The following is a 266,628-nucleotide window of genomic DNA, read 5'->3' on the forward strand; positions in this document are numbered from 1 at the left end:
CATTCATCTGGGGTGACTAACAGGATAAATTCTGGTCTGCCGACAGAACAGGGGGACACACTCGCAGCCCTGTTTAAAGAAAGTATTACAGGAGATGGATCTGCCACTGATCCCATTGTCCACCGGTCTGTGCTCATTCATGCAAAATAAGAGCACAAGACCAGTCAGTTTGAAGGAAAACTCCAGCGCCTTCAGTAATTCATCTGAATCTGGCCTCACATGCAGCCTCGAGTGTTACGGCAACATGACAATAAAGTTAGCCCAGGGAGGAATTTCTCTTGCTGTTTTTGTTTAACAGGAGTAAATTTTCTGAGCTGGTGACTCCAGAAATTAGAAGAGTAAATCTTCTCTCTTTTCACTCTGCCCTCGTTTTTAAAGCCCCAATGGAATCAAATTAAATCACAGTGGAGCAAATAAAAGAAAAAAAGATCCAATTGTTTCTTTTGTCACTCACACAACTTCATAATTGAATTATAGCTGGCCACCCGCCAGCATGTCCTCGCATCTCCCCCAAATGGGCTTCTCCCGGCAGATCTCGTGAGCCACCTGACTTTTGTTTTGTAATTATATTATCCCGCTCTCCCTTTGGCATGTTGCGGCTAATGGCTGCGCGGGCTAGCCCAGCTGCACATGCAGAAACAAAGCTGCTTATGGGGCCAGACAATGGACCCGTGGAAAAGGGACGCCTGAAGGCGGTCAGCCAATGAGCACGCACAACAGGGGGCCAACAGAGGGTTTAGGGTAGGGTTAAGGGGGTTTAGGGGTTCAGGCAGAGTGGGGGGTATCTATTTTACCCACTACTGAGGTCCATCAATGAGATGGTTAGTAGGAGGACACATGGTCAACATCACCCCTGTCTTCCCAGGGTCGATGCTGGGCTGGAGGGAGGTTCAAGTTTGGCTTATAGGTGCTGGCTATTTGTAAAGTTGATGGGGGACCATGAAACACAGAGCAACGTTCATTCTCTGGAGGTTTTTGTTTGCTTTCCAAACAATCTGATGACGGCTTTGTCACTGGTGTTACAATAGAATAAAGTTTGAAGTGGATCCAGACATGTGCAGATGTGGTCTGTTGAAGCGACCTTGTTAGACTATTGCTGCACTCAAAGTATAAGCAAGGCTCCTGATATTGGAGGAAGTAAATGTTATCTATCCTCAACCGCACACGTGAACACACACAAATACACTGACACACATGCCCCTCATGCCCCAATGTTGGCATCTCTCTGAGGACTTCCAGTATGACAGATGGACAAAACCATCTTTTCCCCACTACCACACACAGAAACACTGGGGATTCAGAGGAAGGTCATGTTTGTGTGTGAACTGGAGTGAAGTTTTATCTGTCCTTTTTTTTTCTTCTATAAACTACATCCGCACCTCCCAAACCTACCGGGGTGAGGGAGGGACTCTTGCTCCTCTGAGCAACGTGAACATGCTGAGTGAGCCGAGCAGCCAGTGGAGAATAGATGAGCATCTGAGCCTCGGACAGTTAAAATAGGAGATGTGTTAAAAAGAAGACCATCTGTAGGACGGACTCATCATGTGTGGCCTTCACTGAGGGACCTAGGGACATTATGACATACGTACACCTATGCTCTCCAGCACCACTTGTAGAAAATGAAGAATGGACGGCTTGGAGTAAGTGGGTCAAACTGAAAGTAAGAACCATGAAGAGGCAAAAAGGAACAATTTTAGTCAAGACAGGCTTGTTATTTTTCCAATTCAGATCCAAATCTAACATCCAAAACTGTATAAAGAGCACATTATATTGTATTCAAGTATCATAAACATTGTTGTGTGTGTGTACATATGCAATGGGGACGCAAGGCCTCAGCTATTGTATTCCCCTGCTAGATCCACTCTGGGGATGGAAGAGGCCAGGCTCTGTATTCCCATTTCAGGCTGCAGGTGTGGAATAGGAAAGGCAGGGACCCAAGGGGGAGGGGGGGGATGCAGTGGGGAAGGTGGTCGGCCTGGGAATGAACTGGGAATGAGAGACACATACTTTGGGAGTACATGCAGATAAAGTACCTCAGGCCTCTCTGACGGAGTTCAAATGTAAATACTTATTCATTCAATTCAATTATTTTTAACATTATCATGAACAAACTAATCTCTCATGGTGACCTTATTTAAAACTCATTTGCTATGTGACAAAGTTTGACTGACACAGTACACAGCTGAGACTTTACAGTAACTACAAGCTACTACTCAGCTCATGAAATCACCTAAATTAGCCCATTAACTTTGCCACTGATTCTTGCTCCATCGTTGCTTCAGTTCGGTTACACACCTTTTAGTGCACGTTAAATATACATATATATCAAAAGAAAATATGATTTGAATATCAGAGCATTACTTTAAGAAGACACTTAATATAATGCTGAACTTATAAGTAAATCAATAAATAAATCTATTGGTTTGAGATTCACCAGGTAATCTAAAAGGACATTGACTGAATTTACTAAGAAAATCCTTTATGCATATAAGACATAGTGGTCTCATCATACAGCAATATTTTGCTAAAAATCTAAACAAATCCTGACATTAAATGTTTTGAGATTTATGGAGCCACGTCTTGTGGCCTATGAGGTTATTTCTATTTCTGAGGTCCAGCAACACTTAATCTCAAGGACTCTAACAGGGCAGAAACATTCCAGTGTTGTTTTTGTGAAACTCTGAAACACTAAATCATTGACAAACAGTGAGATTTGTGTGACAACTTGGACTTTGCAGGTTAAGTACTTGTTTAAATCAAGTTATCTGAAATAAGCTATGCATTTTACAATGTTTAAAACTGAAAGATAAGTGAGCACATTAATTGTGTCTCCTTGGACAACATTCAACAGTGTCATGAGGCTTAAAGCTTTTCATGATTGCTTTAAGCAAACTCCAGAGAGGAGGGGGGTGAAATGAGTCCCAAAGTCATATTAGCCATGTAACTGCACACCTCCTGTGACCAAACTCTAACCGTGGGGTCAGTGCTTCCTCCTGGGCGACATGAAGTTGTTCAGCAGCCTGTGTATCTCGGCAGTGCAGAGGGATGGATGGCTGGAAGAGGGGATAGAGCAAACACCTGCTCACACGCAACTTCAAGCTGTCACATACAGTTAGGCTCAGCCGACTGAGCGCGTCTCCCCTCTGCTCCATGCAAACGTTCTGCGGATTTGGCGGCCGCCGCCGCAAAGCAACAAAGACCCAGCGCGCGCACACGCTCAAACACAAGCGCGCACACACATCAACAGACAGACAGACAGACAGACACACGCACCTTAGCCATAGTTACTACTTGCCTTAACCTTAATCTGAACCTAACTTTATCTAAACTTAACCTCGCCCTACCTTGGTCTAACCTTAACCCTAAATCTAACGTTAACAAAACCCAACTTTCAACCTTAACTTAACTCTTACATAAACCCTTATCCTTAACTTTAACCTTAAACATGCTTTCACTTTAAAATGTTTATGATTTGCATTATGTGGATTGTTTTTCCCCACAAGGAAGATTTATCCCAATTGTGTGTAAACAGATTCAGGTCCCCACAACATGAGTAATACATGGAACACACACACACACAGACACACACACAGACACACACACACACACACACACGCGACACACATCGGAGCCTCGAGCGCCACGGGCCGGCCACGCGAGCGAGCTCAGGCGCGTCATCCCAGCGGCTGAGGGGGGAGGAGCTTATATGATGTGAGGTTTAAAACCTCCCGCAGAGTGACCCGCACTGACACAGTGTGCGTGACAGCAGCGAAGTGCGGCACCGCTTCATGGACACAGAGAAAACTGTGAACTGAGAGAAAAACTTCTTGAATAAGTCCTGGAACTCACCAGCTCAGGTAAAGTTGACTTATTATTGATTTCTGTTGAAGAGAGGATGGAGTTTATTTATTCTAAATGTCTTTAATATTTCAGCTTTATTAGTTGTTACATATTTCTTTACTTTTTGAGAAGCCTTACAGCTTTGGTTTCCTAAAGTCAACAGGCAATGAATGAATTCGTCTCTTGAAAAAAAGAAAAACACATAAAAGGCTTATCTTAATATCCTTCAGACGTCATTTAGCAAATAGCTGCTCACGCACGCAATGTGTGGCGAGACATTAATTTTTCAGGCTCTTTGGAAAAAGTCTATTTCAATTCAATCTGAGTCCTGTGTCACTGATCTGGGGGATGTCGATCTTTCATTTAATCCCATGGTCGCCGCTTCATCCGCGGAGCAAATCCTGCGATGGCCCAGATTGGAGTCCTGTCAGTGACTTTATCCCGCAGGGGCATTACCATTTCACAAGGTGACCAGGATTACCCCCAGAGAGAGGGGGGAGGGGGGGCAGAGGGGACAACAGATCATATCCATATATAAAGAAAAAGACTAAAAACAAATAGATAAAGAGGTGAAAGGTTTCGGCCAATCAGAAGTGCCTGGCTGAAGTGGGAACTGTCCGGTGCTGAAGCAGAAAATGTTATAGTTATATAATGTCTAACTAATGAGACTCTATATAACATATTCTTATTTAGTTTAACACGTTTATGAGACTTTTTGTAACTTTCCTATATCTTGAAGGTCGAACTCTTTATCTGATCCACAAGGCCCACAGAGAAATACTGAATCATGTCCTTTTCTACTGGCCTCAAAATATTATTGTAAAATACTTACCTTAAACCACAGACTCTAAAGTTAAGGAGTTAAGGTGGAACACCACACACCCCTGATTCTTATAAATTCATTTTAAGTAACAACCCTTCACCTCAAACCATTGAAGAGTATGTATTGTTGTTTGATTTAAACTTAACTGAATACCACCGGTGCTTCAGCTTGGTGTAAATTTATGTTGTGATATTTTACCTCATATATGTATCATCACACTAGATTTAAAACAAAACTTAAATATATATATATATTACATCATCATCATAAACATACTCTGGGCTTGTATGTTGAATTTAAATGAGTAAAGTTAATAGTACCTTTCAGATAATGTAAGACCAGCAGTTGGAAAGTTGCAAAAACCTGAATAATTCTTATGGTCTCTGACAAATAAAATCAATCATCAAATTAGAGTTATACAATACAAAATTTACCCAGTACCACTCTGCATGGCTGAGATTCTGCAACACCATAAAACTAAATCAATTTATAGTGGGATATGTCATATTGTCCCCAGTAACTTAATCCACAGATTAAATAAGTACAGAGAATTAAAAACACAAAGGGTTTACTGTTTAATGTTTTTCTAAATACTTAATCTGTGATGTTTTCTCTTTTTTCTAGATTACTATGATGATTAAACCATATATGAGACAAGGTGAGGGAGAGGACGTCGTCAGCCCTCTGCAGTGGACGGATGAAGACATGAGCTCACCTGACGGAGAAGCGTCAGTCTCATCACATCACTACAGAGCAGGTGCAACAAACCAACAGGTCAGTGAGATGGGGAGCGAGGATGTAGAGGAAGACGATGATGATGAAGAGGAAGGCCAGGAGGATGAAAACAAGTCCAAACGACGAGGGCCCAAGAAAAAGCGCATGACCAAAGCTCGGCAGGAACGTTTCCGTGCTAGGCGTGTAAAGGCAAACGCCAGGGAGCGCTCACGCATGCATGGTCTGAATGATGCTCTGGAGAACCTGCGCACCATCATGCCCTGTCACTCCAAAACCCAGAAGCTATCTAAGATCGAGACGTTACGGCTCGCCCGCAACTACATTTGCGCTCTGTCCGAGGCCCTGGAAGGGGGCCTGTCCACGGAGAGCAGGGCTTTCATGGAGACGCTGTGCAAGGGACTCTCACAGCCCACCTCCAACCTGGTAGCGGGCTGCTTGCAGCTGGGACCTTCTCCTGGTGGCGGGATGAGGCCTGAGGACAGACATGGTGTTCGGGCACCACCTACTCCTCTTGGTGGTGTGGTGAGCTACTCCTCTCCAGGTCTGCCTAGTCCGCCGTATGGCACTTTTGACTCTGCTCACCTGCTTCACCTGAGGGCGATTAAAGGAGGAGCGTACGAGAATCACTCGCCACACGAGTATAACGGTGGTGGTGTGGGGACCCCTCCGTATGATGGCCCTCCTACGCCACCTCTGAGCATCAGCAGTAACCTGGTGCCCAAACAGGAGCCTTCACCTCATTACCCACCCACACACCACTACTCCCCGTCCTCTTTGGAGCAGGGCCTGTATCAGACTCAGAGCAGCTATGATGTACACTTAGAGGGGGCATATGACGCCTACCATCCACCGCACATGCCCCCCCGACATATGACCTCCATCTACAGAGACTGAGGAGAGTCAGCAGAGTCAACACCCATCAATACACCCTGACTGATCCAGTCCACTCTGAACACTGACGTCTCTTGGACGTTAACACCGAGGGATCCATCTTGACTGCTTGTGGAAGAACAGTAGAAGAAAAATGGTTTAAAATGTGTGGAGAACTAGTTCTGCTGAACCTGACCCCAACCAATAAATGTTTTTAAAAACTGACGACCAAAAAAAAAGACTCCACAAGTCCCAACAGGAATCTTGCATTGTTACTGATATCAGCACTTCTTCTGTAGCTTTGGCAACATCAGATATTCTCCATAAATTAAAGTATTTTTTATTTATTCTCTAATTTAATATAGTGTATATGGACTTCTGTTCTGTTGTGTCTGCTTTCCCTTTTGTATATGTTTGTGGTCAGAGATTCTTTTTACTTTGTTTCGACTGATAATTTGTCTCTTACATTATGTGTCCACTCTTCTTTGTTAGTTTTGGTTATTTTGCACTCTACAGGTAGATGTCCTAGCATGACGTAGCTGATTTTTGGAAGGTATCTTCAGGAGGGATGGAGAGAAGTAAAAAAATAGGATCTCGGGATAACACTGTGAAAATCTAATTTCCAATAGATTTTGTATTGGATACTGTGTCTTTGTCTTTTTCATTTTGTTTCTTTTGGAAAAATTGATGTTGATTAAATATTAAAAATTCATTCAGTCCATGGATTATTTTGTTGATGATAGATAGAGAGATATATAGAAAAAATAGAGAGATAGAGAGATAGATTCAGTTTTATCAACCATCCACACTGAGGGATGTTTACTCGCTTCATTCTTCCTCAATTTTCTCTACAGATCTTGGGGGTTTAACTGCACTAATCCTTCACTCGTCTTTTAATGAAAGGGCGGATGTGCGAGGCGGGATTGTAAGATAAAGATTTATGATTAACATGGCCGCCTGGTCAGACAGACTTCCTTCTTTACTGACACTGGGGCTAGTATATTAATCCTGATCTGGCATCTAATCAGACCACAGTTTAACAGTCACACATGTAATAAAACACGCCTGTACATGTATATGCATAAAAACACACGCAAAGACAAACAGGAACATGCAAACTTATTCCAACCAGAGCTAATTGTATAGGAGCCAGACTTTCCCCTTTATTTGTATGAGAGAATCTAATGATTAAAAGGGAAAAAGAAAACGCTTGATAGAAACAGGTGGAAAAATGAACAAATGATCGAGCTTGAAAACTTACTGTAAAAGTGGAGAAGACAATCAGAAAAAGTTCTCACCCGATTTAGAAGAGCCACTTGTTGTGATCCATGGTGCATGTTGGTCAGTGTAAAGGCCACCCACTGAGAGGTCAGTCCGAAGGGGTCACAAGGTCACACTGGGTCATGGCTCCCTGGTGGGAATGGTCTGAAAGGGTCATGGTCATCAGTTGCATCATCAGTGTGTTGGTATAAGTTTACATTTCTGTAAAATCTCTCCATGTGAAACAGTGGATGTTGGACGAGCATAACGTTAGACGTTGTATTCTGGATAAAATGCTCATAATCCTGATAAACATGCTGATGAACATCCCACGCTTGACCTGCAACGGGAGGAATATACAGCTTTGTTTTCACAAGGATTAGTATAATCCAGTGTGTGTGTGTGTGTGTGTGTGTGTGTGTGTGTGTGTGTGTGTGTGTGTGTGTGTTTGCAGTGCATTTGCACTACTAACTTAAAGCAGCAGGATGAATAACAAAAACAGCTCTTTGGAGACCCTCGATTATTTCCCAGATACCGCCTAGAATATTGTTTATTCAGCAACATGATAGATAGTGGAGCTATTTTTTTAAGGTGAAAAAAACCCATTTATCTTTTGAAAGGGGGACTTTTGCTCCTAATACAAAAGAGGGGTGCATTTGGCCTTTTTGACCCTTGACCCCTGTGATTGTGACTCTTATCTGAATGAGCCCAAGATGGCAGCAGAGCTATATATCTCATGTGCTCCTGCCATATAGGCCAGGACACTTATGTAAAAGAGATTTTAATCTTAGTGAGGCAGTTTCCCAACTAAATACAATACATTTAGAGTATCTTGTCTTATGAATCATGACAATTTCAAAGGAGAATAATTGCAATTAATAGCTTTTGTCTTTCAGTTAGAGCAAAGCAGGTAAATTAAACAAGCAAAAACATAAAATGTGTCTATAGGCAGGGATACAATTCAACAAAGGAAAGACAGTTTACTTGGGTTTAAATAGAGCAGATCCAGTTAGTTAAAAATTAATCATGGAAAACATTGTGAGAAATGATAGACACAATAAAGTGTTCGAAAATAATTTCCTGCTTTATTATTTTAGTAAACTATCTATACTTCAACAAAAAATGTAGCATAATGTGTGTGTGTTTCATTGGATACATGTATGTTAATGCATGCATGTGCAGTCTATATGTGTCTGTTAGCTTGCACGCATCATGTGCACATGGCCATGTCGTTTGGGATAAAACATTAAGCAGCTGATCGGAGCTCAGTGTCTGAATGGTTGCATTAAGTCACTAATCCTGAGGGGAGAGGGGCAGTGGGGGCAGCACTTCTTCATCTCTGACACTCAAAAGCCTGCAGTTATTGTGCTCTTATAACAACACAACGCATCATGTAACAGTCATCACTCAGATAATTAAAAAAAAATAAAAAATGCGACATCAAGTTCAGGAAATTGGGCCCTTGATTGGCTAAAACTAGTGACCTAACTGTCAGAGGATGCATTCTCAGAAATAAATCTGAAAATCAGGAAAGTAGAATCACACTGCCACCAAGTGGTGAAAGTAAAACCACTGGTTGGATGAAATATGAGCATTTAGCCACTAGGGGTCACTATAACATAACCATACTGAAGTTGAGAGGTCAGACTGAGGCCTTCTACAGTGGAAATACAGTGAAACGCTCCTTTAACGCTCGGCTCTTCTGCAGATGATTAGTGATTAAGATTCAGTCCTCTGTTTAACATATTTCACTGGAAAAACCCACCGGCCTCACAGAGAAAATCCCATATCTTTCAGCAATGTTGCATAATGTCGTGATGGTGCAGGTAGAGAGTGAATGAAACACCATTTGCTGAGCTCTCATCTGTTAAACACAGCGTGCCAGCAGTGTGAGTGAGGAGTGGGAATAGAATTAACCTATTTACATGTAAACTGGTTGATGGAGTGTGTTTGGATGTGAATAATCAGGCTAATGAAGGTACCTGGGGACTCGGCTCTGTCAGAAGTCTGCATGCTGTCCTCTCCATCCAGCCAGCGATCGTATCAAACTCTGTAATTATTTACCGTGAAAGGACATGAAAAGGGATTAATCAAGGAAATCTGACTGATTAAATCTTCAAAAGCGGCACAGAAATGCAAAGGCTAATAGGGAAGAGAGATGGAGGGATGATAGTGCTCTTATCCTTGAGATGGAAAAAGGAAGAACAAAAACAGACAAGCCTCATCAGGACAGCTGGCACAAACGGAAGAGCAGAAGCCAAATAACACAACTGGCACCATAGGAAGTACAACTCCTGTTGGAGTTTAACATTATTGTTTGATAAATTTCTCTTTGATTCTGTGAGACTGTCCTCGCTTTCACAGATTATGAGACAAATGATGTGTTCTCTGACGATGCTGATGTAAAATGTAGAATCCAACACTCAATTGTTTTAGTTCTATAAGAAAAAGAAAGAGCTGAATTGTTGTTGTCAACTGTCAACACAAAGGTTATGGTCAATGTGACTTCATCGGGGATCAGATTTGAAGAAGGAGCAGTTTTATATTGAAGCCACACACTGTGAAGACTAATTGAAGCCACAAAATACATGAGATATCAACACTGACATAAACATTCATAAAATGAGAAAGACAACATATCAATGGGAAACTAGAAGGATACTCTGAGAGACTGACTGGCCATCGTATCACCACATTGTATATATATGTATTGTGATCACACACAGACATATATACACACACATATATATACTTTGTGTATATATATACACACACACATATAATGCATATATATGTATATTGTTTTGAGCTCTGCAGTATTAACACATATTTCCATACCTCTTTTAAGGGAAATACATCTTTTTACTTATATTTATATTATGTATTATAATTTCCATACAGAATATTTGCTTCATATCAACACTAGAATGTTATTGATTTTAAAGAAAACAGGGTGTCATACTGAAGAATGACCATAAATGTGGTGTCGGATTATTTACCTTGTATGACCTCTGCCTGGAGACAGAAATCCCCTGCCTCAGTGTTTGTATGGTTAAGTTGTGCTTATATATAGTGAGACAAATGTCAACAGTTAGGTGAAGAGAGCGCCAGGAAAAATGTAACTGCGTGTTTGTGGCCGGCAGCAGTTTAATTTGATGCTTGGATGAACTGTTACGTTGTTCCAAACTGCTTGTTTGAAGAGCCACATATAGATCAGACACAGATACAGACGTTATGAATGTAATGGTGAGAAGTCTTGTAAAAATCGCACTGCAAAGAGAGAGAGAATAATTTAGAGCGATGAGAATGACCCTGAGACAGGGTGTGTGTGTGTGTGTAACTGTATGCTCTTGGTGAAATGTGCTTACTACAAAAGTTTGCTGTCCTTCCCCACAGTCCCATAACCTGACCCCTATGAGGCATGTTACCAGAAGGTGTTTGTGTCTGTTAGTGTATGTGTGTGTGTTTATGTGTGTGTCCATATTATGTAAATGAAATGAACGAGAAGCTGTCCGCCTCAAACCGGGATGAGAGTTTACAGAGGCTTCTCCTACTCAGGAGTGTCCCTGCCAAGCCGGGAAGGAGCCATCTCTGTTTTTATTGCAAACATTAAACACTTTGTTTAATGTCTCATTTACACGAGAGCTCTTCACACACTGAACATCAGTTAACTGTCCATATCGCTTTGATGGGCTGCACTTAAACCTACAATCCCTCTCCATATTCTGTAATGCAGGGGGCGTAGAGCTGGGGATTTAGAGCACATCAGAATTCGACTGACATTTAGTCGACATTGCACCATGCGTCAATCTCACCTCGGCCCTCTCGTCCTGATCCTCCACCTAATACTTTCCTACCTCTCTGAACATCATTTGCAAGCACATTTATGATATCCGATCTGAATTTACGCCTTAAATGGTGGCAAGGAGGAATCAACATGCTCACACAAGGGATTCCCACAGTATCATGTTAGTGAATTTTGTGCGACTGTGTTCATATCACAGCCATTCGCATTTATCCTCCATCGTTCCAGCTATCCCAGGGCCTCACGTCGGCTATTTCATTGGACGACAAACTGAAACATGTATTGGTTCTCTGAGTGCTTGGGGCTTTCAGTGGATCAGTATTTTAAAGGAGGCCATGCAGTCACTGTAAAATTTGCCTCATGATGTTTAATTCACTGTGAGATCTGTGTTGGACAAAAAAGCAACAGTCACAGGAGGCTGTCACTCAGAGATCTGCTAGAAATTAGATAAAAAAAGGAACACTATGACTTTTTATTATGTTTGCAAGCAGAATTCCACAAACACTACTGAACAGAATACTTGGAAAACTGTTGGGTCAGGAAAGAAGTCATTACATTTCGGTGTGGATTCAGATCAGGGGACAAGATTGTCTTTCCCCTTTAATGCTGTGAGATTTTCAACATTTTCATTGATTTCTTTGGGATTCATTCATTCTTGATGAGGCAAGTTTAGTGGACTGACACTTATGAGTAATAAAAACCATGATCTAGTGAATTTAAATGTGGGCCTTGATGGGGGAATGCCCTCTACTGGGAGCCATTCTAGTTGAGTCATGGTTTAAATGGTTTCATGACATGCGCCATCTATCATTAGAAACACAGACTGTTTAACATAGCTGAGACAAAAGGGAACACATTTTCAAATCAAACCAAAAAAAGGCACTTGTTTCATCCCACAATCATGTTTCCCTTTACCTCACCATGTCAACATATTCTTCCTCCCCCTCATGTTGCTCAAGTTTCTACAACTTCCTCCTCTTCCTCAAGAGCACAAACCCTCCAACCCTCTGCTCCGCCATCCGTCACCGTGGCCCCCCCCCGCCGTCCTGCCCCTCCCGCTCCCTACATTCTCTCTCTGCCTGTATCTCCCTCCTTCTACAGTTGTCCTCACATATTAGGTTCCCCCCCGCCCTGAGGAGCTGAACTAGCCTGTGGAATCTCGTGCACTTGTTTCCTTCGGCTCCCTGGAAAGAGTTGGCAGCATGAGGGGAAAACAGAGAGAGGAAGTGATTGTGAGGAAGATGAAGAAGCTGAACATCCAGGCGCCTGATGTTTGATGCAGCCTCTGTTGTGAACATGTGGCTGCATGCACAGAGACTTTCCCTCTCCACTCTCCAGCTGACTGGTCTGAGCTCTGCACTCATGTCGCTCAGTGCTACTTCATTCATCTCTCCACATTAACGTGAGCGTACTGTTTACGTTCAAAGAGGACCTCTGCCTGTTTTAACTCAACGCTGGCTGACACACTGACCTGTGGAGTGTCTATTGGACAGGGCATCTGGATCATCTGGAGGAGAACAGAGGCGACCAATGTGGGGCTCAGGTAAGATCATAACCGACTACCTAGCAAAGCACAACCACCCACCACCGTGAGCATTCCTCCTTTGATCACTTTAAAATGAAGCGAGGAGCCAGATAAGCCCAGATCTTCTCATTATTGCAATATTCAGAGCAGAAATAAAGAGCGAGTGACAGTCTTAACATGGGGCTTTGAAGGCTTCTCTCTCTTTGATGAGTCTCCTGCAAACATCAGCACTCAGTCAGTCAGACAACACTTTTAGACCTGACCTGACCCCCGACCTTTCATCGCTCTAATGCGGAGAAGGAATGATGGAATGAAGGGAGGGGGAACAGGGAAAATGGAGAAAGAAAGTTATATTAGGCTTGAATAGGAGGGGCATTGTCTGTGCACTTTAACACAAGGGGAAAAAAGTGGAAGAACGTAACCTCAGTGGGATTCCTGCTGGATTAAAAAAAACAATAAAACTGCAAAATAAGGACTTGTATTTGGTTGAAAACCTGCCAGGGCAGTAAAGGGAGCCGTGATTTCATCTTGCAGGTGTTTACATTTTAAGTTTCAAATGATTGTGGAGGGTCAGCATGAACTGCTTGAAAAAAAAAAAAGTTTTCGTTTGTGCAGGTTAATTATTTTGAGTATCTTTGCCTCGAGCATGCTGAACTTTTATCAGGTCATATATGTTGAAATGTGTCTGGTTATAATAAAGGAGCAAGTCATTTGAGAGATTACATGCTGATCTGAGTTTTGCAAAGGATTCCATCAGGCATCATGATTAAGTCATCAGTGGCTTTCATGAAACATTTATTTTGTTAAATTGCTTCCTGTAAAACTACTCATCTGGGAAATTATTTTGGCAAGTTTGACCAAACAAACTTAAAAGAAATTAAGTGATTCAAGGTCACTTTTCTATGAACTTTCAACCACTCTCCCTGCCTTCCTTAGCAGATGGAGTTGACTCCCCTTACGAAACCACATTTAAATTCACAAGATCCATAAATTATTCTCAGAGAAATCAACAAAATTGTTGAAAAAAGCCCAGTCTCACAATGTTAAAGAAAGTGAAGAGAAAATCCTGGATCAACATCGACTCGCCAAGTATCATAGAAATCTCTTCAGTAGTTTTGCATAATCCTGCTAACATACAAACGAATTCTAAAGAAAACATAAATCCTTGGCAGCAGTAATTTATATAATATAGCATATAATATAATGTAGATAGAAACTGAGGAACATTTTATTTGTTTTAAAGAATTGTGCCAGTATTAGCAGAGCCCTAAACCATAACCAGTAAAGCCCATTCTACAACAAAACCCTCTTTTATATGAATTTCTGTCCTCACAATACCGAGACGTGTTTAGTCCAGTGTGTGAGTGTATTTATGTCCAGACAGTCGTTCCCAGCCTACATTCTAACGACACCTATTTTAATCTCTGAGGTGCAGTTCGCAGCCGCTCTGTGTCTGCAGTGCACTCGCAGTGTCAAATTGATTTACAACCAAACACAGCTGGCTGCTTCTCAGTCAGTGTGTCCAGTCAGTCAGGCTCAGTCCACTTCATCTCCGAAACAACTGAAACCTTTGACCACAATTCAACTGGTTAAAAAACAAACAAACATTACATTATAACATCAGATATAATTAGGATTCATATTGCAGGATAAAGAAAAGTTGAGTCTTTCATAAGCAGCTCTCATCTTCAAATATTTGTCTATTTGACCTCTTTCAGAGATAAGTGGAAGACTTAACACAGTAATTTCAGATGAAGACTTCAATTGAGAGATTGGCAGGACTCCTCAGGACTCACTGCTAATGATCACTGCAAAAATTAGAGTTTAACAAGCCTGTCGACACAGTTATGACCTCCTGGGGCCGTATGAGAGGGTGATAGGATGGTAAGAGATCACATGCAAATATTCAAACACACAAGCACACACACCCACACTGTATTGCTCAATACATTTGGGGTATGCGTATTTAATACTGTATGGGCTATATGAAGACTGTAACTCTACCTCTATTCCCTCTGTATAATAACTGTACTCTGGTACTTTTGGAGAACATCTTGCATTGCTCACAAGACCATAAACTACAGCACTAACATACATTAAAACATAGATTCCAAATGTTTGTGGTACCAAGAAATATTAAAAGAAGAATTTAAGTTTTCAGATGAATCAGAGCTTTATTATAAAACCAGAGTATGTTTTGTTGTAAAATATTGTACCACAGACACTTAGCCCAAAGAGCTAGTAAATCCCTTCTCATTGAAATCAGTTGTTTTTTGAACAAGTCAAAGTGAAACCAATAAAGCAGAGCTTGGAAGCTACTGCAACAAATCTGATCCTTGAAACATATATGAACCTCTCACAAAATGTTTTGCCTTTTGTAGTTTGAACAAAACCTTTTAAAAGAAAGGAAGAAAGGGAAAGGTTTGTGGAAAGTCTATGTAAATAAGGTCATTGTGGTTCTTCAAATCAAAACATTTTAAATGAATTTTTAAAAAATGTACTAAATGTTATATTAAACATAAAGATATCAATTTAATGTTTTCATTTATTATAAATATACCATGCTTTTCCATTTTTAATAGGGTTTTGTGAGGTCACTGTGATCTTGACCTTTGACATCCAATTTATTAAATCACTCTTGACTCCCAGTGGATGTTTTTGCCAGATGTAATGAAATGCCCTGCAGGTGTTCCTGATACATCACACTCACAAGAACATGAAGTCACAGTGACCTTGACCTTTAAACCTTCGACCACCAAAATCTTTATTTATTCATAAATCCAACTGGATGTTTGCACCAAATTTAAAGAAAAACTAAGTAGGTTTTTCTAAGGGTGCAGTGACTTTGCCCTTTGACCACCAAATGCAAAGGCCAATCGAACATTTCTACCCAATTGTAAAAAACTTACATTGACATGTGTCTGAAATATCGTGTTCACAGTCTAAAATTACATTTTGTGAGGTCACAGCGACTTTTGACCATTTGAGTCCAACTGGATGTTTGCACTAAATTCAAAGAATTCCTTTAAGGTGCTCTTTAGATATCGTGTTCACATTAATGGGACAGACAAAAGAAAGAATGAATAGACAACCCAAAAACATAATTCCACAGAGGCAAAAAAAAACCCACACTGCCACCTTGTAGACCAACATCTCCACTGCTCATGTTCGGTAAAACCATTGCCCTGACAGAAAAACTGGCTCGTTTAGTAAAAGCTCATTCTTTCACAGCCACAAATGCATACACTATATTCAGTAAGTCCAGCAATAACATCCTTGTTGTCTAACACAGCATTGCTCCCTCTGAGAACCAGTTTTAGTTTTACCATTACCCCCCCAAGAGACAGACACACACATGCAGGATGGTGTGTCACCTGAGTCCAGTGGTCCGGTTTCTATTTTCCATGGTGACATCCATTAAAGTCATGCTGTGTCTCCCCTGCAACCTCAGACAGCCACATTAGCACCTGGCCCATTGACCACAACAATACGCCTTACTGCATTATTCAGCCCGAGTCTACTAATGAGGAAACCTTATCTGAACACACACACACACACACACACACACACACACACACACACACACACACACACACACACACACACCCCTTCATCCTGTCGCTTCACCACATCTTCCACATTTCCTCACCTTACGCTTTCATCCTCAAGTCAGTCTGCGTTAACCTCATTCTCTCCTCCCCTCCTGCCAACGCTTCATCGAGTCTCTAGAGCTGTCAGTCTCCATCCAACCTCATGTGTCTGCTTTTCTTTTTGTTCTTTTCTCACCCCTGTCTGGGACAGCAACCACAGTGTAAACTCTGTCAGCAATTTTTCTAAGTATTTGTCTGATCTCTGTGAAGACAGGTAGAAAGGTAGACCAGAGGGGATACCAAGCCCTGATTTAGGAGGGGGTATGTTTGTGAGGAGACAATGTACCCAAGTCAGTTTCAGATGCCGTGGATGTGAAGCACGAGGCAGAGATGAAGTGAGACAAGCAGACATGAGAGAAAAAAAGGTCATCAATAGTAAACGGCAGAGAAGGCTGACGGAGAGAGGGGGAGAGCAGAATCGACAGCAGCATTATCACTCTGCCTCCTAATTCAAACACCCCAAGAAAGAGCTCAGCACCGCCTGCTCTCATTGGCCGAGCCTGCAGCCAATCACGAATCAGGAATGCAAGGTGCCTTTAAGTTATACCCAACCCCAAAATATGAAAGAGAGAGAGAGAGAGAGGGAGATAGACACAGAGAGAAAGAGAGAGAGGGGGAAAGAGAGAGAGAGTCTCTGCTGTGATGCAGAGATTCCTCCAGTGAGGCAAGCCTCCATCTCAGCTGTATTCTCTGGTGTTCCTCCTGCTGGAGAGAACACATATCAGTGGATAAATCACACGCTCTCTTGCAGAGGATTGAGTGCATGTTGTGCTGCAGTCTCCGCTGCTGCTGCTGTACTACTACTCTGCTCCAGCTGGCCGAGCACAAGCTCTGAAGGAGGAGCAGCATCTCATGTAGATGAGGCAGACGGAGCAGGAGAAGAGGCACAGCGTAAAGGGATGCAAAGTGAGGGGGGTGATGTTGGATGTCTTTTCCACATCTGCACTTTTGAATTTTGAGAGGCAGAGAGGTGGGCGCCAGAGGTTTGAGTCACCTCAGTAGCTGAACCAGGAGGAGAAGAGTCGAGCCTGAAGATAATAACGTGGGGAGGAGAAGTTGACAGTGGAAGGATACAGGATGATCTTGGGTAAGACAGCGCTGGATTTGTTTGCTGCAATTGATAAAAAAAAAAAATTTCAATGACATTCTTCTGTTAAGGAGATCACTCATGGATGGCACAAACTTTTGGCTGGTTGTGCTGCATTTCTCCAACTTAGATATATCCTAGATCACTTTACTGTGACACAGTCTGCAATTAAGGGTTGTCCTCTTTGGAAAATCTTATTGGTGCATGCGTAAGTGAGGTTTATTTTGGTCTAGTTCTTGACAGTGACGTTCTTGACAACATTTTCACGCTCATTTTTTTGTGTTTTCATGGATCAAATTATGCATATTTAATCTTTCAGTAGGAAATAAAAATATATACATAAGAAATCAGGAAAAGATGGAAGCATCCCACAAATAGCATGGCTTAAAAACTACTAACTGAGCAACACACAGACACATGCACTGCAGAGGACAAAAGCATAGAAAATGTCCAAAGATGGAGAGGGATTAGGTCTTTTTTTTTTGCTGTTGAAACAGCTCATAATTTTGTCAACCTTAAACTCACTGCATTCAATTATTCAGACCCTAATTAAGTATGCCAACATTCTATGATCATTATATATATATATATATTAACCTTTATGAAATATGATCAGATGTGGTCATATTTAATTTCAAGTGCTTTAACCTGACCCCAACCTACACAGTTCTTGAGAGTTGAGTCAATAATATCCGTCATCTCAGTTTAATCCCGTGCTTTATTAAACAAACTTCATTATGAAGCAGAATCAGGGCATCAGACAGTATCTCAAAGTAAATTTCTTCACTATGTTCAAGGTCTATAACACTGAGTTTTCAGACAGTACGGCGACTTACTAGTTCCTCCTGAAACAAGTGAGACACATACGGTACCAGTATTGCACATATTCAAAATGCCACTAGTAAAGCTTTAATAGTCTAGAAGCTCTTTTCAAACCTGTTAGTCGGAAAATACAATAAAATAAATAATTCAATTCAATTTTATTTGTATAGTGCCAAATCATAATATACATTACCTCAAGGCACTTTACATAGAAGGTCAAGTCCTTAAAATCGTATTAATATAGAGAAACCCAACAGTTCCCACAATGAGCAAGCACTTTGGCGACTGTAAAGAGGAAAAACTCTCCCTTCCTAATGCAACATAATTAACTTTGACACGACTTGAAAGTGGGTATAGGTTAGAGTTTACAGTGTACAAATATTTATGTGCAAATTTAATTATATTTTGTGAACATAAATTTGAATCAGTTTAATTATCTTGAAGAGTTTAGAAAGGGGCATTTGTTGCAGATTCAGCAGAATAAGATGAGCGTGTACTGGATTTTAATTAACATAGTAAAAGGCAAGCTCTTTTTTTCTGTGTGACAATCAACCCCTTACCTCTGGTTAATTTACAAATTATAATGCTTACTTCTAGTCTTACAGTAAATTTGACTAACCTCAACGACCTTGTTCCATGAACATGTGGGTGCTGACTAAATATTTGACCACTTCATTTTTGTTTGCTTGCTCTCAGCCCTGCTTGATTTGTCCTGTGATCTGAGTGTAAACTTGGGTTTGTGGCATAATCTCTATCATGGTGCAGAAGCTTTAGACACTAAACACACTGACACATGATAACAACTTGGGTTGATGGGGTTTTATTCACTGTATTCGTTTTCCCTTCACTAACATAGGGATGTAGATCCACAGATAGAAATAGTGTCCATGAAACAGTGAAAGTGTTGAGCAAAGGACGGGGGATGAATGCTGAAACTCTGCACTCTTCTCATTTCCTGCCATCCGTGACCAACAAAACTCTTCCACACTACATCTTCAGCCACAGCCACTGCTGTCTAAATGCAGTATTTTAGTCTTTTAACAGAAGGAAAAATTCAAATTTGTCGACACAATCTGTGGTTGAGCATGAAAGATGTGCTAAAGCTGGCTCAGCTCCCTTGATACAGAGCCATGTGGAACGCAGTTTAGTAACTCTTGTGTGATTTTTATGATGAATATTTCAGACCCAGAGGTTTGAGGTCTTTATTTATTTAAAAATGGGCCAAGGCTTCCTCTAGTCTGACGTAAAGACCTCACTCAGTGCTATAAAAATAAGTTAATGGCTTGCATCACTGTTCACTCAACCAGTACATACTGTATCTCGCACTGTCTCTCTATATATACATATATATACACAATACAGTCTATGATATATACACAAACACGTGTGTGTGTGTGTGTCGCTGCACATAAACACAAAAAATCTCCTCACTCTTACATGAAGAATTACAGATCCATGTTGTTGCTGAAAAGCAACGTGACATTTGAATCGAGGCTTTGCAGTGAGGGATGAAAAATATTGACATTTAAAACGGAGAAATGTGCCTGTCAGTCTGTGTGTTTGACAAACTGACATATCTCATACGTCTGTGAAGCCTGAACCAAATGCACACAACAAATCCAGGACTGGAACGCAAAGACAATGAAGGTTGAATAACTCTGACGGTCGATAATATGTATTTACACCTTGTAGCCCTCAAACGAAAAAGCATGCCATTTGTTTAAATGCCAACATGACTCATCGCCCAAAACTAATGGAAAATGTCATGTGATGTGGTCATGTGACATGACATCTTTAAGAGAAGACTGGGGTGATTTTTGGGGAAACAAAGCTAATAAATTGAACAAATGGCATATTTTCAATTTAATAATGATTAGGGTTTATTCCTAACCTCAACATGACATCAGACTACACGATATCAGCCTAATAAGCCTGAGCTAGGATAATTGGTGCTATCATACAAGTTGTGAGAGGGGACAAGCCATGACTGGTCAGGGTGCATGTAGGCGACAGTGAATAACATAGTAGTGCTCTTGACCAAGTATAGACTAATTAAGTCATCTGTGGGCAAGGGACAAGATTTTGAGGCCAGAAGCCTCCTAGTTTCGGTTTCTAGTCGAGCCTATCATGTTGAGCAGGCTTTGGTTGCTCACAGGTAAATAGTTGGTCAGGAGAGAAAAAGAGGTAGAACGCGTTGACCGTAAGACATTAGCCATCAGCATTTTATTTCATTTGCAGATACTCAGAGACTAGTCAAAATGTTGTCTGAACCTAAAAAGAAACGAATCAGACGGTAAACTGTGTACAGCCAATGGAAGATGGAGTCTGGGTCCGGTTATTCGCTATCTACACCGAAGCCCCCAGAGGATAGTTCACCGTCAATCGCTGCTTCAATAGCCGATGTGCCGTAAGATTGAGACTAAGTCAGACTACAACCATACTAGCAGCTTTGTGCTACATTGCAGTGTAATGTGTGCTATGAGCTCAATGCTAGTACAAACTAAGTTACCATGTTCGCATGCTAATATTTTCTTATTAGCAATAAACATGAATAGTAGTCATTATGTCCTTCATTTTGCAGCCATTTGGTCAGTAACTAAAGTTTTAATCAAATGAAACTTCTCACCTGACAAGAGGTAGAAACTGTTTATTATAATACATTATGTGGGGGACATAATGAACTAACATCCATTAACCATGGAGGTTAGGGGAGACATCCTGGCTGACTGAGTGAGATGGGGACAACACCCTGGCCTGGGCCATCAAACAGACACAAACAACCATTCACATCTATGGAAAATTTAAAGTCTCAAATTAACTTAACCCCAGTCTGTGGGAGGAAGCCGCAGTCCCCATAGAAAACCCACGCAGACACAGGAAGAGCATGCAAACTCCCAAAAGACCTTTTTGCTGTGGGGCGACAGTGCTAACAACTACACCGCCCGCCGCCCGGGGACATAATTGTTTGGAGGTGGTACTCACAAAAAAAAATCTGAGGATTTGCTTGTTTAAGATGCATAGTCTAAAAACTGTAAATATCAAAAATATATCACCACCATCCACCTGAGTCAAGCCACAAGCATAGAGAAAATCCTTGTAGAGTTTGATCTTAACCAGCAGTTTTATTTTTTGCCAGTAGGGACGGATCAGCAAACAATCATATTAATGATTTTTATAAGAGTCGTTTAATATGTAATGAGGAAGTCTGCTGATGATCAGGAAATCTCATATACAGTATGCCTGTGGATAGGCTTGTTTTGCTGGACTCATTAATCATCAGAAAAGTCCATGGCCTTCAAACTTACAGCACAAAACATTTACATTTGTCATGTAGTGGTTTCAAAGACGCCAAAAATGGCCAGAAGAGCCGACACAGTCCGGGCATTCTGCAGTCAGAGTCTCTTTGTTGTTTGCTGTTTACTGTCCTGAAGTTCCTCAGACCACAGTCAAGCCAACCGCTTGACTCTTACCCAGTCTAACCCTTGCGTGTGCCTTCATGACTTCCACACTATATACCACATTCTATCCTTCAGACTCCAAAGCAGCCCAGAAATATAGCCTGTCATTTCCTCTTCTGTGGAAAACAGCAATATGATGTGGTATGGCCTCTTTTTGTTCTATTATAATTTGTTTGTTGAGGATCAAGTATTCATCGAGTTGGTGTGTACTTTATTGTATAACATGACAGGGAGATGCACCTGGCTCCTGTATGTCTGATGCCATTGTTGTGTGAGTGTGCACCCATTTTTTTTTAAGTGTGTGCTTTGGTGTATTTGCATGCTTGGTTGTGTACTTTACATGCTCAGGTGTCTGTAGGTCTGTATGTGCAGCACAGTTTTCTTCCAGTTCCCAGCAGGTGTGTAAATTGTTTTACAAACAGAGGCATTATGTGGGGCATGGCAGGCGGTCATGTTGACACGGTGGCTCTCCAGATGATCCTCACCCTCGCCTGTGTAGTTTTTGTTTCATAAAGCTCTGTTTGACTCAAACTGTGCTACACCATGGCCGCTGTATAATGGAAGAGAAAGTTAGCACCAGGATCTGCCAACATGTCCCTAAAGATCTGGAGCCTGAGAGGAGCTACAGAGCAGGCAGATGCTTCTCTATGAAAGAAAAACCCATTAATATCCAGCATGTTAACATTCACAAAGCAGAATTCACAGGAGGACGATATCAGTATAACTGTGGTTCATAAATAAACTGTTAAAATCAAATCTTCACCGCCTGCTGGCTTTTCTCTGTTTTAAATTCTAGTGTTCGTCAATTTGGTCTGATCATTATAACTTTCTGTATTAAAACTATTTGATTCAATATTATTTTAAATGTTGAACTGGAAGAGCTAAGACTCCAATAGATTTCAGTAAAGCTGTTTTAAGACATGTTGGCCTTTCACATATGAAGAATGCAGCAGGAGTCAGACATGTTCACAACACCAGGAAAATATTCAGACATTTTAGAGGAGGCATCTAGGTGGATCTTACAAGAGGCAGAACATTATGTATGATTATGGTCCGGAAATCTTGTGTTCTTGTTTCCAGGCTATCAACACTGGTGCCTGCCTTAATCACTCCAGATCATTTCAGGAAAATGTCCATACTTAAGTGTATGTCTGAAAGCAGCTTGTGTATGTTAAGACCTCGAAGAAATTTAGAAGTGGCATGATACATACAAATCGTATGAAAACAAGCTATTAGTTTAAGCTGAGGCAAAGACACACTGTATATGGAAATTACACTTATCCAGATTCCACTTCCTAAATATACACAGATGTGAGAAAAAATAAGAGACATCAGGGAAACTCATGCCACTGGTGAGGGTCTGAGCTTAACACAAACCAAATGTGGACATTACTGGCTATAGCTACAAACAACATCTGCACAGCTGTCATACACCATGTCTGTCTGAAGAAACCCAAAGCAAACAGAAATATTGATCCTTTTGCAAAATTTCCCCAGGTGCTAACCAAATTGCTTACATGCAAAAAATCCACCCCATTTTGCCTCATGGGATAACAAAGAAACACTGATGCAACTCAAAGACATAGCTTTTTTACACAATGTGTTGTTTGTACTAACAAAATGACAGCAACACAATATCCTGCACATCAGAAATGTAACATACATGACCTGTGTTCCAAATGTTAATGTGTCAGGATTTGTGTAGATACCAAAAATGAGACATGACATAGCGACAACCCAGAAGGAGAGCGGTAAAATAACCGAAAAAATTGTTCATGCGTGTGACATTTTGCATCTGACAGCCAAAGGTTAAACCTCCCATGCTGCTGTACTGACTGGCCTGTTTTCACCACAACAGGAGCAGTTTCAGTTGTGCCTGTAAATTAACCTGCAGGTTAACATGGCTCTTTACCTCCTCTAGTCACCTTGGACTCACCTCAGAACATGCGGCTCCCTCCCCCTCTTCTGGGGATTTCATTCAGACCCCCTTTTCTCACTCAATCAAATCGACTCACTCAACCCTACTGCCATTATTTCTTACCCCGCTCCTCTCGCATTGCCTGACGATCATGGCTTTTTTTTTTTACCTCTTAATAATAATGATTCATAATCAGTCAATACAGACAGAATATTTCATGGGAAATGTGGAGGAAAAAAGTTCAAACAAAGCAATATACTGAATTTTAATGAGAGCAGAGCGAAATCTCTTGGGAAAATTAAAGTCTTCAATAATTACAAATACTGCATAAAATCAGAGTGTGGGGCTGCAGCAAGACTGGTTGATCTCAAGAGCACTGCGTGCGTGCGTGCGCGAGCGCGCACGCACACCAGTGAAAGAGGACTTCTGAGAGTTCTTGGGGAGGCTGCATTTAAGCCTGGCCACTGGGGCGCAGAGCATCTATCATTAAAACAAAGTGCAGACTGAAATCAACTGTGTTCTCCTTCACTAGTCTTCGGCTCTGCTCTTCACTGTGTCCTCTCCTCACTGTCCACATCTCACTGTCCATCACAGCCTTAATCAGCATCGAACCTTTAAGTTGCTCCTTTTAGAGCATTTTATATTCAGGCTATAAAGGGCTGTGTGTCTATGTATGTGTCTGTGTGTGTGTCTCTGTGTGTGTGTCTCTGTGTGTGTGTGTATGTATTATCGTCTGTCCCTGCTTAGGTTGAAAAAGCTGCCCGTGACTTGAGGGTAAGCCGAGCTGCAGTAAATTGGATTTCATGCTCAGTCCTTCACAGTAGCAGCATGCGACACTAAGACACAGCTATTACCACAAAGTTTGTGTCTGTGGTTCTTTAAAGGTTAGACTCTCAAACACAAGCCACACAGGAGACAACTCATCTAAATTGTGCAACATCACTTTGTGTTGACGATGCTAAAACGTGGCAGACGACAGCTCAGCATTCCTGCAGCAACAACACAAAAACGAGTGATAAATCATTTATACTAATGATGATCAACGACACACCAAAGGTGTCATCTGCTATAAAATGTTGGGTCATTGTGTGACTACTTCCTTTTTCAAAGTGTCTTGTACAGAAAGTTTGGAGAAAGACAAACACAGTGGCTCCACTGGTTTCTGCTACATCCATGCTGCTAAAATGAAGAAGTTTAGAAACGCTGCTGGCCTCGATTTAGTCTGGCCAGGCAGAAACAAACATGTTTGGAGACAATGACATAGCCAAGACATAGCCTTTACTGATTGGTCAGGCTCTTAACTCATGCCCCCTGTCTGGAAGAAAACAACCGGCATTAGCCTTAGCTACCAGTGTAGAATGCAAAGTGGCTAATCAATACTCTATTGTCTATGCTAAGAGCTATACTGCAGTTATATTTTGTAATTTACAATATAACAGCTTACATAGGAAACGGGCTATTTTTCATACAATTCCTGTTTAAAGTGGCACACAAACCCAGTGTATGTGACCGGTCACGTAATATGCGTTTTCAGGCGTGTCAGTATGGATAGGGGTTAAAACTGATAAGGCTTGTGTGGACAGAGATCCTCCTAGTTTGAATATATCATTTTCAAACGAAAACATAGTAGCATGGATATAGCCTCTAATTGTCCCCCAAGCAAGGGGAGGTGTAAGGGGAGGTTGGCTAATCCACCAGAGAAGCTCATTTCAGAGTCATCTGTGCACAGCAGCCCATTTAGATGCAGATGTGAGGCGGCTTGCATCATGTGCCAAGTGTGGAGCTGAGAGGACAGCAACTAAAGATGGCTGCATTTTTTTTTTTTTTAAGTTCCCTTTGTTTTTGTGGGCCCCTGCTGTGTTTCTGTCCCTCATCAGATGACATTCTGTTAGACAGCATGTCACCCAGTCAGTCTCCTGTCCCCTCCCCCCCTGGTCCCATCATGGAGCACAAAGATGGAGGCACAGAATGCTGAGAGGCTTCAGCGGCACCACTGACATTGACATTACCTTTGTGATCATTACGCCTAAATTGGCTAAATGAATTGCCAATTTAGGAGGCCTTACTCACAGCATATTGGTGCGTGCACGACCCTGTGTGCACACACGCAGGGGTTTGTGAAATCTACTGTGACGATAAGATTCTGTCTCCGTTGACTGTTTTTCTCATTTTTCCCCTCCCTTCTGCGTCTCTTCATTTTTGTCCAACTAACGCTCTCTCTCACTATCTACACAAAAATTCAATAAGCTATTACACAGACATTGATCTTTTTCTCGCCCAAACATTTGCATTAGAAAAAAAAGGCAGTTAGATGAGGGGGCTGGGTGAGACGCCGCTGTCTGTTCATTTTAGAGGAGAGACGGAGCAATGGACGGCGAGCCCTGGATTTATAGAGTTTGGCAGCACTTTAACACTTTAACGTTCCTGAGAATGTGTCCAATCAATGCTCTCCCTTCCTGCGTGGTCGCTGTTGAAGAGCCATGGCGTTCACTTATCTGATGTCATTGTAAATCACTCAGGAGGAGGATAGGTCGGGGATCCTGCTGGTGTGCTCACACTTCATCTACCCTGCACCGCTGTGGGATGGTGCAGAATATGACACTGAAAACGATGTGTGCCAACTTCACATAAACATCACTCTGTTGTGAGTGTGTGCGCTGCAAATTCAGATTAATAAGTAACATGTTTTGACCTTTCCATTGTAATGTGGTGTAAAATGAGCTGCGGTTTTAACAGAGGCGTGATGCGAATATGCTTCACTAACCAAAGAGGAAACAATAATTATACCTCTCATCCAATTTATTCTACTGAGACTTTATTGTCCCATCATTTACTGTTAACCTTGTGTTTGATTGCGTTTAAGGAATATTTTTGTTTTGACTGAATAACCAAATCAAAGAAAGAATACACAGAACGTTACTGGTAACCTTGAATTTTTGGAAGGTTGATAGATAAGTCTGATGAGGCTATGTAAGTATTGCATATTAAGCTTTATTCCTCCTATCTCCATTAAAACACATCACTGAACCCTCACACTGGATGTTACTTTATTATGGGTACTTTAGTCTCTTTTGTGTAACTCTGACAAACACAGTCCTGCTTCCGGGAATACATACAACCTTGTATTAATCCCCGGCTGAAAGTAGGCCCCAGTAAAAGCACATTTGACTCACGTTTGACTAGTTTGATGCAAACTGCAGTTACCAGCAGTTTTACCCTTTTTTTTAATTAGAGGTTCTGTGTGTAGGATTTAATGGCATCTGGTAGTGAGCAACCAACCAATTACCCTCTCCTCAAGTGTGTAGGAGAAACTATGGTGGCCTTTAGGTAACACAAAAAGCGAAGGCCCTCACCAGAGCTAGCCTCTAGGTTTGTCCGTTGATTTAGATATAGAGGGCTCATTCCAATTCTTGGTTCCAGGTGATTGTGCATAATGTAATCATCCATCCATCATCTATACCCTTTCTCCTTTGAGGGTCAGAAGGGGCCTAGAGCCAATCGATGTTGACATTGGGCGAGGAGTGGAGTACTGGACAGGTTGTCAGTGTTCCACAGGGCTGACATAAAGAGACAACCATTCACGCTCACACAAGGATAATCTGAAGTCTCCTATGAACCTTAACCCAATCTGCATGTCTTTGGACTGTGGGGGGAAGCGGGAGCAAAACCCACAAAGACACAGGGTGAACATGCAAACAGAAAGACCCAGGCTGAAACAGAGATTCAAACAAACAACCTTCACTGTTCCACTTAATTGATAATTATGAATATTAACCCCACACTTTTATCTGATTTCTCCTCTCCCCCTCTAAACTCATTCCCTCTCAGCACATTCGAAAGCAAACCACAATAGCTACAGCTCCAGCTGCTTCAACCTTAGGTCTGAAACAGTGAGTCTGAGAAATGCCCTCCATCTATTTCTGATTCTGACTGCACATTCCTTACATCCCTGCTGTCAGTGAAAGGAGCCTCCGCCGCTGTTACCAAAATAGCCTTTTCTTCCCCAGTTTTGAGAAGTGACCCGTTTTTCTTTTCAAATGAAGAAGTCATTACAAAGTGGAGGCAATAAAGATCGACAATTGCATATAATCTCAGGAGAAAAGATTATACAAATTCTCTCTGCAGAGTCGGATTGGGCCTGAAGCACCCTGCTGGTTTTATGCTCAAGAGGAGAATAACTTTGGGAAGCAGAAGTGGAGAATGGAGAGAGCGAAAGAGAAAGAGGATGAGGAGAAGGAGGAACAAAACAACAAGATGGACCAGAGCTGTAGAGAGGAGAAGTACAGATGAGCGATACAGAGGCAGGCAGACAGAGTAAGGCACCATGAAATGGGGATAGAAAACGCTGCTTAGTGAGAGAGAGACAGAGGGAGAAATGGAAAAAAGGCGGATATCTGCAGCGCCCCAGCTGCAGATGCTTAAGGAGCTTAGCTCCCCTGCCCATCACACAAGACTCCTCAAGAGCAGGCATTCACTGCTGCTGAGCAACTACTGAGGAAAGTCAGTGAGAGGCAGAGACAGAGAACTGTGGGTGGCTAGTGGAGCTCAACAAGGGAAAATGACGCAGGAGAAAAAACTGACTATTAGATTTATTTGCCTATTACTGTTATGACACGTTGTAGAACGAACACCTGTTCTGATACGATGCTGAGCTTTAGAGAAATAGTTCAGCACTTTGGGAAATGTGCTTTTTCAGTTAATTGCTCAGAGTTATGTAAGAAAATTAAGACATTCCCCTCTCTGTGGAGTGAATATGAAATGATTCAATAAATAATGTAAAGTCTGCACACTGACTCCCTGCAACAAAATGTATTCAAAAAGACAAACATTCTGATCCAAGTCAGATCTTCTTCAGGACAAAATCATCATTTTTCAATGACTCTTCTTATCAACATCCTAGCACCTGTACCCAGTGTTTGCATAATTACAGCTCTTCAAGTATAAGCTGCAGCCAGCAGCTGGTTAGCTTAGCTTAATTTAGCATAGACACTGGAAATGGGGAAATAGATAGTCTAGCTGTATCCAGCTGTAAGAAAATCCACCTACCTGTATCAGTAACGCTGACTTACAAACGGGAAATAACACATTGTGGTTTTCATGAGGGATGTGTCCTAAAAAGTCATTTGCCATGAAAAACACAAATAACCTCCCACCACACAGTAAACACTAGCTGTTTCCAGCCTTTGTGCTAAGCTAAACTAACTACTTATACAGAACATTATCAGTCCAAAGCTTATTCCACATATAGAAACACTCAATAGCACTCAGTAGAGCTCAAACCTCCACCAAGACCAAACAGTCTCCTTAAATTCAATCAAGCTGCACAGAATTTCACACACTTATAGATATCAGTTCCCTAAATGTGTAAGAGCCATGAATTAATCCTTGGGAAAATGGTGAAAATGGTGAAAAACAGAGTCAAGATAACTCCTAGGATTCGCCCCCTGATCTGGATCTGCAGCAATTTCTCCCCTGACCTATTCTACATACTTCCTCCAAGTTTAGTGGTAATGCTTCCAGTGGTTTATCTGTAATCTTGCTAAGAAACAAAATAAGTAAAAGTGACAGGGGTGAAATCATCTTTAGTGGAGGTAAAAACAAAAGTGTATTTCAATTGGGACATGTATTTATTCTTTTTACTAACACCTTGTGCAAACAGTCTTTGTTTTCCACTTGAGCCAGTGTATTATTTCTGAAGCTTTTTAATGATTTTTCCCTGTGTGTGCGTTTATACCACAGGAAGTGTAAACCGACCGGGGCCGGTCCCTGCCTTCCTCAGGAGCCCGCCTGTCATCCCATCCCCGCTGGACATGAAGCCCTTCCTCCAGTTCCCCCTGGAATCGCCTCACCCGGCCAGCATCGGCCTCTTCCACAACTTTAACACAGTGAGTACTCCCAGGCGTTGTAGCACCTGCACAAACACAAGTGTTCACAAGTAGCGTCTGGGATTTGTTATCTTCTTGTCTCACCTCACAGAAGACAGAGCTGGTATTCATGTGTGGCTTCAGAGCACTGCTGCCTCCTGAGTGCAGACCAGTGATAAAGTGCTCATGATTTATATTGTATAATCCAAAATGATAAGGTGACAGCTGTTTACTTTTTATTCAGCAAAGTGAGTTTCAGGATAATTGATAAAATGCCAGGGCAAGTGTTTTACTGCAATAAAATGACTTACAGCTAATCAATTGTATGAGAGGCACGGGCTGTTTTCGCGATAGTCAGCGTTTTCTGCCACTCCTTCTCATTTCCAGATTGGGTTTCATGTGAAGGTCAGTGTGACGACAAACAGGGACACACACATGCACCACACAAAAACACACACTAACAATCAGCTTATCTGCGTATACATAAACACAATGACCCTTCGGCAACTTTATGATTCATCCTACTCTCTTGAGGACATTGAGTGTGCCACTGTGTGCACCTAAATTCAAATCTATCTCAGTCTGCACAGTCACATTTAAACACATCTACAACACTGCTGTCTGTGATGGATCACGATCACTCAGCTGGCACATGGAAAGGACACAGAGAAGGGCAATCTGACACAAACACTCAATTAGCTGTGGCAGCTGCTGCTTAATGTCGACTGAGTAATGTTGACTTACAAAAACCTGTGCAGCTGCATTGATCTGTTCGCTGGTGTTGTGTCTCCATTTTGTGTCTCCATTTTCTGTCTCCATTTTTCTGGCTGAGAAGATAATGTCCCCATTTTTAATCCTGACTATGAGGAGTCAGTTCTCCAGAGAAACAGCGATCAGTTAGCATGACACTAAACCTACTCACTATAAAGTCAGTTCAAGTGCAGTCAAAGGCAATGAACAGCAGCGTGCATACGTCCACCAAAGCCCATCAGTCTCCTTGTGAAACCACATTAGTATTCACTAGATTCTGAATTTTATATGGATCTGCATCAAATTCATATAAAATCATTAATTCAAAAAATCTGTTATATTTAGGTATTACAGGTTTTTTGAATCTCTGTTGAAAAACCTTGCATTGATAAACAAAATTAAAAAAATCCTATATCTGCCCCCTGATCTGCACCCACGTCATTGGTTTCTTCCCAGGGTCAAACCACACCCTTTCACAAAATTTGATGGAAATGTGTAGTTTTTGCAAAATCCTGCTCTAACAATCAAACAAACGCAGACGAAAACATAACTTCCTAAATGTAGCAGGTACAAAGAACACACACGCACACGCACACACACACGCACGCACACACACGCACACACGCACACACACACACGCCAAAGAAATGCATGAAGGTCTCAATGAGAAAAAACCTGCACATGAGAGGTGAGCTGGACACGGGTAAGTGAGAGATAAGATAATATGCAGCTAAACAAAAGTAGGGGCTAAAGTCTATAAATATTTCTAACAATGGATTCAAGCTGAGTCTAAGTTTTCAGACCAATTACACCATTTCCTCTGGTGCCTGGAGCTTGAGAGTGTAAACAGTCTTGCATTTAGCAGCATGCGTTCATAGTCTGAGCAGAGGATGAGAGGCTGAGTAAAACCGCAGTGTACTTTTGGCTGCTTAATGAGGGCAACACCCAGCATCGTGGTTGTTGAACTCCACCAATGGGTCAGAGAGCTCACACGAGTCAGCTCGAGTCGTCTCAAAATGAAGGAGTGAACATTTCATAATAGGACATGGTAAACATTTGATGTGCTTGATCTGAGAATGACTCACAATGTCTTTTGTTGCTTTAGACCAAGCTGATTTCTTTTATCCAAAGAAAGTAGATTTTTTTCATTTGAGAAACATATTTATTCTTTTGATTTATATATATATTTTATGTTATTCAGAACTTTCATACGTTTTACCACATAGGATAAATGTTTTGTTATTTTATTGTTTCGGTTTATGTATATGTTTGTTTATTTTACTAAACATTAATTTACACACATAGGTCCAACATATGTGCCAGATTTTGCTATGCAGGCTATTTTTCATTGATGGTCAAATAAAACAAGCATTCAATTATAAATGAACTCAAATCTAAAACAAAACAGAACACAGAGTATATAAAAAAATCAATGACATAACTATAGAACATATAAAAATGGAAAAAGGCGCATATCACGTGGAAGTACAAATGAATTAATAATATACTATATAAAAATACAAGTGTATCAAGCAAACCACAAGATTTTGTAAATTCATAGAAAAAACACTATTCCAGATGATGACAGATTTCAGGGACCCATAACAATAGTTTTTTAGAATAAGCCAAGGATTTTAAAGTTAAGTTTCTGATGCTGCTCGATAAGAAAAGGCTGACTGAGCAGAAGTATGGTATTATACAGTCCTTTCTGGCAGTAGCTCTGACTGCGTATCGGTAATCTAATGACCAACCAGTACAGCTGTTAATTAAGTATAAATTTAGGATCATTCAAACTTCAGATTCAAAATTGTTATAGAATTTAATTGTTTGATTGTTTTCAGTTACCAACAATATTCAGTAATTATATATTTATTATTATTATTAATATTTATCTATTTACTTGCAGATAAATTCTGCCATAAGGATCTAATGTCCCTATACAGTTGGGAGGATCAATCATAACTCAAACAGAGAAAATACCTCTATTGTTTTTGTGTAATACTGTAGTATGATGTTTAAAAAAAAAAGGAGGATTTGTAGGAACCAAGCAAAGTACAAATGTGTGGCGATAGGGAGCCTGTAATTAGGCCCCTCTAACCCCAGCATGAATTAAAGCGTTTGAACGGCACCCAAGAGCTCAGGCACAGACAGCAGCACCAGCTGCTGCTGAGAAAACACACATCTTCCTGTCCACATCAATCACTGCTCCCTCTTCAATTCACTCTTTCCCACTTTTTTTATCTACCAGCCTTCTCTTCTTTCAACAGCTACCCCTGTCATTTACCTGCACTTTTTCTGCATCACCTTCCTCTCTCATCCACATTCGTCCAACCATTGGTGCACTGCAGTTAGCACAAACACTGAAACCCGCCCTCGTAGTTTCTCCTGTGGCGCTGCGTCTTTGGTGTGACCTCTGGGTGTTCCCTCCTCAGATGGACCCTGTCCAGAAGGCTGTGATGACGCACACCTTTGGGCCACCTATGGTGAGGACTAAACGGCCAATCATCTCATGCAACGTCTGCCAAATACGCTTCAACTCAGAGGTAGGAACACTTAAAGGCTGTTTTCTTTTACAGACAATATCCAACTAATTCATTGTTCGCTAAACACCCAACAGCAGCAGTCAAAGATTAGTTTAGCAAGCTCGAATGGGGAAAGTGTGTATTTGATACTTGTATGTTTACCATGTTTAACATTACATTCAACCTGCCAACCAAAGTTGAATCAACTAAAGAACTCATTGGTCTGCCCACAAACAGTGGTGGTGCTTAGCTCTGTGGCCTCCCATGCATCACAATCACAGAGATGTGTTGATTTATGTAGAAAAAGCTACTACCATCTTACGTTTGTTAGGTTACAGGTGAAAGCCTCATTCACATCCACTGTGTAATATTCCTTACATTGTGAAAACTGGTCCTGGATGCATAAAAGCTCAGGCTACTGGACTCTCAAGCAACCTCTGTCAGACTCATTAACCAAGATAACATTTGCTCAATGCAGACCTCATTTAAAAATCGTTCTTTCTGACAATGTTAAAAGTGATAAGACGTTCTTTAAAACACACAAATATAAGTTGAAAAACAAAATAGGGTCGTGATAGCATAGAACAGTTTTACAATTAACCTTAATGTCAAAGTATTAATACTAATATTAGGACTTCTAGGTCGAGGTCTACAACATAACATAAAGACAGGTGTTATGCCAACCTGAAAGAAAAACCACCTCTGTCTGAAATCACAGACTCATTAGGAAGTATCCATACAAATGTAAGAGAAATTCTAATAAAAATACCAGACAAGAAGCAGAGTTAAGAAAGAATTAATGTGTTCAATCCACTTCCAACAACTTCAATGTGATAGATAGATAGATAGATAGATAGATAGATAGATAGATAGATAGATAGATAGATGGATAGACCCACAATCCACACACATTAAATCATGACCTAAAATGTTTGCTAGCTGGATCTGAACTTAGCTGGTGATTGACTGTACAGCTGGAGCAGGTGAAAATGTGGTTCACAGTTTCTCAGCTCCAATTTTAGCCTCTCCAGAAACGAGAGTAGGGGGAGGAAGATGGAGGAAAATCCGGCTTGTATACAAACAGTTTACGGTATCATTCTGGCACTCTTGTATCTGAGTCCTGAAGGAACGTCAGAGTGTCCGAAAAGAAGCGGACAGAAATGTTGTTGTGCCTGGATTGCAAAACACATTTCTGGTGTTGATAGCAAGCCTTCGAGTTTTGCAAGAGAGTTTTTTTTAGTTCCCCAGCCTCAGAAGAGATTTTAATGGAGGGTTTTGAAATGTTTGAGGGAGAAGCAGCAGGATGAACTCCAACTAACACAAACTTGTCAGAGCCACTTTAAAGCTGATGGAGCACATTTTCTGCATTTCATTTGTGACAGATGGTGCTGTGCCAACATTAGGCCAGAGGTGATGAAACTTTAGGTGAATGTTTTGATGGTCCCTGTTAAAGAGGCTGTCGTGTTAACTGAAGATGAAAAACTAATAATAATATGGACACCCAAGACCCAGCTACTGGATGACATGATTCACTGATGACATAATTCCCTCCGCCAAGGGGATTATTTTTGTTTGTTAGTTAGCAGGATTATACAAATGCAACAGGATGGATTTCTACAAACATTAGTAGAAGTGGTATGGGTCAGGGAAGGGCCCATTAAATTTTGGTTTGGAGGAGGATCACATCCTGGATTTCCAAAATAGAGCTTTTGTGACCTTTTCACATATTTTCCAGGGAACAATCGATGGGTCTACACAGAAAAAGTCACACATATTAAGAGAAAATATCCAGTAGTGTTTGCAACAGTTAGAACTTAGCAGTGGTATGAGTGCTATCCTAGTATAGTGTATGTGCTTGTGCATGGAGAATTTTAGTTTGAACATTTCCACAGCATGGTTCACATTTCAGATTGATCTTCCTCACAACCCAAAATGTCCCACAGTAAAAACAGCTCTCCATCAAAATCTCTACAGTCAAAAGGGCACATTTCTGGAGCTGAATTTTTTATGTAGAACAATTTAACATCTAGAGTGAAGTTGAGTGATGTATGTTCGTGAATATTAAAAGGGCTTTTTCAGAGGGAAAGATTCCCCCAAACGACCTACCAGTGTAACCTCAAACTTAAACATGAGTAGAAATCAAACAAAAGCCTGATACTCAAGTCTAAAAATATAAACACGCTCCTGTGATGAAGTGCTAAATACTTGCACTCTAAAAGCAGTGGTGTGTAAAGGACACATGCAGGGGGGGGGTCATATGAAACTTGTGTAACACTGCCCTCTTCTCTCTGAGGGGCCACTTAATTATATCTCCCCCTGCTCAGTCCTGCATGTTCTCACATGGTCTACATGAGGTTAGGAGTGATTTAATTTACCTCAGCGTGTTCATATCTACATATTGCATGGGATTTCACTGGATGTGCATGGGAAAATGTTTTGGGAGAGTGTCTCAGCCTCATGTCACAGCAGCACTATGCTGTGAGAGGTTTAATAGGGAGCCACCTGTTTGTCCAGCTTGCTGTTTTGCTGGTGAGCCGCGGTGTGCATCTGCTCCTCTGCAGCTCTACACCACTGTCCACAGTAACCTGAGAGACTGGGAGCTTAAAGCACGCAGGACATTCTTTAATAATGAAGGAATACTCTGCTTACAGTTTGGATTACTCCTGAAGTCCAGGCTGCGCTGTGGCTCAGAGGCAGAGAAACACATTATTTTTCGCAGTCTTCGACAGGTCATGATAAACCGATTATATTAATAAAACCAATATTTACTTCATATGTGTGTGTGTGTGTGTGTGTGTGTGTGTGTGTGTGTGTGTGTGTGGGGCGGGTTGTTTAAAGGGAATTCTCTGGTACTCACACAAAAGAGGCTGGTTGATTGGTAAAGGCCATTCAGAAGCGGGTACATCTCACTGCTACTACACTGTAGCTCCACATGTTGTAATTACAACATTGAAATTCATTTCAGGCCACAGAGGACAGATTAGCCTGCCAGTGTTCAGTACAGCTCTGCTGCAAGGCTGACGTCACTCCATGCTGCATTAGCCACCGTCACCACTGCAGTACCATACTGGACACCTCTCTCTCTCTTTCTCTCTCTGATCAATCCGCCTCTCCTTCAACTCATGTTTCATTCATGTCCGCTGCCTACTATAGGCAGCAGAGTTTTTCCTCACAGTTTTCTCGTGTTTTCTGTTACTCCCTCTGTGCAGGGGGAGTACAGTACAGTAGTAATCATCTGTTCCCATGCCCACTCTCTCCACCTCACCAGCTTCTTCCCACCCCCTCCCCCTGTCACTGTTGCCTGTAGCCCGTACAGTAGATCTGGCTGCACAACCAGCTTTCTGCTTTCTGTGCCATTGTCACTTTATAGATACAACATCAAAGCTCTTCCTGCTTATAGACAAAAAGGATTTCAGGGACATTCACTTGCTCTCATTTCTCCCCCTTAAATCCCATCTCTGCTTCCTCATTCATCTTAATCCTTCTTTTCACAGGCTCTGTCGCAGTTTCTCTCAGTTCATTTCACCGACTATGGCAAACAACATTTTTATTTTCGCGTTATTCACATTTCCTCCTAACACCAGAGATCAGGTGCCTTGATCTTGTTTACATCCGATTGTCTCTGCTGCGTCTGGTCTCAACCCCCACCTCCTAGGCTGTCAGGCCTTTTATGCTTGAATTGATGGAAGACCTTCATCGATTTTTTAAGTCCTGACACTGAAGGTCACAGGGAGTGAAAGTATCAATGCTCAAGTATGAAAAAAAAACAATTGGTGGTTGCAGAAAGGGAGAAGAGAATTAGAAGGACAGCAGCACATAGTGTGGACTGCAACGAGCAGAGGGAGCATCGAGTATCTCTCACTTTCAGGCTCTCTGCTGTCATTTGCTCATCCACTTGTGGGTCTTCATCTCCTTGTCTAATTGCGGGGCTTTGGGAAGCAGCAGCCAAAGGAGTTGGGTTACACCAGCAGAGCTATATCTGCCTTTCTGTCATCACCAATCAGGAGGAGGGCTATATGGGTAACTATCATTGACAGCTAATACCCAAGGCTTACAGAGGCATCCCTGACACGTCCCAGTGGTCCCTTTGCCTCTGTGAAGGGCCCCACAGCCTTGTTATTGACATAACGGAAACCTGTCTAATCTCAGCAGTTCGCTGCTTGTGCATACACATGTTCATACAGTCACACACGCGCACAGTCTTGTATTAGTGAAGAGCTTAGAGGAACTATATTTGTGCTCTAACACCTCATGTTTTACTTTGATTTCATCTGATGCTGACATGCACATGCATATCTACACTTGGGAGGGTCCTTTTGCCCCCACCCAGTATGTCGAGAAAGAATTTGCATACTAGACGATTCTGCACCTTGTGATTTAGGTCTGATAAGAATGATTAGTGCTAGACAGAAAGGGATGAGCCCACGGTGGAGCCATGTGGGGGAGTAAGAGCATGGTGGCTGGAGTGGTGTATAATGTGTACGTGAGACTTTCATGCAGGGAAACACCCAGCACACATCTTCAAATCAAGATCATGCTTTATTTGTCAGAAAGAATTTTTAAAAAAAGAAAAAATTTCAATAAATCAATGCAAGCCTAACATAAAATATGTCTCCTATAAGATTAACTCAAATGAACCACAACACCAACTTAACACTAGTAGTAAGGACTTACTGAAATGTCCACACTTCATATTGTGTTCATATTTCCTCAGTTTAAACTGATCCTCTTTCATGCTATACTATACAAGGACAAGCAGGCACACACACACACACACGGATACAATATTTTCTTGATTTGATCCTTTTTTCTCTCTCTCTCTCTCTGTAACGGACTATCAACTGTCACTGGCAGCCAACGGCCCCTCCAGCCAATTTTAGATAATCCCACCACTCAATAATCATCAGCTCAGAAAGCCAGTTCAGTGATTACACCAGTAGTGAAGGAAGATGAGAATAGAGTCTGGATGGTACACACTTCCCTGACAACATCTGCAGCACATCACATCCGCTCTGATGCCTTTTTCTGAAATGCACCAAAAACGCAGGGTGCGTTTATTTGAACATGTATCGATGCCAATATGGTTTGAAACGTCCGCAAGTCACTCATGCTACAATGTGACAAATTCAGATCAGTTAACTACAAAGCACAACCACAGTTTTCTGACTTCAACTCACATGGGTGCCATCAGGAGAAAATGGAATAAAGGTGGAAATGAGCGTCCACCCCTGCACATGCACGACGATTCAACGTAAATGAATCTCATGTTAATTTCTAATGTGTGTTATGTTTATGCCAGAGCCAGGCAGAGGCCCACTATAAGGGGAACCGCCATGCTCGAAGGGTGAAGGGGATCGAGACATCCAAGACAGCTCGTCTCCAAGATGGGGACAAACAGCACCCTCCCCTGACTGCTTCCCCCTCCCCACCAGGCCCCTCACCATCCAGCCCTGTGCCTGATCCTAATAAGCTGGGTGAGTATTAGCTCAGATGTGAGGTTACATACACACACACACACAGGAATCTGTCACAAAGTGGCAGAGACGCTTCACACAGCTGCTGCATGAAGTGATAGAAACTAACTAGAGGAGTGTTGGTGAGCTGGTGATTATTAAAGAATGTCTAGACCAAGTTACTGTTAATATGATTTATCAAAACTTCAAGACCATTCTCACAACTTGCATGAATTGTTCTCATTACAGACTCCAGAGATCGGAGACATCATTAGAGTTATCTTGAAATAAACATGTAAAATGAGCTGTTGTCAGGTCCAGATATTAGACAGTGGAAAATCAGCATCACTGTTGTCACACCTTTGAATCATGATCATCAAGGTCAAAGTGTGTAATCAATTACTAATGTAAAAACTTTGTGTCATGTTTACAGATGTCACCCAAAACTGTCCCAACTCTAACGAGTCACCTTTGACCCCTAGCCGCCTCCCAACACCCACACTGAGCTCAGCAGACACTGAGTCTCCCCTCGTACTTTCTGTCAGCTCGCCTTTGCCGTCCCCTCCTTCCCCAAACGCCGCCCTCAGTACCCCCCCAACAGATCCGGCAGCGGTGGCTCTTCCTGACTCCCTGTCTCCGGCACCCAGCCCGTCTTCAGGAGAGTCAGAGGAAGAGAAAGCCAAGAAGCTTCTCTACTGCTCCCTGTGCAAAGTGGCTGTTAATTCCCTCTCACAACTCGAGGCACATAACAAAGGTAACTCAAAAGCAGCATTGTCAGAGAGAGCATATTTTCTTAAGTACATCACAACACACAGTGTGCACATGCAGGCTTGAAAGAAATAAACCTCTACAAACAACTGAGTCCTGCCATCTGCTGTCGCAGATTAAGTGTGGCTCTTTAGAGGATATTCTGCACATTCTGCATTTTAAGTTTGAAAAACAAAAGCTAGTGCATTATCGTTGTTTAGTGGTTATGATGGCAGGTTAAAGAGAAGTTTGACTGGATGCAGAAAAATTAAGATAAAAACTCCAAATGATCCTCTGTCTCCATCACTGGAATTATAGGAAACACATGCAATTTATCAATTCAATCAATAGTAGCTGGAGGTTTCTATTATTTAGTAAATGTGCTTCACTGTTAACAGCCTTACTTACTGCCATGCAATGGACTTTTCTTTTTATTGTTTCCAGGTACCAAGCACAAAACCATTCTGGAGGCTCGGAGTGGACTGGGACCTATTAAGGCATACCCACGCTTGGGTCCGAAACCCAGCCCAGAGCAGGGAGGGGAGCTGTCCTCAGACCCAAACACTCAGGAACGCACCTTCCACTGTGAGATCTGCAATGTTAGAGTCAACTCCGAGTTGCAGCTAAAACAGGTGAGAGACTTGTACAAAGACCCATGGAGCGTAAGAGAATTATTTCCCAAACAATCACAATATCTAATATCTACTCCCTTTTCATTTTCTGCTGCAGCATATATCTAGCCGGAGGCATCGTGATGGAGTTGCAGGGAAACCCAATCCTCTTCTCAGCCGGCACAAGAAGCGCACAGACTTTATGGTGAGGCCTCAGTTTGTCTCACATTCCATGTTTATTAATTCTCTCCCATAAGATTTAGTTGAGCCGCATATCTGCTGAGTCAGAGTGAACAGTCACTGAGTCCATCCAAAACACGACAGGTTCCCAACTGATGTAACACAGTTGTTGTTACTGTGGCCACAGCTTTTCTTTGTCCTGAATACAGATGTGTGGACTCTTTTTTAAATGACCCTGAGCAGTCATTGCTTCACTTCATAGGCAGTGTATAAAGATGGAGAACATAGGGGCTCCCAAAAAGTCAAGCCAAATTATCTTGATTGCACACTGATGGCTAGTGATTAGTAGTAAGTGGATGGGACATGGACCAAACTAAAAGTAAAAACACACATCAAGTAAATTTTCCTAAAACATGGTTTCTGTCATTAGAGTCATTCTTCAATATTGTCCAAGAGCCCATTTAAAATTGGTTTTAATTACTTATTTAATGCTATGAAATGGGGCAATGTCATGATTGACAGGCGAGATTGACTCGTGGTTGGTTGAGCACATGTATTGGCAGCTCCCTCCCACAAATACTGGCTCAAAAATATGTCTTTGTTTCAAGATGGCAACGCTCATATCCAGGATATTTTGGCTTCATTTCTGGACAGTAGGAAGAAGCGGAGATGTAGCATCAGCTATATATAAAGTCTAGCTATACTTTTTTGGGGCGATAGGTTGATTGTTTTACCACACATTATGCAATGTCATCCCCATTTCCTTCCTCTGCCTATTGTTTAGCAGATGTGACAGAGCCCGACCCAAAACCATCTCTAGATTTTTTGGGCTTGAGTTGGGTATCCATCCTCTAATACAACCCACATCATTTAGGTTTGCAGAAAACTCTTGCATTTATCAGTAGCTAAATATTTACACGTTAACCTCTTTGACTTTCTTACAGGAACTTCCAAAAACTCTGGGGGCTGGACTTATACCAAATCCCCTGGCTGTCGCTGCAGCGATGGCAGCCGCAGCAACCTCCAATCAGCTGGCACTACGTTCTCCTGGGCCGGCCTCCCACCATCATCATCACCTCTTGCAGGGAACACCCCTCAGCCTGCTGAGGCCTGCCCCAGGGCCCATCCGCACCACGCATGGCCCGATCCTCTTCACCCCTTACTGATGGTGGGGGAACGATGAAGAAGCACACTGTGAAGAGGAGGCCTGTAACCATGTGCCATCAAGAGCCAGATCAGCTGCTGTGGCTCAGTGGACATAAATATGACTCTTCTTGGCACATACTGTAGTTGCAGACCACTGACAAATTGCAAATATTTCCGACTCCATCATCCCCAGTCTCCTTTCATTGCTTAACTGTCTGCCAATTATCACACTGACTCTGCAGATAGTTTCACGAGGAACTTAAACACGTCTCTATCAAGCATGGGATTCCTTGAGCATCAGCAACGTAAATATCCATCTACCATATGATCCATTGAATCTGACACGAAACCCTACCTCTCTTATGTTTTTAACATTCATCTCATTATTTATCCAAAGCATCCATGTTAACAAATACATGTGCTGGGTTAGATATAGTGTTGCCTCTGATGTTAGCTGGTATCATACTGTAGTCGTCACAGTATAGTGGATTGTATCACTGTACAGTTCTGTTTTTTGTGGTCTATAAAGAGAAAAAGGTTACAACAATTTCTGTAATGTTCCTGCAGTAACTGGCAAACATGTATAGTGTGCACACAATAGGTCTAGTTACCTCTGTGGGATAGAAACAGGAAGTCAAAGAGGAACAACCTAAGTGTAAAAATGACATGACATCTTAAAACTGTGCTTATGCACTCATCAACCACACTAGTGGTTTGGAGCAGTTGTGAGGAAGTGTTTACTCTTATAGTCCACAATAAGGTTGGATAAATTAAGAACAGAACAAGAGACGAAAGCCCATGCAAGGTTCGTAAAAGTAAGAGGTAAGACGTCCACTTTTAAATGGCTTAAGTACATTCATTTTTCCCATCCGCAACACACTGGACAGAACAGAATGGCTTTGTTGTCTTAATGGAATAGTTTCTAACACTGTGAGAAGAGCAGGGCAATAGTTCATTTACAACTTAAGTAGCAGGTTTATTTGCATTTTGTGCACATTTGATGATACAGATCACAGTTTCACCACAATCACCCTTGAGGAGTGAGGAAACAGTGGGAAAGACACCAGCATTATGATAGAGAAAGGAACAGAAAAGGACCACATACAAAGATGAGTACTTAAAAAAACAGAAACAGCAAAACACATGATTTTTGATAGCATTATAGGCCTGTAGTGGAGTAAAAAATGTTTAGTTTGTCTGCTCTGCCTTGTGTACTCTGACCCTACATGTTCCTGACTACTAGTGAAGACTGTCATAACGGCTTGTGACACATTAGAGGGAAACTTTAGGAAATGGAAACCGTAGCAATACTTTGAGCACTCCTGCTAACTTTTCTTGTTAACTGCAATAAAGAGAAATGTCTAAAATGTAATAATTGTTATTTACGAGACGTGTATTGAAACATTAATGTAAATGTAGATTAAAAAAAATATTAAAGGTATATGTTGGGGCTTCCTAATTGTTCAGTTAAAATGAAATAATTAAATTGAGTTTATGGTTATAACTAATGTTGATTGATGAATTAATCTCATGTAAATGTATGAGCGCATGAGACTTAGGTCCCCACAATATGAGTAATACCTACACAGCCTAACCAAAACCTTATCCATATCCTATCCACAATTCACATGTTACCTCTTACTTTAACAAGGACCTCAGAAATGATGTGTAGCCTCATCAGGACCGAGCTTTATGAGGCCCCCTGATCCTGACAAGTAGAAGCGTATTTTTTTAGTTTTGAAAAATGAAGACAGACACACAGACACACACACAGTTTTAGTTTAGTGTATCGGGCGCTAACTTGTTTAAACTATAATGTAGCATAAGTTTTCTAAATTGTCAAGAAAGAGTTGGGTGCCAGACAGGTTAACCTGCCAATTGATAAAAATATATTATGATGAGAGATCTAACCCAGGTAGCTTGTTATTCTAGCTACAAAAAGGCATCAAAGGAAAAGGAAAACACAAACAATTCAGTGCATCAATTAGTTTGCAATTATTAATCAAATCCAAACAACAATCACATCAAAAAAGTATGATTAATAAACCAACAACAAACATTCCATATTCATCAAAATAGAAATTAATAGAAATTCACTTCCACATCAAAAAATGTAATGTTCATTAATTAATCAAATGAAATAAGGACTCCAGATAATTAGTGTTCTTTGAGTAGGCTGAGTTCAGATGATATATGAGAATGTGTGTGTGGGGGGAGCGTGTTCAGGAAAAAACATTTGTATGTGGTATTCAGCTTAGTTGTAATCTGTTCAATATAGTCAGAACAGTGTGTGTGTGTGTGTGTGTGTGTGTGTGTGTGTGTGTGTGTTGGAGAGGGGACTTAATGTCCAATGAGTGGAAAATGGAGGCAATGTGTGTGTTTGAGGGGGGGTTCTTTAATCTCCAGGGAGAGTGAAAGATGAGGAGTGATTTCACCAGAGGCAAAGGGAAACAGGGAAGCCAGGAGAGTTTCAGTACGGAGACAGACTTAGCTTTTGTGGTTCAACAGGGATCGGGTCATTTGCCTCTTTGTCCAGGAAGATTGAGAAAAAACAGCCGGTTCTTGGATCAACTGCCTCTATTCACTTTAATTTTGATCACTTTTCTTCCTCTTTTAGTACATAGGTCCAGAAACTGGTTTATCTTTACAAAGAGCTCCTTCCTTCACTTACTCTCACTCCTCAGTTCTCTTCCACGCTGCCTTTGTTTGAGTTTCCCTCCTTTTTGGCTCACAGGTGTGTCCAATTTGTCATCTCCCTTGCCCCGCCTTCTTTTAAAGGGCCATTCTGTCTTTACTTTTCTCCTTACTGCTATAACAGTGTGGAAGCAACTTAAAAAAGAGGATGCACATAAAACAACAGGAGGCTTAATGAATGATCAGAGGAAGAAAAAAAAACTGCAGAAAATAAATACGCAGCATTTTTTTCCTACTGTAAATACTATTAAATTACACCATGAATGAGAAGATTTCCTATGATGTCTAATATTTTTATTGCACATCTGAAACGGTTGATGATGAAGCTGATCCAAGAACACTTCTCGTCATTTTGTTTGTTCACTGCAGGTGAAGAAAGAAAGTGGTTGGTATGGTTTCTGTGGTTTCTCCTCATGTTCTGGTGCAAACCTCACCTGGCTCATGAGCTGTATCAGCCCTGTGCTCTATGCTCTCATGAAAAATACTAACATGCTTTAGTAAGTGTAATGTTTAGCACGTTAGTTGAATTAGATTCAGATGTTAGTAGATTGATATTTGGTAGTAAGTGCAGTGGCCGAGACATCCCACACAAGCACATTAAGGTAAAGGCAAATGCAAAAGCCCTGACAAAACTACATAAGCCACACAAAGGAAACACAACCACAACGGAAACACAACCACAACGGACGTGAGCAACAACAGATGTTGACAATGAAAGAAGCAGAGTTACTTATCGTAGTCAAGTGAACCTTTGTTCATGAAAACCTGGACAAGTTGGTCACTGCTTAAAATGAGCTGTTGTGGCACATGTGCATTTTTCCTCTTTGGATCCTCCATGAGGAAACTTAGAGGCTGGGAAGGTAAGAATTGGGAGAATGGGAGGAGGAAGGAAACTGGGACAGACCAGTTATGTGCTATACCAGCCAAGCATACTGTGGATGTATAAATCCATAGCAAAAAAATCCTGTGTTTTGTAGAATCAGCATGTGCATGAGAGAGACACCAGGCCCAGCTGTTAACATCAGGCACAGACTATCCCTGCCCCACCCACCAGCTTCATGAAATATGTAGGCAGACAAAGTTGGACAGGAAGAAGACAGGGGTCAGCAGGTTTTAAAAGAATATCATAGAATCAAGATTTAGTGAGGAATTAAATCAAGTTTAACTATCAAAATGTAGATGTTATGTTTTTAAGCGTTAGGCCTGTCACATACATTGAAGTGTGCACATCATTTCCTGTTTTCTGTTTTAAAGGGGCCATATTGTGCAAAATACACTTTTGTATGGTTTTAAAACATAAATATTTGTCTCCCATATTTCTACAGATGAGGAAAAACACTCTCTCTCTCTTGCTTGCTCCACCTTTCTCAAAAGATCTATTCAGATATCGAGCCCCTCGTGACGTCCTATGCGGCTCCAGCTCTATTGACACTCTGGAGCTCAGTTTCAGGCCTGCCCAAGGTTCTGTTTGTTCCACCCACTGTTTCACAGTAAATCTACGTTGCAGCCCTTGACCTCGTGTCGGTTGTTTTCACATCCTGTCTTCTTTCAGTGCTCTTGTGATTGTTTGCTCTGCTGTGCTTCTCCTGTGTTTATTTAGCCCTGCCTCTTTCATCTTTTCAGTCACTGCATCCACACTTCTCTCCGTCACTTCGTCTGTTTGTCTTTTCAGTTTTACGTTGTGCTTCAGGTCAGTTTCTTTGTGTTCTTTGAGTTCTTTTGAATTTGGACTTTCTATTTGCCTGTCTGTACATACCTGCCTAAACCAGAGACTCAACAAAGAAAACGCTTCCCTTCACCTACCAGCCTGTGTCCTGCATCTGTATTTTGGGTCCTGAAAATCCATCAACACAGAGCCACACTGTGGCTGTTGAAATTATTTCTCCTGCATATTCTACATTTGCACTTTGGAAAAAATAAGTGGGTACATTACTGCCACTCAGTGGTAAGAAATGGTTTGATAAAAACGACAGAGTGCTGTCTTAATCTGTTCAAACCATCACAGGAAAGTCATACTCATAATATCTACAATTTAGGATTTTGTTTTGTGCATTTTAACAGCTTCAGTCTTTTCTGTGTTTCCCATGCAGGGTTGGGCTTCATTTTTTTTACATGGATCGATATCAATAATGATATATATATATATATTCATTTTCATATCATTAATGAGGAATTAAATCCATTTTGACTGGAGGATAGATAGTGTGTTATAAGGAGTGAGAGTAAATGCATATATTCTTTTGCTATTGAGAAAAAAATTACAATGGGACACCTTAGATGTAAAGTAAAGTAGAGATAGAATTGAATTTAGGGTTGAATCCTAAATCTCAAGTTAATCAAATATAGGTTTGGTATGGTTCTAAACCTTTGTTATCGCACATAGGTACTGACAGTTGTATTTAGCTTTGTGTGCCACATAAATAAAATGACAGTGTAGTCACTTCTCTAAAATAAACTTTTTAAGCTCTTATTATGATTGAAAAAACAAAAGGCAGCGACAAGAGTGTTGTTATTGAACTTGGGCTGCTGGTGCTCTCAGTTTGTGTTGGTAGATTTTGCATCTTTATTTACTCAGTGGGATTGCACTGTTCCAGATAATGTAGAAGCCAGCTGTACATCTTGTAACAAATCATTTCCAAATCATTGTTGTGTAGTCGTAGCCACACTTGTGCAGAGATCCTCCTTTTGAGCCACACATGAAAAGTATGAGCCTAAATCAAAAAGCGAAACTGATAAAGTAATCAAAATTTCAGTTATTTCATAATATTAACAAAAGAACTAATAGGAAAATCCTTAGAAACACACCTTCTGAAATATGCAGTGTAGGAGTCTACTCACAAAGACCAACAACTAAATAATTTCCACACAATCTAAATCTTCGCTTCTGCCCTTTCCTATGTCATGTTTCAGCCCACACACTGTCTCTTATTAGAGTTTCACTTCAAGGAGAAGCGCTGGGCTTCTAACTGCCTCCATCCGAAAGTCTAAACTACTTCCGCTGGAAAAGTATTATATCGAAGATACCTATGAGTAAAATAATATTTCCAGCCTCGCCTTCTGATCAGTGCACTTGGAAGGTGCTAGGAAATTATTTTGTGGCTTTGTAAAACCCAAAGATCTGTTAAAAATATTTGTCTAGAGTAACCTTTAACAATCAAGAAGTTGTTAAAAAACATCCAAGCATAAAACTAATTTCCACAACTTCTTAATTAAATCTGAATTCCTTATTTATTGCATTTAATTAGCAATGGCAAGCATACAGCAATGATTAAAATCTCCCAAAAATTATAAAAAAGGGTAAAAAGTAAAAATAATAAAAAGGGTAAAAATAAAAGTAGTAAAAGAGTAAAAATTAATACAAATAGTAAACATGATTATATTTACTGCAGCTTTAGGAGAACTGATATAAATTTTATGAGAAGAAGTGAATGCCGGCACGGCCGTAGCTGACACCCATTTCCTTCCAGAAACTTGACTTATGTTTAAAATTCTAAACTCAGTACAAAAACCCCAAAATCTTCTTTGAAAGTCAAAGTCCCATGTTGGCAGGTCAGACGCAGTGTTTCTTTCCAAACTTGTTGGTTATTTTCTTTATTTTAAAGAATTTCTCCTATGTGCATATTTTTCGAGTTGTAGATGTCTTCTGTAGAAACTTTCTCTAAGTTGAGAGGAGTTTGTTTTCTCAGTTCTTTTGATATAGGTCTTCATCCTGTTGTGTGGAAAGGAGCCGTAGAAGAACCGACCAACACCCTTCTCAAGTCTTATTTATATTCTCTTGAACTCTGAAGCCTACAAACGTTTCTGCATGCAATGACTCACTATCAATAGAAATGGACAGTCTTAGACCATGAGCCTCTGTGGTAAAAATCTAGCACCTTCTAGCATCTTCTGTACATATTCAACATCATCAACATTGCTTTGCAGTTGCATCAGCCTCTGCTTGCACCAGCTTTGCACAAAATCTTTTCTTACCTGCTTCAACATCCTGTTGCAGCCTTTGCCCTGCACTTCATGGTTGAACACACACACATTACACTTCAACATGTGAAATAGATTTAACCCATTTAAAGAATGTTTAACATTAAACCATTTCTCATGAAAAACTAATCAATCATAAAAAAACAACAGATTAAACACCGTAAAGAATATTAACCATTAATATTAAACATTAAACCATCACTACAAGATTGAACACTTCTGATTTCATTTTCAACTTTTTCATCAGAGGTTCACTTCAATTGACATGATCCATTATTGTTATAAAACATGTTACTTTCAACATTGTAAAAGGCTAAATAAGCAGACCAGAAATATATTTCTACATGTTACTTTATGCCCTTAGCTCATACTTTCAGCGGTGAGACCCTGATCCTTCTTGACAGAACTTATTGAGTAATATCTATGTAATGATGAATGCTACTGATTCATGTGGAATTGATTTGTAAAATGAAAATAAATCAAAAAGGACAATAGCCATCTGTATTGCTGTATTGCTGTTGTGTAAATTATATAAAAGGGACAGGTAATATTAGATTTTTCTTCTTCCTTCGTCTTTTTCCTTCAAGAAATATGTATTTAGTATTAGTGTTATATTTTGTTTTAATTTGAAAAATATAGAATAAACTTACAAAACTAAATTAAGCTTAACTGATCTAAAGTTAAAGACCTGCTGATGATTTGAAGAGGGACTGATGCAAGAGCTTTGATCAGACATCCAAATATTTATAAATGACTATTTTTTTAACATATTTTTTAGCGATTCAAAATATCAGAGTTACATAACAGATTAGCCAGGCCTGTACAATTACACTTTGACATGACATCAGTATTGAGTATATTTTGATCATCTGAGAGATTTAACATGTTCTGTCTACTTATGTGTTTATACCAGGGATCAGAGAGAAAAGATATTTAAAACAATTGACAATAAAGTTGACTTTACTACGTACGGTGGGTAAGCAAAGTTAAATTTTGAAAATCATATATACACTATGAGCTTTTTAATACAAATTTTGTATCACAAATTATTTTAGTTTTTCACATTACTCCTGGTCCTACATGTTGTCTCCAACAAGTTGTTTTAAATGTGCTATATAAATAAAATTGACATTGATGTAAAACACATTTCAAAGACGTAATACATTTTAGTCAATTTGAAATATTAAAAAGGAAATTGGCAAGAGCTCTTTTCCTGAATTAAGACATACATTGGAAAAACCCATCTTCACACCATCTGATTATGCAGAGGAAACTTGAGCAACACAGGGGATGCACAACAAATATAACACCAGCAGGAAGGGAGACATTCAGAGACTCAGTCCACTGAAGAGAATAACAGATGCGCATCAATGATCAGAAAGACTTAAAGGTGAGACAATGATGAGAGGATTTATTTTATAACTTTTCATTTGGCTTTACTTAGAATAAATAAAAAGATACATTCAGTCTTTAAATCTTGTTTTTTCTGCTTCTCTAACTTTGCGTTATGTAATGTTTCACAGACTGAGAGTCATCAACCTTCAGCAGAATCCACCTTATAGTTTAAGACAAAACTTATTATGAAAAAAATCTTTTAATTTCATTTTTTCCATTCATTAAATCAAGTATGATGCCTGATGTTTAGAAATTATTTCTGGCTTGTGGACATTTCTCAGCCTTTGCACAAGAGGAAGTGGGGAACTTCACCATCATTAACTTCCTCTTGGGAGACTAGAGGCATGAAGGACAGGGTTTATCTTTGAACTGAACCTTCCATTAGCACATGACAGAAAAGTTGACCCATATTTTTATTCCTGTCAGTTGACAGAATGCTGATGAACCACACAAACCAAACAGAGGACGACCTCTTCTCCTGCTACAGTCCCTCAGTCGTAGGCTACCGGTACTTTGCTGTGCTGTGGGGATGTGCTGTGACCATCACTGGAACAGTTGGGAACCTGATGACCATTCTGGCTTTTGCCTTAGACCCACGTCTGAGGACTCGCTTCAATGTGCTGATCGTCAACCTTGCTGTAGCCGATCTCCTTTACTGCACCATACTGCAGCCTATCTCTGTCGACTCCTACCTACACCTCAGATGGCGCAGTGGTCAGCTCTGGTGCACCATCTTCGGCCTACTGCTCTTCCTCTCCAACTCTGTCTCCATCATCACCCTATGCCTGCTGGCAGTGAGCAGATATCTCCTGGTTGCAAAGCGGACTGTGTTTGATCGTATCTTCTCTGACCGAGGTCTAATATTACTCCTTGCCTCTGCATGGGCACTCGGCCTGGCCAGCTTCGGCCCACTCTGGCCCGTCTACGTGTTCGTACCACAGGTGTGCACATGCAGCTTCCATCGTACCAGGGGTCGCCCCTACACCACCATCCTGCTCTTTTTCTACTTTTTTGTTGGTCTGAGCTGCGTTGGTGCATTCTACCTGCTCATCTACAGACGTGTCCACATTGCCTCACAAGCTCTGCTTCAGTACAGGCTCAGCCGCAGGTCGTCCAGGAGGAAACCAGCTCCCTCATTGCAAGGGACTGATGACAGTGGTGTGGAGAGTGGCATGGCCAACACATGTAGCTGTGAGGTGAGCAGCCAGGCAGATCTAGCACAAAACAATATCACCTCCAAAATGGTCAACCAATCTACCCAGAGCTCTGCCACGGCCTCAGATTCATCAGCAGCCAACAGGCCTCCTGATATCACCCCTGCACCAACTTCATCCACGAATGCAGCATCATCTTCCCCCTCAGCCACCTCAGGAAATGATGGCGAATTCAAGCGAGTGACCCGCATGTGCTTCATTGTTTTTCTGTGCTTTGTTTGCTGCTTCGTGCCCTTCCTGTTGCTCAACATAGCCGACAAACAGAACCGCGCCCCACAGGTACTGCACATGTTCTGCGCAAACCTCACCTGGCTCAACAGCTGCATCAACCCCATTCTTTATGCTGTCATGAACCGACAGTTTCGACAGGCCTACCAGCTGCTGCTCACCAGGGCCGCCGCACCCTTCACCTGCCTCTGGACCCGCTCACAGCCTCTGAGATCCTGACTTCTATTTACGGAAACCCAGGATATCATTCTAGTGAAATACAAGACTTTTACTCTTTTACTGAAATGTAAGTTGTGAGACATATTAAGTAATACAATTTGCACTGTTGCTTTTAGAATTTGGTGCAAGGAGTCTGGACATGATTACCATTTTAACTTTCTGTGTCTGTTACGTCACATTATAAACACAGCTTTTACAAAATCAGCACTGGAAATCCTCGTCTTACACAACATGCCTCATTTAAGTAACGCAGGAACCTATGACTCTTACCAGTGTCTCAACTCTGGATGAGTGTTAACATGCTCAGTGTATGACTCATGATATGTACAATGGGCGAGAGAGCTCAACACACTGCTGACTAAGAAAACACATGCAAATAGAAAAAACACGTGCAAATTAAGAAAACAATTTGGCATGTTTGTTCATAAACAATATTCATTGATTAACAGAATATACAAACATACATTTGTATTGTATTGCCAGCAACCTTTATTTTGACTTAAATGAGCAGGTTAATATAAAAGCATTAAAGGAGGAAATGTTAGGTCTTAGCAGTTTTACCAGGATCTGCAACATTAAAACAACCATAGATGGAATTATTACAATTAAACCTTCATCTTAAATCTTCAGTTTTCTAGCATTCTTTAGCTGTCTGGTCTTAAAATAAAAAGGGGCCCGAATCCAACATTTTTCAGAGTGGGAGGTGTAGTGCAAGTGCCTGATTCAGTGGATATGATTCCAGTTTCCTCAATAATATCCTCTGTCTTTACAATAATTTTCAACAACAATAAACATGATAAAATAAATTATAAATATTTTATTCTAAAAAGCTATTTTTAACATTTACAGCCAGGATTATCAAAAGTTGTACTTCAAATGAAAACAGGATCTAAAGTAAAGTATTTGTTGACTGTGGATTTGCTATGTTGATTACACTTCTGTGTCATGGATGTTATGATGCAGGTAGTTGAGAGAAAAGCAGATGATGAGTGATACAATGGTTTGGTTAAATACAGATAACAGGTGCTTTTTGTAAAATGATTCCACAGGATTATGGGGACAGGCAATGCAATTCTTGAAGTGTGAACTGAGGCATCCCCGGCTCATCTTCAAAGATGCTTGATTCAAGGAAGAGGTTGGGGTTGTCGAGAAACGGCTGCAGCAAATCCTCCTGCAGGACTGAGTCAGACAGCATGGGATCAGACTGATAGGTTTCCATGTGCGAATCAAGAGGATGAAGATTTCCATTTTGTTCTGCGAGATGAAGACGGAACAGAAGAATAAGATACATTATTTCTGGTTATGTTTTCACTGAGGAAATGAGAGTGACAAATATCTCTCATGCTAAGCAGCTAAAAATACACAGACTCTTTCTGTATGAGTGTACAGAACAACAGAATTTGATTGTATATTGCATGCAGTGTTAATACATTCTTTGTAATTCCTAAAGGAAAAGTGCAACAAGAGAAATACATGCAAATTACTTTCACGGGTTGCAGTAAGACGCTGGTCAGCTTAGCATATCATGAACACTGTAAACATGTAGACTGGCTCTGTTAAGAGGTAACAAAATCTGCTGACCAGTTCCTCTAAAGCTCTTTAATGAACATGTTTCTGACATTTTTCATTTCTGAGCCGTTGTGAGAAGACTTCAGGAGTTTACTAGTTGTGGCCAGAAATAATACAGCACAGAACCATGGGAACAAGCTTTCATTTTGATATGTATTTAACAAATGATAGAGGTTCTAGTCGGTAGATTTTGTTACTGTTTCCTATGAATCAAAATAATAAATTAAATTATATCCCAATATTTCTGATTTTCAAGCCATGAAAAATAAAGGGGTTGACATTTAATCACCACATAATTAGGAAATATTAGACTAAATCATATTTGATATCTATGATTGATTGTATGAGTGGTTTTGTTTGCACTTGCAGTTTTTAAGTTTTATAGTGAGCTGCAGTGGATGCACCAAGCAACAGAGGGTGAAACCAAAAGCCCTAGGGTTAAATTAAGAGTTTTGCAGAACCCTATCACTTCCACAAATGTTACATTTTGAGTTTAGAAGAACAGACTACAGTACATGCAGCAGAAACAGCCAACAAAACCCATAACATTAGATTGAGATAATGCATTATTAGTCCCACAGTGGGGAAATTTGTTCAACAATTGTAGAGCTGTCTCCTGACTTCTACTGTGTTGACAGCATGTTTCCCACTGATCAAAAACCAATGACCATATATTAAGATGGATGACGTGTTTCCACCTCCTCCCACTGTACATCAGATGCAGGTGTTGTCTGACCAAAAACATGTGATTTGGATCCATGTCCCATCCACTAACATGGACAGGGCACTGATTATACATTGCAGCCAGCCAGCTGCCTGCTGGCAAACGAGCTTCACTTTTTCATAACTCACACCGTCCATCTTCATATACAGTCATTGTCTGAGACAGAGATAGTAACAAAGCTCCATGATGAAAGAGAGACTTGTTTGCTTGACAAGGTTTTTAGCTGGGTGGGACAGCAAGTGGAGCCATGACTCACCAGCTGCCTCTCCACACAGGCCATTCATTGGCTCCAGGCCTTCACCCTGTGCCATGTCAGAGGACATGGGTGGCCTAGCCTCCAGTGTGTTCCTACATGACCAATCACAAACAGTCATTACAACCAGTTGCTGGGTATGCTGCCTCTTAGATGAACTGAGTGCGTCCCGGGAACATGTATACAGCACACTGCTGTGGTCTCATGCCGGCAGTCGACCATTGTGTGTACACACTGTCTGGCACTGCGTTGTTAATCTCTCATTACAAACTGACTCACAATAACCAACACTCAGTCCTGATGTCCGCTCACTGAGAAAAATGTAACAACAACGCTGGAAGAATGGAAAGAAGATGAGAAAACACAAACAGAACTGTTGCTATAACAGAGTGGCACCAGCTTCTGTTATAGCAACTTTACTCTCTGCTTTGTATGGTTTATAAACAAACAAGAAACTCGAAATTAGCCTATACTTACTCCTTTGAAACAAACATCAGCTTGGTTTTGATGTACTTGATGTAAGGACTAGCATCTGAAAGAAAATGAGTTTGCATGTGATTTAATGTGTCATCTTCATCCCTAACACTGAATAAATACATTTATCCAGTACTACTGCGAACCAACATGCCATTCAATGTAGATGAGCAACATACAATATGCGGTGCTTTTTGGCAGTTTTATTTTTTTTTTGAAAATATGCATGTCGCTTGAAACAAGAATCTGCAAATAAATTTGGTGCTCTAACCTCCACTCTTCTCAGAGTAGTATTTCCCAAAGGCCTCCTCTTTAGGGATGTTGGGGTACAGATAAAGAAGAGGATTTTCTGGAATGTTATCAGCCTCTAAGATTTGAAAATTCCTGATGATTTCTTGGAAGGGGATCTGTTTGAGGTCATCTTTGGTGAAGGGTTGGACTGTCTTCACTTCAGGCTCACCTAAAATAGACACAGAATCATATACAGTACAAAAAACAAAAAAAAAGATTGTTTGAATTATCAGAGAGGAAGCTTCTCAGTCTTTTTGTCTACCAAAACATTTTTGGGGAATAATTTTGAACTAAAACTATCTCACCAGTTCCAGTGATTTCCACCCAGGAGAAAGTGATTCCTCCAATGACACTGTCACTAAAGCGCAACAAGAACGTGCCTCTCTGTTTTTTCTTCAAGATAGACTTCTCTTTGCCTTTGCTCACAAAACCCATGATGAGTCTACAGCACATGAAAAAGAAATCTTGTTCAAACTACAAACTTTTCTCATTTCCTAGGAATTACGAGCAAGAGATAAAATGCAGTTATGAACCCAGAGTTAACATACCCATCCCTCCACAGCTCCTCAAGGTATGTTTTCACCATCACCAAGATGCCATCAAACCACATCCAAAACGTGTCTGGACTATTCTCCTGTAACAAAGAGCGTGGAAAAGTTATTTGATACACACATAGAAAATGTATTTATAAACAATACACAACAACTAAGAATCTGCAGCCCTGCTAGTGGTGCTGAGAGGCTCAGGGTCTAATGGTCATTAAACAGAAAACCAAAGTGTAAGATGGATGGTGGAATTTTGATCCTGTTCATAGTGAAAAATGGCTGTGGTTGATAGAGAGGTGTCTCTCAACTAACATGGTCACAATGTCCACGTTAACATGCTGTTGCTTTGCAGGTATCGTTTGCCGTTTTAAGTGGCCGAAAATGAGTATGATGGTCATATCATTAGATCTGTAGGTTCGGGTCATTAATGGCAAGGTAACAATTCAACTTAAGGGAGAATAAGAATCAAATAATAAAAAATATTTTCAAAACTTCAATATTCTTACCTTGCTGAATTTTGACCAACCCATTTTGCAGTTGTCGTAATTCAGCTGCTTTCCTGGTTTGACAAAGAAAGAAATTGTACGCTTCACATCTAGATAAAATCTACAAGAAAATATCATAAAGGATGCTGAATTATATCGTACCATCCAATAATCTGAAAAATCAATGTGAACTGTGAATGACTCATGCTGGTGTCCTGTTGTTCTCTGGTAGATGCTTCAGGTTCCTCATGTCAGTGACAAACACTCATCAGAAAACTGAATGCTGCCAAACACTGACCTACTGTGGTCACTTTGATGCAACAGTATAGGATGCAATGCAGCATCCTCTCATGTCTGCAGCGTGAAAGCCTGACCTCACACTCATGGGGGAATAACTGGCGTCTGTGGAAAGCTAGCTAAGGTTTATCCTGAAAAGAAAGTCTCTAAAGGGGTCTAAAAATCAGTAAACCTCATAACTAATGAATGAAGTTGGCAACACTTTCTGCCCACCTGATAACAGAGACTGTTTTAGAGGCAAGTTATTTTGAAACAGCAACACTCTGTCGGCTATTCAGTGATGTAACTTCAGCACACGGTCACAGACTTTGACAGTTCTAAGGCAGGCCTTGCCATTGTGGTCAGGCAAAATTGTGAATATAGATTTATGGCATACATTTTTGGGCATCCCTTGTTTGACTGGGGTAGAAGATGGTATCATTTACTATTATATGATAGTTAGGGCACAATTTGTATGGTCATCTCTATTCTTATGGTTAATGAATGACAGAATATTATTAAAATTGCTGCGGAGGCCGTTTGCCGAGGTCTTTTTATCTTTAAATTTTAAGGCAAATTAGTCTTAAAATTCAAAATGCATTTTAGCAACATGTGACAAAAAGTGTGTATCCTGATTTCATGTGTCACAAAGAGACGAATGACTTCAGCTCAATCTATAAACAAAACAACTACAAAAATAAGCTAAATAATCAACAGAAGATAGAAACAGGATTTACCAAAGAGTTTGTAAGCGATCATTTCCAGCTGAGCATCATTCAGACCAAGTTTAGTGGCTGAGAGAAACTGCCAGCTCAACATCTCTCCAAACTGCGGCCATGTGGCTGCAGGACAGTTGGCAAAGAACATGATGTCCTGGATAAACAAAAGCACATTAAAAATATATATTTCGGATTTCCATCTCCCAGTATTAAATATTAAATTAGTTGTATGTGTGTTAATGATGACAATCTCTCACCTTGGGGTCTTGACTGAGCATGTTGAACCAGAGGACAGAAGCCCAGGCACTCTGCTGCTGGCTGGAGTTGGAGATGATTACAACCGGGAGGGAGGAGGCCTGCGTTGTGTTCCGTTAAAAACAACATATAGATACAATTATCCGTGTTTCTACTGTAAACATATAGGTTCACGATTTTTCTTTTATGAAACAAGTCACATCACAAGAGAAGAAACAAGAAACTTTACCTGCAACTGAACTGTCAAGCCTTTTAGCTCGAAGACAGTGTCAAAGTAGATGATATGCAGCTCTTCAGTGACAGAGAGAGGAATCTGCACCACAATCCACACACACATACACGCAAATGATTCACTTGTTCACATCTTCATGAATTATGAATTGAAACAAAGACAGTGTCATTAGGGAGTCCACTTACATCACTGACTCCTTTGCCACCACCTCCAGACTTCTGCTCCTTCAAAGTCTACAGACAAATAATAATAATACAGAATTGATCTAAAATAACAATATTGCCCCTTGAGAGTAAAGCGTGACCATAGTTATTTTATTTCATTTACTTTAAATTGAAGGTTTATACAAAAGAGCCCTTGAAAAAGTGATAGTATTTAAATTTATACTTGGGCAAAATAAATAATGCGGTGCTGGAGGAAGATAGCTATGTGGTCAAAATTCTACTAACAGCCAGGATAAACACCATCACAAGAAAGTGGCTTGATATGAATGGAAAAGATTTGCAGAGGAAAAGATTACTAACTGTTTAAAAGGGAAAAAAGATGAGTTTAATGGGAAAATGGTCAGAGATAAAGACACCTCAGCACTGTCGACAATGAGAACTATTGGATAGAAATCCTGATGAAGGTGAATTAAACTACAAACTGTGGAATATAAACCTTTGTTTGCTTTGTGTTACAGTGTGATATACCTGCATAAAAGCAATAAAGACAAAAGAAAAAACTACTAAAAGCGAATGAAGTGGGGGGGGGGAATTGTTACAGGATTTGTACTTTGAACAATTATTTCTCAGTTGTCTTTTCATTTTTTTTCTCATATCATTACGCACCAGATGTCGGAAGTCAGCCACCATGCCTCCACTCTGGCTCTCTACCATGTTCAAGGCCTTGGTTTTTGTCCCCAGGACATTGAAACGACGATATCTATGAAAATAGGTTTAGTGAGAACAAATTCACATCAAAAGTGAAAGTTCGTTTCAGTTCATCTGTGAACACTGTGATCTGTAGATTTAAGTTGTATATAAAAAAAAAACTCACCCTTTGATTTGGGGAGATTCCCTAAGAAGAGAAAAAAACCACAGGAGAGAAACAAACCATCACACTCGATTGATTAACATGTAGTAATTGTTTGTGTGAAGTGAAAGTAATTCAAACTTTAAGTAAAAGAGGTATCTCACCTCTCCTTGAAAACATTTACTTTCATGGAGTGGTTCAGCTCAGGAAACTTAACCAGAAGTCTGAAAATAGTAAGTTTGAGGTTTTAGGACTTACAAAACATACAAAAGGGTACAGTTGTAAAGAAAATTAGCTTGACAGATTAAAACCACAATATGTAATTGTGACAGGACAACTTGGAATAAGGCAGGCTGCCACAGTCTAGATAATGAACGCAAAACAATGTTGCTGTGACATGGTGAGATAGGGCATTGGCCTTGGCAGAGGTACAAGTAAGCTCTCAGAGCACCCTTCTAGACCTATTGGTTCAGAACTGCTGTTACTGCTCTAATATTAATGTAGCAATACACTACAGCCAAATAAATATAATTTTGGTGGGTTGATACTTATATTTGTTCCAAAAATATTTCCCAAAAGTCTCTAGAGTCCGTATAGGTTATGTTTCAAACATGATAAAGTTAAACATACAGATTGACTGGAGTGGCACCCTAACCTGGTCTTGGCAGAGAACTGGACATTTGTGCGGAGAACCAGAGGTCCTTTACCCTGAGGCATGGATGGCTGAGTCTCAACCACAAAGGAACTTCAAGAAACAAAAAAACAATGTCAGCATATTTTACAAGGAAACAGATAAGAGCAAGAGAGAGTGACAAACTGAAGAGAGACCTTTTGAGTAAGTTGTTTAGGAGAGTATCTGCTCTCATCTGCAGTGCAGGTTTCTGGGCCTTCACAGGGTCATTTTCATAGGACACTTTGCCCACGAGCTCCTCCAGCTTACTAAGAAACTCCCGCACCTGGAACAAACACACTGCCACACAGGTGAACCTGCAAACCCAGAGAAAAAGAGCAAAAAAGATGATGTTCACACACGTCATGGACAAAAATTGTTGAACAACCAACAAATAGTTCAACTGGAAGTCCTAAATCTGTCTTGATTCTGTTATTTAGTAAAATTAATATCATTGCAGGTTTTTCTCCATCCTAGCAATTCATTTACAGTAAATATCAAATCAAAAACTGATGTGGAACAGGTTGAGGTGAACATACCACTTCTCCAGCTGATCCAGGCAAACATCGTCTGGTGCACCAATGCAGGATTTCTGCTGCCTCCTCTGCCACTCCACCAGCTCCTTTTTCACCAGTATTTCGATCAGGTCTTCAGCTCTGTCCAGGATCTTATATAGATCTGACAGTGTGCTCTGACGAGGAAATTGCATGAGATTTTTTTTTTTGTTAAACAGGAAAATAATTGGAGCAAAGAGAAAAAGTGCTATTTAAGAACTTCTTACCTTTCTACACTCATCCAGTTTATTGACAAGTGACTGAAGATTTTTGATTTGAGCATTCTTCATGGCTTCATCTGCAACAGCTGTTTAATAGTTTCAACAGAGGGGGTCACAGTTTCCATACATGAGCAACAAACAGAAAAGGATGTGAAACTGTGATTCAGATGAGACACACATATAATCAGATTCTCCACTTACCTTCCATTTTGTGGGTTTGGTATTTAAAATCAAACTCATCTTGCTGCTCCTCCAGACATACTATTGTATGTTCCATGCACTACATCCAAAAGAACATAGAATCGGAAAAAAATGATATTAACTTTAATAACTTAAATCAAAGCCAAAGATAATAAGAATAATAGACAACATTATCTGCACCTGCACTTCATTCCTAAGGCCCGCCATTTTACGTTCAAGGTCTTGTTGGCTGCTTATCTCCATGATTTCCGGCTCCACGTGTAAAAGCTGGACCTGAGACAAAAATAATAAGACATCAAGAGTATTTCACATGGTTCACATACTTGTTAATGGTGTTACAGACCACAGAATGACTTTGAGTCAAAGCGGGAGTTAAAAACAATGTCACTGCCTGGTGGAAAATCTTTATTATTTAGCCCACACACATTCCTGTAGATTGTTAATCACTGCATGTGGTCCTTTCTAAATAACTGAGAATCAGTGTTTCATATGACAACAAACACCCACATACAACCCTGCACTTCTATCTTAGTGAGGACATTTATTGGCATAATGCATTCCCTAGCCCCGTACCATAACCTTAACCATTAAAAACATTCCCAATCAGTACGATGAACCAAACCTCTATCAAATTTTAAGTGCAACCCTAAAATCAAGTCTCAATCCTCGAACAGCCCATTGAAAGCTGGTCAGATAGTGAGACACGGCCAAAATGTCCTCATTCTGTAAGGTCTGAGCTCACAAAGATATCTGTTCAAGTACACACGCATATTAAAAACACAGGTATTCCAAGCTGCACCAGGTGTTGTACCATCTGCTATTGCAATAATACATGTGCAATTGCTCATTTGTAGCAGGGTGTATCTCATCTTTGCGCAACCTGTTCAATCAGATCGGCACTCTGCAGGATTTCCTTCTCTTTTTCCAAAAACCACAGGATTGTGCTGGCCAAGTCACACGGGTCTTTCAGGTACCTCTGTCAGGAAAGGGAGGTCATACAGATATCAGAGTTAAAGTCTGGGATGTAGACAAAGTTTAAAAAATAAGTTCTTATTTTCACAAAACAACCTAAACGTAATACATGGTCCAGTTTTATTCTCTGACCAACCTAAAAGACAGAAACTAACACACTTTTTTTTTTTAACTGTAACTGTTTTTCTTCTCCATGAACTATATTTCATCTTTTGTGCATGGCCCTCCCTTGACCTTGTAAGAAGCAAGATATCTGCACCCAAAAGCACTTAAGCTTATCCAGTGCTGATTGCGTAGTGTGGGGGCTGATGGAAGGACCATGGATGAAAGGTGTATATTCCTATTCTGACGATAGTGGTATGGCCAGAATATCCTACATATCAAAAGGAGTGAACTCCTCTTTGTCAGACTTCTGCATCACACTGTGATATTGAGAACTCTGTCCTATTCAGCTGAACATAGACTCTGATGTATTCTGATAGATTCTCCATTATATGCTTAGATATACTCTTTTGTTATATTCTCTGTTGTGTTTCCTGCTTAAGCATTTAAACTTGTGCATAGTGTGTTTGTGTCCCTCAGTAAATACATTTCCAAATGTTAGTTAGCGGTGGTGTTTCTGTCCCTGATAATATGTACTTCTGAGCTGATTGAAGCAGATGGAGTGTGAGTTTTGGGTGCTTGTCTGGCCACGCTGAGACATGGACGAGACAAGCTTAGAATGCAGACCATTCACAGCTGTTGCTGGTGCCATCATGTGTAGTTACATTAAGAAGGTACGGCATTGGTATCGTATTACCATATTACTATATGATCAGCCAACCATAACATGGCTTGAATTGTTTTAGAAGCTCCCCATTCGTACAGGAAACACTACATTCATACCTTGAATCACACAACATTTAAAATGTTATTAGACCAATGACTAGAATAATCAAATGTTCTCATTTTCACAATGGATGTCCTCACAGTTCAAAGCAAAGATGTGACTCATTCATACAAACCTGAAAGTTCTGTTTGTAGCGTCTGATGTTGTGCTGCAGTAAGAATGACTCCTCCTGAACAAAGCGGCTGTGTTGGATATCCAGATTCTCCAGCAGAACCTGGAGCAGCACCACAGCCAACTCGTAGTCTTTCGCTGCTCGCCGCCTGGAAAACAAGGAAGGATTTTACACACGGGGTCATGTACGGCCATTCCTTCACGTCTCCTGATTGGAAACAAAAGATGCGGGCAGATCACATGAGTTGCAGCATAAACACAAAGAGCTTCCTTACCACTCCTGATTCTCTATCCATGCAGCCAGGTAGTGCCTGACATCCATCGGTAAGGCCTCCTTGTCATAGAGCTCCAGAAGCTGCTGTTTGAGAGAAGGAGGCAGCTGCCCCAGTCTGTCCCACTGAGCCATCCTGAGGTTGATCAGACACACAAACATGCAAATGACAACAACTAAAGCAAATCACACTGTATTCATTGTGTGTGTGTCATCTAAGAATATCACAACCAGTAGGTGTGGATGTGTAGTAATCATCAGCTGAGGGAGCAAAGTGCGAACGACTACACAAAACATGACCAGTGACTGCTATTACTTACTGCGTTATATGTAATGGCTGCATATACTGCTGTATTTAACACACTACTGAAAGTTGAGGCCTAGTGTAAATAGTCATTTACTAACATTTATATTTACTCACCTTACTTTATGACGTTGGTCCAGTCAGAAGTGCCCCAGCAGCTAACAGCTCATTTAAAGCAGAAGCATGGCTGTCTACTGTCTGTCCGTGTTCGAGTCTGCAGCTGCTGGGGAACGAGACTTAAGCAAAACAATAAGCGGACCTGTGCATGTTGTTTCCGCTTTCTGCTTTTCAACTCTGTTCCATTGGTAAGCTTCTTGTCCCGCCCAGATCGCTTTTCACAAGCGCACACCGGACGCCATTTTGGCTCTGACACGCAGAGATTAAAGGCGTCTAACGAGCCGCAATGGCCGCTTCACTGAGTCCAGTTTCCTAAGAAACTCGGAGCCGATAGCTGATTGGTGGAGCGGGACCCAGACTGCCACGCGCTGTCGTCTAGTTCTCACGTCAATCAACAGAGAAGGGGCGTGTCGAGCAGAATAGAAACTTACTGAAGAGTCGGTGTCAACGTTTCCAAGAAATGACGTAGTGAAAGTCTGTGACGTGTGTGCGTGCGTGTGCGTGCGTGTGTGTATGAGTGTGTGTGTGTGTGCGGTGGGAACACTGGAACAAAAGGATAAACCACATATTCTACAGTCTTGAATAGATGTATTTCTCTTACCAATTTGATTAGTTTTATTATTATTAGTTTTATTATTATTTGTTGTATTATTATTATTATCTCTAAATGAATATTGCCACGCTGAAAACAAACCTGTGATTTGTTAGCAGAGGGGATGCTTCCAATTAAGACCATGTGGGAAAATGGTTTGAAGAAATTTCTGGTCAAGAAATAGCGCGGTTGTTACAGTTGGAAGTTATATATAAGTATGAGTACATAAATTACAGAATGGTCACAGTCCACCTTTAGTCCTTTTCTATAGACTCCATAGACGCTACAGCTGATCTGCGGAGAAACGCAGCCTGTGAGTCCAGAGAGTTACGGTGGTCTCAATCGATGGGTTGGCGACCCCTGCCATAGAGGAAAAGCATAATCTGGCGAAGCAACAATCCTTGCCAATTATGTTCACATGTTGTCCAACAGATGGCAGCAGACAGCAATTTATTGAATATTTTTCTCATTTATATAGCTTCCTAGAATGTTTTAAATATTACTAATCCATTTCTTAGACTTTGAAACTGAACAGTTCCCCGGTGGTGACTTTGGATGATGAGGGTGAATCTCTTCATATTTATTTCTCTCTCTGTAGGTCTGTGATACCACACAGGGACATTTTAGGGAACTACTCTCCCCCAAGAGCTGATAGATCTCTAGACTAAGGCATAGTCCTTGTAGTGACAGGTAGAGGCATGGAGATTATGGGTTTAGCTCCAGCCCTCCTTTGCAATATACTGGAGATGGTTGGGAGAAAATGCTTTGAATTGCCTTTTACATCACGATCACTGATTTTTCTCTCCGATTGAGGCACAATCCTTGGGTTGAGGCATAATCCTTATGGGTTTAGCTTCATCCAAATGCTTAAATTTACTGGAGATCGGTGGGAAAAGCGTACTATTTCATGGATGTAAGTTCTTTTTATTTTTCGGGTACAACTCCCTGGAGGCTTCAAACTTTTTAATCAATTTCTCCTTGTCTCTCTTTAGCTCTTCAGCTTTTTGTCGGTACATAGCAACACATGCTGTTAATTCCTGAATTGTTTTGCTTTGCTCCTTGATTATCCTCTTGCTCTCTGGAAGCTCCATTAATTTTTCTGCAGGAACCAGCTGTGACATACTGCGCCTCAGCTCCTCATACTGCCTCCCCTTTTCATCTATTAACTCATCCTTCCTCTCCAAGCGCCTGGAACTGTCTCTCAGTAGTTTGTTTTTCATCTCCAGTTGTTTGCTGACCAACGTCCGGAACCTGTTCTCTGGGTATGGTATACAGTCAACATGAAGAGCTTGCCTATTCTGTGTCTCTGTGGTCTTTGGAAGATAGTAGATAGTAGATTTCTTTGTGTTTAGCAATTTAAGATGTTCAGTGTCACAAATTTTCTTTTGTGTGAGCAAAGTATTTCTCTCCTTCTGGAGTCCCTTCACCGCCAACGCGATGACATTGACTTTTTCCTGTAGGAGTGCAAACTGCTCTATCAGTGTGTCTTCCAGGTTCTTGCTCTTCTCTTCCAACAGTAACCATTTGGATTCAAGGCAGTTTCCTGGCTGTTTCAGGGGTTGTCCTCTATACAACCGGCGCAGTTTATAGTCCAAATTGTAAAAATGTCTCAGCTCTGTCTTCCAGGATTGAGCAATGTTCATCGTTTGATGTACAGCTTTCATCATTTCATGTATTTCATTTCTGAGAATATATTCATTGTCAAACGTATTATGAAGCTTAGGTATTACTTGGCCCTTATCTTCTTCTTCTGTGAGATTTTCAGCCATATTGTCTGACAATTTTAACTGTTCATCTTCTGGCTGGGCCAAAAATGTATCCTCATCCGTCTCAACGAACTTGTCAGAAGTGACGTTCTCCATCTTTTCTGTCTACTTTAACGTTTTTACTTCTACTTCTTTGTTTGGTTTAACCAGCATCTACTGATGGTATCTTGATATTTGATAGCTTCTCCTTCTTCTTTGGTCTAGTGGTAGGTGGCAACCTAACAAACAAAGATTAAGCATTGTAATCTCCTCTGAAATCTAACCCTGCAGTGCCTTTATGATCTTTGGCATCATCAAAGGAATGTGTCTGAATAATGGTTAATGGAATAATGGCAAAACATGGTAACCATAGTAACAGCAAGTGCATTTTAAAGGTACAGTGTGTAGAATTTTGTGATATCTAGTGGTAAAGTTTCATGTTGCAGTTGAACACCCCTCACCTCACCCTCTCCTTCCAAACATGACAGAGAACCTGTGGTAGCTTCAGTTGTCATAAAAACTCAAAAGGTGTTTAGTTTGTTCAGTCTGGACTAATGTAAAAAACATGGTAGCCTCTGTAGAGAGGGTCCCCTCCATGTAAATATAAAGTATTTCAATATAAATGGTATTTTCTGGGGTAAGGAAAACTACAATTCATACAATTTAGATGAAACAAACAAGTGAAAACATCATGAGGATTTTTCTACATGCCAATAGTTCCCTTTCACCTAAATCTTACACACTGGATCTTTAAAACAAACATCACCTTAATGTAGGTTGGTATGGTTACTATGGTTTCTTTTTATTGTTCAGACACAAAACCCCTTCCTGTTTTGTGGAACAGTGAGATGAAATATTGGGGGTTGCTCCATCCACCTCTCACCAGTTAAAACGATCAAAGAAGAAGAAGAATGACATTGATTGCCAACCACCAACAAACCAGACACAAAAGAAGAAGTACGATGTTCTGTTCATTTGCTTAACTAGAGGGGAAGAAGAAGAAAATCTGATCCAGTGCATGGCGGTAATGCCCCTAGACGTTGGTTTCCACCTGCCGATAAACCAAACAGAAGAAGAATTCTCAACTATTGCTAATCCAAATGATGTCTACATTGTGCTACCTATGTCCATCAACTTTTGACAAATTCTAATTTGAAATGCAAACAGAAAGACAGGGATTTCTCCTATGATAGTTAGGGAAGGGGGCAGGTGGCTGGAAGATTTGCCCAAAGTCATCAATGGCGAGTGACTTATCAGTTGTATAGTGTACTGTTTGTTTTAAACTTAAATCCTTATGCCTGTGGTGTTGCTCATTTGCATTTGTTCTATTTCCACACCAGCTTGAAAATGCGGGGTCATCAATGTCGATGCTTGCCTCATGATGTTGACATCTATCATTAAAAACAGGCCACATATTCTTAGAATAAACTACCACACTGACAGCAAACTTCACACACACACATTTATTTATAGAAAACATATAGAGTAATATTAAGTTTAGTAACCAGACTTCTATCCCTGCAATTACACCAGAATGTGACTATTGCCTGGTTTTGATGGGAGGAGGACAACAGCAGGAGTGAGGAAGGACACTTAACAGAGGGAACGTGTGAAGGCCGTGTAATGGGGCCATTGATAAAATAACCTGAGAATGAAACTGATAATATCGGGAGAAAAGAACGAGAACCTAAAATGTTAAGGACGTAAATTTACGAGGAAACAAATGTAGGATATTCTCTGAGATTAGCAAATCACAAATTTTCAGACAAAAAAAGAATCTGATATCATCACATGCAGCGTGTGGTCTAATAGAATGGACCTGTTTGTTCAGTTGGACTGGATAATTAGAAAATGGTGATTCTAGCTGAACACAGGTACAAGTGAGGGGAAAATTAATTGTGGGGGTGAGGGAGCAGGAGAGGGCTGAGGACAGAGCAGGAGTGGGCTGGCTGCAGGACGGAGTAGGCTGAACTGTGAGCAAACAGTTCTCAGGGGAGTGGGCTGACGAGGCAGGAGGCCAAGAGAAGACCTTTGGTGATGAGCTGGTTATGGTGAGGTATGAGCGTGAGAGGCAGAGACACACGAGGTAATCCCGAAGCTCAGAGAGATTAAAGGTTATAGGTTACTTGAAGAAAACTACAAATCCCATTTGAATTACCTATAGATATAACCAGAGATCTTCTTGCATCAGTCCAGTTGTAGCTCCCCATGCACATAATCTGATAATGTTGACCTTTTATGATATATTTGTTTAGTTTATTCTTATATTAGTGAGTTTTATCTGCCATGTTTTTCACAGGGAATAGTGTGTTATTGCCCAGCCCACCTGGGGCTGCCCACCTGTGATGCATTGCACAAATGTGGTGAAGAGGTTTTACACGTGATTGGTTTCAATGTTCTACTCAGGAGCAAAAGAAAATCACTTATTCAATTTTTTTAATTTGATAACATTATTGGCCAAATCACCCAGCCCTATCCCCATCCCAGCCCCATATTTTTGCTTTATTTATTTATTTTACCTACAATGGTCCTAATAAGCTGTCATGGACAAGATGAAGACACTATATGTTATAGGCCAGATTCAAAGTCTTGAGGGTTTAAGGGTTTAGCTTCCTGAGACCAGATCTTTAAATGTTGTTGCTTAATGTGATAAATTGTTACAATAGAGAGAGATATTTCCAACAGTTTAAGGCTTACACTTTCTGGGGTTGGACTAAGACTGTTTACAACGGCGGTAATGCAAATGGTAGTCTAATTTTCTACGCAATTTGATTTTGTAGGTTAGATATTCTTAAAAAAACTTGTAATTAAATTAAAACAAGAGACTAAATGAAATTTGCTGCCATTAACTTGTGTCAGAGTGAGGTTTGTGTGCACACTCACACAAACAGAAAAAGCTTTTCCACCCTTTGAAGATGTGATGATGATAATCCACTGAGTCGTACAATACAGTGTAATCTTGTTTTTCATATAATCTAGATTATATTTAATCCAGTAAACAGATTGTGTTACTCTTCAACCATGCCAACTAAAAAACACGGATCCTAATAAACTAATAAAAAATGTCACAGGCTGAGTCACTGATCCCTCACTCTACTGAAAGGTGACGACACCCTCCTCCCAGCTGAACTGGTTCACCAGCAGGTCGTCCTCCTGCTTCATGGTGTTGAGCAGGTACCTGACTCCAGCTTTCACGCCCGTCTTCACCCCTGCACCCAAAGCGTAACCTGCCACCCCAGCAGTGCCCCCTGTGGCGACCATGAGAGCATCTGTGCCCAGGTCGACAGCACTGAGGATGGCTCTCTCCTTGGCCGTTTCGGAGCAGTTCACAGAGGCATAATACACTGCCGTGCCCAGGTTGTAGAGGGTGCTGACTGCAGGGATCCACTCCACCACGTTGTACACGCGCTCCTCACGTTTGTTTGTGCAGCTTCTCTGGGGGCTGCGCCTCATCCGCAGCCCAGAGGGAGCAGGGATGGAGGCATGCTCCTCTTCACTGCAACGACGGATCCAACATTCAGTCCCTGAAGCGTCAGATGGCAGGATACGACTGCTTTTCTTCAACACTGCCTTGTACGTGCCTGGTGTGAGCCGACCACTGCTGGTCACGCCGGCACACAGGGCGCCCAGTCTCTCACAGCTGTTCACAGCCTCCTCCAGTCCGCCTGTGGCTCCCTCCACAGCTGTCCCCACCAGCTTGGTTCTGTTCACCCTGGTCCAACCTTCACAATGTCCCTCCTGCTCAGTGGTTTCCTCTCCCACCATCGCCAGCTGCCCGATGTTGAACATCACAGCCTCTATGCGGCGCCCTGCTTGATCCCTCTCTGAAGATGACATTGCAGATGCAGGTCTCGGTGTAGATGCTGACTTGCTCAACCTCCTCTCTATCAGACCTTGCACCTCCTGCAGGAGTTCCTCTGTATCTGCAACACCCAGCAGGTCATACAGCGTCAGCACCAGGGCCTGTGCCTCCTTGGGGCATCCTGACACCACCAACACAGGAACCAGAGAGAGACCCAGCAGCTCCTGGGGGAACATGGAGGACAGAGGGTCGTTCACGGTGCTGGCAGACATAAGCTCCTCACAGCTGATGTTCTCTTGAGCGTGCAGATGTTCTTGAATCTGCCCCTGAAGCTTCGCCCTCAGACCTGATATGATATGTTTGGCAGACTGGACTCTCTCCCCTTCATGCACAACCACTGGTACAGGATCAGTCTTTTCAGCAGATGATAGACTGAGCTGGAGATGAGATCCCAGGAGAGACTGATGCTCCTGTTTGCCAGTTTCTTCTACCGCTTCATGGAGGTCAGTTTCTGAATGTAACGCGTTCCTCTGAGTCAGAGGCAGTGGCACTCTGCACAGAGCGTGTTCATTTAGCAGGAGCTGGATCACAATCAGCCACTTTGACTTGGAGAACATCATTCCACTGTTGTTGGAGCCACGTCAACAAACTATTGAACAAACCAAAGACATCACAAAATGAGCCACTGTAGGTGTTCAGTGTTCAGTGCATGTCTGAAAGCAGCGCGTGTAGAAGTTTAAATTATAAACAAAAAGAAACATTTAATCAAAGTGAAAACACGATAATAATATCATCAACAACAACAACAATAATAATAATATCAACAACAACAATAATAATAATAATAATAGTATACAAAGGGAGTCAGAGAGAATAATACCTTTGTATTGAATAAACAGTGACTTTGAAGTCATGATGTTTTATGTGCTGTTACTCTAAAGTTAATTCTGCCTAATGTATAACTGAAGAATTCTGAAACAATCTGCTTCAAATCAAGAAACTTAAAATACAAATATCTTTCTAAAAGAATTTCATATCTTAAATTTTAATACAGAGCATTTGTTAAATACGTATCTGTCCCCATTGAGTGAAAAAGCATTTAAGTAGTTTGATATGCAGCCTTGACATTAGGCTGAAATATCTGTGCGTGTCTTCTTTTCCCTCACCAACTACTAGTAAAAATAGAAATGTCCTCCCACCCACAACCTCATAATTTAACTACATCTTTTGATCCCCTGACAGATATTTGTCCTGCACCCACCTTAATGATAAGAGTCCTGCAGTCCAGAGAGCAGCGGTGCAACCAAGATGGCTTCGATGTGTAGGATGCTTTTGGTTTTTGTCTCTGTCCCTTTACCCAAAAAAACATGCATAACGATCTTCTTTCTCTTTACCTCCAATGAGAGTGTTCTGCTCTACACATGACACCCCCCAACCCCCCTCAACCGCCTCCTCTTTTTGGCCTCGTTGCTCAACAGAGAGATCAGGGCATGAATATTGATTCACGTGGGGAAAGTCCATGCGTTCTAAAGCCGTTTTGTTTGTCCTGTCCTGCTATCCAACTAACCCCCCTCCCATCACACACACACACACACACACACACTCTCTCTCTCTCTCCACAGTTGGTAGGTTTTGTCTTTGACCCAAATACTTGAAAGAAATCTCTTCTCATGCCGTGAGCAAATTTTTCTCTTGAACAGCTAACAAGTGAAGTGAAAGAAAAAGGGGGCTATCTGAGGTAAATGCTCCCTTTATAAATAAATATTCCCTTATTTGATATTAAAGCAACATTTGTTGTGCTCTTAAACTTCATTTCAAAATCTATTTACACTCACGACAGAAATGTCAGTTCAAGTCCATCTCTGTGGCATCAGAGCACGGACAAAAGTCAAACTTTGTCCTTCAGGGTCAAATTTGACCACAAACTGAACTTTGGTGTCGATAAATAATATGCAGATAAGGCAGTTCAGCTTGCTCCCACTTCTACTAAACCTCTCTCCCTCTCACCTCCTCTTTACACATACCCTGACACAAAAACAGCTTTCTTCCAGGAGAGTACTCCAGAGTTTATTTTCTCCCCCTCTCTTTAAACTGGAGGGACCAGGCTCATTAATGAACAAATGCTCCATAGAGGCAAAAAAAAGCATTGAAGATTCAAGATAGTAGCACAAAAACATGTTGTAGAATCAAAGTCTTGCATTGCCTATGAGTGTTTTTTCCCTTTCTTTTTTCTTTTCCTTATTTTAACATAATATTCTCTCAAGTTTAGACAAGGCATTAAAGAATTAAAGTATTGTACATCAGCAAAGTAGAGAATGAAAAAAGATTTCATCTTATTTGTTCTTATTCATTCTCCTAAAAGGATAATAATCCCAATTATGGTTTTCTCGTATTTTCCTATCCACATTCAGTAAAAAAAATTTTCGTACAATCCTCATGAAGACTTGTATGATGACATTGAAAAGGGAAGGAAGTAAACTTAACTGTCATTAAACTGTTTGCAAGATAAAACATGAGCAGAAAACAAAAATCAATTATTAATTTTTTCATACCAACAGTGACTGAAATAAATGTGTAATGTGAAAGCCATCACTTTTAAAGATATACCCACAGAAGAGTATCACCCTTAACATTTCTTTTTTTAATTTGTAGCTTTTTTTCAGCTCATTTTTCTGGTTTGGTTCCGTCTCACTGCTCCTGAAACATAATTTTTTGACCACAAAAGGCTTCTCAGGGTTTTCTTGAGGATAAGTAAAAAAACATTTCATGTGCACAAACTGTGAACAGGACACAAAGTGAATTTTATTCACATGCTTCATCTTTTTGGCGTAGAAACCAGATAATTCCTTTTATTTCACAACAATCAGAGGTAGACAATAATAAAATGGTTTTTTTGGTTTATGAGTGTGATTGGGGGAAAAAAAATGCAGAATCGGGAATGAATCGGGTCACTGTAACCTTTGACACCAGACTGTGAAGTCATGAAGACCGTGGTGTCTGGGATCTGCTTAATGTAAACTCCTCTCACTGGAATTTGTCATTCAGAGAGGAGACTGACCATGTGAACATGTCCAATAATTTTATCTTTTAAAAATCGCATCAGATTATTGTTAAGTTTAGATATAGAATGTTGCTGCTAAATGAAGGTTGTGGTTTTAAATTATTCCTAATGAGACAGAGAATGACAAACACTTGATAAAACATTTTTAAAGCAATTAGGTTGTATACCTCCTCACTGTGCTAACACAATGCATAAGCATTACATCCATATATATTGAACCTTATATTGCTATTGATAAAAATTTTACTGCCTTATTGATGTTGATTTATTGACCAGCCAAAGCTGAGCAGATGATGAGGGAAGGATGGACAAAAAAAACTTGAGGAGGCGCAAACGCTGACCTTGCTCTTTAGAAGGAGATGCTTCTCTTTCACTGTCCCCTGCTGGAGACGGAGGAGTCGAACCATTGAGGAAAGGAAGTCTGACTAACAGCTGCAGGACCTCAGCTACAAAGAACCAGATAATAAAGCACAAACCTGATTTTTACCTCAATTAAAATCATCAGGCCTGCATGACATTCATACATGGATACAAACATTTTGTTTGTTGAATGAGATAAAACCTGCTTTCTGTTCTCACCTGTTTCATCCAACAAGATTTGATATAAGGAAGCAGCCTATTGGGCTTCGCTTAATTAATAATCTGTAAAATCACACCAGACTGGCCGGTGTGTGATTCATAAAATATGAGGGTTAATTATAGCACTGTTTACATCTTTTACATTCATCTCTGTAGGGAACTGAATATAATTTACACCAATTTTTTGTTCGGGAATAAGCCCCCAGAGTCCAATCAGAAATCCTCAGAGTTGCGGTTTGATTAACCATCAGAGAATAAGTGCGTGATTCACAACCACACTGATCATCCCACTGCAATTATCGCCTGAATCCTCGCCGAACATAAATAGATAAAGAATTTACCAATCCCCATTAGTGTCTGTGTTTATATCTTAACTTTTTATTGTAATCAAACATTGTCAATGTTTTGAGAAATTATACTGATACAGTATGGCACAACAAAGCTCAAAGACTCTTTACAGGATTACAACAAAAAATAAAGGCAGATAAAAACAAATAACTAGAAATATAAGATACACGTCAAAACATTGCACATACACTCTCCGGCCACTTTATTAGGCACACCTGTTCAATTGCTTCTTCAAATAGCTAATCAGCCAGTCACATGGCAGCAACTCAATGCATTTAGGCATCTAGACGTGGTGAAGACGACTTGCTGAAGTTCAAACCGAGCATCGGAATGGGGAAGAAAGGGGATTTAAGTGACTTTGAACATGACATGGTACTTGGTGCCAGACGGGCTGGTCTGAGTATTTCAAGAACTGCTGATCTACTGGGATTTTCACTCACAACCATCTCTGGGGTTTACAGAGAATGGACCGAAAAAGAGAAAATATCCAGTGAGCGGCAGTTGTGTGGGTGAAAATGCCCTGATGATGTCAGAGGTCAGAGAAGAATGGGCAGAGTGGTTCGAGATGATAGAAAGGCAACAGTAACTCACATAACCGCTCGTTACAACCAAGGCATGCAGAATACCATCTCTGAACGCACAACACGTCGAACCTTGAAGCAGATGGGCTACAGCAGCAGAAGACCACACCGGGTGCCACTCCTGTCGGCTAAGAACAGGAAACTGAGGCTACAATTCACAGGCTCACCAAAATTGGACAATTGAAGATTGGTAAAACGTTGCCTGGTCTGATTTCAGCTGTGACATTCAGATGTAGGGTCAGAGTTTGGTGTAAACAACATGAAAGCATGGATCCATCCTGCCTTATATCAACGGTTCAGGCCGGTGGTGGTGGTGTAATGGTGTGAGGATATTTTCTTGGCACACTTTGGGCCCCTTAGTACCAGCTGAGCATCGTTTAAACACCATGGCCTACCTGAGTATTGTTAAATGGTAAATGGTTTGTATTTATAAAGAGCTTTTCTAGTCTGTATGATCACTCAAAGTGCTTTACACTACAGTTTGCCATTCACCCATTCACACACACATTCATACAGTACATCTATTATTACTTTTTTAGTTCTATGGGGAAATTCGGGGTTCAGCATCTTGCCCAAGGACACCTCAGCATGCAGATTGGAAGACCGGGGATCGAACTGACGACCGCTGTACCCCTCAGCCACAGCCGCTTGTTGTTGCTGACCATGTCCATCCCTTTATGACCACAGTGTACCCATCTTCTGATGGCTACTTCCAGCAGGATAATGCCACATGTCACAAAGCTCACATCATCTCAAACTGGTTTCTTGAACATGACAATGAGTTCACTGTGCTCCAATGGCCTCCACAGTCTCCAGATCTCAATCCAATAGAGCACCTTTAGGATGTGGTTATGCATTATGGATGTGCAGCCGACAAATCTGCAGCAACTGCAAGATGCTATCATGTCAATATGGACCAAAATCTCTGAGGAATGTTTCCAACACCTTGATGAATCTATGAAGAATTACGGCAGTTCTGAAGGCAAAAGGGGGTCCAACCCAGTACTAGCAAAGTGTACCTAATAAAGTGGCCGGTGAGTGTAGTTCTGAAAAGGGGTTTTGAGTAGTGTTTTGAATGAGGACGGCTCAATGCAGTCTCAGAGAAAAAAAACATAATGTAACATTAAAAAAATAAAATCAGCATATAAATTCAGAGTTCTCCATACAGCATTACACAATGTGGTGTTAATCAGGGATGAAAAGTAAATAAAGGAGGAGACTGACAGAAGCAGATTGTCTGGTAGATTAGATAAACTCACAAAATGTACAGATTATAAAATATAGAATTTACACAGTATCAACTGCCAACTTTTTCAGTAATTCCAAGTATGTAGTGTTGTATGAGAGTCTTTAGTTTTGTGAGACAGACCCAGGTTAGCAGGTCCCCATCTGTTTCCAGTCTTCATTATAAGCAAGTATATCCTCATTGTGGCTGTGGGTTCATAATGGAAAAAATGTGGGAGTAGCATCAATCTTCCCCTCTGTACAAGGAGAATAAATGGCTTGTTTAAATGTAGCAAAGCATAACATGTTACCACTGCTTTAGATACACTGAGTACAAAACACAGTATTACTCTTTAAAACACGGTGAAATAAAACTTCCCAAATTCAAAATGCTCATGTATGAGTACTTCTGAGTAGTACCTTAGAAAATGTACATAAACCAGATTGAGCTTCTCTTGTGCAAATTTGTAAATTTGAAATTGTGTAAATTTCATCTCTGACTACAGGATGCTGTCTCCAAACAGACATTTCCAATCTGCGTGTAAAGTACAATTCAGTCCCTGCAGACATGTCAATTAAACTCAAGGTTCAACAGACAGTGTGGGAGTTATTTGGCTCGCTGCGCTGACACACCAGCCAGTCAGAGAACAGACAGAGCTGCAATATACGCTGGCAGGACTTTTTGCAGTTCCCAAGTCAAGTTAACTCATAGAAGCACATGACACACCCAATTTCTCCTGGGACATATACGCACACACCCTGCTGAGAATATAAAATTACATGCATCTCACAAGGCAGCTCGGATGAAGATGCAAACCATGATTTGATCATGTACAGTGTTTCCTACAGCGTAATTATCTGGGTCTGGGCAGTAATCAAGCCCACACAGGCAAAATGTCATTTACACAAACTCACAAAGATTGCTGACCAATGAAGTGGCGCCACTGTAAAAATTGTGTCTACAAACCAGTCAACACAAATTCATTCTAAGGAAGATTAAAATGCTCCGTTTTTGTTGAAATTGTTTTAGAGAAGTACTGATTAGATTGTTATGGTTATTCTGGAGGCTGCAGCTTGTGGAGTTGTTGAAACACTTGTTTTCATTATTTTGAGCCATTCGTTTATTTCAATGTCATCTCTCTGTACTGATGTGAAAGATACGTGTGAACACCAGATTTGTGGGTTCACATACAAACTTAATACATACACACAAAAATAGACAAAGGAATATATTGTTAAGTTGTTGAAATCAACTTTAAAGATAATGGTGGTAGAGTGTAGCTTCAGTTCCTTATTTTAGGCCCTTGTTAATATACAGATATCTTTTTGTGCACCATTTTGGCCTATAACGTACAAAGTTAGGGTAAGGGGCTAGGGATTACATTATGCGAATCAGTGTCCTCACTAGGACAGCTGTACAAATGCACTTGTGTGTGTGTGTGTGTGCGCATGTCTATCTATAGTTGGCCAATTTGGTTCAATACCATCATTGTGAGGACATTTTGACTGGTCCTCACAAATTAAATAGGCCTTTTGAGGGTTAAGACTTGGTTTTAGGGTTAAATTAGAGTTAGGTTAGGGTAAGGGGCTATGCATTATGTCAATTAGTGTCCTCATAACTATAGAGAGACACGCATTTGTTTGTGTGTTTATGTGTGTGTGTGTATGTTGGGGGTTCAGGCGGTGGGTGGTGCTCTAATTGGATTACAAATGAGCTGAAGAACTATAATAATTGGGTTGAGAGGCTGCTGAGCAGACACTTGTATGCTGAGGACAAAGAGCAGCTTCATTACAGAATCAACCTGTTGGATCAGATCAAGATTTCAAATGGCCATTAACAGGTAAGACTTTGTGTTACTTTTTACATTATGATGTTAAATGACTTTTAACTCCTTCTTGACATTTTGTAAAGAAATGTTTATTGCATGAATGAATAAACTAATTGATGGGGGGGGGGGCTTCTTTACAAAGCCATCTTCACAGACATATATACACATATACGTATGTATATACACACACACATCTATAGCTATCTATATATATTTCATACTGCTTCAGATTACAGTGTCTGTGGTCATGTCAGAATGAGATGACAAAATAAATATTCAGTTTGATTCAAACTAATTATTTTAGTTTGTTGATTTCCACAGAAAATTCCTTGAATGATTAGCTCTATTTAATTAATATATGTGGAATTTTAATGCTTCTGTTGAAAAATTGCCCAATTTTGCAACACTTTAATGCTCCAGACTAGCTTATCATTCAATTAAAACTGACCGCCTCTGTTTTTGTTTTTTACGTATACAGCCTGATAAAACTACCAAATGAATTACTGATCAAAGAATCAAAGAAACACTTTAAGAGAGTACTCACATTATATACCACCCAATCTGAAAATCATTTACATTTGTATCTAGAGTTTAATAAGTACACAGTGCTAAAACGAATTCAGTCCAATTCAACAGCCCTTTCTTCAATTAGGTTGTTCAGTGTTTGCTGAAACTGTGCAATAGCTATATATCAATCATTGTTGAACATTGTTGAATCAGAGTTGTTGAACTGCATTGCATTATACAGAGAAGCTTCTGTTTTTGAGCTTATAGCTTACTGATACAAATGAGGCAGACGAAATATTTCAAAACCAAGTATTTCTCCGTGTTCAACTGTGAATTCCAGATGCTACTTCACACGGAGGTTAATATAAAGATCAGGAGGCACTCCCTTAGCCTCACGTCACCACACAATGTGACAAAGGAAACATTTGTGAATTTAAATGTTTTACAAGCTGCAGACATTTTACAGTGTTATTTGATTGCAGCTTACAAATCAAATAACACAAACGATCCAATCCACTGTGTTCTGCCATCCATCACATCTCTCAAAAATATTCTCTCTCGAAATTGTCACAAACTCCCAGTCTGGTTATTATCTGTACCTTTTCTGCCTCAAAATGAATGCACTAGTTCTTATTGCAGAGGGATGGAGAGAACTCCAATCTGCTGCACCTTTGCTTCACTGGTCGCTCTGCTCGTCCTCCTCTTTCTTCCTGTGAGGTCTTGGTGTAAGGAAGACAACTATAGATCACTTTCAGAGGTGCTGTATGTCCAACAAGGCTAGAATTACACAAACAAGTGAGTTACTGTACATCCACATTTTCAGACCTGATCTCACAGCTGGCACCTTGTCTTTCAGGCTAACACAGAGTGCTGTAAGGACGTAAGGAGGTTTGATGACATCGATTATGACAGCTTTGTGAGTCTGATGGGAAGGAGAAGTACCACTCAAACAAACGGTGAGTTAGTTGTACAGTAAAAACATCCACAAACACTTTCACAATGAAATGATTTATCCTCCTCTAACATGCAACTCCTTTTACAGGGCAAAGAAATGCCCCAATGTCAAGAAAAAGTAAGAAGCTCAAGTTTAATTCAGTGATTAACCAATACCTGATTGATCAATCACTTACTGCACTTTCAAAAACACACCCAGGATGGATAGATGGATGGACAGTATTGATACAGATGGATGGTATAAAAATAAAATCTGTGGTCTTCTCATGCAGGATCACACATGGATCACATCCTGGCTGATCTGCTGTTGCGGAGGACAAGTGAGTGACTTCAGTAACACTGACAGCAGCTCATACAAACATCTAGTATTTTACACAATTTCCCTGTGTTGTTGGATTTTAATGGGAAATTGCATATTTGATATACACATTGTGTTTTTATCAATGCATTCACCTGCCATAGGCTTTAATCTACAGAACGTGGAGGTAGATGGGAAAGAAGTGTGTACATGCCAACATCAATATTTGTGTCCAAACTGTACATCCCACAGCTTCATGCTGTAGTGTTTGTATTAAGAAGTAGTTGACTGTGTAGTGACAGAGTGGAGGTAAACTAATTGTTTCCCTTGTAAGCCACAGGAAATGAATGTCAGTGTACACACAAGTCTTTACAGAAGAGCAGAGGCTGACTCTCCAATCACGAGAGGCAGAGGTGATTAAACTGAAACCTGCATCCTTCCTGAAATTAGAGAAAAATAGTTGCTGCTTCATCTTTTGACCAATTTTGTTCTTCCTACTCAGGTTCCAATTGTCTCGAATGAAGATGTCGCAGCTCCACCATTTTACCTTCAGTCTCTCACACTGCTTACAACAGCTACTGTATAAACAGAGGGCATGTATTTATGTTATTTAACCAAAGAAGCGACAAAAAAAATGTTAACCATCTGCACTAGCAAATGTTAAACAAGACAAGATGTACAATAAAATATGAATTTATTTATAGTGATTAAAGTACCATTCACAGAAAACCTCCCCGCACATGTGTGCTCAAACACTCACACAAAGTAAAGACAAGCAACACACACTAATGAGTACTGACTCAGTTCAGACGTCAATATAAACATAAAGACATTTCAAATAAAAATACTGTACTGTACAACTTTCCCTTGATAAAATCGTATGGGCAGGAAGATATAAGTCTACTGATGGTGATGCAACAAAAAGTGTCATTTGTCAAAATCAGCCCAAATTTTTTTATTTCACTAGGAAAAAAGGGTGTCTATAATTTCTAGAGCCCAATATATCAGTTGGTCGGTCTACAAATATTGCACATGTGAACCTTTTGCAGGCATATTGGTATTTAAAAATTTGATGTAAAAATATATTTTCAAATTAATTTATAGTTATAATAAAGTTTATGGTTAAACACGAAATTATGTGTTATAAGGTATTGATAATGACATTGTTTACACTATTTGTATTGGTCACCAAAAATCCTTATCAGTCAGGATCCAACAATAAAAAAAAAGTGCTGATTTGGTGAAAACTGGATTTTTCCTTTTCAAATACTGAACTTGCTCTGTGCACATGTACTGAAGGAAACTGGTTATGAACACAGAAAAAAGTGCAGGCTTTAGTTACATTATACATGTGTAACCTCGAGGCAAATCTAAAGGTTTAACTGGTGTAAGAAAAAAAAATTTTTTTTAAAACACACCAAAAAGCCCCCATAACACTCAAATGCATTTTCACATAAAACTTAATCCTGCCTGATTCCTGAAGCCATTCTGTATTTTCATACTATATTCTTCTATATTTGGTAATTAATGAATCTCCTGCCATAACATTAATCTTTGTTTGGCTACAAAGTTGTAAAGAAATTAGCAAGGATAATTTCTTAATATATGCAATGTAAGAAAAGAAGAAGCTCTGTCCCACCCCACCCAGCATTTACAAAATACTCATTGCTGAAAGTACATTTGTATAAAAGACATAACTCTTGCTTATTAAGTCATGAACAACTAGTCAGCCACTGGCAAAGGCCATGCTCTCTACATTGGAAGGATTCAATAAGCTGAAAGTTGTCACTCTCATTATGGTCATGTCACAGTGCAAAGTCACGTGTTCAGCTGTTGGCTCATACAATCTCAATTTACAAGGCACAAGCTAATGAGTCCACCAGGAGATACAGGGAAGTATGAAGTGCTGATCCAGAGACAGTTTCAGGAAGAACAAATAGAAAACCATGTGCTACAGATGGGTAAGAAGGAAAGGAAGTTGGTTTACGGATGCCGAGGGCTGCAGTCTCCCACTCGACTTTTCCACACACAGCCTCATCCAATAAATATCTAATTAGTTGGACAATTGCCGTTGGGGTGCACTGTGGCCAATTTAATCAATCTGGAGATAAAATGCAGGGTTTCATTCACTCAAGACTAATGGATTGGTTAATGGAAGATTTTCTTTGGTTGACTACAGCCCACTGACTTCCTGCTCCTCCAGCTGAAGGTGTGTCTAACAACCATAGCTGGATCCCAGACCAAATAAAAGATGGCTGTGATGAATGAACATATAAAACACCAGTTATAAAGACTACAGGGAAGCACCAACATTCACTGCATTAACTCCAAGAAGTGTTCACAAATAACAGCGTGTCTGTCCGTCCTCAGTCTGGTTTCATCCCAGAGGAAAATCTTTGGCTCGACTGTTAAGAAGACTGATCACTTAAAGCATCGTGGTCACATAAATGCATCTCTATGTTAGCAATAAACAGATAGAACGGACTCCAAAAACCTTGCTAATGAAATGTATTTTGGGTTGGGCTTTTTTTCTACAGATCATTTTGAGGATAATTGTGATAGATCAGCTAAATAAATGTGATAACACAAATTGTTATTATCTATAGGACAAAAACACTTTTACTGCACTTTCACATGAACTAATAGGAAACTGTATTCACCTTAAAGTCTGTAAAACACCTAAAACGATTGACTAGTGGCTCAATGTGCAATTATTCTTGATAATCCATTAATTGTCTTTTTCCCCCAAACAAAAACATGAAATATCACCTTGGTCCAGCTTCTTGCATATTAGGATTAGCTGCTTTTCCCCCCTGTGATAGTTACTTAATCATTTTTGGGGTTTTCAGGAACACACACTTTTCATTTAAAATATTTTGTAATTTTTTACTATTTTATAACATTTGACATTTTCAAAGCAAACATAATGTGTTTTTTATGGTAAAGAGAATTACCATTAGTTGCAACCCAGGTCATTTCAATAAAACTTTAAATCTTTTTTTTTAAATGAAACAAGACTTTTTTCATTAAGTTAATTTTCCAAAAGCTTAATATAAATTAAATGGGACTTTCAGAATGGCACCACAACATTTCAACAAATAAAATTGTTATATTCCTTTACAAGGAACATGGATGTAACATTACAATTACACTGAAGTATGATAGAAAATACTAGAATCAAATTTGGAAGTCAGAAAGCTGGTTCTCAGAACAAATACAATATCATCTATGATATCTATTATTGAGTGAACGGAGATTGACAGATTTTAATTTTGTTCAATTATCAGAAAATGAATGAAGTAGCTCCACACCTCACCTCTTAGTCACTTGTTTCAGTTCAAGACACAATCTGTTTTCATCAGCAGGCACATAGTTCTCTGTGTGAACTGAGGGCCATCTACTTCATTGTGTCAAGACGAGAGTGGTAGATCAGGTTTTGGTGGTTTTGCAGCAGTCAAGAAAGGGATCAGATGAAACGTGCCTCTGGGAAATAATTATTGATTGATGCAGATTTAAAAAGTGCTTTAGTTAGTTTTCAAATGATCATAACCTACAGCAAGCTGCTTTCAACTTGAAAATTGTACAAACCATCTTACAAATCTGGAAAAATAAGGGCCTAAAATGCAGTCGCAAGTTGAAGTTAGTAGCAGTCCTTCAGCTCAAGACACTTCAGATCAAAGTGGACAGTTGGTTCTACTTTAGTAGAAATATGAGCCAAGATTATCAGAATGAATGAATAAGCAAAGATTAAAAACACAAAATTCTGTCTCTTCCTAATGAAAATGTTCCCTTCACACACCCACAGAGTCCTACTGCTGTTTGTCCTCTGGTACAATGGGAGGCTCTTTACCAGTCCCAGGATGTTGATCTTCATCCTGTCTCTTATCCGTCTTGGATGGATCCACACCCTCTCCTTGCCCTTTCACCTGAGGAACCGCCTCTTTTTGTCCTTCTGCAGCCGAACCTGAATGCTCAATACTATAGCGCTTTGGGGCGGGGGGCTGGTAACGGTGTCTATAGCCGAAGGCACGCAGGTGATAGGTGTAGTACTCCAATAAATACATTTGTGAACCATCAACATAGTGGAAAGACACAGACAAGTCTGAGCAGCAGAATGGACCCTGAAAAAATAAACAAAAAACAGTATTTGGTTATGCAACATTACAGACGCGTCCACATTTTCAATCTACACAAATCAAATCTCTAATCAAACAGCTGAATGAATGTTTCTCTATACCATCTAATTGGATCGGATAAAACCGTCGTCTCAGTTGAGGAAGTTTAAAGCCCATCTGTGTAATTCTTGTGGATGTAACAATAGCAATATAAAAGACTTTTGTAAGAGCATGATAGCTCAACAAAGTCTGGTGGTTTTCACATGTAATGTCTTTTTCTGACTTTCATATTTATCAGAAAATAAGGTTGTTTTGCCAGCAACTGAAATAAACACAAACTGTCCAGTTTCAATCCACAAATATTTAGCGGTGACACACTCTGACTGTCATGTCATATTTCACTGTGCTCGGCTCAAACAAAATGCGTATCTCCAGGGTGCACCTGTCACAAGGTGATAATTACAGAAATTGTTTTCAGAATATAGAACCATGCATCCAACCGATGAACATGCCACTTCTGTCGATCTAGTTTCACCACTGACTGTGTAAAGGAGATTTGCCATTCTAACCTGACAGCCTCCAATATTGACAAACAAGTTGCTTCACTTGCCTCTATGATTGGGTAGTAGCAGTAGCTCCAATACCAGAAGCTCTTGGGGAACTTGTATGTGAGGTGCTGCTCCGGAACAAAGGGGTGAAATGTCTCCCTGTGCGCAGTATCTCTGGCGTCTCCCGCCAGCACCCCGACTTTCTCCATGCATTGTCCCATTGCCAGGTCCTCTACAGAGGTAGTGTGAGTGCACTGTTTGGTTTTAAAACCTTCTACAAATCGCCGCAGAGCCTCTCTGCTCAGCACATACCCTGCTCCACCACTCATGTAGCCCTGCTTGGCGTAGGGCTTGAACCGTCGGCCAAAGTAAATCGGCTCGTCCGGCGTGTGGTTCGCAAGAACCCACCGCAAGTTGTCTACAATCACGTAGGTGTCATCGTCTGCCTTGAGGAACCAATCTGCCTCGTGGCTGTGATGCTCATAGGCGTAATGGAAGGCCCGGATTGTTTTCCAGTAGAGCTGATCCCGACCTTCCTCTGTACCTAATCCCACAGTGGGGAAGTTGGGGTCAGCCACGGAGCTCATGAAGACCACCACATTGCAGTGACGGCTCCACGTGGTCTTCACATGTCGAGCCTTTTTCTCCAAGTTGTTTGGTGCGGTCATCACCCAGCAAAGAATCCGCACCTTTTTGTACAGCTCATCAGCAATGTGGCCATCCTCACCTGGTAAACAGATAAAAACATAAACATCACACATTTAAGTAAATTCTTTAGAGTCAATGTTCATTAAGAGCATTTGAACAAACACTAGTACACTCATACCCTGGAGTGCATTAGTTATAAAATCTAATAAAATCCCATTGCAAGTGCACATGAGGGTTGGACAGTTTTCTCTATTGTCAGGATTTCCATAATTCTTCTTTTATCAGACCAACAGATCAAAAAACAAATCTATCAATGATATAAAAAGAGAAGCAGTGATTCACAGCAGGTGCATCAGCACATTTGCACTCTGTGCAACATACTTGGGGAAGATATTTTTCTGTATCCGTGGTTAATCAGAAAACAAGTCCACATGTAGTAACCTGGCTACTGTAAAGGTGTGTGCATATGCAGCATGACTACGTCTTTTTCATCCACAACTCAAACATGTTTGGTAACCACGCCTTGGTTTAACTGTAGTGTACACAGTCACCATAAATTATTTTAATATTTAAACTTTCCAATGGTGGAAATTAGCTGATGATTCAGACATCTAGAGAATATTGTTGTTAGTTTCAGCAGGAGAAAACGGGGCGACTGCAGAAATCAGGTTTTTCAAGTTAAAGGACATTCTTAACTGATTGGATGACTGGATAATCCTGTATGCTATTCACAGTATACCCAGTTACTTTCAGTGCACTTTAATGCATATATATTCAGCATGATAAATAAAAATCAGTGTGAAAGCACACTGCGGCTGGGAGCAAAAAACAAATCCCTAAAATAAGACAAGTTGCAGAGATGATGAAGAGACATAAGGTACGATGTAGTCCAGCAGGGGACAGTGAAGGAGCAGCATCTCCTTTTGACAAGCAAAGCCAGTGTTTACCCCCTCATTTCTATTTACTTTCCTCCTTTTGTCAACTTGTAGGAAGTGAGGGAAGAAAAAAAGGACAATGAATGAGAGGAGGTGGAGATGAACATACAAGAAAGTTGCCAACTTAATTACTGATTACAAATTACTCTGTGGTCTCTTTTGTCTCACTAATGGATTTATTTCTTGATTCAGGATTCCACACAAAAATAGGGATCATATTATCTGCTCAACTAGGGCTGGGCAATAAAATAATTAAAATAATAATTATTACAATTGAATTTGAATCAATAGCAGTAGAACTAAAAGGTTTAAATACATATCAATATAATGCTTACGCATTGTGTCAGCACAGTGAGGCTTGTTCTACTTCAGATTTAGAAAATGTTTTCCTGCAAACTTTGTGATTCTCTGCTCATAAAAAGTTTCAAACCATCATCAAGCCTTCCCACGAACATCTTTTGGATCGAGGCATATTTAGAAGCAGTACCTTTGTGATGAGGGTGCTTCAGGTTGAACAGAGCAGACCTCTCCTTCTTCCATATCTTCCTCTCTTCCTCCAGCTCCTGCTGATAGTCACTGCGTGCGTTGAAAGCTATGGCCTGCCTCTCAAACCAGACCTGCCCTAGAAACATGTACAGTATGAAGGTCCCGACCACAAACCCCGCAACGAAGAAGAATCTGGATCCGAGGGTCTTCATGCTGGATCGGGTGTCTCGCTGTCAGCTGATCAACTCGGCAGGTGCTGGATTCGAGAGTGGAGGAGAAACATGGACACACGGTTCACTCCGAGCGCATCAAGACTGAAACAGGAAACTTTCAGACCTGACGTAGCAGTGTGAAGGTGAGCGGCTGGCGTGTGTCACTTCCCTGTGTTTAAGGTGTGGTTTCACTCACCAGCAGCAGCGCAGACACCATAGCAGCTTCACTGTCCGCTACTCCATCTTCCAGAGAGACGCCAACTTTCACAGGGAAACGCTGAGTTCGTTTCTTTTTGACGCAGCAGTTTCTTTTTCATCTAAACGGAAACTTAGCTCAGCTAGCCTGTTGCTAACGCTCACCGTGGTAAACAGAGAGCGAGCTAGCCCCAAACAGCCGCGCAATAAAAGCCAGGACGGATGGAGCTAAATCATAACGCCAGGCGTCAGCGGCCCCTCGGTCATGTGTTGGGCAGCGGGCGTTAGTCAACACGGAAGTCCATTGTTTCCTCGACGCTGCTAACGTTAACTTCAGTGCTAAGTTAGCGGGGAGCTTTCCCGTCGTGATAACGGAGCGAACGGAAGTGTCACAAAGTTTCCTGACCGACTGGGATGGACGAGGTTGATGTTGACCGCGACAACTCATCTAGTTTGAGGAGAACAACGTGAGAGCCGACAGCGCGAGATAACACCACCGTTACACAAACAAACACACACACAAACACACACACACACAACTTCTCCTGGCTGCAGGACCGGAGCCACCGCTTCCGCTTACTCTTTCAAAATAAAAGCGCAAAACAGACACGTGTACACGCTGCCTCGGTATAGTCCGATGTGGGACTTTTCATTATTATTCCCAGACACCTAGCAAGCAACCTGTACGTGTGTGATACAGTCTATGGTGATGACCATACAGTCTGTGTTGATGGCAACATGTGGTATCACTCACACAGGCCTAAATGATCCCCTCATGAAAACCACATTTAAAGTGATTTGAATTTTGATCTGCACACTAGTATTTTATGATTTGTTTTGTCTTGTCTACCTGCTTTTTAAGTGCTATAATAAAAAATATTATTGTTGTTGTTGTTACTATTACTCTCTGTGTCTCTGTACACTGTTTTAATATGCAGAGCTACAATGGAGGGATAGTCACCAGTCCCCCTTTAAAGGGATAGTTTACCCCAAAATGAAAATTCACTCACTATCTACTCACCACTATGCCGATGGAGGCAGAAGTGTTTGAGTCACAAAACACTTCTGGAGTTTCAGGGGGGAAAACAGTGCTGCCGCCAAATCCAACACAATCGAAGTAAATCGTGACCACTTCTTCAAATGTAAAAAAACATGCCTCCATACTGCTCCTGTGCTGTCATCCAAGTGTCCGTAAGCCCTGACATTGAATACTCCAAAAATTTATGAAAAATTAAAAGAGAATTTGTTTTAATATCCAATGGTTGTGGGGGAGGGTTAACTGTTTACTGACTAACTCATAACACCACATAATAATTGTAGATGTCAGTCTACACTAATGAACTGCCTTCAACCTTTTTTACCAGCACTGAAGTACAATTTCAAATAAACTGTTAACACATCCACACCCAGTTGTTATCTCAGTTTGAGTAAATAACACTTGGACTTTGTCCTTACAGGTCTGAGGGAAGGATTCTTCTGTCACAGGAGACAAAACAAATATCAATCATTTACACATCAATGCAAATAACTGGATGAAGCACAGAGGACTACAGTGGTATTCTTTATTTAATAAAAAACAAAGATTGCCCAAAGTATTTACAAGGCAGCTCAAATGGACTTTAGTCATACAATGAAATCAATCATGGTATTTTTAAAATAAAGTAAAACAGCCCTATTCGACAAAACGGTAATAAATCTTGTCTTTTCTGCCTCTGGTGTTAGATATCATGGTTTAAAAATAAGTCAATGTGTTTGCTGGATAACACACAAGTCTCCACCAGGTCATATTTGCCATTAAAGTTTGGAACAATGTACATATTTAGATGACAAATTCAAGTGAATAAATGTTTTTTCTGCCTACTCATGCACGATCTTGACACTAATGGAGACATTTGGAACAAATGCCTTAGTCAGGTGCCTGAAACAGTTTGTGTATATGACTCATTCCTGCAGTGAAATTAAGTTACAAGATTGCACCGTAACAAATTTTAACATATTTACTAAGGACACTCAAGTGCCTCTTAATTTGTGCTGATATACAACAAATCAATTCAAAGCCACATTCACGCAATGATTACGCACAGGTTTGTTTGCATGTAGCCATATTAATTCACAAACTGTACAGATTCAGCCCTTTGAAAGAAACCTCTGTGGATCCTTAGAAAAGCTCTGCATGGATTCATTATTTCCATAGACTGAATTATTGACATTGTAGCTTTCCTTAATTTTCTTTGCTAAATTAAATATAGGTGAATAAAATAAAGTTCTCGTCAAAAAGAATAACAAGGTACTCACAAAAAAGATTTCTCTTCCTAACATCCCTCTAAGAGTTTTTCTTTTAAATCCCTTTAATCACACACACAACACCCCGAGGGAAAACCAAAAGATGAATGTAACAATGCTTAAATTTGGTATTTCTAAAAAGTATAAAGTGCCACAGCATTTTTACAAACATGTATGTAATGTACAGTTCTGTTTGTTGATAACATTACCACCAAACAAAGTTTCAAAGACAAACAGCAACTGAAAAATGAACCCTTGAGGTTTTGTCCCTTTTTTCCATTTTCACGTATATAAACCACCTGTGGAATGACTCATCCAGTGTAATGAGACATGCACCACCACCCTCCATCAGCTGTGTCATGTCAGAAAAAACTAGAACTTCAGAACTTAACTGCAAATATTCAGTAGCACTCACTGACATATTTCTAAAAAGGTACATGTTGTATTTCACACGGCTTTTTGAGCCATCTATCAAAACTGAATCCCATCAAAAAGGGGAAAATGCATAACTGCATATAGCTGCACAAAGACAGCTGACATGTTGCTGTTTCACTGTGCAACATATAAATGGTGCCTACTGAAGACACATATTGTCTTTTTCAAAACACAGAGAGATTTTCTGAATGTGCGAACAGGTGAGTTGATTATCTGCCAAATTTCGTAGCAGTGATTTGATCATGTCAGCTCTTTTTTAAAATTTGCTGCTGCACTTCAGAGTCCTTTCTTCCCCCTGGTCTTAAGAGGAGTTCACATTCACAAAAGGTCCAATTAATGTCCTGAACGAGCTCAGATGTCCACGTCGTCTGAGTCAGAGGTGCTGGATGATTGGGACTCCTCCTGGGACTCTCCCCACACAAACCTATAGTTGTTCTCTAACTCCTGCTGCCTCTTTTGCTCCTTGTAAACTTCTTCTGTTCCTCCAGTCTGGGGGATAAAAAGACTGGATGTCAGATAACAAGCACAACCTGACTGACTGATCCACTTTAGGGCAGCCACTAACACATATTTTCCATTATTCAATTCTACAGTAGAGCTCTCTTCTAAAAGCTATTGATTGAAACACTGCCACTGTAAATCACGGTAGAATAACCACAGATTATAGCCATAATATTTTCTCTTATTCAATGGAAATTCTGAGATAGCAGAAAGATGACTTTATGATATTAAGAAGCAAACATAAATCACGGCCAACATTGATGTTGTGGTAGGCGGTTAAAAGGAAATCAATGAGTGGAAAACATTTTGTCGGTTTAAAATACCAATGTTTACAACATCAATGTCATCAAGCACAATGTGTGGTCATTTTTGGTTTTATACCAGAGAACGAAAATTTTAAACTAAATTATCAGTGTTAAAATAAGTTCTGTAATTTCTAAATTTGGAAAGTCAGTTGTGTCTGACAACCTAGAACCTGTCAGAAACTTTAACATTTGTTCCTTAATGTCTTAGCAGTCTCTTATCTGTTGTATGTGAAGCTACAGCTATACAAAGACTGGAAACAGGGGAAAGCAAGGAGCCTTGCTGTGTCCTCCTGGTGTCTCCACTTATTTTTAGTTAACTACACCAAGTGAAGACAAATAACTAGAGGTGTGGAAATTTCTCCAGTCTTCGATGCATCGCGATGCAGACATGATTGTGCTCTGTCATTGATGCGGAGACAGAGCACAATCAATGTTTTTAGCTAGGTTCATTGTTTTGGCGATGTCCTGCTGCTGTATAATTACAACCAGCGCTGCTTCAGGACCAGGACAGACACTCATTAAAGGTCCGGTGGTCCTGTGTCGTAGTCTGCTTCCTCCTCACTCCCCCTCTGACCTGCGCTCACTTAACACTTTAACAATAAACACCATCATTGATCACAAATACAGGACTGACGTTTACTGTGTGTTTGTTTGATTCGCTGTGGAGTTTGTGAAACACGTGTTAAACACACCATGCACACTTATTCCCCTGCTTCACACAATGCGAGACGAAACGTGACTCGCATAATCAGGACATCAGGATTAAAGTGATGGAACAATCTGGAGTCATGATCCGACATCATCGATTGATAACTAAATACATGTGGTTCTCAGTTCTTGTGAAGAGGGACAGAGATGAGCAGACACACACACACGCCTGCAGACAGAGGTTTTCCCGCAGATTATGACATAACACAGTGTTTTAACTTCATTGTTGCAGAAGAAGTGGAGCCTGGTTTATTCAGGACCAGAAATTGGAATTCAGCAGGTTTCGATAAAAATCAGTTCTAAGTGTGATGATTAGAAAACATCAGATGAGCAGAGTCTGTCATTTACCAGCGCAGAGTAATGCACCTCAGTGCAGTGGCACTGCTAAGGGGGGCCAGGCAGGGCCACCTCCATACATTAAAGGCTATAATCAGTGTTTGTCGTTTTAAGCTTTAGGTGCAGCACACAAGTCTAAACTGAATGAATGTCAAATCATCACTGCCACGTGCAGTAATATAGAAAATTGTTGAGGTGATGCATCGAATTCGACTCGAATTGTTGACTGCTGAATCGTAATCGAATCGTGATGCTAGTGATGACACACACCTCCATAAATAACCCCATGAAATAGATGTTTCCCCCCCACTTTTTTAAAGATGTTAATTTAGGAGGAGAATATTCCATCAGAGCTGTTTGTCTGATGGGGAGGATGGTTGGTTTTAGAGAGTTACAGAAATGTTCTGAAACAAAGCATTTGCATCCACTTTGCAAAGTAAAGAAACAAGTATTTGAACTCCTCTTTCTAGGTTCCTATTTTCATTTGCCTTGGGCATGCCCTGCTGTACACCCAGATGAACACACAGGTTCACCGGCTTGCCCTTTATTGTCGCAACAAACTTTGAGGTCAGCTAAACTCCTGCCACACACAGCAATGCATGACATCAACCTATTTAAAGTGAATGCTCAGATCTTTTTTTTTTTAATTAGACATATTCAGAGAGTTGAGATCTACGAGGTTTGGCGAGATGATCAGACAATGTCCTCTTTCCTCATAAGAGGAATGTGGTATTGTTTGGCCTGTGCCTCATGTTTGCACTGCACTTAGGCCATCATTCTAGTTTACTGAGCAAACACAAATAACAGTATCACGGTGCATGACATGTGAACAAATATCCTCCTAGCCAAGGAAACACCTGTATTAAAAATTACCAAGAGGTTTATGAGTAGCTCCCTGAAGGACTTTGTATCTTCTTCAGTCAACCACTGATCACCTGCCTCCTCTGCATTCTTTCGTGTCAAGATCTTCACCTCAATTTTACCTAAAACAAAAGATAGAAAAAACAGATGGACAGGAGGCGTGTGAATTAAATATTTCCAAGTTGCTCTAAATAAGAATATGTGCCAAATGTTAAAACAGAAACAAAAATTTGTAAAGACAAAACATTTAATGAAAAAAGAACACACGGATGAAACAGCTTCCATTTCCGTTTTACTTTAAGACAAGCTTCTGCTTTCTGTCATAATGACCTTTAATCTTGCGATTCCCTTGAAGAAAAAATAACTAATGTAATGGCTCCCTGTTCAAATGTCCTGCTACTAATTTGGATCTTCAGTAAATGCACGTTTTTTTTCTTGCAGCATAAAAGATATGGGAAACCCATCATGTTGCTAGCTTGATATGTACATCTGTTGAATGGTTGAACGTTGGAAAACATGAGAGTTGTGTGGTTTTTGACAAAGATGAGAATATAAATACAGAGCTGTGAGTTCAAGATAACAGATGACAGAGAGAAAAGGCCGCTGAGTGTTTCGGGCACTCCCCCTTCATACCTTCGGCCTTCAGTCCTGCTTTCTCTAGCTGCTCTTTAACCACGTCCTTTATGTGCTGCCACTGGGGGTCTCCTTCGCCCATCTCCTGAACTTTGACCTCCCCATCAGGGCTGCTACCCGTCTTATACTTAGTAATTTTGATCTTAACATGGTCATCAGCCGCTTGGTCTGGGGGTGTGACGAGACAAAAGAGGGACAAACAACACAGTTCACCTCAAAACCCATTAAGCAGGGCCACAGGATGGAGGAGGTAAAAGCCAAGACTGTGGAAACCATGAGCATTACATTCGTAGTTGTGAGTGATTTCACTTAATTATGTTCTGATTAAATTACTGAAAATCCCCCACAGATACAACAGAGGCAGCAGCGGAAAGGCCACTAACTAACCACAGAAAATTTTTTTGCTTTTGCATCAAACTACGCCCATGTGTGAGGATGCCTCGACAAACATCTATTGTACTAATTGTACTGGATCAAATATGAAGTTGATGGAGTTGGACAAACAAACCACAGAGAGACAGACATCCTGGTTACCTGGCTGCTTTGGAGCCAGGCTAGGGCTGCCCCTGGTCGGATCACTGGTACTTTGAACTCCTGTTATTTGTTGCTCCTGGTCCTGGTCTTTCTCCTCCAAATGGTCAAGTAGCTTGTCTAATGTCGTTTCTAGTGTTTGTGTTGCTTGTGTACGATCAAACTCTCCTTTCAGACCCTCAGTCTCCAATTCCTGCTGGGCCTACAAGACAGAGAAAAGCAAAGAATTACATTATGTGTAAAATAAAAAAAATATTGTGTCAAAATTGAATATTTTATGTGGTCAGGAACCTCATTTATGATGTTGTCAAATTCCTTCTGCATTTCCTCTTTTATTTCTTCAATCTTATCGGACGGCACAGAGAGGTCAGCCATCTCATCCTCAAAATCCTGCAGCAGGCGTTTATCTTCTTCTTTCTCTTCCTGGCTGACCTTCTCCGTCACCCTGTCTAATGCTGTTTTTTCTCCTTGACTTCTGGCTTGGTTTTGATCTTTCTAAAAAAACCAAAAATCAGCATTGAACTGGAATATTCAATACTGCAACAAAAAAAAAAAGTACTCCAAGAGATGTTAAAAAAGTAACATGGGTTTCTCGTCAAGTACTTACCTTCCTGTTACTCTCTTTGAGGTGCTGGACAAACTTCATCAGGTCTGCCGGGTCAGTGATGATTTTAAAGTTGAACTTTTCTACTGAAGGAGATTCATTTCAAAGACAGTCCCACACTGAGCAACAGCACACATAAGTAAATGCATAACTAATTCCCATAAAGAAGTCTCTCTGAACAGCAGGTCCTCACTTTCTGACACACTTTTATGGGCTGTTTCAGGGTTAAGATTTGGTCTAAGGGTTAGGGTTTGAGTAAAGGTTAGAGTTTAGCATTTAGTTTTGATAGTCAGGGTAAGCAGGGAAATGCATTATGCCAATGAGTGTCCTCACTAAGATAGATGTACAAATGCGTGTGTTAGACAAACCAAGAGCGGCAAATAGCATTACCTTCATCAACATCATCAATGATTTCATTATCGGTAAGAGAGTTATAGTCATCATCTGCATTCTGTGGAGAAAAAGCAATACGCAGGTTAATGTTATGAACTGGGAATTGCTGACCAGCACCCTCTAGTGGTTATGTGGGTTCTGACCGAAGAGGTTCCTCAGTTCAAAAATTCCCTCAAAACAATTTTTAAAAACATACTTGCAAATGAATTTGTGCTTGGTTCTAAGATTAGTCTAAAAGGATATAGATAGAAAATAACTCTAGCATTCAGCAATGATCTACCATTTTAGTCAGCTCAAATCATAGAATGCATGAAAATGTCTTGGTTATAATAAAACTAAAACACTGAAATCAATTCAAAACACTTGAGTGTTTATATTATGTATCATAAATCAGATATTATCAATACACTGATTTTATGGACTTCAGATTATAATTAATGGACATTTTGTTGTTAGTGTTTCTGTACCTGATTCTCCTGTTGAGAGGCAGTTGTTTTTGAACTCCCTGGTTTTGTCACTCCCTCCCAGAAATCATAGTCCTCTGCTTCCTCTGACCCGACATCCTCAGATACATCAGCAGAGTCTGTTTCAAAATAAATGCAGAAGCTCATGTCACACAAGAAAGGCTTTGTGAAATCTGTACACCTGACACGATAGAGATTAAGAACGACCCAGTGAATATATTTATTTTGCTATGAGAAATTGCAAAAAAGTAGTAATTTTCCCATTAAGTGTAAAATAATTCACCTTTTCCATCTGAGCGCTCTGAATCATCACTGGATACAGGTAATGACTCTTCAGCTGTTACTTCCACGGCCCCATCTGCCCCTTCATTACCAGCCAGCATCTCATCAAGACTCCTCAGCTCCTCTGAGATCTGCTCTACTTTACGCTTTGTGTCCGCTAGCAACAGGACGGAAGGAGGAAGAGGGAAACAAAGAATGATAAAGGAAGAAAACCCACACATGTACTTTTTGAAGTTTTAAAATCAGACAGTGAAATAAATCACTGTATTTCAGATCATACTGTACATCAGTATTTCATACACCACACAGAGATGTTCTGATATAATTTTTTTCCTTCCCGATCCGATCCAGATACTTGGACATCATGTTTCCAATCCGACACCACTGTATTTTAAAAAAAACAACAACTCATACTACGTATTTTAACAGCTGATGATTGCTATCATTTTTGTGATGTTTTGGTTCATGTAAAACCCTTTTTCCAAACCCATTTCCAATGCTGATATCAGAACATCTCAAACCATACACAATAAAAATAAAAAATTGAATCCATGTTCACCCCCTTTATCTCCCTAGTTGATGTTACCATTGATTTACATTTTTAACTACTTTTTTCCACATCACGTTCAGCTCAAGCATCCCGCTTCAACAGGAGATAACATCACAGTTATAAGTTGACAGTTCCCAAATGCTGTGTCATGATAAATATTCATTTTGTCAACTCACAGACTTGGGCCTTGACGTAATCCATGTACTGTTGCGCACTTAGCGCTGGCTGGCACACGATACCCTGAGGCTTGGCAGTGGATGGTGGCCGCAAGAATGGATGCTGGCAGGTACGACTAGTGTGAATTGTCAGCACATAGCGGCACGACTGAGGCTCATCCACTCGGGCAATGTAGTCACCCGAGCCTTCTTCACAAACAAACTGAAAATAATAGTATAAAAGTAAAGTTGACCAAGTCTGTCTAGGATACATCATTTGGCACAAAATGCAAACTGACTTCACTCTGACTTTTTATCTGTTTGTCATACTGAAAATTAAACAATACAAGAAAAACAACAAAAACACACAGGCAGTGTGGGATATAAATATCTTATTAATTTAAACAACTCACTCGGACTTCAGTCTCTCTGGCATTTCCATTAAGGTCACACTTGGAGCCGTTTACATAGGTCTGACTGTGGTAGCGCTTCAGCCTGTGCTGTTTGGAGGCCTGGGGAAAAAGAACAAGTCGCCAACTTCAGTAACTTCAGAAGTCACAAACCATCGAAAAATAAGCTCGTCCCAACCAGGTTCATAAATTATTTTGCAAAGACTATAATGTTATAATGGTTTTACTGAATTAGATCATGAATAATACACTGCCACATACAACTGAGGTTCCACTCATATTCTATAATTATGCGATTTAATTTTTAATGTATGCCAGAAAGCTGAAGTTTAAGAATATGCAACCACAAAACTGAGGCAACTTTACCTTTGCTGTTTCATTGTTCCAATCGAATTCAGACTCATAATAACCAAGAAACAGTACATCCCCTTTGATTTCTGTGTCTGAGGAGATAAGCACAACATCTGTCAGAGACAGCTCCTGTGTCAAAGTCATACATTTAAAATACTAAGTTAGAAAACACAGTGGTACCTTCAAGGTGGTACTGTCTGATGTGCTGACCATGACAGAACTCATAGGTCCACCAGTCCTTCGTCTGCAGGAAATACAGAGAGCAAACATTTCTAATTCACTTTTACATTTACACTTTATTTAGGCTACTCGTTTAACATTGTCAAAAATAGTCTGTGAGTGTTACAGCAGAAACTAGTGCAGACTGGGTTATGTGCCTGTTATGATAAAACTAAACTTTCCATCAGGAAGTTATTCAGCAGAGTTGATCTTAAGGCATCACGTGTCATGACCAGTTCAGTTGATGTTCGAAATAACCACACTCATTAAATATTGAAAGCATTTGCTTTTAAATATCACTGCTCTTTTTCAATGAATCTTGATGTTTTATTTCTTAAAACTCCTATTGCTATAAAATTGTGTAGAAACCACTGGATGTTGCAATTTTCTTCATTACTTTTGTTGAGTTAGTGTTGACACTCAAACAAAAGAAATGTGTGTCTTTTAGAATTCTTTTTTAAATGTTATGAGGAAATCAGGAAGTGGGTTAAGTAACAAACAACACCCAAGCAAACTCCCCCACACTCATAATCTTTCTCTGACTGAACTGCATAATGCGGAATTTGTAGAAAAAGATGAGAAATTGAAATGATGTCCCCTGCTTTAAGCCATTTTGGAATAAAGATTTTGGTTACTCAACTTTTACTCATATTGGATGGTTAGGGTTAAATACAATACTCATGAAGAAAGAAAGAATGTTTTTCCCAATGACTGAGTGTAATTGCACAATAATCTTTTTTGACTACATGATATCTTCTATCTGAAGAAATCATGATCTGTGTGTAGGACAAGTTATACGTAACCATTTCCTGCTCTCAAGTCTATTCTGTGAGCAGCAGATTGAAGTTACTGAATGTCATGAGTTACAGGACTGTGACTGAGATGGCCAAACAAATGAATGTAAAAAACTTTGTCTTTTGTGTGCTGTTGCTCAGTGTTGTTTTGCATTTTAGAAAGTTTATGATATTTTTGCAAGATTCTGTTTTTTCATAAAAAGCAGATCATGTTCTTGTATTGTTGTTGCCTAATTTGGACAACTGTAAAAAACATGGCGGCCTCCGTAGAGAGGACTCGGTCCCAATGTAAATATAAAGTATTTAAATATAAGCGGCCTATTATAGGGTAAAGAAAACAACAACTCGTACGATTTCAATGAAATACACTAGTGAAAGCATCGCTAAGATTACTGTATATTCAATTTCTGCCAATAGATTCCTTTCACCCTAATCTTACACACTGAATCTTGGAGTGTAATCAGCTTCAGCAGTGGACCTGTGGCCCTCTGAGATAAGCAGATGAGGACCAACCTTCACTAGACACGGGGCACTGTGCATTTGACTGAGCAGGTCTGGGATGTCTGGTCCAGTGTACCCCTGTGAGTCCGGCTCGGAGGCAGGATCCTGATGGAACCTGATGGCTTGGGCTGGGAGTCGACACTCATACAGCTGCTTGTACTTACTGGACACCATCATAACCTCCTCTGTCTTGGTCTGAAAGGAAAACACAGTCATGAAAGATGGAAAATTGTTGAGGTAATTTTTGATGTATAAAAACGTAATTGTTGATGTATAAAAACGTAATTCTTGATGTATATAAACTGCATGTAGGTGAGAGTGAGGGAACCTAAGTTGTGTTGTGACAGCTGTCAACGCTCCCGTGTCGGTGACTTCAGCTTTGGACCCCAGCATTAAATGTTCTCCATGTACAGGCAGAGGTGGAGGGGTTGCAGCAATCTTTAAACCTGATCTATCTATCAACCCCCGACCAAAAGAGAGTTATAACTCTTTCGAAAATCTTAGAACCAGCCTCATCCACCCAAGCCTGACGTCACATAAACCAATTAATATAGTCATCATATATCGTCCACCCGCCCCTTACTCTGAATTTCTATCTGAATTCTCTGAATTTTTATCAGAACTAGTTCTTAAAACAGATCAGATCATTATAGCCAGTGATTTCAATATTCATGTAGATGTTGCCAATGACAGCCTTAGTTCAGCATTTAAATCAATAATAGACTCGATTGGTTTCACTCAACATGTGAATCAACCGACCCACTGCCTGAATCACACTCTTGATCTTGTCCTGACATATGGCATTGACATAGAAAATATAACAATATTCCAACAGAACCCGCTTCTGTCTGACCATTTTTTACTTACATTTGAATTCAGAATTGTTAATTACGTCAATTCTGGACGGAAATTCTATTACAGTCGATGTTTATCCGACAAAACTGTTCACAAATTTAAAGAACTGCTCCCCTCCTCACTTCCCTCTCAGCCATGTGTCAGTACAATACAAGAAGATTATCAAAACCTTACTCCCACACTAGTTGATAACTTTGTAAATAGTACTGCAGCCTCACTAAAAACAGCACTTGAAGCTGTCGCACCATTAAAAAAGAAGAAAGTAAGTCAGAGGAGATTAGCTCCGTGGTATAATTCCCAAACGCGCGTTCTAAAACAGACATCGCGGAAGCTAGAAAGGAAGTGGCGTTCCACCAATCGCCAAGACTTCCACCTAGCCTGGAAGAATAGCCTTATAAATTACAAAAAAGCACTTAGAAAAGCCCAAACCACTTATTATTCATTACTAATAGAAGAAAATAGGAACAACCCCAGGTTCCTCTTCCGCACTGTAGCCAGGCTGACAGAAAGTCACACCTCTACTGACCCATCTATTCCTCTAGATCTGAGAAGCAATGACTTCATGAGCTTCTTCACTAATAAAATTACAACCATCAGGGATAAAATCCACCACCTCCTCCCAGTGAATAACACTGATACATTGTCTGGTCCTGAAACCATAGCACCAGATTTATGTCTGAACAAATTTTACTCTATTGATCTTCCTGAACTGACCTCGTTAGTTTCATCATCTAAACCAACTACTTGTCAGCTGGACTCTGTTCCAACTAGACTTTTTAAAGAAGTCCTCCCCCTAATTGACAGTTCCATTTTAAATCAGATTAATATGTCTTTGCTAACCGGCTACGTACCACAGGCTTTTAAGGTAGCCGTTATTAAACCTCTGCTTAAAAAGCCTACGCTTGATCCAGAGGTTTTAGCTAACTATAGACCCATATCCAACCTGCCCTTCATTTCCAACAACAATGACTCCTCCATGCACTCCTATGGAACCAGCTCCCACTCTGGGTTCGGGAGGCAGACACTGTCCCAGCATTTAAAGTAAAACTAAAAACCTTCCTCTTTGACAAAGCCTATAGTTAGTTCTGGATCAGGTGAGTCCTGAACCATCCCTTAGTTGTGCTGCTATAGGTTTAGACTGCTGGTGGAACTCCCATCATGCACTGAGCACTTCTTCACTTCCCTCTGTCTCTCTGCCCCCCCACACCTGTTTATTTATTTATTTATTAGTTTTAACATGGCATCATGTCAAAGTGTCACTTTGTCCTCCCATAGTCCCTCTGGCTCTTCTCTCTATCTCGTTTCAGATAACTCCGGCACCGGGACTGCAGGACAACACCCCAACCGGTCGAGGCAGATGACCGCCCACATTGAGCCTGGTTCTGCCAGAGGTTTCTCCCTGTTAATGAGGGAGTTCTTCCTCTCCACAGTCGCCTGTGCTTGCTCATTGTGGGAACTGTTGGGTTTCTCTATGTTACTATTGTTTTAAGGTCTTGACCTTTAAATGTAAAGTGCCTTGAGATAATGTAAATTATGGATTGGCGCTATATAAATAAAATTGAATTGAAAAATTGAATTGAATGTACTTTCAGTATTTTATCAGGGGCCGCAGCTGGGAGGCAGGTAACTCTTAAGAGGAAGCTGTTTAACGCTGGGTGACGTTAGCCTACTTTCTAGCTAGCAGGCTAGCCGTTAGAAACACCCTCCCCCCGCTCGCTCACCTGCCCCAGCATGACGGGGTCGGGCAGGATTTGAATCCCATACTTCATCTCGTTCAGTTCCTCCAGGTTCAAGAAGGCGGGGACACACAGGGGACATACCAACAGGAAAACGTACAGTCTCTTGAGCCAGCGCACTAAGGAGGCGGCCATGATGAGCGACTCTGTCCTCTCACTCCCCCCCACAGAGTCTGACAGCAACAACACACAGGGCGCCTGACATGGTGGCAGCTGATTGGTCCACGGGTCAAGCGCTGCGCTGTCATTGGTTGATTCTTTAGTCAGTCAGCAGCGTTGCTGTTCGGGAGGGATGTGCTGGGTTATCACACCGGCACACAGTGAACGGGCGGTGCCCGAGTGTACAGCAGTGATTAGTCCAGCTTTGTGGAGCCACAAAACAAACTCACCAGTAGTGGACAGTTACCGGGCTGGCGTTGGCCTGAGGATTGAGGCGTGTCAGTGGTTAATTTGACCAAATAATCCTTTTCTTATTTGGTAACAACCTAAAGATATCAAACAATCACACTGTGCAAGAATCGTCCCCTCAAGTTCAAAAGCTCACTTTTATTGGAGGAATGAAATGTGAGAATGTGAACCTACGTGTTTTTAGTATAGAAAAAGAAGGATAACATCTATTTAAACATGCACAATTCCCACAAGTGACACATGTGCACCACGTCTTCACACGACACACAACAAAATAGACACACGCACAGATAGTGCTGCAGGTCATGTGCAGTTTGGGGGTGGGGGGTGTATTGTTGCAGTTTCTCGGAGGAGCGCAGCGATTGACTGTGTTGGGTGGAGGTGCGTTGATGCTGCCGGTGCTGCAGGGGGAGCGTCCGTCCACAGCCCGCAGTGCCGCTGCGGTGTGCGGCCGCTTGATGCGCCTCTTTACCGCCGCATTTCCCCACATCTAATCCAATTTTCGCAAAAGCTCCAAGGAGCAAATTCACCAGAAGCACCGAGCTCCTCGCAGGCAGCAGCAAGGGAGGTGGAAACATCTTTTACTGCGCGCGTCTTTGTGCTGAGGTGAGCCACCCTCCTCTATGTGATTTTTTGGGGGGGCTGCAATAATAGGCCAGATGCGTCTCTAGCACGTTTTCCTCCGGCTCTGGGGCTGAACGTCTGAAGACTACCGGATCATATGTGAGGAGGAAAGAAAGGCGGGGGGTTTTCTTTTGGTGACAAGGTGATAGTCGGTCAAATGCTTGAATGCAGCGGATCTTCGATTTAGAGGAGATGCGTGTCTTCACGTGAGGGATCAAGATTTGTGTGAATGATATTTTTCCCTGCAGTCTTCTTCACCACAAGGTAGGATGATGATGATAGGCCTAGGTCCAATGAAGCTTATCAGCTTCATCAGCAGCCGGCCATTTAAGCTCGCTGGCCCGGATACCTGGACATTTGATTTCATTGCTCGGACATTTTGTTATGTTAAATGATATTAGACAATAAGGGAGGGGAGTAGCTCATGGCGATTTAATAGTCCAGAATGAATTTATTCTATTGAGGCAACAACAGCTCTTCTATTCCGGTGACATGACCAATGGCTTACTGGCATTAGACCTGAGATATTTAGCTGGGGAAGATACGCTTCTTCCTCACATTTTAAAACATGCTTCCCCAATATTTTTAATATTTCTGACAGAGTGCATGGTTTGGAATGATGCTAAAGAGACTCCATTACATGAAGGTGGTGAAACAGCTATGCAGTACAAGTACAAGCTTGTCTATCGCTAAATGATGTCCATCTGAAATCATTTCTTTCTTTCAAAACTATGGTTTGTTATGATCAACAACAGATCCCAGTCTGCTGTTGATCATAACAAACCATAGTTTTAAATGGAGACAAAATTAATATTTTCTCCACAGTCAAAAATATTTTTGATCAAAACCTCATCATCACCACTAAAAATGACAGTGAAACCTTGGTATTTAGATTGATGAGAACATTGTGAAAATTGTGCAGAAAATTTGGTGAGCATGGAGTGGCTTTTTCATTGGGAATAAATTCTTCTTCCGATTGCATTGGAGAAAACCATTTTTAGGCAACTTTTAAGGTTATTTTCAGTTACTTTCATGTGTAGATAACGGTGACATCGGGTGCGACACTAAATGACAACAGACATCATTGTTTCTTGTACCAAAAGGTTGGGTGATGCACAGTTTGAGAGGCCTTTACAGATGAAGTTGATTATTTATAAGGCCTCCTTTGGAAAGCTGCCTGCATATATTACATCCATGTTAGTTTGGTTCACTGGACAATACACTCAGACTAATGACTGGCTCAGGCTCCTTGTCCCTCTGGCTCATATTTAGCTCATAAAAGTTCTGCTTTTTTGTTTCTTAACACTATCCATCATCCAAGTACTAAATAATTAACTTGTTTGCAAATCTTGGTCATCTTAAATATAAATCTCAAATTCTCTGATTTCTGTTTGTACTTGTAGACATTTTTAACCGAATATGATTTATAGTAAAACAAAGTGAAAAGACTTATCATTGAGTAAAAACAGTAAAAACCCCTGTAATTGGATAAACCTTCCTGTAATTACCTATAAAGAGAATTTAAAAATGAACTATTACAGAAAAATCTCATCTTATTCAATCATATATATATAAAAGACAGCATGGCACACACTGCCTAAATATCATCCCTTTTTGTGTATTTTTGTGTTAGAGGTGGCATAGAATAATGAATTTGGTAATATAGTATGTAAATTATATACTTGTACACTGAGTGTTGGCAACATCACTAATAGAACATAACAAGGTGCTTTTAAAAGGAGCACTTAAAGAAATCATTTCCTGTCTAAAACAGAGAGTCTAAAACGGCCAATGATTGGCTGCTCATTCCATCTCATCCCTTGTATTGATTGTTTCCTGTTTGTCAGAATAACACCAGTGGTCAACCCCCCAAACCCTCCGGGATATCATATCCCCTGGGGGCTGTAAGACTGCAAACAGCTGATGAGACACCATATGGACGCTTGACTGTGTTTTGTGCGATGACTTCAATGCCTTTATGATTAAACCCCTTTATTACCTCTGTATTTTATGACTAATTTTGCTTATTTCATCTTGTGTTCAGATGGGGAAGGTGTTCACCAATTTCTGTGACTATGGTCTCTGGAGATGCAGGTGCCCACAGAGGATCCCCTTTCACTGACTGGATCGAGGCAGTTGGGTAAATATTCCTCTGAATATTCTTATAATTATACAGGCAGTTGTGGGAATGTTTTTTGATGTTTAGAAGAATGCAAATTCTTTGAACACACGCAATTTTCCCTTTGTCTGACTATAACAGTTTTGCAGCAGCGACACAGCTCCCTCACAAACTCTCCTTTTTAGCTCCACAAAACCTGCAAAACATCTTCTCTTTCAGAATGTGGTGTTGTAGGGCAGACTCAATTGAAGAGGTGTCACCTTAAACAAAGCCCATTGCTTATGCTGTGATGAGAATGTGCTTTTTATCACTTTGGAAAAAAATGTTCTTGCAAAATGCTACATTCCATATTTTCTTTTCTGGTCTTGATGGTTACAATGATGCTTGTCAACAATGACATGCAATAGCTTGTGTGTAATTCGCCCTGACAGGAATCTGACAGGCATACAGACAGATGGACCATCCTGAGGGAAATGTTGGTTCATTATTTTATCTCCTTTTCTGCCTTCGTGGGGGAAAGGGTATTAGCTGTCATTAGAATTGAATTTCTGAGATATGTTTTTTTGATTTTATGAATTGTCTCTTGAGCGTAAACAGTCAGTAATGAATGACCCTGTACTGCCTACCCACCACACATGCACACATGCAAACTGTGTGTACAGGATACAGTAAAAATTGTTATTGCTAACACTAAAACAACTCAAGTGGCAATGTTTGTCACAGCTGAAATGGAAGGGCTCCAGTGTCAATAAGTGCTGTCTGTTAAAACAACTTGGGGGTGGGGCTCCTGCAGCTGAACCCATACCCTGAGGTTCATATAGCTGGTAGGAAACTTCAGTCTGCTCACCCAGCGGGAAAGTGACAAGCTGCTTGTGTTTAATCCCTGGTATAGCATGACAATATTACTCTGTGTGAGCATATGGAAACTGATAGTATGTTTGAAGTAAGGCAACAAGGTTCAGAACAGGGATGTCAGCTGCACTGCACACTGTATCAACTAAATTGCAGGGGCAACACTTACTAAAGTGACCATTTATCTAGAAAAGTTGTTGACTGGGGGTTCTTTGACGCTTGTTGATTTGAACAAAGGGAGATCCAAAGAGGTCCAGGTAAATTCCAATGGTTGGTTAATTGATAAATGAATGTTACAACTTGTAGTTTTGTAAAATAAATAGTGTGCAAAGCAGCAGTGAGGCCTATCCTTAGCAAACAAAAGCAAGCACACACTCAAACCACAAGGTCAAAAAGCTGTGTGCTTCCAGTCAGCCACACCTCCACCAGGCCACTCTCCTATTTATGGCCTTTTGACCTGCAGAGGGCACAAGAGCTCAGGAAAACATAAACAAAGCAGGCATTGTAATAACTTATTAAATAAATAGCGAAATGGCTCCTACACTTACATGTAGGCATGTGAGCATGGCATTATCAGTGACTTATCATCCTTGTCTCTGCCAGGTTTTAGAATGAGGTCCCTGAGGAAGACAGTGCTGCTTGCCATTCTGGCGTCCATTGTGCTGGTACTGGCCCTCCTTCATTCGTGGCCGACCCGGGCCTACACCACTGTGGATGTGTGGCAGCGACCAGGCCTGGAGGAGAGGCTCCCAGAACCAGACCACCGATTAGGCAACATCCCATTTCGTATTAGGGATAGTGTGGCAAGGTAAGTGTTCAAACAGGACCAGTTCATTTTATTCTATACATTGGGCCTGAGCCTAAATGTGTCTCTGTCGATCCATCCAGTTTGTTGGCACGTAATGGCTGCATATGTGAGGGTGAGAGTGGAGGAGTGAACCTGCCCTTCGCCCAACTCTTATTCCCGCGGGTGTCGGCTCACCCGCTGCACACTGCCTTTGAGGCCTCTGAGCTGGAGGAAATAAAGAGGAGACGGGCCAAAGAGTACAATAGTTTCCAGAAGAGGTGAGCAGCACTGTGAAACAATGAGAATTATGATGATGCACACAGAGAAGGAAAAAAATGACCAAAAACCACTATGAAAAAAACAGTCAATACATACATTTTCTGTATGGCTCTAGTAGATGAAACCACCCCCCCCAGCCTCAAACACCACAGTGTCCTTAACCTCTTTCTTTCCAATCATTCAGGATTCATTTTTCATCCTATAGCTCAAAGAGAACCTGAACAAAGCAGTGATGCTTTAAAAAGAAAAGAGGCTTTATTGCTCATCTTCTTTCCTCCCTACATTAAACTACCTTTTTCCTCACTCAAGAACAAAATCATAAGGTGACAAGGTCTTTTATTTTTAGCTGCAACTAGATTCATAGCAAGTCCATTTATATTTTCAAAGAGCAAAACCCACTCACTGAAGTTTGTGTCCTTTTATTCTGTTGTGTTTTTGGCTGTTGCATCTTCATGCTCATTGTGCATGTGAACATGTCTCCTCAGGTCACTGACACCTGTAGATGTTCTTATTGTAGCAGAGGCGAACAATCCCTTACAGTATCCAACACAGGGGGTGGAGGTCCGGCCCCTGAAAACAATCATCATCCCAGGTAAGACCTCAGAGACGGAGAGGGGGAGGTTTACGACTTGTATGATACTTCAGATCATTGTCCGACAAGTTTGTTTAATGTGTGGCTAATTTAAAAACTGTCAGTAGCAAGGAGGTGGGTCAACTAAGTCTGTCAACTGTTATCATATGCTTCCAGGCTTGGCCTTACACGATATTCCCAGAGACCATCACTCGGTGAGTACTTCAGTATGTCCACATGTTTCAGAGCTCCTCTGGCTTTTTATCTCATCTACGTTCCCTCCATGTTGCTGCAGGTAAACATCACTGCCACACTGGGAACACTTAACATGGCAGCAGAGGTAGATGGGGTGAAAGTCAAAGGGGACGGCGAGATGCACATGACTCTGTCGAGCAGCCTCCTGCCGAACCTGAACCGACAGCTGCAGTTTGTCACCTACACAAACACTCTGTTTCACCCCAGCACGGCCGACACAGGTGAGGCACACAGCTCATGTTGTTTGTATCATCCACACACTGCTTATAAAGATGGACGATGCATCTCCACTTGAACACTGTGGCAGTAGACCATGCCACGGGGCTCCCCCAAGCAGAGCCAGAGATGAATCAGTTGCTTTTCAGCATCTTTTATTATACTCAAACTGAACAAACATAAATTAAACGCACTTAAACTTGCCAGCACTTCCTACTGGCATCCTGCTTTGCAGCTCAGCCCAGTATCCCTTCATCTCTGCTCTGGTCCTGAGTTCTCTCCTGAGTGTCTCTTTCAGCCGGCCCCGCTGCTGCCTTTTGTACCAGAGGATCAATCAGCTAACAGCTCTCACCTGCGCTGACTGATCCTCTGGTCCAGGTGTCGGTGCTCTCCCAGCTACCTCCACAATCACACTATCCAGACATGAAGCGATACAAACCTGGTCATCTTGTGCATGTTGAGCCAACCTTTGTTTTTAAAACATCAAACAACCACCAGAAAAATTTGCACTTAAACATACAAACATTAAATATAAAAAAGACCTAAAAGGAAACTGTCAGACACTTTTTTGCATTGCACTATAAACATAAAGATATAAAGTCACTGAATCTCAATTTAACATTTTGCTCTCACTCAATTATTTTACTTGGTTACATTTAAAGTAGAAAATATCACAGAGTAAAAATAAAAATGAGGTGATGATTAACAGCAATGAATGAAAAGAGCTGAAGCAGCGACTGCAGCAGATCAGAAGTTGCTGGTGAGTCTGCAGCTTCAGGGTCTGTGGCCGCTGCAGGGCTCACAGTTCATACACAGGTTTACATTCACTGACAGAGCTCAGATCAGTGTGTGCAGAGTCCAGAGAGGCTGTTGTGTGTTTGACATGTGTTTCACATTGAGAAAATGAACAAGTAGAGAAGTTGAAGTGCAGCAGATTGTGGAGGACCTTGAGACTCGGAGTGATGTTCAGACAGGTGTGTGCTACAGACGAGGACGTCATCAACGACTACTGTGTTGTTTAGCAACAAAGTTGAATAGAGAAATTGAAAAGTGAACACAAGTTTAAAAAGAAACTCTGGACAATTCAGTCCAGACTCTTATTGGAGTTTGCCTTTCACAAGAACGCAGCAGTAGATTGTCCAGGTCAGACGTGGAGCAGATCAGTTATATCCAGTTACACCAGTCGATTATATGAGGTTGTTTTGTTGTGTCTTTTAGTGCAGTTTGAGACAGAGGGTCATCAAGCTGTCTTCAGTATCAAGATCCGTCACGGTGTCACACCTAAACTGTACAACACTGGATCCAAAGGAGGTAAAACACCACACCTGCACTTGTCATAGCTATTTTTGATATTATTGTTGTTAAGTAAAAAGTTAAACTTTCTTCTGTGTTGTTTGATTCTCCATCCCAGCAGACTACAACGTCAGCGCCCTCGTTACCATAGCTACGAAGACATTCCTGCGTTATGATAAGCTTCAAGATCTTATCGACAGCGTCAGAAAATACTATCCTACTGTCACCATAGTAATCGCTGATGACAGTGAAAATCCCCAAACCATCTCTGGGCCTTACATCGAGCATTACATCATGCCTTTTGGAAAGGTGAGGACAGTCTTTTATCTCACACTTCTTTCTTTTGATGACCTCTGGAGCTCAAGCTTGGTGTCACGTGTCGCAGGGTTGGTTCGCCGGACGGAACCTGGCCGTTTCCCAGGTGACCACAAAGTATGTGCTGTGGGTGGATGACGACTTCGTCTTCACAGCCAACACGAAGCTGGAGAAGCTGGTGGATGTTTTAGAGAAGACCACGCTGGATCTGGTGAGGGACAGACAAATCAACTCAATGATTGCAACCGTGGTGCTTTTGCCGGGATGTCCGTGACATCAATGTTTGTGTGTGTGTGTGTTTGTTAAGGTGGGTGGTGCAGTGCGGGAGGCCACGGGGTATACTGCCACCTACAGACAGACCATCTCCATTGAGCCAGGGGAGGATGACGGTGACTGTTTACACTTGAGGAGAGGATTTCATCACGTCATCCAAGGCTTCCCCAACTGTGTCATCACGGATGGTGTCATCAACTTCTTTTTGGCTCGCACCGACAAAGTCCAGCAGGTCGGATTTGACCCGCGGCTCGCCAGGGTAGCTCACCTTGGTGAGTACAGTGAAACACCTGCAATTAGAGCAAGTAGATATCTTTCAGCATTTATGATTATTTACTGACGATTAATTAAATACTAATGAAAGCAATGGAGGCGTCCCAATTCAACACTAATCCATACTAACATATTTCCTGCATTATGCAAAGTTTACTTACTGATTCATATGAACAGGTAATTATACAAGGTGTGAAATGATGGAAAGAAAAGAAAGCACATTTAATGTTCAAAGAGAAAAAGAGATAAATAACATTCCATCTAAAGGATCCTCAACATTACACTAAACTATCTGAAAAGATCTGTTATAATTTACCAGACGCAAAATGCAGATGACACATTGTAAAAAGGTGAACCAACACAATTCATTCCCACAAAAAGTGGAGGTAGAGGGAACAAGCAAATCAAACTGCAGATGAACAAAAAAAGCCGGAGTTCCAGTGGAGTCTTCACAAAACTACAAACAAAAACTCCCAGGGTGCAGCAGCCCAACAAAGAGACTAGAGTTCCTTGAGGGTAATGGAAAGTATTAATTTAAAACACTGCAGCATAATCGTCATGTGGGCTGACGATTATGTTAGTGTTTAATGTCACTGTTAGTGGTTTATGCTTCAAAGATTCTTATCGTATTGCAGTTACTGAGATTGTATCATACAAACGTAATTATACTGTGATATTTTCTCATCTGTTATAATTAACTATCAACATTAGCATTAATCTCATGGAAATTACATTTACTATCTTCCCCTTTTCATCCCTACATATTTAGGTTGTTACAATTCTGTCGATTGTAAGAGTCTGACATTTGCATGAAATAACAATCCCATACTGTAACTCCATGTTTTTAAGGGTGCACATTCACATCAAATAGAAAAACACTGAATATCTTTTACACACTTCTTATGTCTCCGCGCCAGTGACAGCCCGTGGCCATGTTTTATTTTGTGTGCCACCTAGTGGTGCACAAGCCACTGCATACATTCACAAAAGGTCCATCAAACCATGCGCGTTGTTCTCGATCGCTGTACGATGACTTTCCTAAGACATTCATGAAGCGGTGAAACTTGATATTTCAAGTCTGACTTTTGACCAGTTCAAATATGAACTGATTATATTTAAAAAATGCATGTAGACGGAAGCTGCACTGATTGGTAGAGGCATACAACGGCAGGGTGGTAATTCTTACCCATACTTATTTTATTAAACTGATGTACGAGTTTTGTGGGTTTGAGGAACGTTTATAAGGACTGATTAACTGAGGGAGTTTTAAGATTTTAAAGGAAGAAAAGTTTAACTTTTGAGTGTGTTATTGCTGGGTTTTTTTCAGAGTTTTTCATCGATGGCCTGGGATCCCTCCATGTGGGCTCTTGTGACGACGTCATTGTCAATCATGCAACCAAAATCAAACTTCCCTGGGTCAGCCAATCGGAGAGCGACAAGACTTACGCCAAGTTCCGTTACCCGCCAGCTTCCTCCGACGCCACACACACGAAAAATGGCCTCCTGTTCTTCAAAAACCGATTTCAGTGTTTGACTCGTAATTAGCTCCCCCACCCTTCTTTATCCAATGGTTCCTCTGCTCCCCCTGAGTTACCAAAGACCTCCAATGCGTCACATCAGATAAGATTTCAGACAAACCCTTTTGTTTTGCCTTGAAAGCCTTTTAATATTCATTGTGTCTGTGCACAGATCTGAGCTTTGAGCTAACAAATCCTTTGGCAATGTAAATATCTTAAGCCTGGTATAGAAATCCAGATGCTCTTCTAGAGTGGAGACAATAGTATCAAGCATATCTGTTTACACACTTCAATAACAGCATCATCTGGATTCAAGGTTATGAAGGGATCCTGCTTTGTGTTTGTCAAATCTTATCTGTCTAAAGATTGTTCAGTGGATTCAACATGGAGACCAAGCTTTGGGAAAACTCTTGACAGGCAGCATCTTGACAGTCCCTTCATTGTTCTATTCTAATGTGAGCAGAGGAATGTGACCTCCTTCAGTTTGCACTATCCAAAAAAAGACTGAGCTTGGAAAAGCAATAGTGATTCAGTCTGGAGAGAAGGCGTCACCATTAGCGACGACGAAGGGACACTTACCAGGATGTGACAATCCTGTACACACAGAGCGTGGGTATCATTTCCACAGATGCTACGTGAAAACCGAACGTTTGTACGTGTGGTACCTTCGCTCTGTGGCTGACTGGTCGTGCCAAAGGTGTGACTGCTTTGCAGTGTTTTTATCCTGTTTTCGTTTGCGTACCTCGTTTTCGTGTTTTCGTTACCTAGAATGCTTTGTGTCATTTGTGAGTAACTTATCACTTCTGAGGAAAGGGAACTTTAGATCCCATCTTTCTGGAGTCACAACTGGTTGTTACCTGAGAGCGGCCTTGATACATTTTTTTTCGACCAGAAGGAGGATGAGGAGCGTTTCTGTCCAGTGCACGCCAACGAATGACGATTCATGCCTGAAGCAATAGTGTTATTTTATACCATGGCCTTTAGATGGCGCCCTTGTAACACGCTATTGTTTCCTAATAAATTCAAATTGTTTTTTAGGTTGTTTGTTATTAGCAAAGAGGTGCCAGAGATTTATAAAAAAAAAATTCATCCCAAGAGGAATATTTTGAAACTGGATTTTTTTTTTTTTCATTTTATTCAGTCAACATGTGACGTTATCTCTGTGGACAGGAGCGAGAAAATAACCTCATCAGTAAATCTACAATAAAAAAGACTTTTTGTGTAGATATGTGTTCAAAACAATGTGTCTCATGTTAGTATTTGTAACTGTTAAAGGTCAAGTGTGCAAAATTATGCTGAAAGGGATCTATTGAATTATTTATAGAGGCTGCCATGTTTTTTACAGCAGCCCAAACTGGACAAACTAAACACGTTTTGGGTTTAATGACAACTGTTACCACAGGTTCTCTGTCATGTTTGGAAGGGGAGGGTGAGGTGAGGGGTATTCAGCTGCAACATGACATTTCACCACTAAATTCTACACACTGTACCCTTAACAGATCCATAGCATTTTTTTAAACAGTGATATTTATTGTGTTGAAACAGAAATTGAACTTAGCCTGCTTCACCCAAAAACACTTCTGTGAGTCTTCTGACATAATGAACATTTTTTATTTATTTATTTAAAATGTTGACATATTAAAATGCCTGTGGAAAAAAAAACACATTTGTGCAATATTTATGAAATGAAAAGGTTTTTTGTCCTCATAGCTCCAACCTCCCACGTGTTCATCCCACAAATTAACAATAAAGTCATTGAATATTTCTCCAAATATAATTGTGATTGGCTCCAGCTCCTCCTGAATCCATCAAAGGTTAAGTGGTATAAACAGGCTGGCTGGATGGAGGTATTATTGTTGTTCATAATATAAAAACTTAAATATTGGTAAATTAGGGAACTGACAAAAAGATGTAGTACTTCTTAATAATGTGTAAAGACATCCTAGTCTTTCACATGTACCATCCTGGGTGGGGAGACTGTAAACTTTAAAGACTGGAGGAGAAAATAAGCAGAGAAACAGGACCATGTTTGAAAGATCCATGTGCAGCATTAGAGCTGTTTGCAGGGGCTGACGTTTTGTGAGTGAACCTCCAGTGCTAGAGGAAAAATAAGAACAATACAAATTTGTTCACAATTAAACTAATTGGGACCATGATATAAAATCTTTCCACTAGAGGGTGCCGTTCACCAATGTTTTAAATGTTGTGAAATAGTTTTTGTGCAAGGATCAGATTTAAAGAAAAGGACTTGGACCAAACTCCCCAGAATTGATTTATGAAAATAAATAAAATCATTTCAGAAAAGAAAAGGCAGTGAAAACAACACACACAAAATAAACAAGCCAGAGAAAATAGATCAGCAGAGAAACATCAGTATGTCTTTTTATTTCTGTGTATCAGGACATAACAAGTCATAGTTGAACTGATATGATTCCACATGAGAGTATTTACATTAAAGACGACAGTGACTTATGAGCACCTCGTTTTATCTTTGTTGCCTGTTTCTTCTTTCCGCTTGATTTTGAAACGCTTTGTTTGTGTTTAGTTCAGATAACGCTCTAACAATGGCTGGATTAAAATAGCGCACCATTGGGGAAACACAAGCTATTTGTTGGTCTTGAGGGAATTCACAGACACACGAAACAACCCATATGGATTCAGATCCCACAGGGAGGCTGGAATCTATGGTCGACCAGTGAATTCAAGGACACAGTCATTTGAGGACAGAGAGCATCACTGTGAGCCCAGTTCTTTGGGAGAATAAAGTGGATTTGGTCCCTTATGAAAAATATTATCTATTACAAAAATAATCATGGGGGAAAATGTACTATGAACTATATTTTCACATTTCATCTCATGTTATTATCTGTAGATGTGTACATGCAGAGTATGCAGAATGGACAAAAGCCTAGATCAGATCCAGATCTGCCTTCAACACAGATGTATCTGAAGAAAAACCTGCATGGAAGGAAATGTGGGACATGATGTGAGGACACTGACACCTTGATGACTTCTGTACAGGAGCGAAAGAGTCAAACAATGCTGACAAAGTGCTCGGTAGCTCAATCCAGGCACTCCTTCTCCACGAGGGTAAAGTGAGTTCATGGGTCATAACAGGGTGTCACTGCTCGCTCTCTGTGAGCCGGTCCAGGTTGTTTGGTTGATGAGCTGAATAAGTCCGGCCCCCGGCTTTAAACACGGTTGCCTGTAAGTGAGCAGTCACACACTGAGAGGAGAAAAAACAGCAATACATTTAATATTTCCACGTATTCTCATGAAACGGTTTAACCAGTGGATTGAACATTGACATAATTGAAAGCTTCCATTGCATTACCCATATTATTCAAAACTAAACATTAAAAATCCTAAATACTGTATGAATTTGATCATTTGTCCTTTTTTTGGCCACCTGAGGGCAGCAAAACAAGCTGTAAAGGCAACTTTGACATGTGAAAGTAAGTCCAATATTAAGTCTGCTTTTAGCTCTGTTTTTGGTCTCCACCGGATACTTTCAAAGCTAAATGCTTCACTATGTTCAGCGGCAAGTTGTCTGGTTTTAGGTGATGAGCAGGTTTACTGGGTTTATAGATTTTGTTTCATGTAAAAGAATTGTCTTTGTGCATTCATCACATTGGGCAATAGACACTTGATACGTTGTTGATAATATTGATTATCACAGCTTTAAAAGGCGTGTGTACAAACACACTTTTGTTCTTCTCCAAAGCTGACATGCACCTCATCAATGTTTGTTTGACGCTGTAACTACTGGTGCTGGATTTTACTTCAACAATAATAACAGTATCTATCAGATACTGGAAAAAGTCCTGCTGTTCAGAAACAGACAGTGAGTCAGAAAAGTGTAAGAAAGTCTTGAGGAGTGAGGGATCAACACCTCAGATGAGTTTTAGGTAAAAAAGTTAACGTGTTTGTGTGTCTGCACATATATACAGTCTATGGTCTGCACCCAAAGCCGGATGAAAATGCTGCAGACCCAAAAACACCAAGAGGGAGAAGAAAGGACGAGAATGACTTTGTGGAATCAGGCCAGATAAACCTGATTAATTGGTGCTCTGTGATCAAACTGTTTCCTCCTCCTGGTGGAAGTCTGGGTGTAAAAGATAAAACCGCAGGTCACTTGGTTTTCGTAAAACGAAGCGACTGAATGATACCGGACCACAGGTTAAGTCATCCAAGTTTTTAAATCCACGCAGAAACAACAACAGGATATCTGACAAAGGCAACCAGAGTCATTTCCCCTCATCATCTGAGATCATGACGACAAACTGCCTCAGGCTGCTGCCACAAAGACAACAGCTCCACTGATCTACACAAAGGGAAACCCAGTTTTGTACTGCACACAGAGTACACCCAACAGCATAACAATGATTTTCAACTTCCTCTTAGAATGGGTAGTTTGGATTTGTCTGATAATACTGTTTTGTTTAAAAACGACATCTAACGCATGTTTAAAGATAAACTTAACATTCACATGTTCACCGTTCTTTGTGGGTGAAAAACCACTGATCACTCCCAGTAATGATGTCACCAGCCAGTAAGCTGCTCTTCAAAGGATGAAACCTCGCTCACAGAGTTTATTCAGTCAGTGAATGACCTGAACTGTGTTCACCTGAACTACTCAGTTTCTGACTGATGTAAAATGATGTTAATGTTTCAGACTGCTGTACCTGCAGGCTGTGTGGGCTGCAGGGAGCCACACCATTGATCCCGCGGCCCTGTGTCCCCTCTGTGCTCAAACTAAGCTGCTGGTGGGAGGAAAGTGGCAGGTGAGCTGCTCGAGGTGTCACAGCACAAGGATTCGAAACCTTAACACAGAGACAGAAATCAAATAAAGAAGATGTGAGAGAAAGAGAGACGCATGTTTGCATGTGAATGCTTAAAGTAGTACTGCTGTACACTCACCACCTTGCAGGCAGGGCTGTGTTGGGGTGGATGCAGAGAGGGCAGGGAGGTGTTGTAAGACAACAGGCAGGGCTGCTGACGTCGGTCCATGGATGCTGACAACTGAGGTCCCAGACCAGATGCTGACATGGATGGACACTTCATGTTTCTGCCCAGACTGTTCGACTTGCTTTCTCTGCGCTGGTACTCTATCGGGGACTGAAGGGCTACAGAGGACAGGAGGAGAAGTCAATTCACTCATCAATCCAAAGTCTGAACTTCTATTGAGGAAACACTGAGCTCTGGTACCATTTAGAAAGTTCCTCTGAGTCTCTAAGATCTGGACCACGTCACTGAACCAAGCCAACTGTATTTCTGGAGAGGATGCCTGCATGATGAAGCGCGCCACGCTGCCATCGTTCCCCCGGGAGGTCAGGACCAGACAGCATGGATCGTCTGCTGAGTGCTCATCCACACCCAAACAGCTGACCTGCAGAGTGCACACAGGAGTTGTGTTAATCATTGAGAAAACAGTGTAAACCAAACATGAATACAAATGTAAAGTTACTCTTACCTTGATGCTGTTTTTAAAAGTGTACCCCGGCAATAAGAAGCCTTTTTTCTTATCGATTGGCTCGCTGAAGATGACTAGCTGCTCAAACAGGAAGACCCGCCTCTCCCTGGCTCTGGTCACGCAGACACTTTCCTGCTCGCTGACGGAGAAGGTGTCCTGCTGGAGCAGCTTCCCCTGAGCTGTGATTTTACCCTGAAACAACATGTGTGTCACCAACACTGTGAGAGATCCTGGATACATGTTTAACTGCTGATGAGAGATTTATAAATTCAGATTCAGTTTTTTCACCTCGAAACCTTGAAGCCTGCCGACATTCATCATATCATTACAGCGTTTTGGCACGAAACACATCACCTCCACAGCCCTCTGAGGGAGGAAGTTGGATGAAGGGAGAATCAAAAAGTGCAAACAAGATTTGGCTACAAAGAAATATGCAGTTCACAATTAACTTTTACCTGCAGCTCCTCAACATCCCTTCCTGCTTTACTGTAGTACTTCAGGAAGTCCTGCAGATGCCAAGCAAAGGGAGGATTTTATTTTGAAATTTGTGTGTGTACATCATTCATGAGTTCCAAAAGGCATTTTGTGAGGTGTCACTGGATCCTGTAAAACTATACACAACCTAAACAACCTTATATAAATCAAAAAAAAACTATTATCACATGATAGGACTGGTGTCAGCATGTGTAGTAAAAATACTTGGATGTATTTATATCATGTTGCAGTGCCATGCATGCAGAGTCATAGTCATGCTTAACAACCAAACCTTCAGCAGCAGCTGATACTTCATGATCCTCTGAACAGGTTTGATGAGCAGGTCATTGAGCTGCAGCCTGTGACCCAACTGCTGCCTGAGATCCTGTCAGGAAAAAAACAGAGAGAAAAGTGTTCAATCCATAAAACTTGAGAAAGTCTTTAAGGAGCTCCAGTAAGATTTACTGTGGTAGAAACGTTTACTCACCTCAAAGAAGGTCTCAATGTACTCAGAGACAATGTGCTCTGACTTGGGTTTGTTCTGACAGTAAACCACATACATGTGAAGACGCCGCTCCTGGAAATATAAAACGGATAAGCAGGTAATGTGGCAATGACGATTATACATATCACACAGAGAGGGAATAAACTCTCTGAACTCTGAATGTCTTAATTTCCTCAAAGTTTTGTTGTTTCCTTTTCCACTGAAGAGTTTTCTGGAAGTTTTTTGTTTAATCGGGAGCTCTGCTTCATTAAACCCATTTTAATTTGCTGTTAATTAGGCATGCTACACTTCACTGACTGGAGTGGGGATAGAAAAGCTGAGCTCAAAAGAGATTTGTTGTGGATATTTGTTTAAAATAGTATTTTTCAGTGTTAAATACTGAAGTCTAATGACATATAATGTGAAATAAAACATAACATAAATAACAATATGTTCATGGTGGGTGTGAGCTTGGACATCCTGTTATTCCAGCTCATTTTTCGCTCTCAGCTTGGTCTCTGTGGAGCATAGTTGTGCTGATTTACAGCTTTGAGAGAACTTTAGTCAAACCAGAGTGATTACAAGACCTTCTATTCTGCAGCTGCACCTGCAGATGACTGATCTGTAAGATGATGACACATCTGGATGACAGGGGGCTTCACACACAGTTAGAGCTCTGAGCTGAGAGACACCTGCAACCTTCTGGTTAAACTCAAAACAAGCAAGGTAACAAAAGAAAGAACCTTCTCCTCCACACTCACATGTTTGATGAAGAGCTGGGCCAGGCTGTCTGGATCACCCACACACTTCTCCAGCTCTCCAAGGAAATAACTGTGTGACACGAAGTACAGGCAGTCAGACAGGAACAGTCATCCAACCAAAAAACATACACACACATAGAGGCAAGAAACCAACAGCCACAAGGGACGTGACACACACCAAACCATCATGAAACATGAGGAGGTCGGAATAATAAAGTGTAAACTGTGAGACATCGTTCAGATTCAGAGGAAGTGAGAGGGGAAAAAGACGACAGAGAGAGGAGACATCACTGACTCACTCTTTATGCCAGTCATAGATCTGGTGGATGTTTCCAAACACAATCCTGTCCTTCCCCTTCATGTCCTCTGGAACCCCCTGACTGGCCATGCTGGTCATGTAGCCCTACACGTACAGACACACACAGACACACACACACACAGACACACACACACACACACACACACACACACACACACACGTGTCAATAATCCCATCATCACATCAATTTCCATAGAGAAAAAAATCTTGGACATGAATTTTGTATTGTAGAGTGTTATTAATTAAGGAGTCAGAGATTTAAATGTCATGAACAGATGATTCGAAACTTTGTTGAGAGACACACCTGCACTATGAGTCCAAGATCGTCCACATACAACCTCTCTGTCTCTATTAGCTCTGTGAGCACGTATCTGAAATAGATATTTTAAAACCGCTAGTCAGAGATGATCAGGCAAAATCAAACCAGAAATGTACATACTCAGAAATGTGCCAGAATGAGACGAGTTGAGAAATACAATAAACAGTACAGTAAAAATGAAACTGCAGACAGCAGCTGGTTACTGCATGCATCGCTTTATGTTATCGCCAGTTACAGATGAATCCCTGACCCCACGGCCAAAATAAACCTCACACTGAAATCCTAACCCTACACAAGCCCTGGTACACGTGGGTTCTGTCATTTTGTGTAGGTGCTCAAGCCCCAGGATTGGCTTCTATAACTAGCTAAGCATAAAGTCAGGAATACAGGGAGATAGCTAGCCTGACCAAAAGCATCTGAAGCCTCCTAACCAACACATTACTGTAGATCTAATTAATCTTAAACTTAAAGAAGTGATAAAATAACAATTTGGGGTTTTATGACTTATGTTATGTGTTGGACTATTTCTTGACCAGTGCTTCTGGCCAAGAGATAGAGTCATATATAGCCCCTGTTACACCCCAATTTGTATATTCTACATTATGGTAGTTTTAAAAATGTAATACTCAAGATATCTTGTGTAAACTTAAGAGTTGCTGGTTGGCAGATTTTGTTGTGTTGTGTAGCTGTTTCCCTATTTCTATTTTCCTTACACTAAAGCTGAGCTTATCTAACATCTACTGGTTCAAGCATCCCATTTTACTGTACAGACGTGATAGCATGGCATCAATATTCTCCTCTAGCCCTCAGCAAGAAAGTGAAACGATTGTTGTTCTTAATTGTGGAGTTTGGCCCCTACATGCTCTTCTCTAAGGCAACGTTTCTCTCCTCTTCACTGTCCACGGTGGCAGACCACTGACTTCCTGAGTCATCAGTCACAGCCCAGCTGTCCTCACCCTGGAGAGTGTTGATGCTGGATTTTTGACTCTGAAACACAAAAGCAAGATGGAACATCTTTCAGTAATTAATCAAGCCTGTGTCTCAGTGGGACCTGGTTACTGTGTCTCCATCCCTGCTTGCTACTGCACAGACTCCGCCTCCAAATGACGTCTTGCAAAAAGACATGGCTTCATTTCTGTGTTGTCGGAGGAAATTGGAACACTTGTCCATTTTTATATACAGCCTTTCATCTATACTGTTAAAGATCTAACCAGTCGTGAGGCATGTGGCCCCTTCTGTAAGAGTAGCGTTGAGTTAGGGCCCCTTGTCCTGTTTTAGAGGTCAAATGATCTAAAAATGCAGCGAACACATCTGTATCAGTATGAACTATGTTAGAATGGCACATAATTATAATAATAACTCGAGTCACAGAGCCAGATTTTCTGCATGTGACTTTTGACACGTACTAATACTTCTGTATACTTAAGAAGGACTTTGTATAGTGTAGTATAGTATATTCAAAATGTGGTATTAGAATGTTTACTTCAGTAAAGAAGCTTTGTTCTTCCACCAGTGCTGAGAGGTTGCAGTGCAGAGTGAGGCCTGACCACTGGGTGTCAGCTACACACTCGTATATAATTGTGCTTCATCATCTGTTGGCCAAGCCAGCACACATTTGTGGAAAAATAAGAAGATGCAAAGGTCTTAATTCACATCAGTGGTGCAATTTTGCTGATCCTTTTTTGGAACGTCGTGCCACCCACTAAATCTCGAGTAACCTGAGAGTAATGATCACTTTTTAATGTGTCTCCATGTCGCCGAGGAGACTGTTGGGCAAAGAAATTTGGATGAGTCGTATCAGGCCTGATGGATGGAGGCAAATAATGAGCAACACTTGCAAAATTCGTAGATTCGTAAAAAAGAGGTCGGGGTAATGAGAGTAGTTATATAACAAATACATCTCCTCACCTAAAAGCAGTATAAACTCATGTGAATTTGAGTGTAATCCTCTTGACATACTGTCGTCTCGCCACATTTTGTTCTCTACCTCGGTGCACTGGATTATAATCCTTCTGTGGAGGCAGTTTGTAGGTCAAATATGCTCTTTCGGTTTATTTTAACCTTTTTTTGCAAGGCCTGTATTTTGAGTTGACTGTTCCTGTCCTCGCTCAGCAGCCACACACATTCTGCCTGCATGTGAAACAACATCTGAGCTTCATTTCAAACTCCATCTTCACTCTGGTTCTCAACTGAACACCATTAAAGCAGCTGAGCGTACTTTGTGTTTGCTCTTTAATGTTGTTTCCTCTCTAACAGCAATTTATCCTCTGAAAACCACGAGAAGGTTAAAGGAATAGTTCAGCATTATAGGAAATATACTTGCTTTTGTTTATTCACCACCACTCTCACATCTGTACCGTCACTGGAGCCAGCAGCCAGTTAACTTAGCTTAGCATAAAGACTAAAATCAGGGGGAAACTCACCTATAAAATGCATTAATTAACATGTAATCCAGTTATACAAATAACCACAGTGCAAATATGAAAATTTGCTGTCACAAGTACTTAGGAGATGATTTATTTGTTTATTTATGAAATAGTCTTATAATTATTACCTTATTAGTATTTTTTAGACCGAGGCTATTGTATAGATTAATCAAACAAGGTATACCATGTTATTGTGACTTCATGTGGTGTTGGAATGATCAGAATATTCACCTGAATGCCATCTCGAGTCCAAACACATCACAAAGTCAAGTTTGGTCCTCAAGTTGTTGACATCATCACTTAGATCAATTAATGCAATTTTAGAGTCAGCTCTAAATAGTAGCTTTTAATTAGTAGTAATTAGTAGCTTCAAAGCAGATGAACACACCAATGTCAGAACAATGACTTCACACCTCAGGGAATGGATCCTTCCCAGGAGCACGTGAATGCACCATTAATTCCCTGTTTCCAGCACTGACCCTACCGGAGGTAACATATTGACTGTACAGACATCATCATGGAATCAATCTTCTCCTTTAACCCTCAATAAGAAAGCAAATAAGTGCATTCCCTAAACTGTCAAACGATTTCTTCAAAGAGTTGAGAAGTTTCTCTATTCACAGTGACCTGAGTAGCACGAAGGGAAGGAGCCAAACTAAATATGAAGCTGAAGTTGTCTATGACATAATTTCATCCCAACAGACTGTTTGACCGAGAACTTTACAAGTGAGAACAGTCATTTATCAAGCAGACTTGATAGATGAAGGGATTTTTTTAAATCTCTAAACCCAGTTTCTACTTATCAGTTATGTAAAGCTTATGAAACCTGACTCTGTCATCCTTTGAGGATAATTGTACACCATCCACAAACCTGTTTCTCCCCTTGCCTGCTCGCCTCTTCTTCTAATTTCAGAGTAAACTCCTCACCCCCAACCCTGACCCTGTTTCAGCCTGTTTCACGCTGCTTGACTATAGTTGATTACTTCCAGATGCTGTCTACAAAAGCCCACAGGAGTGATTCTACTCACCACAGACTTTCAAAGAGTCAAAGTACTCCAGTGTTGGGTTTCCAGAAAGAAGTGCTATGTGCACATGTGTGTGTGCTTGTGTGTGACTACACACACAAAATTTGAGAATACGATGTGCTTATTTGGGACATTGGTGGAATTCAAATGATGTGTGCCAATAAGAGTCATTTCACATTTTAAAAAAATGTTGGTTTGAATAATGAGATTAAATTACTCAATATATGTTCCAAACAGAACGTCCACAGCTCAGTATCCTGTTCAACAACCAATAGATACAAATAAATAACAGTATTATTTTTGTATAACAGAGTTTCTCCACAGCCCTGGTGCCAGAACCTGGACCAGTGGTTTGGGACCACTCTTATGCATGCTATGGTAATAGGACAACTTGTAAAATGATTGCCACATACTCAAAGTATGTTAATTAATCTTCTTTTTTATCGAAAAAGAGATACTTCAGTATCTACTAAGAGACCTCTAACCATTGACCGTGTGTGTGTGTTGGGGGGCTCTCACCATCTGTTGAGTGATACAACAAGCACAACTTGCTGCAGATTTTATACATCACCATTTTCAAATGACCATTGTTTGTGCATGATGGCATTGTGGGGGTTTGTTAGTGCATTGTGTCAGTGAGGGTCCTCACAGGACGGACGTATGTGGTGGGTGCTGAATAGAATAGAATTGAAAAGAATCGAGCCATTACCAGACTCTGCGTTTCTCTGCCTTGCAGGAGGTGAGATGCATGGCTCTGACAGGACGGCTGTGCGGGAGAAGAAGCTGCTGGACTCGACAGACCGTCTCCCCACATCTGTAACATTTTAAAATAAATAGCCTTTAGAAACAAGCTGTTTGAACGTATTTTGACATTATGAATAAATGCACATTTATTTATTTGTGTTAACTATACCGTGTCTCCGGAGGGGAGGATGCTGTAGTTAGTGTGTGGTTCCAGAGGCCTCAGCTGAGCCACATTGTGGGAAAGAAGCAATGGTGGCTGCTTCCCGTCTGCCTTGCACATCTGCTTGTCAGATTTTCCTGCTCCTCCTCTGGCATCAGAGCTCAGTTTGCGGACAGGGTTGGTGAGCCACTTCTTCAGAGCGCTGACAGGGTGCCGTGATCCTCCAGACGAGGAGTGTGAGCAGGGGCTGGAGTTGCCTGAGGCGTGGTGGGGCACAGGGCCCGCTGATGGGGTGATACTACCGTCACTGCCCGCCACAGAGTACGACTCTGCTGCAGAGAGAGACAGAGGGGGGGGGGTTGAGTTTTAATACAGCAGCTAATTGTGGGGTACATCCTCTAAGGTCAGATGCTTCAGACAGATTTCTCCACAAAAATGTTGTTCAATTTCCTGTGTTAAGCTCTAACTGTAACTTAAGTAGCTGCAGCTACTGTACCTACCAGACCTAAATTATAACAAACACAAACACTGCTCTCATGAGAAAGGATTCATTAGACTGGAAATCTTGGAATACGGTTAAACCATTCACATTTGTTAAAAGAAAATCTAGTTATTTGTATCCCTGCTCTTTTCACAATTTACAGATTCACATTCACAACTTTATTGTGAAAATTTGTATTGCAAAATAGTCTTTATGCAGCTGAGTTGCAGTTTGATATTTAAAGTGAATATGGAGAAAAAAAACTGTATTCAAGTTTGAACAAAATGTACTTTCAAGTATAAAAAGTAAAAGTTTTCATTACGCAGCAAAATGGCACCTATTACTGTTATGTTACTATGCCCAATAATATTATTATCATTATTTAGTTTTATTATCATTATTTAGTGTTGTATTTGGTCAAGGTGAAGCTAATTTAATATCTAACTAAATCAAATAGTTAAATATTTGTAATCCATCTACTTTGAAATTGTACCTACAGTGACAGCAGTACGTGAGTAGTACATGTATTTGCCAAGATTATTTTCCACTCGTTATTCATTATAATAATTTTTCCTGCACTATGCAGTTAAGAAACACTGAATTACACTTTCAAATTATGTAGTCTTTACCAAATGTGGTGAAATTTATCTCAGCTACAACTACAATGTGCCAAAATTACAGTGTGGAAAGTGACTCCAGCATTTAAAGGAAACACTCAACCAAACTGACCTCATTCTACATCTCAAGCTGGACCAGCACTGGAGCTGACAGCCTTTTAACGCTACAGCTGGATCCTGTTTCCCGCTTTAGGTCTGTGGGTTGTGGAAACTGGTACCTAATCCTCAGCCACACTGTTTTAATCAAGCACCCGCACACTAATATTTCACTCTGTTCTGCTGATCATAGCAAAGTGGAATCTTTCGGCAGACCCACTTTGTCAATTTGGACACCTCCCAGAAGCTGCTATTCCCTGTCAGCACATTTATGTAAGCTGTGATTATAATAACAAGGAGCCAGTGAAAATCTGGGTCAGTCATTTGCCAAAACTGCCTGATACAGCCATTAAACAAGACCCCACACTGACAGTAACATACTGAGTGATGTGTTTTCTTCCTGTTCCATTTCATTTCTTCTATTTGATGGGAACCAGTAAAACCTCCCTAATTTAAAACATTACACAAATACCACATTCACTATTCATGACAGTAAAGCTTTTATTGTGATGCTTTTATTCAGTTCTCGTGTGTTTGCTGGTTCCTTAAAACTCACAGTCAGAAAAAAATGTCTTCTACAAAACAATCTAGACATTTAAAGTAGGCTGGATTCAAATCAGACTGCAATTAAACTAATTCACTGTCTGGTGCTTCACTCATGCAGTGACGCACACTCATTTCAGTAATGGGTTGATTAAGAGGTGAGAGAAGAAGGTCAGGGCGTGTGAGTGTGTGTGTGTGTGTGTGTGTGTGTTTTTGTGTGTTATTATATCCGGAAGGAAACCAAAAAGCATAGCAAATCCCACTAAAACTCATAATAGTCAACCTGCTGATGACACTAGAGCAGGAATATTTAATTAAAATTTAAGGAATTTAAAGAGAACCAAGCAAATGTCATAATGTCTGACTAGTATTGTATCTATATATATTGAAATATATATAAAAGTATGTGTGTAATCAACAATTGACTTCTCACTGTCTCCTCTCCCTTCTCTCGTCTCTCCCTGATGTGTGTTACTCACTCACCAACTTCTGTCAGAATGCTAATCAGAACTCACAGATTTGATTGGCATCACAGGAAATGATTTACAACACATGCAATTGGTCTGCGAGTTTAATGAGCAGCTAAACCAGTGCTGTAAAGGCTAGAAAAGAAACACCTGTTCAAATATGAACTGTGAGAGAAAAAGCCAGGGGATTTTAGGTATCATAAGGATTCATCCTGAGTATGGAACAAGTTATTTTACCCTTGACCAAAGCTCTAGATCTCCCAGTCAACATTGTCATCCCTCACTACTATGTGGTTAAAAACACAAAAAATACAAGGCTATGTGTCAAGAAAATCTGTCTCGGTGTGTTCCGTTGCCTCTCCTCTGTATTTCCTGGTATTTCTATTTTACTGAAGGATCATAAATTCCCTTCATGCAGCCGCTACAAATGTCCAAATATACTGCGTTTTCTCCCGGAGACAACCATCAGGTCTCCCTGTTTTTTTAAATCTCTCAAGGTATCAAGGTCAGGCCACACAGGAGCACTAACGTTCGCCTTACCATCGGTTGAAATTATCGCACACCTCACTGTAGACCTTGTGCATCACCACTTCCTCTGAACTGACCCTTAACAGTGTTGGTCACTGGCGTCCAGATCACTGCTGAGCTGAGCGCCTCAGCTTGTCATGTTTGTTTGAGATGATTATGTAATGTGTCATTTTCCCACAGAGCAACAGCTGGACCATCATCCCCACTGCAGGGACTGTCACCAGTGTATGCAAGCACGCATGTGGAGGATGCATCCGCACATGCAGGCCTCATCAACATCGGAATTATATTTTACAAATATCGTGTTTGTGTAAATCTATATAGTCAATAGTAAATGTAAAAATTATCAAGAAAACATTTTCTGTGACCACTGTGATGCCTCGGTGAGGCTGATTTGTGTGAGACTTGTCAGCCGTGGAGGTGGTTTCACATGCAACACAAATTCTCTGGCTGCTTATTGGCTCACACAACACACCTATCCACATCGAGCAAGATGGCAGCAAACATGAGTGAGTGGTCAGTGAACCTGACCATAATCCTGTCTTTTGCACCGAGGCATCAGCATCTCAAACACAACCAGCAAATTGTACAAACCTGCAGCTTGACAGACTAACAAGATTAGAAACAAACACATTTATGAAATTGAATAGGTTGTTTGTTTGGTTTTACTGGAGCTCATTTATGACAGAAAAGGAAAAACCTCCCGGCTTTACTTTGTTTATTTTGTGATTCTCAAAATTACCACATGAAAGCTGTAAACTTCCACAAAATCCAAAAAGAAAAGGATGTAAATATTGGCGCATCTGTTCTCCTTGTGTCTTAGACCTGCAGGTGTTCAAATCATAGACTGTATATAAAGAGGACATGTTAATTTCCTCACACCACATCCAAAAATGAGGCCAAAATACCCTGGTTACGAAAGCTGCCATCTTGTGCATTTGGAGCCAGAGTCTGTGCAACACTGATCGGGAGGATGGAGCCGTGGAAGCAAGGTCCCATCAGTACATATGCTCGACCAATCATGAGTCATCTCAGCTGTCAATCATGATGTTTCACCCATTTTTAAAGCGTCAAATAACTCATTAAAACCAATCTAACTGGAGACATGAACACTTGGACATACATCAGTGTGATAAGAACTCCTACAGTGATAGAAACCATCTTTGAAATTTTTTTTATTTGATGTGTACCTTGACGTTTTAGTTTGGCTTTATGACCGACACTGCATCCAGGTACAAGGTGGCAATTGAGACAGTTTGGTTTCCTTTGAGCAGTCATGTAATCCATCTTTGTCTACAGTCTATGGACCAAATATTTATTTTTGCAACTTTTTCTGATGAAATAATCCAGTTGCATTCAATTACTGAATGCTCTTCTTTCTAAAGTGTCTGAGTAGCTAATTTTAACTCTAATTAAATATTTTTAAATTGGTTAGCCATCTATCAGTAAAGTGACACTTTGTCAAATAGAGTAAGACTTTGTCGACGTGAAGTGAATTAATGAGGAATTACCATTTGTTGCAAAACCACAATGTGTAAATGAATTGGATGGATATAATTACTTGAATGCTACACAAGTTATCAGGCATGTGTACATGTACATACAGTTAAGAGTCACATTATAAAAATAAACCGATCTTATAATGTCGGGTGTATAATGAGAAGATTGTTCTCATAGAGTACATTTGTGTTTATCCGGCACTGATAGAAGAGAGTACTGCCTCCATGACCTACTTTACATCACGCTGTTAAGGTGGTCTCGCTCTCTCTCTCCTGCCCCCCCTCTCTTTCCCTCACTGGGAGACAGTTAACTACGTCTCCCCCCTCACATCCATAGATGGTCACAGGCAGTAACAGCAGGAGTTATTGAGATGCTGTTGGACTGCTGCTTCGAACAGCACGATGACACCAAGTATAAGCATGACTAAAGCCTTCATTTGTGTGCCACATGTATACAGGAGCTGAATATAGGTGTAGCTATATATAATGGTTGTGGACTATATTGTATTTTTCTTGTCTCAAAGTGCATTACAATACAAGTCACATTCAAAAACACATTCATTCAGCTCTTCTTGGGTTCAGGGTTCCCCAAGGATCCTCCAATATGCAGACTGGAGGAGCTGGGGATTGTAGCACCGACACTCTGTTTAGTAGATGACTCACTCTACCACCACAGCTACCTACATCATGTGCATGTTGATGGATGAAATCATCATTACTGTTGTAAGATCCAGTCAAAACGTCTGCTTTACTTTCTGTTGAAATACTGCCAAGAACAATACCTCTCAGTCTACAACACTGTCATCCCCAAAACTACAAATCAGCCACTTTCACATCTTCCACATGCATTCAATCCTGAGAATTGGTGCTCAGCTTTATCAATCAGGAAGGATGACAGACTAGTATTAAAGACACACGCACGTGCAGTCACATGCACAAATACATAAATATCTCACCTTGCTTGCTCAAATGATTTCATTCCAGACTTTTAGTATTCAGCATGAGTGTGAAATGTGTGAAGGGAACTAGCTGTATTGCCTTATATTTCCGTCAGTTAGAAAATGCTCAGCAAAAAAGTTGGAAATGGAATTTAAGCTTGAACAAGATCTCTACTACTTTGATGCAGCTATTTCTGCAAACAACTTTTTCTTTATAGTAATTTGCCTGAATTGCCTGGTAAAAGGTTGTGTGACCTGTGTGACGTCCGTCTAAATGTCCTTCTCTGATGTCACTTGAGGCAGCATTGGTTAAAGTACAAGTGAGAAAATTAAAACCTTCTATGGGTGATAAAACAGAGGCAAGCTTACTAGAAGGCCTCAGTAGCCGAGTCCTCATTTCTGCAAAGACTAGGAGCCCGAGGCCACTCCAAGCACCTGAATCTCCCATATCTACCTGCTATCGAGTTGCATTATGGGTAATGTAAGCAATAGATTTTGAAAGATGGCCCCCGACTCTGTTGCCTCGACTTTGATCCTGTCTATGATGAATCTGACAATGTTGCAGGAGTGCAATCTAAATTTGTGGAGTGCTTTTAAAATATTGCAGCAGCTGAATGCTAATGTAACTGGTTATATATTGGTCAGCTGTCACTATTACTTTACTATGTGATTCACATACCAGTCATTTCAAAGTGCATTTCATTATTCTATTAACATATTGTGCTTACATGATATGGATAACAGTGTTATGCCTGCTCTGTTTTCCCTCTTTTTTAATTTCTTGGATCAGACCAGTGATTATCTCTCTGATCAGCAAGACTTTACTGGGCCAGTTGTTTTTGTTCTTAAACAATGACAGTAATGATTATGATTAACATCCTGCATATTGACAAATGACCCAGTTTCGACAATGTTGGACATGCACTGCTCACGCCAGCACTTCCTTTTTCCCACACCACTGCAGGCTGCTGATGTGGGCTCTCAGTCGTACACTGTGGTCACTTTTAGCTTTTTTATCTCACGCCCCAAAAAACATTGTTGTTGAAGGTCTGAGTCCTAAGTGAAAAAACAGGATGCATCACAGAGCTGGAAAAACTAAACAGAAGACCAGCATCTACCCTAACGACTACTAGATGTAGATTTTAAAAATGTATGCTTGCTTTGCATTAAACTGTTTAGTAGCCACTAGGAGGCAGCACTTTAAACTGTCAACATAACCTTAACAATAATAAGAATAATACATTTTATTTATAGGCGCCTTTCATGGCACTCAAGGTCACCTTACAAGGCAGAGATAAAAACAACAACAAAAAAACAATGTATCCTACACAGCAACATCAATTTTATCAACTTTAAGTCATGTGACTGGTCACCTGGTGAATATGAGTCTCAGTGTCCTACAGGATATACAGTATATAAAATATCTTAAGCTGCTGAAAGCTCCACTGTGTTGAACAGCAGGTTGCTAACTTTGTATGATATTTGGTGTTGAGAGCAAATGTACAGCAGACAAACAATGAGCTGCAACACACTCGGCACAGAGTGTTTGAGTGACAGGTCACACTCACTCACACTCAAGCTATTGCTTGGTCTGGAATTAAACTCTGACATTTGGACATAGCAAGGGCACATTCTTTGATATTTATATGCATGTGTGTGTGTGTTTGTGTGTGTGTGTGTGTGTGTGCGTGCATGTCTTTACTTCTATTAATCTGTATTGATAAAGTTGTGCATCAGTCCTCAGGATTCAATAGATGTGCACGATGTGAAAGTGGCTGATATGTAGTTTTGGACAGTGATGTGGACTGAGAATTTATTTTACTTGGCAGTATTTCAACAGGAAGTGCAGCAGACCTTTTGAGCCCAAAATGACCGACTCTGATGACAGTGATGATGATTTCATCTCTTAGAAATGTTATAATGTGTATTTTATGTTCAATACATTATGTAAAGCAATTCATCTGCCTTTAGGAGAAGACTGAGTTGTTTGTGTCTTTTGCTAGTCGGGGACGCAAGACCATATCTATAGTTGACCACTTCTTTCAAGGATGTTACGTTTTCACCTTTGTCAGTTTGTTTCTTTTTTCTAGTTTGTTTGTCTGTTTGTTTGTCAGCAGGATTACACAAAACTACTGAACAGATTTCCAAGAAACTGGTACATGGGTCAAGAAAGAACACATTTTGAAATGGATTCAGACAAAGAGGCAGATCCAGTAATTCTTTATCACTTTCTTTTACATTGCCAGGGTGTTTTTTGACATTTTCACCAGTATCCCTTGGAGTATTTCATGGAACTTGATGAAAAATATCAGGCATAGATATTTATATATATTTATGAGTGTGTGCAATTTGGTGTGGACCCAAATAAAAATGCGGATAACAGAGCTAAATGTGGTTTCATAAGGGATAAGCTTTATTCAACTACTGTACATTAACAATTAGGACTAGAAACCTGCAACTACCGTGTAACTGAAATAATGTAATGTGGCCTTGAATGAATTTCAGGGGACTGCTGGGCCTTGGCAGAGGCATGCACTCTACTGAGTGTGATTCTAGTTTTGTGATCTGATTCAAATCAAGTTCAGATCAGATCAGTCAGTCCTATGGTTCCAAGACAGTATTCAAGCATGCAACAATCAAATACTAAAGTGCAAATTGCCGAACTTGATATGTAGCCTACCTACTTTTGTGCTTGTTAATCATCAATTTACCAGCAAAACGTCAGACACACACACACACACACACACACACACACCTGTCTCTCAGTTGTAAAGACACTGACATAATGTATTCCCTTGCCCCTTACCCTAATCTACCATCACAACTAAATGCTTAACCCAAGCCTAAACCTTACTCTGACCCTAACCTGAAAACCAAGTCCTAACCCTCAAACAGCCCTTTGAATATGTGAGGACCAGCCAAAATTTCCTCACAATATCAAAATGTCCTTACAATGCTGGCGTTGAACCAAAATTAGCCCTCATAACTACAGAAAGACAAGCACACACATACACACTGTTGGGCTAGTGGACTATTATTCATGACAGTTTTTGAGCCAGAATGACGTGTATTTATGAAGACAGTGACATTGCATCAGGACTTGTAAATACATTTCTAATCAAGTTTCCCAAACATACTTTACCTTTATAAATAATTGTTGGACCTTGAAATAAAATAAATCAACTGAAAGTGTGAGGGAAGGACTGCTAAATGAAGGTGTTATTATGAGGAAGTCTTTTAGGGAGTAGAGGAAGATCAGAAACCTGAAAAAACAAAGGAGGAAGTTTGATTTCACAAAAGAACAACTTGCAAGAAGAATGAAAACTGACAACGTTTTAACAGCAACACTGATTTCACATCACACAGGCAACGTGCAAGAGATGTTCCATTAAGCTTGTGAACAAAGGTGAGAAAGCATCTCAACACATGGCTGTTTTCATTTTCACATTTCACAAGTTTATTTCTAAGGTGTGTCAGAGCTGCTGAGTAATCACTCCCCGAGCAACTGGAACAACAGAGGATTTAAGGGTTGTGGCAGTAATGGGACACACTGTGTATACTGTTTGTGTGTGTGTGTGTGTGTGTGTGTATCTTTGAACTTGTGTATGTGTGTACAGCTGCCTTTACACTACAACAGTGTCACACCCACTTTCACCCAGTGCCACACATGTGTATCTACATAGAACAGCAAAAACACATCTGATATGAAAAAAGCAACTGATAAAAGACATCCATCCCACCATTCATCCATCATCTGTACCATTTTAATAAGTGTTGCACAGAGGCTGGAGCCATTCCAGGTTACATTGTGCAAGAGGCAGAGTCGAACCTGGACAGGTCGCCAGTGAATTGCAAGGCCAACATACAAACAACCATTCACATCTATGGTCAATTCAATGTCTCCATTTAACCTAACCCCAATCTGCATGTGTTTGGACTGTGGGAGTACAGCGGGACAACTTCAAACTCCACACAGAAAAGCCCTGGCAGGATTCGATCCAAGGATGCTGTGAGGCAAAAGTGCCAACCACTGCATCACAGGGCCGGCCCAGGTATATATGAATAATAATAATATAGAGTTAAGAATAGATACATGTAATGTCCAAGCTGTTGGTTAAGAAGGAAAAAAGATCTGACACCAACACTCATGTCTTCATCAAGTACCACAATCAGTCTTGGACTCGTGTCAATGATGCAGATACAACTTTTTGTCCAGTGCAGATAGATCATCGATCATAATAAATCTCATAATTACAGAGACTCACTGACTCTTGTGTTTGACAACAGATCCAGTTGAGACTCAAACACATCTCTATGGAACATGAATCGCTCTCTGGCTGCTCTTGTTTTGTCTACAGCTCCCTCTCTTTCCAAACACAGACTGAAAATTGGATGTAAGTCAAAGCTGAAGATAATTTGTAATAGTAACTCTCTGCCTCGTCTCCAAGTGTACACAGACAAAACCATCCAACAGTTGCATTTCATGCAGTCATGCAAACTTCACATAAAGGAATAATCCACTGTTTCCACCTCTCTTTCCCTTTCATAATCAAGGTGATCTACATCAGTATGAAGCACAAATTTCAAAAACAGTGATGGTATCCCCACTTCAGAGCTCCTGGGATAGCAGAGTCAATATAGTGTCTCAAAAAAGAACACCAATGTGTGAGCATGCTAACACTTTTTTCAGAGGTACACTTGTTTGGCTGCTAAATGTGGCTGAGGCAGTTGCTCACGGTAGCATGTCAGCAGAATTAATACAGGGATGCTCTGGCTTTGAAAGGTCCTACAAGAAAAGGAACCTGAGTGCATTGCATAACATTATAAAACCTCATGTCTGCAACAGCTTTGGAAAGACATCAAAATAAGCTGATATACTAAATGTGTATAAAAGTGAAAAGGACAAAACTTGATTTATTCCTCAGTCAACATCTATTGTAAAAGTCCTCCAGAGGAGCAGAGCATCTACGTACCTCTGACTCGGACACTGCAGCAGCCACATTTGCTGAGCAGTTTTCTGAACAGGTGCTGACACCCACACCCTCGCTGGTGGTGACCCCCTCTCATGATGATCCACTCCTGCTGCAGGACCCGAGACTATCAGAAGCAGGCATAGCGCTGGACGGACACATACACAAGCACATGCAGACACACTATTCCTGTGGTAATCCTCAAATGAGATGAGAGAGAAAGTGCACAGAGAACAGCTCCACTGTCATCGTCCAAATCGAATGCTGTCACTATCCCATGATTGGAAGACAAGCAGCAGAAAACCACAGCCTTTCTGTGTGGTCAGATAGTGGGCAAAGATTATGAGAGGGACCAGAAGTAAGTGAGGGAGCAACAGAGGAGGCAGGGAAGGGGAGGAGCTGTGATGAGGGAGGGAGTGGTGACTAGCGTGCTGCTGTGCCAGCATCTGTTTCCCAGCCCCACCTCCTCTCATTTATCCCTCCTCCCTTGCTGTTCCCCCTCCCCTCCATCTTCACACATCCCTCATCAGCTTACCCTCTCTTCTGCCTACAGTCAATGAGCAATGAAACACAAGCAGACTTCATATCTACAGATTCTATCTCTAGTCAGTGTCTTGTCATTGGAAATCTTGGGTGGAACCATGGAATCTAGAAAAATTCACGGTCCACTAAGGACAAACCCTTGTTGATCCCTTAACTTTTCATTTAGCACAATTACCAAAGTTTGAATTTATCCAGTGAAATGTCAAATCTACTAAATAGGTCAGCATCACATTTTTTACAGATACCGTATTCATGGTCCTCACTGGATGAATGTACAAACCTTTCCTCTAGCACCATCATGAGGATGGCATTTGTGTTTTAGAGAGGAATGTCTCAACAACTAATGGATGCATTGTCACAATTGGGGACCACCAGACTGTCTATCTAGTGCCATCTTCAGGTCAAAAGTTTGATTATTTTATTGATTATGATTATTAGTTTATGAACAAATGCTGGACCCTCACATCGAGGGGCCCTCAAGACAAGAAATAAGGGATCAATACTTGATTAAAATGGAGGGGAGGAATGTGACACATGAAAAAGGTTTACTGTTCAGTTACTTTTCCATTGAATCCATGGAAATAACGTCAGTAAATAAGGTTTGAAGTTGTTTTTGACAGATTTTGACTGAGAAAAAAAAGAAAAGAAAGACAGAAAAAATTTAAAACATTTCTGCAAAACATTTGACTTGTGCTGGGTGGGTTTTAACTTAACTAGTTACCAAAAATCTGTAATGTGAGCACAAACACTATGAAAATCCTCCTGTGTTTCTCTGTAAGTGATTCAATAAAACCAAATGAAAACAGATTCAGTGACTTAGCTGACTCTTACACTCAGATAATAAATAATATACATGTAGGTTAAGGACCATCTGCTCTTATCAACAAATCAGTTGCCTGCTCACTTTTGTCACCACAGGTACCAAAGCTTTCCCTCTGCTGCGGACAAGCCAACATGTGGAAATATTCAACACAAACATCAAACTGAGCTGGCAGGATGGAGGCAGGCCGATTTAATCTCAAAGCAAAGATTAAGTATTCATGACTGGATGATCTTCTGAGCACAGCTGTCCAGGCTCGTGGCATCAGGTTGTTTGATTCAAGGAGATTTATGGATAAACTCATTCGAACCCAAACATGGACAAAGTCAGTGAAAAAAGAGGACAAAAAACAAAGCAGAGAAGAATTTGTCTCTAATAAAGCTGCTGTTTTTATAAGACATGTACACACACACACACACACACACACACACAGATAAGTGCACAGTCCGATCATAGGTTGACCAACACAGCGGTGGAATCTCAATCCACCAAGGACAGATTACAGCTATAAAAATAACAAAATGCTCTTGTTCTCTTGGCCATCGAGTTAAGCTTTTAAAAACACTGTAAAAATGATGATCTCTGTGAGCTGAAACGCGCTGATCCCTCCACAATGTAGGATTACTGCACGCGCATGCATGTGTATATGAGCGTACACATGCCTAATTAGTCAATTTTTTTATCATCAGGAGGAGGTCAATTATTACTTTGAGTATTTAAAGTCTTAAATCAGTCAATTATTTTACGTTTTGTGTGCAAAGTGCAGTGAAGTTACTTTTCTACTTGAGTAAAAATAAGTAGGTACTAGAAGTACTTGCCAAGTCTATCCTACTCCCTCATGCAAAAGGCACTGCATCATAATGGCTGAGTCTTGGAACTGGCCTCTTCAGAATCCATTTCTGGTGTTTCTTCACTGAGGGTCTAATATTACCTGCCTGCTGTGATTGGATCAGTGAACCAATTTCCCTCTTGTTATTAGTAAGTTGACTGAATAACACAATGTTTGTAAAAAATTAAGTGGAACAGAAAGTACAAATATTTGCTGATATATGTAGATGTAGTGGAGTAAAACTGAGTTAGTGTAGATACATGACATACTTAAGTCCAGTTACAAAGCAAATATAGCAGATAAAGTCACTACCTTCACATCCTGCAGCAGCACTGGATTTCCTGGCCCACTTAAACTGCGTCCTGGTGTCCTGGTTGTTTTCATCAGTCAACAGTTTCTCCCGGCTGATGTCTGAAATCTTGCACACAAGACAGACACGAGTAAGTGACTGAAGTTTAAAAGCAAAATTATTTGAGGATGAAATGTTCAGATTCTGGAAGACGGTCACCTCTAACCTCTCCAGGGTGTTTGAGATCAAGCTTTCTGACTCGCCTGTTACACTTACTCTGAAAGACTGGGCCTTACTTCAACTAAAACACAACCACTATTAGCCAGGCTTACAGCAGACAAAGAAATCATTGTCACATTGTGATGGAAGCTCACAACTTTAGGTTCTGATGGATCTTGAAATTGTATATTTAGATTTGTCGACTGCTAGAAAACATGAAGGAAGTCAGTTATAAAGGTTTTGTACTCACCCGCAAAAACCTTTTAGAATGATATACTGAAAACAGGGAGTGGGTGGGTCTGTGTTTTTCGTGTGCATGTGTTTTTCAATATAATAAACTTTACATACTTTAGGTCAGCATTTAATTCTTGCTCTTTATGCATTTTAATGTGCATGATGGGTGATGGATGATTAGTGGTCAGACACTAACAGAGCAGACAAAGTGATAGAGCTAATTATACCACTCCTTCACTCTGTTTCACCTCCCTCTTTCTCCACCCTTCTCTTTTTCCTATTATTCTTCAGTCCGAGTAGTTTCTTATCTTATCTGAGGAATTTCTCTGACAGGACAAAAGTGATTGGGAGACAGCACAACATCCAATAGGTTCAAAGAAGACAAAAAATAAAAAGAATAAATGGTCAATGTTACATTAAAGGTGACTTCTAATGTATAAAACATGAATACCCAAAAGGTCAGGGGATGTATGGAAGAAAGGTTTTTCAGCTCTATTCTCATGGATTTGCACTGAAAACTTGAAAAAGTAGAGTACTGCCTTTCATAACTAATTATTTATTATTTGTGTATTTCTTATTGTTAAGTTTATTCTAAAATGCTCTAGTTCATACAATCACAATTAATCATGTTAATATTGCATTAAAATTGATAACATTTTACACTACACACAGAGAGAATAGTTTTACAAACAAATGGTTTAAAAAAGCTGACAACAAACAGTCAGCCTACAATAGCCCATTAGACTCTAAGTTACATTTCCCACAGTGTTTGTGGAGCCACATGATAAGTTTGTTATAACCATTTGAACAATGTTGAATACATGGACCAGACACTCACTTTATCAACCCTGTATCCCAGAAGCTGTTCGGTCCTGCCTTGCACTTTGGCCAACGTCTTCATCTCTTGATTTTTTTTTCTGCTCCTCTTGATTTTGTCCTGATGTGGCGTCCTGTTTCTTCACCTTAAGGTTTTAAAATCTGCCTCATTCTTCTCTCTTCATTAAAGCATCCATGCCTAATCCTATAGTCCTTTGGTAATATATAGGATTTAAAAAAGGCAAAAGTGGAAAGGACTTCAGAGAACTAACAACTCTGCTATCCTGCTGACTGTCCAACTGAAGCACAAAAAGAGACACATTTTCACTTCTTCACCAGATCCTTTTCTCCTCTGGGCAGATGAGGACAGCTGGTCAATTGCAGGGTCATCTGTCCTCAGGCCTCTCTGAAAAAAGGCTATGTGAGGGACAGGTCCGGTCACGTCCCATAGACTCATTTCACTCTGTGTCCAGTCCCAAAGTAGGAGCTTCAAGTAACTTATTATAATAGAGCAGACCCTTTTATACCACCTAAATCTCTCTCTTTTTGTTGTTATGTATTTTTAAAATGAGAACCTTTCTTTCGGCATCCTTTAATATACGAGATTTATCCTAGACACTTTAAAGAACTAAGATTCAGATTTAAATCATATTAATATAGTTTGTAAATTTGTGATACTACGACACATATAACCACTCATCAGATTTACCCTAATGGGACGGCATTATAAAAACTGAAGTCTTAGATCAGAGCATGTGAACAGAGAGAGAGAGATCCCCATCCTGTGGAAAATCTGAGAAGTACCATCACAGCCTGAACTGCCACTGTTCTTCTGCAAAGAAGTTTGGTTGCTGTTGCTCTGATTTAACTGAATTGGAATGGATTGAATTGGTACCTGTATCTGTTCAGAGCACCTTAGTCACCCCTGATGGGATTTGACTGCTTGTCAGTCTTAACAATTAATTAGATTCTTCTGGCTTAAGCAGTTTACGGTGAACATTTTAAACATTCACAATAGGATTAATGACTTATTTGTGGACCAAATACAAAATACTGTATGCTTTACCGAAATAAATATTATTTCAAATTTGACAGAAGACCGGGTGTGGTTGTTGATTTGTGATTGTTATTACCCCCTTGTGCAATTATCCTGTCAGACAGATGTACCTATGAGACATTATCTTAAAGTTAAAACATGGGGAATCTACATGACAGTGGAGAAATAGCGAACTTGGAGAAATTATCTTTAGTTTGGCCAAGTAAAAGACAGATAAAAATACCAGGTAGTGTGGGAATCACTGGTGTTGTGCTGAAAGATGAACGTGGCCAGAGTAGAAAGTAATCCTCTCTATAAAGCTGTTGTAAGTGGGATGAGCTCAGCGCAGGAGCTGGACACACAAAAGTCTCTGCGAAGACTCCGCAAAGACTCCTCCTCTCAGTTTTATGTCATCACGACAATATGAGGGGTGGAAATGGGTAAAGTATCAGGAGGAAGAGAAGTGTGACCTCTCCGCTGCTCTAAAAACGTAAAGTGGGTCTATTAGAGGAAGTCAGAACGACAACAGGTCTGCAACCAGTCAGAGCGCTGTGAGAGAAACAAACTAACATGTGGATACATCTACATCTGAGTTATTACTCTTTATGGTAAGTTTATGTTCTATATATATCTGAATTTTATATATCAGTGCCAGTTTGGTTGCAGAGGATTGTTGGAGATGGAGGATGAGAAATGCTGCATTTCTGACTTTGCATTTAAATAACTTTTATTTCATGGAACTGAGCAGACCTGTGGCATCAATGATTTTACATGTCTGTACTTAAACTTTCTTAAAGGTTTATCATAAGATGTTTTCCAGTTTTCTGTACAAATATTTGTGAAAACATTTGGAAAACCTCTGTCTGTGATTTTTACTTCACAGATACGAAATATTCTTAAATCATAATTCGGCTCCATTGATTTCACAGTTTCCGAACCACTCATCGGTCACTTTTCAGGTCCTTTGGTGAGAAAGCCAAATAGAGTCAAACCATGAGTTTACCAGGACCACATGTGACTGAGGTTATTCTGAGGTGGGTTGTTCCTCATTTAGATACTGATCCAGTTACTCAACACACAAGGCACGTTGAGCTCATACAGCTCCACTTAATCCTCATCTGACAAACTCATCCTTGTCAATGTGTCAAAAAGATTACTTTTGATGTATCGGTGTGGCAGATCTGAGGCAGATTATTTCAACTTGGCATTATGTGTAATTGTGGAGGTCTTCCCAGGGAGGGAAAATTCATCCTCGCTGGGTCTACGTCTCCAAAGTGCACCTGATTGCTCCTTTTGTTGCTATAAACAACATCCAGTGTAGTTTCTGCGACACTGGTTTCTATTTTCATTGTAGATGTAGCCAAAGCACAAAGCACCGTCTCACCTGTTCTGCCGTTGGAGGATGGCGACTGCAGCGAAGGATCCACACCTGGGCTCAGGCCCTGATGAGGACGCAATGTCTCTGTCAGGGAGCGAGTCCGACTCAGACAGCATCCTCTCCGATGACTCTGTGCTTCCTGACTACTCGCCAGAGGTAACGAACAGACGTGCGGTGTCGACTCTGTATCAAGCATGCGCCCGTAATGAGCCTGTATCTCTGCGGCGAGTTCTGGAGAGAGGGGTCACAAAAGAGGAGGTCATGGAACTGGACATCAACAGTTGGGTGAGAGTCTGAGTCATTCGGAAAAATAATAATCCAGAACTTCTAATTAAAATCTTTGACATGCTGTGATATCTCAAATCTAATTTCATTGTTATTTATCTTTGTAACAACAGAATGGCTTGATGGTGGCTTGCTGCAAAGGTTTCATAGATATCGTGTATGGGCTTCACAACTGTCCTTATATAGACATTAACCACCAGGACAATGAAGGCAACACTGCACTGATGATCGCATCCCAAGCTGGTGAGTTTTACACACAGGATATGAAGGACATTTACATTTACTTAATGCATAAAACAAGGATTAAGGTGAGGCAGATAGAGCAACTAAAAACATCTGAACTCTAACAATAATGGTAGTTATGATATTTGTGATTATTTTTTGGAACCACTTTTTCAAATGTTACACATTTTCAGATAAACTGCTGATCTAAGCTCTGAACTCTTGTGTCTTCCTCTCCAGGTCATATTAGCACAGTCATGTATCTCCTGAACTACTATGCCGGTATAGACCTGGAAATAAAGGACTGTCGTGGTTTCACAGCCCTCATCAAAGCTGCTATGACCGGACGCAATGATGTCGTGGCTACCCTTGTTATGGCTGGTATGTAAGAGCGGAATACAACAATAGCTACCTACTTTTTTGCAAACACTTCCTGTTTTCAACATTTATTTATTTTCTGTGATACACAACATACACATGTTTTGATTTATAAATTCAGGCAGAGTATATCCTCTCTTGTTTACTGGGCATAAATATTGATTTCTTTCATAATGTGTTATATCTTCTCAAAAAAAAAATTCAGGAGCTTAATAAAAATATATTAATTGTTATGCAAGCAGTTCAGTGACAGTATGTTTCTCAAATGTCCCCTAGTGGAGTTTTCTTGCCAGGACTCACAAGAATGCCCAATTTTGACAAACTTTTTATAACAAGTCTTATTCATCCTCCAGTGAAACAGACTTTTGACAGTGTCACACTCAAATCTTCTGTCCTATGATTATAATTAGATCTGTTTATTTTTGAAACCCTGACATTAGCTCATTACCCAGGACTCGTACAGCTCTAAATGAACAGTTACAGCACCAGTAGTGAGAATAGCTGACCCCATGGTTTACCTGTCCATATTTGAAGCTGGCTAACTCCGTTTGCGAGTCAACGTGCCAATGACGCCAGACTGGTTTAAGGGATCATTCTGAGGACATTACCACATCTTAACACACCCTGCAGTAATCTCTGTCGTACAAGTCCTGAAGGCTGGTTGGAGATAAGCCACCTGCAGAGATATGTTTAGACGACACACGTTTTCCTAAAATCTCTGCGTCATTATTTATTGTTTGCATTATCATTAGAGAAGTAAGTAAGACAGTAAGAAAAATCTAGAACTTCAGATTAGATATCTCTGACTAATCTCTTCATCCATCAGTCTCTCTCTCTAAAACTAAAGATAAACTAAAAGGGTGGTGATTTCTAGATTCACAATGAGCCCTTGCTCACTTTGCTTCTCTACTCTACCATCTTTCTTTCCAGGAGCTGACATTCACGCAGTCGACTCCACTAAAGGAAGATGTGCTCGGGACTGGGCACTGAAAACAGGCCGCTATGAGACCTTGCATCGCCTCCGTCGACTGAACATTCGGCCAAAAGCTGAGCAGTTCTGTGAGACTTATGTCCCTGAATGGCCTGAGCTCAAGGAGAAGGTAGCCAAAGCCACAAGTGAGAAGAGCGCCACTGAAAAAATTTCCCAGCGGTTAAAAAACACATTTGGGTTCAGACTTCCTCGTGACCCAGAGGACAACGGGGTCTTGGACCACATGGTGCGCATGACAACCAGTGTTCATAGTCCCCTAATTTCAACTGGATGCCGCCCACTCTGCCCCAAGAGCCCTCCAGAGGTGGGGAGGAGGCGGCTGGCTGTGCCAGAGCTGGTGGGGAAACACTCAGACAAGAAGCTAGAAGAGGGGTCGGTGTGCCACAGCAACGGCTCTGTGTCACACATCATTCCCACAATCCACTCTGCAGAGTCCATCTCCACAACATGCTGTGCCGACACTATGCGGCGAGGCAGCATCCTATCACTGGCCTCCAACAAAGTTGCAACTTCATTTATTCCTCGCAGCATGGCGAGACGGAACAGCGTGTTTCCCTCCGGCTGCATTCCCAAGATCAACGTCAGCAGGCCGATTGAGGCAACGCCAAAGAAAGAGAAGAAGAAGAAGAAGAAGAAGGACAGGCGCTTCCTGGAACCACCTGTGTGGAAGTACAAGGAGATCAAGGAGGAGAGAAAGAAAGAGAAAAAGAAGATTGAGGAGGAGAAAGAGAAGCAAGAGAAAGAAAAGAAGGCAAAAAAGGAAAGCAAGAAGACCAAAAAATAGGGGTTTCAGGAATAAGGGCTTTCCTGCTCCTGCAATTACCTATTAATGCTTTTTAAAATGTGTTCAACTCAGGACTTAAAACCCAAACCAAATATATTGGAAACTATCAGTGAACATTGAACCCACAAAGAGGAACACTGACTGATGGAGGTCTCAAGTGAGAACTGCAAAGACTCTTAAGCAGTTTGAGGCTTTCAGTTTAAAGGTTGAGACAAATAATATATTAATAAACATATATATTTTGAAATAGAATAGAAAATAAAGTTTATTTTTACATAAATATATTTGGTATATATATTTGATGATATAATCTAAAATGATTATGATATAATACATGAAACCCATGTTCACTGATTGATTCAGTCTCACAAGTGCTAAAGCTTTCATAGTATCTACCTCATCATTCACATAAAACACAGATAGACAGATACTCTATATAAACCTGTGCAATCATTCCCCTATGCAACATGCAAATAAAGAAATATACACCTGTGTCATAGCTCATTTATATTAGCTCATGTTTTTTTTTCTGTTGCATTTGTTGTAAGTTGTCATTTGTAAATTGTCAGCAAAATTCAATTGTCACTACTGTACAGCCTGTAGCTAACGTGCATCAGCATGGAGGATCAGTTCAATCTTTTTCAAGCTCTATCACATTTTATGCCATTTTCTGATATTGCCAATACAAAATTCACATGATTTCTCCTGCTAATTTCCTCTGAGTGCATGGACTCAGTATGAAATGACGACTTAATAAAGGACAGTGAAAAGTTATCAATTAATTTGTGTTTGAAGCCGAATGGATCAATAATTTTATCTCAGCAATACGATAGACTCGATGATATGATAAACTCACGATCCTATTCTACAGGCTCCATCAGCTGGATGGTATTTAAGTTTGTTTTTGCTCCTGTGCTACAAACCTCCAGCTACAAATACAATAATCTTGTACAGCAGTGATTCAAGTATATGATTATTTAAAGAATGAAGGCTGATGTGCTGATGAACTGCGTTATGTTGACGAGTGCTCCTATTCTTTTTCAATTTCAATCAATGAGGATGAACAGCAGACACACCTCTCTGAAAGATGTCATCCAGTTTAACACAAACTGAACATCATCACCTTCAGGAAGTGGGGATTTGTTGCAGTGCCGTTGCTTTAGACTGCATTCGTTTTAGCTTGGTGTTCCAAATGATTATATAATCAGAACAAAAACAATGACAGCAGCTTCAAGGTTGATGCTGATGGCTGTCAAAACGAATCAGACCACAATTTAAGTCTCCAGGGAGAATGTGTGGGTAGATGGAGGGGACGAGGGAGAGATGAAATAAGAAACTTACAGAAGCAGCCTTTTCTCCACTTCTACTGGCAAAGTAAGTAAGTCTGTGTGGGCACATGTCTATCTGTAGTTATGAGGGCCAATCTTGGCTCAATACCCTCATTGTGAGGACATTTTGATGTTGTGAGGACATTTTGGCTGGTCCTCACAAATTCAATGGGCTGTTTGAGGATGAAGACTCGATTTTAGGGTTAAGGTTAAGGTTAAAGTTAAGTTAAGGTTAGGTTAAGGTTAAGGTTAAGGTTAAGGTTAGGTTTGGTTAAGGTTCGGTTAGGTTAGGTTAAGGTTAGGTTTGGTTAAGGTTTGGTTAAGGTTTGGTTAAGGTTAGGTTAGGTTAAGTTAGGTTCGGTTAGGTTCGGTTAAGGTTAGGTTAGGTTAGGTTCGGTTAGGTTAGGTTAGGTTAAGTTAAGGTTAGGTTAGGTTCAGTTAAGGTTCGGTTAAGGTTAGGTTAGGTTCGGTTAAGGTTAGGTTAGGTTAGGTTAGGTTAGGTTAGGTTAGGTTAGGTCAAGGGTAATACATTGTGCCAATTCCAAAGAATGTCCTCACAACTATACAGAGACCTACGTGAGCGCGCTTGTGTGTGTGTGTGCGTGTGTATGTGTATGCGTGTGTGTGTGTGTGTGTGTGTGTGTGTGTGTGTGTGTGTGTGTGTGTGTGTGTGTGTGTGTGTGTGTGTGTGTGTGTGTGTGTGTGTGTGTGTGCTGCAGCCTGCTGGTGGAGCATGTTAGTAAACCTGGGTGAGCTCGCTGTCACCGTCTCGCCACATCTAACGTCAGCTAACCAAACATGTCAATGCGATGAGCCGTGAATTCATTGACCATGGCTAACTTACGGATGTGGTTAGCCGTCGCTGTGGTGCAGCTGCTCCTGTACAGAAGCTCGGAGGGTGAGTGGCTCATTCGTTGGGGTTTTCTTACATAAAGACGCTCAGGGCCGCCGCCGCCGTCCGCGTCCAGCCGAACGGATGTGTGTAGTTAGCAGCGAGCTAATGCTAGCTAGGTTAACCAGCCTAGCCAAACAGATAATGTAACTGAGCCGTAGACATGAAACCATGTGAGTTTTAATTCATAAAGATGCTTGTGCTATTTAAATACATGTCGTGCTGGTGTTACATGTTACACGTTGTTGTTGTCGTGGTGCTGGTTAGCCTCGTATGTTCCTGTGTGTTCATGTAGCACAGCCTGTCGGCTCATTGACTTATTTTACTGTGAACACACTGTTTGTTTTGGAGCTGTGTTCCTCCTGCTGCGTTTCCCGAATCCATTCACAGCGTTGAATTGTCTCTCTGTGAGTCACACTCATCTGATCCAGAGACACTGGACATGGAGCTTGTCTGATAACAACACAGTGAACATGTTAATCCATCTGCTCTCGTGCCGATGTAGAGTGGATGTGCACGGGAGGACATCAGGTATCTAATGTTTACATGATCCAGGCACATATATGTAGATCAGACTCTTTTTACAGTGGTGTTACAATGGTATTAGATAATATCTATATATATATATATATTCAGACAGGCTGAAAACAAACAAATGATGTGTGTTTTTACCTTATAAATGATTGAAAGAATTGATCAACAATCAGAAGAGTTGCTGAATTTTGTATCGATTGACTAATTGAAAAATATTAGGTTTTTTTAACATCAAATCCAAAGTGAAACTGTTCCTTTTCCTTTCTTCTGGTTTGAACCACCTCTGAAATAGTCCCAGGAGCACATTGTAACTATACAGCTGATGGCTATGCACCCCCTCACAGTGAATGGGTTGAGATTTAATGTGGATTCTAAATTCCTGCGCTAAAATGAGCTGTTAACACTTTTTTGCCCTTTTGTCCTTTACCAGGTTAGGAACTGCAGTTGTCTATTTTGTGAATCTCTGTTCAGTTTCTTCTCTAAGGACTCTCGGTTGTGGTTTTAAAACAATCAGCCCAAAAAGCTGTGATATTTATAGGAGTGGAAATTGAAATGTCAGGCTCTTTCACGTTTAGTCAGCATTGATCTTCCTTCTTTCTTCTGTGGTTGTTTTTGTTTCTCACATTTGACCGCACATTTGGCAAGTGTGTAAGTCAGTTTCCACAAAACATGTTGTAGCGCATCATTTTCCATTATTTGAAGAAAATAAGTTTATCTGCATGTTAATGGGGTTTCCACCACATAGGCTATAGCAAGGTCTTTTTTCTACTGATAATCTGAGAAATTCAGAATAACATAATGACTGTAATGTCACATCATGTTTTTATCTCAGTCTCTTGTTTGTCTGATGACTCACACCAGGTAATTCTTCTTTAGCCTGTTTGTAAAGCTGTTGTTTGTATCATGAACACTGATGCTGTGTCCAAAATCTATACTTCACACTCACAGTCATAGTATACATGTTCAAATTGTCCAAATATTTTACGTTGCCCCTCCATCCTCATCAGCATACTCAAAAATCAACATTCATTGTTATTAGTTACAGTGTCTGCTTTGATTTGTTTTTTGTACTAGTATGGGTTTAGTACTCACAGCACAAACTGCCCTCTACTGCACATGTACTGTAACATCCTGTACAGCTGCGAACAAAACACACAGTGCTTTGTAAATACATTTGGCTGACTGTTAATGTTTTGTCACAATACATTTATATTATTATTGTTATTATTGTTAAAGCAATACAAAGACAAATCAACTACAGCGGGACAGGAAAAACAAATAGCTTTTCTTGAAGTGCTTTTAGATCAAAGTTCAGTCATAAAATAATGTTTTTCACACTGTGTAACTTCTCCTGCCCGTCTGTCTTCGCAGCTCTTTGGTGTAACTGCACCACTGCCCAGTGTGAGAGGACCGGCTACCAGTGTGAGACCGATGGAGCCTGTATGGCTTCCACCTCCTTCATTGGCGGCCAAGAGCAGCACATACGTATCTGCATCACTCGGGACAATCTGGTGCCCCCTGGACAGCCCTTCTACTGCCTCGGTGCAGAGGGCTTGCTCAACATCCACTGCTGCTACACTGACTACTGCAACAGCATCGACCTCAAAGTACCCTCAAGTGAGAACCGTGAAATGTCACACAGCGTAGACAGCAGATAAATCAATAACAAGGAGTATCATATATCTAACACATCACACACCAAAACGTGCGGCAAGCGTCACAAAGAAAAGCACCGCTGACTAGTAGGAGTGAGGTCAAGAGAGAGAGAATAAGCAGATCTTTTAACAGTATTAGGATCCTGTTAATGTAATTGTAACACTTCTTGTTGCTGCTTTTTCATAGTAAAACTTTCAGTGTTGAGAATTTAGTATTTCTTTGTGAAATAACTGGAAATAATCAATGTTCAGAGCATGAAGCAGTTCATGTCAGTGAAAGTAGTAAGTCCTCTGTGTGTACTGGATGATGTCAAAATCTGATATTCCCTTTACCCTTTCAGTGACCACTCCGCCAGGACTAGAGGGCGGCTACGGCCCTGGGGGAACATGGGGGCTGGTGGAACTAGTCGCTGTGATTGCAGGACCGCTGTTCCTGCTGTGTCTGCTGCTATTGGTGGGCGTGTTCCTGTATCAGTACAACCAGAGGGCCTACAACCACAGGCAAAGGCTGGAGATGGAGGACCCCTCCTGTGACCACCTGTACCTGGCCAAAGACAGGACCCTGCAGGACCTCATTTACGATCTGTCCACGTCTGGTTCAGGCTCAGGTCAGGGGACAGTCTGATAATACATGTTGGCCGGCGCTCATGTTGAAGTTTACACTAGTGTTGGGGATGACTGGTTTCCCTTCTCATCTTTTTCCGGGCAGGTCTGCCTCTGTTTGTCCAACGGACCGTGGCCAGAACTATCGTCCTGCAGGAGATCATTGGAAAGGGGCGCTTTGGAGAGGTGTGGCGAGGACGTTGGAGAGGTGGCGATGTGGCAGTGAAGATCTTCTCATCCAGAGAAGAGCGCTCCTGGTTCCGTGAGGCTGAGATCTATCAGACCATCATGCTCCGTCATGAGAACATTCTGGGCTTTATAGCTGCTGACAATAAAGGTGAACACCTTTACTATCACAACATGTTGAGCTTTGTAGTCACATAATGAGTGAATAATTTACATTGAGGTTACTTGAGGTTCTGGTATTTGTGTTTTTTTGTCTGTGTAATAATGATTAATTCTTAACATTTTTAATATTCTTGTCTCAGATAATGGCACATGGACCCAGCTGTGGTTAGTGTCAGATTACCATGAGCATGGCTCTCTGTTTGACTACCTAAACCGCTACTCTGTCACTACTGAAGGAATGATCAAACTGGCACTCTCAGCTGCCAGCGGCCTCGCACATCTGCACATGGAGATACTTGGAACGCAAGGTAGTGTTTGTATAATTACGTTTGTGTTTAGGCATTACTTCATTTTTACTGGCTTCCAGCTTTCCACTTCAACATAGGAGCTAAAACACAATGTATATCACATTCATACATGCTTTACTTTCTGGAGTGATGAGTTTTAGTCACAGGAGCTGTTTTCTGACAAAAAGCAGCAGGAGATTTTCCAGGTCAGATGTGTTCAAAAGGAAAATGTCTTGAACATTCAGGCGAGGTGTGACATCTGAGTAGAGCAGGCAGGAGGCAAGACATGATGTGTTTTTTCATAATGAGAAATTTACTGATACATGCTTATATCTAACAGGGTTTTCACTGCTTTCAGTGCTGGTTCTGTGAATTTCCCATTTTCAAACACATCGTACTTTGCCTCCCCACCCACAGAGAGAAACAACACCTCTGATGTAACTGGATTGAGTAATCAAACAGAATGTGTCACAACAGCCTGAAGAAATTCACTAATTGTGTAGTTATATTATTATATACAAAGAGGTTTGTAATATATTTCTTAATTTACAGACACACATCAGAGTTGATGTGTGTCTCAAATAGCAAAAAGAGGAACTAAATAGATCGTAAACCTGTCAACAAGCAGCAGAGGACATCCAGTGATGAACTCTACTAAGTTTCTTCTCTGAATTGTTTTCCAGCCACAGACTTTATATATTTAGTTTGGCCAAGTGCATATGTTTGTGGTCTCATGTCATGTGTCATGTTCTCATTATTTTTAGCTGCTGCCACAGACACAGACATGTCTGTGCTTCACACAGCATGTAATGCTGGAGCAGAAATTGCCATCTGATGAAAAGTCATGTACAGTATATAATTAACTGATTATCTTTCTAAGCAGTTCACTCCTGAGTCAGATTAACTGCCTGTTATGGAAAAGAACAGTGCAGTTGAGGACTTTTCTTTTGTTTTTGTATTAACCAAGCTGATGCCAAAATAAGAAAATTATAAATTGTGATGTAGTTTTCATTTTTAAAAAGTATATAATTGACCTTAATATGTTTTTTAAAAAATGAATTGGATACTGAAATAAGAATATTATATTGTGCATTTGTGCCTTGATAGGAAAGCCAGGCATCGCCCACAGAGATCTGAAGTCCAAGAACATCCTCGTGAAGAAGAACTGCACCTGTGCGATTGCTGACCTGGGTCTGGCCGTCCGTCATGACTCTGCCAATGACACGATCGACATCGCCCCCAATCAAAGGGTGGGCACCAAGAGGTCTGTGTCCACTTATCGCTGAGTCTTCCTCTCTCACTCACATCTCTGACCCCTTTCCTAGAATATTCTTTCATTCTGTACATCACTACAGCATGGGATTGTTTTTATGTCTCACAGGTACATGGCTCCAGAGGTTCTGGATGAGACTATCAACATGAGACACTTTGACTCGTTCAAATGTGCCGACATCTACGCCCTGGGGCTGGTCTACTGGGAGATTGCACGTCGCTGTAACAGTGGAGGTCAGATTCTTTTTGTTTTCCTGCTTTTTTAATTTTTTTTATTAGTGTTATAAGCCTGGATCACAGCACTGTTCTGAACTCAACACTGTTCTGTGTCATCAGGTATCCATGAAGAGTACCAGCTGCCCTACTATGACCTGGTACCTTCTGATCCGTCCATAGAGGAGATGAGGAAAGTGGCGTGTGACCAAAAGCTCCGACCCAACATCCCAAATTGGTGGCAGAGCTATGAGGTATGGCAGAGCAGCTAATTAAACTTAAATGGTTTAATACAACCTGGAGCTTGTCTGTGTCGTTTTGGCTATTAATCATGTGGCTAATGGCAAAATTGTACTCAACAATTTAGAAGAGCTGTCTAGGCCATAATAATTCAAAACTAATTTAAAACAAATACAAATGAATACCAATTTTCTCATGTTATTGATTTATGTACAAACAGATTTTTTTTAATGTGTTTGTAACACTGATTCTATTTGGTATGTGGAATTTATAAATATGAACAGTTAATGTGGTGAGTTCAGTGTTATTAGAGACTGGTTTAAAAAAATTCATATCTATTTAAGCTATGTGAAATACTGTGCCACATTCATATTAATAACTTAATTCATTTTATAATGTCATAACATCTTAATTCCCTGTTCCCTCTCCTCCTCCTGCCGTTCCAGGCTTTGCGGGTCATGGGTAAGATCATGAGGGAGTGTTGGTATGCGAATGGAGCTGCCCGCTTGACAGCCTTGCGAGTGAAAAAGACGCTGTCCCAGCTCAGCATTCAAGAGGACATTAAAGTCTAAGTGGAGTCAGCAGAGCACTGAGGAGGAGCACTGAGCGGGGCCCGGCTTCAGACTGTAGGACAGTGAGAGGAAGGCTCCGGGCCCTTCTCCCAAGAACGCACAAAGTAAGAGAACATGATGGAGAGTGGCACTTTGTAAAATATTTGTCCATAGACACTCCTGCCAGTTTTGAAGCCACTTGATTTCTGACAAACCCTACCTCGCTTACCCAGCCAAACTACCAAGAACACCTTTCCTGTCTTGTCCACAGCTACTGCTGCCCTACCTGAACCTTTCTGTTCCTCTCTACACTCCATACTAACAAGGATCCTTGAGTTTCCTCTGTAACTGTATGCAATCAATAGCAGGACATGTAATTAACAAGTTAACATTATAAAAATAAGTTGCTGATTCATTATGCTTGATAGTCGACGATCAAAATTCACTTTTATTGTCCTTGTAAGGGGTCAGGCTGGGAGGGTTAGGGGTGTTTTAACTTATGTTTACTTGTTCTGTGATTTAAGTGACTAGATCTAATATATATGGGTGTTTGTGAGGCAACTGTGGCCGAGGCTACAGCACACAGGCACATGGCAAACAGCTTATAAATCATTAGAAAATAATCCATCTGGTTCTGCTGCAGTATTGTCGTTTAGTTCAGTGCAGATAAACCATGTTATCATGTGCAGTTGAGACAGTTTGTGATAAGTTGACTTTCAGCAAGGTGTTCTAAAATTTCACTGGAGCATTGCGGCCGGGCTGCACTGGACGTGTGTGGATCGCAGATTGATCGCTTTTCATCTCGATGCCCATATTATCAGGTTAGAGTGGTCGCACTGCCTGTGTGAGCCACACATCTCAGGTGCATTTCACACACGCGAGCCGCGGATCTCTCTTTTAGAGAGTCGGGGTCTCAGCTATTTTCACCACGTGCCGCACACGGTTCACAGCAAAATAGACAGAGAAAATCATCTTTCACCAGTTTTAATTTCTCTATCTGTCAAATGTGTTACAAACATCAATATTAGCAACAGATCCTTTACCAAAGTAAACTACTGAAATATTTCAGGACCAGAAGATGCACGGTTTCATGCCATAGAGTCCTGGTATTAAATCGACTACATAGGCTGCTTCTATTCAAGGAAATACAGAAGTCATACCAGAAACCTCATGTAGCAGCAGCTCCTTAGCAATCACATTTTCTGTGGGAACAACAGACCCATGCAAGAAGCAGCAGATCAGCGTCACGGTGCACATGTACCCAGTGCGGCCCGGGCATAAGGACACCTTGCAAAGCAGGATTTAGCCTTTCCCATGAACTGTTGTAATCCTCAGGTTGTCTTCATCAATCAAAGATTTTTTCAGTTTAAAAATAGTTTAAGAAAAATACACATTTAGGGTTTGTTAAAGAATTTTTCTAGGATGGAGGATTTGACTTGTTGAGCGACAGCTGCCGGTCATCTGATACTGTAGGTTTCATGTCCTTGAACTTCTCAGTTGACTTGCTGGCTTCAGATCTGGACACTACTAATGCAAAACACTACATGCAGCATGTTGCACAGTGGTATATGTAGTCTGTTTATATGATGGTGTCCTAATGTGAATCAAGCTGCTGTCCCTCTCTCAGTGAACCCAGAGCGTAACCTGCCATGAGTGTGTACACTGGCTCCAGTCCCTCAGATAAGCTGGATTACACAGATAAACTTTTGCAGCTGCCAATACTATTTACACTGTACATTAAATGCAAGGTGGTATTGTATTGTTTTAATTTACTTTTAACACTAACTCCAGGAATCTGAGTAATAGTTTTGTTTGTTTTATTTCATATTGTCAAAGCATGACCAGTGTTCTTTTGCCCTCAGGGCTCATTTACCCTGGCCAAGTATAACTACTGCACATTAACTAGCTTTTTCAGGTGATACTTGTGTTTATATATATTTGATTGATACTTAGGGCATGTTTTAGATGGTTGAATCTCTTATACCAGCTTTTTGGTTGGTGGGAAGAAAATCAAAGACTTCTGTTTCAAAAAGAATCACGTAACAGTCTACTTTCTGACCTCTGAAGTAACATTACTGTATAATTGTCAAAAACACTGCTTGTTTGTTGAGTCTTTTTTTTAGCTCTCTGATAAAGCAGAGCAATATTTGATTTTGTTATCATATCCCCCTGCTGTTCCTTTTTGTTCACCATGCATTACCTCCTCAATGTGCAAACTGTATGTGATCTGTTTCCTTTGTGCTAAAGTTGTCAGAAATCAATCTACAGTTTTTTTGTTTTCAGGAAATAGATGCACTTTTGTCTTTTGGTTGTATGCAAATGCAACAGGTACTGTTTGTGTGTATAGTCTGTCCCATGTTATTTGTGTGTGTAGGCTGTGAGTCCCTATATGAAAACCTGAAAGGCCACGATGTGCACTACTACTGACCTCACAGCATTAAAACCAAATTATTCTCAGAATCATCTCTGCTCTCAGACTTCAGTGTTGATTTAAGATCGCGCCACTGAAAACGAGAATGTTTACACAACGGCAGTCAGTTGCAGTACACTCCAGAGAGAATCAGACTTTTCTTTGGAATCTCTGGGAGAAGAAACTAAATACTACTGAAATGACTCAACACTGTCTCAAATGTGTTTGACCAGTACTTAATCATTTAGATTCCCTCGCTCACCTTTACTGTATTGTTAAAGTCTTAGGGGACGTGAGTAAGAAGAGACAGACTGCACTCGATGCTGTTGTTTTTGGCTTGACAGCCTGGGAAGCTCTGCAGTTTAATATGTGGTTGAATGTCAGCCATATAAAGGTATGTTTGTCAAATTGTATTTGCCTTACAATGTTAAAAAAAAATAAACTGCATAGTGTATTTAAGGTTTTAACACCTTGCTCCAGTAGTGGAATGTGAGTTTAAGAAATTGGGTATTATACTTCAAATTGTGTTACCTTCCAGGTCTCTGTCCAGTTATAGCAAAGAGACAATTGTATCCATGTACAAACCCCTTCAGGACTTCAATCATGTATCTTCTAATATAGAGTAATAAATACATTGGTTTTCCTATGTTGTGTTTTTCTCTTTATTTAATCTCTTCCATCATCTACCTTGCACTGAAAGAGATAAAGCAGCTATAAGAAATATTTTGCATTCGTAGTGGTTCACACTAATAGTATAAGAAAAGGGTTTAGTGATCTCACAACTGTGCGGCTCTCCTCAACTCTTAAGGAGCATTTTAGTGCCTTTCTGCTCATTGTTTTGGTTTTCAGCCCACATCTTATATTAATTGGTCAACTCCTTCCCATAATGTTTGTAAATCGTATGTACTACTATAGACTGTATAGATTCCTCTCTATCCAGTAATGTAGTAAAAATATCCTAAATACAAACGCAGTTGGAGTCAGACTCAGCGCAGCTGTGATCGGTGGATGGAGTCACAGCAGAAAGGTCCCGCCAATAAATTCAACCAATCGCAAGTCAGTCTCAGCTGTCAATCATAATGTTTCATCCCATTTTTGTAGCATCAAATATCTAATTAAAACCAAACTTGGGAAAAATAAACTCTTGTACAAACATCAGTGTGATAAAACTGCCTGAAATGACAGAGGCTAACATGGAGAAAGAAGGATTTACACCGTTCACTGCAGGCAGCCAGCCACCAGGGGAAGATCAAGACACTTTGGCTTCACTTTTGGGGAGCAGCCATGCTGCCCATCTTTCCATGGTCTCTGTTTGCTTCCTGTCCAATACCAAACTGACACAGTAAGGGATTTGTTGGTGAAGATCTTGGAGCATTTAGTGTCTAAAGTGTCCAACCTTTCCCTCAGGAGTTGGACATACATTTTTTGTATTTCAATGTTGTTTATGCTGCCAAAAACACAATGCTACCCAGTAATGTTTGATATTCAGAACACGATACACCAAAAATTAACACAATTTACAACAAACTCCAAAGAACCTTTATTGCTCTTCCTTTAAATTATAATCTCAATTCAGATTAGTACAAAAAAACTGCATTTACATACAGTTGAACCTTTCAATATATTTCATGTATACCAAAACAAAGTGTGTAAATTGGCCTATAATCATTTGAAACTAGAGGAAATGCTGGTATTTATTGATTTTGATAAAATGATTCCATAGACACAATGAACAGCTGAATAAACATCAGATACTCTGACATCAACATTAACACTTCACAAACTTATGAATCAGAAAATGAACAAACCAGGAACTGTTAATTTGACCACTAGTCTTGAGTGATGGACCACATTTCCAAAAACCAATAAACAAACACCTTTAAGTTTAATAATGCCAAACCCCAAAGAGTAGCTAACAAAACCTGCAGGAAAAGAAACTTCTCTCTGGAGTAAAATGTACAATTCATGTACGTTTAGTTACATGTGACAACAGAAAATGGCAAAACATAGAACCCATAAATATTCAGCGGTTGTACACAGAATACACTACGATTAACGGCTGTCTATACAACAGATTAATCGATGAATGACTAGTGAGTCTAAAGTGCTGTTTCCAGGTTTGCTACTTCGCTGTCTGAAAACAACAGATTAAAAGCAAAGCCCTTCGATTCTTCTCACACTGGTAACTGGGGGACATTCATTTTGTAGATCACATTAATGCATTTCAATTCATTAAAGTTTCAATTCATCCAGAGCGAGTTGAAGGGAAACATCCTGGCGCTGAAATCTGTCAAAATCTGCTCTTATTTAAAATAAGTAAAACCAAAACAAAGTCTTTTTAATTTAACTCCCGAAATTATTTTGACTATTTGCAGACACTGATAATCTCCAATGCTGTTCCTATAGTTTGATAACAAATTACTTGAAATTATTTCCAATCTTCTTGAAAAGGTAATATGTGGAAAGAATGTATCTGAACACATACAGATACTGTAAATACTATATCCATCAATATGTCTTTACAAATTGGAAGAAGGTGGTTATTCAAGTTAAAAAAGAAGACTGACAGCTCGATCCTCCACCTGTATTTAAATAATTAAACTAACTGGATATGGATAAACTAGATCATAACATCATAGTTCTTAAAAATGTTTTATTGTGTGTTGTTGTCTAAGAACAACGAAAGTTACACAGTGTTGAATATGACCCTTCGATTGGCTCAATGTGCATCTGAACTTCAGCATTATTCTAGTAATCAGATGCTGCCAACAAAAGGCAATACAGGTAAATCAGGTTTTGCTTTAGCTAATTATCTGATTTCTTATTTTATCTGAGTGGCGGAGGTTTCCAGTGCTTCGCGTCTTTCTTGTCACACTCGTCTGGTGACTTCGGATTTTGCTCAACTCACAAGAGCTCCTGAAGTGTCCCGTATGACTAAATTTATATATTGCTGCGTTGCTAAAACTAGGTGAACTTCATATTTTTGCACAGAGGCAGATATTTTGGTGCGAATAGAGGAAACCTAGTTAGAAGAGATGGATGATGATACTTGGACCCTCCTCCGTAATTCCCCTCTTACATTTCTGCTGCTGTTCCTCCTGAAACCATGTAGCCTTTTCCCGTGTTCGTAACTCAAGCAGTGCCTGAGGAGGAAAATCAAAAATGTGTCATGGACGCATTGGGGGAAATGTGTGGAAGATTACACTGCTTTAAATGCTTCTTAAATACATAATCTATTTGTAATGTGCTCCTGAATCTATTCAAGAATGCAGAGACTGCTCCAAATAACAAGCACAACTATACTTACCCTCCTCTCCATCAGTCAGCACAAGTGCCTGGAGAATATCTGAGAGCGAGACGATTCCCTTCACCACTTCCTGTTCATCCACCACCACAAGCCTGTGCACCTAAGCAAAACAGGAGAAGACAATTTGTTACTTTTAACTATGCAAAACCCATTTTCTACCATTGCCAAAATAATGTGTCGAGAAATCGATGCACAACAATACATCCATGCACATGTGACTTTTCTGATGACATGCATTTCAGGAATGTCTCATTATATGTTAAAGCTCCTTCACACTCTAGACAGTTAAAAAGGCCACATGCAACAAGGAATAAACCAGTTACAGGTGCAGCAACAACTAAACCATAACATCCAACCCTCACCTCAGCCTCCACCAGTCTGTTGATGATGGCCTCCAGGGTTTCGTGTCTGTTGCAGGTCAGAACGCCTTCAAAGTACTGAGAGCGGTGCTGCAAGGCTTTGGTCACTGTTATATCCAGGTTGTTGTACGTCTTCTCTGCTGCCAGGTTCTGTAGAAACACAGACCCTTGAATTAAAAATCTCTCCTCTTCTTTAAAAGTTGCATTCAAAAAATAAAGTTTAAGATATGTTTTGTTGTACAATAAATCATCTAGCAATTCAGAGAAAAGTACATAAATGTGACAAAATGTTTTTGGCTAATGCAATTAATTAATTTCCTAAGACTTTTCTAAGATCTGAAACCTTGAAGGAAAAAAAATTTAAATCAACATAATTCTGACATACAACACAGGCCAAACACATTCAAACATAAAATGTATAATTATTGTAGAACATAGTTCTCTTTTTTATACATTTTGTCATGTTTCCCCAATCACTGACAATTTTCTTTTGATTATTTTTCAAGTAAAGATTCTAATTTGAACGTTCAATGCTCTTGTTTTGTAAACATTAACCAATATTTCTGTTCAAATAAAATAATCTGTTTGAATAAAATTGAGGTAAAATAATCGGCATATTAACAAATAATGAAAAAATAAATTGCAGCTCTACTTAATATAAGAAATAAAACAGGAAATAATCCCTTATTAGCTTGAAAGAAAAAAAACGTAGAAAAACAGAGTGAGTAGACAGATGACAACTTACTATAACGTCAAATTTTGAGTATATATCCACAACTCGACCTGCAGGTGAGAGACGGGACCACAGTTCATTAATATAATTCAAGAGGTCTCTGGTCATTCATGTCAAGACGACAAGGGTGTAATTTCAAGCAGCCCACACACCTTTGTCGTCCACAACGGGGAGCGCTGACACTCGCTGCTCAACAAAAATACCCAGCGCCGTGTACAGCGGTGTGTCTGCACGGACCACCGCTATGTTCTTAAAGGTTCCGATGTTCAGATCCTCTAAGGTCTGACGCAAGAATGAGGGTTTTGGCATCTCTGATATCTGGAAACAGTGACAAGAAAATAAACAATTGAATGAAACTGTATGTTGCTGTTTCCTTAACTCTGTAATAGACTTCTGCAGTGTCCCGCTGAAAAACACAAGCAGATGTTTTACAGTTTTATTTTGCAATTGAATGTGGTGGCAGTGAGGAGAGAAGCCGATGGGACTCACAAAAAGTTTCAGGAACTTGAGAATCCTCTTGTGAGTGAGAATATAGAGCGTGTTCCCTGTCAGGGGATCGATGACTGGCAATCTGTGAATCTTGTTCTTCAGCAGAGACGATACCGCATCATACAAACTGTAATGAACAGAAATTAAAAGAGAACCAAGTTAATTGAGTTATAAGGGATGAAATTAATGAATAACATAAAATTAAAGTAAGATGATCATAGTTTGTAGTGGGGATTTCTGATATTTGTATCAACAGGAAATGTAATATCTTTAAACGTGGGTTAAGTCACTGTTGTGGGTACAAAGAAAACTTAATTCAGCCCCTACCCCAGCAAAAAAAGCTCAAGTGTTATGTGTTGATAACTTAATGGTGTTTTAACAGCCACATAACTTGTTTACATAAAAACCAGGGGTGTTGGCTTTTGAGACTTTGAAGGTGGGGACAGTGGATGACGTCTCTGCTAAACCACACAGGATTTAACACGCCATTCAAAGTTCCTCCTCCACTCAACAAGCAAGAGAGAGAGAGAGGGGAGCACAGCAAAATAAGGAGGGATTTCTTTTAAATTAGCCTATTTTCTTAAAAGGAAATGTGCAGAATATACCTTTAAAAATCTGCTGAAAATACAACAACTTAATGCCACAGAGTTAAGCATCAAATGTCACCCTGGTTTTATGTTCCAGGATGTAACTACCATGCATTCAAGAGACACCATGTGACAACAACGAAGACAAAATGCTGATGCATGAAAAAACAACTGCTAACCAAGCATTTAAAAACACTGACAAAAACTCACCTTGCACTGGGATTTATGCTAACCAAGGGCTTGAAAGAGTCCTGAAGGTACAACTCTGTTATAAACATAACAAACAATACAGTTTACCTTCAGGCTGACCAGTGTAAATGACAAGAAAGATATTGGATATTTCTTAACCATTCTCACCTCTCCATGTTTCAATTTTGTGTTCTTCCAACTCATATATCTGAACCTGAAAGATTGCAAAGAGAGAGGGGTTTGACTCCAGAGGAAATAATAAATAGGCTGAGATAAGCTCTTTTTTAAGCTTTAATATGTTACATTAAGCGTCTTACCAATGGAGATTTGTAATAGCGATGAAGAATATTAATGAAGTCTGTGATGGTTAGCATACCTGCAGAGGAAAATAAGAAACATTTAATCATTCCTTTGTTTAATTTAGTCTTAAAAAAAGAGTGAGATTGAGCCAAATGAAAATTACACTTACCAACAAAGCACTGCTTCTTACTGTCCCACAGAGGAGCTGCTCTTACCCCATTAGAAACAAGTGCAAAGAATGCCTTCTTCACCTGTAACAATAATTACACCAAAGGATTCAGTCTTTACCTGAAATTTGTGTTTGTCTGTATGTTACTTTTTGGGACATATAATTTCACTGTGCAATGATAATAAAGGCTTTGAATTGAATTGAATTGAAATCACAACATGCATTATCATAAGGAACTTTACAAACTAAGGCTGAGACTTAACAATATTCTAGAGAAACCCAACAGCTGCCACAATGGGAAGCCACTGTGGAGAGAAACAACTAACTGGGAGAAACCTCCAACAGAACCAGACTCAATGTGGGCAGCCATCTGCCTCTATCAGTGGGGTGAGCGGAGGAAAATGGATGAGAGACAAAATGGGGAAGAGGGAAGGTGAGTGGAGAAAAGACAAAGAGTAACAGGAACAGCTGTGTAACCATCACATTAAAGCTTTGTTAGACTGTTTTACCTGAAGCGATGTGTCGAACACAACCAATTTGGAGCTGGTAGGTACGAGGTCATAACACCGGTGAGACTTCATAAACCTGGTGTATACATTGTGCTCTGGGTCTGAAAGAATACATGACATATGATTGTTCGCTGAATTTAAATGTCACTGTTTGTCACTTTGGTCTCATGAGATTAACGTCTTACCTTCAGTGACTGGGTCCCTTTTGCCCTCGAAATCATCAGTCGATACTGAAATCTGAAAGAGAGAACGAAATGTCATTAAAACTCAATTTGAAATCGGCCAGATTTAACTTTTGCCTCTTTAAATGCATTTTGATTTACAAGATCTCACTAACAATAGATCCACTGCATTGTTATCCAGGACAGACAAACTAACACACAGTGCTTCATTGATCATTACATCATTAAATGTGAGTCAACAACTCCAGCCAGCTGCTCACTTCAGTAAACCATGCCACTGTTAGCTACGAACAGTTGTGTCCTCTGTCTGCAACATCTCATCATGATGAATGGAGTGAGCTAAAGGTGTCTACTTGTCGAACTGAACCACAGCTGAGGTTAAGTTCAGCCTGACTGAAGAACAGAGCCAGTATATCAACGTTATCTAAATGTTAGCTTTAGCTCACGTCACAGGGGACAGCAATGACTCCGTCGAGGTGACTTTGTGTCGTCTGTGCTTTTAGCCCCGGAAACAATGGTGAGGTGTTACGTAGTAAACGGTCTATTTTTATTTACTAAAGGGCAGAAACCGTGTTCACGTTTCAAATGTAGACCCTCCTCACGTTGGATTAGCATTACAGCCAAACAAGGTTAGCTTCTGAACTAGTTAGCTCATTAGCTGCTGCCGCTAACACGCTAAAGCAGTTCTAGTTAATGCACCTTTGTGGACAGTGTTTATTACACGACTACCGACTTATACCCGCTGAAGTTCGCTAAATAACTTACACACTCCATGTTCCACCCGCCGTCTCACCTTCCTGTAGCCGGTGAAGCGTCGACTTCCGCCTGCCTGCAGAGAAGTGCATGCACGTCGCGGGAGCGCGCACAGCTACAGGGGACTGACCTTCTCGAAACAGTCCGTGGGACAGACACAGTCCGTGGGACAGACACAGTCCGTGGGACAGATACAGTCCGTGGGACAGACACAGTCCGTGGGACAGATACAGTCCGTGGGACAGACACAGTCCGTGGGACAGATACAGTCGGTGGGAAGGATACAGTCTGTGGGACAGACACAGTCCGTGGGACAGACACAGTCTGTGGGACAGACGCTATGGGACAGACACAGTCTATGGGACAGACGCTATGAGACCTAATGATCCCTGAGACAACGTGCTGTTTAAGAACTATACAATCTCGTTTCTTGGTGTTTATTAATGATTATAAATGATCCGATGCCCATTGTTCAATGATTTATTAGAAGCATTTCCTTTCGATTGGTCTGATCAGTCAATATTTCTGAGTTCGTTGGAGTTAAAATCTGAAAGTCTATAAATACCTGCTGAGTATTGGATTCATTGCTGAGATTAGCTTCCCCTTTCTCTGACTAGATAAGAGTTAGATGTATGAAACTATCAATAATGAGTCAAATCAGCCCAAAATATTAGTTTGTAACTTAAGGAGGGGGTGCATTATTTGGTAAAACTGATTTTGGACCTTCGGAGACATTTGCACTTAACAAGTCCAGCACGTGTATGAAAGTCCCAGTGTTGAGACAAACCCTCTCATAAAATCATTAGAGATCATTACATCTGATAGCATCTTTCCCCTGTAGCTGTTCACAGCAGAGTCGACTTCCGCTGCAAGTCACAGTACAGTAGGTGCCTTAATACTTATAGTGTTACCGCACCACAATCTCAGACTAATTCAAGTAACCGCAAGTAATGCCCCTTTCATACAATCTGTACAGTAATGTCTGCTCCAGCCCAATGACATATGAGCACACTGCATGTGCAGATAAAATGTGTAACTAGCTATATCCGCCCCTGTGCACAATATGTTTGGTTTTTACCTTTGGTTTTCTTCACTTAAAGGTTCAGTGTGTAAGATTTAAGTGATAGAAATTTTTGGCAGAAATTGAATATAAAATAATCCTAGTGATGTTTTTACTGGTGTGTATCATCTAAATTGTTGTTTTCTTAACCATAGATTGGGCCCTTTATATTTAAATACTTTATATTTACATGGAGGGGGGTCCTCTCTGTGGAGGCCGCCATGTTTTCATGACAACTGAAGTTCACCACAAGTTCTTTCATGTTTGGAAGGGGAGGGTGAAATGAGGAGTATTCAGCTGCAACATGACTTCACCTCTAGATGTCACTAAATTCTACACACTGAGCCTTTAAGCTTAATGTATTTTATATAATAATTTACAATTTGCTGTTATAACTTGTTTGAAGTGTATTCATTGCAAATGTGTATTCGATAGTATTATTCTTGCACTAATATTCATTTACATTTAGCAGTGTCCACCTCCATCAACCCACTTTTCTTGTACTGTGTGTTTTTAGACTCTGGAGGCTCATCTATCTGTTTATCCATCATAGCTAATAAAGCAGCACAATGGCAAATGAGTAACAGATTTATTTATATACAAAACTGTTTACAGCAAGATTTCTGAATCAACATTGACCCACAGGGGAATATTGGTGTTCAGGTACAAAACACCACCTGCACCCATAGTATCAAGTTAACAGAAGGGGGGGGGGGGGGGGGGGCCTTTAAGAGCACCTTGAGTCGTGAAGGGAAGCAGGTGAGGGAGTTTGAAGAACTGTAAGGCACAAGACACAGCATCACCAGCTTCTGTTCAACCATCATCAATCATTAACTACTTACTCAGTAAAGCACTTGATAAAAAGTTACAATTACCCACTACAGGTAGGACATGACAATTGTAGGGGGGGAAACAAGGTCCACCGTCTGCGTCATGTCTCTGTAAGGCTACACGAGAAAATAATTTATTTCACAATCCCCAAGTGTTTGACACCCTGACTTAGTTTTAAGAAGCCAGCATGAACCATCAAATCAAAACTAAGAGATCTATCTAGAAAAATTACTACACAAACACTGTGGCTGTCATTTAACTGGTCTTACACTGTGTTAAAATGCAATTTAAAATTGCAGCTCATCAATGATCATATTATAATGCAATTATAGGCATATGGTCTACTTATCATATTGAAGGGAGAGCACACCTGCATCACTCAAGATATAACCAATAGTATCAAACCATTTACTAAGATTCTATTTATATGGTATAAAAAGGCTTAAGTGGTAAATACCAAAGATCTGTTCCAATCTAATCCTAAGAAACAAGGTGGGATGTATGTTTGCTTCGCAGAAGAGCTTAAAATGTTTGCTGTTAAATATACAAATAGATTCTTCCGCAGTTCAAGAGTTCATTGGTGTGCGGTACCTGAAGAAGAGTTGATAAAAATTACAGTGAGAAGAACTGTGAAACCCGTGACATTTCTTATGAGAAACTTAACTTGGGGAAATCCACCAGCTGTGAGAAATAGTACATTTTTAACACCACATTTAAAGCAATGTGAACTGCGACTCTCCATCGGCCAAAAATAAGATCTGCTGAATACACCAGTCCTGAAAAAGTAACTTTTTTGACATTAACTTAAGAATTAAGTTAATGTAAAATAGTTATGAGACATAAGCCAATGATGTCTCAAACATAAGATTTACAACTAGTTATAACCATCATACAGTACAACAGAAATTTTATGCGGTTAATTGGGACAATCTTACTGTTTTGTTGAACTCAAAAATCAAGATTTTGCCTGGTCCTAGATTACATTTCATTTTTTAAAGAACGTGTTCACTGATGGTGCCTCTTTGTCTATGACAGAATATTCTTGCCAGTACAAATTTCTCCCTGTGGTTACAGCATGTGGGGATTAGTTTGTCAACGGTCTGGGCAGTTTCACTTGCTCTGTAAATCAATCTGGTATCATAACGGATCAGAAAAAGTTCCACTGCAGTGTCTTGGTGTCGGTGAGGTCACGATTGGCAAGCCGGTGAAGTTGTGCCTCCTGTCTTCAGTGAATGAGCTTACTGATGTCCTGGATACATGGTTACATGACAGCACACTTCCTCTCCTCTGGGGCAGCATTTCCATCAGCTTTCTCCATCTCCAAAATGATCCGCTTGAAAACCTCCACAGCAGTCTGTAGTGCAAAAGCATTGTCAGCATAATGTGAGTGTGTCAGAAATACTGTGTGGACTACACCAATGAGTTGATATTCAAAGAGATATCTGTCATCACCTCATTCTCCTTGGCTGAGGACTCCATGAATGCAGCCCCCCAGGAATCAGCCAGTTTCTTTCCCTCGTCTTGTTTGATAACCCTGGTCAAAATGAAACAGACACCATACTTAACTAGAATGACTCAGTAACGGCATTACTCTGCCAGGCTCCCAACAGTGTCCCTATGAAAGCACATATAAATTCACTTGATTCAGATTTGTATTTGGATCTGTATCAAATAGGACACACTCATAAATATCAATCACCAAGATCCATTTAATTATTCCCTGAGAAACCAAGGAAACTGTTGAAAACACCCCAACTTGCAATGTTTATGTAGGTGGAAAAAAAACTGAATTAGCCCCCTGATCTGCATCCGTACCAAAATTGTATGGATCCCCGACCCATACCACATCTTTTCACCAAGTTTCATGGAAATCTGTCAAAAAACAGCCAGGGCTGAAAACATAACCTCCATGGCAGAGATTCCTAATAGAATATAATAGAATGCCTTTAATGTCATCACACATTGAAGCATGCCAAAATTATAGCAGCTACCACAGAAAGGTGCATTTAGTAAAAAAAAAGAAATAAAATATAACTATAAAATAAGCATGTTTACAAGACTTTAAAAACTATAGAAAATAGTGCAAAGAGAGGTGCAAGAGGAGGTAGTTGTGGTTGATTGGAGTGCAAAGTAGGTAGTTACGAAGTTACAAAGTTAATAAGATTGAATAAAAATAAAGGAGATTTCATATGAAACTTAAATACTTCAAGGTTGGACAATGGGTTAGGATGGACCATGCTAGTCGCACAGCTAATGGAAATGACTGTATTGTTATGACATTTCAAACTTACAGAAGTCTTGAGGGCCCATTTATGGCCCAGTTTCTGAATGTAGCCTGTGTGTATTTCTCATTGGATGGAACATTTTAATACTTTCACAGTATTTAGCGTGTCTAAAGACCTACTTTATAATAAAATGAGAGATTGAAATGACAACATGGAACCTTTAAAAGAATAACGTCTGACATTATTATCGGTGTTGTTTTATCCAAACACACTCATTACAAGACATTCATCATGATTACCTTTCCATGTGGAGATCTTTTTTGTTCCCTACAAGAACAGTCGGGACCCTGAAAAGAAAATTACATTCTGGTTAAGATTTAATGACTTGGAAAAATAAAACACTAATTTAGAAGCACTGAATTATTAAGATCAAACAACACTTACTGAATCTTTCCAACCATGTCTAGCAGCTTGTCGTGGAGAACCTGCACAACTTCAAAACTGAACAGACAACATCAAATTACTTATCTCAAATTACTTAAAAAGTATTTACTAAGATAATACTCTGCCATAGGCAAAAAGAACCTCCTATTTGAGCATATTATAAAGTACAACAGCACCAAAAACTACAGCCTTGATATTTACCTTATGGTTAACTCATTAAATAATAAACCTGGTTATTAGTCAAATCTAATGCATTAGATGACACTCTTGGTATACATGAGCTAAACCTTCATAAATCTGATGTTTAGGAATGTGTTGAGGTGGGTCTGTATGTGTTAGCACACAAAGCTAGAATCAAATGTAAGGCACAGTTTGTGATGAATAAAACACAACCATATCCTCACCTTTTCATGGAAGTCACTGAATAGACCAGGACATAACCATGGATGTCCATAGAGTGGGACTGTGGAAAAATTGAGTACTCGTCCTACAGAAAGAGGAGATATAATAATCAGATTGAGAATGAACGTTACCAAACAAAGCCTCAACAAGTTGTCAATCTGAGTACATGTTACAACAGTGCCTAAGATTAAATGATGGGAATGAACACATCAAAAGTGTTGACTTGCAACTAGAAGTTTAGTGTTTCAGTCAGTTAGGGTGGAAGATGAACTTACTTGTCCAGCTGTATCAACCAGTTGAAGGTTGAAGTCTTGGCCACTCATGCTGACCATTTTGTTGAAGGCTGAGAAAGGAGATGAGCTGGTTAATTGAAGTATTTCTTGACGTTAAGCCAATTCATTGTGATTTTCTCTGATTCAATATTGAAGAAACTATCCAACGATGTTACTTACTGTTTTCAATGGTGGGGTCATAGGAGTCAACAAACTGTCCTTCCACAAACTGTATTGTAAGAGATGACTTTCCTGTGCAAAGAAAAGAAACATAACTCTGCTGTTTCCATAATATTTTGATGAAATGTACGTCATAAATACTGAGACATATTTATGGCTTTTCAGCATTTTTTTACATTTCACTACCAGTTACTATGATACACCATTATATTGTCCATGTCAAATGATCTTAAAATCCTGCTTTACCAGATACCTTTGTTGGAAGTTACCAATAGCTTTAGACAAGGTCGCATTTGAAAACAGAAATGTGTGACCTGTGAGGGGGTCCGATATTTCAGTCAAAACGTGGTATTGACTTTGTAAGATGTAAATATGGCCATAGATCATGTCCCTTACGTTTTGATCAGCACACACGTGTTATCTTGGACATGCTGCACTGTGAGTTTCGAGACATTCAGCACTTTGCACTCAACCAGGAACGTGAACGACTGAGCTAACTTTATTTACACAGAATACGTGACAGCCAGCCGCACACAGCCACGGTTCTACAGCGCAGTAAGGTTTCTTTTGGTGTGTGTTAGTAGTCAACTGCACAGCAAACACACGTAACACAAAGAAACACGAACAAAGGTGAGCTAGCTTGACTGCTGAGAGTCGGATACACTCAGGTGGAAAACAAAGCCAGGACATTAGCATGTTAGCTAGCCGACTAACATTAGCTATGCACGAGCTCGCGTGCTGTACTCACCTACAGACCTGTAACCTATAACAGCAATCTTTCGAAACTTTGGTTGAGGCATCGCAGTGAGGACTGTGTTCAGAAGGTAAAAAACAACGTAGCGCGCCGCCTAGTTTCACTATCGAAACAAACTTTTATCGCCACATTCGTCTCGCGTCACGTGACAACAACAAACTTTTCGGAGCTGCCGCTCGAGCTCTCCGCTGGGCCTCGAGCTGGAACTTCAGAGTTTAACTACCGCGCGTACAACTTGTACTTATATCAACAACGGGCCCCTTCCTGTATACAATACAATCAGCGACTGCGATCGGTACTTTGGAAAAAGGAAATTCGCGTTTCGACAAAAGTTGTAAACGACAAAAAGCGAAGTACGAGCGGTCAGGACTCGCGAGTGAGGCTAACGGAAACTGTCATTGTGTAAGCACACCGTCGTAAAAACAGCGTCGCGTCAGGGCTGACATGAACGAGCACCGTGGCTGGTGTGTACAGTAGAGGTCACTCTTTGCGCGCTCCTGCAGCCCCAGCATGTGTCAGACCCTGTGCAGCACTGACCCTCACAACCACAGACTTTATTTAGTCTTCACTGCAGACACCATCAGACAGGATTTAACAGACCAACCTGTACTGGTTATATCTTCAACCAGGACAGTATTAGAAGAAGCATTCAGGCAAAAAAATAAAATATATTAATGCAAGTAAATACAACACTTGCCAAAAGGGCTGGGTAGTACAACAATATCAATACTTATTACAATACAGTATTAATCAGTAATAATATAACAAAGGTCCAACATAATAATAATAATAATAACAATAATAATACATTTTATTTCAAAGGCGCCTTTCTGTAACTCAAGGACACTGTAGGACACATATATCAATATGTGCATTGTGCAAGCACATTTGGGTGGTACAACATTATTGATCTAAAAAATTAAACAAGTTTATGATAGGGATTAAACACTGACACAATACATATAGGCCTACGTACTGACCGACAACACTATTACATGTTTGTCATTCATAAAGCTATAAAGAAGAGTTTAATACCACAGCCTCACACAGGGGCAAAAATCATAAAAGTAATGTCATGATGTGATATTTATTGTGATAATCAACAATACCAAACAATATCAACTGATAAGATATTTTTTCAAATATTGATATAAGTTTTGGCCTTATTGCCCAGCCTATAGTGTGTAACATGAACTCAATTCAAAGTGCACTAAACCAAAATAAATCAGGTAGGTTCTCAGATTTATCCTGTCAGTGTCGTTAGTCTCTGTATGTGATATCAGATAGACTCCGTGATGTTAAGATCGGGACTCAGTGGGGGTCAGATCAACTGTTACAGGACTCCTTGTTCTTCTTGCCTTTGGTTTCTTTTTGACTCTGGTTGGATGTTTGGGTTTGTTCTCAGAAATGAAGAATGACACTGATCTGAGGCCTCCCACTGCATAATAGAAGTGATTTTGAACCTCCACACACTTTGCACAATTCTGTCAATTTTAAGTAAAAGTACTGCATTCAAATCCTGTGTAAGTATGCATCTAAAAATAGAGCACCACCCTGATTAATTATGTTGAGAGTATGTCATCCCTTTCCACAGATTTGATACTTGGGTGAGACAAACTTTGCAAGGTAACTGAAGAATGTGACGAAGAATAAGATGCATGACAAGGACCCATACAGACACACTTTCTTTTTAAGTTTTTTTTCTTTAAATTACTTTTTGTTTGTTTGTTTAATTTTATGCAATTACCCATTAGCAATTTTGTCACTTATTTAGTTTACTATGCATATTTATTATGCATGTATTTATTTATCTTTCTTCTATTGCCATTGTTTTATGCTATTGTGATGCTTTTACTGCTTAGTGATATATATTCTGGGGGCTCAAAAGGGTTTGGGGGGGTGTTAATATTGGAATATTTTGTGTCATTGTACTGGTTAAATTTCACAGCTGTAATGTATTAAGTGGAATAAAATGGAAATACTCAAATACTTAAAGGTACAGTGTGTAGAATTTAGGGACATCTAGTGGTGAAATTGCATGTGGCAGCTGAATGCCCCTCACCTCACCCTCCCCTTCCAAACATGAAAGAGAACCCGTGGAAGCCTTCAGTTGTTATACAACTCAAAAGGTGTTTAGTTTGTAGAGTTTGAACAACTGTAAAAACATGGCGGCCTCCGTAGAGGGGAGCCAGTACAGTAACTTAAACACAGTATTTATAAGCGCGATCTTTTCTTATTAAAGATGCTCTTGGTTCCTGGCTTACATGCATTCATGTCCGCCACACTCCGGCGCTCTCAAATGTCTTCAAATTATCATGAAATACAAAAACCACTCTCCTCTGGTTCAAGATATTTATTTCCAAAAAACTTCCAACATAGGTGTTTCTTACGGAGTGACAGACAGATCCAATCCGTTGATTTCTTTCTTTTCCATCTGATCAAACAAAAAACAACAAACAATGCTGAGCAGTGGTCTAAAACTGTATGGCTGCATGCCTGAAACCGAGAGCTCCACCAGCCCCAATAGCCAACACTAATATATCACAGGTGCTGCACCTGTCTATAAAGAGGAGGCGGAGGTGAGAACAGGCATCAATCATGTACAGCTATGTCAGCCATAATTTCACAACTTCATAATTGTTATCAATTCAACTAATATTTCAAACCAGAATATTTCATGTTCATATCTCATAATGAATCAGATAGTAATAATAATAATAGTAAAGCAGATACAATAAAATATGAATCAAAACATAAATAAAGCATGTGGCTCCAACAGTACTTGAATAAAAGTGCTCAATCCACTGCTGATTCCTGGAAACCCCTCCAGGAAGACACCATACAATGTCATGTATCAGCTGTAAGAAGAGAGCTACAGATCCAAATCCCAAACACAACACTCAGTGTCTTTATGCTCTCAATGTGTTTTTCTGCAGATCAGCAGCTCATGTGAACTGGTCTGATGCTGCTGCTTGCTCATAGGCTCCCAGGCAGCGCCTCTCAGGATAGCACCGGAAATGATAAGTGGCTGGAGGTAAATGCTGCCGGGCGATGCAGCCGTCATAAACAGGCAGATGAAAATACAGAGTAACCTCACTGAAACGGCCGTGACAGGGACAGGTAATGCAGCAGCCACCGGGAGAACCGGGGAACCTTAAAATGTACATTCGTAGTCGGCTGTCTCCGCCGTGCTGAGCTGTGAAGTCCACCACGACGCTCCTGGGAGAACAGGCTACTTAGCTAGCTAGCTAACCATTAGCTCGCTAGCCACAGCACTCCGGGCGACGGTGGCTGCCATAGCAACGGTTTAGGAAACATTGGCTGTGGGAGCTAACTAGCTTGGATAGCTCAGGCTAATGGTGGTTTGTTATGCTAGCGTCAAACAAGCCGCCGTGGAGACTCCAGCGTCCAGATTAATGTCAGACCCCGCAAGTCAGTGATATGTGCCTCGCGTCATTACCCACATTGCACGGCTGCAACTTTGATCCGTGTTTCTTACTCAGCTGTCAAAGGTGCCAGGAACGTTCTAGCACTGAGTTGAGCTAATGTGGTTAGCGGTAATTTCCATCACATGAGCTAACGTTAGCCGCCCAGGCCGACCCGTCAACTTTACCTCAACGCCACCGTTATGTAAACGCTGTCAATCTGCATTAGGAACTGGATTTCTGTCTCATCTGTCTCGGATGAGCCTAATGTTGGATCAGCTCACCGCTAAATGATTTTCTCAGTGTTGTCATGACTCGATGTAATTGTTCGAGTCAAGCAGCTGATCTGTAGCAGCTAAGGTTAAAGTAGGCGCTAAAGTAGCTGCTGTTTGACTTTACTTTAAATATTGGCACAATTAGTCAACGCGCATCCACTTATCCTCTGAGTATTTATCAGCAGAGATCAGATTGGTGCAGTAAATACCGACGTAGTTCTAAATCCACGGCCTGACATGTTTACGATAGTTTGCTAACATTCAAGCTCGCTGCTGGTGTTCTTTGTGTTTGTTTTGTTCAATGTGTAGATTATCTTCTAAGCACATCGGGGATTTTCATTTGATAACGGTATGTCACATTGGACCTCTAACAACATGCTAAGCTGTTATTCTAAAGGAGGTTGCACTAATGTGATTATGTTTGAGTGCATCTGTGCTCAAGTGAATGTATGTGAGAGATAACTCAGTTTGATCTTTAACCTCTGACACAACTGTCATTTCAGTATTCTGCTTGAACTAGTATGGATGTTGATGACTGCAATGGCCGGTCTTATATATCAGGTGGGACTGGTCTACTTTTGATGTAATACACTTGTCTTTTAAGGTTGACATGTTGCTCTAGTAACAGGTCTTTCTTGTGTTTTTCTTTTTTCGATGCAGCTAGTGGAGACTCTTCAATGGAGAGAGAGTTTTCTGGGGCCCTTGGAGGTCCAACAGTGAGCACCCCAAACAGCAAGGAGACCTCTCCTAGTCGCTCCCTCAGTGGTCAGTGAAAAATCATGTATTAATTTCACAATTGTTAATCAAATCCCAAATAAAAATAGTTTTACATGTCTCGTCTTTATTTGTTGCCGATAAAGAATCAAGTTGTTTGTCACTTTTACTTGATTCATGATTGTTTCATTATTCAGATTGCACTTAATATCAATTTGAGATAAAGTTGCTGGAGAGGCAGCCCGACTCTGATCACATAAATAATGACATCTCAACCTATTCTTACTCAGTTGTATATTTTCAAAGTCTGGTAAAATACAAGTTTATCATCCTATTCAAGACTTTCTTTATTTTTGCTCCTGCACTTATAGCCAACTCCATTAAAGTGGAATTGTACAGTGATGAAGACCCAGGTCGCAGTACTGAAGATGAAAGAGGGGAGAGGGTGGAAGAAGGAGGGACAGAGCAGGGATCTGAGGGTGTCGGAGGATACAGGGAGCTCACCAATCCTGAAACCATACCATCTGGAGCCACCAGGCTGCCAAACGGAAAGCTCAAGTGTGACATCTGTGGGATGATCTGCATTGGGCCGAATGTTCTCATGGTGCACAAACGCAGCCATACAGGTGACTTAACAATCTATTTTGCCAGAACACATTCATTAACAAAATAGGACAGATATAAAATTTGTCTTTTTGGTGATTGTAATCTCACTGATAGATATGAGTGTAAAACAGTGTTTGAGACATTATACGCGCATTAAGAGAAGTTGGGTTAACAGATTATACCTTTCCCCAGGTGAGAGACCATTTCAGTGCAATCAGTGTGGTGCCTCCTTCACTCAAAAGGGTAACCTACTCCGACACATCAAGCTGCACTCAGGGGAGAAGCCCTTTAAATGTCCCTTCTGCAGCTATGCCTGTCGAAGGAGAGATGCACTAACTGGCCACCTTCGCACTCATGCAGGTAGGACCGATTCAAGCTTGATGACTGATTTTTTGGGGTAATATAATAGTTGGCATGTTAAGACAGTAATGAGGCTTTATTACCTACTTTCTCCCCAGTGTCCTCTCCAACTGTAGGGAAGCCGTATAAGTGCAGTTACTGTGGCCGTAGTTACAAACAGCAGAGCACCCTAGAGGAACATCGAGAGCGTTGTCACAGCTACCTACAGAGTCTGGAGTCAAAGCAGCCATCCAGTGCTCAGAATCCAGGTATGTGTTTAATGACATTCATGGACATTACATATCAGAAGTAAAGAACATTTTCTCACATAAGAGAGGAATCTAAATCATAGTATAGTGTTGCAAATATCCCTTTCCAAATGGATTGTAGTAGCATCTAATGCAGAAACGGAGGTGTAGGGGTAACCCCCCAAATTCTATTAACTTTTACTGTATATCTAAAATGTGGTTTAGATTTTCTATTGACAACCAGCAAACCTCTTTATCGTTTGGGATAAATGCTGTCTGGGTGAAAAGAGAACCCCAAAAATTAACTTTACAATTTGTTTGTACTTTGTGCAGGAGAGGAGATGAGAGAGCTAGAGTTTATACAGGACTCTCTTCTGCAACCCTCTGCAGACAAGATGGCATTTATTGATCGGCTCGCAAACAGCATCACCAAACGCAAGAGATCCACACCACAAAAATTTGTAGGTGAGCATTTGGTCTCAGTGTGGATGGGTTCAGGAAACGTAGAAAGCAGCATTAATCGCTTGAATTGAATACCACATGCATCAGGACGGATTTTTTTGTTCTTAAGTGACCAATGGCTTTCAGGATTTTATGAACTTTTGTTTTATCCAAGTTTTATGATTGGTCGTAACTTAACACCAATCATTTGGTCTGAAAAGTTCTGATTCACCATTAGCTGCAGGACGAGACTCAAGTCATTTAACTGACATGAAAAAAAACTCAACAACAACATAACAACTGTTATTACATTCAAAATGAATCCACAAAACCTGGCAGACTGTTAACTGGGCAAGCTTTCCAAATTATGAATCTCTTTACCGCTGTGACATCTTCCACAGACTTCCCTTGTACAATATGGTGATATATCATGTCCTGACACAATACAATATTGTGTCTTTCTCAATTGCAGGACAGAAGCACATACGACTCAACCTTGGAGATGCACCTTATGAGCTCAGTGCTGGTTTGGATAAAGACGGGGAGATGCACGCAGGAGAGCTTGAAGCTCCGCACTTTACTGGTCTGGGAGGAGAGTACGCAGGCATTGCAGGTAATGGAGGAGGGGTTTCAGACACTCTGAGGCCTTTACACCTTCCCACCACTCACCCGTCATGTCTGCCGGAACTCAGGCCAATCCACGGCTCCTCTCACGTCCCTGTTGCTCTAGGTCCGAGGCTGGATTGTACAGGGACGGGAACTGGGCTGGGAGCTGCAGGTGTAGGGGGAAGGGAGGCAGCAGAGGGTCACGAAGACCTGCCTGTCGGTCGAAGTCACGCGCCCTCGCCTAGCAACGGTTGCCAGGACTCTACAGACACAGAGAGTATGCCCGATGAGCCTTGCAACAGTACTGCTCCAATTCCAACCCTGCACAGTAACAATGGCCATCATCTCCTCTACTCAAACAACCACAACCCAGTGCCTCCTCCCATTGCACACCACAGGAGTCGGGACAGACACAGCCCCAGCCACGCCAAAGAAAGGGAGGTGGAAAGACAGGTTGGAGGCCATTCAGCCCCACCGCCTCCTGCCCTTGCTCCGACTCCCAGCTCACCTACAGCGCCCTCCTCCACTTCCAGGGAGGCTTTTCGGGTCGTAGACAGCGAAGGGCGGGCCGTGCGCTCTTTTCGTTGTGAGCATTGCCGTGTGCTTTTCCTGGACCATGTCATGTTTACTATCCATATGGGCTGCCACGGTTTTCGCCAGCCTTTCGAGTGTAACATCTGTGGCCACCGCAGCCAGGACCGCTACGAATTTTCTTCTCACATCGTCCGCGGAGAACACATCCTTGAATGAGGAAAAAGGGTGAACAACTTGCTTACCCTAAAGCTATTTTTACACTGAGACAAGGACCTGGCTGGGTTTGGTCTGCACACACGATAAAGAGGCACTGATGATGTGAAGAGGCACTGGTACAGTAAGTATGTACCAGCAGTAATAGAAACTCCTTATGCATGTTTCCGATCAATTTTTACCCTTATCATTATCAATGCATTTCAAACATTATCTTCTTAAAATGCACTTTCAACGAATTGTTTTCTAAAGTAGATAAAGAGCTGATGCACTTTTTCACCCACAGATGTGCCTTGCTCCAAACTCCAAACCTGATGCACAAATTCTAGTAGACAAATCAGACTTTTATCCATAACATGAAAACGTTACCTTCTTGTGCACTTTAACAGAAATACTATGTAAGAAGAACAATGTGAAATTGATGGGCTCACCTACGGATGAATCAGATTTGAACACCTTCTTCTAAAAGCACTTTCGTATCACATATTCCCTAACATTCATTATGTAGCGTTTTAATTTGGGGTTAATCGAGAACAATGAATCGCTTTTTAAAAATGACAACTCAAGTGCAGACCAAACTCAAACTCCAGGTCCAAGCTGAATGGATGTGTTTTGAAGAATTGTCCATGATTTAGCAATGCACTTTTGTTTTTGATGGGGTTTTGGTTGACAGGTCTGAGTGCGTGTGTGTGTGTGACAGAGAGAGAGTGAGAACAAGGACCCCTGTGTGTTTTTTGGAAGTAAGTTGAACAAGTAAGTGAATAATGAAGACCTTTCTTTGTGTGGATGCCGACTGGGGCTGTGTATGAAATGTTTTGTTTCTTTTCCATGACTGCTTTTGTTGCACTGATACCTGCCAGAATATAATAATCATATTAAACTATTTTGTAGAATACACAACCGACCGGCACATTTCTCTCAAATTTTAGAAAAACTGATGAAAGGTTTCTCTCACTAGGACAAGAGTATCACTGCCACAACTTTAGAGATTACTCAGAGGTTACAGGATCTTTACAAGTCCCAAAAATAGTCCATGGCATCACTCTATCAAACTGCAAACCAACATTAATCTTTTTATTTTTTATTTGACATTCAAACAGGAGTTTGTTGTTACTATCTCATTGTATTGTGCCTTTCTTCACCCTGATCACAACCTGTTGACCAGACGGAAAGACACAAGCTACCAAGTCTTATCTGGAAACCGATCATTGTGTGATGATGCTAGAGATGATGAGTTATAAAATGAGGTAACTGCTCGATTGATTGATTTTCAGACACTAGAGTCTCTGACTTATGACTTTGCACAATATTTATCCTAATCAGATGTGTGATTTTTATTAGTGCTGGAAAAGATGAAGAATCACTTCCGCTATTTTATCAAAGACTAACTGTACCTGACATTAGGCTCATGCTGCTATGACACAAGTGAGTACACTGTAGCAGTTTACTACATCCTCACAGGTTAAATCCAAAAATATGTTTTATTTGCTTTGTCTTTGAGCACATGTCAGTCCACAGTTACCAAGGCAACAAATGATCCTGTCTTGGTAAAAAAAAATCTTTAGAAACGAAAAGAGAAATGCGTCAGTTTAAAGAGCAAAGTCGGCCTGTGATTCTGTTTACATGTTAAAATAACAGAGCTGGTTGGTTGACTCTTCTCATTAATATTTCACTTAACTTACTTTAAGCACAATAAATTGTTCATATCCAGCAGACAAAATGTTTAAGATCACAGAATTGGATGCAAAAATGAATCCCACTTAGTGTCGATAAACAGGACAGTCAGTTGTTGAGATTAATGAGTTTGCTCTCCACGTGTCCTGTTTTAAATGATCTATAAAGAAAGTTTTGGACGGTAATTTAAAAAATAATGAAGTCTGGAACCAGGTGTGGACAGGCCTCTGATTTTCAATAAGGTCGAAACTTATCAAAATCATCAGCCGACTTGAGTTCTTATGTGGTCCAGAAAAAAGTTTATTGGACTGAATTTCCTCAATAAATTTATCAGAACTGATGTTTAGACTTTATTTAATTAAATAGATCTTTTCAGCATCTATAAATGATCTATAAATCTTTTAAAAATCTTTTTCAGCCTAAACAGGAACCTCTGAAGGCTTTAAATGGTTCTGTCATGTACTGAATGAAGTTGTTTGGATTTTCATAGTAGTGGCAATATTGGTTTTTGAGAGAGACGAATGGGAAAAAAAAAAAAAGTAATATTTTCTGCATTGCACCAAATAACGGTTCCCTCGTGGCTGAGGCAATGAACCACTGCCTCCACCTGTTAAGCACTTTTCCCTGTTAGACTGGCGAATTGCAAAGTATTAGTTATGAAGAAGCGACAAGTGACAAATCTTTTTGTTTTCATTGCTCTGTTAGAAAAATAAAGTAGATGTTAAAATGATCTTCTCCCTTTAGTTCAGCTGAAAAACATTAAATGATAATTTGGTGATTTCCTTTTAGAATAAATGAAATGATTTTACCTCAGTTCACCTTTATTTTTAAAAAGTTACAAGTTCAGTGAAGTTAAATTGGTTTGAGGGATGTTTACAAATTAGTTTTGTTGTATATTGCTGTATGAGATTGACGGAGAAGAGTGAAGGAGAAAGAGTCACTTGTTGACACAATGAAATGTGATTTTGTTACAGTACATCAACACAGAAACCTAAACAAGTGGTTAAAATGCTTTTTCCAAAGTTAGAATTAAAATAGAAAATCTGCATATCTTGCCTTAATATGTGAAAACAGACTGATCATGTGAGGACATTCGGCGCTTTGTAAATTGAACATCACATTTTTCTGATCACTTACATCTTGTTTTATTATGTGAAGTCCTCAAGAATTATTTGAACATGAAGGCTGATACCTTTGTTTTTGTCGGACACCGAAAATGTTAAGGTTTTAGATTGAAAGACAAATATGAGACAAGAGTTTAGAATGTCATTTCTTTACTTCCTGGTAATTACATGTAGATGGGTTTAACATCTCAGGACATAGAGCCATTATCAGTCCACCCTGTTTTTAGATGAGCTAAAGTAAAGACACAGATTGTCTAAATGTTAAATACTTATTTTTAATGTATTCAGTCTCAAGCTTGCTTGGGACCTTTGATGGGTGAGGGGTTTCATTGCCTTTCTCCCATGAACAACTCTGGGCTTCATGTTGGTTTAAACTTTTTAACAAAAAATGTCTTAACGTGTTAATTTCCAAGACTAAAAGAGTAGAATTTCAGAGCCATTCAATCTTTAGGGCAACAACAAAACTCAACTCACATGTTCTATTATTTTGCACAGCTGAAAAATGGGTTGATTAAACAAGAGCCTATAGGTGTAAAAAAAAAAACAGGAAACAAAATATGAAATTCTGAACTTTTGTCTCATTCATTTATAATCTTAAACCCAAATAAAAAAGGATTGGCATTTCCAGTACTTTGAGGGGGCTGTATATTCTGATTCAGGAAAAAAAAGGCAAACAAAATAAAGGCCCATGTGTGGTTCTTTGGTTGATGTAATTTCTGTGTAGTAGACTTTGGCTGTTGTGCCTTTAGCCTGAGGTATTTCTGTACTTAATTTCTTTCTCTACTGTTAAAATTCTCAGTTTAAAGTATCAAGTTTGTTTTGTTAAGTGCTGCACATTACAAAAACACCTCACATTTTGGTCATATTTAGAAAAGTTTTTCACCCCGTCGTTTCCCCTGAAACCTCAAGTGATCAGTGACCTGGGCCAAGTGTTTCGATTTTAACTAGACGATCACAGATCAGAGTAACTTTGGTAATTCTGGCAGCTTAGAGCCAAAGATGGAGCCACCTTTTAAAAAAAAAAATATGTTGAGCTTCCTATACACCTGAACCCACAGCCATGATGTTGAATTTTAGAGCGACATTTTTGGGAATCTAGATTAGGTCCCTTGTCCATGACTTGTTTTTTCACTGTAGAACTGTTTGGAGTTGCAATTTCAGCACAGTAGGTTCAAATCCACTGACAGCCCTCTATATAAGTTGTGAGTTTGGACATTGTTTAGATATATTTGTGTGTGCTACACTGGGCAGTAATGTGCTTCTGAACCTGATGCATGTGGTACCAATGCTGTTTGCTCCTGAACCTTCACCAGTCTCCTCTGTTGCATTCTGAAGGACAACCAAATAATCTGCTCCAATTCAAGACTATACTAAAGAAAAGAAACTAATGCTAGTTTTGTGGTATTTTGTTTTCCCTGTTGCACTATTTGCTCCCTCTGGTTTTACTCTTTAACATTCCCCTCCTGTAAATGGTCTGATATTGCTTTAAGTAACTGCAAAGCCTTTTCAAATGTATCATATGTAATTATGCATTTGCAGAATTTGATCTTAAACCACTGTAAGTTTTGTACTGTAAGAGTCTATTCCAAATAAAATACTTGACAGGCCTCTTTTCTACAACTACACAACACAAGGTCAGTTTACAACCACACAACACATGGTCTGTTATGAAGAATGAGCATCACACTTTCAGGTTTTTGTAAAGACTTTTGTGTTTATTCTTCAGGTGTCAAAGCATCTGCAAAATTTGCTTTACATGGGCTTTGGAGGAGCTCTTGGTGCACCAGCCTGTCAAACAGAAAACGGACAGTTTTAGATTCATGTGACATCATTGCTGGCTTGTCAAATAAAAATGTGTAGCTCATTACATTCCTAAGTTCCCTATATTATCAACTCTGGTATAGTGCATTTACATTGTTGTTTCAAATGAACCCAACTATAATAAACATTAGTTTCAATGGTTCTTTCCCTACTTTTACTAATCCCACTATCTGCAATGCAACAAATCCTTGTATAGCATAAACCATGCGGTGGGTTGTACTCACAGCGGGCCTGAATCTGGGTGGTGGAGTACGGTCTTTCCTGGCCTCACAGGAGCGGTTCCTCACCACTTTGCTGTGGATGGCACAGCTGACACAGTAGTGCAGCTTCACATAGAGCTTGGGTAGAACGTAAGCTGCAGAGACGATAGACAGGAGAGGCACAGATGAGGACATGCTGCCACGTTAAAACAAAAACACTAAGACAGCTTTTGAGGTTGCGTGTAAAGAAAGAACAAATGACACTCACAGTCAAAGACACTGGCCTCTGAGATGTCTCTCACGGCCGCAGCCTCCACTATGTTCCTGATGACAAACTTCTTGATGGCTTTGTCCTTGGGGACACAGCGGGCACAGTTGGTGCAGCGGATGGGCTGCACATGCCCACGGCCCTTCTTGGCGCGACCGTTATTCCTCCTCTTCTTAGTCTGTAAAACAAGATGACAGTCAGCACAAAATAATTAGCAAAAATCTTTGAGCTTATATAAAATGAGAAGTTCAGTCTGTTGGAAGAAATAACGGTTCGATGGATCAGTCCTTGAATTAGGTCATTAATGATTTTCCTTAACATCCTAAACTTTGAGAATATCTGCACTAGAAGACTGCAACTACCAATTATCTTCATTTCCGTAAATCGGATTACTTCTATTCTTCTCAGTTAAGTGGTTTAATATGGTAATGTCAGGAAATGATGAAAAAAGCTACGTTTCTTAGAGCTGATCTTTTCAAAGGTGTGACTCAGTCCAAATACTATTTTAACGTTAGCAAAGCAGGACAGGATTTTTTAATAAATTAATACTCGAATGAGAAATTGATGTCCATGATTACTTTGCTGTCTGCTGACAAATGACTGCAGCAATGGGAACTTGTATAAATAAAGTCTAACATAACTCAGCAATAGCGACATAGGAGGATTCACTTCCAACACGAATTACTGTCAATATTTAATAATTAAACCATGAACAGAAAATGTCATTTAATAAAGGATTGACCATCTTTTCCACCCTGACGACATAAACCCATAATGGTTGAGCTCGGTTAGCTGCGGTGTCCAGAAACGACTGCAACAAATGTGGTTCTGACCATCATGAATATCTGAATTTGATTTTAGTGATTAAGCTTTAGAATGAGATCATGAACATCACACGTGTATTTTGAGCCACATCCCTTCAGGTTCTCTGCGCTGGGGCAGCGGCCGTTTCTTTCGTCGGCTCACAGGAACACATGCACAAAACGGCTAGCCTGCTAACAGCTAGCATTAGGCCCAGACTCCGGTTTAAACCATTTGGACCGACATTAACCATCGGTTCTCCACACTGTGGGTCTGTATGTATGTTTATAACGCCGAGGAGACACGGATGTTTCAGACTGTTCGAGTAAAAGTACAGTTTGTTCTGGTTTCAGCACACGGCCTCACTCAGACACACTCACCATGTTGCACGGGAAGCTGGAAAGAGAACCGGAAGAGGTTGTACCGCGAGAAGTAGTGCAACGCGCTCCGCCCTCTAAATATTCACATTAAAATCACGAGCGAATCTACGTCTTACTTTAGTTTGACATCCACAGAAATAAAATGTTTGGTTTACAGTTTGAATCAAGAAAACAATTAGACGAATTTCTTAAAAAATAAAGCATTAACAAACGTTTATTGGCGGAGGGATATCACTGTACATTGGTTTCTTAACCAGGCGTCACCTGAACGGGCGGAGTTCTCTTCACTCTTGTCATGTGGCTGGGAGGGGCCGCGTCGTGCTACGCCGTTCTCTAAAACAAGCACACCCACCATGCTCTTATAGCGACAGGGCAAAGTTTGTTAAAATAATTGAAAAATAGTTTCAAGTAAAAACAAAAACATTAAGAAATATAATAATCAAATCAAAGTCTTATTATTTTTATATTACTCGCAGCATTAGACAATGTTAAGATTAGTTGAAATTGTATACTTAAAATATTTAAAGGAGAACTTTGAAAAGTATTAAACTTCACAACCAGTAGTATCATACAATTAAAATATGCTCACAGTGCTCATTAAACAATCTGACCCATTTCAGAAAAATATTATTTATAAAAAAAAGAATGATGCATTAGCAGCTGATGAAGGCGGAGCTCATTCGATAACTTCACTTAGTGGTGGGCAGCTTGTGAGTTCCTCCCAGGAATGAATCAAATCTTATCTTCACCTCAAAGAATGCATCCACATCTACTTGTTGACTGTTCAATAAAGCAACCAATGACTAAATAAAACAAACGTGGTGACATAAAAATAACGGTATATACCTCTGCTTTATAGTATGAGTTACATAACAGGAGGTAGAAGAAAAAGAAAATGCTCAAGTACAAGAACCTCGACACAGTACATTACAATACAATACATTACAATACTGTTCATTTGTTCAACCTATCATGCTCTCATTCAAACCTATGGAGTGTTCTAGTCTAACCTCTCTGTTATCTTTGCTTAGACCAGGAAAGAGAGCAACAGTGGAATCCATCATTGCGTAGCCTTGCACACAATTGATTTAGTTAATGTTTGTCTTCCTCAAACATGTGGTTTATTTAGTTAAATCCCAAAGACGATGCTGCCATCGTCTCCAGAGACTACCTGTGAGTAACACGTCACCTTACTGTGATTATAGCTTCTATGTTAGGCTTTTCATGGCTCTCGTTTCTGAATCGTCAGCATAAATTAGGTCTTTGCACAAAATGCAATTCATTCAATTTTCATAAAATCACCTTAAGACAAACACATAAAGGTTAATGTGAAGTCATCTAAGTCCTCTAATATGCAGTTTAACTGTTACTGAAAATGCCATCACAATGAATGTATCTAATTATTTTGCAAAAGTTGTGTGCAATGTTTAAGGTTTTAATGAAGTACATATTTACTTGGTAAATAGTACAACACATACTCTTAACACCTATCTGTAAATATGACATGTGTAAATATGAAATAAACACAGAGGACAATAAATACAATTTAAAAAATTTATTTAAATAGTTCTGTGCCATGTCTTCATTTCTTCTTGACCTTCTTGTCCTTGGCCTTCTTCTTGCTGGGCTTCTGGGCGTTGGCCTTTATGTAGAGGTAAAGTCCCACCAGGCCGAGCAGAGTGGGCACCAGGGCGAGACACACCAGGGGGAACACGTCATTGATCATTTTCTGCAATGGTGTCTGCTGCGTTAGAGAAATCACCTCCACCTCGAACTCAAGAGCAGCATCACCTTGGACAGATAGAGGCTGAACTTATTGTTTTGTAAAAACACACAGTTAATACACATGTATACACTGTCCCACTGTTGTAATTATTCACAAGTGTATCAATCTGCATATAATCCCTAACAAACACACTACTTACCCCTGTTTCATTTTCATTTGCTAAAAACAAAAATCACTTTCAGGCTCGAAGTCACTTAAAAATAAAACTTTTTATTTGTGACCACATACAAAACTTCACATCACACAGGGACTGGGACAGTTTGCTCTTGTCTTGGGATTTGTCGACAATAAGAAAATATAAAATAATACCAACCTTATCCTAATATTCAAATGTTGTGTGTGTAAAATGTATGTGACGTGTTGTTATCTAAAGCTGTACAGTGAAGTGCAAACATTTCTCTTCAGTAATGGAGACTTTCTACAAATATACACTACAGTGTAAAGTCTACTGCATTCAACACCAATTAGATTTTTCAATAGGAGACTGTATACATTTGGCATAATACTGTAGTGCAGTAGTGCACTTGATCAAACTCAGTGTGCTCTGATTTGTGTGTGTGTGTGTGTGTGTGTGTGTGTGTGTGTGTGTGTGTGCGTGTGTGTGTGTTCAGTACCTGGGATTGTAGGAGGGTAACCTTTTTTTCCATACGCAAGGTGAGAGGGAATAGTAGCCTTGATTTTTTGCCTGAATGAAATTATAAACAAAACACAATCACAGACAAAACATTTTTTCAGGTTCTATCACAAAACCTTCACTTTGGTATTTTTGTGGATTGAAGCCACTGTTAAGCTTTTCTTCCGATGGACCTTTACTTTTTTATCTTACCCTTCACACACGCCAACCAAGCTTTGTTCCAGACCTGATAAGAAAATCACAAAGTGAGTCAATCAGCACAGCCAGCACATTCCCTGCCTCACCACAGGCTGCACTTCATCCATCAAATGTCACAGAATCATTCAGTGATCAAGCAAGACACACACAGACAAAACTGTTAAATGTTAATTCACCAGGAATAACTGTCCTCTTCCCCAGTTCGACAACAAGAGGGTCCCGGGACAGAGACGAGTCAATCACTTTTCCATCCATCAGTTTTCCCTGAACAGAGAAGAGACGTGAGATGATGACATTACTGAAAGACACTCAAAGATACAAGACGGCTCAGTTTGTTTTAATTTGACCATCTCTGTGTCCACGTTTTTGACAAAATAATTCAAAATCACTTGTGTGTGTTACCTTGTGCATATTCTCTTGATGAATGAACCATTAGGAGCAGAAAAAACATTTATTTTAAATTCTTTTTTTCATCATACCAGTAATTCTGCCAAATCTTCAAAGTCAAATTCCCAGTTAATAGATTTTTTTCTAGAATTTAATAAATATAACAAAATATAATAAACCTAAATATGTGCAGCCTCTACAAATATTTTTATTTACCAATCCAAGTTTCTGTCTTATTCTGTGTCAATATTTTCACCAAAGACCTAAACTGTTCCTAATTGTTGAGGCTTGATTTTCAATTCCTTAACCACACTTCAAATATGTCTCAGAGCTGAACACCTGGTTTTCTGAAAAATACATATTTTTCTTGCTTTACCACTGTTCTAAGGTTTTTCCAAAAACCTTAAGTTCTCTAATGAAAATAGAAGAATGTAAAAACCTGTTCTGGAAGCTGGGACTGTATTTCCTCTCCAAGTATCTGGGTAGCAAATGTCATGTCTCTGTGTCCTTGCTCTTTTTGTGAAACACATGTAAAATATTCACATATTACTTATGTATAAATGATAAAAAATGTGTTGCATGGTTAACGAAACGTTTCATGTTTTGTAGACAGAATTATCTTTCAATCAGTACAAAGGAAAAAGTACTGTTTCTGTAAAATTTAAAAAAGGATTTGCGTTGCTAATGTAAAGCAAAGATTTAAAAAAAAACACCTACATGTTATTAGGGATTCAGGAAATAATTTGAGATGTTTTACATAAGTTTTGTGTGTTTTAAAGACTGGAAAGTACGCTTTAGTATTAGCTTCATGGTTCTAATATGATAATAGCACATGGGAGGCACATTTTAATTTTGAAAGTGTATTTTAATTACATAAAGCCACAGAGCAAATAGCTTGTTATAACACAATGTGATGCTAAAATCCACCAAACTGTTAAATTCCTGAAGATCAACATGGGTAATGATTGAAAACCACGAGCCTCCAGTGTGATCCATGGGCACACACACACGCACACACACGCACACACACACACACGCACAGTACACTTTTACTGCTGACGTGTTGCGCCGCCCCATCGCTCCATAGTAGAAGCAGAGACGATCGACTCCATACAACCACATGAAGCTCTCGCATTAACCACAGACATATGTGTGTGTGTGTGTGTGTCCTGCTCAATCAGCTGCTGATCTGACCACAGATCTGTGTGTTATTCACTCTCAGTGTGTGGATGCACAAACACAGTGTGTCCACATGGCTCGTGCAGACGGTGCCACATTAGCTGTGGTCGTCATCAGCAGACTCCCTCACATCTACTGCTCTTTGCACAGACACACACACACACACACACACACACACACACACACACACACACACACACACACACACACAGATTGTTCGTGCAGTGTAACCGTGTAACAGTGCGTGTCTCACCGTGTAGTGGATCTGCAGCGTGTCCCCCATTGTGGAAAGTACAGAGCAAGTCTCTGGTTCCACCTTTGCATCAGAAGAAAAGTGAGACCGTTAAAGAGCGGTGCATTGATTCAGCGGTGTGTGTTGTTGTGTTACAGCTGCAGTGAGTGTGTGTGTGTGTGTCACTCACCAGGGTGTCCACCTGAAGCTCATCGGCTGTGTTGTCTTCTCCACAGGTGAAAGCTGTGAGCAGCAGCAGCAGTAACACGCTGCTCTTCATTGTGAACTTCTGCAAAAGAGAAGAAGCCATAAGCAACAACTTCCGTGTCTTCTTCTTCTTTCAGAGAAAGAGAGAGAGCGAGAGCGAGAGAGAGAGCGTCACAGTCTGCTCGCCGCCCCTCACTCTGTCCAAAATGGCTCAGCAGCAGTCTAATGCTGATGTGTTATAATAGTGGAGCGATAAGGACTCGCAGTCTGTGGACGTTGTCCCACCACCTGGGTCTCTCTCTCTCCCTCACAGAGCCCGCCTCACACATTCCGCCAGCAGCATCCCATCAGGCCAAGGGGAAGCGGAAGCGGCGCCGTGTGCGTGCAGAGGCGCTGGGGGGCGCTGTTGGTGGCGTCCTGTGCGTGTTTGTGCAGCCTGCCAGCAGCAGACCTGTCACAGTCTGCTGCACACACGCCACGTCTCTGCCATGAGCACACAGCTCTGTGGATGAGGAGGAGGAGGCGGCTTCAGCTGTGTGGAAACATGGTGGAAACCTGCTTTTTAAAGGGATAGTTCACCCAAAAAAAAAAACCAAATTCACCCATGATCCACTCACCAGTATACTGATGGAGGGGTGGGTGAAGTGTTTGAGTCCACAAAACTCTTCTTCAAATGTAAAAAATCACCTGTGGTGTGAGCCAAGTGTCTGACTTGAAACAAGGTCATCGACACCAAGGCATTAATGTCCTCGCTATTTCTTCTATTTGGATGGTAACTTCAAAATTATTTTGCCTTGTTATTTTTCTTAATTTCCACTTCATCATCACCAAACGTAAAACTACTTGCATACACACAGGCCGGTGTAATTTGGAAAGCTTGTGGCTTTTCTTTTTCTCTTGGAATCTGAGATGCTTTGCTGAGTTTTAGTGAGTGAAGCCTCTGATGTCACTCAGCTTTCTGTCCTGCAAACTGAAAAGATAGTTTTCAATATTGAAAGTGACACAAACACACACACACACACACCCACCCACCCACACACACACACACACATACACACATAAAGGTGTGACTTGTTCTGACTATTAGACCCCTGCCCTGCTGGTACTATAACACAGGTGTAAATAATAAAATGAAAGCTGTTTGGGCTTCAGGGTCCTGGCTTAGTGCTTGTGTGTGTGTGTCTGTGTGTGTGTACTGTTGTGTTGTCTTTGCACTGATATGACTCACTGCGACACTGCAAGGGGTTTGCTCTTTGGTTTGTAAATGGAAAAAAGTGACTATGCCTTAAAACATCTGTTACCCATATGAACAGATTTCGTGTAATTTATCAGAGGTTGTAGGAACCAGTGTTTTCACAAATCAGCGTCCTGCCAGCTACAACAGTTTCAACCATCCTTTAAATTGTGTGGATTGAATGGGTTTATTTGTTGGTGTTTATCAGCTATCCCTTTTTAAGTAATCAGTGAAAATCTGGAGGCTGTATTTGAGTTTGGATTGGTTGACACAGATTTGAAATCATTCATCTCTCCCCATCAGTCCTCAGTCACTCACTAATGCAAAATAAAAATATCTGCTGCATAAAAGAAAGCAGGGCTGAGCTGACCGTGTTCAAAAATAATAGAAACGAGTCAAATCTATCTGATGGTTCAATCGTCATGAAAAAATCTAAAAAAAACCGCAGGACCTGTCAAAACAAATTTCAGTTTTGGTTTTGACCTCCACTCTCGCGAGATCTCGTGTGCTGCCGATCGTTCCCTGGAAATTCTTGTGAGACGTTAAGTAGAGGACTCCTCATCGCAGGTAAGTGAGGACACTGCCTCCATCAACACGATCAGATACACGGATGTTCCTGTGGGCGACAAAACAACAGTGTGTGTGTTTCCTCCGTGGCGGTCGCGTGGCTTCGGTGTCCCCCGGTCTGAAGCAGCGGGGCTCGTCTCCGTGGCAGCGGGACGCCCGCTGAGGACGGATGTGTGGGGCTGATACTCGCCGCTAGCTACCGTCACGTCTCATCGATTCAGCGGTTCAAGCTAACACGCACTGAAACGTGTTACTAGACATTATCAAGATTCCGTGCTAAAATGAAGAATTGCGATTTTTTTGGTGTGAACAGGAGCGGGGCAGTGTGCGGGGCAGTGTGCGGGGCCGACACGGCTAACAGCTGCAGGTTAGCGGTGTCGTTACGCACCGTAGCACCGCCGGCTAACGCGAACCGGAGTCCCGCGGGTCTGGATGAATGGATGTTATCAGAGGCCGTGTGTCTGCTAACATCACCGGCACACAGCTGAGTGTTTGAACCCGGGGGGGGGGGGGGGGGGGGGGTCCTCTTCAGCACCATGGACAGTGATGGTGAGACCCCTCCTCTTGATCTCGTCTGAGCTGCTGCTTCTGTCTGCAGGGTCATTCCATCCAGGATGGCTGCAGATACATCTGAACGAATAGATAGCACCACTGTCACCTACACTGAGTACACAAGACAACACACTGTGATCAACATGTACCACAGTGTTTGCCATCCATGTTTTTATAAGCGTCTGCACTTTACTCCCCATTATTCTGTTTCCCGTTAAGTTATTTACATGGCATCTATTGAATGAGAGTCTGTGTTTCTCCTCTGTAGGTTTAGTTTTTAACTCTTAGTTGGATTAGTCTGGTTCGTTGTCTGAATCAAGGGCTCGCAAAGACTGAAAATGTTGCATTCATCCAATATCTATACCTCTTCTGCTTTGAGGGTTGCAGAGGGAGCTGGAGCCAATCCCTGCTGACATTGGGTGAGAGACAGGGTACACCCTGAGCATGTTGCCAGTGTATATTGCAGGGCCAACATACAGAGATAAACAGACTTTGACTCTCGCTCTCACTCGGTCAATTTAACCTAACCCCGATCCTCGCTTCTTTGGACTGTGAGGGGAAGCTGGAGAACTCAGAACATGCCCACACGCATTGGGAGAACATGCAAACTCCACACTAAAAGACCCTAACCTGGGATTCAAACCTTTTTGCTGTGAGGTGACAGAGTTAACCCCCCCAACACCATGCTGCCCTGCTGACTTGACACTGCTTGAAGTACAATATTTAGATACCACGCAGCATTTCACCATGTTGACGAGTGCTGCTAAGCATCATGTGGACTAGAGGGTGAAATGTACTCTCCTTTTGTCTCTTTCTCTGGTTTAGATCAGATGACTTTATGTTAGACAGATTAACTGAACGTATTTTATGCTAGGCCTGGTAATATAGGACATTTTTACATGTGCTCTGAGGGCTTGGCGTTGAAAACTAACATTTGAAGGAGGGGGAAGAAAAAAAAAAACAGCAACAGGGATCTGAACAGATTGCACTGTAGCCTGGGGGTCATGGTACTGACATCTCATTCCCCCTCTCTGTTGTGATGACTGGGGGCAATTAGCATAGCTGCGCCCCTGTCTTTGAGAATGCATGTAGAGGTGAGATTTTATGGAGTCGTCTTTTAGAAAGGTGAGAGAGGGCTGGCTGGAGCATTTCTGCCAGTGTAACTTAACAAAGGCCTTACAGACTAGTAATTCTGTTTTAGTTTTAATGTGTATTGCAACACACTTCCAAGTATCACTAAACAGTTTCTTTCTCTGTTTCTCTCTTCCAGCCGTCCTTCGTAACTTATCCCCCTTCGTCAACTGACACTGGATTCCAGCATCACGATTACTGCTGCTCTTTAAAGTTGAAAATCTCTAATCTGAATCATGGGAAATATTTTCGGGAATTTGCTGAAGAGCCTCATTGGTAAGAAGGAGATGAGGATCTTGATGGTGGGGCTCGATGCTGCAGGAAAAACAACAATCCTCTACAAGCTCAAGTTGGGTGAAATCGTCACCACAATCCCAACCATCGGTAGGTGAACAGGAAACCAAAATGTGGTCATGTACATTATGATAGGCCCCTGTGTTTGCTTTACATGGTGCATGTACTTGCTCCTGTTTCCAGGGTTTAACGTGGAGACGGTGGAGTACAAGAACATCAGCTTCACTGTGTGGGACGTGGGTGGGCAAGACAAGATTCGTCCCCTCTGGAGACACTATTTTCAAAACACACAGGGTGAGCAGAGCTAATTAGAAGCTAACACCAGACTTAATGGTGTTAGTGCCTCTCCTTCTTAAGAATATATTGATGTTAGCGTGTTGTTGCTGTTGCAGGTCTAATCTTTGTGGTGGACAGTAACGATAGAGAGCGTGTGAACGAAGCACGAGAGGAGCTGATGAGAATGCTTGCTGAGGACGAGCTGAGGGATGCAGTGCTCCTTGTGTTCGCCAATAAACAGGCAAGAAATCATTACTGTTCTGCATGTACATACACACATATACAGTACATACTAATATACAACAGGCTTTTAGCAGAAGATCAGCCTCTGAAAACCTACTTCCTGTTTTATCTTTGGTTTACAATTCAACTTCTCTGTGTGGCTCATCTGTGCATAACAGCATTTTGCTTCTATGGATGCTGAGTGCATATCATGAAAGTATACATGGAATATAAACTGTCAGAAAAACTGTATGTGAATGATTAAAGTCATTTCTTTTTGTGAATCAAGTATATCCTTTAGAATTCATGACTTACCAGATCATGAAGAGAGGAAAAAAGAAAGAAATGCTAGTTTGGGGCATCCAACATCAAAAGATCATTCATGTACAATCAAGTATGATAAGGAAAAGTTGTATATTTTCACATAGAAACAATAAAAAACCGAGACGTTTTTGTAAATTAGTAAAAAGATATTTTAATTGGTGCAAAGAAAGTGATAAATAAAATTTGGGATTTGCCCCTAAAGTTAATGGGTTCTTTACTGACCCATTTCCCATCTTTCCACCAAGTTTAACTAAATTTTCATTTAAATTGGTTCAGTAGCTTTTGCATAATCTTGGTAACAGGCTGTCAAACAGACACATAGCAGTGCAGGTAATAATTGACTTTACACAGTGTTTCCCACAGAATTGACTCAGTCAGTTTGCGCTCACACACACAGAGCCTGACTGACAGGTACACAGAGAGTGAAGGAGATGTTCTCACGTGTAAGAGAACTGCATTAAATCCTACTTTCGGGTACACACACATCTGCAGCTGAAATGTTGAGGTTAGGCTGTCTGTGTGGATGGTAAAACTTAGAGGATGATAGCACAAGTGTGCAAGAGGGAGAGACCAAGCAAGCACGAGGAAAAAAGCACAGGCAGCTCGACAAGGAATCAACAAACACTAACTGAGAGAGCTCTTATGTTATTATGAGATGTTTCATTATTCATCCACAGTAAATGCATACATGCTTAGCCACAGGCCACACATCACTAATCCTCTCAGATTGAGGGCAGCACTTTCTCCTCACTGACCTGTCACCTCTCTGACAGGACTTACCCAACGCCATGAACGCTGCTGAGATCACAGACAAGCTGGGCTTACACTCCCTGCGCCACCGTAACTGGTACATCCAAGCTACCTGCGCCACCAGCGGTGACGGCCTCTATGAGGGTCTTGATTGGCTGGCCAATCAACTCAAGAACAAGAAATAAGAAGACATCTGGAGACAGCAGCTGGCAGCTGCACCCATCCACCTTTATATTGATTTTATTTTTGAAAATGGGGCTGTGGGTCAGGAGCAAGGGTTTTGGTTGATCGGTGCAAAGAAAGATTCAGGGTCTGTGGGAGATGTTCAGCTTTCTTTTTTAGGTTTCCGAGAGTTTTCATCTCACATTGCAAAAAGATTCTCAAATACTCTGTATTTCACCACTCACACACTCACACGTGCACTCACAAGAACACTAACCGTAAGCAATCACAGCAGACACTTGCTTTTCCTGTGTCCACCTATTGTCCTTAAGTGCAGTGTACTGTGTGTTCATCTCTGTCAGTCGTCCATCCAAAGGACTTATCGGTTTCGTTTGCACTTCCTGTGCGTTTGTTTTCCTTCTTCTCTTGTGGGAGCCATGAGAACAATCACAGCTGGCAGTTTCACATCACCATGATTCAAGTTGCGCTTACTTTAAATTTTACGAGCAACGCAGAGGCACTTTGATACTCAGATAACGTGTGTACATATGAAATTTATGTGTTCTTGTAAGCGGCTCAGACACACAACAACAGTCCTCTTACTGCCTCATTTTTAAACCTTTTGATATCTGTGGCATCTTTCTATATTCTGCGCGTGAGATCCCAAAGTGCTGAAGCCGCCCCTTTTTAAATCTTTTAAAGTGCTCTGCACATTCTCGACCGCCTGACCTGCATGCGCCGTAGTAGATGTCGCTTGTATTGTTGCGTATCCTTTTTCATCCTCTGAGCTGCATGGATGTTGACGCTGTTTGTTATATTTCCTCAAACTAGCCTGATTGTGTTCTGGTGTTGTTAACAGTCAGGATGCAGAAACCAACTCTGTCGCCACTTCCTGCTTATTATTATGTGCTTAAAACTGTGTAGTCAGCTTCATGGTCTCTAAATGTGAAAGCAGTGTATCGGTTGACCTGCACATAAACACAAGACACACAAGACCAGCATAGATGCTGCTCGTCTGCCATCTTGTTTTTGTCCACGTGAGTCACTCAAACTGCTTCAGGTTGCTCTTGCTTCATGTGTTTTTGTCTCCAACTTGCATATCGAGGGAGCGGGAAGGGGTTGGTGATTCTGTCACTGATAACTCTGTGTTACTGAATGTGAATATTGCCGATGAATCTATAAATGGCTGTACTGTAATTTATTTTATTAATTATGTGACAGAAAGCAGGATAAGCAGATTTATACGTGGGTGTTGGTAGTTTTCCGAGATTCATCAGCACGTCTGTGGCTCAGCTCTGAACCGGAGACGAGTCACTACTTCGCCCCTGATACCAGCAGAATCCACCAATTTCTGTCAGTAAAACATGTTTTGTGTGTGCCATACCTGGGTACTGCTACTCACTCACCAGTGACAGTGCAACATACTGTATATTCACTCCAACCTGTCAATGCATTGTTCATATTCAACATGTTTAATCATGAGTTTTATCATTTGGGTTTTGTGGCCTTATAATTCGTCATGACTTCACATTGACTTTCTTTGAGCTCGTTTGAGTCACATATATTTATCTATGGTATATAGAATGATTTGCAGATTTATTTCTCTATGCCCTCAAAAGGCAGGTTTTGCACCACAGTTTGAGGCGATGAGGCAAAGGTTTTTTTCCGACAGTATCGTTTGTTTTGCCAGTAAACTTGATTCATATATGATGGTAGGTTTCTTTGGTTTGTTTCTTGGGGTGTAAAGAAACTTTGATGTAAACAGTCTCTGTGAAATAATGATGATCAGTGCGAACATAAAAATAAAGAAAGGCAAAAAAAAAAAAAAACTTCAGATGATTCATTCTGTACTGTTACAGTTACACAAGTAGATTTAAAAACGAAGAAGACTAAATGACTTGATGCAGAATGCACGGGGACATGTGTATGTGATGTAAGACAACAAACAAAATCCTGCTGTATCACAAATAAACCCATTTTCTGTATGACCTGTCTCATCGAGTGTGAGTGAGCGTTACTGATGAACTTCAAACTTACAAGTTCACACATATTCATGGAAGACAATGACCTCATGGAGGCTGCTACACGTTTCAGCCAAAAGAGGACAGTGTTTAGCAGCAGTATCTGACAGTTAGCAGTTTGAAGTTTCTTGAAAAGGCTTGTTTTTCTGTTCATGGTCCGGACAGCCTGCACCAGCTTTACAGCTCAGGAAACATACCTAAAATACAAATATACATTTCATATTTTTTTCTTATGTTATGGGAATAACTTCTAAACCTGATGTGTAAAAAAATCTGCAAATCAGAACGATGCATTACATTTGTTTTGGGTCTCAGAGACCACAGCTGTAAAACTCCTTTAAAGGTTCAGTGTGTAGAATTTAGTGACATCTACAAGTGAAGTGTCATGGTGCAGCTGAATACTCCTCATTTCACCCTCCCCTTCCAAACGTGAAAGAGAACCTGTGGTGAGTTCTCATGAAAACTCAAAAGGTTTTAGTTTGTCCAGTTTGGACCACAGTAAAAAACATGTATACAAGTACATTTAAATATAAAGGGCCCATTCTATGCTAAAGGAAACAACAATTCATACAATTTAGATGAAACACACCAGTGAAAACATCACTTGGATTATTTTATATTCAATTTCTGCCCAAAATCCCTTTCCACTAAATCTTACACACTGGAACTTTAAATTCTATACGTTTTCATATGCTCTATATCTGCTTCATATGCTCCAAGAGATAAATGAAATAATTAATAAAGCAATGGATAGAAATGTCATTTTCTAGCAAGTTTCAGCTGTGACCATGGATGTGTGCTGCAATGTTTGTCACCTTTTTCCATTTAACCAGAAAACAGTGTCATTTAAAAGCGTTTAGATTTCTTTTGTCAACAAATGGGATTCAGCTGGATTGGTCTATGCTCAGCTTCCCAGTTCAGAGAGCGGTATACACGATTATAGTACTTTGTATCAAGTACTATGAAATTATTATATTTGATTATCTTATTTTATTTTGTATTCTGTTTTAAACCACAAAGTGTGTTAATATGTGAATGTCATTCAAGATTTGGGGGGAACACACGAGAAAACACATTTGCTCCACAGATTTTATGTTTCCCTGAAATGTGTACGTGTGTGTCTGTGTGTGTGTGTGTGTGTGTGTGTGTTATTCAACAGGTTGTGTCAGAGAGGACATAAAGGAAATAAAATACAACAAAGATATGTGAATGACTTCCTGGTAGAGGTGGAATATTAACCATTTGTTTTTAACATCTCCTTTACCTTTCATTTGACACAGACACAGTCACACACAATCTGACTCTCTGCAGTGTGGAAACATTTTTCTGTCTGATTTATAATTCAATGTAATTAGACCTGTCCAGAGAGAGAACAGAGGAGATTCTATTCTCTCTCTCTCTGTGTGTGTGTGTGTGTGTGTGTGTGTGTGTGTGTGTGTGTGTGTGTGTGTGTGTGTTCAGACTGGAGCTGCAGGCAGAGCCTGTTTGCTCAGAGTAGTTCAGCTGGATCTCCCACTCTTACAGGCAGACAACGTTTGCACAAAGCTTGGTCTGAGTTCATGAATAAGAAGCTTGAACTGATTTTTTCAAAGTCTTAAGTGCAGCAGTAAAATCATGTGGCAATAAAATATTGTACATTTCCAGTAACAGTGTAAAGGAGTGGAGGGGTCAAAGTTTCATTTCTTAAGCAACAGGTGTAAGAAAAGTTCCTGCAGATCATGTGTGACAGAGTGACACATAACAGATAAGTAGGAAGAGGAGGGACTGTTTAAATATTTGTTACCATTTTTATGCTTGAGTTTGGAGGGGATCTGTTTTTAAAGGGAAGTAAAATGTTCCATTCTTTGTTGGCATGCTCTCAGATTTTGAGGGGGCAGAGGAAATGACTCACCTGTTCTTACTGTAAAGATAAACATACTCACACATGAAGGAGCCACGAGGCAGACACATGTTCAATATGAACAGTTCATCAGTCTGATGCTAAATGCTCAAAGGGGTCGGAATTGTTTTATTGAACATAACATAATTGACCAGAACTTAAAAGACATTGATACATATCTTCGGCTGTCATTCAAGAATCAGAATTCAGCAACTTTATTGTCATTTCACCATTTATCAGCTGTGTGGGGCAGAATGACAGTGATGTGGTAATCACAAGCACAATAAATGATAAATGCAACAGTTTAAGTAGAATCCCTGTACCCACATGTTGGTTTGAATCGAGTTGAAAGTTTCCAGTGTAGGTCTGAAATAAAGTGTCAGTAAATTAGGAACAAAGTGCAAATAAAACGGCAGCAGAATAGAGCAGATTTTCAGCCGTCTGGTTGCCTGTGACAGGGAGCTGATACACATACACTAATGCATTTGTCAATCATAACAACTGATCAGTACACTTAAACTGAAAACAGGGGAACGTGTTTTTGAAGATGATCGAGAAAACTGGAGTGACATGTGAATCCATCCATATTTTTTTTTTCTACATGTCATGTTCTCCACACCCAGTTCCAGAGGCTCCCTCTCGGGCGGTGTCTTTGCCTCCCCAGGTGATCATCCAACCGGCACAGGGCATTATTAACCCAAAAGCCATCCGTCGGCTATTAAGGCATTAAAGGACAATTCTGACCTTGGCACTTGAAAAACACAGTCACTCTTAAATCTGCCATGTTGACTATTTTATTTCTTAATTATAACTTCCTGTAGTATAATTTTTTTTTGTTGAGAAATTGCACTTTTAACTCAACACAACTGAACAGCTCTTTTGTGGTGTTTAATTGTATTATTGTTCCATGGATGTTTCATCAGTTCCTTTTTTAAATCACCCTAAACCGAATTGCCTTCTGGATTTGTAAAGCTGCATTGTTATTGCATTGTATCTCTAGTTTAACTGTCTGGTGCATGAGGTGTGTTGAATGTTACAACTGGATTCCTATAGGTTTACCCCTCCCAGATAAATCAGTGCGAGAAGACAAGAGTCGCTCCCGCCTCTGATTGGCTGCGCGTTGCGCTCCAATCACGGAGCTGTAGTGATTCCTCTCACACAGACCGGAGCGGGCAGCATGTAAAGTTGCGGCTCAGTTAAACGTCACAGAGAGAAAATACTGAACGTTCTTCACTTTTTTCATTTTCAATTCCAGGACTAGAGGACGTGGAACAGAGGAATTTAAAGGGCAATCTGGAAACACTGCGCGTCAAATCTGGATTGACTCAATGGACTCTCACGGATTGACACGACCGAGGACTATTTTGGATAACAAAGGGACATTTTCTTCTCATTAGTATGATCGGGATGTTTGTTTAAAAACCAGCAGCCTGGATATCTGACTGAGGATGACTGCTCTCATGAGGAAGGTGCAGGTGGTGCTGTGCGTCCTGCTGGTGTGCGCGCTCCAACTCAGCTGCGCTCAGGCGCCAGAAGGTGGGCTCTCTCTCTCTCTCACACACACTCACTCTTTCTTTTCTCTCTCTCTCTCTCTCTCTCTCTCTCTCTCTCTCTCTCTCTCTCACACACACACACACACACACACACACTGGACACTAGGAGCTCTGATGTAGGAGAACACCTGTCCTCCTCCCTCACAAACCTCACACAAACAAACCAGAACCTGTTCTATACACATGTGTAAAACTCGTTTGCTGTGACTCACCTGCACCTCTCCCATAATCAGTTGTGTGTGTGTGTGTGTGTGTGTGTTTGTGTGTGTGTGTGTGTGTGTGTGTGTGTGTGTGTGTGTGTGTGCCTCACCATGTTTGTCTCAGTTGTTTCAAGGCCTGACTTTTCATCACCTGTTGACTAACAACCACAGCCAATCCCCAAAGATGAATTCTTTTTTTCTTTTAGTCACCAGTGAGGAATTTATTATTGAAGTAAAGGCAACAATAACACAATTCAAACATATTTTTTCACAAGTACAATTCTTATGTTTTAAATATAGCTGACTGAAAATATAGGATTGAACTCCTTGTGTTATTGAACTTTATCATATTGTTGGATTAAAAGCAATTTTTAATGGTGAAGTTAATACTAACTAGTTTAATCTGTAGAAATGTAGAATATTTGATTATACTATAGCCTATGTTTTTATATACAAAATTGAACTTTGAAGTAACCAGGGCAGAATCTTATTATTTTCTTTTAATCAATTGATTGTTAGATTGTAAAATAGTAAATAATTGTCTGGCCAGAATTCCAAAACACAAATAAACATACTTCGCTGAAGATAGAAAAGCAACTTATAAGTATGTCAAAAGTATTTTCCTCCACCAGGTCAGGTGATGTGTTTTCGGCAGAGAGAGAGAGAGAGACAGAAAGGTGTTGTGATTTGAATCTCTCTGTGACCTTCGACCCTCATGCTCTTGTCACTGTCACCTGGTTAGTCAAGTGGGACTCGGTCTGAGAAAAACAATATTAACACAAGCTCAAAGATTTTTTTAGGCAGCTGATGCTCAGATGACAGAGCCTCTGGCATGTCAGCTAAACACATGCACACATACACACCCAGGCATGCACAAAACACACAAAACATACAAAAGCACTAATTACGTAGAGGCACTTGATTGTTAAGACTTTGTTGATTCACAAACACAACTGACTTAAACAACGGCAATACACACAAACAATGTTAACTCAATCTGTTTACTTCGTTAAAGACACACTTGCTTGTACTGGTTTTAAAAATAGAACTAATGTGTACATCAAATAGAAATTATATTATAGAAATTCCAGCGGGATAATTTGATGTGGTAAACAAGCTAATGTTGTGCAGTTGCTGTTGTTTAGCTGCAAGTTAGACCTGCTGTTCACTAACCTTTGATATATTCTTATTAGCCGTAATACATGAGGAAGAGTCACAATAGAAATGGTAGTAAAGTTTTAAAGTGGTGTAAACACATTTTATTGGAGCTGTCGTGCACTTTTGTATTAAAGTGTGTATAAAAAAAGAGAAATGGTTCTCATGTGTGTGTTTGCACATAAATTCCCATAAATAAATAACCAGAGATGTTGCCAACAGGTAGCATGTTAATTTTTGTATACAATGTGCCAACAGGAAGAAGAGGTGAATTTGTGTTTCACAAATATCTTCAATAATCATGAATCTGGACCAAATTGCTAATTCAATCAATTCCCTAAATGTGCCTGAATTTATTCATCCATGCAATTGTCTTTGGGAAATCAGTTAAAACATTCTTTTAATTCCTGGATTCACCCCCTAACCCAGATCTGCAACAAGATTTATTACCACATCCCTCCACCAAGATCTATCTTTTATGACAAATTACAGTAGCTGGTATCCTTGAACTATTTTAATTTTGCTTCAGGGCTTTTACAGGTGTGACATATCCAAATAAGTGAAGCGTCAAAAAAGAAATATTCTGTCACTCCTGTTGCCAAAGTACAACGTTGAGCAACACTCTGCTGTCTGTAAAGTCAGGGCAGAAAGTCCTGTTGGAAGCAGATAGAAAAACACGTCTTCCACATCCTCTGGACACAACCTCTGAGTGAGAATGTACCGTGAAGTGAAGCAGTTCATCTGCTCAGGTGTCTGTCATTGTGCGGGCCTGTGTGTGTGTGTGTGTGTGTGTGCTCACCTGTGAGGTATGTGGTAATCTCTGTCCACTCTGTGCCAAGTTTCTGTTTACTTCAGTCATCGCTTCAACTGCTTTATTAAGCTTGTTTATCTCCTCCTCCCTCCATTGTTTTCTTTCTTTCTCTCGCTTCTTTTTCCCCGAGTATGGAAACCTTGGTAACAGACGAATGAAAATAACAGCAGAACCTGATCCGCGTTATGTTTTTTGTTATGTGATACTTTTACACTTTGGCGCCAAGCACAATGACACCATTTTGCAGTGAGTTCATATACTGTATGTGACAGTTATCGAGGGAATAATAATTGGGAAGGCTGCAGTGATTGAAAAGAGAAACAATGACAGTGAAGTGTAAGTGCAGCCAGAGAGAGGCTTGAACTCACGGCTTGATGCTCTACACTTGTTTTGCATTCTTTTAAAATAGGGCCATTGTATCCATGTGTGTGTTTGCACTGATTCTAAACCCTCCACTGCATTCCTCTTTAATCCATCATCCATCTGTCGACACTGGAAGTTTTTCTTTGACAGAAGAAAAAAAAACTTACTCGGCCAGTTGAGCTCTTCGGCTTCCACAGCTGTAGACTGTTTTTTTGTCTGTGTGGCAATGGTGGACATACCAGCGGCACATACTGTACTGCATGTGTAGGTATACCGGTTTGTCTTTCCCCACAATGCATTGTGCTCCACATACTGATGCGTGTGCGGAAGATTCTTCAAACGTATGTGACAAAGGTGTTTACGACTATTTCCCAATAGGCAATTCAAACTGCGCAGAGTCAACAGCTCAAGTCGTCCGCTGATAACGCTGAGCTGCTCTCCGGGTTTGACTAAGGTGGAGTAGATAAAGAACTTCACCCTTGAGCAGTTCACGAACACACGTCACTGACTTTTTCAATTAAATGGATTTGAATGGGCAAAAGTTCCTAGGAGCAAGTTGTGGACCCAGGCTCGATGTGACGATATGAAGCACACTAGGGAGTCTTATATAAGAAATAGTCATGTTAGCATGCATGTTGCAAGTTGCATGCAAGTCGTATATGTCGGAGAAAATATGACAGTGGTTTCCTACCCGTCACTTCAGATCCTTCCACATTGGCTGCATAGGATGATTCAATCAATGTCAAGAGGTAAAAAGATAGAACAGAGCTGTAAAAGAACATAATTTAGCCCAGCACAAATACATGTCCTCTCCTTTCACCTCTTAACAATCCCATGACCACTCATGTTCATCTTGTGACCCCCCATGGTCCTGACATTGCACTGAAGGGGTACTGCAGTGTACAGACCTGCAGGAGACAGAAGTAGAGATAAAATCACACAGATAAGCTGATGGGCAGTTAATGGATAAGTGCCCAACAACAACAACAACAACAACAACAAGAAGATATTTGTGTTAGAGCGTTCTGCCAACATAATAAGTATATAAGTGTTGTTCAACCCATCAAAAAATGACATTTAAAGAATTTAACAATAAAGTTTCCTTAACAGAATCAATGCCCTGGTTGCTCTTGATAATCCACATACATCGCAATTATGACTAAGGCAGTGTTTCTGGAGAGAGAGCCGCGAGTAGTGTAAACAAAATTCCACTAAACACCATGCAGGGGTTATAATTTATTTTTTTGATTTGAGTGAAATGACCCATTAATGACAATCTGTTCAGAGCGAGTTTCTGTGAACTCGATGTTCTCAAGAACACAATAAAATGACTCTTATCAGGACTTTATGGACGAAAGGACACGCTCACTGCATGAATGTCTCTCTCTCTCTTTCTCTCTCTCTCTCTCACACACACACACACACACACACACACACACACACTTTGCTTTGGGGGTTAATAATTATTAAGCATACATCATGTGTGTGACTTGTGTTTGGTTTGACACACATTCCTTGGGGCTTCACAACTGAATCAACAACAAGCATATTGTTGAGATTTAGTTTATTTTCTTCATGTAATTCAGAGTTAACTGGGTCACGATTATGCTCATAGTTACGAGGTTAAAGTCAGTTCGCCCAGTTCACTTTTATCAATTGGTATCTGGCCATGAAGTGGGAGGTGTGCAGGGAGGCAGAGAAACTGGGACAGGTGCACGTTGTTGTTCTGAAAACAGCAGGAAGTCAAAATCTGTAGTTTGTCTGTTGGTTTGTCTCATTTACAGTCACAGTTATAATAGAGCTGCAGCACTGACTGTGACCAACACAGCCTCCATGAACTCTAGTGAGGTATTTTAACACAGACCCACAGTTAATGTCGGAAATCAAATTCTTTCATTGTTGTGATAACAAATCTGAACACACAGACACAATACACAAACATGTATATTCAAGTTGACTTTCACCATATCATTGCTTTGACGTCCATTATAAATAAATGTCTCTAATTCAATGAAAATAATCTGTAAATCTGTAAATGGTCCAAAGTCATCCAGTGATAGTTGTTGATACAATCTAGGTCAATTTGTAATCAGGGACTGAAAACAGTGATTTTAAATGATAAATTGATTTACTGTACAAAGCACTTTTATAGCAGAGCATCATGGTAGCTGATAAATCAAGTTTCCTGTTCATCCCAGAGGTGTTGGATAATGTTGAGGTCAGCACCAAAATGTGTAAATATTATGGCCCTCACTTATGCTCGTGGTATTGTTAGGTTGAAACAGGTCTCTTCTCTGTACTGTTATATTTAATAAGAATATAACAGTGTCATTATAAACTGTAGGCCCATCACTGTGGACATGGGTCCACATACTTTTGGCACCAGCATGAACAGTACATGTAGTTATTTGTTGGTGTGTGTGTGTGCAAAGGGTTTATTTCTAGATGACGTTCAGATCAACAGTCGAGTTCATGTCTGTGCTCGGCTGCCTCTCGCCCGTCGGACATTTGAATAGCAAAGTAGCCCTCAAGTGACGCTGAATGGCTGAACTCCCACAGATGGTAAACAAGGCCGTGTATGTTTGTGTGTCCTGTACACAATCCTCAGCTTGTCTCGCACTGTTACAGTACGTTCATTGATATGGTGTGAGCAGACCCCACTGGCTTGTAGTAAGAGACACAAAACAGTCTTTGTAAAAAAAAAAGCATACTGTTGCCTCTTAATAACTTATTCGATTTTATGTAAGAATATTTTTCATTGTGATACCACAACATGAACATCACTGGAGGCTTTGCTTTGTAACCTGAGTAGTACTATGCTCCTTTCTTCACACTTAGCAAAGATACAAACACTTGGGGCAGCAGTACAGTGACTGACTCTTTGTTACCCTGCACACACACAATATGTCTACCCCAAATGTTTTTCATTTTTTATAATGCCATTTCATTTCAGATTGTCATCATCATCACAATTTTTTTTTACCACATGATGAATGAAAGTTAAATAAGCTGTAGATTGTGTCCCTCCACATCAAAATGCTTGTTTTATTTACAGTTTATATCAAGTTCAATATTTATCCTCAGATTCACTCAGCAACATAACGTAAAACTGACGATATGTGTTTTTATCTGCAGGCCTGCATTCATTTACTTCCTACTTATTTCATACATGCCACATCAGGAGTGTTATGTCATTTTGAATACATTTGAAATAGAGTACTGCAAAAGATGTCGTCATTTTAAATTGAAAAAGCTGCACAAATCCATGCTGAGTGTCTCTCTTCTGTTTCTCAGTGACAGAGAACGTGTGCGCCCCCCAGTGCAATCACAGATGCTTTGGCATAAACTCCAGCGACTGTTGTCACAATGAGTGTGAAGGAGGATGCACTGGACCCCTGGATACAGATTGCTTTGTGAGTCTGCTGCTTCAATAACTCACTGAATGTCTGTAGATATGTCATAGTGGGTAAATGATGTCTTGCATCTGAGTCATCAATCTCTTCCTATCATAAAAACAAGCACACAAAAGGATGAAACAAATGTATATTCTGTAAATGAATTTGTTTTACAGGTGTGTCGGAACTTCAACAATTCGGGCTCGTGCGTGCTGTCGTGTCCTCAGGCCCTCATATACAACAAGCAAACATTCAAAATGGAGCCAAACCCCGATGCCAAGTTCCAGTATGAATCCATGTGTGTGGCCCAGTGTCCTTGTGAGTCCCCACACAGGCTGCCTTATACCCTCATGTTCACACAGATTGTTGCTGCACTCTTCAATGAACAATGTGTTACTTTATAAAAACCTTTATAAAACTCCAGATCGTTATAAGATGTACTCATATTTCACATTTTCTGCTTTTTTCTATAGCTAACTTTGTGGTTGACGGCAGCTCATGTGTGAGCAAGTGTCCGCCTGAAAAAATGGAGGTGGAGACGAAGGGGGTGAAAAGATGTGAGCTGTGTGGAGGCCCCTGTCAAAAAGGTATTGAAAGAAAACAGTTTTGTCCATGCCTGGTTGTTAGTTAGTTAGTTAGTTAGTTAGTTAGTTAGTTAGTTAGTTAGTTAGTTAGTTAGTTAGTTAGTTAGTTAGTTAGTTAGTTAGTTAGTTAGCAGGATTACAAGAAAATGATTAAATCAGTTTTCACCAAACTTGGTGGAGGAATGGGACCTGGGACCATTAAGTTGGTTTAAAAAAAAAAAAATGATTCGACATCTGTGTTGAGAGGTCAGAAGTCAAGATTGCTGTCACCCCTCAAAATGTTTTGGGAATGTGGAATCTCAGGAAGGCCTCCTGGGAATCCTTTCAAAAGTTCACTTGGTCTCTCAAATTAGCTGATTAGATTTGATTAGGTGTCAAAAGTCAAAGGTCAGCGGCCATGGTGGCCTCTCAAATCATGATATCTAAAATTGTCATTTGAAAAGTGTGTAGACTGAAAGTGCACTGGTCGGCGGTGGCATACATCTTTAGTGCTGTAATTCTTGTTTATTTGTAAAATCTTAAATTTGGTTGCATATGTCATATGTATAAATTATATATGATGCAGTAGTATCTGGAAAAATATATTTGTGAACTATGCATGATGTCATTTTTTGTCTTCTTTGGTGACTTCAATGCCCTGATGTCGCTCATCATATGACATCATATAATGTGGAATTATGTTCAGATCAATATAATCTTTAAAAAGTGTCTCTACTCTTTAATTTTTGAAGAGACTGGAAAAAGTGTATTTCAGACCGTATTTTTGTTGACCTTGGATTAATTAGCTCCAAAATGTATAGTATTACACTCACACATACAGTATGTTAATGAAGGAACATGTCACTGTGGCTCAATGTCATTTTTATTACAATAAATACAAACTTTAAGGAAGAACCAATAAGAATAAAACAATAGGACATGAGCAGAGGAAATATGACAATATTCATAACAATTTATAAAAATAAATAATCAGGATTAGTCTGTGTAATATCAATCATTTTGTTAAAGCTTAAACTAAAAACAAAAAGTTTGAGAAAAAGTTTGAGAGAAGCTGCAATCGGTCCCCCTCTGTTACAAGGTGAGACCACCATCCATGGATCTCAGTGGAGGGTGCGCACCAGGTCAGTTCATTGGAATGGTTTTTGGGTGCAAGCACATTTAAGGCCTGTTAAGAGGGAAAATAGAATTTCTACATCAATCAATATCAAAACATACAATTGTGAAAATTATCAAGTCAATGTTGATTTTTAGTCTTCGTGGATTTTGTTAACCTTCCACACATATCACCAGACTCATTCTTTATATTTCGGGTACATATGTGACATGTTGACATTTAAGACAGATGAGAGTTGACCAAAATTCCCTTCTTTTCTTTTCCAGTTTGTTTCGGCACGCAGAACATGCTGAGTATGTCGGGAAACTCTGAGAATCATCACAACCAGTTGAAGAAGCTTTACACCGGCTGTGAGATATTGATGGGAAACCTAGAGATCAGCATGATGGAGCACACCAGAGACTTCTCCTTCCTGCAGGTGAAGCTTAGAACACAGTGAATCAATCTCCCCTATTAAACAACAATATGTGTCACTGCATACGTCACTGAGAACTGAGTCCAGACAAGACTGTTAAGACCAAAGCAATCCCTGTCATAGAGGATGACGGATCTGTCTCACAAGAACAATTAGCTCATTTATGTCTTCAACATTAAGTCTGTTATGGTGACTTACGACACAGGTCAAACACTCATCTACTGCTAGGTAGTGATCATTCTGATAAATAAAACAACTCTATTTAATGTACTGTCTTTTTCACATGTTTTTTCTAATACCACAGTCTATCAGGGAGGTGACAGGCTACGTCCTGTTGGCCCTTAACAATTTCAACCGCCTGCCTCTGGACCAGCTGCGCGTTATCAGAGGCAACATGCTGTACAACAGCACGTATGCTCTGGCTGTGATGATCAACTACCAGAAGGATGGGCAGTACGGCCTTCAAGAACTGGGCCTGACACACCTCACAGGTACACAAGACGTCCTTCAGTTCTAGTGAATGAGTGTTATTTAAGGGAAGCTGGAGTGGTGCAGATAAGAGCTCTGGTTGGATGTAAAGATGGGAGCTCCCACGCCCACACAGTGCAGCCACACCTTCATCGTACTGGTTGTCAGAGAGCGGACGTGTGTGCAGTCTCTGTGATGTGAAGTCGCTGGAATGTCTCATGAGTTCAGTCTCTTAACCGCCCCTGTAACACAAGCTCCAGCTCATAATACTGAGTTTGTATGTGCTGTAGTAAACAGCGCACAGTGGAGTGTGATAGGATGAGTCATGGACCTGTTTGGGCTTGCTTCGCTAATTTTTCTTCGCCCATTAACATGCTTGTGTGCCTCCCACAGAGATACTGAAGGGAGGAGTCATGATCATCCAGAATAAGTACCTGAGCTATGCCCCGCAGGTGAACTGGCTGGAAATTGTGAAGGATGCAACAACTCAGGTTTTCATCGAGGGCAACGGGCCTGAAAGTGAGTGGAGAGGATGGTTATCACACATGAGCATGAGCCACCTTTATGATGACTTCACACTTTCTTAAGTCAATCTTAATGGAGACATATCATGCTTCTACTCGGGGTTTATCATTTTAAATGGTTTATAACTTGAAAAGGTTTACATGATCTAATGTTCAGAAATAACTTCCTCATTCTGTCGATTGCTCGAGCTCCTCTTTTCAGTCACTGTCTGAAACACTTAGCTTTACAGCCCTCATCCTGATAAAGCCTGGTCTGCTCTGATTGGCCAGCTGGCCCACTCTGTTGTGATTGGTCAAGCATTTTGTCTCACATCTCTTCCTCTGAATTTACTTTGAAGCAACCAATACCTCTTTATATGTATAATGAGAGGTAGTTTAAAATAGACTTGAAATAACTTTAAAATATGAAAATACACGTGTTGATAATGACATCATGTCTCAGAGCCTTGTGACGAAGCGTGTGGAGACGTGCCATGTTGGGGTCCAGGAAGTGACAGTTGTCAGATCTGTGAGTCTCTTTATTCACCTCATTTTCCATCTTCTGTAAGACAGTCAAGAGCCAAGGGTGCTAAAAGACACAACAAATAAATATTGAAATCTTCATATGAATCGCCCAATAGAAATTGCAGTTATGCTTTCCCACTACCATTCTTTGTCACAGCTGATTTATGTACATGACGTGTCAAAATCATTGTTTTATTTACAGTTTATATCAAGTTCAATATTTATCCTCAGATTCACTCAGCAACATAACGTAAATCTGACGATATGTGTTTTTATCTGCAGGCCTGCATTACTTCCTACTTATTTCATACATGCCACATCAGGAGTGTTATGTCATTTTGAATACATTTGAAATAGAGTACTGCAAAAGATGTCGTCATTTTAAATTGAAAAAGCTGCACAAATATGCTTGTAGAAAGACTTCATCATGACATTTGTAAATCCATGCTGTCATGGATTAATGAAGTGTCTCTCTTCTGTTTCTCAGTGACAAAGACCGTGTGCGCCCCCCAGTGCAATCGCAGATGCTTTGGCAGAAACCCCAGCGACTGTTGTCACAATGAGTGTGCAGGAGGATGCACTGGACCCCTGGATACAGATTGCTTTGTGAGTCTGCTGCTTCAATAACTCACTGAATGTCTGTAGATATGTCATAGTGGGTAAATGATGTCTTGCATCTGAGTCATCAATCTCTTCCTATCATAAAAACAAGCACACAAAAGGATGAAACAAATGTATAATCTGTAAATGAATTTGTTTTACAGGTGTGTCGGAACTTCAACAATTCGGGCTCGTGCGTGCTGTCGTGTCCTCAGGCCCTCATATACAACAAGCAAACGTTCAAAATGGAGCCCAACCCCAATGCCAAGTTCCAGTATGAATCCATGTGTGTGACCCAGTGTCCTTGTGAGTCCCCACACAGGCTGCCTTATACCCTCATGTTCACACAGATTGTTGCTGCACTCTTTAATGAACAATGTGTTACTTTATAAAAACCTTTATAAAACTCCAGATCGTTATAAGATGTACTCATATTTCACATTTTCTGCTTTTTTCTATAGCTAACTTTGTGGTTGACGGCAGCTCATGTGTGAGCAAGTGTCCGCCTGAAAAAATGGAGGTGGAGACGAAGGGGGTGAAAAGATGTGAGCTGTGTGGAGGCCCCTGTCAAAAAGGTATTGAAAGAAAACAGTTTTGTCCATGCCTGGTTGTTAGTTAGTTAGTTAGTTAGTTAGTTAGTTAGTTAGTTAGTTAGTTAGTTAGTTAGTTAGTAAGCAGGATTACAAGAAAATGATTAAATCAGTTTTATGTACCTATAAAATAAACTTTAATAAAAAAAAATTACATCAAAATTGTTGTGAAGTACCGTATTTGAGAAAATGTATTCTCTAACATTGTCTTGCTGTTCTTGTCCATCTTCCTCTCAGTTTGTCAAGGCACAGGAGGTCCGAACGAACAAACTGTGGACGCTTTCAATATCGACAGCTTCATCAACTGCACAATGATCCAGGGCAGTCTAGAATTCCTGGTGACTGGCATCAATGGGTAAACAAAACTCCTACTTGTCTTAAAGATTTTATTGTGTGTACTTTATGGATAATGTTTGCACCAGATATTTATTTTCTTTCTCCTTTTATGTTCAAAGTGATGAATATAAAGGCATCCCAGCCCTCGATCCAGAAAAACTGAAAATATTCAACACAGTGCGGGAGATTACAGGTGTGCATTGGCGTAGATTTTTTTACTTTCATTGTATTTATGCTATTTAAGTCTTATCACTGTGTTTATAATCTGTTTACGGCCTCTGAAACACAATGTCTTCATTTCAGGCCATCTCTGCATCCAGTCATGGCCTAAAAACATGTCTGACCTGTCGGTCTTCTCTAACCTCCAAACTATTCAAGGCAGATCACTTTACACGTGAGTAGAAGCTTTATTTGTCTCCTTGTTCTAGCATCGACTCAGGTCATGTTTTTGTCTCAGCAGACAATACCTTCTCTGTCATGACTCTCTGTGTCTTTTTGTGTGTTGTGTCTCTTTATCTCCGTCACTTTTACACCATGTAGAGGAGTGACGTTTCGAAGGTAAAGTACACAATTCACATGCGGCCTCATCATGTGTGACATTTTAGTATCAAATACTTGTTCTTGCTCTATTGTATTATTTTCACTCCTGGGCATGTTTGATTTGGTGGTGGGCACAGCTCTTTACTCAATCCTCATGGTTTCTTTCAAATCCTATAATGTTGGTTTCAAAATGTTCAGGAAGCAAGTGTTGGAATCTGAGTCTGGTCTTATTTAATAAAAGCAAAATCCCATTCCAATTTTGGTCTTAATTGTTAAATGTAATCACTGCTGACTACTTATTTAATATTGATATTCAATATTGTCACTAAAGGTGCAATTTTGAAGAAATAAAAATGTCAATTAAATTCAAGTCATGTCAAAAAATAAATCCCAGCTGAAATTTTGATACCAAAACGCAAACACTCAAAGGTTAAGTGATCAAGCTTGATTAAACCAGTTTCTATAATGTCGTTATATTATCCTTGAGACATTCATCTGAGCATCTGTAATGTTTAGATCTGAAAATGAACAACTGAATCTGAGCAACTTGAATTTAGCTTCATTAATGTTGGAAAATAAATAAATAATATGTACCATCAATATAAAACATTTTTAACTCTTGAAATGACCTTTGCAAAAAACTGAATGAATTCTAACATAATCACTCAGAATTTTTTTTTACCCTCTCCTACTGGCCCACATTGGTGCATCAGACTGAATTTTGACAGAACAACAGGGTTTTGATGAGGGGGTGGAAATCACCAGGGAGCTCGTCATTTAATCAGCAAAGTCGCCTCGTATATGTACAAATGCACAAATCTCAGCTTAACTCAGCCTCACTGCGACCTGAAATGTGGGCATTTTGGAAAATTTGGCAGGATACTGAAGTAAAAAACCTTGATGCTATAAATCCAGCGGTGGCTCTATTTAACTATTATTAATTCAGTTTCCTATAAAATTCAGAATCATAGAAACTACTAATTTCGTTTATCATTTATTTTCTGTTTCAGGGGCTACTCTCTTGTAGTGATGAGGAGCAACTCCTTGACCTCTCTGGGGTTACGCTCACTACGAAAAATAAACAGTGGCGACGTCTACATCACAGGAAACAAGAAACTCTGCTTCCCTGACACTATCAACTGGACACGCATCCTAAGCAGCAGCTCCCACCAGAGGCAAAACAAAATCAAGGGCAACCGATCCAAAAATCAGTGCGGTGAGTGAAATTTGGTCATTTAAATCACTCTCCTCTCTCAGCGTTATTGTTAATGATGACACAGTTAATTTTGGTCCCCTGTGTCTGCAGTAAGTGAAGGTCAGGTGTGTGACCCCCTGTGCTCCTCTGATGGCTGCTGGGGTCCCGGGCCAAACCAGTGTCTGTCCTGTAAGAAATACAGCAGGGGAGGAACGTGCGTGCCGGACTGCATGTTCATATCAGGGTCAGTCTTTACCAGATAACTTATATTAAGAGTCATCATATCCACTCTGTTTGTCTTGTGTGAGTAATGTTTGCTGTGGTGTTGCCGTCCCAAGTCAATGTTATCTGTACTCTGGTGACACATTTTAAAGTGAATGACTCTTTGCCCTGAACACAGGGAGAGGCGAGAGTTTGCTTCTCGATCAGGAGAGTGTAAACCCTGTCACCCCGAGTGTAAGGTCCAGGAGCAGAAGGAGACCTGTACAGGCCCGGTATGCTTCTCTTTTCTATAATAACAATAATAACAATAATAACAATAATAATAATAATAATAATAACCATAACAACAATAAAAATAATAATAATAATGAACAATGATAGTAATAATTCTTATAGCACTATTTTGAAGGTTAAATGCTTCACAAGAGGATAAAACAACAATAAAATGGAATTGAATTCAAATTCAAATATGGATGAAAGCTATTTTTTATTTGATCAGTGCCTTTAGTTAAACTATTTTACAAGGTCAAACAATTATATTTTAATTGCACTTATAAAAAAAAAATGTATATGCACATTTTAGCCTTTTTATTTTTTTTACTGCCTTTAATCTTGTGCCTTTTTTTACACCCACTAAAATCTCTTTTGCTTGAGATATGTTTAAACTTGGCTTGGTTGTGAAGCCTTAAATGTCATCAATAAAATCTTAAAAAACTTTAGAGTCAATGCAGCAAGCATAGTGGAAGTTGCATAAATCTAGCTTGGAAAAGACAAAGGCATGGACGACCCTGTGCATGTTCTCAAATGTTAAGAAGGATTTCAACTTTAGTTACTAACTGATGTCAGCCAAGGCTGCTTGTGCTTACAGTTGTAATTTTCACAAAACAAACAAGCTCTTCAAGTTCAAGAATGGTATAGTAATAACTTTGGGTGTGCTGCTGCCACCTACTGGCTTTACCTTAGACATGAATACACTACTTGAAGTTATCTTGAAAATGTTTATGCCTTTACAAGTCTTCATTTGGCCTGAACTGTTCCTTGTTCTCTCCAGGGGGCAGATCAGTGTGTTGCATGTGCCAGCTTGCAGGACGGCCCGCACTGCGTCTCCTCGTGTCCTGAGGGCGTGATGGGAGGGGAGGGGGTCATCTTTAAATACCCCAACAAGCAAGGCAGCTGTGAGCCATGCCACGTCAACTGTACCCAAGGGTAAGGAGTGAAGAGATGCCTGTGTGTATGGAGGTATAAGCCATGTTTTCCATCTTTAACTAGACTCTTTTTGCATTTAGGTGCTTCGGTCCACGAATTGCAGACTGTGGAGTGTCTTCGCGTTATATTTCTGGGTATTTCTTCTCGTTCACTTATATTTTAAATTAATTGTATATTTTGATTCAGAATAAAGTGCTGACAATGTGACATCTGTTCTTTTTCATCTCTGTCTCTAGACAAGCGACCACAGCCATTGTACTGGGAGTGATTGCCCTCATCTTCGCGTCATTCTCTATCTTTGTGCTGACTGTTCTCTACCGCCGAGGTATCGCCATTCGTCGCAAGCGAGCCATGAGGAGATACATGGAGAGTGGAGAGGTCAGTCAAAGTCTGTAGCTTGGGCGGCGTGATTCTTTTATTATGCATTCTTTGAGGATTGTTAATGGACGCTCTACTTTCCAACAGAGTTTCGAGCCCTTGGAGCCTGGAGAGAAAGGAGCTAAAGTCCATGTGCGGACCCTGAAGCCAACAGAGCTGCGTAAGATCAAGCTGCTGGGTAACGGAGTGTTCGGATCAGTCCATAAGGTACTTGTGGTTGCCACTGTTGCATGGACAATGTCTTTTTGCATATGTAAGATTTATCTAAGAAATTATGTATCTCTGTTTCCTGTGTAGGGTATTTGGATTCCTGAGGGGGATACAGTGAAGCTCCCTGTGGCCATTAAGACGATTCATGATCGCATGGGTCGACAGACCTTCTATGAGCTGACAGATGTAAGAAAACTTCATTTAAAGTAACACTTCAGCATGATCTCTCTTACTTTTCCAGTGCTGATATGTAGTATGATGAGTAATACTCCATAGTCACAAGTTATACGTAGACTCTCTACTACTTAGCTAAATTCCTGTTACGTGGCAATGTTGTGTCCTCATTGTCAAACTATGTGGCACTTAGTTGAGTCCCCTAAATACACCAGATGTTTTCATCAAGATCAATGAATTAATCCCTGAGATATGAAAATGTTGAAAAATGCTGAATCTCACAATGTTAAAGAAAGTGAAACAAATTCCCTGACCCACACCACATCCTTCCACCAAGTTTTATGGTCGTCCGTTCAGTAGTTTTGGTGTCATCCTGCTAGCTAACAAACAGATAAACAAACACGAACACATAACCTTCTTGGCAGAGGTAACTAAAGACTGTTTGAAATAAATTACTACACATACACAACACAGGAACATTATACTTTTGGTGATTTTACAATTTTCAATTAAAATGTCGAAGCTCTTTTTTGTTGTAACTCTTGATCTTTAGAAATCTGTTGTTGTGAATCCAGTTGCTTTCCTCCTGGAAGGAACAAGCTCTAAACTCACAGAACTACTTTTCAAACAGACAGTCAGTTACTTCGAAGATTAACTTTTTGTGGACTACTGCTTAAATTTCACTGAAACACTAAATGACTAACAAGTTAACCCATATGGTCACTACAGCACATGTTGACGATGGGAAGCTTGAACCACATTAACGTTGTCAGGATCCTCGGTATCTGCCCTGGGGCCAGCCTACAACTCGTCAGCCAGCTCAGCAGCCAGGGCTCCCTGCTGGAGCACGTCAAGAACCGCAAGAACAACCTCAGCCCGCAGAGGCTGCTCAACTGGTGTGTTCAAATCGCAAAGGTAAAGGATCCACCTTTTTTTGTTTGTGTGTGTGTGAGGCTTAATTTCACATTGTGGGTCTACTCCACCGATCAGCCGGGAACTGAAAAACAATCTTGCTCTCATCAGGGTATGTATTACCTGGAGGAAAACAGGTTGGTCCACAGGAACCTCGCTGCCAGAAATGTGCTCCTGAAGAGCAATTTCACCATCCATATCTCCGACTACGGCATCGCAGACCTGCTGTATCCTGATGACAAGAAGTACTTTTACAATGAGGTCAAGGTCCGTGGTCTTGCAGAAAAGATAAATAACCATCTAATAAAAATACCATAGTTCATTAACACAGGGTTTGACATTCAAAGGCCATTTATTAGCTGTTTTTACTGAAGTTATCAATTGAGACATTTTCTATTTACACCATCAGACTCCAATCAAATGGATGGCCTTGGAGAGCATCTTGTTTCGCAGATACACACACCAGAGTGATGTCTGGAGTTATGGTGAGTTTTAATATGGCCCAGTTTGATTGATATTGAACATTTGTGACAGCAGTGGTGTGGATTTTGCTGCTGTACCAGTAGCCCTTTTTCATAGCACACTAAATCCTTGCCCTCATTAGGTGTCACAATATGGGAGATGATGTCTTATGGGGCAGAGCCGTACACAGCAATGCGTCCACAGGAAGTTCCAGATCTGCTGGAAAAGGGCGAGCGTCTCTCTCAGCCTCAGATTTGCACCATTGATGTCTACATGGTCATGGTCAAGTGTGAGTGTCTCACTTCTCTACTTTTTTTACATTAAGTCTGAACTGCAAAATAGCAGAAACGGTTTGTTTATACTTTATAGTCATACTAGCACTGGCTCAAGAGATGGATTAAAGTTAAATATCTTGACAAATATTGAAAATATTTCTTGTCCAACTTGTTTTGATTATATCTCTTAACTTTTAATTAAGTTTTAGATAGCTGCAAATGTAATAAAAATTCCATTAGCCTCAGCGGACCTTTGTATTTAGAGCCAATTAGCAAATGTTAGAACGCTAAAACAATAAAACAATATGGTAAACATGGTTAAAATTATATCTTGTTAGCACATTAACATGGTAACATTAGCAGTTTGCTAAAACTAAGCTGTTTCCAAGTTCAGTCCCACAATTAGCATTTCTGAAAAAAACCTGAAGGCTCATTCATATCAAACTACATTGTATTTAGTTTCTGATGCTCCTTAATGTGCATTAGTGTAAAAGTGTAACTCTTGTTCTCAATTTCTAGGTTGGATGATTGACGAGAATGTACGTCCAACCTTCAAAGAGCTGGCCAATGAATTTACCAGAATGGCCAGAGACCCGCCCCGCTACCTGGTGATCAAAGTAAGAATGACTGTGCAGGTTTAAGCTTCAGTAAAAGTGAACATGCAGAGCGCTGATCTGTGTCTCCCCTCTGTCCTCCAGGAGGAATGCAGTCAACAGGACTCGCCCCTGGATGAAGTTGCTCACTGGAGTGCAGACCTGGACGATCTGGATGATCTAGACATCGAGCTGAAGGTCCAAGATGGAGAGGATTTCATGGATGGCATGACACCAGCATCACAGTCCAGAAGCCTCAGTCACCGCTCCAGGGTGGACACTCACAGAGTAATGGATAAAACTTCTTATTAATGTTATGGCCGATTTATGTTTGGAAAGGTCAAGGTCTAAATCTGACTCCTGTATTTTCTTATAAAGGTCACTCTTAATTCATCAAGTGCAGCTGGATATTTGCCTATGACCCCAGGTTTTGACAACCCAGGACAGGTAGATAAAACCTGTGGTGTTCAGCCACATTAACTGTGTTTTTGTACTGAATGTACCCTTAATGCTCCCAGCTGAGCAAAAGTCAGAATATAATATAAATTACTATTTTAAAGATATTTTACTGCACATCCTGTTACTAATACAGATCGGTTTGTGTTGTTTGGTACAGGCAATGTGGCAGTCACGCTCTCGTCTTAACTCAGCCCGCACTGTGTCCGAAAGCTCGGAGGGCTGCAGCACAGCAGTGGAGCTGGAGATGAGTGAGGACTTTCCTCTGGCAGGGAGCCTGAAAAGAAGACGCAATCGTGAGGACAGTGCTTACATGTCGCAAAGGGACAGTATGTCCGGGGATCCACAGGAGACTCCGTCCCCAGAAATTGAGGAAGAAGACCAGAATGGATATGTCCTTCCTGGAGACAGCCCCGAAAGAGGTGATAGCATCATTCATTATAGCATCATAGTATGTGACCCTAACAATGGGCAACAATCCCAGAAGTCCGGCTACTTAGTTCCCGAACACCATTTTATAAAAGGATTACAAATCCTCCAGCTTTTTCAGGTTTTTTCTTTCCATTGCTCATAACAAATACACTGTTCTGAGATCACTAGACTGAGCACAAGTTAAAATACCATCTGTTTTACATCCAAATGGCAGTTTTTTGCTTAAAGGTACAGTGTGTAGAATTTTGTGTAGAATCTAGTGTTAAAATAGGATGTTAGAGCTGAACACCCCAAACCTCACCCTCTCCTTCCAAAAGTGAAAAAGAACCATAGTCTTCAGTTGTTATGAAAACTCAAAAGGTGTTTAGTTTGTTCAGTCTGGATAAATGTAAAAAACATGGCAGCCTCCGTAGAGAGGGTCCCCTCCATGTAAATATAAAGTATTTAGATATAAAGGGAAAACTACAATTCATACAATTTAGATGAAAGGAACTAGTGAAAACATCATGAGGATTATTCTACATTAAATTTCTGCCAATAGTTCCCTTTCACTTAAAAATCTTACACACTGGAGCTTTAAAGGAATACAGTTTTTCAACATTTTGAGAAATGCATTTGTTTGCTTTCTTGATGAGAATTAGATGAAAAGATTAACACTGCATCCGCATGTCTGTACAGTTCAAATGAGGCATCCACTGGTTAGCTTTGTTTAGTTTGGCAGACGACCAGAAACAGGGCAGATTTTTAAGATTATCTGTTCCCAAGGAATTGCAAAAAGATAAGAAGAAAAACAACCCCTCAAATTATTCACTTTTCTTCTTTTCTTTTTTAGATAATCTACTTTCTTCATCTCGAGCCACTTCTGGCAGGATGGGCAAGTCTCATTCATCAGGCCTCTTAGATGACCCAGACGATGAGGAATATGAGTATATGAACAAGCAGACGCCTGTCTTACAAAGGCAAAATAGCCACTGGCTGAAACCAAACAAGAAACGAACTTCCTCCGTATCATCACAAGCGACAGCGTGCTCAAGTGAAACCACATTTTCTCTGGAAGTCAGGGGAGCTCACACGAGGAGCAAGGACAACTCTGAATCAGAGCAGCAGGGTTCTAACAAGGTTCAGTATGAATACATGGACATCAGAGGTAGTGACAGAGAGGAGAGCCGTCCAGCACATGAACCTCCTCCTCCTCCAATACCAACGAGGCTTGGGGGGAAGGTGGAGGATGAAGAGGAGAAAGAAGAAGAGGAAGAGGAGGAGGATGAATACCTGGAGGACAGTAACTATCATTACACCAACAGACAGCCAAAGCTGCGGCAGGCTCTTAATGACAGGAAGGAGCTGCAGGAGAGGGAAAACGGCGAGGCGTATGAATACGAGGACATGGACTGCTTCGCTGCCCTGCAGCCTGGAGATGTAGTAGTGTACCAGAATGTGCAGAGGGAAGGGGATGGAGCAGTGGGCGGCACAGAGGGGAATCGATCTGAGTTTGAGCCTTATGTAAAGGTGCGAGCTGGAGTCATGCCTGGGGAACCTGCAGCCGGCGACAGATCTTTTGACAATCCTGATTACTGGCACAGTAGAATCTTCCTGAAGCCCAAAGCAGTGCCATCATGAGGAACATTTTAAATGCCATCAACTTCCCTCTGAGATGTATTCATGAAGGACCTGAAACAGGAAATGCAATCAGAAGCCATGTTCACACTGTCACCTCAAACACCATTTAAAAAACCCAGCACATGTGGCTTTATTGTCTGTTACTGTATACATTCTATGTTGTAGGTAGGCCTTTGATTTGGGGGCATTTCCAGAAGTGATGTAATAGCACTGATTGTTGAAACAAAAATGAACAGATTACAAGCTATATTTCTCTGTTTACATTTGGAAATGAACAAAGTATGTTTTTTAAGAGCAAATGTTGATTTCATTTTCCTGTGTTATAAGACCTCTGTGTGTGATTATATATGAATTTTCTAGTCAATAAAAATACTTTTCTGTACTGAAATTTGAAGCAATAACTTTGTGTTTTTGCATTTCCCAGTGCAGCACGATCATGTGTGTTATGTGTGAAATGTGCATTGATGGTAGATGGGTTTGAATCATGTTTTGGTCATGGTGTAAATTCACAATGTTGTATCTTTTTCCAGAGTTTTCATTCATACCTCATGACTTTCATCAGGACATGGACCAAATTCCATGTATGGATACAGAAAACTTTAAAAGGATCCTGTCAAATGGCCTAAAAAAAGTCTATTTAGTGGTGTTGCATCATGGGCTTAAACTGCTCTCTGTGGACTCAGTATACCAATGTACCACATTATATTTGTCCTAGCAACAGATAACACACACAAACAACAATGTTAGAACCTGAATGATACCGGTTGTTTGTCACACTAGAGAACTTTATGGTAATTTAATGGCACGTAAAAATAGCTGAGTATCTACCTTGTAAATTCCCAACCAGGCTTGATGTATACCTCTTTGCATCTGGATTATCATCTGGATCATGCTTGTTGACTTTATTAATTCTCTTAACTCTGCTTCAGATTGTTTGCTCAACAGGAGGATTGTGAATTTGTGGCTTATTACTCATACACGCTATTACTCTCGCAAGCACAATTGCAGCGGATCTCTAAATGGCCGGTATGCACAGGAGAGCCAGGAGCAAGATATGTACACACAGACAATTTTTACAAATGATGTCTCTCTGAATTAGTTTTAAATATGTTTATATTTGATTTGTCTCTTTTTTATGGTCATCACCAATTTTGTAGTAATTTTGAGCCTTTGCTGTTAAAATTGATTTATTGTGTAAATCCTAATTTTCAATCTGCATTTTTGTCATTTTGTATCTCTTGGCGGCATCATGCTTGTCTATGGTCAGTTTAATTTGTGTTGCTGTCATTTATTGTCATTTTGAGGATTTGTCTTTGCAGTTTGCATTTTCCTCCAAGAAATGTCAGATCAGAGGGCTGCACGTGAGAGGGTTCAAATCCTGGCTTAGCTGGACTCTTTCTCTGTGGAGTTTGTGTGTTCTCCAAATGTCCCCAGATTTTTCGTTGGGTTCACATGCTTCCTCCCACAGTCCAAATACATGCAGGTCTGGTTTTGGTTCATTTGAGAATTTAAATTGTCCAGAAGTGTGAATGTCAGTGTGCATGGCTGTTTAGATTTGTGATACACTGGCAACCTGTTCAAGGTGTCCCTCAGCTGACATTCGCATGGATGGATCCATGGATGGATGGATGCATGAATGGATGGATGGATGGATGCATGAATGGATGGATGGATGCATGGATGAATGTTTGGATGGATGCATGGATGGATGGATGGATGCATGGATGCATGGATGAATGGATGGATGGATGCATGGATGGATGGATGGATAGATGGATAGATGGATGGATAGACATCTAGGTTCTGTCCCTCTACCCATTCAGTAATTCTGCCATAATAACATTTAACAATGTGGGACAATTGTTTTAAGATCATTTTGAAAAAATAAACAAAGTACAATGACTTGATGGCCCCGGACACACCAGGTCCCAGTGTATCAGAGACATATTCCTTTAGGATACACTTCTTCTAACCCTCCATGATCACGCAGCATGTCCACATTTTGGCGGGTCTGGTTCGTCGTGACGGGAGCAGAGTGTGGTGGGCGGGGCCTGTGTGGCAGCAGGAGGCCCGTGTTAGCAGCAGCGGGCAGAGGTGAGCCGAGCACCCGGGACACAGCTGCTGAGGAGCTGACGGAACCTCCGCTGCAAACATGTCCGACGACGAGCAAGAGCAGACCATAGCCGAGGACCTGGTGGTCACCAAGTACAAGATGGGGGGTGACATCGCCAACCGTAAGTCACCGTGAACCAGCAGCTTGTTGGGGACTGGAACAGATGACCTGTTATTCTCGGCCTGCGGTGCAGCAGCTAACGCCAGCTCCTCTTCTTCCTCCTCTTCTTCGTCCTCTTCTTCCTCCTCCTCCTCCTCCGCAGTAGCAGCCGCCGCCATGTGGTTTATATGCGAGAAGCACATATGCTGCTGTAACTAGCTTGCTAGCAGGTGCAGCTGATTCTGCTTTAGTTCACGCTAGCTCCTCTGTTAGCTGCTTAGCCGCGACGTTCAGGTTTCACGTGAGGAGGGTTTGGAATGCTAACTAAGAAGCTAGCACAGTCTGTGACCCAGTACAGTTACCTGTGGAGATTAGCAGTCAGTAGATGTGGAGTCCGATCCGAAGCCTCCTCTGTGTTGTTGTATTTTCTCTGACTCGCACGTCATGACATGTCAGTTTGTCCAAAAGTCCTAAACTGACAGATCACTGACATGTCTGCTACAGACAGAATGTGTGGAGTACTTGTAAGGATGCAACCTTAATCAGGAGACAGTGTTTTGATTCCCTCTGTCCATTTGCTGAACCAGAGGTTTGACATTTCTTGGATTTTTCTCTAAAATGAATTTTGATGAAAATATGTCATTCACTGGTAGTGAAGGAATAACTTTGTAGTTTCAGGTTCAGGAGTGATAGATATGGATGAGCCCCAATTCAGTACACTGAACACACGAACAAATCAATATCCACTATTACTTAGGTGCCAAAATGGTATACACATCGAATATTTTGATATTATATGAATACATTTTTATATGGTACATTGCCTGCTGATATATTAGAGATGTTTTGATACCACTTTTCCCTTCCTCGATAACGTTACCAGGACTTTGTGGATCAGCCGATACCAAGTACCCATAAAGTACCTGTGCATTTAAAAGAATAACAACTTCTACAGTGTATTTTATCTGCTGTATGCTACTAACCCTCTATAGAGGTGACGATTGTTATCATTTTTGTATGACCTGGCTCAGTTTAAATCCTTTTCAAACAAGATTGCTAGTGTTGCAATTGCCAGCACTAGTGCAGCCCTTCATAATTGAAGTCTAGTGTGTGTTACCTGTCACTGTTTTACTGGTGGGACTTTCCAGCATTACATTTTTGCCAAACATTTGGACAGGAGAAGAAAAAGAAGAAGTTATTCCCAGTTTTATCCGGCTTAAACTAATATACCATAAAGATATGGTATCATAGATTTGCGCACTCACCAATGCCAGCCCCGGCATTCTCAGTATCTGAGGCATTTCCAATTCGTGTCCAACAGCTTCCAATCTATATTGTCCATTACCACAACAATGTAACCACCTGCTCTTCTTTGTTCTGCTGTTCGTCTCACCTAGAGGCTCTGCGTCTGGTCGTGGAAGCAGCCACGCCTGGGGTGTCTGTTCTCAGCCTCTGTGAGAAGGGGGACGCGTACATCATGGCTGAGACCGGAAAGGTCTTCAAGAAGGAGAAGGATATGAAGAAAGGTGAGTCAAGTTTGTCTGAGCTGAGGTGGACCCATCAAGGAGAGCATAGATGCAGTCACACAAATCATTGCTTGAGTGTTTGTGTGTGATTTCACAGTTTTTAGTAACTTTAAATAAAAGTTTTTTATTTTTTTAAGTATGACAGTGTAACATTATGTGATTCAAGTGTCACTCCCTCCTTGTTTAGATTTCTTGATAAACGTGTGGATGATTTCCAAATGAAGACTTGGTGGTTCTCTCTTCCCTCTTCTAGGCATTGCCTTTCCCACCAGCGTCTCAGTCAATAACTGTGTTTGCCACTTCTCTCCCCTGAAGAGTGACTCTGACTACACACTTAAAGATGGGGATCTGGTCAAAATGTAGGCACCACGCTCTGCAACAATGTCACCCCCCCTCCCTCCCTAGTGTGTCTTGAGTCCCCCAGTATTTTCTCCTCCCTTCTCTCTGTGATGTGGTATCTCAGGTTTTGTCTCTGTTTCATCAGTAAAGCTAAGTTCACACTACATGACTTGCTGTCTTCTGTTCAGGAGTCTTGCAGTTGTTGTGAGTTCATACTACACAACTGACCACTGTCGGGGGTCACACACTACACTATCTTTCACCAGGAGAAACCTCCCACTAGTATGTCTGGTCTCCAAACTATGTTTGATCACGCAAGCACACATGAGAAATGACGTGTTGAATCTGACTGCTCCTCTGTGTCATCCTGCTCGTAGAATGACACAGTAAGTTGGAGGAGGTGAAATAGTTCAATAGTCATCACATTTGTAAAGAATAGAGAGCGACTCATGCTGCACTTTTCTGTCCCAACCCGATAGTCTGTAACACAAATGGTTATTGATCGATTTCCCCCAATTACAGACATGTGACAGGTAAAAATCAGTTGGCACCCTGCCACTATGCATGACCTGTACCTTCACCACCATAACCCCGTCCTGTGCTCTGATTGTCTGGAATTGTAGCAGACTACGTCTTCTGTGATTCCTCTCCCCTGTTGTTCACACATACCGTTTACGTTGCTTTTGTCAACGAGTTGCAAAACTCAAAACCGTGTTGTGTGAACTTTGCTTAATGGCTTGTCTTTCTGTCTGTCCTGTGTGGCAAACGACAAATAAGATGTTTTAAGGTGGTCATCCATCTGCAATATCCAATTTATCAGATGTTTCTAATTCAGTGCTGTGCTTCGAAAAAGAAAGTCAGCTCATCTCAGTTGTTGTATTGCCACCAATGTCTTTGTCCTCTGTAATGTCGTCTGTGCTACATGTAGATTTGAAGTGTTTTTAAAGGTGTGTGTTATGTGTCATGGGGATGTGGTTTCTCACTTTTCATATCCTAACTGTCTGTTCAACTTGCTGTTGTCTGTAGTACTGCTCCCTTGAATTCACAATAAGCCCTTCACTGTGTTCCAGCTGATGTACAGCCAAAAAGAAATTCACCTTGAATTATATCTGCCGTTGATGGCCATAACGATTTATGTTGATTTATTTTTGTGTGACCTCTTATTGTTCAGTTTTATATTAGTTCAATTTCCCAAAGTGGAACGTAGTAGATTTTTTTGTCCGTCCCAAGTTGATTTGTTTGGCCCCTACATCAACATAATTTGGACAGCTGGGTCGGAGTTAAAAGAGGAATACATTTGACACATGATCATTTTCCTTTTGATTTATCGTTACTTCATACTCTCTCCTCTTTCTGTCTAATTTTATGTAGAGATCTCGGGGTTCACGTTGATGGCTTCATTGCCAATGTAGCTCACAGCTTTGTTGTGGGAGCCAGTAAGGTAAGTTTCTTCTTTTTTTTTTCTTTTTCTTTTTCTTTTTTTTTAAATACCTGTGATGTGTTGTGTCTTCTTGGTTGAGCTCACCCTCATGTCCCCCTCACTGTTTTATTTCTGCAGGAAAACCCCATCACAGGACGTAAAGCCGACGTAATCAAAGCGGCTCATCTGTGTGCAGAAGCAGCTCTGCGCCTCGTTAAACCTGGTAACCAGGTACATTTAACCACCTAGTCACAGTCTATTCCAGCGCAAGCTTAACTAGAATGGCACTCAGTAGAACACATACCTCTATAAGGCTGAGCAATCCTGCACATGATTATCTAGTTCTTGCTCTAAAAGAAAAAAGAAATTGGTTGATAAAGGATTTATTTGTAATAAAAGGCAGTTAAAGGGAGCTGGGGAATGAATCCTTCCCTTAATCTTCATCCACAAATTTTTTTTATGGATTTCTCCTCGCCCCTTCCTCCACCAAGTTTATTAGAAATCTGTGTGGTAGTTTTTGCAGACATGGGTGAAAACACAACCCTCTTTGGTGGAAGTAATAAGGAGTTACCTTCTCTACAATGGCTTTTAATGGGTCTAAAACTCAGGTAGTGTGTTTTAGTTCATGAAATTGTCTTTGAGCAGGTTTTTCCGTCTGCAGATCCTCCAATGCTCTGCTCCTCTTTCCACTTCTCTGAGGCCACCATGTAGAAAAATAGATGATTTTATTGGCTATGGTTTCAAATGCAAGCCAGAATGAGTCTTTCTTCAGTTTCCTAAGTTTGCTCTTGGGTTTTTGTATTTTTATTGGTCAGTTAAAACTGTGTTTTGCTTGTTAAAATAATGATGTTTTTGTTCTCTGTCAGAACACTCAAGTGACAGAAGCCTGGAACAAGATCGCTCAGTCATTCAAATGCTCACCTATTGAGGGTGAGTAAATGTCTGTCTTCCTCTTTATGGCTTGTTGTGAGTGTTTACATTTGAAGTGAGTTTTTACCCTAATGTTTCTTCTTGAATCTCAACAGATTTGTTCACTTAATAGGAAGATGAATGATGACTGTAACACTATACAGGTATGTCTGTGAACTTTCCCTAATTTTGATGTTATTTTTTTCTGCCTGCCTCGGTTTTTAAAGGTATGCTGTCTCATCAGCTGAAACAACATGTCATCGATGGAGAGAAGACCATAATCCAAAATCCATCAGACCAGCAAAGGTACATTTAGTCACTTTTTAGTCAAGGAAGAGAAATCTAAAGCGTTCTGTGGGGGTAACGGATTGTAATAAATGCTAAGACTCAGTTTATAATATTAATTGTTTTAATTGACAAGTAGTGCTGTTAATGAATTTTCAGGAAGGACCACGAGAAGGCAGAGTTTGAGGTACATGAAGTTTTTGCTGTTGATGTTTTGATCAGCACTGGAGAAGGGAAGGTGAGTGTCCCCTTGTTTCTTTTTACCTGTAGCTGTCAAAGTGCATATTTCCTGTGTAGCTAAAAAGTTCTTTAGTATAAAGAACCGACATTTATTGTTTTTAATGTCTTGTTATTTACATCCAGGCCAGAGATGGAGGTCTGAGGACCACCATTTACAAGAGGGACCCCAGTAAGCAGTACGGCTTGAAGATGAAAACCTCCCGTACGTTTTTCAGTGAAGTGGAACGGCGCTTTGATGCCATGCCCTTCACTCTTCGGTACGAACGCCACACTAATATAAGTCATTTTCAGACTTGTCCTGCAGATAAAGTCTGGAGAATTGGGTCCAGTTTGCCTCTCACACATGCAAAACGTAGCGGGAGGTTCTCTGCACAGACGTGTTCACAGCAGAAACAATTTCTCTGTATATTTCAGGCGAGGGAGGGTGCAGCAGACGGAGGCAGGAAGTAACGCAATCATTCTGCTGCAGGATCACCTGATTTTGTTTACAACACATCAACACCAGTGTCAGCTCTTATCACCACAAACTCGCTTGACATCTTCGTCAGTGTCCTGTTCGTGTATGGCTCTGCCTTTTACCCAGAGATATTTTTCATTTATTTATTTATTTTTCAATTTTTGCATCGGTCGCGTGTTAGAAGTGTCATCAAACTCGCTCGCGGTGAATCCAGCGGGGGGTCCCCTGTGTTCTCACATCAGATTCTGCAGACTTTCTGGTGACTTTATACCACGGGGTCAAGAAAGTCTGCAGATAATCCGGAGGCTCTCACTCTGACATTTGTGTTCACACATTCAATCCCTCTGGAGAAAGTGTGGAGAATCACCAGAGATCAGTGCATGTCTGAAAGCAGCTATTCATAATTCACCCCCTGCTGAAGTTTTATGTAGATTAACAACAGGTGGAATATTTTGGCTTCAAGCTCTTAGTTAATGCCACCATACATTTTCCATCAGGGCATTTGAGGATGAGGCCAAAGCCCGTCTGGGTGTGGTGGAGTGTGCCAAACATGAGTTGTTACAGCCCTTCAGTGTACTGCAGGAGAAAGAAGGTGAGCGTTTTGTAACCACACCTTCCATTTTGAACTTGTTTGTCGTCACTTTTTGTTCACCACCTCTCTTTCTGCCTCTTTGTTCTCAGGAGAATTTGTAGCTCAGTTTAAATTCACAGTGCTGCTCATGGCCAACGGGCCTCACAGAATCACCAACGGACCCTTCGATCCAGAGTTCTACAAATCAGAGCATGAAGTTCAGGATCCAGAGCTGAGGGTAAGACGGTGAATGACAGCTCTCCATGCAGCTCCTTCATCACAAACAGAAAGCAAAACATTTTATTCTGAAATGTCTCTTCTCTTTTCTATAGACTTTATTACAGAGCTCTGCAAGCCGTAAAACACAGAAGAAAAAGAAAAAGAAGGTGAGTTGTTATTTGAATCAATGTTGGAGTGATCCAGAGCTCACAGGCTTCAAGTGCGTACCATGAACAAAACTAGACTTTGAAATATCTACCTGTTCTACCTTTTACCCACATTACCTCAATTTATTGATCTGTTTCTGACCTTTTTCACATCTCGCAGGCTTCAAAGACGGCAGAAAATGCAACTGGTCAGCCAGGCGAGGACACCGAAGCAGCAGGATGAATTGTAATAATTAAACACTGCCTTTCCACACATGCAAGAAGACTACACAGAAGAGCAAGAGAAGACACGACAAACTCCCCCACACTGTCTGCCAGTCATTCCCCCTAGTAGATTTAATGACACAAATGAAACTGAAGATCTTGTGTCACCCTTTGCTGCATTAAAAAAAAAGATGCATTCTCCTCTAATTTCAACAGGAATTAAAGACCATTTGAAACTAATTTTGAATTTTTGAAAACACATGTCACCAAATGGTAAATGTGTAAATGGTGCCTGGTTTTGTTAATTTAAATGCTGCATGTTGTTTTTCCTTTGGCAACAAGTTAAGACTTTTTTCATTTTTATGTGTTCAAACATTGACTTAAAATCATACTTGATTTCCTCAAGTTTAATTGGAGGTTAAAGAGGACTGTCACATAACTGGTGTGTGAATCAGTAAGGATGGTTTTGCTGAACAATGAGACCATGATCATTTAAAAACATTTCCATCTTTATTAAAAACTATATTTTTCTTGACCACACCATGCAGTAAAGGGTTGAATCATGAATTTGTCCCGATAATGAAATATCACCATTGAAAAGGAATGTAATATAAGTAGTTTTTTGCTCCAGAGTCAAATGTAATGAGGGTTTACATTTACTCTTTTATCATCATGACCTGACCACATGTTTTGATGAAACTACAATGTTTTAGTCACTAGATGTTTTTAAGGCAATAACCTGAGCAGAAGACCAGAATATTTAACTGTAAAAGAAAGAAAACACGGTTGTAATGATTTTGATTTAAGGGAACAATATGCTACGTTTACTGCCATTTCCCTTTAACTTTATGAAAAGGTGGAAACCTTCATGTTCTAGTTTTGAGAGACTTTTCTATTTGTGATACCCGTTTCTTGCTTTACGACATCATTCATGTTGTTAAAGCTGCGCTGGTCTGTGGGCGTCTTCAGTGGAGCTTGACCAGTGACAGATCATCTATGGTCAGAGTTTCATCTAAAGAAAAGCAACTGTGTTGAGTTGGATTTGCAAGTTCAACATGTCGAGAAAAGTAAAATTCTGCTTTGTTTGTTTGGTCAGTGGTTGATGGAACTTTACATCTTATGAAATAAAAACATTTTCATACAGTTGTTTGATTTCTGTGAAGATCTTTGTTGAAGTTTGAAATACTTGAACCAAAATATCAAGACTTCAACCTTTTTATGTTCAAACAAGGATTTAAGATTCAATTGTTATAATAGAGAGGAGCTGGGATACAGCATCTGTAAGCTGTATATACAGAGGTGGTTATTCTATGATGTATTTAAATCTGTTACAAACCAAGTTTTTTGCATCAAGTGGTGAAGTAACTCATGTCTGGGCATTATTGAAATTTACCATATACATGATGTACAATAGCAACTTCAATAACATACCATGCTGGAGCATCTTTCTCCATAACACACTCCGAAGTCTGATTCATTTTGTTTTAGTTTATATCAAGCCAGTATCCTATGATCAACTAGAGAAAGACAATGTTTTTTCAGCTCATCATCACTGGGCAGGTGTGCCTTGATAAGAGTTTTTCCAAATAGTGATGATTTGCTTTCAGTTTTTTCTTTAAATAAGATCATTTGGTGGTTTTAGACGTGACACACAAAGGAAACAATCTATTTAACTGCAGGATAATGAACTTGTTTTTGTCAAAGGTTCCAATACTGTGACTCAGTGTTTTGCACAAGTTGCATAAACATAAACCTTACATAACATTAAACAAGGTGTAATTGCTAAAAGAATATTACAATTACATTTGAGCAGTTCTAAGTGACTATTACATTACATGTACTTTATTCAGGGTACTTATACTGTAAGTATTTGTTTACTTCTACTGTACTCCTTTAGATGGAAATGTTCCTTTTACTGCATTATATATGACAGCTATAGTTTCTGTACTTTTCCACCAGATATGTCACTGAACATAAACTAACTTATAGAATCAGTCTCAAAGGAGCTTTCACTACAGAACAAGAAGTTTTTACTTTCAAACATTCACATTTGTGTTTGACTTTACTGCAGTTAACTTTTAAAACAGGGTTTTTACTTATTTTTACATCGATATTAGTACTTTTACTATCATGCAAATGGATCATAATACTTTTTTTTTCATTTTTCTTCAGGGAACATTTCAACACAGAACTTTTACTTCTAACAAAGTACTTTACGTCAGTTATACTGATGCTTTTTACTTCCATCACCACCTGACCCTTTGGACTACATTTCCCATGATTCAACTATGAGCAGATGACGTCAAGATCTGTATAAATACCGCCCTCTGTCTTCGTCACATCCTCTTTCCATTGCTCTTCTCGCTTCGAGGTACAGAGAAATATTTCGCCTCCGACAGAATCCAAACTAATCGTTGTGCTTTCTCAATCATCCGCAGTCATTAATAACCTTGTTGTGTTTCTCTTCACAGAATCTTCTCCACACGATGAGAGCTAAGGTAAGATGGAGTCTGTAGTTGGTTTGCTTCCTGTTCCCGCTGCAGTCAACGCTGCTAGCTAACCAGCTAACATCTCTGTGAACCCTCCTGCTGATAACTCTGTTTCTCTTTAGATGTCTCTGCTGCTCTGTCTGTCCTCCAGTGTTTAAACAGCACTATTTATCTTAGCTTCAGCAGCTAACAGCACTGTACCATGTGCTGATTAATGCTAATGCTACCTGAAGGCCTTGTGTGCTGCACGCCGCGGTGTTTGCAGTGGTTCACCTCTGACGACATGCAGCTGCTTTTATCCTCCATGTTTTCTGGACATTTATCAAACAGGCCTTTGTTACTGGTGTGAGATCAATGTGCTGCTTCTGTCTGTCCCAGTAACCATGCTGTCTGTCAGTGGGAGGGGACACATGGTTTACATCTAGATTCCACACTAATACATGTTCCTTTTTGTCTTCCAGTGGAGGAAGAAGCGTATGCGCAGGTGAGCATCGATAATCAACTAAACATTTGAAAAGCACGTGTACTCATGTTGAGCAACAATATCTTTTAATCATTCCCAGGGTCTTAAAAATTCTTACGCCAACATCTCATTTGTACATTTTAGCTGCTCTACTCATCTCATTATTTACCAGAACAATATAGCAGTAGACCGGCTACAGCTGAGGTTTACACTGGTGGTACTCTAAAGATAATTGACAGAACTGCAGTCTGTGGGTACCACAATATTTTTTTGTAGTATTGAAGTAAAGTTTTAGTCCTGTGTGAAAACATTTGGTGATTAAAATTGACCTTGAAAGGCCATGGCAGTTGTGTTCCCTAAATATATAAAAATGTACACATGTGCTGTAAAGTCTGTCCTGACAAATGCAGGCAGGATGATATTCACGCAAACATAACCAACAAGTTTTGTTAACTTGGCAAAAAGCAGGTATACATTTCTCTAGACATCAAATATCTGTCAACTTTGAGTCGAAGGTCCCAATCAATAAATCACAACTTGTAGTTGAAATAATTCAGTTGGGATTTAACCTACATTATCAGATTATAGTTTGTTCTGGATTGATGCTATTAACATCTGAAACATGTTGAAAGCATAATTCCCTGTGATCTGTCCTGATAATGTACTCCACAATAGACATCTACTAGGAAACCTTGTACATTGTCCTGATAGCTGCTTTTTCTTTTCAATAGGCTGAAGCGTAAAAGGAGAAAGATGAGGCAGAGGTCCAAGTAAGCCCTCATCGCTACAGCTGTGATCCCGTCCGAGCCTCTCCATACGACTGACACGCCTGGCAGAAGGACTGTGGAGCTGCCATCAGCGAAACAAAGGCCCAAACCTGTTTTCAGAAGACGGCACAACTCGAGCCAGCAGTGAATGTCGGCCTGGAAGACGGCAAAGACGCTGGACCGATATTGCAACATCAGAACGGCAGCTGCTGTGTTCATGGACCATTATACATATTGTTTACCAACTGTCATGTGGTGTATTGAACAATAAATGAACACTGTTTAAAAGTTGACCCTGTTCCAGCCTGTTAACTTGATTATTACAATATCTGTTTCTTGTTTTGGTTGCACAACATGGAGGACAGTGTTAGCTGTAGCCCAGGTTTTCTTAGTGTTGGAATGTAAGTTACTACTAAACCTCACTAAGATTTAACTTGGATCATATTTGCTGGTGCAGAAATGACAAAATGCTATATTGAATCCTGGAAGCACTGATGTGTGTTAGACTGCGTAAATCTCATCTAGCTATGCAGGTGAATAAGATGCGTCTCCCTCTAATGGTGTAGAATTTTGCTGTGAAGCACAGCTCTAGAACACAAGTGGCAGCACAGTTTGGATCAATAACCTATTGGACTGAGAAAGGATGACGTCACAGGCCCCACACTCAAATAATTGTAGCTTAGTCATTGATCAGATGTCCAAATAATCATATTATTCAAAATGTCCAAATTTAGGGCATATCCATATGTTGTCTTAAAGCCAAATTAATAGAATAGATAGAAATACTTAAATCATTCCTGAGGGAAAATTCTTGTGTTGCAGCAGTACAGACATGTGCAATAAGAACAAGTTAGGATCCCATGAGCACCCACACAAGCATTAGCTATTATTTCTGTGGTCCACGACAAACGCAGCATAAACAAACCGCTCATGTCATTAATTAACTCAAGTACAGATGAGAAATTTGATAAAGCTTTTAGCTCAACCCTGAGCCATAGTCATCCATAGTTATGCTGCTATAGGCCTAGACTTCTGGGGGATCACCCATCAGGCACCAGAAACCAGCACCTTCTCTCTTCTTTCTCTACCTTGTTTATTTTATTGTATTTTATTACATGTCTCTTATCCTTGGGTCTTCTCCTCCCCTCCTTGGTCCGTGCTGTGCGGGTCTCCGGAGCCCGTCCTGGCTCAGGTCCTGATGAGGGATGGACCTAGTGGAGGTCGCCGGTCTGTCGCAGGGCTGACATGGAGGGTCACGCAACCACCAGCACTCTCACCTGAGGACCTCTCACCTTTGGAGCCATGGGTCCACCTGCTGCGCATGTTGGACTATTAGGGAGGCAGGAGTGCCCGGGGAGCCAACGCACCCTTGGAAGACCATGCCAACGTCCACATGGAGATTCCTGGGCTGGATTCAAGCCCGTGACCTGAGACTGTGACTCCACCCCCCCCTCTCTATTTCCTTTTGTTCTCCTATGTTTTTTCTACACTCAGCCCAACTGGTCCTGGCAGAGGCCGTCCACTCCGAGCCTGGTTCTGCTGGAGGTTTCTTCCACCTGGGAGTTTTTCCTCCCGCTGTTGCTCATGCTTGCTCGATGTGGAACAAGTTGGATTTTTTAAGATCTTGGAATTTTGTGCAGCACCCTGTGACAACTGTTTTGTTGTGATACCATGCTATTTAAATACATTTGATTGATTGATTGATTGAAATAAGTCATTATTTAAACAGATGTTGGGTAAAGCACAAGATGTTAGTCTCTTCTCTCACTCTGAATTAAGCTTCTTGGTGATATAACCAAACGGTGAGGTACAGTAATACAGTCTTTGGTGCTAAAACACAGTGTTCATCAGAAAGCATTAACTTAAACTTGGACTGTGAAATAGCATATAACTTTTAGATGATTTTTGTTTTGTAAATCAATGTTTATTTTGAAAGAAATGCATGAAAGCACCCAGACTTTGGTCATAGCCCAAACTGTTATATATTTTAACTTTCATGTTTTTTAAGACAATCCCATGTAATTATAACAAGCAACACATACATATGTTAAGTAAATGTAATTAACTACTTTACTCAGTTTTGTTTGTCTTTACAGGTGGTTTATAACCTACATTTTAAATGCAGATATACATACATACATTGGATATATGTATAAAATAACGTTTGACTCACTTATTTGCTTGTCTGTTGTACCTCAGATATACTTGTTCTTGATCATATCATATCATTTGTGTTCATTCTTCTAAAGTTAGTCTCAGAGCTGTGACATCATGTTGTCTGCTGGAAGTGTTGAAACATTTATTTCTGTTTCATTCTTTTGGCGCAGGGGACTCTTACTAACCGAGAGGGGGCGCTGTGGAGCTCACTGAGGAGGCCGCAGCTCACTGAGGAGGCCGCAGAAGAAGACGAGTCTGTATTGTAAACACAGGGATATGGCTGACGAGAGGGCTGGAGGCGAAGACGACATCAACGACAACATGGGAAACCAGTTACAACTTTTACCAGGTGACGATTCAACTCCCAGAAGCTCCGCTCGTAGCTTCACCTGCAGAGAGCTGATCTGTTCCCCCGGCTAGCTAACATAGCATGGCTGCACAACAGGCCACTGTACAGACAACTCATCCTGACTGAAACCACTGCTTTCGCTTTCCGTTCATTTAATAGCGTCACTTTCATTTGTTAAGCTGATGAAGCTGCCACTGTGGCGTTACTTAGGAGACACCCAGGGAGCTAACTAGCCTCTCTGATAGCATCTTTTGTCTTTGTGATATAACAGACAATGAGGAAGAGGAGGAGGAAGATGGCATGGAGACTGAAGACCGAGACAGTGAAGAGGCAGGAAAGCCCAACATCATCACCTTTGACCCCAGTCTTCCCACATCTCATGCTGTGAGTGACGCCACAGTTTCATGTGTCATGTCTTTTCTAAATATTCAATATCACACGTGTGCAACATCTATGGTGGCGCTGAAGTGCAAAACACAACAAAACACAACAGCAATTAAGAAAACACAGTGACAAATGTTAAAACACAATAGCAAATACAAAAACACGATGACAAATAAGAAAACACAACAACACATAAGAGCACATGATGGCAAAAATGAACATGCTTTGTCACCATTTTACTTTCTCCATCCAGTCAGCGATGAGCTGGTACCTTGTCGTTAGAAGTTAATGCTGTTGTCTTTTTTATTAGCTGCGATTTGACATTGGGATATGTGATTTGTTGTGATTTGTGATCTGATGTCAGGATTTGTACTTCACCAAACACCTTCCAAGTGTTTTTATTAGCCTTCACAGAGCTGTGTTGTGTTGTGAGTCCTCAGCATCTGTTGTGGTCATGTTGTGTTGTGCTGACTCTGACCCCTGCCTGGACAGTATCTGGGTGCAGACATGGAGGAGTTTCATGGCCGCACAGTCCATGATGACGACAGCTGTCAGACCATCCCTGTGCTGCCACACACGGCTGTGATGCTGGTGCCAGGACAGACGCTTCCTCTTCAGCTCTTCAGGCCACAGGAGGTCAGCATGATGAGAAGCGTCATCCAGAAAGACCGCACATTTGCTGTCCTCGCACACAGGTACAAGTTTATGGAATTGACACTTGGTGAAGATTATTATTAGAATATTATTATTATTAATATTATTATAAGTCAGAGAGCTGTCGTCAGGGGTCAATGTGCTCTAGCTCAGAAATTGTCACATTTTAAACAGAACACCTTCATTAGAGCTTCAAAGCCTGGTCAATAGTAAATACCCACATCTGTCTAACTCCCCTCATACAGTGCAATGCTAAAAATGGATTACTCTCTAATTGTAATGGCATTGTTTTATATCTATTCCTGCAGTGATGCAGGTGATCCAGATGCAGAGTTTGGGACGACAGCGGAAATCTATGCGTACCGCGAGGAGCAGGAGTACGGCATTGAAACTGTCAAAGTGAAAGCTGTAGGGAGGCAGAGATTCAAGGTCCATGAGATAAGAACTCAAGCAGATGGGTAAGTTGAATTGGCCCCATAAACCAGGACTCTTATGAAATGTCCCCCTCACTGAATAAAGACAAACACTGCCTAGGTTCTCACTATAGTCATCATGACTCCGAGCCATGCAGGTTTTCTGTCAGAGTTCTTTAAACAGGAATTTGGTGAATGGGATTATTTTCAATCGACCACCTGATAACATAGAAAGCCTGCAGTTCTCTGGACTACAAACGACACTGTATGTGTGATTTGTTCAGCCATTACGTGGAGCTCAGTGTAAAGACTGCACTTGGTTCAGAATTACTCAAAAATAGTGGTTCCCTGGTTCACCACTAGAGGCCACACAAACTCTGCATATCGTCTGAAAACAGTGAAGAAGTATCAGCCAGTCGCCACCTCTTGTATTTATTTGTGCAGCTCTTATTCACATTAACATGTTATTCAACATGCACTTTTGAGTTTTAGATCATATTTATAGTTTTGCCCTAAAGATGAGTTTATGTTTAGCCATAAAGAGCTAATTTTGCTGCTTATTCAATTGTTGTAGTCATACTATATATGCGTGGGTACATTCTCCAATGCTCAGGAAATTGTTCAATTTCATTTTCATTTTTTTTAAACTGAGTCCTCATTTCCATCTTTCTGTGGTTTTTATTATATAAATCACACAAATGGCTGGACATAATGCTGTTGACCTCTTATTGTCCTGCAAGTGACCTTAATAAGTGTAGATTTCAAGATAACAGTCAGTCAAATGGAAGCTGCTGTGGTGGCCTCTGTGTGCAGTGATATTTACTATATTCATGATATTGTTAATGTGACATGGCATTTTCACCGCCACACAAGATAAATGTAAAAATATGTATTATAAATATATTATACATATTATACCATGACACCATGTCCTCAATGTAAAGGGCAATTCTGCAGATGACTGCAGATTTATTTGAAAAAAGTCATGTTGCTAAAGATCCTTGAGAAGCAAATACACAAGCCAAGTTTATGTCTTTGAATTAAATTTTAACCGTAGTGTTTTGTTGTCCTTTAGTTTGACATTCCTAAGTAATGTTTTGAATGAAATACTGTTTGTTTTTAATATCAGACCATTGAACAAACGGTGCAGAAATCTTCAGAGAGCTCACTGAGAACATCTCTGATGATGAGTTTGAAGGAAAACTTCTTCCTGCTGTGAAAATGTACATACCGCACCTTTTTACGATCACCTCACATTTACAAACATCCTGTCATACACCAGATCTCTTCCAGCCAGCAACCAGTTGTTAAATCCATTACTCATCTCCTCACTTTCATCTGACTTCTGTCATCTTTCACATTTCCCTCCCTCCCCCTCTGTTGTTCCACAGCCTCTTGTCATTGTCTCCCTTTGTTTTTCTGCTCCAGGATCAGACAAGCCAAAGTACAGATCCTTCCAGAGCGAATCCTTCCAGACCCCCTCTCTGCCGTGCAACTCACGCCCCTCACCAGGCTCCACATGCATCCTTCTTCCAAACCCCCAACACAGAGCTGCAAAAAGTCTCAGTGCTGGTGGACTAAATATCAACAGGTCAGACACACAAACACACATCAGAACTGTGCAGCAATTGTAGAACTTTCTTTGTTGCTATTGTACACTTCTGAATCAAAAACTGAGAATCCTAACTGTTCAAGTTAAATATAAGGCTCCTGGTAACAATAATTTATTATATTTCCCTTAAATCTTTTTCTCAATTAATAGTACATCCCAAGTCTCAGAATCTTCTAATGTCTATTTTAGTTTGACCATCAATGTAGAGCCAAATGTTTTAGCATGTTTACATTAAAAATGACCTAAAAGATGGATTGATTATCAGAGCAACCACCAGTTACTTTTTTGTCAATTGAATAATAGTTAAATTAGTTATTGCTGCAGCTTTTTTAAAAAAAACTTACACAGAAAGTTAAAGTGGTATCAATGTGCAGGACTTCACAAAATTCAAAGATATAAAAGTTAAAAAACTAAACAGAAAAAACATATATATATATAGAGAGAGAGAGAGAGAAATTGAATGGATGTTGGGTCCTTCAGTAAGAATCAGATCAGATTTACTTGACTAATGGTTCGACTTGTTCATCACAGAGGAAGTTTCACTGTGCCAGTCTGACGCCGTGGCCACCCTGGGTTTATGCACTCTATGACTCTGTGAGTAAATCAGTCCTGTGTGCACTGCTTGGAATTTCCTCGGTACATAAACACCACACAGCTGTGAATGTAAACCACGTTGATTTCTGCCTCTTGTGTTCCACCTCACAGGAGTCGCTCATGAACAGAGTGAAGAAACACCTCCACGAATGGGACGAGAATCTGAAGGATGATTCCCTCCCTACGAACGCCGTAGGTCAGCCTCTGTTCTGTTTATTACAGATGGATCACAGACGTATACACACACACATATGCACTCACATGCTTGCCTCTCTGTTTCTGCTCTTTGTGCTTTCTTTTCTTTCATCCCTCCTTCTCTCTCTCCTGTCTGGTTTCTGTCAGACTTCTCCTACAGAGTGGCTGCCTGTCTGCCCATAGACGATGCTCTGCGGCTCCAGCTGCTGAAGATAGGCAGCGCCATCCAGAGACTCCGCTGTGAACTGGACATCATGGACCGGGTAAGGAAGACGTCCCAGGTGACCGTGCATCCCTGCTCCAACACACCTAACACTAAGTCTCCCTTTTACCCTGAAACCTCAGCTATTCTTTGCCTCATAGTTTGATTTGAGCTTCATCTGCTTCTGCCTCTGATGTTCTTTAGTTTATTTAACCATGAGTGACAGGAGCTGCCTTTGTTGACGCTCAGTTGACCTTCGCAATCAAAAAAGTGTGTATTCAAGTTCAAGACTAGCAAAGAGAGTTTGATTTAATTCCTGTAACAATGAATTTTAAAAGATAAATAGTCCACGCACAATATACATCAGTGTGTATTACGTGCCATTTCCTCAGCAGTCGGACCCGACAGTAAAGTCTATACTGCGCATGGTGACTATATCCATGTGTTGTCTGAAATTCCACTGTGATGGTGAGTTGGATCCAGATTAAAGAAGCTGTTCTTACTTTATCTTGCCTTCCTCTCCTCTCCACTAACATCCACATTTTAACATAAACAGTACAACGTAGTCTGGCCTCTGTCATCCTGGTTTCCCTCAGTCCTGTGTGTCAGGACAGTTACACGTTCTTTTTAGCCACAGTTGATCTGGGACTGCATCGTCAATCCATCACTTTGGTCCAGACTGAAATACCTCAACAACAACTGGATGGATAGCATTTGTCAGCCCCACAAGGAATCCTAATAACTTTGGTTAACCTTTGCTCTAGTGTCCCCTTTAGGTCAAACCTTCATTAGGAAACATTCTTCAGGGACTCTTGAACAAATGAGTTATCTTAAAAGTCCTAATTTTGTTTGGTATATTTATTAAAACAGGGGTGAGGGATATCACGTGGTCTTCATCATGAAAGAAATGGTTAAAGCAGGTTTAACTCCAGGCATAAATAATCTGCACAAATATGGTATGTACCTGAAGTGGAATAAGATTTTTGAAAGCAATCATAAACATTTATCGATCAAAGGAATGCTTTGATTTGAACTCTCAGTATGATTTAACTTTGGATTCTATAATGACAGAAATGACATATATGTCTCTGTGAAGAAGGCCAGTCTCACTGTAACCCAGTCACAGACAATAAGAGTGAGAGAGATACACAAGCTCTAAACACAAAGAACCACAGTTGCATTACTAGGCGCTTTACAGCTGTCACTGGATGTGTGTCTGCCCGTCGTCTGCTGTGCTCCTTGGTCACACTGAAGGTCTGACCTCATGTCACCCAGCTAATGGCTCTGATGGATTATTAGCATCCCCAATGAGAACAATTTGACATCTATATATCCTGTAAACACTTAACTTTATCCTCTCTTCCTCAGTGCACGTCACTGTGCTGTAAGCAGTGCCAGGACACAGAAATCACCACAAAAAATGAGATCTTCAGGTGAGGAACATCCTTTTTAGTGCTTTTTTTAAAATCAGTATTTTTGCATGCTGTAGCTTACTTACAAATTATTCTTAGCACAGTGTGAATAAAAGCTTCAAGAGACTTGACATTTTGTTTGAAATAAGTCATTAATCATCGGTGCCCGGCTTCCTCCATCTGGCTGGTTACCAAAACAGAGAGCTAAAAAGCCAGTACTGCTTATTTAGTCTAATAATCAGCACTGACAGCCCTCTCGTCATCTAATTTGGTAATGATATCAAAAATATAACATGATGCAACATTTGAAACTCCTAGATTCACAAAGGGCTTTCACTGAAGTATTTGTTCATCTTACTTTTAAGATAAATACAACCAACAACAACTTTTCCAAGCTTTTTACCTTTCTCAAGTTTTTATTAATAGAAAAACCCGAGCTGTGTCTGCATCAGAGTTTGATAGAATTGACACAGTTTAGATTAAATTATATCAAATTAGAACTCAAACAGTCTGAGGCTGCAATGTATTTTTTACCTCCATCACTGTAATCATTGTAATTATTAATACGTCAAAGTTGACGCACATCGAGTGTGGCTGTTGCATAAAGTCTGGGTTTACATCATGAGTGTCTCTGCTCTGCTTCTCCACACTCACACTGTGCACTCACTGTTGTGTAATATATTTTTTTAACAGTCCCTGTGGTGTGGACTGATTAATGTGTATTTCCAAGTCTGAAACACATATCCAACACCTATGAAATTGTCCAGTTGCTCACTGTAGAGTTTATGAGGAAAGTGGATTCGCTGTTTTGTCTGAGGTCATCCAATTAATCTCAGCGAGTGAGTGATCTTGTGGTTAATATGATTTGTGAGGAAGATATTAGAAAGTCTCTTTTTCTTTTCAAGCACACGTCCACTAAATAATGTCACTACATATATACTACGTAGTATAAATGGGGTAATGCATTTTCCATTATGGACCCAAACTTCACCTGGAGTAGGGTAAAAGGCTCCTGGAGGAAATGACTTAAAGTAAAGTTTGTGCTGCTGACTGTACAAGGTTTTATTCTCTGCAAGGACCTGTGCTTTTGAAGATTTATTTTGAAGTCGAAACAAACTTTCCACCCTCATAGTTGATTGTTTGATTATTGATGTTTGGAAAAACAATTATGACAAACTGGACTTGTTCTTCATCTTATGTGTGAAACTTGATTCAAAAAAGATTTTACTTCAGTTTGAACATATGTTGTTTAAATTTGAATAAAAGAAATTGGATACTTCACCAAGCTGTAAATGTAACACTGACATTAACGGTACAGCTCTTGTAGATAAGCATTAGAATAAGCATTTATTACATCAGAGGTTTTGCTTTCACTTACATTTTTCTTTATACACATTTAAAGTTCCAGTGTGTAAGATGTAGGTGAAAGGAATTTTTGGCAGAAATTGAATAGAAAATAATCCTAGTGATGTTTTTAATGGTGTGTTTCATCTAAATTGTTTGAATTGTTGTTTTCTTTACCATGAAATGGGCCCTTTATATATAAATACTTTATATTTACATGGAGGGGGGTCCTCTCTGTGGAGGCCGCCATGTTTTTTACTGTTGTTTAAACTGGACAAACTAAAACCTTTTGAGTTTTTATGACAACTGAAGCTACCACAGGTTCTCTTTCATGTTGGGAAGGGGAGGGTGAGGTGAGGGGTATCCAGCTGCAACATGCAACTTCTCCTCTAGATGTCACGAAATTCTACACACTGAACCTTTAATGCACATATTTTCCTTGACATTGTATGTTGCATCTTAAAAAACTCTGTTTAGATTTGAATACTGCTTGGCTACACACACAAGTTTTTTGTCTACCTATTGAATGGTTGGTTTAGAGTGGATACAGATTTTAAATTTACATTTTTAGCTTTTATGGAGTCTCTGTTCTGTCTCGTTGGATCATTTTGATATTTCATTTTTGGCCGAGCTGTTTTATAAAATGGTACCTGCTGCTGCTGACATCCTCCACCTGTCTCTCCTCTCTCTGCAGCTTGTCTCTGTACGGCCCCATGGCGGCGTATGTCAACCCTCACGGTTACGTCCATGAAACCCTGACTGTCTACAAAGCCAACAACCTCAACCTGGTTGGCAGGCCATCTACACTGCACAGCTGGTTTCCAGGGTAACTCCTCTGCACTCATGCGTTTTTCTCTCCCACCCAGATTAGTGAATAATACAATACATAACACACAGTAAATTGAGTGACTCAGTCCTGTCACTATGATTGTCAGTGTTTTTATAAATGTGTCCTTTTAAATGAGACTTCAGCACCTTGCGTTGAAGGTCCAGCTTGAATCCATTCTGATGTTGCCCACTGCCTGAAATTTAAAGTCTTTGACATTATGTTGTTTTATTATAAACAGTAACGTCATTTATTATTGATGGAACGTCTCTTTCAGCAGAGATCAGCAGAGACTGAGACCTCACTCAGGCTCAAAACTTTCAAACTATCAAATCAGACTATTGATCTAATAATATGACACCTAGTTTTATTTCCTGTTACATAATGCATGAAGGTTATTATTCTTTCATGAATGGAAATTAGTTGAGATATGAATTTCAAGAGACCCTAACAAGATGCGGATCAGTGGAATAATTGTTATATGATTAGAGAATGTAGTTGAATTAAATTGCATTGATCAATATATTGATCGATTTCTATGCTCGATTCTCATTTAATTAGGAAGCTTTAGGAGGATGTGAAATCCTGGTGCACTCTGACATAAGTTGGTTGTCGCGTTTATAAGATACCAGTACAAAGATGTCATTAAGGATTTGTGATGAAGAATATATCTATGAAATGTCAAATCAAGGTTTTGATGATTAAACTGTAGGTTTTGATCAGGAGCAAATGTTTTGCTCTTTGTTACTTTACAGAGGTGTTTGACCTTCATCGTGCAGAAGCTGTTTCCATAATTATTAGAAATGTTTCTCTGAGCTCACGTTAAATGTTAGTTTGTAATTCCTCCATTAGATGAATGGTTCTCTGGACACGTGAGTCACATACAGACGGGGATTTCTGAAATTATGAATCTGATTTCTGGAAGCATATCTGCAGACGCTTGTGACATATGTTGCCCTGTTGCTCTGCTGTCAGGTACGCCTGGACGATCGCTCAGTGCCGGACTTGCGGCTCTCACATGGGCTGGAAGTTCACTGCCACCAAGAAGGACTTGTCTCCACCTCGCTTCTGGGGTCTGACCCGCTCTGCAATGCTTCCCCGCATCCCCCAGGTTGAGGGCGAGGGGGAGGAGGGGAGGGGCAACTCTCGCCTCTTCAGCCTGTGACGTCAGTCCATGGAACCCGCCCCCTCCTCAAGTCTGGATCTTCAGCCACTCTCTATAGCTGTGATTACTATTAGTAATCAATGCATCACACGCCTCCTGTCACACCTGGCAGCAAATCCATCATATTAGTGAAAAGGTCAGTCAGCCAAGATGGAGGCGATGATTATTCTTAAAGGTTCTTAAAATGAGAAGGCAGTGATGCGTTGCGATAAAGTGAGATGGAAATGCAAAGTAACAGATCGAACAGACTCATTCTATGAAGCTGTGACATCCCAGCATGCAGTTCCTCTTTCAGACATTTTCTTGGTATTAACAACACAAACACATACAAACACAAAGGCTATGCTTAATGTATAATTTCCCCTCAAATCTCTGTAATGGAGGGTGTGACTGTATGTAGTTCATCGACAAGTAAGCTGCGTTAGACAACCTCAACAAACAGCAAATCCACTTATTCAGATCGCTTTGCGGTTTCTCAGATGTGATTTCTGTCATTTCAGCTGCTGTTGGTCAGCGGAGGAAACTGTTTGAATGAAGGGTGCCTCATGTGAGTGTAGATCTGTCAGGATATGAGGATATTTTGGATATCGGAATTAAATAGGATGTATTTTTGTATACAAGAAAATCGGAAACAAATTGAACGTCCATCATCATTCATGTGTGGAGTGTTTTATTTATTGTCACACCAGTTTTGTGTAATAAACAAAAATACTGAGGTGAAAATAATGATGATGTGTAGTATACTTGATATAATCGGTGTGCGTTTTTGTATTTAAGGTAATCAAGGTGATTTTCATGTCCGATGATGTGCGTCAGGAGTCAGCGCGTTATCCTTGTTCGCTCAAGTGAAATTTTGAGAAGTCTCCTGGCAGACTGTTTTCTTTTTTTAAAGGTCGGAGCTAATGAAGACAGAGTGAGACGAGCCTTCTTTATTTAGTTTGCTCATTTTGTGTGGTATATTAGAAAGCTGTGCCTACGCTCCTGCTGAGTGTCTTCTGACAAATGTGATAAAGCAGCGAAATGCATATGTGAATGAAAGATAAAAAATAGCAAAGTGATGATGAGACTTTTGATTTAATTTCATCTTTTTCGGGTTTGTCCTTGGTTCGTAGTCTCACAGGATTCAGGATATTACTTGCGATATTGTCGTAAGGTGCTGGCTCACGTTTGTATAAATGTAAATGTAGATAAGAGGCGATTATAGCGTTTGTTGTGTAATATAACTGCTGTTCTACTCTGTAGAAACGGACTCTTATTTCTCATATCTCACATGTTGGACAAAACTCTTGTCGTCAGTAAGCACTTGAACTCATTGAGAAAACATCTCAAGGTGTTGGTCGGTCTAATGAAATGTTTTGGGGGTTTTCTCAAAGGAACAGTTTGACATTTTGGTCTCTTACAGAGAGTTAGATGAGACGATCGGTACCACTCGTATATTTCGGATAAATATGAAAACTCCTTGCTGTAAAGTTATCATCTAACTCTGTGTCAAAGCAAATAAGTGTCAAAAAATATCAAACTGTTCCTTTAAAGGGAAACAACATTCTATAGTTATAGAACACACCTTTGAACATAAGTTTGGTTTTATTGAATCTTTTAATTGATCCATATATTCTTATGGTAGTACCTCAAAAATCTGAAAATGGGAGCTTCTTAGACAATATTTCAAAAAAAAGAAAAAGAAAGAAAGAAAATCTTGTCCAAACATTTTCCATTAATTCTCAAGTTTGATGTCACATCAGCACATCATTGAGAAGAGTTTTCATCATAAGAGTAATTCATAAAATCTTGTGTAACATCTCTTTTGGTCAAGTTCTCTTGTCATATCACTAGTTCTGTGTTTGCCAGGCTGTCTGACTTTCATTCATCCCAACAATAAAATGCTTCACTGAAGAAATCAATCAGTGGCACGGTTCCAAAGAAGGCCTCTGCTTGTTTTCCAATCACACCCCTGTACCATAGAATGAAATAAACATCCAGTTATTATCCTGTGATCCTGTTCTCATGTGTTTGTCACCAGAGATGTTGTGTACACGGATCAGACACAACGTTAAAACAGGTGGTTTGAAGCCAGTTTAAGTTATAGACAGGACAATGTAAGGACATTTTGGCCGGTCTTAGGGTAAATGTTGGGGTATTTAGTTGTGATGGTTAAAGTTATGCTATGGGGCTATGGGGGAATCTGTCATGTAGTGAAGGGCCCTTCAAGTTGACATAACCAAAAGGACATACCTCCACCAAGGCTGATAGGAGACAGACAAACAAACTAGAATGACACTGACAAGAGCACATTCCTCCATCAAGGCCTCACAGCCCCCTTATGAAACTTACATTCACAAGATCCAGATTTTTATTTGGATCTGCACCAAATGGTTACACTCATTGATATCAGTCCCATAAACATGTCAGATTTTTTGTCATCTACATCCATGAATTATTCTCGGAGAAATCTGACAATCTCAATATCTTGAATCTTAAATCTTGATCTTAAATCTGCGCTTTTGTCCAGATGTTCCATCCTTCCTCCAAATTTCATGGAAATCTAAAACCCTCCTTGGTGGAAGTTACGAGTGTCCTCACGAAGACAGAAGTACAGTGGTTGTGTGTGTGTGTGTCGAGATGATGTATGCTCTTTTGACAAGCAGGTAAAAGCTTCTATGATGTCTTTAAATAATTTGCAGATCCAGCTAATTCCACGTGTGTCTTCTTGTGACTGTGGGCTTTTATGTGTCTGCACATGTTTCAATAATCTCTCGTGCAAATAAACGTGGGTGGAGGATCATTTGTATAGGCACAGCGAGAGTCTGTTAAGTCTCTGAGAGCTGGAGAGGAGACACGTTAACCATTGTGCTTCCCTGATGACTGGGGCATGAGGATCCCTCAAACAACAGCATTTCTAGTCATAGTTACGGCTCATCAACACGTGCATGCAACATGATTTCTTATCTCTCAGATCGGCTTGATGTGGGTCAGAGAAGGGCCCATTAAATTTTGTTCAGGATCCTGGATGTTTTATCACTTTCTTTAACACTGCGAGAGTTTATATAGTTTTTCGACATTTTTCCCAGGAAATAATTCATGGATCTTGATCTTTGATGTTTATTTAATCCATCAGTTGATGCAGTCAGTCGCTCCACATCCAATGAGTGAGTGAACTTAAGGTGGAGTTTGTTGCTGTGGGCTGTGAACATCCTCATTCACACGTGTGACATGAGATTTAGTCACATTGATTTAGTGCGCTAGTCCATGTGAATCTGTGTGTGTGTGCATGTGCATGTGCATGTTTAAGTGATGCAAGCACACATTCTCCTTCATATTTAAATCAAAGTCAGTGTTCATGTTGCAAAAACTGCCTGGTCAATTATTTCCTATATAAATACAATTATTCAGGCGTATGTAATGTCCTTATCGGTATAATCACAACTAAATATGTCTATTTAGAAATACAGTAAAAAACAGCTGCCTTGCATTGTTTGATCCTGAACCTAAATCAATCTTGTGTTACAGTGTAAAATGTATATTTTTCTCTGAGGAGCACACAGATTAGATAAAACTAGTAAAATGATCCTGAACAAGAGTCTTTGTGTCGTGTTCTCTCTGTCACTAGAAGTAATCATATTTCCTTCTGCCTGTGAAAAATAACTCACTTTGAATCTTTTTAAGGAGGATGGGCTTTCGAGTAATTTGGATCCTGTGGATAAATTGAATCGTTTCTATAAAATACACAGGAAGGAGCTATCTAAAGATCTGCTGGAACATTATTGATGTCTGTGCAGAAATCAGGTAATTGTAGCAGCCAATGTTAAATATGACAGGATCTAATCCAGAGCAGTACTTGAAACAGGGAAAATGTGGCTTGTAATAAATTCAGATGGATTTTGATTCTGAAACATCCACTCAGGTCTTCTCATGTTTTCTGCTTGCACAAACCATAATTACATTCATTAGTGCCCTCAGGAACAGTGGAAAGACTTAAGGTTGATGTGTCCATGTGAGCACATGGGTCTGATGAGGACACAAGCACAACAGGCTGGAATCAATATCAGGATTTAAATGTCTTATTTACTTCAGTAAATGATCAGGCTAGTGATTTGTTCATGAGCTGATGTGTTTTCAGAAGCATGGTCAGAGAAACTGGTCAGAACTGAGGAAAAAATGAATCCAACCAATCACAAAGAAGCATTGGAACCTTTCAGCTTGACAGGGAGCTGAAGCAAACAGCCAGGACGATGACGGAACAATTCTCAAGCTGTATGATAACATTTTTATAAATTGTCGTTCATGGAATAAGATAATAAAATACATCTGGAGAAAAGAGCGACTCTTTAAAATCTTTATTTACCAGTGTTTACCTGTTTAGTGCTAAAACTAGACAAGAGCTTTGACTTGCATGTGGATGAGAAGGATTCCTCTTACCATGCTGTAATCATGCTACTGATTATTTTGTCATAATCAATAATAATCATGAAGAACAAACCCTATCAGTTTTAAACAGACACACAGTTTGATCTAATCATTTCCTAATTCCACAAAATCATGGCAGAAAGAATTAATTGTCTGTGGTTGATTTTCAGGTTTGACTGAAAGTCCTGCTCAGAATAAAAATGTTTTAAAAAGCTTTTTACTCTGAGTTGTATATTCACCAAGATGTGGCTGAAGTGAAACAGGACAGGTTGTGTAACGATTGTGCTCTGCTGCTGTTTCAACAAGGGAAGGCTTCATGCTTAGTCTCAGTGTTGTCAAGCAGCTAAAGCACATACCGTTTTCACCAGGCTTGAGTCTGACTCATATCTTTAGCATTACGTAACAATGATAAGATGAAGAAAATCCTTTTTTTAAGTGAGATATATATATATATGTGTGTGTGTGTGAAGCTCAGGTTTCTCATTGCAAATAACCATTTTGCTGAAGAATCTTTGAATGTTATTGGCATAAATCTGCTCTCACGTTGACATATAAACAAATGTTGTATATACATGGACATAATGTATATATAATATATGCTGAGGGTTAAAGGGCTGAGACCACTTTCTCATTCATGTGTCTCAGACTTTTGGAATCTATTTAAACACAAGTAAAGGAGACAAGGCATTAGTGAGGATATCATTTTACTCCACATTTGCTTTCTTTTGTTGGTTATAGCATAAACAATATTGTACAAATACCAACACTCAGTGAGTCACTGTGATTTTAAGAGAGAGAAAATATTTATCAAAGTGGCAAATGTAATTCACAGTTTTTTAAATGTACAGTTTTTATTTTTACAGCTTCTTTGAGGCTGGCAGATTCTGTGTTTCAAGCTTTAAACAACTATTTTTTTATTTATATTCATTGGTTGTTTTTTAAGTAACTCAAGCTATGGATACACTTGAGTATGTTATATTTTTACATATTGAACTCAACTCAGAGGACTGTGGGTTATTTTAATGTCCTGTAGTGTAAGAACTTGTATTTAGCCCTTAAAGCTCCAGTGTGTAAGATTCAGGTGAAAGGATCCATTGGCAGAAATTCAATGTAGAATAATCCTCATGATGTTTTCACTAGTTTGTTTCATCGAAATTGTATGAATTGTAGTTTTCCCTTTATATTGAAATACTTCATATTTACATGAAGGGGACCCTCTCTACGGAGGAGCCATGTTTTTAACATTAGTCCAGACTGAACAAACTAAACACCTTTTGAGTTTTAATGACAACTGAAGCTACCACAGGTTCTTTTTCATGTTTGAAAGGAGAGGGTGAGGTGAGGGGTGATCAGCTGCAACATGCACTACATATCACAAAATTCTACACACTGTACCTTTAATTGCACTCATTCAAAATGCCAGATTTGCTGAGACATAAAATCCCAACAGACTTAAATGATTAGATTCTTCTTTATCCTGGCCAACTTACTTTCCTCACTCACTGAGTCTGTGTCAACATGAAAGTGTTTATGAAAGTTCAAGCTTCTGTTAAATGTGAAGAATATTTTTACACAACAACAGAACTTTCCACATCATAACGTGATTCATGTGCCAAGCCAAAGGAGGATGTACAGAACCTCAGTGTCCAACTTGCTTTTGTCATGTGTCAACATCCAACTCCTGGAGCAGAGTTTCCATTCATGAAGAGCCCAGTTCTGTCTTCTGGTGACTACTTCAATGACAAACCATCTTTACATGTCAAAGACCCAGAGAGACACATTTCATCCTGTCCTCACATATTCAGTTCAGAGGAACAGCTCATCCAAACAGGGAGTTCAGATGCTCTGCAGGACGGACACGTTTCAATGCAGGATTTTTTTCTTGTTGTCCTTATTTGGGCTCGGATCCATTTTTGAAGCTCATGTACAACGTGCTGACCAGCGTCGCCTCGTCGTGCATTGAATCTTTACTGTTGGACTGACGCTGGCACATGAGTGTGACCAGCCTTTTGGGAAACTGGTCGCTGAACAGAAGGTAGATGCAGGGGTTGGCGCAGCTGTTCAGACTGGCCAGCAACATCAGGATGGTGAAAATCGCAGCTGGAATAAGAAGAGAAACGCAAAATGTCACAACGGTGCAAAGAAGAACAATTTGATACCGAAGGAGTTGTGGGTTTTGTGCATTATTACGCACATACTGGAGAGCTCATCGAGACCCCAACTTTATAGTTAACAGGGGTGAGGAAGAACCCCTCAAACAAATGACACGATAAAAAACAATGAAACAGAGAAACCAGTGAGAACATTACAATAACTTACTTTCTTTTGGTGCATGTGTGTCCCAGGCGGACCAGAGCTGGACAGTGAAGAAGGGAGCCCAGCAGGCAATATAAGCCAGCACGATAAACACTGTCATCTTCAACGTCTTGACTCTGGCTCTGGACATACCGGCCACACTGCTGGATGGCAGAGGGAGACCTACCCGCTGCTGGGTCTTTTGGTACAGGTTGATCTGGATGGCCTGGCAGATGCGCACTTGGCAAAAAACAATCATAATGACGGGTAAAACAAAAATGACCAGCGTGGTCCAGGTTATGTAAGTCTGCAGTCCCCACGGCTGGACGAATTTCGCCCAGCAGTCAAACACACCGGGTGCTACCTCGACCTGTGAGAAGATGAAAACCTGCGGCAGGCTGCCCAGCAGAGAGACGCCCCAGGCGACGCACACGGGGATGTTCAGTCTTGTGCGTGAGCGCTGGAACTTCACCATCGGGTTGCACACAGCTTGGTATCTGTCCACCGTCATCACCACAATCATGTAAGTGGATGAGAACATGCCCAGCACCTGCAGGTACTTTACCAGGCGGCACACCAGGTCCGGTCCCACGAATCTGTCTGTGATGTCCCACATGAGCTGCGGGCACACCTGGAAGAAGGCGACCACCAAGTCCGCGAGGCACAGGTGGAACACGAAGACGCGCATCCGGGACATCTGTTTGCGCTGTCTCCAGAGGACGACGAGCACGGAGGTGTTGAGGATGGAGGCGCTGACGAAGATGACGCTGAGCAGAGCGATCTCCACTACTGCCAAACTCTCATCCCGCACCACGTCCTGCGCGCCCACAGAGCCGCTGTCATTCAGAGGACGCATCGTGGTGTGGAGAGATCAGAGCCGCCAGCGGACCGAGACACTCTGAGGGAACTAAACAACAAATACATGCATGATATAAAATCTCACATGGATCCAAAACTTAAATATTACCATATCACATCATATGTGGCAAGTGTTCTATAAGTGTTCAATGATTAAAGACACTTTTCATTGTGAAGAAAATTATTGGTAACTATTAAAGTCAATCATAATACATAAAAAGCTTTTGTCACCTATTTATTTCGACCTACCTTTAGATTGATAATGTGTCCACCTAGAGTCGAAAGCACACTGTGGCTGAGATGGAGTGCAGGTTGGGGATAATCTCTGGAGAGGAGGGTGGTCGTGCTCAGGAAGGTCTGCTGTGCCCCTGTGTTTTATGAGGAGGAAACTGGGTGGAGCTTCCATGTACTGTGAGTAATTGGAATACAAAGTTTCCATAGCTACAGGTGTAAAATAATCACAACATATTTAAAAGTTGTTCAAAGAAAATGACCAAAACAAGTGAGGCTATTACATATTGTATTTCCCTTTTGGAAGGAGCCAACAGTCTTAATATTGCTGCAGGTATAGACGGATAATTTTGAAAACTTTAATTCTATTGGGCAGTATAATATTAATTATACCCAATAACAGGTCATACTGCAGGTTTAGTCTACAAATCAGTAATTATTCTTTCAGAAAATGTCATTTAGATTCTCCTCCAGCAGTTTTCACCAATGGAATATTTTACACGTGGAAAAAATAGTTGTAGGACAATTTTCACCAAAATCTATTGTAAACATATCGTAAACATTAATATTTACATCTCCAGGCTCAATGAATGAGCGTCTCCACAAGCTGACAGAGGCTGTTTTTATCACACTATATCTGGTCTGTTCAGCTTTGGTGATTTAATTCATTGTGAAACCTATAGACTGCATATATCTTTATATATTACATGTCTGAGACCACGTCCAATCCCGATGTCGTCATGCCTTCCTCGACCAATCACAGAACAGAAGAGTTTGAGGTCCCACTTCCAACCGGAAGAGAAGATGTAAACAAGATAGTTGAGGAGAAGCGGAGACTTTTTCTGCGCTGTTACCATGAATACGTCACAGCTTACTGGTTTTATAAACGATCTAATGCACTTGGACTGACTTTGTTTTACGCTTTTTATAGATCCGCCAACTTCCGCGGTCTTCGTTTATGAATATCTCGTTAGCTAGCTGCTAGCCAACGTTAGCTTCACGGCTACTCTCGCTGCGCTCACGGTTCAGCGGTAAATTAGCCACTGATGCCTGAGGAAGGGGATCAGCCTCTGCCCCTGGTTCGATCCCTGAACACACGGATACAGATCAGCGCCGTGTTTTGTAACCGCACGGCCCGTGTGGTGCGACCGCTGTGGATAGACTACCAAGGCCACGCTCAGAGCTACGATGACTTACAGCCCGGGACAGGACGGAGGATGGCCACGTTTGTTGGTAAAGCAGCTTTTTCACCATCATGTTGAAATAACTTTACATTTGAGTTACGTTTTCTAGAAAAGAGAAAGCTCATATAGGGACTGTTGGTATTTGTATAAAAAGTCTAAGGCTAATTAATATTATTAATATTATATATAATATATCATTCAAATGAAGTTTGGATATCACTGCGGTCAAGTGAGCAGACGTTCGTCTTTTCCTGACTTCAAGTGCGCCCGTATTACAGAATGTATGGCAAATGCAGGTAGTCCATGATACGGAGCGAGCCAATCTTTTCTGCTACTGTAAAATCCCTTTATTCCATAACTTCTTACAAAAGCTGATACCGTTGTCCTCAGGACCATCCTGACTGTTCACTCACTCAGTGTCGAGCATATTTACTGTATCATTTTTGAGAAATTCAGCCTCAAAGTTCCTTTTTAATGAATGTAGATCATTTAGATAAAGCTGATGTTTCAAGAAATATTCTTTTTACTTTGATGACAATTACACCACAGCTACTCCCGTCTCTCTGAAATGGGTGTTCCAGAACACCGCCTTTCCACTTAACATTGACCCAGTCAGTTTTCCCCAGACAGATCCTCCTCATGTTGAAGTACTCACTGTGAAAGGACATTTTTTAAAGAGGTTAATGTAAGGAGTATGTCGTAGTAAAGAAAAAGGGGGTTGTTTGGCCAAGAGAGTTAGACAGAGTTAATATTTTGGGGTCAGAATTACAAATAATGTAACACTTGTTTGGCTAATGGTGTTAACAAGTTTGATTGGAAAAAATTATAATGTTGATAATGATGTCTTTAAGTGGTCACAAGTCTCTTCTAACTTTTGTAGGTGTTTAGCAAGGGTGACATTGTTAATGTGTGGGACATTGAACAAGTATTTTCTGCCATATTGCCTATGTTCAGCCTTATGCATAAATTCTGCTTGTTACCTATTTCTGTTTTGTAAAGCTGCCTCTAACATGTTGTTTAACAGATTACTGCAAGCATGATTCACAACATAGCATCCATACCTAAATATTTTAATTTAAAGAAAACACATCTTGCAAACATATAAGAAATATTCAGTTTTGAAATTGCTTCAGTCACACTGTTCAGATAGATCTGCTTAATCGCTTTGACTGTACAACATCTGTTCTGCGTGTGTTTTTGCTACAAAGTCAGACATCCAAACTTTCCCACATATTGATAGCGGCTCCTTGACGCCCGTAAATGAGATCCAATCTCCCAGAATCTGGAGCGTGCAAGCAAGCGCGCGTGTGTGTGTGTGTGTTCCTGTAATTTATAGATAGATATGTCATTGCAACTACAAATACATTAATGAATGAATGACTGACTGAAAGGCTCAATGGAATATTGTTTTTATTTGATTAATCTTAATTCTCTCACACACACACACACACACACACACACACACACACACACACACACACACACACACACACACACACACACAGCCAACTTGTAAACAATTGACATACTGTTCTACTTTGTTTTTGTAGCTGACAAAAATATTACCTTTGACATAGTCTGTCTCCTTACTTCTTCCCTCTTACCAAAGAGGATCACACCAGCCACATGGCTCAGAACGTAAATAGTGCTTCCCAAATTCAGTTTCCTGGCAGTGTGGTGAAGTACGGACTCGATGACCTTCAGAGAATTTTATATGAACACACACAAAGTGTGTGAAGTCATACATTTAGTTAAAATTCTGAAAATATGATATGAAATGAATAAATACATAAATATTAAATGAATAAATAAATAAAGGTTATACTGCTCATTTAGTTTCCACTTTATTTATTGGTTTTCACAATTGAAAATGAAACATCTACATACAGAAGTATATGAACACATTGTTCTCCCACCTCCACCCCCTTGCAAACCTTGCTGATGTTCAAGGGGAGAGAACACACGGAAATTAGCAAGGGAAATGGGAATTTTTATTTACTCAAAAATTAACTAAAGAAATACACACAATATTGCATGTAAGTTGCGTATGGGTGAATGGAGTGAGGATTAGCTAAAGTGTATCAACCTTTGTCAGAAATTATGGATCAAAGGGATTTTACAGTAGAGTAAATAATGCACATAATGCCTTTTTCAATTCAAAATAATGAACCTTGAGGCTGAATTTCTCAAAAATGATACAGTAAATATGCTTGATACTGAATGATTAATCAGTCAGGATGGTCCTGAGATCAAGTGTATCAACCTTCGTCAGAAATTATGGATCAAAGGGATTTTACAGTGGCGTAATAGGGTTGCTCGCTCTGTATCATGGACTACATGCATTTGCCATACATTCTGTAATAAGAACGCACTTGAAATCAGGAAAAGACGAACGTCTGCTCACTTGACCACAAAAAGACGAACGTCTGCTCACTTGACCACAGTCAGATATCGCAGGAGGTCAACAACAACAATAGTAATTTAACCAACAAAGTCACCGATCAGTGTTAGTTCAACACTTGATGTTTAGATTTGAAGTTTGAATAATCACGTTACTTGTTTAGAATGATGTCACCAGTGAGCTGTGTGTGATCTTTTTCTAATGTTTGACGTGCACTGTTCCTCCAGGTCACCCATGGATGTTCAGAGATGCAGAGACAGGTGATCCACTGAGGGTGAACTGCAAAGAGCTGTTCCTTCCTAAACCAGCAGAGGGGGGGGATGCTACATTCGCTACCATCACTCTACCAGGTGAGATTTACCAAGTGACCCTAAAATATTAGTAATCAGATTACATTTGTATAATAAGGCAAGAGAAAAAAAAGGCTTGTGGTGCTGGAATTATAACAAAACTATGTTAAAAAGCTCCAGAAGTCTCTTACATAAACTCAGGTAAATAATCTTGATGTGAAGGGTTTACTCTGATTTGTTTTGTCATTTGTAAAGCAGAAAATCAAGCTTATGTTCTGCCTGTCAGTTGGCACAGAAAAGAAAAGGCTTGTCATTCATTTAAAAATGTAATTTAAATAGAAATTATAGCATATGTACCTCATCATTGAAATGGGATTCTAGGTAAATAAAACAAAGCAAGTCAGATGCAAAAGTGACCAGTTACTGTAAGGGTGCAGTATGGAAGGTAAAAGACAGTGTGTAAATTATTTAGCCAGTGCATTTTGGTGATTGAAACCAAACCTTTGTAATCCTGCCATATTCCTCTGAACAAATGACATTTGATTTATACTGATACCAATTCGTTTTTTGTTATTCAGTAATTTAAAAGAAAATTATTTTCTTTTATACAGTTTACAGCCTCAAGGATCGTGCTGTTCAGGTAATTCGGCGTCTTGTGCGACCTGAAGACTACAGGAGGTTGGAAATAGCGAGGTGTCTCCATGAAGAACTCGAAGATCGACCCAGTGTGCTGAAAGATCTGCACCGCATGAACCAGCGAGTAGAGCAGCATCTACTGGAGAGGATCCAAGGCCAGGAGGAATGAGACACGAAACTGAAAGGACATTATTTACTTTTGGGCAGCAAACACATAACCAGAAAGGAAAGACAAAATTTAAAAAATAGGATAAAATGGATTAGGGTAGATGATATATTTCCTCCAAATAAGACTTTGTTTGATCTGCTACCAGTTTTTCCTCTTCACTCTGTGGCTTTAGCAAATGTCTTCCTCAGCAGCAAGTACTGCAAGTAGGTCTTTCCTCTCAGTAAGTGGAGCTTGTATACAGTATAAAGTGATGACAGCGTCCTCTGTGGAAGAGCACTGTTTGTTCTCTAAAATGTTTTATAAGGATTTCAATGTTTACTTCTAAATTATTTCTAAATATTCTTGTCTTTAATTCACAAGAATATTTTTTCATGGAATCAATCAATTAGAGGTGAATTTCTGTTCACCATTTAGAAAGAATAGGAAGTATGCTGTGCAACCCTCTGTAACCTTCAGCCCACCCACATAGATGTTTTCAGGACTAGTTGAGTTTGGACCAACTGTTTGACCAAGAGCTCCACTCTCCTGTTAGTACTGTACTTCATTGACCTCATTCTACTTAAAGTTTTGTACATCTTCATTACCCCCTGTAGTTGCACCTATTGTCCAGGTTTAATAACTGAAAAGTATTCCAAATGTGCAGAGGCTGTAATATGCTATGGGGGATGACTCGTCATACCTGCTTTCTTCAATACTCCCCTTAGAAAACACTATTTTGTTATCTGAGCTGTAGAAAGAAACACTCTTTAGCTTTTACGCCTTAAATCTGTTGGGTTGTGAAGGGGCAGAGTCTCTTCTAAAGATGTGATTACATTGTCCTCAAGTTTCAAAGATTTTGCTGTTGAACGCTGTGGGTGAGGGGCTTATAGTTTTGTCTTTGTGTTTTTTTTCCCTCCATTGTTCTTTTAGGGAACTATTTTTAAATTCAGATCTAGCTACTGTATCGCAGAGACTTAAATTGTTTATTTGTGCATAAATGAAATATATACTTACTGGTGGGAACATGCTATGAAGAGTATTTATTTTAGTTATATCCTCAACCCTAAAAATAAAATCAGAATCACTTTTATTGCCAGGTATGTGAACACACACAAGGAATCTGACTCCGATTTAACTTAGTTCTCTTAGTACAAACAGTTAAAACAAACAAACAAACATAGACATAAACAAGAACAAAAGCTATGTACATGAAAAGAAGCTAAATAGGTAAAAATAAGTAAAAATATATATACATAAATATCTGGCGTATAGAAGGAAATGTTTCTGTTTTGGTGCAAAAAACTGACAGACAGACAGACTGACTACAAAGCTATGACATCTTTTTATTTTGAAATACAGAAACACAGTTAAAACAGTAGAGACTAATGACCAAAGCCAAAGTGCTGCTTATTTTGGAAAAACTGTTGGGTTTCTCTAATTATTAAGGTCTTCACCTTCTATGTAAAGTGCCTTGAGATAATGTATGTTATGATTTGACGCTATACAAATAAAACTGAATTGAATGCCAAAAAACAGACATGGCTTAGTTGGATATTCAGAAGTCTGTTTTATAAAGGTATCTCCCGATTGATGATTTAGAAATAACTGTGATGTCAAAAACAAGAAGTAGATTTTATGGTAAGTTCTTTGTTCTAATTTTTGTAATTCACTGATATTAAGCACATGAAGTTCTCTGGGTTTTTGAAGAAGGAATACTGCTGCCAAACATGTTGCTAAGAGACAACGTAACATAACCCCTCTTTGTGTTTGTGCGAGATGACGGGAACCGAGTGCAGTATTAATAGCAACATGCAGGAAGGAGAAAAGAAACAAACATGGGACTCGAGTCGTTTCAGACGAGAGCAGTAAGTCTCACACACATTTATAGAACCAGTTTGTGGATGATGTGACTCAGTTCAACAGAATGAATTGAGGATAAATAATACTAATGGTCCTTCTCTTTTTAACTGCAGTATGACTTTCTGGCCAAGGAGTCACCCAGCGATGTTTCCACATCTCCAGACAGATCACTGGAGCAAAATGAAAACAATGGTAAGATGAGTTAAAGGAAAATCGTCTCCTATGTACAGACTCAACACTCAGGATTTATTAATACTTACTAACTTTGTATCCATGTGATACTGTGTGATGTTATTCCCACCTGTAGGTACCAGGTTGTCTTACATCAGTTCCAGCTGCCTTGCTGAAGGACCAAGGTTTGTACAAATTATCCTTTTAACAAACCTCCACCAAGGCCAGTCCCCTTCAATTCAATCAACCTGAATTACTCACATTCAAATATATCAGTCATCAATATCCACGATTTTTTACTTCCCTGGGATCCATGAATTATTCCCTGAGAAATTGCCGAAAATGTACTTGGTAAAAAAGCCCTATTCACAATTTTAAAGAAAGTGATAAAAACATTCCACCTCATACTTTGTCAAAACTTTATTACTTTTTTCTCGGCCAGTATCCCATCTATTTACTAAGTTTCTTTAAAAATCCATTCAGTAGTTTTTGTATAATTCTGCTTAAAAAATCTCACAAATCAATGGACGGGTGAAAACATTACCTCCTTGGTGCAGGTAATCAAATAAAACTGGAGCACAGTACAAACAGAGATCTGTTACCAAGGAACATTGGTCTTTAAATTGGTTTCATTATGTACCCTAGTGTATGAATCAAACCACGCTGCCAGCAGCCTGTTACCTGCTCTGACTCAGGACGAACCTGCAGCTCTTGTTCACATCCCCTCCACAGTGCGAGCCTACGGTAGGTCCCACATTAACCAGAGTTTAAATATTTATGTTTGATTTTCTTCCGAGTGGTTTCACTATCACATGTTCCTCTGTAGGCATCAACCATGAAAAAACCTCACCTCAAAACATGCCCCAGTACAGGAACATGTTCAATAACCGAGCCAGGATGGGATTCTGCTACTGGATCGTGGAGAGGAAGGCTCCAACTTGTAAGTAACGATCCAAGCTTTGTGCGTGTATCACCTATAGGTGAATGTGTGAGTGAGAGCACTGAGAGCCATAAATATCATATTCCTGATTCTGCTGCTCAGCATTCCCCCTGTACACTTAAAGTTTTACAGCTTACAGTTAAAAGAGGCTTAGACATCCCTCCTCACCCTGTCCTCCAGTCAAACTTTTTGAACAGCAGGACCGACCTTTGTATTTTATTTTAATTTTTGAGTAAAGTAGTGATTGAGTGTCATGATCAAAATCTGCTGAATCTATATACATAATAATCACCAAGCTCTGCATTTCATAAAATGCATGTCAACACTTCTTAACTGTGTCACAAGCAGTGTTTATAAAGGACAACTATGCATGTTGCATTGTACAGAATAGAATAACTTGCCTACCTTAATGGCCAGAACACAGATGAATCTTTATTCCCTCTTCACAGGTAAAGGACACAGCTTTGGTGCCTACAAGACCTTTTTGGGATTACCAAAAGTCTGATGAGGGTTACTCATATTCTTTAAACCTTCTGTCCAGATCTGAGGTTATTATGATGAATGTACACAGTTAAAAAGTTGTCAACAATGATGTGCACTTTGTCAGTTTGAAAGAATAAACTTCAATAAATCAGATTCCCTGCAATAATGTGTTTACAATTATTTGCATACAGTATAAAATGTGTGGTATATCTAGTGTTTGCTAAAAGCTATGGACATATCAATGGATGCATACACTGTCTAACCAATCACTTTGAGCTGCAAGGTTATTTCCCTGCAGAAATCCATATAGTCCTATTGTTATTATGATTATAGGCACACTATGTGTAGCTTTTGGCATATAGGGCATGATGGGCCACTATTTCAGTGTGTTAGTGATCACTTTAAATCCTGTGTTAAAACATACTTTTATCAGAGAGCCTTTCCTGATTTTACCTGAATTTTAATTCTATTTTATCAAATTTATTCTTTAAAAAAATCATTTAATGTCTTTTAGAGTTCTTTCAAATGAATATTGTCTGTTAATATTTGTGATTCCTTAATTTTTGCTGTGCTCATGATTTTATGACTTGCTGCCCTTGTAAAGCACTTTGTAACTTAAATTTTCAAAAGTGCTCGATAAATAAAGTTATTCTTTTTTGTATTATTATTATTTAGGTTGAATGAAAAGGAAATGTTTTGAGAAGACCCTTATTGACTTACAGTCCTTTTAATGCAGGCCTCAGTCCCATATTCTAAGTGTTGCCCCCCACATCATGACTTGAAATTAAAGTGAATAAAATAAAATAAAACTGTAAATCAGACTATTTGACAATAAATTTCACCATGCCAGATTATTTGCTGACTTGGATAATGTGAAAAAGAGTATTTTGACACAGACATTTTTGAACAGTCAACACGAGATGGACATAGTCAAGCAGGACTGAGATGCACAATAATTATTATAAATGGGTAAGATTGGTTAAAACCAAACAAAACACATTGCCATCGTCAATTAGATCATTTCTGAATGAGCAGGAGATCACTCAAGTTGTGATTAAACTGTGATACACATCCATATGTACAACACTTCAGTCCGGCATCAGTTGTAGCTATATAAAGGTTTCTGACTACTTTACTTTATATTTTATTTTATACCTCAATAAATACATTAAGATGGAATTGGACATGAGCAGACTCACAGGACAAACTATTTATTTTTTCATTTAGTTAGCTATTTGTTTCTTTATCTATTTCAGAAGAGACACACACACACACACACACACACACGTTGACTTCTTCTCACCGGAGCTCCTCTTCGTCACTGTGACGCATCAGCTGCACCTGAGAGGTAACTTCTCTGCTCTTCATCATCACCTGTTGAATTTATTCCGTTAGAAACATCACCAGTGAGCTGTGTGTGATATAAATAGTTGGAAAGTCTCTGTGAAGCCTCCGACATGAGCCAACTACAGTATTTACTCCATGAGCTGCTTTTTAAAACACGTGGAAAACGGCTAATGCTAGCAGTTAGCCAGTTGATTGGCTAGAGTAGAGATGCTAAGCTAAAGGCCTCATTTGTCCCTATAACGTCACTGGTGTGTCAGACTAAGGTTCTGCTGCATCTCACGCCCGAAGTTTGATAAAAAAATTAAACTTTACATTTAATTGTGCACTGTATTGGTGTTTAAATTTGATTTACACCACTGTGGTGTTGTGAATCTGATATAGCTTGGGGCTAATCGTATGCTGTGTAGTAGAGAGGTCATTCAAGGGCTGGGCGATATAATAATAATAATCATCATCACAAAACAGATGTGAGCAACAAGACACAAGATTTGAAAACATATTAATATAATGTGTGTGTACTGTGCGAGCACAGTGAAGAGGTGAAACACAGTAGATCTGGTTCAGATGTGTAAAATGTTTTACTGTTTGTCATTGTCTGCTACTAAAGAAGAGTTTAAAATCACCATCCTCTCTGGAGCAAAAATCAGCCTTGGAACTTGAAAGAAATGATGTGACATTTATTGTGATAATTATCGATATCAACTGACATTCAGTTCTTTATTCTTACATACTTGTTGGGCATATCTCTCAGCCCTGTGTCGTTCCATGACAGAGAAATCTGGCATGCTGTAACGTGTGGAACCAAAATGTCTCCAATTATTGAAACTGGTGAAAGTGAGCTTATAATGTCATCAAGACCTCCAGAAGGTTTCATCACATCACTAACTCCTCACAATGTGGTTGAACAGCAGATAGTCATCAGTGCATGGTCAGGCACATGTAAATTAACAAAGTGTCCCAGGCCTCTAGGTAGTTCGCTCAAAGAAATATAACATGGGTGGAATCCAGATTTTTAAGGTATGAAATTACACATGCGATTTGGGTTCCATGGCTCTCTTATGTAGCCAAATCAACACGTCAACTTTCATCAATATCTGTGGTGGTGTGGACCAAAAGTATGATGATTTGACACCAAATGACCCTGTAGCCATGGTCAGTTGATGAAAATGGTGTATTAAGGCAGCACATGACCAGAACACTATTTAGGGATTTGGAAATAAAGCAGGACCCCCTTGAAGCACTCATCTTGTCAGTTGATATTGTGCATTCATAGAGCATATGCCCAGACCAAATCAGTTAATTTAGTTACAACAAAGCCATGGCCAAACATTGGACATGGAGTTTTAAGTCCATGAAGATAAGGAGGCTGTCAGCTGCTGTGCACAGTTAGTACCTCTATGAATATAGTAATGATAATAACTTGATCTGAGAAGCTTGCTTAAACAAAGGACACAACCGACTGGAATAAATTATGCAGTTAAAAAAATAGTAGAAAGTATAAATGAAATCATATATAATGTGAAAATATATAAAAATAATTAATCGTTGATCAACAAAAGTTACAGATTGTGAACGTAGTAACAACAACAATGTTCTTATCTACTTTTTTTGCAGAAAATTCCACAGATATCATATATTAATTGAGTAAATACTGCATTTTCATCTTTCACCCTGTTGCTTGCAGGATTTGCTTCATGTTCATACAGAGGTGTTAATTCATTTCATTTTTATTTTTATATTTAATTAAGATCATAAACATGGACAGCAGCAGAAAGAAGTTGACGTTCAAGTGGCGACGAACAGCAGTCACCTCACCTGCACATCTTGAGAGGAGAGAAGCTGGCTCAGCCACACCATCGCGCTGGGATAAGTCACCAAATGAAGATTCAAACACTTCATCCCACAGTGAATCTCCAGGGTCTGAGGGCTTTAGAGAACTAAGTCTGGACACCCCCAAGAGAAAAGCAGAGTTGCTTGATAAAAGTGTTTCCTCTTTGGGAAAAGATAAACTGAGGAAGCTGTCCAGAAGAAATTATGAGACATTCACAACTTCAAAGGTAAATGTTAACTTGAACGTTTGCTCTGCTCATTGACTCCTATGTGCTTTCTCATGCATAATGTTCAGAAGTGATGTGTTGATTTGTCCCGTCGCACATAAACCATCAGGAAAAACCTATGGACAACCCACCCAAGCACCTGAAATCCACAGACGACCAGCAGGTGTCCCCACCTCCATCACACTCATTTATCCTCAAGAAGAGAGAGAGGACATCCGAAGAGGGATCGAAGGCCATCTACAGGATGGCAATGTTAGCTGCTCTTGACGGCACAAATGCAAGACCTGGCAGCCCTTCTAACGTCCCGAAGACTGAAGCTTACTGCCTGTCTTTGCCACATGTTCCTTCACCAGTGAAGACTGAAGTGCAGAGTCCGGCATCACTTGACAGAACTGTCGTTGATATTAACTGCGCAAAATCTGAAGACATCAGTACTCTCCAAGAAGATCAGTGGTCCCCCCCTCAGATGTGTGAGGACACAGAACCCCCAGGTTACACCTCTGATCGGAAAACCGATGAACGGGTGAGTCATCTAACATCTGACAACTCTTTTCTTGTAGTTTTGCTTTGTAGGTTTTGATCATTTAGTGATGAAACTATTCGTACTGAAGCCAGAACAGTCAGGATAATTATCCACTGAGGATTAAATGCGAAATGGAGAAGAGTGTTTTTCTCTCTTTAACAATGTGAGACAGGGCGATTTTTATTATTTTTTTACATTTTCACTGAATTAATTCATGAAAAAAAATCTGGCATGTTTAAGAGACGTGTGTTTATAACTGTGTGCATTTTGATGCAGCTTGATTGAGTTCAAGGGGACTGATGAGCCTTAGCAGAAGGTATGGCTTTACTGCGTGCCACTCTAGTTTGTAATGTTTTCCACTATTTTGTTATGTTTCCCAGCGTGTTGTGCTGGAAGGAGAGGATTCACCTGGGAGGTCTGTTGCTCAGGACTCTGTGTTTGTCAAGATGACCTCTCAAGATACAGAAAATGAGCCAGAAGACGATTGTGAGTCGTCCCTTCCTACTCTGGAGTATATCCCAGATTCTTCGGGTTGTTTCATGACTCATCAGGAGGGCTCCTCTGAACACCAGAGTCCTCCAGCATATCTTCAGGGATCTACTGCGTCCCCTTTCTCCTTAATGTCCACTCATGAAACCAGTGAAGCTACTGAGGACATGGAGACTTTCTCATTGCCACAGAGGACAGTTTTTATCTCCTCTAAGCAGCTGCAACCACCAAACACTGGCCCTTCAAAGGCGCCCAGAGTTGTGACTGAGACTTTCCGCTCCTGCAGCATGAATGAACCCTTTGCTTACTCAAGATCAACTACACGCAGGCAGTCAGACACTGGCTCTAACATTCATTACCCCCCTTACTCTTTTACTCATGGTGGCACTCCCAAGAGAAGATTTTCCCTGGGGGCAGAATCTGCGTGCACCAGTTCCCCCAACCTGGACAGTCAGGTTGGTTTCATAGACACACACTGCCATATAGACATGCTCTACGGAAAACTTGGCTTCCGTGGAGCGTTCAGCTGTTTTCGAAGGCTGTACCAGAGCAGCTTCCCTTCAGAGTACAGAGGCTGTATTGCCGACTTCTGCAACCCTCGGATCATGGTGAAAGAGGCCCTGTGGGAGGGTTTGCTGAATGAAGACATGGTATGGGGGGCCTTTGGGTGCCACCCACACTTTGCCAAGGAATACTCAAATGTCCATGAACGCAACATACTGATGGCTATGCGACATCCAAAAGCTGTGGCATTTGGTGAGATGGGGCTGGACTACTCGCACAAAAACTCAACTAATACCTCCAAGCAAAAAGAGGTGCGTACCAAACTAATCTAAATCATTTTGTCATCCACTAACAGTTTGTGTTGACCTAGTTAGGCATGTATTATCATTTTTCAAGTGCTCTGACCTGTATTGTTTAAAGGAATAAATATAATTTGTTGTTTTTTTTCTCTGCTTCTCTGAGAAGGTGTTTGAGCGTCAGCTGCGTTTGGCCGTGGCCATGAAGAAGCCGCTGGTGATCCACTGCAGAGACGCCGATGACGATCTACTGGTCATCATGAAGAAGTGTGTTCCTCGAGAATATAGAATTCACAGGTGTGTGCTGTGGAAGATAAACTTGTTATTCTCATTTTATTTTACATTAACTTCTGCATTAACATGAATTATGTTCTATTTACATTTATAATCCTCCCCCTTATAGAATTAAACCCCATTTTTGACATCATTTATTTGCACTTTTTCTGCCACATCTAGGAGTGTAATTTATTAATCTCCCTCTATGACTTAAAGTGTTGCACATTTAATCAGAGAATTTTCTCTCTTGCTTCATTGCGCTGTCTCCAGACACTGCTTCACAAACAGTTATCCAGTGATCGAGCCCTTCCTGACAGAGTTCCCCAACTTATACGTGGGCTTCACAGCCTTGATCACGTACTCCCGTGCCACCGCGGCCCGAGATGCTGCCCGCCAGATCCCTCTGGACCGCATTGTGTTGGAAACAGATGCGCCTTACTTCCTGCCAAGACAGGTCTGTCCAAAACACTACTTCAGTGTCATTCAAAATAAGTAGGCTTTTCCCCAACTGTTAATATTGATAATAACTCTAAATTATTTAATTTCATTGAATTAAATCACATTGACTGTAATATTGATGTTTTGTGTTTTATATATTTATTTCAATTATTTGTTTCTCGTGCGATTAAAAACATATTGGGAATCTTTTTGTCATGAGATGCTACTAACTTAAAAATATTTGCCATATAGACATGCTCTATATGGCAAATATAGTTAGTCTTGGTTTTAAGAAGGGACAGAGACAAGATATATTGATATATCTTTGTGATTATTGGCAATATCAACTGTTTGCCACCTATTAACCAAAAACTTCTGGATGAATTGAAACAACTGGTACATTTAAACCAGGGAGTAAATTATGATTGCATACATATGAGTGTGTTTCACTGTTAACAGGTGAGTAAAGATGTCTGTCGGTTTTCACATCCTGGAATGGGGATCCACACTCTGCAGGAGCTGAGCCTGTTGAAGGGAGAAGACGTGGCCACCGTTCTCTCCACAGTCCGAAACAACACCACTCAACTGTACGGAATCTGATCGTAAGAGACGATGGACCAGATAGAAATCAGCCACTCTGCAGCTGGTTTGTGACACATAAACATTTTTTATGTGGCTTTTTATTTAAGATTTATAAATCCTCTGTATAAAGAGGTGTTGGTGTGTGGAGGAGCAGTCTTAAAAAATTATATTTCACAAAATCAAATGCAAAAAATGACTGAACATGTCTGACAGAGACATTGTACATCGATTTAATTAATTAAATAATGTACATTATTGTTTGTCTGGTTATATTTTGTGGTTGCTCATTAGAGAAATTAATAAGTTCTAGTTTTAATTTGTGTTCTTGGTGTGTTAATCTGCCTTGTTGAAATGTAACTGTATGTTTGACTTGTGATCTGCTCTCTGCGTGGTCTGGTTTGATTTGTTGCAGTACAGATACATTAAAGGCCTTTAATCCTTAATTCTTTCATTGCATTTTATTTACGTACTCATTAACATGAGAGCACATGAAAATGTTCCCTTGGGCAAAGCTGATTTGTTATTGAAGAAAGGTAGGAGGAGGTGAGACTGGTCCATTAGCCTGCTTCAATTCCACAGTGTTCACCACTCACATTTGGTTTGAGTGCTTTTTATTTTGAGAATGACTCACCAGGGCCATCAGTGGATTAATGGTGTTAATGGCAGATGAATAGAGCTCTTGTGTATAGGGTTGCTCATAAAAGCAGTTTTAGCTCCTTTGCAGTTTTGAGGCCAGAGCACCCTTTATTCTCAGTTCAGATCAGTGATTATCAAAAGTGACAAGGTGCAACGCAGGACAGTCACGGGTGTCAGAACATTGTGTGTTGTTGTTGTTTGACCACCTTCCTGAGATTCAAGCAGGAAGGTTTGCAGACCTGTTCTGGGAGTAATTCAATGTTCTTTACAGTAATAAAAACAACAACATTAAACTAAGTCAACGAGAGAGTTTTCATTCAAAGATGCAGTTCAATTTGGAAGTGAATGAATGTTCTTTGTTTTTTCTCTCCAAATGCTGCGTAATACAAAGCTTTATCACAACATTAAGGACCTGGAAGCCGTTGTCAATTGTGTCTCCTGATTAAAAGGGAAAAACAAACCAATGTGTTCTTCCATCTCTTTCCAATTCCTCATTTCACTCATAATCTAGACCTGCTCAGAGACGAGACGGAGACAAAACTTCAACTGATGCTTTATTTTGACCACCACGTGTAAGTCTCTGAAGACAAGGACTTATTGTATGTTATATTCTGTACTACAGAGGGGGTGTAGATCATCATATAGGTATGAATGAGTAATTATTCTGCTAGCACTGGGTTAGTTTTGAAAATAAAATGTCAGACGACCTAATAATGGAAGCTTATATGAGATTTAAATCTCAGCGCTAAATTCATGAATGAGAACCATAGTTTGACAAAAAAATTCAAACGCAAGTTTCAAATTATAGATATTGAATTGATATTAACTTCTTTATTATTTTTAACACAACCATTTCTAACTGATAGTGACATTGAGATGTGGTTGAAAGCTCTGAAAATAAACATACTCATAGTTTCACTTGATGAATATGTCTCTAGTGTTAATTGTACAGATGAACTACCAACAGTGAGTAATAGTGTTTTAAATCTTTAAGCTTAAGGTTACTGACACGTTGACTCATATTTTAATGACCACTATTTAAGTAGAAATTGAAAGAAATAAAGCAGTAAATCTGCCAGTCGTGTCCATAATATTCAAAGTTAGGATGGCCTCTCTGAAAAAAAAGAGACAATAGTTTAAAATAACATTAAAAATGGTCAGATCATTATCTTACCATGCATTGGTCCAGGAAACACAACTACAGAGGGGGTTGTGTGTGTACCTGCCGTCTCCGTGTTTCCCAGCAGACGCTGAACGATCTCTTGCAGCAACACGCCATACTCCTCAAAGTCCTCTGGTGTCATGGTGATGCCAATTTCAAATGGGGCACTTACCTGCTTAAGACCATAAAGACACAGGGATGATGTTTGATGCTTTGCTGTTGTCACAAGTGTGTTATATTTTCCACTCACTGTGATGTGGTGGTCCTCGGTGTGTTGACTCTGCTCCTCTGTGATTTGGCGGCCGGGTCTGGGAGGTTTCCCCTTGTTCTGTGTTTGACCAACATACATATCTCATGATTGTAACCAATTCACTTTCATGATAGTAGTTCAATTGCAAGGTTTTCTCATGTCTTGAATACACTGGAGAACACAATGCATGCATTTGAAATTATAGAAAATTATACCTGCATACTGACAAAATCCATTTTAGTCATAACACCATTCTCAGCAAAAATGTACTCAACAGATTACATTTTGAAACTTGCTGGAAATCAAAGATTGGATTCAGTGGCAGGAGTTTAGTTAAGTGTGGTACGTTGTAAGGCTGAAAACTGAATAAGTAAAATATAGATTTTTTGAAACATCAGACAGTTTAAAACAAATGAATAAGTCCTTTATTATGGTATATTGAGTTATGTTGAAAGTTAAGCTCATGGGAGGATTCACGCCTCTATTTTTAACTGTTGTTTCATAATGAATCCCAGAAAGCATCTTACCGGCGGTTTGTGTGAAGGGCTGAGAAAACTGGAGCCTGCGCTGGTCGACTTACACCACAAGGTCAGAGAACCGAGTAGAAAAACCAGCAGCCTGGTGTTTCTTTTCAGAAACATGGTGGAACCAAAGTCTCCGCTGCGAAATGACGAAGCAACGTATAGCGTTAAAAGATTTCAAATCAAATCTGCTGCTCTAAATCTGACACTGACACTTGCAGTTCTGTTTATATAGCCTGACCTCCATCCCCTTTCATGCAGATTTAAAATGCATTAAACAGATATATCTAGGAAGCATTGGACTGTTCAAATGTTTGAATTGATAACAAAGTGGACATTTCTCTGTTGACCTGCTGATCATCATATCTATTCAGTTGGGTAATGAGGGTAATAGCATTGCAGTCACAGAGATCTAGTCTATTCTGCATGTGTACGAGAATATTACAGGACTTGTCTATTACTTAATGGACTGATAGACTGAACGAATCACCAATAGAGTTTGTTCTGAGTGAACACTGCAACTTATGTCAACACATCAATAAGCTGATGGGAAACATTTACATTTCTGAAATAAAAAGTGTAATTTTCAGTATTTTCTATTAAATGAACACAAAGCTAAAGCAGAACATATTGACTGAAGCAGAACTTTGCAGTTCTCTTCTCAGCCCTCCTCAGTTACTGCGTCTGTTTGACCTGACGATGAGCTGGAAAATGTTTACATCTTTAGGTTTTAGATGTCAAATAGCTCCACTTTAATCTAAGACACAGTTTTAGTTTCAGAGCAGCTATTCACACACGGTTTACATATGAATGACAAATAATTCCACATGGACCTGGATATAAACAATATTTATTGAAGGATTTGCTTTCAGTGGAAGTATCACCAGCTCGTTTTATAACATATACCTTTATAAATCATTGTGATTATAATATCATAAAATTCATAATATCATAAAATTATAGGATGTTTCAAAACGTTTTAATTGTGTTTGAGTTGTCTCATGAGTACGGATTTAATATTAAAAGCCTTTAACAATCCGTTAGTACCACCTAATACCCAAGCAATGCATATACTGTGTAGATGTTGGTCTATGAAATATATAAACCTCAAACATTCATAATCTGGACAAAACAAAATAAGAAGGTGATTAAAACATTTGGAGGCAGAGGTGAAATTCTATCAGAGTAAATACTTACCATTTGAATTTCCACCAAGACATATAAGGGGGTGTCTGTGGTTCAGCGGGTTGTCCACGGACCAGATGTTTGGTGTTTTGATCCCTTGCTACGAACCATTTACCACACAGGTTTTCATTTGTGATGATGCAGGTCAGAGGATCTTAACTGGAACTGATGATGACCTTGATTTCATGCTGGAGGTAATAGTTGGAGACCTCCTGTGTGAGAGATGGAGGCTGATCCACTATGAGATCATCAGGTACAAACATTAAAATGTTTTCCACACACATTAGTTTTTTCTCGGACAGAAACATTGAGTCTAGTGAGTCTTGGATTGTGCTGCTGTTTCCTCCTCAGGATTAACACCATCTCAGAGAGACCGTGCTGTACTTACACCTGTGACGCCGCTAGTTGGCGCTTACACCACATTTCGCCTGCAGGAGGAACACCAACGAAGAAGTGAGAGTGCGGCTAGCAGTAGCCTGGGGACTGAGGAGGAACAGAAATCCTACAAATGGACAAAAAGAAGAAACCATTCGACGTGACGGCTTCTTCGGTGAGTTTCCTGCATTTACAATTTAAATGTTGGACCCGGTTCGGCTGTGTGACGTCAAATTATATCAACAGCTAACGCTAGCTAACCGGCTAAACTACTAGCAGCTACACATAGTTGTGTTACTAGCTCCATGTTGTTGTCTGCTTCTGTTCGGTGATGTTGTGTCTCTTACAGTTAGTGGACCTGAAAGCTGAACTGTACAGGAAGCAGGAACAATTCAAACAGGACAAACTCGGACAAGAAAATGCTGGAGCTGGATCTAAATCTAAATCCAAAGAGAAGGTACAGTGTGTGTGACATGTCTGACCGTTTACTGGCATGTTTAATCTCAGAGACAAAACACCAATCAGCACGTCTCCTCCTTATTCCTCTGTGTAGAAACCAAATGTCTGGAGCAAACAGAACCCTGGTGTTTCAGCTCGGGCTGAGAAAGATGCAGAGCAGCTGGACGAGGAGCAGAAAAGTCTTGATACGTCAAAGTGAGTTCGACACATTAACACAAGACTTACTGCCATGACACTGAGATGAGCGAAACCTCTCACTCCTCATCCCTGCTCTCGCTACAGGCGCAGGTTGGAGGAGAAGGCCAAACTCTACGAGCAAATGACCAAAGGAGACTTCCCAGGTTGGCGATGTTTAAATCAAACTCTTCTGATATTCGCCTGCATGACAGAATGTACACGTGCCATATTTAACTTGCTGTGTCTCATCATGTCAGATGAGGAGACAGAGGGTCTGTTCCTGGTCGATTTCACGCAGAAGATTATTGACAAAAAGAGAGAAACATTTGCACAGAGGGACATGTTGAAAGAGGAAGATGAAGAGAGAGCCAGCTCGACACCTATACCTGCTCCTGGAAACCCAGATGAGGAATGGTAATGTCTTTATTTTTATGTAGTTTGTTTTTATTTTGCTTCAAATTATCTACGTCAATCTTATTAATGAAATCTCTGAAAAAGATTTCAAACCAGCAATACCTCAACAATTTCTGCTACAAATCCTTTTTAAAGTGTCAACAGCACAAATACTAATTACAAAACTACATTCATCATGAAAGCAAAAGTCTGGCTGCTTGTTAGGACACTGTTTTACTAATGTGTTGATTTTCTGTAGGGTGGACTTCGTCGATGCTTTGGGCCGATCTCGAAGATGCATGAAGAAAGACCTGCCAGATTTTAAGAAAATGGACCATAACCTAAAAGGAAAAGGGTAAATTAAGTATTCCACAAATTATTAACAGTTTTAAGTTGCAGGCAAACTTTTATTTACTTATAGGACTAGATTTTGCATTCATTGCGGAATATTTGTGGAAATAATTATTCCATATAGGACAGCCTCATCTGAGAAGACTTTACTCTCAGAGGACATGCGTCGAGAGCTGCAGAGGCAGGAGTGGGAGAGGGAGGAAGAGGAGGCTATGAAGAGGCCTATTGGACCGATCCACTACGAGGATATCCGAGGACAAGGTTACTATCAAAACATTTCCAGAACCTTTCTGCATTAAGTTGAAATTAAGGGTTTTGATTTACAAGTCTGTGTGTTTGTTTATCTCAGAGGCACGAGAGCTTGGTGTTGGATACTTTGCGTTTTCTCAGGATAAAGAGCATCGCAGAAAGCAGAGAGACACTCTGGACATGCTCAGAGACCAGGTGAGCTCCTGATCTCCTGACACATACAGGGTTCTATTTTGCTGATCGTGGTCTGTATCACATAGCACAAGTTCACAAGTCCGACATGGCAAAGGGAGGTCACTGGTCGGTGCATTGTGCAAAAGCATTGTATTTAGTCTTTTAATTTAATCATGAGTGTGTTTAGCATTACCTGTAATAAACCCAGGCCCATCTCTCATTCCCCTAAAATCTAATTGTGCTTGTACTTTTTATTATAACGATCTTGATCTATATTGTTTTTATTTTGCATCTGTCCTGTTCTTCAGACAACAGAACAGCGTAGTAAAAGAGAACGACTGAAGGAGAAGAGACAGGCCATCCTGCAGGCCAGATTGGCCAAGGTAAGGCAGAGGAAGATGAAGAAGACCAAGCTTGATGGCACTGAAGAAGAAGACAGAGAGGAGGAGAAAGAAGGTAAGAATCCACCCTATGTAAGTCACATTATATACTATATATTAATAATCTCATCAATGAAATTAAAGGATTTGTGTAATTTTTTGTCCCAGCAGATGAAGATGATAGTGAATTGATCGGCTCCCCGCCTCTACCAGAGGACTGTCCTGAGGTCAGTACTGTGAAGAGGGTGGAAGTTGAGATCCAGGAAAGGAAGGACACTAAACCAGGAGTTCCTCATGTCAGAGAGTGGGACAGAGGCAAAGGTAACAGCTATTACGTAAATGTCCATAACCCGAATGTTGGTACCAGGGGTGGATACAATTAGTCCATTTCTTGCACAAGATATGGTTACTCACCTGTCTTATACATTTGCACATGATCTAAATATTAACAGCTGTTTTGTTTGTTCTTGCAGAGTTTATGTTTAGCGAATGGAAAAGCCGGCGCCGGGATGAGCGAGAGTCAGACTTTGCTCCTCCCTCTGCATATTTCACTGATTGGAAAAAACAAGCCCCAGGAAAGAATAAAACTCAGGAGAATAAATCCAAAATGTCTTTCAAGTGGTCAAAGGGCCCTGGAGAAATCTCTGAGAGTAAAGAAAAACCACCTCAGCCTGAAACACCTCCTTCACCCCCCCAACCTCAACAAAAAGATCCATCTGCTTCTCCGCCACAGAACACGTCCCAGCCAACACCCTCACAGCCCCACGTTGTTTCAGCCCCTTTGTCTGCTCCTCATTTCAGTCCCCAGTGTCCACCTCCTCCATTTTATCCCCCATTTCCTCCTCCTCATCCTTCCCAGTTTGCAGGTCCACCTCACTTACCTCCTCACTATCCCTCCCAGTATCCACCCCAGTATCCTCCTCAATTTCCACCCCAGTATGTCCCCCAGTATCCACCTCAGCCGCAGAGCCAGTCTCAGCAGCCCCACAAGCCCTCACACCACAGCCAGGCTCAGCAGCCCCCTCAGGGTTCTTCTCAGAGTCTGGATGACATGTTGTCCTTCTACAGGAACTTTACCTGACCTGATGTTCACTGTGTAGTTGCCTCATGTAAGGATTTGTAATACTGCTGTTTAGTTTTAGGCCTCATGCAAGAACATGTTCTTTCAGAATATTGCAGCCTAGTTTTACGCTGTCGGATGCTAGAGGAGGATGCTAAACATCAACCTGCACAAAGGTCCTGTTATAGATATTTTTAATTGAATTAATTTTGGTATCATATGTAAAGTTCAAAATCATTCACTGGAATCTTTGAAATAAGATTGTTTAACCCTGTGATGACAGGTCAGTGTGTCTGTTCATGACAACATCTGGAGAACTTGTGAATGTTGTGAAGGCCCCAAATTTTCTTTAATCTCTCAAACCCCCAGTGTCACTTGAGAACTGGTCTGTTCACACAACCGAATCTTGCATTAGGCCCAATGCCTCAGCTCTTTGGAGTTTTTGCATTTAATAAATAACAGGAATTTAAATAACATTGTTTTTGTTTGTGTGTTTTTGTCACTGTAAAAACTTATGTGGATATGTGTTTGTAAAGGTTTAGCATTTACATAGAAAGCTTTATGAAGTATTTGCATATAAGAGGGTTTGGAATGATGTGGTTTAAACTAGGGAAGTTTATTGAAACCTGAGCACTGAGTTGCAGTATGAAAATGTCCACCAGATGACACTGTACACCTTAATGTCAAGAAAACCTCTGACTGATCAGACTGGCTTTGATCATCATTATCATGATGAGAACTTTAAGAGGGGGGGAATCATTC

At 40.4% G+C, this 266,628-nt stretch overlaps 26 protein-coding genes and 2 long non-coding RNA genes across 55 annotated transcripts; 17 read left to right on the forward strand and 11 right to left on the reverse strand.

Annotated features, from left to right (window-relative positions):
* The first annotated feature begins 3,697 nt into the window (after positions 1 to 3,697).
* Positions 3,698 to 6,980, forward strand: LOC109629075 (neurogenic differentiation factor 4-like). The gene is made up of 2 exons (XM_020086554.2): positions 3,698 to 3,857; positions 5,288 to 6,980. The coding sequence occupies exon 2, from the start codon at positions 5,294 to 5,296 to the stop codon at positions 6,290 to 6,292; it is 999 nt and encodes a 332-aa protein (XP_019942113.2). The 5' UTR covers positions 3,698 to 3,857; positions 5,288 to 5,293; the 3' UTR covers positions 6,293 to 6,980.
* Positions 6,981 to 12,730: 5,750 nt separating this feature from the next.
* LOC109628938 (zinc finger protein 385A-like) lies at positions 12,731 to 41,231 on the forward strand. 2 transcript variants are annotated; one of them, XM_020086395.2, is made up of 8 exons: positions 12,731 to 12,876; positions 29,533 to 29,678; positions 32,840 to 32,950; positions 38,229 to 38,403; positions 38,816 to 39,136; positions 39,574 to 39,761; positions 39,859 to 39,945; positions 40,865 to 41,231. In XM_020086395.2, exons 1-8 carry the CDS (start codon positions 12,864 to 12,866, stop codon positions 41,084 to 41,086), a joined length of 1,263 nt encoding a protein of 420 aa, XP_019941954.1. In that variant the 5' UTR covers positions 12,731 to 12,863; the 3' UTR covers positions 41,087 to 41,231. The 2 variants fall into 2 exon arrangements, with proteins under 2 accessions (XP_019941954.1, XP_019941955.1); XM_020086396.2 differs by lacking the exon at positions 12,731 to 12,876 and adding an exon at positions 17,457 to 17,595.
* Positions 41,232 to 41,750: 519 nt separating this feature from the next.
* gpr84 (G protein-coupled receptor 84) lies at positions 41,751 to 50,998 on the forward strand. 2 transcript variants are annotated; one of them, XM_069539402.1, is made up of 2 exons: positions 41,751 to 41,888; positions 49,560 to 50,998. In XM_069539402.1, exon 2 carries the CDS (start codon positions 49,568 to 49,570, stop codon positions 50,792 to 50,794), a length of 1,227 nt encoding a protein of 408 aa, XP_069395503.1. In that variant the 5' UTR covers positions 41,751 to 41,888; positions 49,560 to 49,567; the 3' UTR covers positions 50,795 to 50,998. The 2 variants fall into 2 exon arrangements, with proteins under 2 accessions (XP_069395503.1, XP_019942438.1); XM_020086879.2 differs by lacking the exon at positions 41,751 to 41,888 and adding an exon at positions 48,981 to 49,128.
* A 261-nt stretch (positions 50,999 to 51,259) lies between these two features.
* On the reverse strand, positions 51,260 to 62,288 carry stat2 (signal transducer and activator of transcription 2). 5 transcript variants are annotated; one of them, XM_020086876.2, is made up of 24 exons: positions 61,942 to 62,288; positions 61,525 to 61,656; positions 61,254 to 61,398; positions 60,158 to 60,253; positions 59,458 to 59,550; positions 59,278 to 59,356; positions 59,083 to 59,162; positions 58,841 to 58,992; positions 58,460 to 58,618; positions 58,287 to 58,376; positions 57,796 to 57,855; positions 57,656 to 57,676; positions 57,448 to 57,541; positions 56,803 to 56,850; positions 56,615 to 56,698; positions 56,388 to 56,486; positions 56,149 to 56,284; positions 55,157 to 55,209; positions 54,654 to 54,739; positions 54,411 to 54,547; positions 54,086 to 54,274; positions 53,818 to 53,872; positions 53,344 to 53,435; positions 51,260 to 52,048 (listed from the first exon to the last, which is right to left on the reverse strand). In XM_020086876.2, exons 2-24 carry the CDS (start codon positions 61,653 to 61,655, stop codon positions 51,846 to 51,848), a joined length of 2,382 nt encoding a protein of 793 aa, XP_019942435.1. In that variant the 5' UTR covers position 61,656; positions 61,942 to 62,288; the 3' UTR covers positions 51,260 to 51,845. The 5 variants fall into 5 exon arrangements, with proteins under 5 accessions (XP_019942435.1, XP_019942436.1, XP_069395458.1 ...); XM_020086877.2 differs by having other exon boundaries at positions 61,947 to 62,120; XM_069539357.1 differs by lacking the exon at positions 60,158 to 60,253.
* A 3,438-nt stretch (positions 62,289 to 65,726) lies between these two features.
* Positions 65,727 to 69,481, reverse strand: apof (apolipoprotein F). Its single transcript, XM_020086394.2, has 2 exons — positions 69,342 to 69,481; positions 65,727 to 68,729 (listed from the first exon to the last, which is right to left on the reverse strand). The coding sequence occupies exon 2, from the start codon at positions 68,698 to 68,700 to the stop codon at positions 67,372 to 67,374; it is 1,329 nt and encodes a 442-aa protein (XP_019941953.1). The 5' UTR covers positions 68,701 to 68,729; positions 69,342 to 69,481; the 3' UTR covers positions 65,727 to 67,371.
* A 6,030-nt stretch (positions 69,482 to 75,511) lies between these two features.
* On the forward strand, positions 75,512 to 78,101 carry tac3b (tachykinin precursor 3b). The gene is made up of 7 exons (XM_069516849.1): positions 75,512 to 75,714; positions 76,849 to 76,966; positions 77,066 to 77,165; positions 77,252 to 77,281; positions 77,436 to 77,483; positions 77,796 to 77,874; positions 77,964 to 78,101. Exons 1-6 carry the CDS (start codon positions 75,638 to 75,640, stop codon positions 77,849 to 77,851), a joined length of 429 nt encoding a protein of 142 aa, XP_069372950.1. The 5' UTR covers positions 75,512 to 75,637; the 3' UTR covers positions 77,852 to 77,874; positions 77,964 to 78,101.
* A 37-nt stretch (positions 78,102 to 78,138) lies between these two features.
* On the reverse strand, positions 78,139 to 86,018 carry c1galt1lb (core 1 synthase, glycoprotein-N-acetylgalactosamine 3-beta-galactosyltransferase 1, like b). The gene is made up of 4 exons (XM_020086671.2): positions 84,602 to 86,018; positions 84,195 to 84,449; positions 82,187 to 82,851; positions 78,139 to 81,582 (listed from the first exon to the last, which is right to left on the reverse strand). Exons 2-4 carry the CDS (start codon positions 84,403 to 84,405, stop codon positions 81,271 to 81,273), a joined length of 1,188 nt encoding a protein of 395 aa, XP_019942230.1. The 5' UTR covers positions 84,406 to 84,449; positions 84,602 to 86,018; the 3' UTR covers positions 78,139 to 81,270.
* A 130-nt stretch (positions 86,019 to 86,148) lies between these two features.
* On the reverse strand, positions 86,149 to 98,688 carry os9 (OS9 endoplasmic reticulum lectin). Of its 4 annotated transcripts, none has more exons than XM_020086670.2 (15): positions 98,493 to 98,688; positions 95,929 to 96,111; positions 94,583 to 94,646; positions 94,418 to 94,494; positions 94,055 to 94,153; positions 93,663 to 93,864; positions 92,938 to 93,093; positions 92,658 to 92,773; positions 92,188 to 92,248; positions 91,801 to 91,880; positions 91,485 to 91,688; positions 91,197 to 91,395; positions 90,663 to 90,830; positions 90,042 to 90,151; positions 86,149 to 87,807 (listed from the first exon to the last, which is right to left on the reverse strand). In XM_020086670.2, exons 1-15 carry the CDS (start codon positions 98,640 to 98,642, stop codon positions 87,670 to 87,672), a joined length of 2,007 nt encoding a protein of 668 aa, XP_019942229.2. In that variant the 5' UTR covers positions 98,643 to 98,688; the 3' UTR covers positions 86,149 to 87,669. The 4 variants fall into 4 exon arrangements, with proteins under 4 accessions (XP_019942229.2, XP_019942228.2, XP_069372917.1 ...); XM_020086669.2 differs by having other exon boundaries at positions 91,801 to 91,883; positions 98,493 to 98,685; XM_069516816.1 differs by lacking the exon at positions 90,663 to 90,830.
* LOC138405953 (uncharacterized) lies at positions 95,943 to 98,347 on the forward strand. Its single transcript, XR_011239618.1, has 2 exons — positions 95,943 to 96,153; positions 98,079 to 98,347. It is a non-coding gene; the product is annotated as an uncharacterized lncRNA (long non-coding RNA).
* A 649-nt stretch (positions 98,689 to 99,337) lies between the features above and the next one.
* On the forward strand, positions 99,338 to 109,531 carry b4galnt1b (beta-1,4-N-acetyl-galactosaminyl transferase 1b). 2 transcript variants are annotated; one of them, XM_020087153.2, is made up of 12 exons: positions 99,338 to 99,521; positions 101,584 to 101,679; positions 103,114 to 103,318; positions 103,399 to 103,575; positions 104,062 to 104,168; positions 104,325 to 104,362; positions 104,443 to 104,623; positions 105,837 to 105,929; positions 106,033 to 106,220; positions 106,297 to 106,437; positions 106,534 to 106,771; positions 108,100 to 109,531. In XM_020087153.2, exons 2-12 carry the CDS (start codon positions 101,628 to 101,630, stop codon positions 108,315 to 108,317), a joined length of 1,638 nt encoding a protein of 545 aa, XP_019942712.1. In that variant the 5' UTR covers positions 99,338 to 99,521; positions 101,584 to 101,627; the 3' UTR covers positions 108,318 to 109,531. The 2 variants fall into 2 exon arrangements, with proteins under 2 accessions (XP_019942712.1, XP_019942708.1); XM_020087149.2 differs by having other exon boundaries at positions 106,030 to 106,220; positions 108,100 to 109,049.
* Positions 109,532 to 110,645: 1,114 nt separating this feature from the next.
* arhgef25b (Rho guanine nucleotide exchange factor (GEF) 25b) lies at positions 110,646 to 134,521 on the reverse strand. Of its 5 annotated transcripts, none has more exons than XM_020086301.2 (17): positions 134,386 to 134,521; positions 133,118 to 133,223; positions 120,484 to 120,806; positions 120,280 to 120,384; positions 116,979 to 117,106; positions 116,105 to 116,171; positions 115,781 to 115,884; positions 115,482 to 115,551; positions 114,724 to 114,813; positions 114,529 to 114,621; positions 114,218 to 114,268; positions 114,051 to 114,128; positions 113,763 to 113,954; positions 113,498 to 113,678; positions 113,210 to 113,415; positions 112,975 to 113,112; positions 110,646 to 111,494 (listed from the first exon to the last, which is right to left on the reverse strand). In XM_020086301.2, exons 1-17 carry the CDS (start codon positions 134,446 to 134,448, stop codon positions 111,411 to 111,413), a joined length of 2,079 nt encoding a protein of 692 aa, XP_019941860.2. In that variant the 5' UTR covers positions 134,449 to 134,521; the 3' UTR covers positions 110,646 to 111,410. The 5 variants fall into 5 exon arrangements, with proteins under 5 accessions (XP_019941860.2, XP_019941858.2, XP_069372904.1 ...); XM_020086299.2 differs by having other exon boundaries at positions 110,646 to 111,515; XM_069516803.1 differs by lacking the exons at positions 133,118 to 133,223; positions 134,386 to 134,521 and adding an exon at positions 130,617 to 130,977.
* A 1,345-nt stretch (positions 134,522 to 135,866) lies between these two features.
* On the forward strand, positions 135,867 to 139,929 carry ankrd33ab (ankyrin repeat domain 33Ab). The gene is made up of 5 exons (XM_020086583.2): positions 135,867 to 136,007; positions 136,754 to 137,062; positions 137,176 to 137,305; positions 137,525 to 137,665; positions 138,593 to 139,929. Exons 2-5 carry the CDS (start codon positions 136,802 to 136,804, stop codon positions 139,435 to 139,437), a joined length of 1,377 nt encoding a protein of 458 aa, XP_019942142.2. The 5' UTR covers positions 135,867 to 136,007; positions 136,754 to 136,801; the 3' UTR covers positions 139,438 to 139,929.
* A 1,540-nt stretch (positions 139,930 to 141,469) lies between these two features.
* Positions 141,470 to 150,416, forward strand: LOC109629242 (activin receptor type-1B-like). Its single transcript, XM_020086854.2, has 9 exons — positions 141,470 to 141,663; positions 143,563 to 143,808; positions 144,188 to 144,454; positions 144,556 to 144,786; positions 144,938 to 145,105; positions 146,192 to 146,348; positions 146,466 to 146,590; positions 146,693 to 146,823; positions 147,256 to 150,416. Exons 1-9 carry the CDS (start codon positions 141,597 to 141,599, stop codon positions 147,379 to 147,381), a joined length of 1,518 nt encoding a protein of 505 aa, XP_019942413.2. The 5' UTR covers positions 141,470 to 141,596; the 3' UTR covers positions 147,382 to 150,416.
* An 870-nt stretch (positions 150,417 to 151,286) lies between these two features.
* On the reverse strand, positions 151,287 to 157,467 carry LOC109629372 (5'-AMP-activated protein kinase subunit gamma-1). 2 transcript variants are annotated; one of them, XM_020087094.2, is made up of 13 exons: positions 157,360 to 157,467; positions 156,598 to 156,649; positions 156,413 to 156,513; positions 155,904 to 155,985; positions 155,752 to 155,810; positions 155,603 to 155,648; positions 155,456 to 155,510; positions 154,659 to 154,785; positions 154,322 to 154,487; positions 154,182 to 154,219; positions 153,440 to 153,586; positions 153,078 to 153,177; positions 151,287 to 152,913 (listed from the first exon to the last, which is right to left on the reverse strand). In XM_020087094.2, the coding sequence occupies exons 1-13, from the start codon at positions 157,366 to 157,368 to the stop codon at positions 152,903 to 152,905; spliced, it is 993 nt and encodes a 330-aa protein (XP_019942653.2). In that variant the 5' UTR covers positions 157,369 to 157,467; the 3' UTR covers positions 151,287 to 152,902. The 2 variants fall into 2 exon arrangements, with proteins under 2 accessions (XP_019942653.2, XP_019942655.1); XM_020087096.2 differs by having other exon boundaries at positions 157,388 to 157,415.
* A 1,515-nt stretch (positions 157,468 to 158,982) lies between these two features.
* Positions 158,983 to 163,969, reverse strand: rhebl1 (Ras homolog, mTORC1 binding like 1). The gene is made up of 8 exons (XM_020087032.2): positions 163,510 to 163,969; positions 162,762 to 162,833; positions 162,585 to 162,652; positions 162,312 to 162,394; positions 161,908 to 161,964; positions 161,763 to 161,810; positions 160,691 to 160,772; positions 158,983 to 160,592 (listed from the first exon to the last, which is right to left on the reverse strand). Exons 1-8 carry the CDS (start codon positions 163,559 to 163,561, stop codon positions 160,500 to 160,502), a joined length of 555 nt encoding a protein of 184 aa, XP_019942591.1. The 5' UTR covers positions 163,562 to 163,969; the 3' UTR covers positions 158,983 to 160,499.
* Positions 163,970 to 166,498: 2,529 nt separating this feature from the next.
* LOC109629226 (zinc finger protein Eos) lies at positions 166,499 to 174,242 on the forward strand. 8 transcript variants are annotated; one of them, XM_020086822.2, is made up of 9 exons: positions 166,499 to 166,635; positions 167,719 to 167,776; positions 167,876 to 167,980; positions 168,301 to 168,555; positions 168,728 to 168,895; positions 168,994 to 169,143; positions 169,456 to 169,587; positions 170,036 to 170,176; positions 170,294 to 174,242. In XM_020086822.2, exons 2-9 carry the CDS (start codon positions 167,737 to 167,739, stop codon positions 170,917 to 170,919), a joined length of 1,617 nt encoding a protein of 538 aa, XP_019942381.1. In that variant the 5' UTR covers positions 166,499 to 166,635; positions 167,719 to 167,736; the 3' UTR covers positions 170,920 to 174,242. The 8 variants fall into 8 exon arrangements, with proteins under 8 accessions (XP_019942381.1, XP_019942379.1, XP_019942384.1 ...); XM_020086821.2 differs by adding an exon at positions 167,525 to 167,564 and having other exon boundaries at positions 166,528 to 166,635; positions 170,036 to 171,816; XM_069516876.1 differs by lacking the exon at positions 166,499 to 166,635 and adding an exon at positions 166,828 to 167,564 and having other exon boundaries at positions 170,294 to 171,816.
* A 1,166-nt stretch (positions 174,243 to 175,408) lies between these two features.
* On the reverse strand, positions 175,409 to 177,464 carry LOC109629227 (small ribosomal subunit protein eS26). The gene is made up of 4 exons (XM_020086826.2): positions 177,185 to 177,464; positions 176,004 to 176,181; positions 175,760 to 175,890; positions 175,409 to 175,502 (listed from the first exon to the last, which is right to left on the reverse strand). The coding sequence occupies exons 1-4, from the start codon at positions 177,185 to 177,187 to the stop codon at positions 175,467 to 175,469; spliced, it is 348 nt and encodes a 115-aa protein (XP_019942385.1). The 5' UTR covers positions 177,188 to 177,464; the 3' UTR covers positions 175,409 to 175,466.
* Positions 177,465 to 178,724: 1,260 nt separating this feature from the next.
* Positions 178,725 to 182,239, reverse strand: fkbp11 (FKBP prolyl isomerase 11). 2 transcript variants are annotated; one of them, XM_069516895.1, is made up of 7 exons: positions 181,791 to 182,171; positions 181,622 to 181,684; positions 180,629 to 180,702; positions 179,979 to 180,066; positions 179,797 to 179,830; positions 179,585 to 179,655; positions 178,725 to 178,975 (listed from the first exon to the last, which is right to left on the reverse strand). In XM_069516895.1, exons 3-7 carry the CDS (start codon positions 180,683 to 180,685, stop codon positions 178,767 to 178,769), a joined length of 459 nt encoding a protein of 152 aa, XP_069372996.1. In that variant the 5' UTR covers positions 180,686 to 180,702; positions 181,622 to 181,684; positions 181,791 to 182,171; the 3' UTR covers positions 178,725 to 178,766. The 2 variants fall into 2 exon arrangements, with proteins under 2 accessions (XP_069372996.1, XP_069372994.1); XM_069516893.1 differs by lacking the exon at positions 180,629 to 180,702 and having other exon boundaries at positions 181,791 to 182,239.
* A 1,255-nt stretch (positions 182,240 to 183,494) lies between these two features.
* arf3b (ADP-ribosylation factor 3b) lies at positions 183,495 to 189,304 on the forward strand. The gene is made up of 5 exons (XM_020087028.2): positions 183,495 to 183,608; positions 185,431 to 185,675; positions 185,769 to 185,879; positions 185,978 to 186,102; positions 187,181 to 189,304. The coding sequence occupies exons 2-5, from the start codon at positions 185,528 to 185,530 to the stop codon at positions 187,340 to 187,342; spliced, it is 546 nt and encodes a 181-aa protein (XP_019942587.1). The 5' UTR covers positions 183,495 to 183,608; positions 185,431 to 185,527; the 3' UTR covers positions 187,343 to 189,304.
* Positions 189,305 to 192,374: 3,070 nt separating this feature from the next.
* erbb3a (erb-b2 receptor tyrosine kinase 3a) lies at positions 192,375 to 213,722 on the forward strand. Of its 3 annotated transcripts, XM_069516914.1 has the most exons (32): positions 192,375 to 192,755; positions 198,596 to 198,714; positions 198,873 to 199,014; positions 199,170 to 199,283; positions 200,661 to 200,812; positions 201,114 to 201,300; positions 201,671 to 201,796; positions 202,244 to 202,309; positions 202,793 to 202,911; positions 203,070 to 203,211; positions 203,367 to 203,480; positions 203,733 to 203,850; positions 203,951 to 204,024; positions 204,135 to 204,225; positions 204,372 to 204,389; positions 205,382 to 205,587; positions 205,678 to 205,810; positions 205,967 to 206,060; positions 206,840 to 206,994; positions 207,075 to 207,128; positions 207,231 to 207,372; positions 207,460 to 207,579; positions 207,670 to 207,768; positions 208,486 to 208,671; positions 208,780 to 208,935; positions 209,078 to 209,153; positions 209,273 to 209,419; positions 209,925 to 210,022; positions 210,104 to 210,286; positions 210,377 to 210,445; positions 210,615 to 210,876; positions 211,719 to 213,722. In XM_069516914.1, the coding sequence occupies exons 1-32, from the start codon at positions 192,668 to 192,670 to the stop codon at positions 212,504 to 212,506; spliced, it is 4,638 nt and encodes a 1,545-aa protein (XP_069373015.1). In that variant the 5' UTR covers positions 192,375 to 192,667; the 3' UTR covers positions 212,507 to 213,722. The 3 variants fall into 3 exon arrangements, with proteins under 3 accessions (XP_069373015.1, XP_069373018.1, XP_069373027.1); XM_069516917.1 differs by lacking the exon at positions 204,372 to 204,389 and having other exon boundaries at positions 192,376 to 192,755; XM_069516926.1 differs by lacking the exons at positions 198,596 to 198,714; positions 198,873 to 199,014; positions 199,170 to 199,283; ... (2 more) ...; positions 201,671 to 201,796; positions 202,244 to 202,309 and having other exon boundaries at positions 192,533 to 192,755.
* Positions 213,723 to 214,539: 817 nt separating this feature from the next.
* Positions 214,540 to 222,201, forward strand: pa2g4a (proliferation-associated 2G4, a). Of its 2 annotated transcripts, none has more exons than XR_011239632.1 (13): positions 214,540 to 214,740; positions 216,116 to 216,244; positions 216,498 to 216,603; positions 217,955 to 218,024; positions 218,142 to 218,234; positions 218,870 to 218,933; positions 219,140 to 219,218; positions 219,357 to 219,435; positions 219,561 to 219,694; positions 219,852 to 220,486; positions 220,576 to 220,703; positions 220,798 to 220,851; positions 221,012 to 222,201. XR_011239632.1 is itself a non-coding variant. In XM_020087065.2 (13 exons), exons 1-13 carry the CDS (start codon positions 214,659 to 214,661, stop codon positions 221,072 to 221,074), a joined length of 1,176 nt encoding a protein of 391 aa, XP_019942624.2. In that variant the 5' UTR covers positions 214,547 to 214,658; the 3' UTR covers positions 221,075 to 222,201. The 2 variants fall into 2 exon arrangements, 1 of the variants encoding a protein (XP_019942624.2); XM_020087065.2 differs by having other exon boundaries at positions 214,547 to 214,740; positions 220,392 to 220,486.
* Positions 222,202 to 223,331: 1,130 nt separating this feature from the next.
* LOC109628862 (uncharacterized) lies at positions 223,332 to 225,067 on the forward strand. Its single transcript, XR_002202677.2, has 4 exons — positions 223,332 to 223,426; positions 223,527 to 223,553; positions 224,006 to 224,028; positions 224,739 to 225,067. It is a non-coding gene; the product is annotated as an uncharacterized lncRNA (long non-coding RNA).
* A 2,055-nt stretch (positions 225,068 to 227,122) lies between these two features.
* On the forward strand, positions 227,123 to 238,075 carry crbn (cereblon). Its single transcript, XM_020087038.2, has 11 exons — positions 227,123 to 227,280; positions 227,552 to 227,664; positions 228,157 to 228,359; positions 228,627 to 228,776; positions 230,160 to 230,322; positions 230,875 to 230,937; positions 231,049 to 231,133; positions 231,280 to 231,395; positions 232,703 to 232,767; positions 234,785 to 234,916; positions 235,892 to 238,075. Exons 1-11 carry the CDS (start codon positions 227,208 to 227,210, stop codon positions 236,079 to 236,081), a joined length of 1,353 nt encoding a protein of 450 aa, XP_019942597.1. The 5' UTR covers positions 227,123 to 227,207; the 3' UTR covers positions 236,082 to 238,075.
* Positions 238,076 to 241,181: 3,106 nt separating this feature from the next.
* LOC109628968 (vasopressin V2 receptor-like) lies at positions 241,182 to 243,636 on the reverse strand. Its single transcript, XM_020086431.2, has 2 exons — positions 242,805 to 243,636; positions 241,182 to 242,585 (listed from the first exon to the last, which is right to left on the reverse strand). The coding sequence occupies exons 1-2, from the start codon at positions 243,634 to 243,636 to the stop codon at positions 242,377 to 242,379; spliced, it is 1,041 nt and encodes a 346-aa protein (XP_019941990.1). The 3' UTR covers positions 241,182 to 242,376.
* Positions 243,637 to 244,629: 993 nt separating this feature from the next.
* vhl (von Hippel-Lindau tumor suppressor) lies at positions 244,630 to 249,551 on the forward strand. The gene is made up of 3 exons (XM_020086345.2): positions 244,630 to 245,102; positions 247,682 to 247,804; positions 248,356 to 249,551. Exons 1-3 carry the CDS (start codon positions 244,916 to 244,918, stop codon positions 248,547 to 248,549), a joined length of 504 nt encoding a protein of 167 aa, XP_019941904.1. The 5' UTR covers positions 244,630 to 244,915; the 3' UTR covers positions 248,550 to 249,551.
* Positions 249,552 to 253,197: 3,646 nt separating this feature from the next.
* On the forward strand, positions 253,198 to 258,937 carry tatdn2 (TatD DNase domain containing 2). Its single transcript, XM_020086507.2, has 7 exons — positions 253,198 to 253,330; positions 255,078 to 255,386; positions 255,496 to 255,909; positions 256,290 to 257,213; positions 257,368 to 257,495; positions 257,745 to 257,928; positions 258,372 to 258,937. The coding sequence occupies exons 2-7, from the start codon at positions 255,087 to 255,089 to the stop codon at positions 258,510 to 258,512; spliced, it is 2,091 nt and encodes a 696-aa protein (XP_019942066.2). The 5' UTR covers positions 253,198 to 253,330; positions 255,078 to 255,086; the 3' UTR covers positions 258,513 to 258,937.
* An 821-nt stretch (positions 258,938 to 259,758) lies between these two features.
* ghrl (ghrelin/obestatin prepropeptide) lies at positions 259,759 to 261,196 on the reverse strand. Its single transcript, XM_020086432.2, has 4 exons — positions 261,070 to 261,196; positions 260,543 to 260,620; positions 260,353 to 260,464; positions 259,759 to 260,244 (listed from the first exon to the last, which is right to left on the reverse strand). The coding sequence occupies exons 1-4, from the start codon at positions 261,181 to 261,183 to the stop codon at positions 260,231 to 260,233; spliced, it is 318 nt and encodes a 105-aa protein (XP_019941991.1). The 5' UTR covers positions 261,184 to 261,196; the 3' UTR covers positions 259,759 to 260,230.
* Positions 261,197 to 262,638: 1,442 nt separating this feature from the next.
* On the forward strand, positions 262,639 to 266,342 carry ccdc174 (coiled-coil domain containing 174). Of its 2 annotated transcripts, none has more exons than XM_020086289.2 (11): positions 262,639 to 262,798; positions 262,973 to 263,080; positions 263,177 to 263,277; positions 263,365 to 263,423; positions 263,517 to 263,673; positions 263,912 to 264,007; positions 264,128 to 264,264; positions 264,353 to 264,447; positions 264,735 to 264,882; positions 264,975 to 265,127; positions 265,280 to 266,342. In XM_020086289.2, exons 1-11 carry the CDS (start codon positions 262,757 to 262,759, stop codon positions 265,885 to 265,887), a joined length of 1,704 nt encoding a protein of 567 aa, XP_019941848.2. In that variant the 5' UTR covers positions 262,639 to 262,756; the 3' UTR covers positions 265,888 to 266,342. The 2 variants fall into 2 exon arrangements, with proteins under 2 accessions (XP_019941848.2, XP_019941849.2); XM_020086290.2 differs by having other exon boundaries at positions 264,978 to 265,127.
* Positions 266,343 to 266,628: the final 286 nt, after the last annotated feature.

This window comes from Paralichthys olivaceus, chromosome 2 (assembly GCF_024713975.1).
Source record: "Paralichthys olivaceus isolate ysfri-2021 chromosome 2, ASM2471397v2, whole genome shotgun sequence".
In the NCBI taxonomy this organism is placed as follows: Eukaryota; Metazoa; Chordata; class Actinopteri; order Pleuronectiformes; family Paralichthyidae; genus Paralichthys; species Paralichthys olivaceus.

Coding starts and splice junctions, on each gene's coding strand:
- LOC109629075 (XM_020086554.2), top strand. CDS start 5,294: ATGATGATTAAACCATATATGAGACAAGGTGAGGGAGAGGACGTCGTC.
- LOC109628938 (XM_020086395.2), top strand. Junction 32,951..38,228: donor AAATACGCTTCAACTCAGAG/GTAGGAACACTT, acceptor TGTTTATGCCAG/AGCCAGGCAGAGGCCCACTA. Junction 38,404..38,815: donor GCCTGATCCTAATAAGCTGG/GTGAGTATTAGC, acceptor TCATGTTTACAG/ATGTCACCCAAAACTGTCCC.
- gpr84 (XM_069539402.1), top strand. CDS start 49,568: ATGCTGATGAACCACACAAACCAAACAGAGGACGACCTCTTCTCCTGC.
- stat2 (XM_020086876.2), bottom strand. CDS start 61,655: ATGGCTCAGTGGGACAGACTGGGGCAGCTGCCTCCTTCTCTCAAACAG. Junction 56,487..56,614: donor GCTTGACAGTTCAGTTGCAG/GTAAAGTTTCTT, acceptor AACACAACGCAG/GCCTCCTCCCTCCCGGTTGT. Junction 54,740..55,156: donor GTTGGTCAAAATTCAGCAAG/GTAAGAATATTG, acceptor TCTTTGTTACAG/GAGAATAGTCCAGACACGTT.
- apof (XM_020086394.2), bottom strand. CDS start 68,700: ATGATGTTCTCCAAGTCAAAGTGGCTGATTGTGATCCAGCTCCTGCTA.
- tac3b (XM_069516849.1), top strand. CDS start 75,638: ATGCTGAGGACAAAGAGCAGCTTCATTACAGAATCAACCTGTTGGATC. Junction 77,166..77,251: donor AAGTACCACTCAAACAAACG/GTGAGTTAGTTG, acceptor CTCCTTTTACAG/GGCAAAGAAATGCCCCAATG. Junction 77,282..77,435: donor TGCCCCAATGTCAAGAAAAA/GTAAGAAGCTCA, acceptor CTTCTCATGCAG/GATCACACATGGATCACATC.
- c1galt1lb (XM_020086671.2), bottom strand. CDS start 84,405: ATGAAGACCCTCGGATCCAGATTCTTCTTCGTTGCGGGGTTTGTGGTC. Junction 82,852..84,194: donor GAAGCACCCTCATCACAAAG/GTACTGCTTCTA, acceptor TCTGTTTACCAG/GTGAGGATGGCCACATTGCT. Junction 81,583..82,186: donor GCTACTACCCAATCATAGAG/GCAAGTGAAGCA, acceptor TTATTTTTTCAG/GGTCCATTCTGCTGCTCAGA.
- os9 (XM_020086669.2), bottom strand. CDS start 98,642: ATGGCCGCCTCCTTAGTGCGCTGGCTCAAGAGACTGTACGTTTTCCTG. Junction 93,865..94,054: donor CCAGAGAGACTGAAGTCCGA/GTGAGTTGTTTA, acceptor TATTATTTTCAG/TTTGTTTGTGAAGAAGGCTC. Junction 92,249..92,657: donor CCTCTCAACAGGAGAATCAG/GTACAGAAACAC, acceptor TTTTCTCCACAG/AATGCAGATGATGACTATAA.
- b4galnt1b (XM_020087149.2), top strand. CDS start 101,628: ATGCAGGTGCCCACAGAGGATCCCCTTTCACTGACTGGATCGAGGCAG. Junction 103,319..103,398: donor ATTAGGGATAGTGTGGCAAG/GTAAGTGTTCAA, acceptor CGATCCATCCAG/TTTGTTGGCACGTAATGGCT. Junction 103,576..104,061: donor TACAATAGTTTCCAGAAGAG/GTGAGCAGCACT, acceptor ATGTCTCCTCAG/GTCACTGACACCTGTAGATG.
- arhgef25b (XM_020086299.2), bottom strand. CDS start 134,448: ATGAAGACGTTGGCCAAAGTGCAAGGCAGGACCGAACAGCTTCTGGGA. Junction 116,172..116,978: donor GTTGCCTTAGAGAAGAGCAT/GTAGGGGCCAAA, acceptor TATCTATTTCAG/ATACGTGCTCACAGAGCTAA. Junction 114,814..115,481: donor CCCAGCTCTTCATCAAACAT/GTGAGTGTGGAG, acceptor TTATATTTCCAG/GAGCGGCGTCTTCACATGTA.
- ankrd33ab (XM_020086583.2), top strand. CDS start 136,802: ATGGCGACTGCAGCGAAGGATCCACACCTGGGCTCAGGCCCTGATGAG. Junction 137,063..137,175: donor AACTGGACATCAACAGTTGG/GTGAGAGTCTGA, acceptor TTGTAACAACAG/AATGGCTTGATGGTGGCTTG. Junction 137,306..137,524: donor GATGATCGCATCCCAAGCTG/GTGAGTTTTACA, acceptor CTTCCTCTCCAG/GTCATATTAGCACAGTCATG.
- LOC109629242 (XM_020086854.2), top strand. CDS start 141,597: ATGGCTAACTTACGGATGTGGTTAGCCGTCGCTGTGGTGCAGCTGCTC. Junction 141,664..143,562: donor CCTGTACAGAAGCTCGGAGG/GTGAGTGGCTCA, acceptor CTGTCTTCGCAG/CTCTTTGGTGTAACTGCACC. Junction 146,349..146,465: donor CAAAGGGTGGGCACCAAGAG/GTCTGTGTCCAC, acceptor TATGTCTCACAG/GTACATGGCTCCAGAGGTTC.
- LOC109629372 (XM_020087094.2), bottom strand. Junction 155,511..155,602: donor CAAAATTGAAACATGGAGAG/GTGAGAATGGTT, acceptor TGTTTATAACAG/AGTTGTACCTTCAGGACTCT. Junction 154,488..154,658: donor TCAAGTTCCTGAAACTTTTT/GTGAGTCCCATC, acceptor CACTGTTTCCAG/ATATCAGAGATGCCAAAACC.
- rhebl1 (XM_020087032.2), bottom strand. CDS start 163,561: ATGCCTCAACCAAAGTTTCGAAAGATTGCTGTTATAGGTTACAGGTCT. Junction 162,653..162,761: donor TGACCCCACCATTGAAAACA/GTAAGTAACATC, acceptor CTCCTTTCTCAG/CCTTCAACAAAATGGTCAGC. Junction 162,395..162,584: donor TGGTTGATACAGCTGGACAA/GTAAGTTCATCT, acceptor CTCTTTCTGTAG/GACGAGTACTCAATTTTTCC.
- LOC109629226 (XM_020086820.2), top strand. CDS start 167,737: ATGGATGTTGATGACTGCAATGGCCGGTCTTATATATCAG. Junction 167,777..167,875: donor TGGCCGGTCTTATATATCAG/GTGGGACTGGTC, acceptor TTTTCGATGCAG/CTAGTGGAGACTCTTCAATG. Junction 169,588..170,035: donor CACACCACAAAAATTTGTAG/GTGAGCATTTGG, acceptor TCTCAATTGCAG/GACAGAAGCACATACGACTC.
- LOC109629227 (XM_020086826.2), bottom strand. Junction 175,891..176,003: donor AGAGGCCAGTGTCTTTGACT/GTGAGTGTCATT, acceptor TCGTCTCTGCAG/CTTACGTTCTACCCAAGCTC. Junction 175,503..175,759: donor CACCCAGATTCAGGCCCGCT/GTGAGTACAACC, acceptor TCTGTTTGACAG/GCTGGTGCACCAAGAGCTCC.
- fkbp11 (XM_069516893.1), bottom strand. CDS start 181,910: ATGGCTTCTTCTCTTTTGCAGAAGTTCACAATGAAGAGCAGCGTGTTA. Junction 180,067..181,621: donor CGCTGCAGATCCACTACACG/GTGAGACACGCA, acceptor TTCTCTGTTCAG/GGAAAACTGATGGATGGAAA. Junction 178,976..179,584: donor TTACCCTCCTACAATCCCAG/GTACTGAACACA, acceptor TATCTGTCCAAG/GTGATGCTGCTCTTGAGTTC.
- arf3b (XM_020087028.2), top strand. CDS start 185,528: ATGGGAAATATTTTCGGGAATTTGCTGAAGAGCCTCATTGGTAAGAAG. Junction 185,676..185,768: donor CACCACAATCCCAACCATCG/GTAGGTGAACAG, acceptor TCCTGTTTCCAG/GGTTTAACGTGGAGACGGTG. Junction 186,103..187,180: donor TTGTGTTCGCCAATAAACAG/GCAAGAAATCAT, acceptor CCTCTCTGACAG/GACTTACCCAACGCCATGAA.
- erbb3a (XM_069516914.1), top strand. CDS start 192,668: ATGACTGCTCTCATGAGGAAGGTGCAGGTGGTGCTGTGCGTCCTGCTG. Junction 203,212..203,366: donor GTGTGTGACCCAGTGTCCTT/GTGAGTCCCCAC, acceptor TTTTTTCTATAG/CTAACTTTGTGGTTGACGGC. Junction 209,420..209,924: donor CTACATGGTCATGGTCAAGT/GTGAGTGTCTCA, acceptor CTCAATTTCTAG/GTTGGATGATTGACGAGAAT.
- pa2g4a (XM_020087065.2), top strand. CDS start 214,659: ATGTCCGACGACGAGCAAGAGCAGACCATAGCCGAGGACCTGGTGGTC. Junction 214,741..216,115: donor GGGGGGTGACATCGCCAACC/GTAAGTCACCGT, acceptor CGTCTCACCTAG/AGGCTCTGCGTCTGGTCGTG. Junction 220,487..220,575: donor TGTACTGCAGGAGAAAGAAG/GTGAGCGTTTTG, acceptor CTTTGTTCTCAG/GAGAATTTGTAGCTCAGTTT.
- crbn (XM_020087038.2), top strand. CDS start 227,208: ATGGCTGACGAGAGGGCTGGAGGCGAAGACGACATCAACGACAACATG. Junction 231,134..231,279: donor CCTCCCTACGAACGCCGTAG/GTCAGCCTCTGT, acceptor GGTTTCTGTCAG/ACTTCTCCTACAGAGTGGCT. Junction 234,917..235,891: donor CTGCACAGCTGGTTTCCAGG/GTAACTCCTCTG, acceptor CTCTGCTGTCAG/GTACGCCTGGACGATCGCTC.
- LOC109628968 (XM_020086431.2), bottom strand. CDS start 243,636: ATGCGTCCTCTGAATGACAGCGGCTCTGTGGGCGCGCAGGACGTGGTG. Junction 242,586..242,804: donor CACACATGCACCAAAAGAAA/GTAAGTTATTGT, acceptor TTCTTATTCCAG/CTGCGATTTTCACCATCCTG.
- vhl (XM_020086345.2), top strand. CDS start 244,916: ATGCCTGAGGAAGGGGATCAGCCTCTGCCCCTGGTTCGATCCCTGAAC. Junction 245,103..247,681: donor GAGGATGGCCACGTTTGTTG/GTAAAGCAGCTT, acceptor CTGTTCCTCCAG/GTCACCCATGGATGTTCAGA. Junction 247,805..248,355: donor CGCTACCATCACTCTACCAG/GTGAGATTTACC, acceptor TCTTTTATACAG/TTTACAGCCTCAAGGATCGT.
- tatdn2 (XM_020086507.2), top strand. CDS start 255,087: ATGGACAGCAGCAGAAAGAAGTTGACGTTCAAGTGGCGACGAACAGCA. Junction 257,214..257,367: donor ATACCTCCAAGCAAAAAGAG/GTGCGTACCAAA, acceptor TTCTCTGAGAAG/GTGTTTGAGCGTCAGCTGCG. Junction 257,929..258,371: donor CTTACTTCCTGCCAAGACAG/GTCTGTCCAAAA, acceptor CACTGTTAACAG/GTGAGTAAAGATGTCTGTCG.
- ghrl (XM_020086432.2), bottom strand. CDS start 261,183: ATGTTTCTGAAAAGAAACACCAGGCTGCTGGTTTTTCTACTCGGTTCT. Junction 260,621..261,069: donor GCCCTTCACACAAACCGCCG/GTAAGATGCTTT, acceptor GGTCAAACACAG/AACAAGGGGAAACCTCCCAG. Junction 260,465..260,542: donor CCGAGGACCACCACATCACA/GTGAGTGGAAAA, acceptor GGTCTTAAGCAG/GTAAGTGCCCCATTTGAAAT.
- ccdc174 (XM_020086289.2), top strand. CDS start 262,757: ATGGACAAAAAGAAGAAACCATTCGACGTGACGGCTTCTTCG. Junction 264,265..264,352: donor CGAGGATATCCGAGGACAAG/GTTACTATCAAA, acceptor TGTTTATCTCAG/AGGCACGAGAGCTTGGTGTT. Junction 265,128..265,279: donor AGAGTGGGACAGAGGCAAAG/GTAACAGCTATT, acceptor TTGTTCTTGCAG/AGTTTATGTTTAGCGAATGG.